Raw genomic sequence first — 288,358 nt, 5'->3', positions numbered from 1 at the left:
AAATAATAATAATAAATAGGTGAGTAATAAGGAATACTGTGAACATGAATGCAGAGACCTTGAAAGTAAATCCATAGGTTGTGAAATCAGTTCAATGTTTAGGTGAGTGAACTTATCCACACTGGTTCAGGAGCCTGATGGTTGAAGGGTTATAACTGGTCCTGAACCTGGTAGTGCGGTATCTAAGGCCCTTGTACCTCCTTCCCGCGGGCAGCAGCAAGAACAGAGCATGGCCTGGCTGGTGGAGTCTTCGATAATGGATGCTGCTTTCTTGTTCCGGCACTCCTTATAGGTTTGTTCATTTCTGAGGAGGGCTTTTCCAGTGATGGACTGGGTTCTATCCACCACTTTGTGTGAGCTTTTCCTTTCATTTCTATACCAGGTCACAATGCAACCAGTCAGGACACTCTCCATTGTGCACCTACGGAACTTATAGAAATGTGTAAGTACCAGGCTTTTCATATCTGCAAAGAAACGGTGTCAGTGTGAAAAATAAGCATAACATTCTGTGCATAGTACAAAGGGTGTGTGATACTTACCTTAACCTACTATTGCAGCACGCTGTAAATATATCTGAAAACACAGCTACAGAAAGTCATACTCTATTTAGTGGAGAGAAAACTTCCATTTGGACATCTGGCTGCTTTGACAGCCACCTCAGCACAAGCACATTATTACCCTGAACAGCTGTGATAGGGGAAGAGGTGGTTCTTGTGACTTCATCAGCTTGGCAGATCCACTCACTTATGTGTCTTCCTTGGACCGGTGCCAACTGATAACAGCATCTTCCTTCCCCTAATATTCCCTGCATCGTGTCATGCCGTACCCTGTCGCCTTTGAGTGCTTTCTGACCTTGTGGAGGGTTCTACGTAAATGCAATCCTTCTTCTTAAATCCTTTCTGCAATGTTGGTGATTGGCAGCCTGGATGCCAGGATTTCCTTCCTTGTGCCGGTGATGGATTTGAAAGTCATGTCTGCTGGCAGAGACAACAAAGAACACATGAGCTCAGAGGCTTTTTCCTTCAGAAAACTTCAGTCCTGTCAGATGCAGCTGTTTTCTGAAGTGTTGAATGAATCTAGAGCAATTGCTTTGAATTATACTGGTAGCTCCTCCTTCGATGAAAATGCACTTTCTGAACTGCCTGTATAAGAGGACGAAGGCGCACATCATTATGTCTTGCAATGGCTCATCACACCAAATATTACATTTTTCTTTTTCTTTATCACCGTTTGGCCCACAATTCTGTGCTGAACCAATTAAATTAATAATCACATGGCCAACTAAACTGATCCCTTATGCCCACACATCATCCATATCCTTCCATTTTCCTCACATTCATGTGCCTATTTAAACGTCTTTTGAAAGACTAATGTATCTGCCTCTACCCACCATCCCAGATAGTGCATTCAAAGTTCCACCACTCTGCGGAAAAAAACTTGCCGCCTCACATCTCCTTTGAAATTACCCCCCTTTACCTTAAATGTATGCCCTCTAATATTAGACAGCAAAATGATTCTGCCTGACTAAACTATCTATGTCTCCTTTTTGTTGACTTGGTTTACAACATTAATTGATCAGTCTTCGATGATTAGAAACAACACCATGTGCTGGAAGTAAAAATCTGAGATCAGTGTTTCAACTTCATTTAGAACTTTACACAACTCGTCAGTGAAGTCATACTTGGAATATTGTCTACTGTTTTGGTCACCCTGTTGTAGGAAAGATGTTGTCAAGTGGGCTGGAGAAGGTATGGAAGAGATTCACAAGGATGCTGTCTGGACTGGAGGGCCTGAGTTATGGGGGAGGCTGGCCACTTTGGATCGTAATTTCCAGGAGCGCAGGAGAATGAGAGAGTAACCTCATCAAAGTCTATAAAAGTTATGGTCATAGCTTTTTTTTTCAAGGTTAGGTGTCCAAGTCTAGTGAGCACAGATACAAGATAACAGAGGAGAGATTTTAAGAGACATTAGAGGTGTAACTTTTGTTCACAGAAGGTAGTCTTCTGGAATCAACTGCCAGAGGAAGTGGTCAAGACTGATACAATTACAACTTCAAAGAGACATTTGTATAGCAACATGAAGAGGAGGAGCTTGTAGGCTTTTGTGGTGAACACGGGCAATTTCCGAATTGTATTCTGTACCTCAAATATCAAGTCAACTTTTCTATTTAAAATGGAACAGAAACTCGTCTGAAAGAGAAACATAAATCCATAGATTATTTTATTCTCTCTGTGGCGTAATAGTGTAATAGCGCGACACTATTACAGCTTGAGGCATTCCAGAGTTCAGAGTTCAATTCCAGAGCCGTTCTGTGAGAAGTGTCTGTACATTGTCCCCGCAGACTGTGTGAGTTTTCCTGGGTGCTCCAGTTTCCTCCCACAAAGACACAGGGGGTAGGTTAGTTGGTCGTTGTAAATTAGGTGAGGGGTAATTGGGGTTTTGAGGTTGCTGGAGCAGCATTGCTCGGAGGGCCTACTCCGCACTTCATCGCTAAATAGAATAAAATAATAAATATCCGCTGAGTACACTCAAAATCCTGGTCAACAGAAGTCAGCTTTACCCAGTCCCCTGTTTACATAAAGTACGAATGAAATCTTCAACCTGTGTTTTACTCAAGCATCTCTGATGAAAGGGAACGTTCTGTTTGGTGAAGCTAAAAGAGATGTAGAGTCTTATCAGCAATAAAGGTGGTTTCATGCTTAATCCAGTTTAATATTGCAGAATTCCAGTCATCAACCCAGCAATGTTTCTCACCCCTCCTCTCCACTTCTAAAAAGTGTTTTTTAGTTTGAATAAATTGCAGGATTAGAAGCAATAAATGCATGAAGCAAAAGTACAATTCATCACCAGTTCATCAGCGAAGTCGCTCGTAGTTCCAACACAATGAAACCAGATAGTCTACAGCTGGCTGTTCTGATCTTCGTGTTCCCAGGCTTCTAAAACATACAACACAGAAGAGTATAGCACAAGAACAAGCCCCTCAGCCTACGATGGGAAATGATCTGATAATCAGTGCCATGATCTGAAATTTGCTGCCTGTAAAACTGGTGGAAACACAATTGGCTTGTGCCTTCAGAAGGGAATTGCACAGACTGAAAGCAGATAATTGGTGTGCTCAAGGGAAAGACTGTGGAAATATGACGGACAGGGTTGGCCTACTGAGAGCTGGATTAGAGCTGATGGCTGAACGATCTCTTTCTGTGTGAGTTTACGAAGCTAAGATACCTCATGTTCACTGTCTCAAGAGTCAGTTATAGTAAGAAAAAGAGGCATCCAAGACCAATGTTCACCTAACACTTCCTACTCCTTCCCCTCCTCCCACCTTCTTATTATGGCTTCTTCTCCCTTCCTTTCCAGTCCTGATGAAGGGTCTTGGCCCCAACGTTTACTGTTTGTTCCTCTCCACAGATGATGCCTGACCTGTTTTTCCAGCAGTCTGTATGTGTTACTCTGGATCCAAGACCAGTGGCTACATATATCTAGATTTAAGCATTGCCTTGAAGGACATCATGTCTCATCTCCTGGCCATACCCTGGAGTGGACAATTCAAAGAGTGCATAATGAAGAAAGTACTTCTCCTCTCAGTTGGAAACCCTAGCTCTCCATACCCCCAGAAAGGAAAGCATCCAAATAATCACTATCAGAATCTAAAAAGTTTCAATAAAATTACTTTGCATTCTTCTGCCCTCCTCTGAGTATAGGCTTCCCCTGTCCGTCTTCCACAATAGGATGTATTCATTGCCAAAAATCAGCCTAGTGAACCTTCTTTCCACTGTGTCTCAGCAAAACACATCCTTCCCTAAATATATAGATCAAAAACCTTGACACTAATGCTAGAAATCAGGAGCAACACACACAAAATGCTGGAGGAACTCAGCAGGTCAGACAGAATCTGTGGAGGGAAATGGACAGTCAATGTTTCTAGTTAAGACCCTTGATCACGATGCAGTCTAAGTTCATTGAACATTTTGCATTTTTGCATCTAAATATTTGACATTCCACATCTGGTATTTATGGCCTCAGCTGTCTTCTCCATGACATTGACTGAGTAGAGGAGAGATTTCACCTTCATCTACAGAGACTAGAATGCAGGCCTCAATAATCAACTTTTCCCATTCTAAACACAAGAAATTCTGCAGGTGATGGAAATTTTAAGCAACACAGAAAATGCTGGAGGAACTCAGTAAGTCATGCAGCATCTATAGAGGGGAATAAAGAGTTGAAATTTTGAGAATTTTAATGGGTTGCTTCACCATCTGATATGGGGGGACGGGGGACTACTGCACAGGGCAGAAGTAAGCTGCAGAGAGCTGTAAGCTTAGCTTCATCATGAGCACTAGCCTCTGTAGTATCCAGGACATCTTCAAGAAACAAAAAGGCAGCATCCTCAAAAAGGCAGCATCCACCATTAAAGACCCCCATCACCCAGGTCATGCCTTGTCCTTATTGCTACCATCAGAAGGAAGCAGAGAAGCATGAAGGCACACGCTCAATGATTTAGGAACAGCTTCTTCTCCTCTGCCATCCGATTTCTGGATGGACATTGAACCCATGAACACTAACTTATTACTCTCTTATTTTTATTTTTGCTCTACTTATTTAATTTGTGAGACCATGGATTTGCACCTTGGAAGGTTCCTAGGGCGCAGGCCTGGGCAAGGTTTATGGAAGACCAGCAGTTGCCCATGCTGCAAGTCTCCTCTCTCCACGCCACCGATGTTGTCAAAGGGAAGAGCATTAGGACCAATACAGCTTGGCACCAGTGTTGTCACAGAGCAATGTGTGGTTAGGTGCCTTGCTCAAGGACACAACACGCTGCCTCAGCCAAGGCTCGAACTAGCAACCTTCACATCACTAGATGAAAATCTTAACCACTTGGCCACATGCCAACACATATGACATATGCCAGTGATATTAAATCATAATGATTTCTACCACCTCCTGCAGGTATAATATCCCTTCTCTTTAAGCTGTGCAGGCTAGCATTAAAAGGATGCTACTTTTAAGTCGTACTTGCCATTCACAACATTGGGAAACATTATGTGGAGCAGGAAAAAAAGGGACAGTTAGACTGGCTGCATATGGGAACCTTTAAAGGAGTAGGCAGGTCAAATCCTAATAGCATGAACATTGACTTCTCTAACTTCCGCTAATGCTCCACCTCCCCCTTGTACCCCATCTGTTATTTATTTATACACACACATTCTTTCTCTCTCTCTCTCTCTCCTTTTTCTCCATCTGTCCCTCTGACTATACCCCTTGCCCATCCTCTGGGTTTTTCCCCCCCTCCCCCTCTTCCTTCTCCCTGGGCCTCCTGTCCCATGATCCTCTCATATCCCTTTTGCCAATCACTTGTCCAGCTCTTGGCTCCATCCCTCCCCCTCCTGTCTTCTCCTATCGTTTTGGATCTCCCCCTTCCCCTCCCACTTTCAAATCTCTTACTAGCTGTTCCTTCAGTTAGTCCTGACGAAGGGTCTCGGCCTGAAACATCGACTGTACCTCTTCCTAGAGATGCTGCCTAGCCTGCTGTGTTCACCAGCAACTTTGATGTGTGTTGCTTGAATTTCCAGCATCTGCAGAATTCCTCGTGTTGGCAGGTCAAATTTGGTGGTTTTGTGGATGGCCCACTTTGTTCCCAATTGTCTTTTATTAGTTCTAAATCTATCAGATAATGGCTAAATTGTGACTTTGTCAAAGTCAGACTACTTCCTGCTGGCCCATGCAGGATATTTATTTAAATCTTCACAAAAACCCTGAGTTTGTGCTTGAAACCACCAATCCCACAGGCTGTGATTATAAATACCTCCAGTTTGTCCATGGTAATACGTTTAAATTAGACAGTCATGTAAAAGAAGAATAAATACTTCAGAAACTGGAAAATTATAATTTCAATACTTCAGTTCTAACCACAAAATTCAGTGAAATTCATTAGTGTAGTGCTAATGGCCAGCTTAGTTGATTTTAACTGTGTTCCAAGAGTAACTACTAAAACTCAGAGGAAAGTGCTGATTAACACCACCAGACATATTTAAATGAAACCAACTCTGGGAGTTTAAAAGTAATTTTCTTTTCATCTCTTTTCCCCGGAAGGAAAGAAGATCAATAAGCTATGGCCACCTTCGAAGAGTGGAACAGCAGAATTAACCAGTTCAGGATCAGGCGGCATGACATGATATATAGACTAACCAAAACGCACAAAATGCTGGAGGAACTCAGCAGGCCAGGCAGCATCTATAGAAAAATGTAAACAGTCGATATTTCAGGCCAAGACCCTTCATCTGTCCTGAACTGCAAATTTTCTCTTGTTTGTAATCTACAGAGTCGTGGCAAAGGGTACAGTTCCTATGGAACCTAAGTAATGAGGAACATAATGAACATGAGTATAAAACATCATGTAACTACAGATAAACCACACAAAATGTTGGAGGAACTTGGCAGGTCAGGTGGCATCCATGGAAAGGAATAAAAAGCTAAGGTTTCAAACCAAGACTCTTCATCGGGACTCGGCCCAAAATATCATCTCTTTATTCCTCTCCATAGAGTTGCCTTACCAGCTGAGTTCCTCCAGCATTTTGTGTTTGTTGCTCTTGATTTCCAGCATCTATAGATCATTTGTGTTTGTGGTCAGCTACAAGTAATGTTGCCTTCCTGTATTGACATTCAATCTACTTCTTCAACCAATGAGACCACTGCATATGAATAGTTCCTGCTTTCCAAAGATCAGAAAATGTAATGTATGTGGAAGGGTTCTAAATTTTAAAAAGTACTGAAAATAGATTTAAACATGTTCTAAGTTCAAAGTACATTTATTATCAAAGTATGTATGCAGTACACAACCCTGAGATTTGTCTTCCCACAGACAGCCACGAAACAAAGAAGCACCATGGAACCCGTTCAAAGAAAACATCAAACACTCAACACGCAGAAAAAAGAACGAATTGTGCCAGTGTCAAAAAATGAGTGAATAACAGAGAATATTAAGCATTAAACCACAGAGTTCTTAAAACATCATAGGAATGTTCAGTTTAGTTCAATTACTATTGAACTAAATTGGGCAGGAGGAGAAGATGGCGCCGCGACGCAACTCTCAGCGGCCACTCCGGTGGTGATATCTGTTATCTGTCAAGTAGGGTGCCATGCACAATCCTGATTTGATGGAGACAGATGTGAGAGCACGGAGGATCATCTGGTGAAACTTCTGAAATGCCTGTTTCGCTGCCGCTGCCACTGTGTGATCCAGAATCTCCAGAGGGGAAGGACCTGAGTCCTCGGCTTTGCTTGCTGCTCGGCGGCCGGGGCAGTGTTGAAGCGCTCGGCAGAGGATGGTGCTTGGTGCTCGGTGTCGGAGGGCTGGTTGGAGGCTCGAAGCTTTCAGACAGACTCAGAGTCCGCTGCGGTCGGGTGCTTCCAATGCATCGGCAAGTTTACAGTGCTTGGAGGTTCATGGCAGAGAGAGTTTCTCTCTTCTACCGTCTGCGTGAGATGATGGGGCTATCGGGACTTGAGACTTTTCTTTACCGTGCCCATGGTCTGCTCTTTATCAAATTAAGGTATTGCCTTGCACTGTTGTAACTATATGTTATAATTATGTGGTTTTGTCAGTTTTAGTCTTGGAGGAACAATGTATCATTTTTTAATGCATGCATTTCTAAATGCCAATAAAAGAGGACTGAGTGTCCTCATAATCTAATCTAATCTAATTACTTCAATTTAGCACTGTGTTGTTTGTTGACTGCAGGCTGCAGACCCAGTTTACCCTGATCAAAATCACACAAAATAGCAACAAAAAAGGAATAACCAGAAACACATACAACATGAACTGCAGAGTCCTATAAAAACGAGTCCAATCTGCAAACCGCACCTTGTTTAAGACCAAAGACTCCTTCACCTCTTTCTGGCAGCAGTGAGCGAGAGAGAGAGGGAGACAAGACAAATGCAGGCAGAATGCGCCGAATGTCCATTCACCTTCTGCTCGCATCTTCGTTGCTTTCAATCTTGCTCGATGCTTTAATCGGTGAGTTAGTTGAGAACTGTAGCCCATCATGGGTTCACGATCCACCATTAGGCCACACACTCCATTCTCAACCTCAATCTCAATCACACCAAATTCCCTCGGAGATTGTAAAAGCATCAGATCATTTGGTCAGCCCAAAAACACATTATCAAAATGTAAGCTCCAGGCTCCAATCACACACAGATTAGTAGTAGAAAGATATTTAAAAGAAGAAGGAGGAGAAGCAGTTTTGTGAACTGCCTGCAGGACATCACCGTGAGTCGCATTGGTTGTTGGCACCAAAGACAAGATAGCAACACAGAAATTCACAGCATGTTCATTTGAAAATTTTTTATTAAATGCCTTCTTTGATACTCAGAAGGATTATTTACTTTTGGGACATAATTATTACTTGCTGTGATCCATTGAGTTCCAATATTTCATTGTTTATTGTAGAATTAATTTTACTAATTTGAATTCCATGTATGTAAGGTTCTGCAATGGAGAATAAAACTTGTACATTATAATCATAAATCTGCAAAGGCCCTTTAAAAACCATGGAGACTTTATAGTCAGGCCCTCCGTATAATCAGGATTAAAGTGAAATCATTTATTCCATAAACATTTTTCATTGATGTAGCAGACAAAGATTAAATTCATATTCAAATCTATATTTGGTGGCACTTTCCTGTTCTTATTGTTGTCTTTTTCTCTTACAAAGTTCAGTCAAGAGTTCCAGTCTCCATCTTCTTGCTTCCATTTACTTTTTTGAATCTGTAATCGCAAATGGAATGTCTTCCTTCTTACATTCAAAACTTCACATTGAGGTTTATTTTCCTTCATCTGTTATGCGAGCCCTTTCCTTTTCCTTCATCTACTCTTAGTAAGCTCATCCACGCATCAAATATTCTATCTGTACAGAGGGAAGCTGTTTTGCTAATTATACCAAAGAACTTATGATGCCAAAGTTATTACTACACCCTAACTTTTTATACCAAATCTTCTTCTTGCTGCTGCCACTAGGAAGGAGGTACAAGAGACCTAGGTCCCACGTCACCACATTCAGAAACAGCTATCACCCATCAACCACCTGGCTCCTGAGCCATCATGGATAACATCACTCTACTCAACACTGAACTGGTTGCACAACCTATGGACTCACTTTCAAGGACACTACAATTCATGTTCTCAATATTACTTATTTATGTGTCTACTTATTGTTATTAGTTTCTGGGTTTTTTTGTAGTTGCACAGTTTGCCTTCTTTTGCATGTTGGTTGTCTTTGTATGTAGTTTTTCACTGATTCTATTTTATTTCTTTGTCCTACTATGAATGCCTACAAGAAAATGAATCTCATGGTGATATATGTTGGGGCGTGGCCAGGTGGTTAAGGTGTCAGTCTAGTGATCTGAAGGTCACTAGTTCGAGCCTCAGCTGAGGCAGCATGTTGTGTCCTTGAGCAAGGCACTTAACCACACAGTGCTCTGCAACGACACCGGTGCCAAGCTGTATTGGCCCTAGTACCCTTCCCTTGGACAACATCAGTGGCGTGGGCAAAGCATGGGCAACTGCTGGTCTTCCATACAACCTTGCCCAGGCCTGCGCCCTGGAAACCTTCCAAGGCACAAATCCGTGGTCTCACGAGACTAACGGAAGCCTATATATATATATGGTCACATAAACATACTTTGATAATAAATTTACTTTGAACATTGAACAATCCTCTTTTACTCCTGAACAACTTGCAAAGAAAGTGCACTATTTCAAAAGTCTCTCAATATCAATGACTAACTATCATAAGAAGGGATCCAAAATAAGTACATTCCACAAGAACATCGAATTCTGGTCTTTCAACTCCTTCAGAAATTGAATGTCATTCCCAATGAACTTCCTGTCACCTGATCACACCCGACCACATCTGCTAAAATGTAAACTCCAAGTAAGTCAATGTCTGATGCTACCATGTACCTATTTCTAGTAATAACTCCAGTCACAATTCCGGAACAAACTAACTCCATAAAGTTCTAAGTTAAGCTTATAACTTAGACACAGGTAGACGTAGGTCAAACCCATGATACCAGAGGTGGGGTCAGCAGAGTTATTGTCAGAGACCAGCGATACCCAGGTCGGTGAGCTTCTGGTTCAAGGTTGTATGGACTGGAGTCACGAGGGCCGGTGAACCCTCAGACCAACAGAATTGAGGATCTGACCGAGTCCGAAAGTCTTGGCCCAGGAAGTCAAACTTGTGAATGCCAATTCCTGGGTCGAGGCCACAAATGCCAAACCTGTGATCTCTGAACCTTGCGACGTCAGTGAAGTCAAAGCAAAAGGTTGATGACTGAAGTCAGTGAATCCAGAGGTCAAGTCAGTCTGATATCTGCCAATCTGCGAGTCCAGGCTGGAGACCAGAGACTGGATGGGAGTTGTTTCGCTGTTGTTGTCTTGTTTTGTTGTCGGTGGTGCTGCTTGTGTTGTGTTGTGTCATGGGCAACTACATGGATACTGGAAAGTGTAGCAACACTTGTGAGCTGCCCCTAGTAAATACTTGGTGTGTTGGTTGTTAACGCAAATGGCGCACGTCACTGTATGCTTTGATGGACCTGTGAAAAACAAATCTGAATCTAAATCTGAATTAAATTAAATTAAACAGAGGCCTAGAAATTCTAGAAAGGCATATTAAACTTGGGGCCACTATGATAGCCTGGTGCTATTACATATGAGGTCAAGATGCTAGAGTACATGAAGCATATGGTCAGGGCACCAGATGGAGATCGAAGTTATGATCAGTTGTGGTCCACGTAGAGAATATCAAACATACCATCAGTCAGAAAATGACAAATTTGAGATGTGGCGTGGGAAGTACTGACTTGCAAGCACAAACGAGATCCACAGTGAGAATTAACCTGAAGGTTACCTGTCAACAATCTGCTCCAAGCAGAAAACTACATGGATTTGAACCAGCAAATCCCAATGATAGGTCACTTTAGCAATCTCACGTGATTGTAAGGCACGTTTCTGCACAATCTGCAAGATAGACATGAGGGAATGAATTTTGAGAAGGTGACATCATTGTCAAGGTCAATGCTCAGGCTTCTCCTCACATTATTGCATCTAATGCACTTAGGGTCCAGAAGGAAAAGCGTGGAGTCCAAAGCCAATATAGAACAATGCAATATTGGTAAAAATGAGAACATTCTACGTGAAGTATTTTTCCCTACCTCAATCCGTTTTCTAATCCACAAATACACACAGTGGGATTGCATTTAGTCCAAATTGGTATCATGATCGAAACAGCATTCTAGGCCAAATGTCCTGTCCAGTTCTGTACTGTTCTATGTTCTATATACATGAGATGCTATGTTATAACTGTACAATCCATTCTAGAGTTCCCAACCTGGAGTCCCTTGCTTCATGGTATTGGCCCATGACATAAAAAAGGTTGGGTTAGGACATGCTTGGCATGTTATGTGTGGTTTGGCAACTTTGCTACAGGATAGATATAACTAAACTAGAGCTAATGCGCAAAAAAAGATTCACAAGGATGGTCCCTGGACTTTTGCATGGGTTGAGACTGTTTATTCTGGAGCATAAAAGCCTGAAACATGACCTTGGAGAGGTTTATAAAATTAAAAGGGGCATTGATATGGTACATAGTCACAGGATACTAGAGTCAGAAATTTGCAGGGAGAGGAGAAAGATTTAAAGGGGAAGTGAGAGGCATGTTTCTGACCCGGAGTGTAGTGAATATATGGAACGAACAGTCAGTGGGGTTAACTTTGATTGGCATCTTGGTTAGTATGGACCAGCTGGGTTGAAAGGCCTTTTTCTATGCTGTATTTGTTTATTGAGATACAGCACAGAATAGGCCCTCCTAGCCCTGCCCAGCAAACCCCAATTTACCCCCACCCTCATCACGGGACAACTTACAATGACCAAATAACCTACTAAACGGTACAACTTCAAAGGTTCAAAGGATCAAAGGTTCATTGATTATCAAAGTATACAACTCTGAAATTCTTCTTCCCCAGATCGCCACAAAACCAAGAAAGAAAAGGACAGCAGCACAATCGTCAACCCCCAAATCCCTCCTCCCTGCACAAAAAAAGACAAACAAAAGATGCAACAGGCACATCAAACCCCAAATCCACCCCTCCATCACATACAAAAAACATGAGAAAGGTCAGGCGAAAAACACAGAATATAAAAAACCTCTAAGACTGATAAAAGACTGAGGATATAGACTGTGGGAGGAAACCAGGGCACCCGGGAGAAACCCACACAGTTACTAGGAGAACATGCAAGCTCCTTACAGGCAGCAGTGGGAATTGAACCCAGATCACTGGTACAGTAAAGTGCTGTGTTACCATGTGCTCACCCTGGCCCGCTACCACAGCCACATATCCTTCCTGGGAACTTGTCTTCACTGCCACATGGCTTCCAGATCTGTTTTGAGGCTTCTCAGTTTGGGCTATCACCTGCCATCTTGTGCTTCTCCCTCCCCACCCCCACCTTCTGATTCTGACTTCTTCCCCCTTCCTTTCCTGTCCTGATGAAGGGTCTAGGCCCAAAACGTTGACTGCTTGCCTTTTTCCACAGATGCTGCCTGGCCTACTGAGTTCCTCCAGCATTTTGTGTGTGTTGCTTTGGATTTCCAGCATCCTCAGACTTTCTTGTATTTGTGATATTACTACGCTACCGTGCTGCCCTATATGACTTCATGAATCTATGAATCTAAAATCAAGATTCCAGATACTACAGCTAGGAGAACAAAGCTGTCAGTATCTACCAAATTAAGTTTACTAAGAATTTTATATCTTTCAGTGTTCAAGCGTTCAAAAACACAGACCTTTTCTACTTCTTGCAAAGTTGTTTTCCTCTCATCCAGATTAAAAGCAGGCATCCCAGCAGTCAGTTTAATGAAGCTTCATTGCTTGAAGTCTAAGACAGCTATAATATGCTTTTGTCAATGAAATGGCCAAAACAGCACTTCCAGGTGTGGATTTAATAAAACTATGATTGTGGTCAGACTTTCTTTATGGTATACTCCAAACCTTAAATAAAAGATAGCAGACCGTTAGCCCTACTTTGCCAGATGCCTAATCTCATGCACCTGGGCTAGTCTGTTGTCCACTTGCGAATGAATTTTGTATGTTTCTGAATGCCTACAGACATCGGAAACAATTAAAACTATCAAAAATTAATGAAAATTAATCAATATTGCTTTCAATGAAGATCCTTCTTAATTGATTTTCAGAAATAAGGAAGAACGAAAGCATCAGTAAGCAACAGAGGATTCAACTAACCTAAAATTAATTCAAAGTTATGTAATAATTACCTTGATCTCTTGCAGCTGTTTCCCTCCACAGAGCTAAGAATTTGCTCTGTATATGCCAGGCCCAGGACAGCTTCAGAGAACAGTTTCCCTTGTGTACACCCTGACAAACTGCGGCATCTTTATGTTCTACCGTTAGATCCTGCGAGGAACTCACTGTTCAAAAGTGGTCAGTACATTCAGAACTTTTCACTTCACACGCAGGTCCTGAACTTGATGCATTTAAGTGGGAAGCACCACATGGGAAATGCCAACATTTTCATGCTAAATCCAGTCCCATAATTAGTACGGTCTCCTGTGCCAGTTTTGGCTACCTAAAGGAGTACAAGGTGGAATTTTCCAGATATATTTGCCACATTGGCCTTGGACTTTTATCATGGCTTTCAGTTTCTGCCAACAAATAGCTTGGCCTCAGGTAGGAAGGAATGTCAATTTCAAAGCATTGACCTCATCTGGGTGGATGAATGAGCTGGTCTTTTCCCATTTGGCATTTTATGTGCCTATATAAGTTAATGAAAAATTGTATTACTGATATTACTGGGGTCTTAGAGTCTTGTTTTATATATATATATATATAAATATATATAATTTTAAGATTGACACCCTAGCGCTACCTAACTTACATTCATTTAGGACAGGCCATTGAGATGCTGGATACTTTTACCACCTTAGCAGTGACATATCATGTGCTCATTTATAGAAGTGGCTTGAAGTCAACAAGAAGACCAAAGTTCAAAGTACATTTATTATCAAAGTATGCATGCATTATACAACCTTGAGGTTTGTCTCCTAACAGGCAGCCACAAAAAAAAAGAAACCCAAAAGAACCCGTTAAGAAATAAGACCATCAAACACCCAATATGCAGGGGGGAAACAAATCTTGCAAACAATAAATGCAAATGAACAGAGTTCTCCACTGAAGTCTGCAAAGAGAGCCTTTTGGCACGACACCCTGACCTTTTGAATCTGGCCCAGCACTTAGGTCATTGTCCAAACAGTGGGTTCTGTTGCTTGGATACGCTTTGCAGTATGGACCCCACTGCCTCGATTCAGCCTGTGCTTGACCTTTCTGATTTGACCTGATGCTTAAATTGTTTTCCAAACACTGGGTTCAGCCACTTCAGTACTCTCTGGGGCCTGGACCCCACGGCCTCACTTCAGCCTGTACCCGACCATTCCATTTAGGCCTGGTGCTTAAATCATTCGAACCTTGGGTCTTCCTTGCTCTTGGAGATGGGCCTGCTGCCTCACCTCACCTCCAAGACCAAAAAGAAGTTACATACTATTGTTTGCAATGATGATTGACCAGAAAAAGAGTGACCAACAAAGTGCTCAGCTCTTTTCTTTGCATCGTCGTCCACCAGCCAGAAGTCGCTGTGGTTAACCAGCGCCATCTTAAACCGGAAGATTCAAAGATTCAAAGTCCATTTATTATCAAAGTATGTATAAATTATACAATCTTGAGATTTATCGGCTTACAGGCTGCCACAAAGCAAGAAACTCCAAAGAACCCGATTTAAAAAAGAAAGCCCAACACCCAATGTGCAGAGAAAGCAGAAGAAAAAACACAATTCATGGAAACAATAGAAGCACACAACAGCATTCCGAACCAAATTTGAGTCCATAGATTCTGATTTCCTGGTGCAGATCTGATTCCCCAGAGCTCCCAGAGTAGGCCCAAGCCTCTCGGTCTCCGTTCATTACCTAGCAGCGCAAATCGGCGCAAAGCTCGGCGACACAAAGTTCTGCAGCCAGAACAGTTCACAGCCTCAGCGCCACAGAGAGAGAAATGAACATTGCGGCAAGATGAGCGAAAGATACCGAGTTTTAAATCAAAGCTGCTGCTGGGTGGGAGATAAACTGCAAAAGGAGCACAGTTCTTTGAGAGCCGGCATTATAAAAACCCCAATCATTATCCTTAAGAATCATTGAAGCTCCTGAGGTGTTCGTTTAGCTGGCCTCAGGTACCATCAAGACCTCACTACATTTGCTTCACTGAACCGCATCAATTTCCCTCAAATGTCAGAGTCATTTCTCCCTATATCAATAGGAAGTGAATGAGAAATCAAGATCACACTCTGATTTCGTCCCACCAACTGAGTACATGGTATTGATATAGGTTTACTTTTTTTCACATGTACCGAGATGAAGCGAAAAGCTTTTGTTTTGCAAGCACAGATTTCACCATGCATAATTCGGAGGAATGGTATAAAGAAAGCAGAATGCAGAGTTTAATGTTGCAGTTTCAGAGAAGCGCAGTGCAGACAGACAAATAAAGTGCAAAGGTCACCCCGCCGATTGTCTGTAAGAAGTTTGTATGTTCTCCCCGTGACCGCGAGGGTTTCCGCCAAGTACTCTGGTTTCCTCCCATACTCCAAAGATGTCCAAGTTGGTAGGGTAATTGGTCATTGTAAATCATCCTGTGATTAATCTAGGATTAAATTGGGGGTTGCTGGGCAGCGTGGCTCGAAGGGCCGGAAGATCATAAGACAGGAAAAAGGAGCAGAAGTCGGCCATTCGGCCCATCGAGTGTGCTCCGCCATTTTATCATGAGCTGATCCATTCTCACATTTAATCCCACTCCCCTGCCTTCTCACCATAACCTTTGATGCCCTGGCTACTCAGATACCTATCAATCTCTGCCTTAAATACACCCAATGACTTGGCCTCCACTGCTGCCCGTGGCAACAAATTCCATAGATTCAACACCCTCTGGCTAAAAAAATTTCTTCGCATTTCTGTTCTGAAAGGGCGCCCTTCAATCCTGAAGTCATGCCCTCTCGTACTAGACTCCCCCATCATGGGAAACAACTTTGCCACATCCACTCTGTCCATGCCTTTCAACATTCGAAATGTTTCTATGAGGTCTTCCCTCATTCTTCTAAGCTCCAAGGAGTACAGTCCAAGAGTGGACAAATGTTCCTTATATGTTAACCCTCTCATTCCCGGAATCATTCTAGTGAATCTTCTCTGTACCCTCTCCAATGTCAGCACATCCTTTTTTAAATAAGGAGACCAAAACTGCCCACAGTACTCCATTCCGAGTTGTATCTCAATCGATAAATCGAAGATTGGGAGATAAGGAGTTCAGGGGTTCATCATTTAGCCTGAATAGCTCCTCTATTGCCCTATTCCAATAAAATTTTTCCTTTGTAGCCAACCTCTTCTTTTGTTTCAACCTGTCCTGTCAGTCTCTGTTTTATTCAAACTGTTATGTTTAATGTCCAGTGAACTTATTTCTTCCAGTGCTGAGTGCAACATCACGTATAGCTTTCTCAAACACAATTCCCTATTCAATCCTAAAATTCATCTTTTTCTCTTCAACTGCTGTTTCAATTATTTAAACAGAAACTTATATTGGTAAATAATGAAATTATTGTGATAGAACTACTAATTAATTAGTAATAGCACCAGAAAAAATGCATCCACTCCCCCATTAATAAGGAAGATTAAATGAAATGTTCACACGAGGAAATCTGCAGATGCAGGGAATTCAAGCAACACACACAAAATGCTGGTGGAACGTAGCAGGCCAGGCAGCATCCACAGGAAGAAGTACAGTCGATGTTTCAGGCTGAGACCCTTCGTCAGGACTAACTGAAAGAAGAGCTAGTAAGAGATTTGAAAGTGGGAGGGGGAGGGGGAGATCCGAAATGATAGGAGAAGACAGGAGGGGGAGGGATGGAGCCAAGGGTTGGACAGGTGTTTGGCAAAGGGGATACAAGGTTGGAGAAGGGAGAGGATCATGGGATGGGAGGCTAGGGAGAAAGAAAGGGGGAGGGAAGCACCAGAGGAAGATGGAGAGCAGGCAAGTAGTTATCGTGAGAGGGACAGAGGGAGAAAAAAGAGAGAGAAAAATAGAAGAAAAAAATTAATTAATTAATTAATTAATACGGGATGGGGTGAGAATGGGAGGAGGGCCATTAACAGAAGTTAGAGAAGTCAATGTTCATGCCATCAGGTTGGAGGCAGTCCAGACGGAATATAAGGTGTTGTTCCTCCAATCTGAGTGTGGCTTCATCTTGACAGTAGAGGAGGACATGGATAGACATGTCAGAATGGGAATGGGACGTGGAATTAAAATGTGTGGCCACTGGGAGATCCTGCTTTCTCTGGCGGACAGAGCGTAGGTGTTCAGTGAAACAGTCTCCCAGTCTGCATCGGGTCTCACCAATATATAGAAGGCCACATCGGGAGCACCGGACGCAGTATATCACCCCAGCCGACTCACAGGTGAAGTGTCGCCTCACCTGGAAGGACTGTCTGGGGCCCTGAATGGTGATGAGGGAGGAAGTGTAAGGGCATGTGTAGCACTTGTTCCGCTTACTAGGATAAGTGCCGGGAGGGAGATCGGTGGGAAGGGATGGGGGGTACAAATGGACAGGGGAGTCGTGTAGGGAGTGATCCCTGCGGAAAGCAGAAAGGGGGGGAGGGAAAGATGTGCTTGGTGGTGGGATCCCGTTGGAGGTGGCGGAAGTTACGGAGAATTATATGTTGGACCTGGAGGCTGGTGGGGTGGTAGGTGAGGACAAGGGGAACCCTATTCCTAGTGGGGTGGCGGGAGGATAGGGTGAGAGCAGATGTGTGTGAAATGGGAGAGATGCATTTGAGAGCAGAATTGAGGGTGGAGGAAGGGAAGCCCCTTTCTTTAAAAAAGGAAGACATCTCCATCGTCCTATAATGAAAGGCCTCATCCTGAGAGCAGATGCGGCCGAGATAAAGGAATTGCGAGAAGGGGATGGCATTTTTCCAGGAGACAAGGTGAGAAGAGGAACAGTCCAGGTAGCTGTGAGAGTCCGTAGGTTTATAGTAGACATCAGTAGATAAGCTGTCTACAGAGACAGAGACAGAAAGATCAAGAAAGGGGAAGGAGATGTCGGAAATGGACCAGGTAAATATGAGAGCAGGGTGAAAGTTGGAGGCAAAGTTAATGAAGTCAACGAGCTCAGCATGCGTGCAGGAAGCAGCGCCAGTGCAGTCATCGATGTAGCGAAGGAAAAGTGGGGGACGGATACCAGTTTAGGCTTGTAACATGGACTGTTCTACAAAGCCAACAAAAAGGCAGGCATAGCTGGGACCCATACCGGTGCCCATGGCTACACCTTTAGTTTGGAGGAAGTGGGAGGAGCCAAAGGAGAAATTATTGAGAGTAAGGACTAATTCTGCTAGACGGAGGAGAGTGGTGGTAGAGGGGAGCTGGTTAGGTCTGGAGTCCAAATAAAATGTTCAGTACTTTTCACTTCAGAGACAATATGAATTGAGGATTTTTTCTGAGAATCGGCGAACGCTGATAAAGAGAATCCATCAAGCCTCAGTGGACCATGGACAGATTAACTCTACTTAAAGCACATATTGTATATTTCACTGGAAGTTGCTTATTAATAGCCAGGCAGTCCTATCTCTGATCAATCTGACCTTTATTATCAATCGCTGGGTGTGTACTGCAAAATGTTTTCTGTCTGAGTCATCATTCAGGCAACCTCCTTTGCTTTCATGACAATGTAGATTATTGATAGACTTGCCTTTAAAAGTGGGCAGCATAAAAATCCATTTATATTTTAAATTAACTGCAAAAAATAATTTTTACCTCTAAATGTGACTGACAATTTTTAAGGTTTGTGCATAGCTAAAAAAGGGGCCAAACACATGTTCTGTACTAAACCAACTTTATTCCCTCATCAGCAATGACAAAGTTCAAACTAACAATATCATAGATCATAGGACATTGAACACTACAGCGCAGTACAGTCCCTTCAGCCCACTATCTTATGTCAACCATTTAACTCACTCTAAGATCAATCCAGCCCTTTCCCCTACAAAGCCCTCCATTTTGTTCTATCATCCATGTGCCTATTTAGATAGATAAATAGATATACTTTATTGATCCCGAGGGAAATTGGGTTTTGTTACAGCCGCACCAACCAAGAATAGAGCATAAATATAGCAATACAAAAACCACAGACAATCAAACAACAATATGCAAACTATGCCAGATGGAAATAAGTCCAGGACCAGCCTATTGGCTCAGGGTGTCTGACCCTCCACGGGAGGAGCTGCAAAGTTCGATGGCCACAGGCAGGAACAACCCCCGTGACACTCAGTGTTGTATCTCGGTGGAATATGGCCGAAGTTCAACAGCAAAAAGTTCAATATCCAGTCTACAAACACGTGCCTCAATCGTAATATGACCAGGATTGCACCATCCGTTGTTAAGATGTCCCTAATGATCTGAAGATGTCCCTAATGTATCTTTTTAAAAAAAGGCATCACATTGAACTTTCAAATAGATACCTTGGGAATAAAGTTCACAAAATAAGAAGAGGTAACTGTCTCTAAACAAACATATTCTGACTTCCAAGGTGATGACCTTGATATGGAAGCCATTTTGGCCATTTAGATTCACACGTGCCAATCTAGAAAGAAAATTGAGGTCCAGATGCCTGCTTAACTCATGCAATGTATGCACTTCTGACAGCCTAACAGGCTCTCAAATAAAGTGTGAAAGAACTTCCATGGGCTACTGTGAATCAAAGTAAGCCTTGTAGAGTACCTCAGCTGCATTTCTATGATGCATTGCTCAATCAGTTCCTCCATATAGAACTGGCAAACACCATAGCTTTTGATATTCTGATCTTTCAGAAAGTAAATCAATCAGGCCACATATTATAAATGTTTGTGGATGTTTCTGACCTCTGTAACTGAGCTTGGAGAAGAAGTAAACAGAAGCAGAGAATCAGGATAGATTAGCTTCTACCATTAGAAGCGGGCTGTCTAGTTCCACTCTTACAATTACGTCTACAGACAGTCCCTAAGTGCCTCAGCTTAGCTTCATTGCAGAGGTAGCAACAGGGATGCACAAGCTATGGAAATAGGATGTACTATCAATCTTTAGTCCTAGGTAGTCCGACTAACAACTCTCAAAACCATCGCGACTGAATATCAATGATTCCAGCTCTGTTTACGTTATTGCCGAGTATATCAGCGACATTATTTAGTTCTCAGGCAGAATGCTATGTGCACACCTTTAGATACAGCATAATTTGGCAGACAAGAAAGTTGGCAGAGTCAGAAGCAAAGTCACATCGATGGAGAGAAAGCCAAAACAAATGTTGTTTCTTTCAACCCTGAGCTGGAGAAAATATTGGCATGTCCAGGACTTAATATCAGACAGGCAGTGGCTTTTGAGTCAATAGTGGTGGGGAAGACATATTGGCATAAATTAGCATTTTGGGTTACAGTATAAATGTTATTTTGAGACATAATGTACAATAAGTGCAGTGAATGTAAGAGGAAAAAAGTGATTTTAACCTCATGTATCCTGATGCTCTTAATCACTAAGAACTTTTACATCATGTCTGGATCTTTAGAAGATCACTTGGTAGGAATTGATTGGCAGGATTAGCCAACAGTTCCATTACTGTTATATCATCTGACAACCAAGATGGCAAAAGGCAAAACATAGCCTTTCTTCTTAGTAATTTCTATGTTCCCAAGGAAGAGCTGGCTCATATGTACTTAATATCAAAGTTTTCCATTTAGTTGCATAAACGTAGGTAAAACTAGTTGTTGGACTAGTTTGGAGGAACGTTGAATTCTATTGATGACTATACGGCATATTTCAATGCAATGTTTAAATAGTTGTGCATTTTTCTATGTTCATTCAACCTACTTTACGTTGGTTCGGAATGCTTTTCATCTTTGGTAGATTTGGAAGGGTTGATTAAGAGAACGTTAAATACTATTGATCAACTTTATACATGTAAATCAGTGTGAATTTCCTCAAAAATGCCAGTACCAACTTGATCAATATAGCTCTGAGTATCCCCACCCACAAAGTCATTTTTGCACCCAAATAAAGCACAGTATAGCTTGAGCTAACTGCCAAAGGACATCAACGAGAGGGAATATTTTCAAAGGTGTCCAATAATGACAGACATTTTAAAATAATTAAAATTAAAAATACGCTTAATTTAGCAACAATTGAAATAAAACTAAATTAAGCACTAGAAGACACTTGAAGTATCAGTTACAAACAAGAGAAGATCTGCAGATGCTGGAAATCCAGAGCAACACACACAAAATGCTGGAGGAACTCAGCAGGTCAGGTAGTATCTCTAGAAAAGAGTACAGTCCACATTTCGAGCCGAAACCCTACATCAGGACTGGAAAAGAAGATGAGGAAGGTGGGGGTGGTGGGGTGGAGGAAAAAACACAAGGTGATAGATGAAATCTACCAACATAGATCGGGAGACCGCTTCGCCGAGCATCTACACTCCATCCGCCAGAAAAATTGGGATCTCCCAGTGGCCACCCATTTTAAGTATGTTTCCCATTCCCATTCTGACGTGCCAGTTCATGTCCTCCTCTGCTGTCACGATGAGGCCACACTCAGGTTGGAGGAGCAACACCTTATATTTCTTCTGAGTAGCTTCCGATGGCATGAACATCGATTTCTTGAACTTGTGTAAAGTGCCCCTTTCACCATTCCCTATTCCCACTTCCCTCTCTCATCTTATCTCCTTACCTGCCCATTGCCTCCCTCTGGTGCTCCTTCTCCCTTTTCTTTCTTCCATGGTCTTCTGTCCTCTCCTGTTAGATTCCCCCTTCTCCAGTCCATATCTCTTTAACCAATCAACTTCCCAGCTCTTTACTTTCCGCCTCTCTCAGGTTCGCCTATCACTGTGTGTTTTTCCTCCCCTCCCCCCACCTTCTTTATATGACTTCTCCATGTTTTTCTCTTCAATCCTGATGAAGGGTCTCGGCCCGAAATGTCAACTGTACTCCTTTCCATAGATGCTGCCTGGCCTGCAGATTTCCTCCAGCATTTTGTGTGTGTTCAAATGTCAGTTAACTCAAATAAATTGAAAAAGCATATCATTTTATCCTTTCATTTAACCCTGCAGCCAATCTGCTTCAGTCAAATGGTTAGAGTTCTGAAAAAGGGGCTCAGCCCTAAACTTCAGCTGCTTCTTTCTCTCTGTCTGACTTGCTGAGCTCCTCCAGCACTTTGTATGTGTTGGTGAAGATTCCCAACTTCTGCAGAATCTCTTGCGTTTTAGAATACACTTGTTATCTTGTACAGTGAACCTGATACAGGGACACTGAGTAAATCTTATCATGTGTGTGCTGGGAAACTGCAAGAATTCAAACTTTACTACCAAATTTCAAGAAGAACCCAGCATCTGGGGGTGACTGTGCAGCACTGAACAGCCGCGTCAAAATTCAAGATGTCCATGTTTCTGTGTGAGTTCCATAGTAAGCCTAGTTATGAGAGTAAGTTCTGATATTTCCTCATTGGAACCGTTGGCTTTCAAAACCCACATAGGCAAGTTCTGGCATTCCTGTGCAGAACTGCCCTCTTTGTAATAGACCCACATCAGCCAATGAAGTTTAGTCCTCCATTTCCACAAAGTACCACGAGCTTTTCAGCAGAATAAATTTCCTACCTAGGCAACCTCAGAGTAAAATCAAAAAAATGCTCCAGATGTGCATAAGGGAAAAAGAGACCTGATGCAATCCAACAGATTTCATTCTCATAGTAAGCTTCATTGTCATCGGAGAGCTCTTTAGAACCTTCTTTGTAATTATTCTTTCTCTCACTCTCCTTTTTCTCCCTCTGTCTCTCTGAATATACCTCTTGCCCATCCTCTGGGTCCCCGCCCACTCCTTGTCTTTCTTCCTGGGCCTCCTGTCCCATGATCCTCTGGTATCCCCTTTTGCCTATCACCTGTCCAGCTCTTGGCTCCATCCCTCCCCCTCCTGTCTTCTCCTATCATTTTGGATCTCCCCCTCCCCCTTCAACTTTCAAATCCCTTACTCACTCTTCCTTCAGTTAGTCCTGACGAAGGGTCTCGGCCTGAAACGTCGACTGCACCTCTTCCTAGAGATGCTGCCTGGCCTGCTGCGTTCACCAGCAACTTTGATGTGTGTTGCTTGTAATTATTCTGCTTTACTGGGATTGGAGTTGAATTGGACAATGGACATTCTCTTCTGCAGGTTTCCAACTAAATGAAGGTGAAAGGCACGAAGACGATGATTAGTTTTTATTCTATAAATGATACAGTTAGTGGCAGCACTCCTAACAGTATTGATGGACAGAAGGATGATGAAGTCCAAGTTCATAGCTTCCTGAATGTGACGATGCAAGTACATGGAGTAGTAAAGAAGACATATGGCATGTTTGCCTTCTTTGCTGGAGGCATAGAGCATAAAAATCAGAAAGTCACGGTGCATTTGTACAAAACTTTGTTTAGGCTGCGCTTGGAGAATTCTGTGCGTCCCATTACAGAAAGGCTGTGCAGGCTTTGGAGAGAATGCAGGAGAGTTTTACCAGGATGCTGCCTGGATTGGAAGCCAGTATCTACAGAGAGGAATTGTACAAATTAGCATTGTTTTCTATTTTCTGTGTTGCTTTGGAGACTGAGAGGAGACCTGATAGAAGTTTCTAAAAATTATAACGAGCATTGATATGCTAAACAGTCTGAATCAAAAATATCAAATGCCGGCGGGCATAGCTTTAAGGTGAGAGGCCAAAGCCACAGCTCTACACACCGTCCTTACACATCTGGAGAAGGGTGCTTATGTGAGAATGCTGTTCTTGGACTACAGTTCAGCATTCAACACCATAATTCCCTCCAGGCATGACAAGAAGCTCAAAGACCTTGGCTTTCATTGTGCTTTGTGCAGCTGGATCCTGGATTTCCTGTCAGATCACTGGCAGGTGGTGAGAGTGGGCTCCCTCACCTCTGCCCCTCTAACCTGCAGCACAGTTGCCCCTCAGGGCTGTGTCCTAAGCCCCCTTCTTTACTCTCTGTATACCCATAGCTATGTCACCACCTGCATCTCCAATCTGCTAATTAAATTTGCTGACATTACTACATTGGTTGGCTTAATCTCGAATAATAACGAGGCATCCTAGAGAGAAGAAGTTATCACCCTGACACAATGGTGTGAAGAAAGCAACCTCTCCCTCCATGTCACAAAAATAAAGGAGCTGGTTGTGGACTACAGGAGGAATGGAGACAGGCTAACCCCTATTGACATCAATGGATCTGGGGTTGAGAGGGTGAACAGCTTTAAATTCCTCGGCATAAACATCACCAAGGATCTCGTCTGGTCTGTACCTATCGACTGTGTGGTGAAAAAAGCACAACAGCACCTCTTTCACCTCAGACAGTTGAAAAAGTTTGGTATGGGCCCCAAACCCTAAGAACTTTCTACCAGGCACAATTGAGAGCATCCTGACTGGCTGCATCATCGCCTGGTATAGGAACTGTACTTCCCTCAATTGCAGGACTCTGCAGAGAGTGGTGTAGACAGCCCAGTGCATCTGTAGATGCGAACTTCCCATGATTCAGGACATTTACAAGGACAGGTGTGTAAAAAGGGCCCGGAAGATCACTGGGGACCCGAGTCACCCCGACCACAAACTGTTCCAGCTGCTACCATCCGGGAAACAGTACCGCAGCATAAAAGCCAGGACCAACAGGCTCCAGGACAGCTTCTTCCAGCAGGCCATCAGACTGATTAATTCACACTGATACAATTGTATTTCTATGTCATATTGACTGTCCTGTTGTACATAATATTTACTATAAATTACTTTAAATTGCACATTGCAGGTTTAGACAGAGATATAACATAAAGATTTTTACTCCTAATGCATATGAAGGACTTAAGTAATAAAGTCAATTCAATTCAATTCAAGGGTTTTAGGGGAATATGAGGGGCGATGTTTTTCCACAAGGAGTGGTAATTGCCTGGAGTGCACAGCCAGGGGAGCTAGCGGAAGAAGAGACTGCAGTGGTGCTCACAAGGGTTTGGGATAGGCATAGGAATATACAGGGAGTGGAGGGACATTGATTATGTTAACATAGAACAGATTGAGCTTAATTTGGCATTGTCCTCGGCACAAACATCATGAGCTGGAAAACCTGCCTACTGTTCTATCTTCTACATTTTATAGCGGCTATTGACATAGCAGAATAATTATCCTTCTTGTAAAACTGGAAGAAAATCATTGTTCAATTGTTGGCAAATGTTTTTGAGCAAATCCTCTTATGTGAGTATAATCATTCCGAACAACGCTTTAAGGGCCATTTTTGCAGCTTTATCTTTGAGGACATTTTTCTCAAATCTTCATTTGTGTGATTTTCTTCAAATTGTCAATTGATCCAAAGGGATTAAGAAAATGTGCAAATGTAGGTGATGCATGTTATCGAACAATTCACATTCCGTTCTATAAAGGATTATTGGAATAATGAAATGCTGTACGTCATTATAATATCATAAGCAGACAGTAGCCTCTTTGTTAGGCATGCCTGTACACCTACTTATTAATACAAGTATCTACTCAGCCAATCATGTGGCAGCAACTCAATGCATAAAAGCATGCAGATATGGTCAAGAGGTTCAGTTGTTGTTCAGACCAGACATCAGAATGGGGAAGAAATGTGATCAAAGTGACTTTAGCCATGGAATGATTGCTGGTGCCAGACAAAGTGGTTTGTGTATCTCAGAAACACCAGGGGTTTTCATGTACAACAGTCTCTAGAGTTTACGAGGAATAGAGTGAAAAACAAAAATAAAAATCCAGTGAGCGGCAGTCCTGTGGTGGAAACGTCTTGTTAATGAAAGTGGTCAGACTGGTTCAAACTGCAGGTAGGCAACAGTAACTCAGATAATCGCATATTAAAACAATGTGTGCAAAAGGGCATCTCTGATTGCACATGTCAAACTGAAGTGAATAGGGTACAGCGGCAGAAGACCATGACGGAGCTAAAGACGGAAACAGACGGCAACTTCTCCCAGCTCATCAGTGAAGCTGTTCAATTCTTCCTATTCTATTGCCTCTGCTTTCCTTTCCAGGGTTGCTGGAGTCCTTTCGGGATCTTTGATCTACAATGGCACACAAAAACTGAGGTTCTGAACAACAGTGTATGCAAAAGTTCCTTTCCTTAGAGCTTGCCGATCAGCCACATTCCAGTATGTCCAGGTTAAGCCTAAAGTTGGGTGGCCCTGTGAACATGAATTCTCACTGGTATCTGGTACTGAAGCATCGCAGGAGCCGGAACATCAAGGACAGTGAGTGTGGCTATCGGAGGGCTCTGCACTCAGTAATTGATTTGCTGATTCTTGAGTCGGGGAACTCAAGCTAAAAAAGCCACACTTCAGACTGACTGTAACATTGAAATAGCAACTGTTGTCTCCCCTCACTGTGGAAGGAGCAATATCTGTCTCCTCCTTGTTAATGAGAGAGTGAGCTTGAAGGGCATTGAAATGTTGGAGTGAACAGTTAATTTTTGATGGGCTGTAAACCATGGTTTGTCTTTGGGGGCTTTGCTGTTGCTTGCATGGTGGGTGGTGAGAATGCTGATGCTTTATGCTAGACTAATTTAGGGGAGGGGAAAGAGAAGGCTTAATGCTCCTTGCTCCTGCTTGTGCATGGGGGGGCAGGAGGGGTTTTGGGGTTCTTATGTCTTTTTTCTGTCATTGTGTATAGTTTTTCTTTGTTTTACTGTGAATGCCTGCAAAAAATGAATCTCAGAGTAGTAAATGGAGACATTCAGTATATGTGCTTTGATAATAAATGTGCTTTGTAGTTGGTACTTTGTAATCAGACCAGTTTCTTTCTTCGGAGTTCTTTGTAGCATTCAATACTAATGTGCCTCTGTTACAAACATGCCTCCCATGCACGGCATGGTGAAGTTTTGCAAAAACATCTTTCTGGCAAGAGGTCTCCCCCATTCCAGTGCATGATTGTGATTCATTTTCTTGGAATTTTATGGAATGAATGAGTAGCAGTTGAGGTAGATCTTAAATAGCATCATAGGGTTGGAAAATTGCTCAGACTTCGCTTTGCAAACTGTTAGCTTGGTCAGGTAAGGATGAACATTTGCGAAGACAAATCAAACTGCTGCTCCTTGGATAGCAGAGCCATACAGAGTCACCAGCCAGCTCAATCCATTTCACACCATCACAAGGAAATCAGCACTTTGTAATTAATAATACAAGTGATTCTGCAGATGCTGGAAATCCAGAGCAACAAACACAAATTGCTGGAGGAACTCTGCAGGGTCAGGCAGCATCTATGGAAATGAATTAACCAATCACCTCCCAGCTTCTCACCTCATTCCCCCCCCACCCACCTACCTTTCCCCTCAGCTGACTTCACCAATCACTTGCCAGCTTCTACTCCTTCCCCTCCCCCCACCTTCTTCCTCCTTCCTTTTCAGTCCTGATGAAGGGTCTTGGCCCAAAACCTTGACTGCTTATTCCCCTCCCTAGATGCTGCCTGAGCTGCTGAGTTCCTCCAGCATTTTGTTTGTACTAAGTTGTAATTCATATATTGTGGCCTTCTTGAATGGAAAATGTTAAAACTTCTTTGAGTGGAATTTTGATTCTTTTTGAAGTTTCCTGTCTCTGCACAGCCACAGTGCTGATCACGTAATAGTTTTATTGCATGTTATGTGTCTCATAAACCATCAGTTAATGCGTATTAAATTCCCATTGATTCTGCAAGGTGGTAATTATCCGCTTATCGTATGGATGAATGGAAAATAAAGCACAAATGTGTAGGCTTTTAGAATGTTAAAATCAAACGCAGGAATCATTGCCAGTAGTTGTTATTGTTACTAAGTTTAAAAAATAAAATTGAAAGTGAATCTTGCACCAAGAACTTCCCAGAATTTATGATCATCTTGGATGATGAAGTTGGCTCTTACTGCAGGATGTAACAGACAGGTGAATAAATTCTGCCCATACATGCCAAGCCGCAACCATCCTGCACCTTCGAGACTTCAGTTCACACCACAAAAACCGTAAATCTGACGGGACAGGTGGCTCAACAGCTCAACTCCGAACAGGAAGTTACAGGCTGTAAATTGAAGTGATTGTGTCTGAGAAAAAGTGCAATTAATACAGTAATTTTTTGTTTTGCTTGCTACCCATGCTTCACCAGCACAATCTTAAACAAGTGGTAGACAATGAGTCCTCTTGATGCTTTGACTGATGGTCTTTTCCACTGACATTGTGGTATGATACAGGCAGCCAATTAGGCATCCACAATATTTCTTTGCGAAATACAAATTATCTCCAATAAAACTTAAACTGCTAGTATATATAAATAAATTGCAGAATGAACTACTCTAAGACGCCATGCCAAACCCCCTTACATTTTCAGACCATGAGGTTTATTCCTGCTTAATACCAGACTTGCTTATTTCATTCAGGGGCTTATGTTCACAGTTTGGGTTTCCCATGTGCTTTATGTGACATGGGGTGATGCCAGGAATTGCTATGAAATTAAGCTATTTCTATTGTGATAATTTAATAAGCAGCATGAAAAAAATCTAAAAGGGACAGTGAAAATATAGGATGAGGTGAGCGTAACCAGCTGGGTTTAACGCAGTTGATGTTCAATTGCCGTGTTGCATCTTCACTTTTGCCTCAGCAGAGATCAGACCATTTCACGACGTGATACGCCATGGTAGAGTACTGGTTAGCAAAACGCTATTACAGCTCAGGGCATCAGCATTCAAAATTCAACACTGGCGTCCTCTGTACGGCCTCCCCGAGGAATGCATAAATATTCCCCACGTATTCCGATTTCCTCTCATTGTCTAAAGATGTCCCGCCTTGGTTATTGGTAATTGCAAATTGTGCCGTGATTAAGTTAGAGTTAAATTGGGGCTGCCAGGGGTTGCTGTTGTGGCATGGCTCGAACGGCCTATTCCACATTGTAGAGTGCTGTGCAAAAGTCTTAGGCACAAATACATATAACTAGTGGGCCTGAGACTTTTGCACAGTACTGTAGTAATTTTATGTATTGCACTGTACTGCTGCCACAAAAAAAAACAACGAATTTCATGACGTATGTGAGTGATGACAACCTGATTCTGACATGGGTCTCTGTTGTGGATAGAGTGGGCAGGGGGCAGGGAGAGGGGAATCATGGTTGGCAAAAGGGGAAGGAAATGGAAGTACCAGAGAAACATTCTGTAATGATCAATAAACCAATTTGTTTGTAATCAAATGGCCTTGCCTGGTGTCTCAGGGTTGGGTGCGTCTGCAAGCCCGCCACTCCCTGGCCCTGGCACTCCTTCTCTGCCACCTGTCCCACACCCCTCCCCCAGTGATCTATCCTCACCATTCCCAACATCCTTTGCTTCCACCAGATTTGCAAATTCCCTTTTCCCTCCAATTTGATTACACATCACTGCGTAAATGTCTTTGGCACCCTAGCTATATATATTATTATTATTATGTAGGTCGCATCCAGAATTTTTCCAGGTAGCGGACGACTTCCTCCCACGCCGTTCTGACATAGTCGGAATTCGCATACCAGGCAAGTTACAGCAGTGGTTTGCCATTGCCTTCTGCCGGGTGAGTTTTATTTTCAAAGATATCACCAGCTCTTAACCCTGCACGGATGGAAAGTGTGCCGGGGGGAGCCGGCTGGAGTTGAACTTCAGAACCTCTGCCCCGCAGTCCAGTGCTGATGCCACTACACCACCAGCCGGTAGCTCTGTATGTGTATATATATATGTGTGTGCGTGTGTGTGCGTGTGTGTGTGTGTGTGTGTGTGTGTGTGTGTGTGTGTGTGTGTGTGTGTGTGTGAGTCTTTTACACAGTACTGTATCTCTAAATAAATACATTCTAACCTATTTGAAATTTTCTTCCATCTACTTCATCTGTCAGATGAAAGTAACATTCACAATAATCCATTGAAAATATCTTCCACATTAACAAAGGGGCTTTATAAATAATCAGAATGCAAACAGAATATTAACAAATTATGTGGATTTGACCCCTAAATGAAAGAGATAATTCAATTTTAGGATGAATTGTAAAACAAAATGACGCCCTGGCACTTTCATATTTTGGCCAATGAATTGCAATTATAAACACATGCTGGATGATCTCTTGCTATGAGCTTGTCACATCAGTGCCTTTCTGAAAAACCATCTGGGAAGGTAATAGGCTGGTTCTGAAGGGTTGTCACTGGCCCAGATTTAGAACAGACTTTCTATAAACAGAAAAGTTTGTAAAAAGTCTTTCTGGAGAGAGAAATCTGTTTTTTTTAAATAAAATGCACTTTCTGTATGCTGTGTAAAATGAAGCCCTGGATTTTCAAGGCTGGCTTACAATGAAGCTTCTTCATCAGGAATGGAATCGCAGCAGGTGCTGACTAACAGTGAGAAATAGTGACAAATCTCCAAGTGAATTTTAACGAGTATTGCCGGCATATTCAGCCTGCCAGATGGAACAGAAGCCGCAATTTAATTCTCCCAATCCATTCTCTTACAGACGTTACAAGGGCAAGAAAATCTAAGGGGAACCACAAAGCAATTGCATTCTGTATTTATCCGCTTGTATCTCATTTGGTTGGATGCCAGGGAGGCAAGGGAATGTCTCATGCCCCATTGAAAATCAGTATGTTGACCGTCTGCAACCAGAGCAAATTAAATCTGCAGAGGTCACCATAGCAACAGGTTCCACACTCTGGATATAATCTTAGTTGCATAAAGCAGTTTCTTTATTGCATTTGCAGCTCCAGTGGATAAAACAAATGAGAAAGTTAACAGCGAAAGCAAATGACAGGGGAAGAAAGACGTTCAGAAAAGATGTCAAGTCTTCCCTATTCTAATCCTTGCTCTTTGCTTTATCCATGGAAATGTACAATTATCTTGGTGTGCAACCAGTATAGACAGTGTTGAATGATGTATATATCATCAATGAGATGCAATATTAAAAGAAGTTCATTTAGTTGTGCAGGTTGTTAGCTAAGCTATTACCAGTTCTTTTTTCTTGTTTATAATGCATAGAGGTCTTGGTATTATATGCTAAAGTACGTTTTTTTGAAAATAAATCCACTTTTCTAATCACTTTTTCCCCTACACTTATACCTGAAAGACCCAATACTATGCAACTGACAAAATTTAAGGCAGATAAGTATCAGAGAAACTTATCAAGATGACAGCAATGATTTCACCAACATGCCTTTGCTACACTACAGCAAGCTTTCTCTGAAACTCATATTGCTTCTGTTGATGAGATGCAAGTATGAGAAACTTTACTATGACTTTCATGGCAAGATGCCAATAGTACAGCACAAAGGTGAAATTTAACCAGTACCAGCTACTGAACTGGCACAAAGGGCAGCTGGTCAGTTAACCTCAATAACAATGGAAATGGGAAACTTTTGAAGAGTCAACACTGAATTGATTTCACACCTTTTCAACCAGACTCACTTTCAAAGACTCTGCAACACATGTTCTCAGGATTATCTACCTATCTATCTGTCTGTCCATTTGTTAATTAATTGGGATTTTGTTTTGTATTTTCATATGGTTATTTCTCATTTTCCCCAAGTAGTACAGCTGCTCAACACCTCCACCAGCTAACTAACCACTCCACCAGCACTAATTTATCATTTCTCATCAGAGTCACCTTATGTACAGACACACCTCGCCCTCATGTCAATTTATCGATATAGAATCACTTTTATTTTATTTACTTAATTTTAGTTAGGGATACAGCGCAGAGCAAAACGCTTCTGTCCCAACAAGCAACTCATCTATTTGACCTTAGCCTAATCACGAGACAATTTAGAATGACCAATTAACCTACAAGCCAGTACGCCTTTGGTCTGTGGATGGAAACTGGAGCACCCAGAGGAAATCTATGTACTCACAGGGAGAACATATGCATTCTCTACAGATAATGCTGGAATTGATATCCAAACTCCAGTACAAGCTATATATAAGCTATCTTATGTATTTATGTTTCTGGGTTTATAGATTTAGACTATGGTCTAATGACTTTTTCATTTCATGGTTTTTATATTCTGTGTTTTTGTCCATTCTTTATCATTTTTTTGAGTGAGGGGAGGGGGATTTGGAAGTCGATGTTCTTGTTGCTCTTCTGTTAGTATATTTTGCGCGGGGTAGAGAGATTTGGGGACCAATCTTCTTATTGTATTTTTGTGTGGGGTACAGGGGAATTTGTGGGTTGATGTCCTTGTTGCGTTTTTTGTTAGCATTTCATGCTGGGGAAGGGGATTTTGGGGCTGACGTTCTTATTGCGTTTCATGTGGGGGAGGGGGCTTGGGGGGTGTTGATGATCATGTTGCCACTTTTTTGTGCAGGGAGGGGTGGGTTTACTGTCTCTCCTTGAACTTACTGCCATGGTTTTTCTTTGTTTTGTGGCTACCTGGAGAAGAAGAATCTCAGAGTAGTATATCACACACACATTTTGATAATGAATGAACCTTTGATCATTTGACCTTTGAACCTTTATTGGGTTCTTTTTATTTCTGTGTTCTTTATCTTATTGTGTTTTTTCTTGTGCTGCTTTGGATCCAGAGTAAAAGTATTTTGTTCTCCTTTACAAGTGTGTGATGGAAATGACATTAAACAATCTTGAATCTTGTCAGCCTTTGTGTGTACTTTTTTCATTGACTATAATATATCTCTTAGTTCTACTGTTGAGTGTCCACAAGAAAATGAATCTCAGGGTAGTATAAGGTGATATAAACGTACTTTAAATTTACTTTGAACTTTGAGGTTAGTAACCCTCATCTATACTTAGCACTAGGTAAAGACCCAAGGAAAAAGATTATAGTTCCAACTGAAAAAAACAGGTAAAATGTAACGAAAGTTCCTAAAACCTCATTGTTAATTCTTTTCATAAGAAATGACTTTCACTTACATAACAGCTGTCACAACTTTAAAATATTCCAAATTGCTTTACCGATATTGACAGACAGTTGTAACCTTAATGCAGGAAAAGCAACATCCAATTAAGCATTCAATAAAATCTGATGAACAGCAATCAGATAATGACCAGGTGATTGATCTAATGTTTTTGATTATGAAGTATTGGATAGAGAAGAATTCCAATGGACCTCCTTGAATGGTCATGTGCTGATAGAGCAAATGGGACCTATGTTTAATTTAAAATAAAACACAAGAGAATGTAGAGATCACCAATCTATGGAAATGAACAAGAGGTCAACATTTCAGGCCAAGACCCTTCTTCAGGACTGAAAGGGGAGGGGGAAGATGCCAGATTAAATAGGTGGGAAGGTGGGAAGGTGGGGGTGGTGGGGGGGAGGAAGCTAGCTGGAAGGTGATAGATGAAGCCAGGTGGGTAGGAAAGGTAAGGGACCACAGGAGAAAGAATCTGACAGGAGAAGAGATACAACCATAGGAGGGGAACCGGGGGAAGTGATGGGCAGGTAAGACAAGGTGAAAGGCTAGAGTGGGGAATAGAAGAAGAGGGGAGGGGGAGAGAAAATCAATTACCAGAAGGAGAAATAAATACTCATTCCATCAGGTTGGAGGCTACCCAGATGGAATACCCTAAGGATGGCCTCATCTTGACACGAGGAGGCCATGAACCAACAGGTTGGACTGGGAAAGGGAAAATCTGCAGCTGCTGGAAATCTAGAGCAACACACACAAAATGCTAGAAGAACTTAGCAGCTCAGGCATTTTGTCATCATTTTGGGCCGAGACCCTTCATCAGGACTGAAAAGGAACTGGGCTCTGGGCAAGGGAAGGAAAAGATTTTTTTCGTTCTGACATTCAGAGATCCACTCAACCTCTAGTTTGCTGCAGGTGGCAGAACAAAAGTGCCTTCACTATATTCATTCGAAGGCAGTTGAGTTGAATATCTGGCACACGGAGAACCCATCTGTTGAGGTGCTCATAAAGCTAGCACCTTTTCCTACAGTGCAGAACAGATTCTTTCCCAATGGGAATACCTCACACATCTCGTAACTCCATCAAATTGGCTAACAGAGCCAACAGGAACAGCAAACATGCACAAAAGTAGCTGTGGGGTTTAGTCAATTATAAACCTTCAGTTTAACAATAGCAAGAACAGCTCAGGTCTTGGGCTCTGAGAGACAAGAGTATCACGCCTAGTAGATTTCTGCATTTAGTGTCCCAAATAAATGGAGGGAATCCTGGCAATTTTCTTGATTAGTTTTTATTCTTTAAGAGTTGCCCCAAATAAGCAGTTGCCCCAATTAAGCAATGGCCTAATTAACCAGAATCCACTGTATAAGAAATCACTAGGAAGAAACTGTAGAGCAGAGAAACACCAGTCTGGGAATAGGTATGAAGAATAATTATTTCCATCCCCAGTTCACTTTTGACCTCTTCTTATAATTGGCCTCTTCAGAGTGATCCTGCTTGTTATTGATTCTGTCATTTACTTGTCCTAGATTTACATTCCCAAAACACTAATACTTTAGAAATTTGGAGAAGATTCCTGAGGTTGGCTGGTGGTTGAGTTCAGAGATGCTGCCAAACTTTAAGTTTGTTCGTGTTGCCAGACGTAAACAATCTTGATTTGTGACTGTGTAAGTACTGAGCCACAGGGCAGCACTGCAGACATCCCTAGAATGTGCATTCTTGAAATTGACTGTGGTAGTTACTGCCCAGCTGGGATCAACCTTGGACTTCATAACCTTTTGATCAGATAATTGATATCCGTATCAGACAAATTCTGCTGACTACTTTCCCAGCCTTTTCACACAAGTTGATTAGTCCTATTTTCTCTTGCTGTTTCAAAAGAAATTAATATCCTTTGTCCTTACAAGTTATTAACTTAAGATTCTGCAGGTTTAAAAAAAGGTGAGCTTAAGTGACCACTATGAAGAGCAGGAGAGATGATTGTTAAGACAGAAATGATTCAGAAATTCAGAGGCACAGAAATACGGTGGATTCTGGTTAACTGGAACACATCAGGACCAGCAGATTTTGGCCCAATTAATCAAAGTTTCATGGAAATAGTTAAAAAGATATGAAAAAAGGCTGAGTATCAAATTATATATTTAAATGAAATACAGAACAAATTAGAATACTACCAATAATACTACAGTACTATAAAACTGTGTATTTGTTCCTAATATTTATGGACAGAGGAATTCACCCAGTATATGTAATAAACAAAATCAGTAGAGACACCTAGTTCAGATAATGGACAGCCTTCATATGATGCTATTGACAACTCAGTCCTCCAAATCTTAACTTTTATTGTAACTTTCAAGATGATCGTTGATACCTTCAAATTCTTCGTAGTTCCTAAATTGTTGAAGTAGTGAAATAGTTTCATTTTCACTTCCAGTCATTTCTGGTACCTCCATGCCTGAATATTTGAAACTGCAGTGAGGAAAACAGTTCTGAATTGTCTTATTGCTTATCTCTCACCAATTATCAGTGACAAAAATCACAACTTTTTGAACACAAACACATGCAACTGACATCATTTTTTAAAAAAAATGTTCACTGCAGTGTCTAATAGCCACAGATGCGCACACAGCTGAAGCTAGTTAGAACCTGTTCAGTAACAATCTTCTGCCCCAATTAAGTGGCATAGTGTCTCAAATAAATGGAGGGAGTCTCGGCAATTTTCTTGATTAGTCTTTATTCTTTAAGAGTTGCCCCAAATAAGCAGTTGCCCCAATTAACCAATAGCCTAATTAACCAGAATCCACTGTATAAGAAATCACAAGGAAGAAACTGTAGAGTAGAGAAACACCAATTGCCCATATTGAATATTCCAGATTGAATATTCCAGATATAGCTTGCTGAAGAAACATAAGGAAGTTTAACTGTTACAAATGGATTAACTGCACTTTATTGCTCGTTGTACTTGGGATTTTGCAGGACATTCCTTAGTGGTTGCAAAATCACTAATTTAGCTGGCATAATCTGTTTGAATTGTTTTGCTTGTGCCCTCGCATTATCCTGTCTTAAATCTCCTCCAGTCTATACTTTCCCATTTGTTGCAGATCACATAGAATTGCATGAAACACAAAACACAGAAACAAACTAAAAATCAGTGTTGAAGTTTATAATTGGCCCACCCAATTTGATCTGGTTTCTTGATTACGACCTTCTGTCTACTTCTCTCTCAAGTTTATTAAGATGCCTTTTAAGTGCTCCTCAATTATAACAAGCTCCACAATGACCTCTTCTCAATTAAAAATAAGTCTCTCAATTAATTAGTGAATTTATTAGTTGCCAAAGGCAGCGTCCAATCTTGATGAACTTCTGGAAGGTTGGCAAAGATGAACATTTTTTTTTGAAATTTCTCAGTGGTTTTTTTTGTACTATGGAACAAATAAACGATGGCCAATTTTTAAGTGGAGTCTTACCAAAATTTTGAATGTTTATGATTTTTAGTCCCAGCTCTCTGCATATGAACAGAGGGGCTTTGCTTTCTGTCCCTTTAAACAGAATTGCATCTGTGTACTTAGAGTTTGTTTATTTGTTTATTTATTTATTTATTTATTGGGATGCAGTTTCCTTGGAGCCATGCTACCCAGCAATCCCTTGATCTTATCCTATCCTAATCACAGGACAATTTACAATAACCAATTAACCCACCAACTGGAGTGTATTTGGACTGTGGGAAGAAAGTGGGATACCCGGGGGAAACCCACACAACCCCGGGGAGAACGTACAAGCTCCTTACAGACAGCGGTGGGGTTTGAATCCGGGTTGCTGGTACTCTAAAGCGTTGTGCTAGCCACTACACTACTGTGGCACCTTGCCATCAAAATGACACACTTGCACTTTTTGATACTGAAATTCATTTCGGATTTTCCATCCATTATCGAGGGATAATAAGGCATTGGTGAGGCCGAATCTGGAGTATTGTGTACAGATTTGGTCACCAAATTACAGGGAGGATATAAATAAGGTTGAAAGAGTGCAGAGAAGGTTTACAAGGGTGTTGCCGGGACTTGAGAAACTCAGTTACAGAGAAAGGTTGAAGAGGTTAGGACTTTATTCCCTGGAGCATAGAAGAATGAGGGGAGATTTTGAAAGAGGTATATAAAATTATGATGGGTATAGATAGAGTGAATGCAAGCAGGCTTTTTCCACTGAGGCAAGGGGAGAAAAAAACCAGAGGACATGAGTTAAGGGTGAGGGGGGAAAAGTTTAAAGGGAACATTAGGGGGGGCTTCTTCACACAGAGAGTGGTGGGAGTATGGAATGAGCTGCCAGACGAGGTGGTAAATGCGGGTTCTTTTTTAACATTTAAGAATAAATTGGACAGATACATGGATGGGAGGTGTATGGAGGGATATGGTCCGTGTGCAGGTCAGTGGGACTAGGCAGAAAATGGTTCGGCACAGCCAAGAAGGGCCAAAAGGCCTGTTTCTGTGCTGTAGTTTGGCTTTGTGCTAACTGCAACTTCAGTTCCCTGTTCCCACCCTTTGTCCTGACTGTCTTCTACTTTTAATCATCTTCTCTCCATCTCTTACTTGCTCTGATCTTGGGCACAACTCTGGTCATTGGTGCTTCATAATATTCTGAAAATTCATGTTGTACCCTCTGTATTGTCTTTACTCATTTATTCTGCATCTTCTCCAAAATATTCAACACACTTGGTCAGGAACAATCTTCCCCGTTGGAAACTCTTTTGATAACATTTTATTGCATAGATTCATGGAGCTGTGCAACACAGACACAGTCGGTTTGGTTGACAGTAGCTATACTGTACATTATGTCCATTTACCTGAGAAAAATTTACTCCTCAGATGCTGTTTAAATCTCCTCCCTCTCTCCCTTAAACTAATGCCGATCCTCCATGTGAATCAGACTACCTATCTACCTTGCCAGCCTCTCATAATTTTACATGCCTTCCAGTGACCCTCTGATCTCTGTCTCAGAGGCTGACGTTACAACATCTTTCAAGAGGGTAAACCATTACGAGCTATCAGGCCCTGATGGTATACCTGGTGGGGCTCTGCAAACCTGTGCCAAACAACTGGAAGGAGCGTTCAAGGACATCTTCAATCTCTCACTGCTGCAGTCAGAGGTTCTCACCTGCTTCAAAAGGATGACAATCATACCAGTGCCTAAGAGCAGGCTGAACTGCCTCAATGCCATCACCCACTGCCGTTCATATCTACTGTGATGAAGTGCTTTGAGAGGTTGATCTTGGCTAGAATCAACTCCTGCTTAGGCAAGGACCTGGAACTGCTGCAATTTGCCTATTGCCACAATAGGTCTACAGCAGATACAATCTCACCGGCTCTTTGCTTGGTCTTGGATCTCCTGGACAATAGTAATACCTCTGTCAGGCTGCTGCTTATTGACTATAGCTCAGAGTTCAACGCAATTATACCCTCAGTTCTATCAATAAGCTCCAAACCCTGGGCCTCATCAGCAAATGGATCTTTGATTTCCTCGCCAGGAGACCACAGTCGGTGTGCATTGGAAATAACATCTCCTCCTCACTGATAATCAATACTGGTGCGCCACAAGGATGCTTGCTTAGCCCACTGCTCTACTCTCTCTACACCCACGACTGTGTGGCTGGGCACAGTTCAAATGCCAACTACAATTTTGCTGATGACACAACTATCGTCGGCAGAATTTCAGATGGTGACGAGCAGGCGTACAGGACCGAGATGGATCAGCTGATTGAGTGGTGTCGAAGCAACAACCTTGCACTCAATGTTAGTAAGATCAAGGAATTGATTGTGGGCTTCAGGAAGGGAAAATCGAGGAAAAACATCGGAAGTGGAAAGGGTGAGCAGTTTTAAGTTCCTCGGTGTCAGCATCACTGAGGATCTATCCCTGACCAACATTTTAACTGGTTGCATCACTGTCTGGAATGGAGGGGCCAATGCACACTTTCACTAGACACAAAGTATCAGTTGGAAGTTAAATTATGTACAGGTCTTTATCTCTGAAGAATGGTTTTCATTTTGTTTAATCTGTTCTCATTTTGCTAGCATAATTTGGAGTGTTGTGTGTATTTTTGGTCACCTACTTGCAGGAAAGATGTAAATAAGATTGAAAGAGCACAGGGAAATTTTTACAAGGATGTTGCCAGGACTGGAGGGCCTGCCTTATAAGGAAAGATTGAATAGGTTAGAACTTTATTCCCTAGAATGTAGAAGATTGAGGGAAGATTTGATAGACGTATACAAAATTATGGGGGGCATAGATAGGCTAAATTCAAGTAGCCTTTTTCCATTAGGTTGGGTGAGACTACAACTAGAGGTCATGGGTTAAGGGTAAAAGGTTACATGCTTAAGGGGGACATGAGGAGAAATTTCTTCACTCAAAGAGTAGTGAGAGTGTGGAATGAGCTGCCATCGCAAGTGGTGGATGCGGGTTCAATTTCAACATTCAAGAGAAATTCGGATGGAGAGTGGTACAGGGGGGGATGGTCCAGGTGCAGATCAATGGGGCTAGGCAGTTTAAATGGTTTCCCAAAGATGGGTCAAAGAGCCTGTTTGTGTGCTGTAGTTTTCTATGACACTATGACTCATAATGTTATAACTCTAGAATGATCCTTCTCAATGATTCTATCCAATTTCTCCTTTGGACTCAAGCCCACCAATCCAGGCAAAATGCTTGTCCTGATGAAGGGCCTCAGTCCAAAATATTGACTGTTTAATCCCCTCAATCGATGCTCCATAACTTGTTGAATTCCTCCAGCATTTTGAGTGTTGCTCATGAGTTCCAGCATCTGAAGAATCTCCTGTGTTTATAGTTTTGAATCTCTTCTGCACCAATCACACCCTTTAGTGTAGTGACCAAAACCCCAGGCAGTATAAGTGTGGCATAACCATGTGGTGGTTTTGTGCAGCTACAGTATAGTGTCCCAACTCTTGCCTCAAACCAGATAGAGCATGTATGCTTTACTGCCTTTTGCATCTCCCTGTCCACTTGGGTTACCATTTTCAGAGGACTAAAGTACCTGTACCTCTAGGTCTCACCTGTTCATCAACACTCCTGAGCACCCTGTTACTCACTGCAGGCTGTTGTGCATTTAATATTTCAGGTGTATTTGAGTAGTGTTGAAAATTAGGGGGAGAGAGAGAGCCTGTGGTATGTTGAATACTGGGTGAACAAGTAGTCTTTGGAGTACTGCAAGTCCGTGTCTTTGCTGTTGCTTTGCTCATGCTTCAGTGCTCAGTGGCCGGTGCCGATGCCTTTTTTTTGCCGGTGGGGGGAGGGGGGTTCTTTGGGGTTCTAACATTTAACTGTCATTCATTCTTTGGGGCACTCTTCTGTTTTCGTGGATGATTGCGGAAAAAAGCATTTCAGGATGTATATTGTATACATTTTTCTGACATTAAATGTGCACTTGAAACCTTTGAAACTAAACATGTTATTTCCAGGCTCCTATCTTTTGCTTTCAGTTAGTTTTATATTTCAGAGTTACAAAACATAATGTGTGTGTCCTGGTTTCACTTCCCAAACTGCACCACTTTGCACTTGTCCAGATACCATTTCCTTGCCCACCTTCCCAGACGATTTATACCCAGCTGCAACTTTAGACAATCTGCACTGTATGCAATGCAACCGGTTTCAGATTATCATTAATTCATTTACAGTACTACATCGAAACAAAGTGACAGGCATCGGCTGTACTGCCAACCAGCACAACCTAAGGATGTGCAGGGGACAGCCCACAAGTGGTCCCGACACATTCCGCCAGCATTGCATGCCTGTAATATTTGGCAGAACGACACAAAGCAGAACATAAGGAGCAACAAAACAACGGCAAACCAATTGGCCGGAGGAACCCAATGGGCCGAGAGGCATTTGTGGGCAGAAATAAATCTTTGTTTTGAGTTGAAACCCTGCATCAGGACTGGAAGCTTGGACTTTAGCAAGGCCATTGACAAGGTCCTGTGAGGTGGGCTTTCCTCTCTCCTGCCCACCCCAGGAGAGGCCTTCAGCATCCAGTGGACTTGTGGGCAACAGGTCTCCAATATTCTAAGATTGCAAACATACTAAACATTCAATCTACATTCTCATCCAAATCATTTATACATATGGTGAATAACAGAGGATCCTGCAACATATCACAAATAACAGGTATCCCATCAGAAATTCATCCATCTGGCACCATCTTCCGACCACCAATACTGTGCAAAAGTCTTAGGAACATGTATACAGTAGATAAGCCTAAGACTTTTGCATAGTACCGTAGGAATTTTATGTACTGCCACAAAAAAGACAAATTCCATGACATATTTGAGTAACAATACACCTTTTCAAATCTTTTTATTATTATTATATTATTCAAAAATAACACGAGTACATCGAAGTAAGCAACACTTACAATGTCTCAAGGAAAAGAAACTTTATTTTAAAGATTGAAAAATTTTGGTGATAATAAAAAAACCCTACTAAGCAGAAAAAGTGGGGGGAAAAACCCCATTTGGTGTACAACCCCTGAGCCATGCATCATACAAAAAGCTTCTAAAGATAAACATCAAACCGCCAGCAAGAAAAAATTTACAATTAGATCATGGAGAAAATCTATCAATTAACTCAAATGATAATAACGAGCAAATGAAACCCATCTTTTCTCAAAATCAAATAAACCTGATTTTGATATGGGTCTCTATTTTGGACTGAGGGTGGGAAGGGGGAGGGAGAGGGGAATCATGGTTGGGAAAAGGGGAAGGGAGTGGGAGGCAATAGGGATACATTTTATAATGATCAATAAACTGTTTGCAATCAAGTGACCTTGCCTGTGTCTCAGGGCTGGGGGTGTCGACACCTGCGCTGCCCGCCTCACCCCAGCACTCCTTCTCTGTCACCTGTCTCACACCCTTCTTGCGGTGTTCCACCTTTGCCACACCCAACATCCTTTGCTCCCATTGACAAAAGTAGTACTGTGCAAAAGTCTTAGTCTTAGATATCCCATGGGTAAGCTCACCTTGTCTCCCATAAATTCTAACCACACAGGACCTTGTCAATGGCCTTGCGAAAGTCCTAGTCTGCAGTCCTGATGCAGGGTTTCAACCCAAAACGAAGATTCCTTTCCACCCACAAATGCTTTTCGACCCATTGAGTTCCTCCAGCCAATTGATTGCTCTGGAATTCCAGCATTTGCCGTCTGTTGTGTCTCTATTGCTAAAATCCATATACTTTTGATTCCATATATTTTTCCATCAAGCTGGTAAGAAAGTATTTCATTATTTTTCTTTCCAGCAAAGTTAAACCTGCACTGTGTATGATTCCCTGGGCTTCTTCCAGCACTTTTAAAAAGTGTTGGAATGCCATACCTGTCTGCCAGTCCTCCAGCCACAAAATTGTAGAGCAGTACAGAACAGGTACAGTCCCTTTGGCCCTACCAAACCCATTCTGATCACAGTGCCCTCCCAACTGTTTCAATTTGCTGCATTTGGCCTATATCACTCAAAGCCCCATCCCTCCATCTACATATCTATATGCTTCCTAAATGATACTATTGGACCTGCCTTAACCGCTTCCTCTGGCAGCTCATTCCATATTCACCACCCTCTGTATAGACAATTGTCACTTGGGTTCTTTTATAAATCTTTCTCCTCTCATCCTAAATCTCAGCCTCGCAGATTTTATCTCCCCTAACCAGAGGAAAAGACTTATCATCCACTTATCTATGCCTCCTAGTTTTAATCTTTTTTATAAAGGCCATCCCTCACTTCCCTACATTCCAAGGACTAACGGGCTAACCTGACCAACCTCCTTATATAACTCAGGCTCTCTAGTCTTGGCAACATCTTCATAAATCTTTTTTACGATTTATGAAACTCTCTTCAGTTTCACGAAACTCAGTACAGTCTCAACAACTTATGCAACTGCAACATCAAGTTCTAACTCCTTACTCAGTACCCTGAATGATATAGGCCAGTGTTTGAAATGTCTTTCTCACCACCCTGTCTAACTGTGATGCTACTTAGATTTTTTTAGATTAGATTATGAGGACACGCAGTCCTCTTTTATTGTCATTTAGTAATGCATGCATTAAGAAATTATACAATATTCCTCCGGTGTGATATCACAGAAACACAGGACAGACCAAGACTGAAAAACTGACAAAAACCACATAATTATAACATATAGTTACAACAGTGCAAGCAATACCATAACCTGATGAAGAACAGGCCATGGGCAATGTAAAAAAAAGTTCAAAGTCTCTTGAAAGTCCCATATCTCACGCAGACAGGAGAAGGAAGAAAACTCTCCCTGCCATGCCGACCACAGTCCGACTCTGAGTCGTCTGAAAACTTTGAGCCTCCGACTAGCCCTCCAACACCAAACACCGAGCACCATCTCTGCCGAGCACTTCGACCCCAGCCCCGGCCACCAGCAGCAGGCAAAGCCGAGGATTCTGGGGCCTTCCCTCCGGAGATTCTCGATCGCACAGTAGCAACAGCGGCGAACCGGGCATTTCAGAAGTTTCTCCAGATATTCCTCTGTGCTTCTCACATCTGTCTCAATCAAATCAGAATTGTGCATGGCATCCTACTTACAAATACGATATCTTTTCACCGGAGAGCTGCGCGCGCTGCGTTGCGCCGCCATCTTCTCCTCCTGCCATTCAATGAACTATGTACTTTTACTCCTGGGTCCCTGTGTTTCATTACACTCCCTAGAGCCCTCCCATTCATTGTACATGTCCTATGCCGGTTAACTTTCTAAAAGGCATTATCTTGCACTTATTTTTATTGGAATCCATTGGCCACTCCTCGGCCCACTTCCCTATTTGATCAAGATCTCCTTGCAAACTACAACAACCTTCTTTAATGTCAGTGATAGCTTCTAATTTTGGGAATTCTGGAAACTTAATGATCAAGCCTTGTGCATTTGCATCCACATCGTTTATATAAGTAACAAATAACAAGGGTCCTAACACTGTCACAGGCCTCCAATTCAAGAACAACACTCAAACACCACCCTCAGCCTCCTACCTCCAATCCAATTTTGAATCCATCTAACCGGCTCTCCTAGAATTGCATGGGACCTAACCTTCCAGACCATACTACTATGTGCGAAAGGCCTTGCTAAAGTCTAAAAAGCTCTCCCCTCATCTACTTTCTTTGGTCACTTCTTCAAAATAACTCAAAATGGTTCATCAAGTATGATTTTCATGCCCAAGTCCTGCTGGCTCCTCCCAAGTAGACTTTGTCTATCCAAATGCTGGTAGATCCTGCCCCTTAGAATCCCATCCAGTAACATCCCAACCACTGATGTCAAGATGACCAACCTTTAGTTCCCTGGCTACCCTTTTTAATGGAACATTAGCCACCTTCTGGTCTTCAAAGATGTCACCAGTGATGCAGAATAAGGGAAATATCTGTGCAAGGACCTCCCCTCTAGCCTTCCAGAAAATCTGTGGATGCTCTCATTCAGGCTCTGGGAATGTAGCCACCTAAATGTGCTGTTAGGCTGAGAATATGGAGACACTGACCTGTAAATGTGAATGCCTTCCTAATCATATCCCCTTGTTTTCCTTATCACGAGAGCAACCATGGATTTTCTGCAGAGAAATATTCATTGACAATCCCACCCATCTCCCACAGTTCAAGGTGTAGGTGGCCCTGAAGATCTCAGAGGATCTAATAAAAGTAGAAATCTGACAAAAAAAAACTTGTTACGTTCATTAAATGTTGAATTAGCTGTAGTAACCTGGGAAACATTCAACTTTCTGTCAACATAACAAGTTGGATTATCTGGTCATCATCATATTCCCATCTGAGAAGTTATTGCTCCCAAACTGACTGTCATGTTTTCCACATTCCAACAGTAAGTGGACTTCAAATGTACTTTATTGGGTGATAAATTATTTAGAACATCTTGAAAGATTTTGCACAATCTTTTCTTATTTAACTTTAATTCACTTAGACAAAGAAAAGTTCTAAGGGGACATCTTCCATAATGCTTTAAAATGTAAAGACATTTCACCATTTGGAATTATGCAAAATAACATTATAGATGGCTAAAAATTAAATAATGACTAGCTTTATTTGTCACATGTAAAATGAAACACCCAATGAAATTCATTGTTTGCGATATGATGAAGACAACCCACAGGTGTCACCATGTTTCTAGTGCCAACATAGCATACCCACAACTCCCTAACCCTACCATATGTCTTCAGACTGTGGGAGAAATCCAGAGCATCCGGGGGAAACCCACACAGTCATGGGAGAATGTACAAACTCCTTACAGACAGTGGCAGGAATCGAACCCTAATCAGTGATTGCTAGCGTTGTAAAGCATTTGCGCTGACTGCTACATTACCATGCTTTTCCAATAATGTACACTCAGTGGCCACACTTGTACACTGGCTCATTAATGCAAATATCTAATCAGCCAATCATGCGGCAGCAACTCAATGCAGAAAAGCATGCAGACATGGTCAAGAGGTTCAGTTGTTGTTCAGACCAAACATCAGAATGAGGAAGAAATGTGATCTATGTTACTTTGACCGTGGAATGACTGTTGGTGCCAAACAGGGTGGCTTCAGCATCACAGAAATTTCTCATCACCTGGGATTTTCATGCACAACAGTCTATCAAGTTTACAGAGCATCCTGTGAAAAACAAAATAACACTCAGCGAGTGGCAGTTCGGTGGGCAAAACACCTTGTTAATAAGAGACACATCAAAGTTGCTGGTGAGCGCAGCAGGCCAGGCAGCATCTCTAGGAAGAAGTACAGTCGACGTTTCGGGTCGAGACCCTTCGTCAGGACTAACTGAAAGAAGAGCTAGTAAGAGATTTGAGAGGGGGAGGGGGAGATCCAAAATGATAGGAGAAGACAGGAGTGGGAGGGATGGGGCCAAGAGCTGGACAGGTGATAGGCAAAAGGGATATGAGATTAGAAAGAAAAGGGGGAGGGGGGAAAAGCCCAGAGGATGGGCAAGGGGTATAGTGAGAGGGACAGAGGGAGAAAAAGGAGAGGAAAAGAATGTGTGTATATAATCAATTGTCCATTACTAGCTCTTCTTTCAGTTAATCCTGATGAAGGGTCTTGGCCCGAAACGTCGACTGTACCTCTTCCTAGAGATGCTGCCTGGCCTGCTGCGTTCACCAGCAACTTTGATGTGTGTTGCTTGAATTTCCAGCATCTGCAGATTTCCTCATGTTTGCGTTGTTAATGAGAGAGGTGAGAGGAGAATGGCCAGACTGGTTCAAGCTGACAAGAAGGAAACAGTAGCTCAAATAACCTTGTGTTACAACAGTGGTGGGCGGAAGAGCATCTCTGAACCCACAACACATCGAACCTTGAGGTAGATGGGCTACAGCAGCAGAAGACCATGAAGGTACACCCAGTGACCACTCTATTAGCGACAGGAGGTACTTCATAAAGTGGCCACTACTGAAACCAATAATAATAAAATAACAGGTGATGATTCAGAGGAAGGGACAAATTAAATTGTTACTGTACACTCGTAAGCAAAACTACGTGAAGAAATATGGTAAAAAAAAACAGTTAAATGTATCTAAATGCAGAAAATATTGTAGCTTTTGATGAACTGTAGTCAATCTTCAATCTTCCGTCCGTGGACTCACTTTACACCGCACGCTGTCGGAGCAGTGCTGCCAGGATAATCAAGGCCACGACCCATCCAGCCAACACACTTTTCCTCCCTCTTCCCTCCGGGAGAAGGTTCAGGAGCTTGAAGACTCGTACGGCCAGATTTGGGAACAGCTTCTTTCCAACTGTGATAAGACTGCTGAACGGATCCTGACCCGGATCTGGGCCGTACCCTCCAAATATCCGGACCTGCCTCTCAGTTTTTTTGCACTACCTTATTTCCCATGTTTCTATTTTCTATTTATGATTTATAATTTAACTTTTTAATATTTACTAATTTTAACTATTTTTAATATTTAATATTTGTAATCCAGGGAGTGGGAGCGCAGAATCAAATATCGCTGTGATGATTGTACATTCTAGTATCAATTGTTTGGCGACAATAGAGTATAAAGTAAAGTAGTCTGCCGCTGTCTGGAAGACGTTTGTACTTTCTCCTCGTGACTACATGGGTTTCCTCTGGGTGCTCCGGCTTCCTCCCACAGTTCAAAGATGTAAGGTTAATTGGTCATGGTAAATTGTCCCATGATTAGGCTAGGATTCAGCTTGGGGATGGCTGGGTTGGTAGCTTGAAGGGCTGGAAGCGTCAATTAATAAATAAATGCACAGATAGTGATAATTTGCTTGAGTGAAAAGGCAGTGATTAAGATTGGAAATTAAATATTCCAGGGTAATTATATTTAGCAAGGACTGGCAAAGGATTCTGTCATGGATGAGGAGAGAAAGGCAGAAAAGCCTGAAAATACAATTGTAGAAAAATAGTTTAAAAGTTTATCACAGGTTCAATGCAAGAGTAATTATAATGTAGAATATAGAAATGGCTGAAGGACTAAATAAATGTCTTGAAAATGTGGAATAGGGCAGAAGTTGAAGTTTCAGATAAAGAATGTGTGCTGGAGAGATCAAGAGGACTGAAATTAGGCCAGTCCCATGGCTAAGTGAGGCCGCAGCATGAAAATTGGTATGGTGGAGCTGTATAATACCGAGTTGGCAGACTGAGGATACTGTGGGACAGGGATCAGCTGGAAAGTTTGTGCTAGATCAAGTTTAATCCAGACAAATGAAAGATAATGAGCCTTGAGAAGTCAAGTAGGGCAAAAAGGCATGTTCCTTAGAGAAATGTGGTACAGAGAGACCTTGGGGTGTAGGTCAATAGCTCCTGCAAGTGGCAGTACAGGTGGATTTGGCAGTGAAGACAGCATTTGATCTGCTTGTGTTCATAGCACAAAGCATTAAGTATAACAATTTGGATGTAATGTTGCAGTTGTACAAAGCATTGGTTATGTATTGTGAACAACAGGAATTCTGCAGATGCTGGAAATTCAAGCAACACACATAAAAGTTGCTGGTGAACGCAGCAGGCCAGGCAGCATCTCTAGGAAGAGGTGCAGTCGACGTTTCAGGCCGAGACCTTTCATCAGGACTAACTGAAGGAAGAGTGAGTAAGGGATTTGAAAGTTGGAGGGGGAGGGGGAGATCCAAAATGATAGGAGAAGACAGGAGGGGGAGGGATGGAGCCAAGAGCTGGACAGGTGATAGGCAAAAGGGATACGAGAGGATCATGGGACAGGAGGTCCGGGAAGAAAGACAAGGAGGTGGGGGGGGGGGACCCAGAGGATGGGCAAGGGGTATATTCAGAGGGACAGAGGGAGAAAAAGGAGAGTGAGAGAAAGAATGTGTGTATAAAAATAAGTAACAGATGGGGTACGAGGGGGAGGTGGGTTATGTATTGTGTACAGTTTCGGCCACCACACTACAGGAATATAGTGTAGTGACAGCAATAACGAGAATGTTGAAGAGATTCTCTTGAACATTGCCAGGAATGGAGGTCTTTAGCTATAAGACAGATTGTATAGGCATATCCATTCCCAGTGGAACATAGGGGGCTGAGACATGCCTTTGGAGAGGTTTATAAAATTAATGCAGTGCTGTATTGCTCTATGAATCTGCAACATAGATGGGAGAGATGGTCTTTTTCTCAGGGTATGAGAACCTATAATTAGAGGACACAGGTTTAAGGTGAGAAATATCGAAATCCGAATCAGGTTTATTATCACCGGCATGTGACGTGAAATTTGTTAACTTAGCAGCAGCAGTTCAATGCAATACATAATATAGAAGAGAAAAAAATAAAATAAAAAAAATAATAAATAAGTAAATCAATTACAGTATAGGTATATTGAATAGATTAAAAAATGTGCAAAAACCAGAAATACCGTATATTAAAAAAGTGAGGTAGTGTCCAAGGGTTCAAAGTCCATTTAGGAATCGGATGTCAGAGGGGAAGAAGCTGTTCCTGAATCGCTGAGTGTGTGCCTTTAGGCTTCTGTACCTTTTACCTGATGGTAACAGTGAGAAAAGGGCATGCCCTGGGTGCTGGAGGTCCTTAATAATGGACGCTGCCTTTCTGAGACACCGCTCCCTGAAGATGTCCTGAGTACTTTGTAGGCTAGTACCCAAGATGGAGCTGACTAGATTTACAATCCTCGACAACTTCTTTCAGTCCTGTGCAGTAGCAACCACATCCCCCCCCATACCAGACAGTGATGCAGCCTGTCAGAATGCTCTCCATGGTACATCTATAGAAGCTACTGAGTGTATTTGTTGACATCCCAAATCTATTCAAGCTCCTAATGAAGTATACCTGCTGTCTTGCCTTCTTTATAACTACATCGATATGTTGGGACCAGGTTCAATCCTCAGAGATCTTGAAACTTAGAACTTGACCTTGAAAATATAAAGGAGATCGGGGGTAGGTTTTTCCACACAGAAGATGGTGGTAATTTGAAAGAAGCTTCCAAAGGAGACGATAGATGCAGATGCATTTACAAGATTTAAGAGGCATTTTCCTACATGTAGAAAAGGCATCAGGAGATGTGGCCCTAATGAAGGCTGCTGGGATTAGCAGAGGCTGGCATTATGGGTGGCTGAGACAAAATGAGTAAAAAGGGCACTTTGTGTCCTGTACAGCTTTATAACTCGCAGGGTAGAATCTTCCCCTGGTCTTTGACATTGTCTTTAAATATATTTGCAATCCTATAGTATATATTTATTACGCTTTAATCATTATACAAAAATGTATCTATCTCATGATTCCAGAAGACAAACAAGTCAAACATTGGACAAAAAAGGAAGAATAGTAAGGATGAAGATCTGTAATAGCCAACAACAGATACAAACAATATTCAAAAGCCTCAGTAACAACTAATAAAACTTGTTAAAAAATGCAGTTGGAACATTTATTAAGCTTTGTATTTGTGAACATCAAGAATGTCAAAATCTAAGCAGATTATTTATTTTTATGTGACACTTAATTAAGGCACTTTGGAAGTAGAAAATTGAACAATGTGTTTTTTTACTGAAGCAACAGTGCCAACTGTAAGAGTTTTATTAATTTTACTCAATTTTGATTTTGCTCTTGTTGTTTTGATCTGTTAGATACATTGGGAAGGTGTGGAAATCAAATTGCTCACTCTGATTTTCTGCATTTAGAACCATTCATGGGGAACTAACAGAGTGAGATTAAAGACTCATTCGGGGGGGGGGGGCGGCAGTGTTGGAAGGCCAACACTTTACGTTGCCTTTTGAGTTTCAAGCTAAAGGACATTCTCGTAAATGGAGTTGTCCTGAAACGTAGTCACTGTTAAAGTGAAGCCAACAGCATCCAATTTGCATGGAGCCACCTTCAACCAATGACAATATTACAATATCTAAATAACACCTCACTCTTTTTGGATTAAGAAATTACCATGATTATAGGGACACACATAAAAGTTGCTGGTGAACGCAGCAGGTCAGGCAGCATCTCTAGGAAGAGGTACAGTCGACGTTTCGGGCCGAGACCCTTCATCAGGACTAACTGGAAGAAAAGCTAGTAAGAGATTTGAAAGTGGGACGTCGACTGTACCTCTTCCTAGAGATGCTGCCTGACCTGCTGCGTTCACCAGCCACTTTTATGTGTGTTGCTTGAAATTCCAGCATCTGCAGATTTCCTTGTGGTTGCATATTTATAGGGACAACTTTCCCACTCCACTTCTAAAGCACTAAAGAGGTTCAGTGCTTTTACACCCACTGAAGGGAGTAGTCAAATCCATCTCAACCATAGGTGGCTCATCAGTAAGAGCTAACATGTTGGCTTTGATTCGTGAGTTCACATCTTTAGAGAAGGTAACCTAGAACTGTGCCATTTCTACAGCAGACCCACCTCTTTGCACACTGTCAGTTCGCAAAGGGGGTGTGGAGGAGGATGGACGGACTAGTGTCACGTTTCATCCCCAGCAGCTGCGTAACAGAGGACTCTCTGATCTACGGGCTGTTCCCGGGGGCGCACATGGAGACCAACATCCGGTGCTGCTGGCAGATCATCAACTCGGTGAAAGGCGCTCTTTGGTCGGCCCGAAACTTGATGATCTTCCGGCACATGGAGATGTCCGTGGGAGAATGCTGCCGACTGCCACATTCTCGGCTGCAGGAGTACGTGCTGAGGGACGCGCTGAAACTCGGTGCAGCCACCGCAAGGGCCCGGTGGGGAAGGACCACAGTTTAGGGTTCTTCTCCCGCGGGAGTGGGAGGGGTCGGGTGGCGGGGAGTATACCCCTCAACAGTGGTGTGGTAAGATGAAACAACAGAGTGCCATGTGGGTGGCCAAAAGTATGGATATCTAGAGACCATAAGGGAAACATAATATGTAAAGGATTGAGAGTCATTGAATGGTTTATTGCATATAATTTTATTTTTGAATAAGGTATATTTTGAAATTTAAAAAAAAATTCTACAGCAGATGGACAACATTGGACAGACTGACTATAATCACCCCCCCCCCCCCCACTTTGCACTCCCATGGCCACATTAACATTTTATAACACAGGATGAACTGAACAGAGAAGCAGGAGCCTATGGCCAACCTTTGTGCCACAGTGGAGCTTTCTACCGCAATGCTTCAGGTATTGGATATGTTTTGTCATGTGAGGGACTATGGGAAGGCAAATGATGATCAGGAAACAGACATCCCTCCAAAGGTCTACACAGGCTATAACAAATGAAGAAATGGATTTGGTGAACGGTTTAAAATATTTACCCATGAAGCAGACAGTGGGATTTAACACAGTGGCATTGTTGTTAGCATAACGCATTACAATACAGGCAATCCGGGTTCAATTCCCACCACTGCCAGCAAGGAGTTTGTACGTTCTCTCCGTGACCCTGTGGGTTTCCCCCGGGTGCTCTGATTCCCCCCCACTGTCCAAAGACATACTGGTTGGTAGGTTAATTAGTCATTGAAAATTATCCCTTGGTTAGACGAGGATTAAATTGAGCCGTTGCTGGCTGGCGTGGCTCGTAGGCCCAGAAGGGCCTGTTCCGCACTGCATCTCCATACATAAATAAATGACAAGGGCTGTGACTGGATTTTGGCTTTGTTTCAGCGTCTGTCTGGTGTTTGGATGTTGGTGAAGGGATAGTCCCAGACACTATATCCGGGATTGGTGAGGGATATTCAGTTGCAAGTTTTCAAATCTCTCTTGATGTCAGTGGATGGCTCTGATAGTGTGTGACCGGACTACCTGATATGAAGAGTGAACTCAAGTATCAGTTTTCCAAACTTTACTCAGTGTCAGAACTGTCAGATATGATCTATGGATACCTTACCAATTAACTGCATGAAGTACTATATTAAGGCTTGGACAGTAAGCGCCAGCTATTGGGGCATAAAATTTTTCAAAACATCCTCAATACAGCAATTTACTTCTGATTTCCATGGGATTCAAAAGACTGAAATAGGTCCACTCCCCTCTCTGCCATACTTTTTGTTCCAAGATATGCTTTTGATTATGTGCCTCCCTCGTATCAAAAGTGAGGATTGTTCCATACAGCGATGCAGTGGACCAACAGACACAGCGCCACCTATTGGACAGATCTTTCCTGACTTCTGCTTTGCAATGTACAAGTGTGAATGAGACCAGCTAACCAGCACATACAGGATAGCCCATGGTTCCTTACAGAAATCCCACACAGGGGCCCATGGGAAGTCTTTTTCTAATCTGGATTTAGTTTTGAAAACCAGTCATTTTACTCCCATCTACTACTGACAGTAATTTCAACTATTTCTTCCTTCCATCTCATCTCAGTTATGTTTACAAGCAGAAGTGTGTAACGGTGTCTGTGCTTTACAGATAATCTCTAGTTTGAAAACACCTGCTGGCACCTTACCATGGTTGGTGCAAAATCCTCTGCATTAATCTGTTCAGATTCCAAATATCTCTAAATGCTAGAACTTGAGGATTAGCATTAAACATAATTGCTTCTTACCATTTATTCACATTACATTAAGGACATGTTTTCTAATCTCGGGTCACTGCTGTTATTAAATACAGTCAAGATAAAAAGGTCCATTCCAAATAAAAGGGAGATTATAGGTCAGGGAAAGTTAACTATCAAAAGTAGTCCCGATGAAGGGTGTCTGCCCAAAAAGTCGACTGTTTATTCATTTCCATAGATGCTGCCTGACCTGCTGAGTCCATCTAGCATTTTATCTGTGTTCCTCAAGATTTCCTGCATCAGCAAAATCTCGAGATTGTGTGGGCAGATTTTAACCTCCATTTTAACGTACTACATTTCTCCTTGTAGCTGTAGAGATAATTTTATTTTTGATACTACTTCTACTTGAATGGAAATTTATGGGAACTGGGAAAGAAGGTTTTGTAGCAATAACCTGAAGGCGATTTATACACTGAGAATGTAACGTGAGAAGACATCAAGAAAGTCTTTTATTTTATTCGATTTTTTTATGATGCATTACTTGGAAGGCCTGTATTTATTTCCTATTTTAAAATGCCCTTTAAAGATAGATGAAGAATAGCTTTATTTGTGACATATACATCAAAACACATAGTGTAAAGCATCGCTCTTTTGTAAATGAACAACACAGCCCAAGGATGTGCTGTGGACAGTCCACAAGTGGAACTGGAAGACCGGAAGTTTGCAAATGTCACTTCACTCTTTAAGAAGGGAGGAAAGCAAAAGAAAAGAAATTATAGGCCAGTTAGCCTAACCTCAGTGGTTGGGAAAGTGTTGGAGTCTACTAGTAAGGATAAAGTTTCGAGGTACTTGGAGACTAATGATAAAATAAGTCAAAGTCAGCATGGTTTTTGTAAAGGGAAATCTTGCCTGACAGATCTGTTAAGAGTTCTTCGAGGAAGTAACAAGCAGGGTGGACAAAGGAGAGGCAGTGGATTGCATTTACTTGGATTTTCAGAAAGCTTTTGAAAAGGTGCCACACATGAGGCTGCTTAACAAGATAAAATTCTATGGCATTACATGAAAGATACGGGCATGGAAGGTGGATTGGTTGACAGGCAGGAGGCAGTGAGAGGGCTTGGCTGCCAGTTATCAGTGGTGTTCCTCAGGGGTCAATATTGAGACTGCTACTTTTCACATTGTTTGTCAATGATTTAGCTAATGGAATTGATGGCTGTGTGGCAAAGTTTGCAGATGATACAAAGATAGGTGGAGAGATAGGTAGTGCTGAGGAAGCAATATGATTGCAGCAGGACTTAGACAAATTGGAAACGTGGACAAAAAAATTGGCAGATGGAATACAGTATTGGGAAATGTATGATAATGTGTTTTGGTAAAAGGAACAATAGTGCAGATTATTATCTAAATGGGGAGAAGGTTCAAACATCAGAGGTGCAGAGGGACTTAGGAATCCTCGTGCAAGACTCCCAGTAGGTTAACTTACAGGTTGAGTCTGTGGTAAAGAAGGCAAATGCAATGTTGGTATTTATTTCAAGAAGAATAGAATATAAAAGCAAGGAGACAATGCTGAGCCTTTATAAGACACTAGTCAGGCTGCACTTGAAGTACTGTCAACAGTTTTGGGCCCCATATCTCACAAAGGATGTGTTGGCATTGGACGGAGTTCAGAGGAGGTTCACAAGGATGATTCCAGGAATGAAGGGGTTAATATATGAGGAGCGTTTGGCAACTTTGGCCCTGTACTCACTAGAATTTAGAAGAATGCGTGGCAATCTCATTGAAACCCACCAAGTGTTGAAAGGACTAGATAGGGTGGATGTAGAGAGGATGTTTCCTGTGGTGGGGGTATCCAGAACTAGAGGGCACAGCCTCAAAACTGAGGGGCAACCATTTAGAACAGAGATAAGGAGAAATTCTTTTTTAGCCAAAGAGTGGCAAATCTGTGGAATGCTCTGCCACAAACTGCGGTGGAAGCCGAGTCCGTGGTTATATTTAAGGCGGAAGTTGATTGTTTCCTGATTGGACAGGGCATCAAAGGATATGGCAAAAAGGCAGGTGCATGGGGTTGAGTGGAATCTGAGATCAACCATGATGGAATGGCGGAGCAAACTCATTGGGCTAAATGGCCTAATTCTGCTCCTATGTCTTATGGGCTTATGGTCTGAGTGTTGCCATAGTTCTGGCAAGGTTGACATAACATGCCCGCAAATTATTGACCATAACTTTATACTTATACTTTATACTTTATTGTCGCCAAACAATTGTTACTAGAACATACAATCATCACAGCGATATTTGATTCTGCGCTTCACACTCTCTGGATTAGAAATATTAAATATTAAAAATATTTAAAATAGTTAAATTAGTAAATATTAAAAATTTAAATTATAAATCATAAATAGAAAATTGAAAAATGGGAAATAAGGTAGTGAAAAAAAACCGAGAGGCAGGTCTGGATATTTGGAGGGTATGGCCCAGATCCGGGTCAGGATCCGTTCAGCAGTCTTATCACATTTAGAAAGAAGCTGTTCCCAAATCTGGCCATACGAGTCTTCAAGCTCCTGAGTCTTCTCCCGGAGGGAAGAGGGACGAAAAGTGTGTTGGTTGGGTGGGTCGTGCCCTTGATTACCCTGGCAGCACTGCTCTGACAGCATGCAGTGTAAAGTGAGTCCACGGACGGAAGATTGGTTTGTGTGATGTGCTACGCCGTGTTCACGATCTTCTGCAGCTTCTTCTGGTCTTGGACAGGACAACTTCCATACCAGGTTGTGATGCACCCTAGGAGAATGCTTTCTACGGTGCATCTATAAAAATTAGTGAGGGTTTTAGGGGACAGGCCAAATTTCTTAAGCTTTCTCAGGAGGTAAAGGCACTGGTGGGCCTTCTTGGCAGTGAACTCTGCTTGGTTGGACCAGGTCAGATCATTTGTGATATTGACCCCGAGGAACTTAAAGCTTTTGACCTGTTCCACTTGCGCACCACCGATGTAAATTGGGTCGTGCGGTCCGCTACTCCTTCTGAAGTCAACAACCAATTCCTTCATCTTGCTGATGTTGAGGGATAGGTTATTGTCTTCACACCATGCCACCAGGTTCTTAATTTCCTCCCTGTACTCAAACTCATCATTACCCGTGTCCGTCTTTGGAAAATGGAAGGAAACCGGAGCATCTAGAGCAGCAGATCCCAACCTGTTTTATGCCACAGAGCCTTAGCATTACCTGAGGGGTCCATGGACCCCAGGTTGGGAACCCCTAACCTGGAAGAAACTCACGCTGTCACAAGGAGAAGATAGGAACTCCTTGCAGAATTGAAGCCGAATCACGGAATGCTGGTGCTGTAAAGTATTATGCTAACCCCTATGCTACCATGTTCGCCTTTGAAGAGGAGTCTGTGAGCTGCCTTCCTGACCTGCAGCAGTGGGCTAACAGAGAACCGAGGTATTCACACAATGCTGTTGGATGAGGAATACCAGGATTCAGACCCAGCAATCAGAGAGGAATGTGTAACTTAGAAAGGAATCTGTAAGCTGTGGTGTTCCCAAGTATCTGCTATCATTATCCTTCTTAGCAATGGAGACTGCTGGCTTGGAGAGTTCTGGCAGATAGCCTGGAATGCATTTTGTGCTTGGTAAACGCTGCAGCCACTTTGCGTTGGAGGTGGAAGGGATGACAGTTCGGGATTAATGGTGAGGTATCAGATGAGCAAGCCTCTTTGATCTAGATAATGTCAAACATTGCTCAGTCTCTCAAGTGCAGTGCCTTCCAGCATACTCCTGACTGAGACTTATGAATGGCTGATGGGCATTGGAGTGTTGGGAGATCAGTCACACAATGCAGAGAGTCAGCCTCTGACTTGCTCATATAGTCATGGTATTTATAGAGTTCATCCGGTCGATATTCTGGTTAATGTCGGTCACCAGAATGTAGATGGTGTGATAAGTCACAAACACAAGAAAAATTTCCAAAGAAATACACACAAAATGCTGGAGGAACTCAGCAGGCCAGGCAGCATCCTGACCCAAAATGTCGACTTTCCACAGATGCTGCCTGGCATGCTGAGTTTCTCCAGCATTTTGTGTGTGTTGCTCTGGATTTCCAGAATCTCTTGTGTTTATAATTCAGAGACTATCCTGTTTGGCTCATTTATAGTGCTACACAACACATTTCCTTGCCCACATTTAACCAGGTTGCATGAGATAATGCGGACTGCAGTCAATTTCAAAGATTCCAAAGCCTCTTCCCTGCTGTTTGGATATCACTGTTCTGCCACTTCTGAATCTGTTCTAGACATAGTTAGGGATCAAGGATGGAGAGGTTTGTCATGTTGTCCAGAGGTACAGTTCTATAACCATGTCAGCTCGAATATGGGACGGTGGAGTCATGGTGAATGTACTGCAGGCACTGGGGTACTTAATTAATTTAATTAAAATATCTTCCTGCGACAAAGGATTTATCTTGAAGAAAGAAAGATCAGCTTTATTTGTCACATGTATATAAAAACATGCAGTGAAATGTGTTGTTTGCATCAAATGAAATCAGTGAGGATATGGTTGGGCAGCCGGCAAGTTGTTGCCATGCTTCTGACACAAACATAGCATGCCCACAACGTACTAATCCCAACCCATACATCTTTGGAATGTGGGAAAAAGTTGAAGCACCTAGAGGAAAGCCACTCAGTCATGGGGAGAACGTACAAACTTCTTACAGGCAGTGGTGGGAACTGAAACCCCGTCTTACCTGGAAAGCATTGCACGAACCGGTACACTCCCGCGAGAAGGTTGGGCCTACATGTCAACATACTAAACTGAATCGTGATAGATTTGAAGTGGGATTGACATAGTAGGTGTTGAGCAGGTTTCTTCTTGAGGGGTGTGGAGAACTGAGAGTGTGGCTTCATGTGAGGTGTAGAAGGGGAGGAATTTCTTCTGTCAGAGGATTAGGGCAGTTTGGAAATCTCTACCCCAAGAAGCTATGGAGGCTGATTTCATTTCGATCAAAGTTGGAACTGAGGGCACAGATTAGACCTGCCACAATGTTACTGATTGGTAGAACAGATGCAAGGAGCCCCATGGACCCAACCTGTTTCTCTTTCTTATGCCCTTATCAGTGGGTCAGACTCTGTGATCTCAGTTTAGTTATAGGAATTAATTTTGACTTAAAATGTAGAAGAAGATTCACAAAAACACTCACAAATTTCTACCGCCGTAGCATGGAAAGCAATCTAACTGGATGCATCTCTGTCTGGTAGGGAGAGGCCACTGCACAGGAATGGAAAAAGTTGTAAGTTCTGCTCGCTCCATCACGAGCATTACTCCCTCAGCATCCAGGACACCTGCAGAAGGCAATGCCCCAAAAATGAAGCACCCATCATCGGTGACCCCCATCACCCAGGACATGCCCTCTTCTCATTGCTGCCATCGAGGAGGAGGTACAGGACCTGAAGACACACACTCAACATTTCAGGAGCAGCTTCTTCCCCTCCACCATTAGATTCTTGAATGGACAATGAAACCACAAACTCTTCTTCAGTATGTTTCCACTCTTTAAGCACTACTTACTTAATTTAGTTTTCTTTTTTATATATCTACTTATTGTAATTTACAGTTTTTGTTGTTATATATTGCAATGTACTGCTGTTGCAAAACAACAAATTTCATGACATGTGCCAGTGATATTAAACTTGATTCTGATTCAGATTCAGTACAGGCGCTTCTGCCCACAATGTTGTGCTGCCCATATTTACTTACTATATGATTAATCTAACCCTTCCCTCCTACGCAGCCCGTAGCCCTCCATTTTTCCTTCAGCCATCTGCCTGCCTGTTTACTTACTTGCCTTCCATTACACCGTTGGTGTTTAGGTCAGCAACGAAGGTTTCCATAACTTTTTTTCTGACCGGTCAGCATTGTTAGCCCTGAGCTGAACCCCCAGTGGACCACTCTTAGTCCGGCCTCTACCCTTTGACCTGCTTGGCATGGGTGACCCTACCAAGAGTCAAAGCACAAGGACCTGACTCTAGCCAACGTAGATCTCTGGGGCATTGAGGCACGCTGTTAGTAAAAAAATCTACATCTGGCTTCCAGAGTTTGCATTTCTAAGCTGTGGCAAAGTTGTGACGTACGTCCATATGACATGAACTTGGTTGCATTTGAAAGGAATTAACAAGTGAAAATGGTAGAACACAAGACACCAACCAGTGTTTGGACACCATCACCCCTTACAATGTGAAATCAAGTGACATTGGTGACAACAGGCTTCACCTCCGGATGAGCTCAATGCCTCCTTTGCTCGCTTTGGTAGAAGCAGGTAAGACAATCTGAAGGATCGTGTTGAGCAAAACACTACTACGTATCAACATAAAAGGACGTAACTCCTGCCTTTCAGAGGGAAAAGACCAAAATACGTTTTTCACTTTATGATTTTCTTTCAAGCTCAAAGATAACAACAGAGCTACATTTGTAGATGAGTATGGTGCGGTGACAGGGAAAATGATGACTTTATTGAGGGGCTGAGAGAGCAGATTTGGGCTTGGGAGCAGATCATGGGTGGGATGTTTGGAGGGGACTTTACAGAATAGGCAGAAGATTGAGGGACTGAGTGTATGTCAGGGCAAAGATTCTGAAGGAAGGGTGAAAGGCAGGAGAAGATCGTGGGTTTCGGACAAGAGCGTGAGTCATCAGAGATAGGAGGAGGTGTGGATTTTGGTGGGACCATAAGGATGAGATCATAGGTCAAGTGATTGAAGGAGTGCTGGGACAAAGGCTTAAACAATTGAAGGTGGGGTTCGAAATGTTCGAGGCTCAGGGATTGAAGTTGCTGGGAATCACGGGATTGAACTGATAGTGTATTGAACAGTTGCAATGATTGTGAGTCATAATGCTAATTATGTGTAGTGGAGTTGAGGAGATGAGCAGTGAGACAGGCAAAATGATTGGGGGGGGGGGGGCGGGGAGTGGTCCCGGTCAAAGATCTGACATGATGAGGGCCAGTTTTCCAAAGACAAGAAGCGTTGGAAAGATGAAAGAATTTAGAGTCATGGAAATAAATTAGAAGTCAGAAGGATAAAATGATTGAAGAGCCACATGTGTTTCATGTTGAGAGAATAAATCAGAAGAAATTCTATTAAATTCATTGTGTGGGTGAATGGCAAGTGTGGAAGTGGTGGGTCTCAGAGGAAAAAATTGAATGTAGCTTTGAAAGAGTTGAAGGGAACTATCATTTAAAATTAAGATTACAATATTACTTCTGAAATAGCTTTATGTGATACATCAACTTTTTCATTCATTTCGGAAATCCGGGCTTTGCCACAAGACAAACAGAATCAAGTTTATTATTACTGACATGTTATGAAATTTGTTATTTTGTGGCAGCAGTACAGTGCAAGACATAAAAATACTACAAGATACAGTAAAAAATATATATAGCAAAAGAGGAATAGTGAGGTTGTGTTCATAGATTCATGGAACATTCAGAAATCTGGTGGCTGAGGAGTAGAAACTGTTCCTAAAACAATGAGCGTAGCTCCTGTCCCTCCTCCCTGATGGTAGTAATGAAAAGACGACATGTCTCAGATGGTGAGGGTCCTAAATGATGGATGCCATCTTCTTACGGAGTTGCCGTTTGGAGATATCTCCCTGATAGAGCTGACTGAGTCTACAAACCTCCACATCCTCTTTCAGCATTGTGCATTGGAGCTTCCATGCCAGGCAGTGATGTAGCAAGTCCATGGTACATCTGCAGAAATGTGTTGGATCTTTCCTGACGTCCCAAAATCTCCTCAAATTCCCAATGTAGTATATACCAATGTAGTTGGCCTACCTCCTTTATGATTGCATCAATATTTTGGACTTTAAAGGGTTTATATCTGTGCAGACTAGAAATAATATCTCCACCTCACTAACAAGTAACACTGGTGCTCCACAGGGATATGTGCTTAGCCCACTGCTCTACTCTCTCTACATCCTTGACTGTGTGGCTGAGCATAGCTCAAACAGCATCTATAAATTTGCTGATGATACATCCATTGTTGGCAGAATTTCAGATGGTGACGAAAAGGCATATAGGAGTGACATATACCAGTTAGTGGAGTGCTGTCACAGCAACAACCTTGCACTCAACATCAGCGAGACCAAAGAGCTGATTGTGGAATTCACGAAGGGTAAGATGAGGGAACACACACCAATCCTCATAGAGGGATCAGAAGTGGAGAGAGTGAGCAATCTCAAGATCCTGGGTGTCAATATCTCTGAGGACCTAACCTGGATGAAACATATTGATGCAGCTATAAAGAAGGCAAGACAGTGGCTATATTTCATTAAGAGTTTGAAATTTGGTTTGTCAACTAAAACACTTGAAAACGTTTACAAATGTACCATGAGGAGCATTCTGACTGGCTGCATCACCATTTGGTATGGTGGCGGGGCAGGGGGCGGGGGGAGGAAGGCTACTGTTCAAGAGTGAAATAAAATGCAGAAACTTTTAAAATTAGTTAACTCTATCATGGGTACCAGTCTCTGTAGTATCCAAGACATCTTTAGGGAGCGATGCCTTAGCGGCCCATCATCATTCTTCACACTATCACCATCGGGAATGAGTGGTGCCTTAGGAAGGCAACGTCCATCATTGAAGATCCCCAGGACATGCCCTCTTCACACTATTATCATTGGGAGTGAGGTACAGAAGCCTGAAGGCACACACTCAGTGATTCAGGAACAGTTCTTCCCCTCTGCCATTTGATTCCTAAACGGACATTGAGCCCATGAACACTACATTACTTTTTTTATTTCTGTTCTTTTGCACGAGCATGTAACGAGTGCTGTATAACTCATCTCTTTCTAACTTAGGCCATGAACTTATCAACCACCCCTGCTGTGGACCACTTTCTGGAGGTCCAAGATGACAACTTCTACAAAGAAGGGATCCGTATGCTCCACGACCGCTGGACTAAGTGTGAAAATGTCAGAGGGGGCTATGTTGAAAAATAAATGTGCTAGGTTTTCTAAAATTGACTCCTTCTACCTTAGGCCATGAATTCATCAATGTGTCTGTGTGTGTGTGTGTGTGTATACACACACTTAATGTGATACTAAATCTGATTCTGATTTAGACATAGGAATGGTGAAGAATTGAAGTCATATTTGGAAGGGAGATCATAGATTAGGCAGAAGGTTGAGGGTCTGAGTGTATGTTAGGGCAGATTCTCGAGGAAAAGTGTAAGGCAGGAGAAGATTGTGGGTTAGGACAAGAGTGTGATGCAACATGAAAAGGAGTCTGTAGCTTGGGGGTGTTCTTGTCTAGCTCTTGGTGGAAGACGTCATGTACAGTATTTGCAAGGTGCTTTTTATATCCTAGCAAGGAACTTTTCCACATCTTGGGCATGATGCATGCTGCTGCCGCCATATCACTTGCAGAAGAGGAAATAAATGTTTCAATTTGTTGATGTGTTGATGAGGTACCACTCTGAGGTTGCATTGTCTGAATAGTGTGGAACTTCCTGAGATTGTTGGATCTACATCCATTCAGACCAATGGAGAGTACAGTATTCCATTACACTTCTGTGGAGTGCCTTGCAATTGAAGGAAAACCTGAGGTATCAGATGTGAATTGTTTGTAGCAGGATACTTACTGGTCCAGCTCTACTCAATGGTGGCACTTAGGATGTCAATCTGGAGGACCTAGAAATGGTAATGCAGCATAGGTAGGTCAAATCTCATGTTGGAGATTGACCTTGCCTGGCACTTTTGTGAAATGATTAGGCCACATCTGAACGTTGTCTATGCCTTTTGCACAGAGGCAAGAAAGCATCACTTACTGACTAATCATCATCATCATTATGTGTCATGTTGCATGATGTCGACGATCATGATCTCATGATCATGATTGTTCTTGGCAAATTTTCCTATAGAAGTGGTTTGCCATTGCCGCCCACTGGGCAGCGTCTCTACAGATGGGTGACCCCAGCCATTATCAATACTCTTCAGAGATTGTCTGCCTGGTGTCAGTGGTCACATGACCAGAACTTGTGATATGCACCAGCTGCTCATACAACCATCCACCACCTGCTCCCATGGTTTCACATGATCCTGATCAGAAGGGCTAAGCAGGTGCTACACCTTGCCCAAGAGTGACCTGCGGGCCAGCGGAGGGAAGGAGTGTCTTACACCTCCTTTGGTAGAGATGTAACTCAACCCTGCTTGTGACTAATGGCAGATGGGATTGAATATTGTTCAATCATTGGGTGCAACATGTGCGTTGGTGAGACCTAGTAGTAATTTTTTAAATATTTCTATCATTCACCTGTTCGAGCATTCATAAGATTAAGACCATGCTGTCCATTAATTCTACAGAGTTTGAATTGGATATGAAGACATCAATAAAAGGACAATTCGTAGATATAATGAATTGCAGTGTTGATGTAATCAATGCAATGTTGAGACTTTATAAAGCACTGATGAGGCCTCAAGAAATATTGTGAGCAATTCTGGGCCCCTTATCTTAGAAAAGGGCGTGCTGACATTGGAGAGGGTTCAAAGGGAGTTCACGAAAATGATTCCGGGATTGAAAAGCTTGTTTTATGAAGAACATTTGATGGTCTTGGGCCTCTGCTCATTGGAATTCAGAAGAATGAAGGGTGACCTCATTGAAACCTATGGAATGTTGAAAGGCCTCGATAAAGTGGATGTGGAGAGGATGTTTCCTATGATAGGAGAGTCTAAGAGCAGAGTTCACAGCCTCAGAATAGAGGAGAGTAAATGAGAAGGAATTCCTTTAGCCACAGAGTGGTGAATCTATGGAATTTGTTGCCGTAGGCAGCTGTGGAAGCCTAGTCATTGGGTATTATTCAGGCAGAGGTTAATAGACTATTGATTAGTCAGGGCATGAAGGCATAAGGTTAGAAGGCAGAAGACTGGGGCCAAGAGGTAAAATGGATCAGCAGTGATGAGATCTAGAGCAGACTTGATGGACCAAATGGCCTATTTCTGTTCCTATGTCTTATCTCTTATATTTCAAAGAAACAAGGACAGTTAGACAACACAGGACTCTCAGCTGGAAAGTAATCATGTGTGAAACCTGTTAATCAACCTCAAAGGCTGAAGAGGATTTTGTTTTGTTTTCCCTTTCTGTCCTAACTTCAGGGCAGGCATCCAACTGAGGCTCCTGAAATGGCAACTACAAGGGAACGTAAGCACCTGCCTCAGAATTCCCTGGAAAAGAGGGTAATCACGGTTGCACCATGACCTGGTATGGAAACACCAATATCTTGAACAGAATACCCTACCAAAAGTAAGTGGATACAACCCAGTTCATCACAGGTAAAGCCCTTCCAGCCACTGAGCACATCTACATGAGGCACTGTAGCAGGAAAGACCATTCATCATCAGGGACCCGTACCATCTAGGGCATGAACAAGAAAAATTTTGCAGATGCTGGAAATCCAAGCAACACACACAGAATGCTGGAGGAACTCAGCAGGCCAGGCAGCATCTATGGAAAGAGTACAGCCGACGTTTCATGCCGAGCAGGAAGATGAAGCATGAGGGTTTGTGTGTGTGGAAGACAGAAAGAGAAAGAATGGAAACAAAACAGCCTAGTGGCGGGGGGGGGGGGGGGGGCACGACATAGTTAAAGAAGCAAAAGAGCAAAGAGACTGATCCAACGTGGTCAGATCTTCTTATACCAGGTTGCTAATTCCAGTGCATTTCCATAGACAACCATTAACCAATAACATAGCTCCTATTCCAATAATGCAACACCCAACACTGAAACTGGGAGGTTTCCAGAAAAATACAGAGGAACTGCAACCATTAGAAAACCCACTGAACTATTATATAAATATATATATACATATGTAGTAATTGTATAAAAATACAACCAAGCATAAGAAAGTTAAACAACAAGGAAAGTAACAATTTTACAGACTAATTCAACATTGTGTGCTGGACAGAATGAGTGCATACAAAGTAAAACAGGTGAGGGGTGAGCAAATGAATAAGAGGGCAAACAAACTTGCAGAACTGAGAAAGAGAGAGAGTGATTGCAAAGGAGAATAAAAAGATAGCAGAAGTACACAATTAAGTAAAAATGTGCAGATGATGGGGTGGAGATACATCTCTACCAAAGGAGGTGTAAAACGCACCTTCCCTCCATTCGTAAAGACACTGCCCTGAAGAATTATTTAAACCACTTCTGTAGAAAAAATTTGTCAAGAACAATAATGGTCACAATGCATAACAAACAAATGTGCAGATGAAGGAACTAAACTAAGTGTCAGGTTCACTTATGGACAGCATGAAACGATACAGGTAACGGGGTGATTTTATTTGAGAAAAGGACTGGGTGGGTAAGTGTATGAATACTAATGTGAATTAGCATATAACGGACCTTGTCAGTGAATTGGTTCTTGTGGAAGCCAATAGCTACAGAAATTGTTTCATGTCTAATATTGTTAAATTAAAAACAATGACAACCACATGAGTACAGACCAAAAAACATAGGAGCAAAATTAAGCCGTTTAGGTACTCTGCTCAGCTGTTTAATCATGGCTCATTTATTATTCCTCTCAACCCCATTCCTCTGCCTTCTCCCTATAATCATTCAATCACTTACAATCATCCTCTGCTTTAAATATACCCAATGACTTGGCCCCCACAGCTGTCTGTGGTGATGAATCCCACAGATTCACCAGCCACTGGTGGTGAATCTCATCTCTGTTCTAAAGGGAGGTCCTTCTGTTCTGAAGCTGTTTCCTCTGATCCGAGACTCTCCCACTAACGGAAATATCCTCTCCATGTCCACTCTATCTAGGCCTTTCAGTATTCAATAAGTTTCAATAAGATTGCACGCGCGCACCCCCCCCCCCCCGTCATTCTTTGAAACTCCAGCAAGTACAAGCACAGAGCCATCAAACGCTCCTCATACATTAACTCTTTCATTCTTGGGATCATTCTTGTAAATCTCAGGACCCTCTCCAATGCCGACACATCCTTGGCCCAAATTTGCTCGCAGTATTCTAAGTGTGGTCTGACCAATGCCTTATAAAGCCTCAGCATTACATCCTTGCTTTTATATTCTAGTCCTCTTGGAATGAATGCTAACTTTGCATTTCTCTTCCTTATTATTGACTCACCCACAAGTTAGCCTTTAGGGAATCCTGCACTAGGGCCCCCAAGTCCTTTTGCACTTCTAATTTTTGCATTTGCTCCCATTTTAGAAAATAGTCTAGGCCGTTATTGCTTCTACGAAAGTACATGACCATATACATCCCTACACCTATATTCCATCTGCCACTTCCTTGCCCTTTCTCCTAATCTGTCCTTCTGTAGACTCCCCACTTGCTCAACACTACCTGATATCTGTGTATCATTCACGATCTTGGCTACTAAGCCAGCAATTCCGTCATCCAGGTCATTAGCATACAACATACACAGTAGTCGACTGACCCTTATGAAACACCACTGACATTCAATGAGAAAAGGCCCACTTTATTCCAACTGCCAGCCAACCAATCATCTATCCAAGCCAGCATCTTTCCAGTAGTACTATACTGTAGTGTGGTATATTTAATCTTTTGACTATAGTTTTAATTCTGTCAACCAGCACAGGTTGGTTTGTAACTGCTGACCCAAAGGTGTGTGATTGTGAGTGGGATCAGAAATGTTTTTCATCCACTGCATGTGCACAGAGAGACAGATAGACAAGCTGTCACACACACAGGCATAGACAAGGCATACAAGAAATAGACGAGACCCACAAATGTAAAGTTCAATGCAAATGTATTATCAAAGTACCCATATGTCACAATACACTAGCTTGAATTTTTTTTCTTGCAGGCATCATCATTGTCATCATTATGTGCTGTGTTGTATGAGGTGGGCAATCTTGATGTTTTGACCATGATTGTTCTTGGCAAATTTTTCTACAGAAGTGGTTTGCCATTGCCATCTTCTGGACAGTGTCTTGACAAGACAGGTGACCCCAGCCATTATCAATACTCTTCAGAAATTGTCCGCCTGGTGTGGTCGCATAACCAGGATTCGTGTCCTGCTCGTATGGCCCATCCTCCACCTGCTCCCATGGATTCACATGATCCTGATTGGGGGAGTGGCGGGGGGGGGGGGGTTAAGCAGGTGCTGCACTTTGTCCAAGGGTGACCTGCAGACCAGCAGTGGGAAGGAGCGCCTTCAATAGAGACATATCTCCACCCTGCCATCCTGCATTCACAGTAGAACAAATAAATACAATAGGGTCAATGAAAAACTGTATGCAAAAACTAACAAACAAGCAACGTGCAAATACAAAAATAATAATAAATGAGAACATGAATAAATTAATACTGAAAACATGAGTTGTAGAGTCCTTGAAAGTGAAGCCATGGAATCAGTTCAGTGTTGACGTGAGTGAAGCTATCCACGCTGGTTCAGAGCCTGATGGTTGAAGGGTAATAAGTGTTCCTGAACCTGATGGTGTGGAACCCGAGGCTCCTGTACCTCTTCCCGGTGGCTGCAGCGAGAGGGGAAACGTGGTCTGGATGGTGGGGGTCCTTGATGATGGATGCTGCTTTCTCGTGGCAGCGCTCCCTGTAGATGGTGAGGAGGGCTTCTCCTGTGATGTGTGAAGGCACACAGAGGAGATGTGGCCAAGGCTAGGCATGCGGGCACGGACGACTGCCGGTTCGCACACAGGCTGATAGCAAGATACACATCCACACCAGCAAAGACCCAGGCGCACACGGAAGCGCAGCGACCTCGCCCCCAAGGACGGAATGATTGACAGCGCGACGCTCGGAGGAGAGCTCGACTCACAAAGCCACATGTGTGCGAAAGGGAGCGAGCGAGAGCGAAGAAGTTAGGACACCGACACTGGTGCTTGCTGCTCATTTAGTTCACTCCTGCAGAACGGCACGGGCAACACATTGCAGAGGAACGGGGATAGCTGCAGCAAGATTTTCAGCAACACTTGCATACTAAGAGGCGCAGACCCGAGAGCTACTTGCAGCTCACAAGGCTCCGAGCGTGGGCTCCACTCCGGTGCTGCAAGTCGCGGGACACAGCGAGCAGAGCCGGCTTCAGCACCCCGGCTCAGTGCGCGCGGAAAGCGGCTGGAGGTGGCGCTTGCAGCCGGGCTGTGGGTGACCGGCCAAGGCGCCTCTCCTTCCCGATGTACCTGTCAGCTTCAGCCGGCTTCCTCCTGCGCTGCAGCCCTATCAGACAACTCGGGGAATTTGCAAACAAATCTTCTATTTAATGAACTCGGGTATTTTTTCCTCCCCAAATTAAAATCATCATTAGAGGCAATATTCAAAAGAACACTGTTTTCCCTCTGAGATAGAACATACAAAAAATGCAGGTTCTGGATGCTGCAATGGACCCATCGCCGGTCATTGACAGAGAGAGAAGGTCGTTCTACGGAAGAGTGTGCGCACTTTTCCAGCTTCTGCTGCTGACCGGACTTCTCAAGGCACGTTGGACCCGTGCATTTCTGCCGTCGCGTGTCTGCCCCGTTCAGTAAATTTAAATTTGCACATTGCAATAGCAAGTGGAACCTTTCAGATAAATGCATTATTTTGGCCCAGCTTTATTGTATCACTATTGTCTTTCAGAGTGCCTTTGCTGTCGAGGCGATTCGCGTCGCAGGAAGCGAGAGGACACTCCACCAGGTGTCACCGTATGAGTCGCTGGTGTTGGGTTACAATAGCGGTAAGTATCAAGGACTTTTGAGTGATAGGGGATGCTGCCGCCGCCGAGTCAGGACACGCTGCATTCATGTTTACGTGGCGAAAAAAAAAGGCTCTGATTGTAATTTGTGAGCCCAGAGTGTGAGATGTGCGACGGGTTTCACCACAACGCTAGAGGGTGCTCCGACCTAGGGAGGGCAGGTTACTGCGGCGTTTCAACGCTGGGTAACACAAATGGGGAACGTCAGGTTGGAACGCAAGACATTTCACCTCCAGAACTAAATGTTGCTCATTTTTGTCGTTTGTACCTATCGAGGCAAGATCTGCGCTGATCTTAAATTTTATCCTGTTGATTTAACTTTTTATGGAAAAACATTTACAATTAAATTGAGTTATTTCATATCAATCTTGTTTGCATGATAGAGTAAAATCCAGCAGATGTTGGAAGTCCGCTTGCAAGAAGGTAAAGCTGGGGAACTCAACGAGTGTGAGGAGGGAAAGTAATCTCACGTGTTGGAAATAAAACGGTCTGCATCAATGATGAGATTATAGAGCATTAAAACGCAACATGTAAAATATATTTCAATTCTAAAAGTCTTAACTACTTGCTTTTATGTAAATTGGTTTATTATTGTCACAGATTAAAAACTTGGTTTTGATACCGTCCAGGCAGATCGTTTCATTCCAACGGTGCATTGAAATGGAGATAGCGCAAGGGAAAACAATAACAGAATGCGGGACAAAGTGTTCCGGTTCTGCGGGAAATGCTTTGCAGGCAGACAATAAGGTGCAAGACAGGTAGGGGGTAGAAGAGGGAGCGTCCGCAAGTGGTGAATGCGAGCTCGATTGCAACGTTTAAGAGAAGTGTAGGTACGTGGATGGCAGGGGTACGGAGGGGTCACGGTGCAGGTCGATGGGAGTAGGCAGTTTAAATGGTTCGGCGCGGACTAGACGGGCCGAATGGCCTCTTTCTGTGCTGTACTTTATGACCGAAAAGCACAAAATCTTTGCAAATCTTAAACAAAAGCTTGTTCTCGTCATTTAAGAAAGTGAATTACAACGGCCAGCATCAGTAATCTAAGGTTATCGACCATGGGTTCCAACCTTTAACAATTTGCTGGCTTCATTCCTCTTCAATCTGTCAATCATTAGGTGTTCAAACAGATGGCCTCATATGTAGAGGATATTATTAAGTGCTATTATTGCCATGGAAACAAACATTTTCTTCACTTATTTACTAGGGATAATAAGAATTTTTTTTATTTACATGGTGAGATGCCTTAAGACGACACTCTTTGTAAAATTCTATTTCCACATCACATGGACATCATTTTTATGAGTTTGATTTAAATAGAAACTCGTGCTTTCAAAATAGTTTATTGATATTAGGTTTTAGAAGTTATAGAACATAGAAGTTACTGCACAGTACAGGCACCATGCCGTGCCTCCTCTTAAGACCATAGGACATAGAGCAGAATTAGGCCATTCAGCCCATCAAGTCAGCCACGTCATTCCTTCATGGCGGATTTAGTATCTACTCAACCCCATTCTCCTGCCTTATCCCCGTAACCCTTAATGTCCTTACTAATGAGGAACCTACCAAGCCCAATGACTTGGCCACCACAGCCACCTGTGGTAATAAATTCCATACGTTTCCCACCCTCTGGTTGAAGGAATTCCTCCTCATCCCTGTTTTAAAGGGACATCCTTCCATTCTGATGCAGAATCCTCTGGTCCTACACAATCCCAACATAGGAAACATCCTCTCCACATCCACTCTACCTAGGCCTTTCAACATTCGAAATCTACTCTAAGATCAATTTAACCCTTCCCTCCTTCATAGCCCTCCATTATCTATCATCCATGTGCTTATCTAAGAGTTTCTTTAATGTCCCTAATGTATCTGCCTCTACCGCCACCTCATTAGTTTGTCCCACACACTCACCACTCTCTGTGTAAAGAAAACCTCTGCCATCCCCCCTTACAGTTTTCTCCAATCACCTTCAAATTATACCCCCTCGTATTAACTATATAATAAAAAAATAAAATAAATATGTGATGCAGAACTTAAAATTGAAACACTGTAGTGTAGTGGCATGGATTAACTAGTAGTCATTGTAATGTTGAGGTTGGAATGCTCAACTCATATGTTTGAAATGCAGTATTAATTCTGTGGAAATTAAGAAGTAGATTTGTGAGGTTATACAAGTTCAGGTGTTCAAGTGCCATGTACATCAATAAATGCATGCTTAATTCATGAAGTAATCCTTCTTGGTGTTTATGTTCAGCATCATTACATAGAATAATGAATGGGATTATTTTCCTCCATAATCAGACATTAAGTAGATTATGTATCCTAGGAAACTTGAGTTTTGACTTGCTTGTTGAATTAAATTACACAATAAAAGCACAGTCACAATCAAATTGCTGAACATATTATGACAGTTCCCCTTGTCTCGGAATCAATTGTCCACCTTGTACTAGTTATTTTTCCATGTAATAGTCACCAGAGGTTATCCACACCTCTGTGCCAGGAAAAAAGCAACCATTCATCTTTCCAGGATATGGTGTTGTGTGCTTCCATAATATCCATTAATAATAAGATAAGCCATTTTAAATGTGTTATTTATATACCTTTCTGACAATTCTTATGATATATTACTGTTAACTCCAAATACAATCGTACCTACTATCATCAGTATGGCAACAGCTGGATAATTTATACAGACACAAATATTTGATTGCTTGTTAAAGACCATATTTCCTTTAATACCTGTATTAATCTCTATATTCAGCTTGTTTTAAAGGTACAGGAGATATGTTGGAGAAAGAAATAAACATGGTAAAGACATTATTTTAGGCATCTTTTATCAGCATAAGACTACTTCGAAGGACTGTTAAATTCCAGTGAATCCTATAAGAAATCATATGTGATCTAGATAAACCATCCCAAGGTGTTTCCCAGGAATGTGATCAGATAAGTTGATACTTGATACACAAAACTACTTATCAGAAGCATAATGATGTGATGTGGCCAATGCTGATTCTCTAGCTAATCCCTGGTTTCTGTGGAAGTGTCACCGTCCATCACTGGCATTCACCTGCAGACATCTTCTGCTTGAGCTACACTACTTGCCTCTGTTTGTTTTGGTAAACTCTTCACGGAAAACATGAAGAATTGGGGGTGCCATGGTAGTGTAGCGGTTAATGTGACTCTCTCAACCCAGATATGTGTGAAGTGGTTTATTTTGGTAGGTCAAGTATGATGGCAGAATATAGTATTAATGGTAAGACTCTTGGCCGTGTGGAGGATCAGAAGGATCTTGGGGTCCAAGTCCATAGGACACTCAAAGCAGCTGCACAGGTTGACTCTGTGGTTAAGAAGGCATACGGTGTATTGGCCTTCATCAACCGTGGAATTGAATTTGGGAGCCAAGAGGTAATGTTGCAGCTATATAGGACCCTGGTCAGACCACACTTGGAGTACTGTGCTCAGTTCTGGTCACCTCACTACAGGAAGGATGTGGAAGCCATAGAGAGGGTGCAGAGGAGATTTACAAGGATATTGCCTGGATTGAGGAGCATGCCTTATGAGAATAGTTTGAGTGAACTTGGCCTTTTCTCCTTGGAGCGATGGAGGATGAGAGGTGACCTGATAAAGGTGTATAAGATGATGAGAGGCATTGATCATGTGGATAGTCAGAGGCTTTTTCCCAGGGCTGAAATGGTTGCCACAAGAGGACACAGGTTTAAGGTGCTGGGGAGTAGGTATAGAGGAGATGTCAGGGGTTAGTTTTTTACTCAGGGGGTGGTGAGTGCGTGGAATGGGCTGCCGGCAACGGTGGTGGAGGCGGATACAGTAGGGTCTTTTAAGAGACTTTTAGATAGGTACATGGAGCTTAGTAAAATAGAGGGCTATGGGTAAGCCTAGTCATTTCTAAGGTAGGGACATGTTCGGGTGAAAGGGCCTGTATTGTGCTGTAGGTTTTCTATGTTTCTATTGCAGCTTGGGACATAGGGGTCAGAGTTCAATTCCGAAGTCCGCTGTAAGGAGTTTATACGTCCTCCGTAAGAATGCATGGGTTTTCACCAGATGCTTGGTTTTCCCCCATAGCCCAAAGATGCACCGCTTAGTAGGTTAATTGTCACATAGGCTGGGGTGAAATAGGTGGGTTGCTGGGCAGTCGCCTTGAAAAGCCGGAAAGCCTGTTCCGCGTGATATCTATAAATCAAATAAATAAAATAAAATAAAATAAACAAACAAGAGAATCTGTAGATGCTGGAAATCTGAGCAACACACACGAAATGCTGAAGGAGCTCAGCAGGTCAGGCAGCGTCTATGGAAAAGAGTATGTTTGATGCTTCAAGCCGCGACCCTTCAGCAGGACTGGAGAAAAAAAAAGATGAGGAGTCGAAGCTAGAATGTGGGGAGGTGGGAGGGGAGGAAGAGGCCCAAGGTGGCAGGTGAAACTGGGAGGGGGGAGGTGAAGAGCTGGGAAGTTGATTGGTGAAAGATACAGGGCTGGAGAAGAGAGGACAGAAGAAAGTAAAGGGGAGAGGCGTACCAGAGGGAGGTAATGGTTAACACGAATTTTTGTTGGTTTTCCTATTCAAAAGTTATGAAGTCTGTTCCTTAGACTATGTAATTACAGTGGTTCCCATTATGATGACAGGGAGATGATGTCTGCTCAGAGACCGTTTCTTCCAATTTATTTAAGTTAGCTTCAGTATTTTAAATTTAATATATCTGTGCACTTTAGTAGTCAACTGTAAAGCATTTTTAAAAAATATTTGTAACAATATTTTTATTTCTAGCAGATCCCAGCTTTCACTGAACGTTTGTGAATGTCAAAGATGCTGCCAACTGTTCATCACAGTGGCAGCATGTGTGGCAGGTGAGCCTGGGGACCGGGCTTCACTGGCAGGAAGGGCTCCCGTCAGGATGCTACCTGGGGCAAGGTAGTCAGCCATTTTGGCCCAATGGAAAATTTGTCCCAATATTTAAACTAGCATTGCAGTCAAGTTCAAAAGAGGTTAACTTTATTTGTCACATGTACGTCGAAACATAGTCATAGTCATACTTTATTGATCCCGGGGGAAACTGGTTTTTCATTCATGTTTACATACAGCATAATGTAAACATGAGAAAGTCTGCGATGCTGCAAGTCCAAAGCAACACACACAAAATGCTGGAGGAACACACATCAAAGTTGCTGGTGAACGCAGCAGGCCAGGCAACATCTCTAGGAGGAGGTACAGTCGACGTTTCAGGCCGAGACCCTTCGTCAGGACTAACTGAAAGAAGAGCTAGTAAGAGATTTGAAAGTGGGAGGGGGAGGGGGAGATCCGAAATGATAGGAGAAGACAGGAGGGGGAGGGATGGAGCCAAGAGCTGGACAGGGGATAGGCAAAAGGGATACGAGAGGATCATGGGACAGGAGGCCCAGGGAAAAGGAAAAGGGGGGGGGCAAAAAATTCCCAGAGGATGGGCAAGGAGTATAGTCAGAGGGACAGAGGGAGAAAAAGGAGAGAGAGAGAAAGAATGTGTGTATATAAATAAATAATGGATGGGGTACGAGGGGGAGGTGGGGCATTAGCGGAAGTTAGAGAAGTCAATGTTCATGCCATCAGGTTGGAGGCTACCCAGACGGAATATAAGGTGTTGTTCCTCCAACCTGAGTGTGGCTTCATCTTTACAGTAGAGGAGGCCGTAGATAGACATATCAGAATGGGAATGGGATGTGGAATTAAAATGTGTGGCCACTGGGAGATCCTGCTTTCTCTGGCGGGCAGAACGTAGCATGCTGGAGGAACTCAGCAGGTCAGGCAGCATCTCTGGAAAGGAATAAACAATTGACGTCTCAGGCTGAGACCCTTCTTCTGGACACAGTGAAAAGGGTTGTTTTGCGTTAACGACCAGCACAGTCCGAGGAGTTGTAAGTCCGCAAGTGTTGGCACGTTTCCGGCACTAACGTAGCATGCCTCACTAATCCTAAGGTACGTCTTTGGACTGTGAGAGGAAACTGGAGCGCCCAGAGGAAAGCCACGACAGGACATCACACATGTTTAAACTATAAAATCTTGTCGCTTTGCTATGTAGCCAGGCGACATAGATTAGCTTGGAACTTTTGTTTCTGTTTCATCTGTCATGAGTTAATTGATCTCAGCTGAAGCATGATCAGGAGTGGGACAGGAAGGGGAAGAATCCTCTTTGCAAATGGATTGAATGTGACCATCAGATGAGGATGTAAAGGTGCTGGTAAACCAACAAAAGGAGAAACAGTAAACCTGTCCACAGATGCTTTTTGGCCTGCTAACTGCGCTTAGCAATTTTCCCATTTGTGTCAGAATCAAGTTTAATATCACTGGCATATATCGGCAAATTTGTTAACTTTGTGGCAGCAGTGAAATGCAATACGTGCTACCTGGGGCAAGGTATTGTAAATTACGTATATGTGTGTGTATGTGTATATATATATAAATAAAACATTAAATAAGTAGTACAAAATATAGGAAATAAAGAAAGTAGTGAGGTAGTGTTCATGGGTTCAAGGTCCATTTAGGAATCGGATGGCAGAGGGGAAGAAGCTGTTTCTGAATCGCTGAGTGTGTGCCTTCAGTCTCTGTAACTCCTTCCTGATGGTAACAGTGAGAAAAGGGCATGTCCTGGGTGGTGGGGGTCCTTAATGATGGACGCCGCCGCTCGTTGAAGATGTCCTGGGTACTCTGGAGGCTAATGCCCATGATGGAGCTGACTAATTTTGCAACTCTCTGCAGCGTACTTTGATCCTGTGCAGTAGCTCCCCCACCCCCACCACCTCCATACCAATGGTGTTGCAGCTAGTTGGAATGCTCTCAGTGGTATATCTGTAGAAATGTATGTTTTGGATTTCCAGTATCTATAGCTTTGTGCTTGACAATCCTGTCCCTGTCAGAGTGGCTGGGCTTTAATATCAGTGGGTCTAAATGAAAGCTGGAATGCACTACCAGAGAGAATGGTGGAGGTAGGTGCTTTCACAACATTTAAGTATTTAATGAGTACCTGAAAAGTCATAGTCCAGGTGTTAGAAAATAGGATTAGCTTACTGGGATTCCACCATATTTTAGTGGGTGGTTCTATTCCTACATGTTCCGTATCTTGATTTTTTTTTTCCTCTCTCTAAAGCAAAGTTCCCTCATCTGCACGTACATCCCGCCGCTGCCTGGAAGGAGTTTGTACGTTCTCCCCGTGGCCGCGTGGATTTCCTCCGGGTGCTCCGGTTTCCTCCCACAGTCCAAAGGCATACTGGTTGATAGGTTAATTGGTCATTGTAAGTCGTCCTGTGATTAGGCTAGGGTTAAACCGGGGGATTGCTGGGCAGCATGCTGAAAGGGCTAGAAGGGCCTACTCCACACTTTATCTCAATAAAAAAAGAAATAAATCAAGAAATACAAGTAGAGAGAAAGTATTGACACAAATTTGATGAGAGGTAACTTTATTTAGGATATTCAGGTAGTGAATTGTGAACTCTGAGTTTTCTTTAATAACTCAAACAGCCATAACATGAGGGACATGACGGCTGTGATGAATGTGCTGGGCAGAGGGACCGGTCTTCATGCCACCATGACCAGATAGATCACCCATTGCTGGTCCTACCATCTGGAAATGTAGACTGCTTGCCTTACACTGAGAGGTACCTGATCCAGGTGTCGACAGCCTATCATACTAACCCAGACCATCAGAGACTCCATCCCGAGTTCTTCCAGGACTCAGGATAGCCCTTACAACATTCTAAATGTCTCTTTAAAAAAAGAATAAAAGCTATAACAATTGAAGTAATTGATTAAAAATATAGGTGCATTAAACCATCCGAGGTTGCATGATTAATAAAAGAAGTAAGCTAAAACAAAATAATTTAAGTTAAAAAACAGAACTAGCCTTTCCATTCACAAATCCACAGCCCTGCAGTCCCCAGTAAAATCAATGTTTTGGCAGGTTCCATGCCTGCTTGAGCCCTGTTGCAGGATCAGAGAGATTTTTTTTTCATGCCATTATAATGCTGGGGGAATCTAGGCAAGCCCAGGCTTCACAGCTGGTCTCCACGTGGGACACAGCGGTGAGGCAGACTGACAGATTCTGCATACCGAGTCTATCAGTAAGTCTGGGACTTGCACATTTGACTGTGAAAAAAAAATGAAAGTTGTGAACTTACTGTTATTTAACTAACTGAATGCTGCTCGTAGCCAGTAAGATCATACTGTCATGTCACCATAATATCTGGTGCAGATTAAGGCTTGTTCATGTAAGACAGAGCAGAGACAGAAGTGAATTATGAAGGTACAACCTGTTGAATGAAAGCCACACAAGTGAAAATCTGGCTGGAATTTATTCTTTTTTAAATTGTTAAAAAAGTGTGCATAAATCATGCTTTTTTTTCCTTCCCAGTAATAACTTCTTCTCATGAATGAATTCAAAGAAAGAATCAGAATTGGGTTTAATATCACTGACATATGTCATGAAGTGTGTTGTTCTGAGGCAGCTATACATTCCATGACATAAAGCCCACTATAATTTACAATCAGAAATATACGGTATATAAAACATTAAATAGCGCGAAAAGAGAGCGAACATAGTGAGGTCTCAGCCTGAAATGATAACTGTTTAGTCATTTTCATAGATGCTGCCTGACCTGCTGAGTTCCTCCAGCACTTTGTGTGTGTTTCTCTGGATTTCCAGCACCTGCAGACTCTCTCATGTTTGTAGTGAGGTTCATGTGTCGGTTCACCGTCCATTCAGAAATCTAATTGCGGTGAAGAAGCTGTTCTTAAAGCTTTTTACTGTTAAATGCAGTCAAAGCACATTGTCCAACTCTGCGTAAACTGGTTTACAGGAGCAAAGTGCAGCTCCTGACTGCTGATTTTCCCACGTGGAACAGGCATTTCAGTCCTCAGTGAGCTGTGCTAAGCAGCTTTGACAGATGAACTCTTTCATAAGGGAAAAGCTTTGCCTACCTGTCTGTCTCTTAGTGGAACTGACAAATGCCCAGGAAGCACTGTCATCATAATTTAGGAAAATTGTCTGAGCAAGGCCCATGAAACGGGCAAGCAAGTCAGAGGTGAGGTGAAGAAAGGGAGAATTAACCTGTCTTTTGCTTTTGATTTTTCACATGTCGAAGATCTTGAGTATTAATATTCAGTGAAGTGCTTCAATATACCATTCTACTTGCATTTTTCATAGGGGTACTTGAAATCCAAGCCGACTTAGATACAGCTTGCATACCATTTTCTGCAGATACATTTTAAGCCCACAATGATACTAAAGAACATTTGGGGTTGAAACAAATGCATGCAATAAATTGATGAGTCAATTAATGCTTGAGGAGTATTTGATGGCTCTGGGCCCATACTCACTGGAGTTTAGAAGAATGAGGAGGGAGACCTATCAAACATGGAAAGGCATAGATAGAGTGGACTTGGAGAGGAAATTTCCTGAGGTGGGGATCGAAATAGAAGCATGACCCTTTAGGAGAGAGATAAGGAGGAATTTATTTAGCTATAGGATGGTGAATATGTTGAATTCATTACCACACACGGCTGTGAAGACCAAATGATTGGGTATACTTAAAGCAGAGTTTGGTAGGTTGTTCATTAGTAAGGGTGTCGAAGGTTACAGGGAGAAGGCAGGAGAATGGGGTTGGGAGGGAAATTAAGTCAGCCATGATGGAATTGTGGAGAAGTCTCGATGAGCTGAATGGCTAAATTCTGCTCCTATAGTATGTTTCATTGATAAAAAATTATATAACTTCAAAATACTAACATTGCATATATGATATCTTTATTCAGTGATGACCACACTTTTTTGAAGGTGATGTACGGTGCCTATAAAAAGTATGCACCCCCTTTGGAAGTTTTTGTGTTTTATTTCTTTACAACGTTGAATCTTAGTAGATTTAGCTTGGCTTTTTTGACACTGATCAACAGTAAAGATTCTTTAAAATCAAAATGAAAACAAATTTCTACAGATCAGTCTAAATTTATTACAATTATTAAACACAAAATAATTGATTGTGTAATTACTCATTCCCTTTAAGTCAGTATTTTGTAGATGTGCCTTTGGCAGCAATTACAGCCTTGAGTCTGTGTGGAAAGGTCTATGTCAGCTTTGCACATCTGGACACTGCAATTTTTCCCAATTTGTCTTCACAATACTGCTCAAGCTCTGTCAGATTGCATGGGGATCATGAGTGAACAGATCTTTTCAAGTCTAGTCACAAATTCTCAATTGGATTGAGGTCTGGACTCTGACTTGGCTACTCCAGGGCATTAACTTTGTTGTTTTTAAGCCATTCCTGTGTAGCTTTCGCTTTATGCTTGGTGTCATTGTCTTTCTGGAAAACAAACTTTCTCCCAAGTTGCAGTTCTTTTGCAGATTGCATCAAGTTTTCCTCCAGGATTTCCCTGTATTTTGCTGCATTCATTTTACCCTCAGCCTTCACAAGCCTTCCAGAGCCTGCTGCAGTGAAGCATCCCCACAGCACGATGCAGCCACCACCATGTTTCATGATAGGGGTGGTGTATTTTTGATGATGTGCGGTGTTTGGCTTATGCCAAACATATCATTTAGCCTGAAGGCCAAAAAACTCAATTTTGGTTTCATCAGACCATAAAACATTCTTTCAATTGATGTCAGAGTCTCCCACATTCCTTCTGGCAAACTCTAGCCAAGATTTCATATGAGATTTTTTCAACAGTGGCTTTCTCTTTGCCATTCTCCCATATAGCTGCAACTGTGAAGCACCCAGGCAAAAGTTGTTGTATGCACAATCTTTCTCATCTCAGCCACGAAAGCTTGTAACTCCTCCAGAGTTGTCATGGGTCTCTTGGTGACCTCCCTCACTAGTCGCCTTATCGCATGATCACTCAGTTTTTGAGATCAGCCTGCTCTAGGCAGATTTACAGCTGTGCCATGTTATTTCCATTTCTTGATGATTAATTTAACTGTACTCCAAGGGATAGTCAGTGACTCAGAAATTTTCCTGTATGCATCTTCAGACTTGTGCTTTTCAATAACCTTTTCTCAGAGTTGCTTGGAGTGTTTTTGTTTTGTCTTCATTGTGTAGTTTTAGCCAGGATACTGACTCACCAGCATTTGGAGCTTCCAGATACAGGTGTATTTTTCCTACAATCAATTGAAACACCTTGACTGCAGACAGATCTCTATTTAACTAATTATGCGACTTCTAAAACCAATTGGCTGCACCAGTGATGATTTGGTGTGTCATATTAAAGGGGGCGGATATTCATGCAACTATTTATTTTGCGTTCTATATTTGTAATTCACTTAGATCACTTTGTAGAGATCTGTTGACACGAAAGAGCCTTTTTTTTCTGTTGATCAGTGTCAAAAAAGCCAAATTGAATCCACAGTGATTCACTGTTATAAAACAAAAAGCTTCCAGCGTGGTGAATACTTTTTATAGGTACTGTGGCTTTAAAACTGACATATATTTATTTGTCCACAGAATATGAAATTGTGACTCCCTATGAAGCTGACAGCAGTGGGGATTACATCTCTCATGCAGTAATCCATCAGCAAAGAAAGAAGCGATCGTTAGATAATATTGATGATGAATCTCTCTACTTCAAACTTAATGGCTTTGGTCAGGAATTTCACTTGGAGCTAAGGACTTCTGAAGGCCTAATTCCTCCTGGATTTACAGTTCAGACCTTTGGGAAAGAAGGCTTAAAATCTGTAGAGCATTATCACCCAGAGGAACTGTGCTTCTACCAAGGTGCTCTCGTATCCCATAACAACTCTTCTGTGGCACTTTCTACATGCAAAGGCTTGGTGAGTAAAATCAAGTATTTTTTTGCTAACTAAACATGAAAGGAGTGGATTAAAGAACGATTACCAGCTTATTTCCCAAAATGTACTCATTTACAAAATATTATTTAGGTATTATTTTTGTAGTTGCATGTACATTTCAGTTCAGCTGTTGGTGAGTTGTCCAAAATTTAATCAACTGGATTCATTAATGGAAGTTTTTTTATTAATATGAAGTCCGGATTAATTTCATGATCAGGCTTGTAGCTCCCTGAGCTGTCTTCTCTGTGAGCAGTGTTTTGAGCTGGGCAACCAGTATTCCGGTTGTCCCAACAGTGAAGCTAATATCAACTTGATCGTGACAGCACTCCCTATCCATCACTGTCACTTGGTATACGGGTCTGCACAAGCATTGTTACGCACAAAATGTCAAGCAGACAGAATCACTGTGCTTACATAGATTTTTTATTCGGTTAAGTGCATGTAGCATTGTCTTGGCACTGTACATACTTTCAATTCAAGAGGAGTGGATCAAAAGGCTATGCAGCTTAAGGTTAGTTTTAGTCAACATTGTGACCTGAATTCCACTGGAAAATGTTACCTGCAGCTTTTGAACTTGATTATTACAATACTTGAGCATAAACCTGTCTGTCATTTCCCAGACCCAGTTGCGTGACTGGTTCGTCATGAACTAGATGGGCTGAAGAGCCTGTTACTGTTCTGTGGGACTCTATACCTCTATGACTTCTATGTCATCCTACAACAGAATGAGCAATGTCACAGGAGCTTGTGTTTTCACTCCAGGTTGCGTGCTATGCTGATTTGGGTATTTTGCCTTTTCTTCATTATGCTTTGGTTGAAACCATGCAGTTCCCTATGTAATGGCATGGTGAGTGCATTTCAAACAAAGGGACAATGCCTGAATAAGAAGGTGGGGTGGGGATGGGGGTGAGAAAAGTAGCTAGAAGGTGATAGCTGAAGCCAGGTGGGTTGGAAAGATAAAGGGCTGGAGAAGAAGGAATCTGGTAGGAGAGCAGAGTGGACCATAGGAGAAAGGGAAGGAGGAGGGGACCCAGAGCCAGGTGATAGGCAGCTGAGAAGAGGTAAGAGGCCAGAGTGGGGAATAGAGGAAAAGTATCTGCACTGTTTGTCGTCTTCTGCAATTATATATTTTGTATTTCTGTATTCCCTGTAAATGCCTGCAAGAAAGTGAATCGCAAGGTAGTACATACAGTGTATACACACTATACTTTGATAATAAATGTTCTACTTTGAAGTGTTATTGCTTTATCGTCCAAGTTTTAACTGGAAATTGAAACACTTCATTGCCAATGACTGTCCTCACTTTTGACGCTGATGGAGAGAAGTTCATTGATGATGGTTGGATCCAGGACTATGCCCTGAGAAATTGCACGAGCTGAGGAGATCAGTGACTTCCCACATCAGAGGCTCATTCTGGGTTGGATGTCTGTATGAGTGGCGAGCCTTGGATAGGGGCAGGAATCGTGAGGGCCGGTAATCCCCCCCAGGTCACCGGGGTCAGAGGTCCATGCGAGTACAGAATGGAGGACTGAAGCTTGTACCAGAGTGTAGCAAGTCCAGAGTTAGAAGCCTGCAGGTCAAGAACCGAAGGTATATGCCAAAAGGAATCTTGAGGGCCTGGGTCACTGGGGTCGGAGGTCAGTATGAGTCCAGAAGATGAGGTCCGAAGGTCAAACCATTGATCAGCAAGTCTCGGGGTGAAGTTTAAAGTTGAAGGCCTGGTGTCTGCGAGTCTGGGAATCCAAAGACAAGGACTGAAATCCCACAGGTTGCCTGTCTTTGGGTTGGAGGGCAGTCTGTGGGTGGGTAGGAGGGATGGGAAACTGTCTTGTTTTGCAGTTGTTTTGTTGCTGCTTGTGTTGTTCTGCGGAACACTGTGGACGAGCGATGCCGGCAATGGAAAGTATGGACACTGGCGGCTTGGCCCCAGCACATCCTGCTTGTTGTATGTTTCGTGTAAATTTGATAAGTTAACCTGAGTGTATGTTGGTGTACTGGAACTAAAAGGGAAAAGTATGCAATGACAACAATCATTTTTAGTCTTTGGTATACCTCCAGCTAGTGAAAATTATGCCCCTTATCCCTGCTGACTTAAGCTCTATTAAGACTGATTTGTTCCAGATTTTGTGAAATGTTGTCTAGATGTCAAGGGCAACCTATCCTTTACTTGAATTCAGCTGCCTTGTCCATGGAAGCCTATAATGAAGTTCACAATCAGCAGTGAGATCAGTATAGATAAGAGTTGAGTAGTTGTCATTTGAAGAAGATGGCTCCAACAAACAACGTGACTGACAGCAAGATCCTTTAGACAGTTCATGAAACTACTTCTTTTAGTGCTTCTTCTTTCAACTATGATTCTGCTGCTATTGGAACCAGTGATCTACATTTTGAATGTGTGTTTTTGGGCGGATTGAGCAATCTGGTGCTTTGCTGCCTCCGAGGAATTCGGCACGGTTTTGCGCAGAGTGTGCAGCCAGGAGACCAAGAAGCCTGGAGATGGGGTTCAAACCCATGACGAGCTCCATTTCTCATCAATCTCGCCGATTAAAGCGTCAAGAAATTTGATTTGCTCCGTCTTTTTAATTTTGGAGTATTCCATGAGGTGTTTGCACTGATTTTGATCATTACATAGCAGTGTGCACTGAATTCCTCCGTCAATATCAATTAGGAACTAATACACAGTTTTATCGTACTGTGGTAGTATTGACAGTGTTCTAATTAGTTCTGTATTTCACTTAAGTAATAATTTGTTACTCAGTTAAACAGTAGTTCGTCTTTTTTTATAACTTTTTAACTATTTCCATGAAAATTTGGCTAATTGACCAATATATACTTGTCCCAATGTGTCCCATTTAACCAGAATCCACTGTATTTATATACTCTCTGTACAGGTGACAGATTGTCATGGTGCACTGAATGTTGCTGCTTCTTTCCCAGTCACCCAAATCCGTGATAGAGGATGTGTTAGAATCTGCTTCACTATAAAGCCCTTGTCTTTGGTAATCAATGTATGCCATTAACAGAGTGCTCTGGGAATATGTGGTTTTACCTGTGTGGATAGCTTATTCAATTAGACCAGTAGCTGCTGATTAATTCTCAGTAATTATTCCTGTTATTCTGCAGCTCATGAGAACTGAGCAGCATCGAGATCTTGAATTGTCAGTGAAAGATAGCTCGTGGTTTCAGCACTGTTTTGGCTTTATGAATGCATTCTGATGGATTTGGCAGCCAGCGATCTACATCTGGCTCCTCAGTAACCAAGTGATGAAGCTCCTGTGCATCAGAAAATGCTGAGTTTGACTTTGATCAGCATACAAAGTGGAGCTTTGCTAAAGAGGTTTAATTCTGCATACTTTAAGCACTAGTTAATTCAGTATTACAACTACGTTTATCTTTCGTTTGTGCACATTTTTGGTAGCTTTTACACTTTATTCCACATTGTTTTACTTTATTCTAACTCAATTCTCTGTGTAATGTTTTGATCTGTATAAACAGTAAACAAGACACACGTGACATTAATAAACAAAATCCAGTGCTTCCACCTCTGAAAGTTTCTACTCTCAAAATCTTCAAATGTGTCTAATAATTGAAGCATACACAAACTTGAAAGATAAAAACAGTTGTAATACTGAAGTCCATTTTATCATACAAGGGGTCTACACCACATTGAACACAAAATATTCTGCAGATGTTGGAAATCCAGAGCAATGCACACAAAATACGAGAGGAACTCGTCAGGTGGAATGTGTGGCGTGCTTTTTTTCCCTGAAGTTCCAGTTTCCTACCACAATCCAAAGGCGTAACAGTTAGTAGGTTAATTATTCATTGTAAATTGTCCAGTGATTAAGCTAAAATTGAATCGGGGTTCCTGGGCCAGCATGGCACGACAGGCCAGAATGGCCTACACTATGCTTTATCTCGAAATAAGTAAATAAAAGTGGGATAGAAGCCTGATGGTTGGTGCTTTTGGACTTCCGTATCTTCTGCCCTATGGGAGAGGGTAGAAGAGTGAATATGTGGTGTGGGTAGTATCTTTGATTAGGCTGACTACTTTACTGAAGTGATGAGAAATATAGAGCAAGTTCGTTTAGAGGGAGACTGGTTGGTTCCCGTGTTGTGCTGAGCTGTATCCACGGGATGTAATAGCTGAATTCTAACTTTAATTATGTCACTATTAGAAATTTATTTTGATAAATTTTACATTATTATATGATAGATCGCCCATAAAATAGGACCTATTGTAGGAGAGGTGAAGGTGGGGCTGTGGTTATATACCGCATGATTTAAGAAGTAAATTACATGATATTGTATTTTTTCAGTGGTTACGTCCTATATATTTGTTACGTTTATTTCACCAATTGGCACTTTGTAAGATTTTCATGTTTGATAGATCTGGTTTCTTGTCAGTTCTTTCTTGGCATAGCTTGAGGCAATGGGTGTGGATTCATAATTGCCAGTGTGGTGTGCAGTATAGTTTGTGGGAATATTTTATGGTGGTAGTTGGTGTTAAGCTGGAACAACTGTCTTAAAGTGATAGCTTTTGTTCTACTTTCTAATGGTATGATAGACTTGAATGGGTGTGCAAAGAGAAATTAAATGAACTTTTTTATGAAACAGCGTTGGAAACTATTAACACAAATGATTCTGCAGGTGTTGGAAATCAAGAGCAACACACACAAAATGTGAGAGGAACTCATCACAGGTGGAATGTGTGTGTGTGTGTGTGTGTGTGTGTGTGTGTGTTTTTTCCGGGTGCTCTGGTTTCCTACAGCAATGCAAAGTTGCACCAGTTGGTAAGTTAATTGTTCATTGTAAATTGTCTGGTAAATTGTAAGCCAGAGTTGAATTCGGTTTGACAGGGTGGCATGGCTGAATGGGCGAGGAGAGCCTACTCCTTCCAAAGTTCAAAATAAATTTATTATTGGAGTACATAGATGTCAGTATATACAACACTGAGATTGGTTTTCTTGTAGGCATTCTCAGTTAATCAAAGAAACACAATAGAATCAATGAATGACCACACCCAACAGGATGGACAAATAACCAATGTGCAAAAGACAACGAACTGCAAATATATAAAAAAGTAATAATAATTATAAATAAATAATAAATATTGAGAACATGAGGTAAAGAGATCTTGAATTGAGACCATAGTTTGTGGGAACAGCTCAGTGATGGAGTGAATGAAGTTTCCCCTCTGGTTCAAGAGCCTGATGGTCAAGTGGTAATAATTGTTCATGAACCTGGTGGTGGTCCAGAGGTTCATGTAACTTCTTCCTGATGGCAGCAGTGAGAAGACAGCATGACCTGGGTAGTGATGATCCCTGATGTTGGATGCTGTTTTCCTGCGACAGTGCTCCACTTAGATGTGCTCAGTGATGGGGGGGGCTTTACCCGTGATAGACTGGGCCATATCCGCTACTTCTTGCAGGATTCTCCATTAAGGGTATTGGTGTTTCCATACCAGGCCATGATGCAACTGTGAAATACTCCTCCACCACACATCTATGGAAGTTTGTCAAACTTTTGGTTGTCATGCTGAATCTTCCATAAACTTCTAAGGAAGTAGAGGCTCTATTGTGCTTTCTTTGTAATTGCACTTGCGTGCTAGGCCCAGGACAGATCCTCTGAAATGATAACACTGAGGAATTTAAAGTTGCTGACCCTCTCCACCTCTGATCCCTCAAAGAGGAATGGTTCATGGATCTCCAGTTTCCTCAGCCTGAAATCAATAATCAGCCCTTTGGTCTTGCTGACATTGAGTAAGAGTTGTTGTTATGGCATCAGTCATACGGATTTTCAGTCTCCCTCCTATATGCTGATTCATCATCACCTTTGATCTGGCCAATGATAGTGGCGTCATCAGCAAACTTAAATAATGCTTTGGAACTGTGCTTAGCCGCACTGTGGTAAGTATAACTTGTGTAGCACAGGAGCACTACAACATGGTGACGGCACTTGGCTGGGCCCTGGCCTTGCCCGTCGGTGCTGCCATCTGGTGTTCAAGCAGTGGAATAACAGACTGGATTGCATGTGCAACATGCACAACACGCTGGAGGAGCTCAGCAGGTCAGGCAGCATCCGTGGAAATGAGCAGTCAACGTTTCGGGCTGAGACCCTTCGTCCAGTGTCTATACACTTCCAGGAGACTGTACCACCGGTTACCGGACATTGTCACTCTGGGTCTTGGACTATATATATTAAATTTTATTTCAATGGAATATGCTTCTTTGCTCGCTATTTTGAATTATATTATTCACTATTTTGAAACTTGTTTGCTATTTTGAAAGTTTTGCACCTTAGCCCCTGAGGAATATTGTCTCATTCAGCTGTGTCTCTGTGCGGTTTAAATGATAATTAAACTTGATTTGCTTTGATAAAGCGAGTAGAGCCGGGGTCTGAGTACACAAGCTGTTGCAGTTCAGAACAATAAAGACAGAATGGTCAGACTAAGGAGCAGTGCAGTTCCGTAAATTTTATTTTAAGTTAATCCTAACCCTGACAGCTTTCCAGCTCAGTCAACACTGACCTGTTTTGTGCTGCTGCCCTTCATTTTACATTCTGCCTAACCTTAATGCTGGAACAAAGTTCTGCCCCTCTAACTTGTTATTGACTTCTGTAAGATGGAAATGCGTCCGATTGGTGTCGTGTGTTAAATTACTAAGATTTAATGGGGCGGCATGATAGTGCAGTGTTAACATTAGACTGTTACAGCGCTAGCGACTCGGGGTCAATTCTGTCACCAAAGGCTTTGTACATTTTCCTTGTCACCATGTGAGTTTCCTCCAGTGCTCTGGTTTCCTCCCACATTCCAAAGACATGCGGATTAGTCGATTAATTGGCCACGTGGGTGTAATTGGGAAGTGTGGACTCATTAGTCCGGAAGGACCTGTAATCTCGAAGTAACATAAAATAGAAGAACTAAAATTCCCATTGGAGAAGTGAAGTGACCAATATTCACAGCTGATTTGTACCAAGGGAGCAATTTGTTTGAATCTGATAACCTTTACCTTTGTCAGAAAGAAACAGCTTGTATTTTCAGCCTGGCTACTAATAATTGAGCTGTTTCCTTGCTGGATGCTGGAAGCCCCTGGGAACTGAATATAGTAGCACAGGTGTCAGGAGAAGTGGAAGAAGTCCAAGTTTCAATTTGTATCTTATGTGGAAGAATAAAACATATTGTGATTATTAAGGAGAGAAAAAATTATGTGTCTTTGAGGAGGCTGTGTGTGCAGTTGTGAATGTGCTGAAATAAATGGAATTTTGTAATGGATTATTTCAGATTTCACATATCGGAGATGGATTAAATTATTAGAATATTGATCTACTGCAGGATACAAAATTCAGACAAATGCATGAGTTGCTTGTATATAACAGTAAATCACTTTAGTCATAATGGAAACCAGTGAATGAAGCTCTAGGTATATATTGCATTTTTCTCCAGTCCTGAAAACTGTCGGCGATCTGTGCCAGTCAAGTGTTCAGAGTGAAAGGTTCAGTCACTGCACTGGTTTCCAGATGGAACACTGCTGTTTGAAGTTCTATGATTGAACTTCTCCAACTTCCTCTGGCTTCTTATGATCAGCCTTGAAAATGTCTGGCATATTCTCAAATGCACTTGAACTTCATCCAGCTGCTGGCAGCTTCCTACAATATGTGGACTGTGGTCAGTGCTATGTGCTATTTATTTTTTGACCAGGCTTTCGTCGTATTTTACTCAATGTTGGTTTTATCTTTGGTAATTAATAATATTGTAATAATGCAGCAAATGTATACGAGGATTATGGATTAGTGATATATTTGCCATGGGTGGAATTTTGCCTCATTTGCCTGGATTATAGTGAAATATATTTCAATTAAAAGTCATTATAGGCTGAATTTGAAATGAAATTCCGGAGTTAGTAGATTTTTGCTTCATTATAATAATATTGGAATAATGTTTTAAAATATTTTGCATAACAATCATTTGCCATTCACTTAACACACATCCCGTGACACCCTATTCTGTCTGTGCAGTGCATTTAATATTTCAGTCATATTTGAGTAGTATTGTAAATACATTGTTTGATTAAGCATTCTTCATTTATTTACATAACTCATTACAGATTATATGCAAGAAGTAAGTGAATGGCATACATCATTACGTCACCACATTATATGTGAGCACTTCACTAAAGAAAAGAAAATCTAAGTAAGCAAGTATCCAGCTGCTGTGTTTTTCCTTCAATTAGTTTCTGAAGTTACAAAATATAACAATGACTATGAGGAAGTTTTTAAACAAATCTGAGATGACTAACTACCTGTTGAAGCACAGCATGTTTTTCTTTGGAAGGGGAGAGAGACGTTTGAGTTAAAATAAAGTGCAGCAAGTTTTTCTTCAGAAGTTGAAAGAGATGCTTGTGTTTTTACAAAAGACGCAAAATAGATTTAAGTTAACAAGCAACGAGTATGGTTACATAAGCAGTGAATATGGGGTAATAACAACAAATTTTAAAAAAGCAGAAATTGTTGGTCATATTAGAAAGATAGATGTTCTTGATTGCACAACAGAGAACTGAGTGATGTATACTGAATAACTTGAGCAGTTTCTTGAAACAAATGAATTAGCCAATGCAAAACTAGTGCTGGTGTTGCTGAGTGTTATAGGTGGAAAACCATAAAGTTTGTTTAGAAGTTTAACTGCTCCAATCAAACCAGCGGAAATGAGTTTTGTTATATTGTGAATGTAATGAAGAGACATTTTGAACTGAAACTATTGTTGATTGCAGAATGTTTTAATAGATGTTCAGTCGCTATTCACTTCTACCCCCACCCCCCATCAAGAAGGCTTCAAAGCTCTCCACTTCTTTCTTGACAAAAGAACTATCCAGTCCTCTTCCACATCCACCCTCCTACGTCTGGCAGAGCTGGTCTTCACCATGTACAATTTTTCTTTTGGCTCCTCCGACTTTCTCCAAACTCAAGGGGTAGCCTCGGGCACTTGCGTGGGCCCCAGCTATGCTGGCCTCTTAATTGGCCACGTAGAACAGTCCATGTTCAAAGTCTTGCCCGGTTATACTCCCCAAGTCTTCCTCCACTACATTGATGACTTCATTGGTGCTGCTTCGTGCACCCAAACTGAGCTCATCGATTTTATAAACTTTGCCTCTAACTTCCACCCTGCCCTTATATCCACTTGGTCCATCTCAGCCACCTCCTTCCCCTTTCTCAATCTTTTTGTCTCCATCTCTGGAGACAAGCTGTCAACCAACATCCTTTGTAAGCCTACTAATTCCCATGGTTATCTTGACTGTACCTCTTCTTCCCCACCCTCCCAACCACCAGTCTCCTGTAAAAATGCTACTCACTTTTTGTAGTTTCTTTGCCTCCCCCACATTTGTTCCCAGAATGTGGCTTTCCATTCCAGGACTTCAGAGATGTCCTTGTTCTTTAAAGAACGGGGATTTCCTTCCCCCACTGATGCTTCCTTAACCTGCATCTCCTCCATTTCCCATACATTTGCGCTCACCCCATCCTCCTGCCACTTTAACAGAGATAGAGTTCCTCTTGTCTTTCCCTACCACCCCATAAGCCTCCGCATCCAACACATCATCCTCCGTAACTTCTACCATCTCTGAAGGGATCCTACCACTAAACCTACCTTTACTCCCCTCCTCTCTGCTTTCTGCAGGGATTGTCCCCCCATGGTTCCTTTGTCCATTCACCCCTCCCCACTAACCTCCCTCCCGGCACTTATCCCTGCAAGCAGCCAAAATGCTACACCTGCCCGTTCACCTTCTCCCTCACCTCCATTCAGGGCTCCAAACAGTCCATCCAGGAGAGGCAACGCTTGACCTGTGAATCTGCTGGGGTCGTATATTGTATCTGCTGCTCCCAATGCAGCCTGCTGTACATTGGTGAGACCCACCATAAATCGAGGCATAGCTTCATCGAGCACCTCTGCACCATCTGCCGCAGGCGGGACTTCCTGGTAGCCAAACATTTTCTGAGTCCCATCCTGTTCCTACCTGTCAGTTCATGGCCTCCTCTTGTGCCATGATGAGACCACGTATAGGGTGGAAGAGCAACACCTTATATTTTGTCTAGGTAGCCTCCAACCTGATGACATGAATATCGGTTTTACCTTCCGGTAAACAAATTCCACATCGCCTCCCCCCTCCCATCCTCTATTCCCAACTCTGACCTTTTACCTCTTCACCTGCCTATCACTTCCCTGGGTCTCTTCTTCCTCCCCTTTCTCCTATCAGATTCCTTCTTCTCCAGCCCTTTACCTTTCCTATCCACCTGACTTTGTCTATCATCTACTAGTTATCCTCCTTCCCTTCCCCCCACCTTTTTGTTCTGGCATCTTTCCATTTCCTTCTCAGTCCTGAAGAAGGGTTGCAGCTTAAAATGTCAACTATCTCTTAATTTCCATAGATTCTGCCTGACCTGCTGAGTTCTTCCAGCATTTTGTGTGTGTTGCTTTAGAATGTTCTATGTTTCAAACAAGGAATCAAAAGGAATGGAATCCATTTATAAATTGAAGAAATTGTCCAAGCATTATCAGGTCAGTGATGGGTTTTCTGATGCATGGACAGATTATTTAGTTTGTGAAATTATACAAGAAAGCATTCAAAAACAGCTCCTAACTCAAGCACAACTCACATTTAAAAGAGCAGTTGAAATGGCTGTATCAATGGAAACCTGAGACACAGTTGAGTAGCAGTCAGGAGTGAATGTGAGCATGAACAAAATTGTAATGTCTAAACAGAAAACTGCCTGAAGAAACAAATTGTGTTGCCGTTGTTGCAGGAGTTCACATACACCAGACCAAGGCAGGTTTAAAGGTGAAAGTTGCAGAAAATGAAGTTTAGTTGGAGCGTGTTGGGAAGACAAAAAATAAACTACACAGGAAAGAGAAACAGATAAAAATAATCAAGTTTTAGTTTTGAAAGGAGCATTAATCTGCATGCAGCTGGTGAAAAACCTGACAATGATGAGAGTGATACAGGACTGAGCAGCCTTGAGATTTTCCATGTGAAAACTAACAAAAGACAAACTTCACCAGAAGGGAATGGCAAATTAATTAAAATGAAATTGGACACCATTTCAGTTATTCCACAAAATGTCTGAACAACATTTGAAAGATATTCAACTGAAGCCTGCAGATGTTCACCATTTGCATACAGCATCCCTTTCAATAGAGTCAACTGGAAGTGAATTAAGAGAGGTACTGGATGATGCCACAGCAGTATTCAAGGATAGCATTGGAAATCTCAATCATATCAAGGATAAAATAGTGTTAAATGAAAGTGGCACACCCAAGTTTTACAAAACCCTCCAGTTCCTTATACCACCCATGATTAAATTAGCCAGTGAGCTAGATTGCATAGATACTGAAGAAATTCTTTCCAGTGTCATTGGTCCTAGTAGCCAAGAAGGATGGGCCTGACAGGATCTGTGGTGATTTTAAAGTCACCATCAACTCAATACTGAAAGTAGATCAATACCCTCTGCCCAGGATAGACGATATCTTTGAAAACTTTTCTGGAGGGAAACACTTCAGCAAAGTGGACTTAGCTGACGCCTACCTACAGATGGAGATGGAAGAAGAATCTAAAGTGTTTCTCACTATAAGTACTCACAAAGAGCTTTATCACTATATCCCTGCACTCTGGCAGGAAGCTATGGACCAGCTTAGGTACACAGTGTTACCTGGATAACATCATTGTAATCAGTGAGGATGACAAGGAACATCCCCAAAATCTCAAGGCAATGTTAAAAAGGTTAGACGCTTATGGACTCAGTGAATGATGCAACAAGTGTGAATGCTTTAAACCAAGCATCACTTACTGTGGTCACACCATTGACACATAAGGATTACACAAGTATGCTGAAAAATTCAAGCAGTAGTGGATGCCCCAAGACCAAAGGAAAAGTCACAGTTGCAGAATTGTTCAATTACTATAATAGGTCTGTGCCAAACTGGTTACTGTCCTCCACCCCTTTGACTCAGTACTACAGATTAGGAGCGAGTGGCACTGGTCAAAGCTGTGTGAGGTGGCTTTCCAAAAGCGAAAGAAATGGTGATGTCAGACGCTGTACTCACACATTATGATCCACATTGTCCAGTGAATCTTGCCTTTGAAGCCTCACCTTATGATATAGGTGCAGTCATGTCAAATGCCATGAGTTATGAATGTGAATGCCCAATAGCCTTTGTATCACGTTCCCTTGCCACTGCAGAGAAAAAATATACACTGATTAACAAGGAGGCCTAGAGTCTGGTTTGGGGTGTAAAACGTTTTAGCCAATACCTGGATGGGAGAGAGTTTACCCTCATTACTGATCATCAACCACTGGTGTCCATTTTCAACCTATAGAGCTGTGTTCCATTAACAACAACAACGTGAATACAGAGATGGGCTCTGCTTCTTGGGGGATACAATTACAAAGTCAAATTCAAGAGGACAACTAATCATAAAAATGCTGATGGGTTGTCCCGTTTACTCTTGGAAAAGGAAATACCTGAAAAATTTACAAAAGGTGGACACTTCTCTTGACATATTCTCCCCAATGCAAATTGAAAGTCTCCCTATTACAGCAGAGATGATCCAAAGCGAAACCAGAAAATACTCCACACAGTTTCAGGTCTACATGACAACCTGAAATGACTGGAATGTGCAGTGCTGGGTTGAACTTGCCCTTGACTGGGGTTGCATCATGTGTGGGGTTGAGAGTTGTTGTACCATCCAAGCTGAGAACTAAAGTGTTGGGGAGCAACCTGCTGGCCATCTAAGTGTGGCCAAAATGAAAGCGTTGGCTCAAACCTTTGTCTGGTGACCTGGGATAGATCAACAGATTGAGTAGATTGCCATGCATTGTTGGGGATGCCAAGATCAGTGCCTCTCGATCCCTAGGAGTGGTCCACACAGTCCTGGCAGAGGATTCATGTGGATTCTGCCAGACCATTCACAGGCACAAACTTCTTGGTAGTAGTGGATGCAGCTACAAAGTGGACAGAAGTGTTTCCAATAGCCTCCACTACAACCTCGCACACTGTTGATGTGTTGAGCCTCTTCTCAAGTCATGGTGCTCCAGAACACTTAGTCAGTGACAATGGACCACTGTGTGTCGCGGAACAGTTTCAGTCATCCCTGAAAATGAATGGAATAAGGTGTGTTACGTCTGCACCATACCGCCCAGCTGCAAATAGCTTGGCAGTGAGGTTTCTCCAGAGTCTAGATAATGCGCTGCAAACAGTGTCAGCAGAACACACTACACTGACACTGAACCAGAAACTCATCAACTTCCTCCTTGCATATCGTGGAGCAGCACACTCCACAGCCAACAGTTTGCCAGCTACGCTGTTCCTGGGTCATTGCTTGCACTGGCACTTGGATCTCCTGAAACCCAATCTCAGAGTATACAGGACAAACTGAAGGATCCTCGAACAGGGAGGTTTGATGTTTCACTCCTGGACAAGCAGTCCTGGTGAGGGACTACAGAGGTGACCAAAAGTGGGTGCTCAGAAAGTTTAAGGATAGAACTGCACAACTTCCCTACACAGCAGAGATTACGTCTGATATCATCTGGAGATGACACATCGAACAATTGAGGAGAGCAGAGCCAAGTGTTAGAGAAAAATGGTGTCCAAATCTGTCAAGACCACTCTCTGCAGTCCCAGAATCAACTCCTGCAACCACGATGGAGTAGGCTGCATCACCTGAGATCACCTGTTTCATAGCCACAGCTCTCACCTGCCAAGCCAAATGACACCACTTCTGCCTTCCCAGGAAAGACATTATCCCACAGGAGTAAGAAATTCTCCACAGCAATTTGAAATATTAGTCCTGAATGGGACAATTTAAAATATATTATGCTATGTATGCCTACATAATGTACAACATCCCAGGGCGGGACTTCAAAGTGTGAGTGGAACAGCTGGCTGGTGTGTTTATGGACATTTTAAATCTCTGCCTTTCCCAGTGCGTAGTTCCTTCCTGTTTCAAATCGTCCATCATTGTCCCTGTACCTAAGAAAACTAAGGTAGCATGCCTGAATGATTTGCGCCCTGTCTCATTCACCTCAATTATAAGCAAATGCTTTGAGAAGCTGGTTAAAGACTACATCTGCAGCATGCTACCACCCACACTGGACCCCCTACAATTCGCCTTCCGACAGAACCGGTCTACCCATGATGCCATAGCACAGCACTGCTCACCGTCCTCCCTCACGTGGAAGGATGCATACGTTAGAATGCTGTTCCTGGACTACAGTTCAGCATTCAACACCATAATTCCCTCCAGACTTGACAGGAAGCTCAGAGACCTCGGCCTGCTCCCTGCCTTGTGCAATTGGATCCTGGACTTACTGTCCGATCATCGACAGGAGGTAAGGATGGGATCCCTCACCTCTGCCTCTCTGACCCTCAACACAGATACCCTCCAGGGTTGTGTCCTGAGTCCCCACCTCTACTCCCTTTTCACCCATGACTGTACTGCCACACACAGCTCCAATCTGACGATCAAATTTGCAGATGACACGACATTGATTGGCCTTATTTCTAATGGTGATGAGACAGCCTACAGAGGAGAGGTTGACACCCTGACACAATGGTGCCAAGATAACAACTTCACCCTCAATGTCCAAAAAACAAAAGAGCTGATCGTGGATTACAGAGGAATGGAGACAGGCTCACGCTAATCAAAATCAATGGGACTGCAGTTGAGACGATGAGTTCCTTGGTATACGCATCACCGAAGATCTCACCTGGACTGTACACACCGGATGTGTGGCAAAAAAAGCACAATAGTGTCTCTTCCATCTCAGGTGACTGAAGAAGCCCCCAGATCCTCAAGACCTTCTACATTGGTACAATTGAGAGCATCCTGATTGGTTGTATCACCGCCTGATATGGGAACTGCACCAACCTTAATTGCTGGGCACTACAGAGAGTGGTACGGACAGCCCAGCATATCTGTGGATGTGAACTTCCCTCCACTGAAGACATTTATATCAATCAGCAGGTGCACAAGGAAGGCCTGGAAGATCATTGGGGACACCAGTTACCCCAACCATAAACTGTTTCAACTGCTTCCATCTGGCAACTGCTACCGCAGCATTAAAGCCAGGACCAACCGGCTATGGGACAGCTTCTTTCTACAAGCCATGAGGCTTTTAAATTTACATGGCTGTACATTGCAATGGAGTCATAACGCAAAGATTTTTTCTCCCTCATGTTGTGGGATGGATGTAAGATTTAAATAAATTCAAGTTCAAATATGTAAGATGTTACATATTTGTGTTAAGATGCATTCTACGTTGAACTGGAATGTGTAGCTAAGCAAGGAGGAGTATAGTGCATTTCATATTTCAGTAATATTTGAGTATATTGTAAATACATTGTTTGATTAAGAATTCTTTGTGTACATAATTAATTATGGGTTATATGTAAGATATACGAGAATGGCCTATGTCATTACACCATCACGTCATATGTGATCGCCTCACTAAAGGAAAGAAAAACTAAGTGGGCTATTGTCTGGGGTCCTTTGTTTATCTTTTGACTAGTTTCTGGAGTTACAAAACAACAGGTTCCATTTTTACAGGTCAGAAAATACACAAAAATTACTTGAAGTAGGAACCATGCCTCCACATTACAGTAATGAATGACATCAAAAGGACAAGAAAGACTAATAAGAAAGAATAATTACTTAAATAGAGAGAGAGACGGGAAACTAGTTATGCCATTGTAGGAACAATGAATATATGTCAGTTTTCTGAATTTAATAATTCGGCAGGTTCATATGGAAGTTTATCTATGAGTTGTGTGTTTGTAACCTGGGGATGACCTACTATATATTCCCCTGTTGCACTTCCCCAGGTGTGTTACCTCAGACTTCTCTGGATTAAATTCCATTTGACGCATTTCTGTCCAATTAGACAGTTATCTTCCGGTCGTCCAAAACTTTCCTCTGTACTCCCTGCCAAGCGGACAAATTTTTATTTCATTTGTAAGTCTTTATCATACCCCTTCATTTAATATTTAATCATTAATATTGGCTGCAAAAATAACAGGCCAAAGACTGATCCCTGACTACTTTTGCTGGCGCCAGCTTTTTCAGTAACGCATGTCAACATTGACGCTCCAGCAGTCTAGTTTTTGAAGTGCAATTTATAAAATTGTCATATATATATCTATATGTAGTTTCTTTGTTACTATGGGCTGGAAAAGTTTGCAGAGTGAAATGTGGGATCAGGCTTTCCATATCCTTTGAATGAAGAGCTACTGTGGTTGTATTGGACTTGTGATACTACTGGCAGGGAATAGCATTATTTATGTAGGCGAATATAATCTGATTGAATTCACTTTGGAACTAATCCAGCCACCTGTAAGTGCGGCAACATTTTCACAGCTGGAGTTCTTCCAGAGTAAACTTTGTCCGTCATCCAGAGCACGTGCCAGTGGTGTATCTGTGTGTGGTGGCGATTGCTGGGGGAAGTGCTTCTAAGAAAGGAATTGGTAATGTAGCCTTGGTTCAGAATATTTTTAATGCGCAAATAAACATGGAAGTAATGCTTTCATTTTGAAATATGTATGCTTTTGGAGTTCAAAATGATTCAAAAATAACTATTTCACTTTCCAGATTCAGAGAACCCAAATATAGAAGTAAAGGCACACACAAAGTGCTGGAGGAACTCAGCAGGTCAAGCAGCATCTGTGGAAGGAATTAAACAGTCAATGCTTCAGGCCATTCAAGACCCTTCATTAGGTCTCGACCTGAAACGTCAACTGTTTATTCCCCTCCACAGATGCTGCCTGACCCGCTGAGTTCCTCCAGCATTCTTGCATGTGCCATTCTGCATTTTAAGTATCTGCAGAATCTCTTATGTTTATACAAGTTGTAAGCTCTTTTTTCTTTAAAGAACAGTATCATTTACTCTCTGTTTCTCTTCCAGTCAGTATTAAAAGATAAGGCAGGAACTGAGCTTTATTCTGATGCCTTTTTATAAACTGTAAAAAGATGAGCTTTGTTTGTCACTTGCACGTTGAAATATCAAAACGTACAGTTTGATCAACAACCAACACAATCCAAGTTTTGTGCTGGGGGAATCCCACAAGTGTTGCTTTGCTGTCAATGCCAACATCGCATGCCCACAACTTACTAACCCTAGCCCTGACTGTACATCCTCGGAATGTGGGAGGAAACTGGAGCTCCCAGGGGAACCCCGTGTGAACAAAGGAGAACATACAAACTCCTTACAGACAGCAATGGGAACCAAATCCTGATGGATGGTCATTGGCACTGTAAATCAGAATCAGGTTTATTATCACCGGCATGCGACGTGACATTTGTTACCTGAGCAATGCGCTAACTGCTACGTTACCATGCTGCTCATAAAGATACATATGTGTAAAGGACACATGCTTATTTTTATGCCCTTCCAATACGCAAATTGGATCCTAGAAATATTCAAGTTAAGCTGCTGAGTTAATTTTCTAGCAAGTTGAATCAGCACAGTAGATACTTTTCACTTTCATATTTGTCTTTTACACATCCCAATGTTAGTCAGAATTTTCATCTATAAATGCTGACATTTTTAGATTTTGTGCACCTGCGACATATGCATTCCTAATTCTGTCCAACTGCATACTTGAGGCAATGCTGATAGAGTAGGCTGACCTCAGAAAGTGGAAGCACATTACGTATTCATATTAAAGCTGGTATAAAACTCGTCATGACTCATTCTGATCTGTAATAGGCCTCTGTGGAAAATCTGAACTGAAAGGTGAAGAACAAAATAAATTGCACTTTAATACACACAAAATGGAGGGGGAAGGCAGCATCTATGGACCATAAAACAGTTGGACACACAGGGGCAGAAATAGACCATTCAACCAATTGACTTTTCTCTACCATTCAATCATGACTGATTTATTTTTCGTCTCAACACTGTTCTCTAGCTTTCTCCAATTAAGCATTGACTTCCTTGCTAATCAAAAATCTATCAACCTCTTTAAATATACCCAAAGGACCGGGTTTCCATAGCCATCTGTGGTAATGAATTAAACAGATTCACAATTCTCTGCCTAGAGAAATTCCTCCTCGCTTCTGTTCTAAAGGGACATCCTTCTATTTTGAGCCTGGGTCCTCAGTTCCTTGACATTGTCACTATTGGAAACATCCTCACCATGTCCATTCTATCTTGGTCTTTAAATATTCGATAGGTTTCAATGAGATCTCCCGACCCCCGCATTCTTCTCAACTCCAGCAACTACAGACCCAGAATCATTAAATACTCCTCATTTATTTGTACTTAAATCCTTGCATTTCCAGGATCATTCTTCCAAACCTCCCTTTGGACCCCCTCCAATGCCAATGCCAACATATCCTTTCCTAAGTATGGGGCCCAAGTATGATATGGTCTTTACTTTTCTCTTCTCTCCAGTCCTGCTGGAAGATCTTGACCCAAAGCACTGACTGTTTATTCCCCTCCGTCGATGCTGCCTGATCTGCTGAGTTCCTCCAGCATTTTGTGTGTGTTGCTGAAGATTTCCTACATCTGTCGAAACTTGTGCTTATAAATTGCACTTTAAAATGGGTTTGGCTTCTCATCAGATCCTAAGGCTCTTCTTGGCCAAGAGTTTGTTAAGTGGAGTTACTATTATAAAGTGGGTGAACGCTGCACTGGGATTAGTGTGGGATTACCATCAACAGGTGCTTTATGGTTAGTGTGGGTGAGGAGCCGATTTCTGAGCTATGTAATCCTATGACAGCAGTCTGTCTGCACAAATTGCCATTGAGATAAATGCACTTAGTAGCCACTTTATTAGATACAGGGGTGAACTGGTGCTATTCTAAACACCACTGTCACAACACACTCTTATTTCCTATCAGCTTGAACCAGTTTGTCCACTATCCTCTGATGTCTCTCATTAGCAAGGTATTTTTTCCTACAGAAATGCAGCTTGCTTGATTTTTTTCTTTGTTTCTCACACCATTCTCTTTAAACTCTAGAGACTGTTATGCGTGAAAATTTCAGGAGATTAGCAGATTCTGAGATACTCAAACCACCCTGTCTGACACCACCAATCATTCCATGGTCAAAGTCACTTGGATCACATTTCTTGACTATTCTGTTGTTTGGTCTGAACAACAACTGATCCTCCTAACCATGTCTGCATGCTTCTCTGCATTGAGTTGCTGCCACATGATTGGCTGATTAGATATTTGCATTAACGTGCCAGTGTACCTAATAAAGTAGCCACAGAGTGTCATAGTTTGTCTAAAGACATTAAATAGATAGATAGACAGATACACTTTATTGATCCCGAGGGAAATTGGGTTTCGTTACAGCGGCACCACCAAGAATAGAGCATAAATATAGCAATACAAAACCCACAAACAATCAAACAACGAAATGCAAACGATGCCAGATGGAAAATAAGTCCAGGACCAGTCTATTGGCTCAGGGTGTCTGACCCTCCACGGGAGGAGCTGCAAGTTCGATGGCCACAGGCAGGAATGACCTCCCGTGCCGCCCAGTGTTGTATCTCGGTGGAATATGGCCGAAGTCCAACAGCAAAAAGTTCAATGTCGGGTCTACAAACACGTTCCTCGATCGTAATATGGCCCGGATTGCACCATCCATTGTTAACCAGAGCAGTAAGCCCCCAACTCCTTTACGCTTACCGCTCTCAGTGCACTTCCGGTCAGCACGATCGGTCTGGAAGCCGTCCATGGAGAAGTTTTGATTGGGTATGATCAAAATTAAGAATTAAGAATAACTGTCCTCTGGTTCTTGTCCAAAAAGACTGATTTGGAAATGCAGCGGATTCCAGTTAATCGAGACAGGCACTTATTTGGGACAACTCTAAAAGAACAAAAATCTAAATCAAGAAAATAGCCAGATTTCCTTTCATGTATTTGGGACACAGTGTCACTTAACTGGGGCAGGAGACTGTTGCTGAACAGTTTCCATCTAGCGTCAGTCGCGATCACTTCCGTGGCCATTAGGTGCTACACTGTGCTTAAAGCGATTGATTTTTCAATAGTGTCAGTTGCATCTGCTTGTGTTCAAAAGGTATTGATTTTTTTCGTCACTGATAGTTGGCAAGAAATAAGCAAGTAAGGCAACGTGCAACTGTTTTGCTTACCATGGTTTCAAGCGTTGAGGCTTGGGGATGCCAGAAACACCAGGAGCAAAAAGTGAAACATTTCCACTCCTTCAACAAGTTAGGAATTGCAAAGGTATCAACAGTTATCTTGAATATAACAGTGAAAATGAAAATTTGGAGGATGTAATGATCTAAATTATTGTACGAAGATAGTCTATCATCTGCACTAGATGTCTGTGTGATATTGTTCATTTACAGTCAATCAAAAAACACAGGATGATTTCCTCCATTGATAACTATTAGGAACTAATACTCAGTTTTATGGTACTGTGTTAGTAGTGTTCTAATTTGTTCTGTATTTAATTTTTAAAAATGTAATTTGTTGCTCAGTTTAAGAGCATTTTGACCGTTTTACACCTTTTTAACTATTTCTAAGAATCTTCAGCTTATTGGGGCAGTAGCTTACTGTACTGGTCCCAACATGTCTCAATTAAACGGAATCCACAGTTTATTCCCATTCCTTCACTAGCATCATCTCAGAACTTTGCAATTGCTTATCCAATGGCACTCTATGAATACCTCTACCAGAAGAAATGTAGCAGTTCAAAACTCCTACGTACCACCACGTACTGAGAGTCGGCCAATAACTGGTGGCCTTGCCATTGATCCTCGTCTTCCAAAATATGAATGAAGAGAAAAATGAAGCATAAATCTGAATGGACAGCCAGAGTCTAGGCTAATGTTTCACTAGTGAAACGGCAACTCGAAGAGCCAGTGCTCCTTTCGTCCTTCTGAGGTCCACCAGAAATAGATCGAGTTCTTCTTTTTCTCTGCTTTGGCCAAGACCAGCATTGCCTGTGTTAGAAGCAGTATGTAATCAGCACCCTAATTATAATATGAGACCCAATTTCTGTATTTCGAGGTCTGTCCTTCAAACCAAATAGCAGACCTCTCTTAGCACTCATGAAATGTTAGAGGAGCTCAGCAGGTCAGGCAGTGTCTATGGAGAGGAAGAAAGATCCAGTAGTTTGGGCTAAGATCCTTTCATCAGTCCTGACGAAGGGTCTCAGCCTGAAGTATCGACCTTTTATTCCTCTCCATAGATGCTTCCTGACCTGCTGAGTTTGTCCAGCATTTCATACGTGTTACTCTGGATTTCTGACATCTGCAAAACCTCGGGTGTTTATACTTCTTTCAATCACTGTTAAACAATGCCAATCAGCCCTTGAATAAAACTAGATCTGCAAGAATGACTCCTCTTGCTTTGGCATAGTATTATTAATGTCATAAGGCCTAAACGTTTTATTTATCACACGTACATTGAAGCATGTAGTGAAATGCTTCATTTGCATCGAATCAAATCACTGAGAGTTGTACAGGGCCGCCCACAAGGCAGTGCAGCCACGCAAAGCAAAGCACTGCAGTTGTCAAAAACCTGAATTTGAAAACACAGAAACTTGGAAATATTCAGCAACTTCAGGAGGAAACCAGCAGTTCATGGGCCAGCCCACATAAGGAGATCGGATGTGAAGTGGCAAGTTCTTGAGCAACTTCAGATTCCTCAGCGTCATCATTTCAGAGGATCTGTCCTGGTTCCAGCAAGTAAATGCTGTTATGAAGGAGGCACAGCAGTGCCTCTGCTTTCTCAGAAGTTTGCAAAAGTTTGGCATGTCATCTAAAACTTCGACAAATTTCTAGAACTGTGTGCTGGAGAATATATTGACTGGTTGCATTAGGGCCTGGTATGGAAGCACCAATGCGCTTGTATGGAAAAAGCCTACAAAAACTATTAGATATGGTCCAGTCCACCACAGGCAAATCCCTCCCCACCAATGAGCACATCTACAAGGAGCATTGGCGCAGGAAAACAGCATCCAGCATGGAGGAACCCCACCACCCAGGTTATGCTCTCTTCTCATTGCTGCCATCAGGGAGAAGGTACAGGAGCCTCAGGAACCACAGGAGCCAGAACTTCAGGTTCAGGAATAATTATTACCCCTCAACCATCAGGCTCTTGAACCAGAGAGGATAACTTTACTTGCCACCATCACCAAGCTGGTCCCACAACTTATGGACTCACTTTCATCTCACGTAATTGATATTTATTGCTTATTTATTATTTTTTCTCTTTCTTTGTGTATTTGTACAGTTTCTTTTTTTTTGTTTTCGGTCCTGCTATGTGCTGTCTTTCATCGAGTCTGTTGCGTTTCATGTATTTACTGTGATTGCCTGCAAGAAAATGAATCTTAGGTCTGTATATGGTGACATACCTGTATTTTGTAAATAAATTTGCTTTGAACTTTGGCGGTAGATACAGATGTAGATACAGGGATGACATGGTAGATAGCAGTTAGCGCAATACTTTACAGCACCATTTGTAAAATCAGTGTTAGATTCCACTGCTGACTGTAAGGAGTTTACACATTTTCCCCCGTGACTACACAGGTTTCCTCTGGGAACTTCAGTTTCCTCCAGTATTCCAAAGACATACATGTCCTGATGAAAGGTCTCGGTCTGAAATATCAACTGTTTGCTCTTTTCTATAAATGCTGCCTGGCCTGCTGAGTTCCTCCAGCATTTTCTGTGTGATAAGATGCGTTTAGGGTGAGGGTTAGTGAGTTGTTGGCACTGTAAGCATGGTGACACTTGGAGTCAGTCCCCAGCACAATCTTTGCTGATTTGATTTGATGCAAACAATGCATTTCACTGTATGTTTCATTTGTTTATTTATTTTGTTTAGTGATACAGTGGGGAATAGGCCCTTCAAGCCGTGCCCCTCTGACAGCCCCTATTTAACCCTGACCTAATCACGGGACAATATAGACTGATCAGTTCACCTATGTGTGACAAATACAGCAAATCTTTTTTTTTCTTTTAATCCCAGGAGAAAGAAATAGTTAACATTTGAAATCTATGTCCATTGCAATATGCTTCTTTGATCTGAAACATTAACTCCTTCCACCCATAAATGCTTCAAGCCTGTTCCTTACGTGATGCCTCCACTGTAGATGTGATAACTTCATTGGGACCTGGGCTTCCCCTTTCTCTAATTTCAGTTCCTGAGTGTCTTACCTTGCAAACTAAAGTTAAAAGAACGACATTAACTGCAAAGGGAATGTAATAGGTGAGTACATAATCGGTGGAGAAGTATAAACATGATTGTGCCTTTGAGAGTTATTAGTAAATCAGAAATAATGCATTTAAATTGGAAACAGTTAAAAGAATTTTGTATTCCCTTTTCATTGAAGAACAAAGTGAATGTGTACAGCATCTCATGGCAATGTGCATACAGTGTGTTGGCAAAACTAAAAGGCTCCCTTGAGATACAGATCAAAGTACATATGGGTTGTGTTAAGTATGGGTGGAAATTAAAGTCCCAACCAAGTTTCTGTTTTGATGTGTGCACTTTTTATGGTGAACTTCTGTTAGCTGAAGCAACGTCTGTGTTTGTTACTGAAAGCAGGGTCTGTGTATAACTGTGGGTGTTGAGGATCCTGAACTCCAGCAAGAATGGGTTGAGTAAAGATGCACCACATCAGGTCACAGTAAGGCCAATTATTAGCCCCACTTGCCTTGGACAAGTCAATACCCAAAGCCACACTTCCCTGCATCTTCCCGAGCAATGCACATAAAATGCTGGAGGAACTCAGCAGGTCAGGCAGCATCTCTGGAGATGTTTTGGGCTGAGACCCTTTTTCAGGACTGGAAAGAGAAGTGGGGGGAGAGTGGAAGGAGTACAAGATGTTCGGTGATAAGTGAGACCAGGTGAGGGGGAAGGTGGGTGGTTGGTTGGGGGACGGGCAATGAAGTGAGAAGCTGTGAAATGATAGGTGGGAAAGGTAGAGATCTGAAGAAGAAGGAATCTGATAGGAGAGTAGAGTGGACCATGGGAGAAAGGGAAGGAAGAGGAGCACCAGAGGGAGGTGATGGGCAGAAAAGAGAGAAGAAGGAGGGGGATAAATTACTGGAAGTTAGGGAAGTTCACGTATATACCATTAGCTTGGAGGCTACCTAGATAAAATACGAGGTATTGCTCCTCCAGCCTGAGAGTGGCTCATTGTGGCAGTTGAGGAAATCATGGACCAACATTTCTTAATGAAACAGCTACCTATCACCTCCCAGCTTGTACTTCTTTCCCTCCCCCCCCCCCCATTCTGACTTCTTCACCCTTGCTTTCCAGTCCTGATGAGGAATCTCGGCCTGAAATGTTGCTTGTATATTCTGCCTCCGTAGATGCTACCTGAGCTGCTGATTTACTCCAGCACTTTGTGTGTGTTACCCTGGATTTCCAACATCTGCAGAATCTCTTGTGTTTATGACTCTGTGCATCGCCCCTTAATTTTGATTCTCCTATCAATCAAGTATCTATCTCAGCCTTGAACATGTCTATTGAGTAAGCTCCCACATGGCCCTCTGAGGTAGAGAATTCCAAAGGTATGACTATCTGAAAGAAGTTCCTCTTTGCCTGCAGTCAGATTAATGACTTATTATTCTAAAATTACTGTCCTTATGTGGCAAGCAAAATACAAGAGCTAATTACGTGCTGGTTGTACCCAGACAGAGTAATTTGGGAGACAAACAGACATAAACTTGTATTTTTAAAACACCTGTTACTGTCCTAAAACAAACCTGAAAAATTTGTAGCATTTCCAAAACATGTAATCACAAAAAAAAGTGCAGTGAAACAGAGCTTGAACTATAGGTGAATCTGTTGTTTGTTTACATGCACATAAAAGGCAAATGTTAAAGATTTTGGGTTACTTTGTGGCACATAGTCAAGGTTTAAGGAATTCTGATTCATTGCTATCTATTTGTGTCATCTGCCTTTGATACAAAGAAGCTGCTTCGTTCTGGGGCTTTGGAAATGTGCTGTGGAATTCTACTTTGTAGAGATAAAATAAAAGTGTCCACAGCTTCAAGAAAGCAAGGGGAAACAGAAAGGAATTCTCAGAAAAAGGCATTAATATCCAAAATTTTATTTATGGACTTGTATAGATATGAATGTTTGTCCCTTTATACTTTTTATTGTTCTGATATTAATATTCCTAACTGGGGATCCGCAGTCCAGATTCAGTGTAAATTTAGCTATCAGTCAAGACTGTTGTAGGGTAATGTAGGGGGTGGAGACATATGCATAATTCACAACCACCGACAATGAGATAGGGATCACTTTAAGAGGCTGGTCTGATGTGATGATGTAAGGACGTGAATTTTTTTTACCGTGTTTTACGTTCTGTGTTGGATTGACAATAAAGGAATTGTTACGGCTTCCAGTAAACGTAAAACACCTCTGCCATTTTATTTACGAAAACCTATAGAGTGTTAAAATTATTTTCTTACTTCACCTGATTTTGGTGTCACTCTACCCAATTCAAAATGATTCTGCTTGGGCATTATAGGGACAGCCTTCAAAACGAGTCTGAAGTAAAATGAGGCAAGCCAGAGAGCACCATCAATAAAAGACACATGTTCAGAATTTGTGTATACAATCTCCACTAAAAACAGTTGCAAGGAAGTATTATACACCCAGAAAAGTTGATCTCTTGAATAAGTCCAACATTTTTTGCTCTTATTCCGGATTTGGTCAAGATGGAGCTGAGTGGTGGTCTCGATCAAGGTCATGGCCCAAACATATTTGTTTTTTTAAGTTCATAGGAATGGTTTAGGGGACAGAGAGGGGAGTTAGAGGTCAGATTAAGGTTTAGGGACAGAGATGTGGATGAGTTAGAGGATAGACCTCCACTCTGTGCTTGGAGGTCCAGTGACATGGAGGGATGATGACGGACATCTGTGGATGTCTGGCTCACACCCTCAGTAGATCCCAGGATCAGACATCCATGCAGGAAGGAGATGGGATGGTTGGTCAATATGGAAGATCAAAATCCGAAGAGTGATCAGAAGGTCAAAGGCTGGAGACTGGAGGCTCGATATTCTGTCCTGGGGTTGGGGTTGGTCCGTGTGTGTGTGTGTGTGTGTGTGTGTTTGTGTGTTTGTTGTGTTCTGTTTTGTTATTGTTCTGCTGAGCATTGCAGCCATGCTATGTTGAAGTCAGAAAGAGTAGTGACACTTGTGGGCTGACCCCAGCACATCCTTGGATCTGATGGTTGTTAATGGAAACAACACACTTCACTGTGAAGTTTCGATGTAAAACAGTGACTATTTTCTTCTTCTTTTTCTTGGGCCCCTAGCTCCCAGTGGTGCACAGGTCATTGATGGCCTCTTGTCTCTGTTGTCCTTCGTTCTGAACCACTTTCTTGAGGGTAGACCAGGAGTGGCCCCATCGTCTAGTTTTGGCCTCGACGTCTCTCCTCAATGTGTTCTTTGGATGTCCCCTTTTCCGAGTCAATTGAAAGTGTGATATATAATAATGAATAATAGGCTGTGAAAACTTGTGCCAACCTACTGGCGGGAGTATTCAGGGACATTTTCAACCTGTCACTGCTACAGTCGGAAGTTCCCACATGCTTCATAAAAGCAACAATTATACCAGTGTCTAAAAAGAGTAGTGTGAGCTGTCTTAATTACTGTCATCCAGTAGCACTCACATCTATGGTGATGAAATGCTTTGATAGGTTGTTCATGGCTAGAATCAACTCTTGCCTCAGCAAGGACCTGGACCCCCCCCCCCCCCACAATTTGCCTATTGCCACAGTAGGTCTACGGTAGATGCAATCTCACTGGCTCTTCACGCGGTCTTAGATCACCTGGACAATACAAACACCTATGTCAGGATGCTGTTTGTTAATGATAGCATAGTGTTTAACACCATTATACCCACAGTCCTGATGGATAAGCTACCAGAACCTGGGCCTCTGTACCTCCCTCCGCAATTGGATCCTTAACTTCCTAACCAGAAGATCACAATCTGTGCGGATTGGTGATAATATCTCCTCCTCGCTGACGATCAACACTGGTGAATTTCAGGGATGTGTGCTTAGCCCACTGCTCTACTCCCTCTATACCTCTGACTGTGTGGCTAGGCATAGCTCAAATACCATCTATAAATTTGCTGATAATACAACCATTGTTGGTAGAATCTCAGATGGAGATGAGAGGGTGTACAGGAGCAAGATATACCAGCTAGTTGAGTGATGTTGTAGCAACAACTTTCACTCAATGTCAGTAAGATGAAAGAGCTTATTAGGGACTTCAGGAAGGGTAAGATGAGGGAACACGAAGTAATCCTCATAGGAGGGTCAGAAGTGGAGAGAGTGAGCAGTTTCAAGTTCCTGGGTGTCAATATCTCTGAGGATCTGACCTGGTTCTAACATATCGATGCAGCTATAAAGAAGGCAAGAAATCTGCTATATTTCATTAGGAGTTTGAAGAGATTTTTTTTGTCACCTAAAACACTCAAAAACTTCTGTAGATATACTATGGAGAGCATTCTGACAGGCTGCATCACTGTCTGGTATGGGGGAGGCTACTGCACAGGACCGAAAGAAGCTACAGAAAGTTGTAAAATTATTCAGCTCCATCTAGGGTACTAGCCTCCATAGTACCCAAGATATCTTCACGGATAGGTGCCTCAGAAAGTCGAAGCCCTTTATTAAAGACCCCATCACCTAGGGCATGCCCTCTTCTCGTTGTTACTGTCAGGATAGAGGTACAGAAAGAAGCTTGAAAACACACATTCAGCGCTCCTGTCTGACATACGAATTCCTAAATGGACATTGAATCCATGAACACTACCTCACTTTCTTAGTATATATTATTTCTGTTTTTGCACTATCTATTTAATATACATATACAGTAATTGATTTACTTATTTATTTTTTCTTTCTATATTATCATATATTGCATTGTATTGTTGCTGCTAAGTTAACAAATTTCATGACACATGCCAGTGATATTAAACCTGATTCTGATTCAGAACTGAGTTAAATCTGATCTGAAAACTTGATGCAAAATATATTCCCAACATATTGCCGCTGGGTGCTCACTGGTCACAGCAATTGTCAAACGTGGAGCTTGTGTGGTGGCTCAACATGTTCACCCAGAGGGACCCTGATCTGTCGGATGTCTAGGTCCCAGTGCAGGCAGTTATCTGATTCCAAGTCACCACGGATGCACTCAGTGCCCCAGGTTAAGGAGGTGAAAGGTTTCTACTCCTGATTGCCTGTCTAGCAACTATTGCTGAAAGTGCACAGATGCTGACCTCAGATACGGACAGATGGACGTAATTGTGATGCTCCCTGTGGCTAAGTCCTCTGCTGACAGCTGTTATCAGGGCTAACTTGTAAATGATAGGCCATTGAATGCCACTTAACGAACCAGCAGAGAAACCAATGGACTGCTCTGTGGGAGAGGGAAATATTAGAGTATAGAAGGATACTTCATGGGTGGCTGCGGTTATGCCCAGCTAACAATGCCAATGCTAGTGGTATTAAACGACTATGTTCTGAAGTTGGATCAAGACCCCACCGTGCAACTGAATGTGACATTTGTATGCATTGAATTAGAAATCATAAAATCGGCCGTAAAACTGCACCCGCAATATGCTAGAGTGATTTATGTAACGTGATGTGATTTAAGTGAAAGAGTGACTGTAAAACAAGGCACTGATGCATGCACTCACTTTTGTGGGTTTTTTTGGTTTTATAAACAATCCCTACATGCTTTGGTAAACCATAATGTAAAAAACCCAGTTGCATCTGGCTAAACATTTATTATAGTTGTGATTGTGCCAGCATTCCTCAATAAACTTAGCTTGAATCATTTTATTGTGTACAATGTGTGACTTATGCAAGATTCATAATTGGAACAAAAGTATATTTCAGTGAAGTGGGTAACATTGTTCTCTTCCCTTGATATGAGTAGTCGATTCTTTTGAACTATATTTTCTATTTACTAGCAATGACAATTTAGTTGTGAATTTGTGAAACGGTGAATTTTGTTTCATATTATATAGGTTTCCTTTTTTTTTTCCTCCCTTGGATGGATGTCGTCAGTCTCTATGTTTGCGATGGAGGCTAGTGAGCCAGTGACCTTTCCTTTGGATCGTTACTTGTTTGGCCCCTTTCATGAAGTAGCAAAGATTAAAAAGATGCAGCTCACAGTTTATAGCGCACTGTAACATTCAGGCAATTATTGAGGAGCTTTGTGCATGTAGAGAGAGAGAGAGAGAGAGAGAGAGAGAGAAAACGCTTTATCCCAACTCCCCCTCGACAAAGGTGAACACAGAGTTATCAGGAGAGTTCATTCTCTTTACCCTGCAATGATCCCATGGTGTCCCAGAACACATTACTGATGAATCTCTGGTGTAAAATCAGAAACACCACAGCCAATTTGCACAGATGGAATCCCCACGGGCAGCAAGGTGATAGGAACCAGATAACATTAAGAGATAGATAAATATGAGACAAGTCCTCTCCTGTAGCATACAATTCAGGTGAAGCTTCTACCAAAAGCATTTTTGGCATTTTAGCATAGCGAGTAGCACGTTGCTTTACAGCACCAGCCAGCGACCACAGAACGGGATTCAATTCCCCCCCCCCCCCGCCCTCTGCAAGGAGTTTGTATGCTCTCCTTATGAATGTGTGGGGTTCCGCTGGGTGCTCTGGTTTCCTCCCATGTTCCAAAGACGTGCGGTTAGAGTTAGTGAGTTGTGGGCATGCTACCTTGGCACTGAACCCAATCTTCACTGATTTGGTTTGACACATACGATGTATTTCACTGTATGTTTCAACGTACACATGACAAATAAATCTAATCTTTAAATCTCCAATCTTCTGCAGCTTTGCAGAACTCCTTTGCTACAGACTGGTCTGTCAGCCTGCATTTTTGCGGTCAGATCTCTGCTGTGGCGTATTGTGGGTGTATGTATTATCAATTCATGACTTGTGTCTGTGTATAACTGTTACTTTATGGTTTTTCTATTGCCTTTGGAAGCAGCACCATGTGATTTTCCTAGCATTATTGTAGGCACTGTGCTTTTTGGTTCAGTTAAGAGAGCCATCTGCTCCAATAGAGATGCTGCAAATCTAAGTGCATTCTTTTTTGTATTGCACACTACTGTTACGAAGAAGAACTGAGTATACTGTACTGGTTTTGGAATAGCTACATACTGTGAGATTCTATGAGACACATAGTATGCTGCTTCAAGCAAACCCTTGTACTCACAAAGCTGAGGTGCAAAGTGATATGTGGTAAGGGGACACGAGGTGAGATGACAGAAAAGGTGCAAATAGGATGTCACGGGTGTTATGATTTGTATCTTCAAAACATTAAACTAACTCAAAGGAAGGCACAGGAGTCCGGGAATGCAAGTGGTTCGGGGTAGTAGATTTAGGACTGAGGTGAAGAGGAACTGCTTTTTCCAGTGGGTGGTGAATCTGTGAAATTCTCTGCCCAATGAAGGCTACCTCAGTAAATATATTTAAGACAAGGTTGGATAGATTTTTGCTTAGTAGGGGAATTAAGGGTTATGGGGAAAAGGCAGGTAGGTGGAGATGAGTCCTTGGCCAGATCAGCCACGATCTTATTGAATGGCAGAGCAGGCTCGACGGGCCAGATGGCCGACTCCTGCTCCTATTACGTTCTTACGTTAAGTCTCACTTCGAATTTACTCTTAAGCGAGGCGCCCACCTACCATGTGGTGGCGTAATGACATATGCAATTAACGTATTTTTACATATAACCCATTATTATTTAAATGTACAACAATGCTTAAATAAAGTATGTACAAGATTAGTCAAATATTATTGAAGTATTAGATACACTGATCTACTACGACACGAAACCTGGGTCAATGTGACAGAATGCAAGAGGTTGGGATAGATTCAACAAAACCACTGTCATCATGGAAGTTAATAGGCAAAAATTTGAAAGAACTAATTGCGATAACTTGAAAGAAGTGCTTCCTGTTACTGGAAATGAGCTTAGACGGTTCCCAACTAATCGACACCATGCAGTACAGTTAATATCCTACATACTGAGCTCAATACTACCTGAAACACTTTGAAGTTACAAATTCTAAGCAATTAATCAGGTGCCAGATTTTAATTTCAGAGAACCAATGAGACATTTGACTTTTGGACTGTTTTTGGAATTTTGCACCTGAGGAATACGTTAGTGTACAGGCCAGTTGATGAGGGAGTACAGGCCAGTTTATTTCATACTGCTCATGTCACACATAAAAAGGCAAAGAGGACGAAGACTGTAATGGACATGCAGTGAAACCTCAGTCAGTTTCAGATGCAGATATTGTTCAGTGTTACGGGATAATGGCAGCATCAAGAGCTGTTCATGCGAGAGCCAGAAGCAGTTTGGTGAAAAACAAGTGAGTCATGTGGAATCAAAAAAGGCAGGAGTCCCACTATCAACTCCAGAGAAACCTGAAGTTACAAGTATACAAATTGGAACTAGGAGTAGGTCACTCAGTGCCTCGAGCCTTCAGGATTCAGGTTTATTTGTCACATGTACATCAAAACATACATTGGAATGCACCATTTACAGTAACAACCAAACCCCCCAAGGGTATGCCGCAGGCAGTCCACAAGGTCGCCACACATCCCATCGCCAACATAGCATGCCCATAATGCTTGGCAGAGCAACAGAGAACACAACAGGCAACAAAGCAAAAACACCCACACACGTACTCAGACCCCATTAACCCCAGGACAGGCTCCAGTGGCTATGGATTCACGACTGCAGACACTGGACTTTGACCTCCCCGGTAGATCACAGGGATTCACAGATTCATCTCTGGCCAACGGGCCTCAATTTCTAGAATCCAATTCAACCTTCAGGCCTTCACTAATCAGGAAGACCATTGCTGATTTGACTATAATCTCAGTATTGTGTATTTAATATTTCAGTAATATTTGAGTAATATTGTAATTATATTAATGATCTGGATGATGGGGTGGTAAATTGGATTAATAAGTATGCAGATGATACTAAGATAGGTGGCGTTGTGGATAATGAAGTAGGTTTTCAAAGCTTGCAGAGAGATTTAGGCCTGTTAGAAGAGTGGGCTGAAAGATGGCAGATGGAGTTTCATGCTGAAAAATGTGAGGTGCTACATTTTTGTAGGAGTAATCAAAATAGGACATACATGGTAAATGGTAGGACATTGAAGAATGCTGTAGAACAGAGGGATCTAGGAATATGTGGATAGGGTGGTGAAGAAAGCTTTTGGTATGTTGGCCTTTATTAATCAGAGTATTGAGTATAGGAGTTGGGACGTAATGTTGAAATTGTATACGGCATTGGTAAGGCCAAATTTGGAACATTGTGTACAGTTCTGGTCACCGAATTATCGGAAATATGTCAATAAAATTGAGAGTACAGAGGAGATTTACTAAAATGTTGCCTGGGTTTCATCTCCTAAGTTACAGAGAAAGGTTGAACAAATTAGGTCTTTATTCTTTGGAGCGTAGAAGGTTGAGGAGGGACTTGATAGAGGTATTTAAAATTTTGAGGGGGATTGATAGAGATGACATGGATAGGCTTTTTCTATTGAGAATGGGGGAGATTCAAACAAGAGGACATGAGTTGAGAGTTAAAGGGCAAAAGTTTAGGGGTAACATGAGGGGGAACTTCTTTACTCAGAGAGTGGTAGCTATGTGGAACGAGCTTCCAGCAGAAGTGGTTCAGGCAGGTTTGATGTTGTCGATTAAAGTTAAATTGGATAGATATATGGACAGGAAAGGAATGGAAGGTTATGGGCCGAGTGCAGGTCAGTGGGACTAGGTGAGAGTAAGAGTTTGGCACAGACTAGAAGGGCTGAGATGGCCTGTTTCTGTGATGTACTTGTTATATGGTTATATTGTTTGATTAAGCATACTTTGTTTACATAATGCATTGTGGGTTATATGTAGAAGTACGTAAATGGCATATGTCACTACACCACCACATCATACGTATGTGCCTCGTTTATAGTAAAAATACGAAACTGAAACCCATTCTTTTTGGTTTCTATGTTTTTCTTACAATTAGATTTATGTTTTGAAGTTACAAAACATAACAGTGGCGACGAGGAGGTTTTAAATCAACCCCAGATGATGACCTACCTGTTGGAGCACAGTGGGATATTTGAGTTTTAAAAAAGCTGAGAGAAATTTTCAAGTAGTAAAAAACAGCACAGCATGTGCTCTTTGGAAGGGATAACGTGGGCGAGATTTTAAAAAGCGGCAGAAAACTGACAAATTTACAGGTTCTTATACAGTGAGTACCAGGTGATAATAATCATAAATTTTTAAAAAGAAGAACAGATATCTAAAATATGTATACCAAGGTAATTGAGCAGTATTTTAATGCAAATGTTATAGCCAATGAGAAACAAGTACTAGTTCTGATGAGTGCTTTATGCTTAAAGACATGCAGTTTGCTTAGAGGCTTGACTGCGCCAAACAAATAAGGCAAAATGAGCTTTGCTGGTAACATGAAAGTAATGCAGGAATATTTAGAACCAAAAACATTGTTAATTGCTGAATGCTTTAGGTTTCATAAGTGGAATCAAAAGGAAGGGGAGTCCATTTCAGCATATGTGGCTGAATTGAAGAGATTGGCTAAGCATTGTTAGTTTGGTGATGGACTTAATGATGCACTGAGCGATCATTTAGTTTGTGGAATCTGACAAGAAAGTATTCAAAAATGGATCTTAACTGAAGCACAACTTGCATTTAATAGAGCAGTTCAAATAGCTGTATTAATGGAAACCGCAGACAGACGCAGTTGTGTTGCAGTCAGGATTGAAAGTGAGCATGAACAAAATATCAACATCTAAACAGAAACTGGCCTGGCCAAACAAATTGTGTAATTGTTGTGACAGGGGCTTGCATACACCAGACCAATGCAGGGTTTAAGACAAAATTTACAGAAAATGCAACAAAGTCGGACACAGACAAAGAGCATAGTGAGCAGACAAAAATGAGCGGACTGCACAGGGAAGAGAAAAAGATAAAAAGTCAAGTTGTGGCTTTAAAAAAGAGCACTAATCTGCGTGTTGTTGATGGAAAGGTTTGATCATGATGAGAATGGCTCAGGTCTGAGTAGCCTTATGATTTAAAATGTGAAAACTAACGAGAGACAAGCAACATGGCTTACACCAGAGATGATTGCAAATTAATTAAAACATAATTGGACACTGGCTTGGCTGTTTCAGTCATCCACAAAAGGAGTCAGAACCACATTTCAAGCATACTAAACTGAACCGAAGTCTGCAGATATCCAGCTAAAGACTTGTACTGGAGAAAAGGTAACTCCTGTGGAAATAGCGTTAGAAACTACGAAATACAATAACCAACAAGCCACATTGGGCTTGCATGTGGTAAAGATAAAGGGCAGGCATTCGGGGGACCTGAGTGGTGGAGGCAACTTCAGCTTGATTGGAAATCCATCCAATATTTGCATGCCACATTCCCTGTAATAGAGTCAACTGAAAACAAACTAGGAAAGGTACTGTCTCCATGCCGAACACCATGAACCGTTGCCCAGCAGAGGACAGGCAGGATTTGGTGCCAACCCCTGCCTCTGGTTGGAAAGCATAGTGGGCCAGGGAATGACTATGCTACTCAGAAAAAAAGGAGGAAAATGATGAAGGCACCTGTCCAACTACAACAGTTTTTGTAGACAACGTATCTGAGAAAGCTTCTGATATGTTAATCACCTGTGAAATGTGGCTTGGTTTTTAAGCTGAAAGTGAGTTCAGGAAAGTTTCAAGCATTTGGCTTTTGTGAATATAAAGAACCAGAATCTACTCTGTGTGTATTAAGGTTATTGCATGAATTTCACTGGATGTAAAGATCAAAAGCCAGCTCAAAGAATGGAAGACCAAAGAAAAAGGAGTCAATCAAGATATGAAAACAGAGGATTTGTCAGATGATGTTGTAGATGAGAAAACCTAAAGGAGAGATCGGATCATAAGGGGAGTAAAGGAAGGAATAATCCGAGAATTCTCCAGTCCCTTCCCAGTGCACCTTCCCAAGATCAAGATGCACGTCCTAGAAAGAGGAAAAAAGGAAAAGAAAGAGGAGGATGGCATAAGTTCGATGGAAGAGGATAAAGGAGAGATAACTACTTGAGAAATTAGCAAATTTCAACATGCAAGAAACTAGAAGAAGGAAAAGGAAGGCAAGAAAGGTGCGAAAGAGAGTGGGAATGAGAATGTGAGTGGGGTTGGAGCCATGAGCGAGATCACGATAGGGATCGTGAGAGAACCAAGGATAAGGAAAAGGATCGAGAGTGGGAAAAGAGACAGAGAGAACCCAGGCACAGAGAGAAGCAAGGATCAAAGTAGATCCAGAGAGAAAAAGAGAGGCAAATTGTCCAGAGCTGTCAGAACCACTTCCTGCAGTCTCAGAGCCAACCCTACAACCACCACGGAGGAGGCCCCAGAACCTGAGATTGCTTCACAGCCACAAGTCACACCTGACAAGCAGAGTGATCCCCTAGTCGGGAAAGATGTTATCCATCAAGAGTAAAAAAGCCTCCATAGCAATTAACTCTTTAGGCCTGAATGGGACAATTTAAAATTTACTATGCTGTAGATGTCTATATAATAGTTGTATTATATAGTATACAGCTTGTGTGTGTGTGTGTATATATACATATTTGATTAAACATTCTTTGTTACCTGCATGACTAATTATGAGTTATATGCAAAGTACATAAATGGCATATGTCATTACGCTGCCATGTCCTATGTACACACCTCACTTAAATATGAAACTAAGGCCCGTTCTCATGAGCTCCTGTCTTTTTCTTGCAGTTAGATTTATGTACTGCAGTTAGAAAACGTAACACTAGGCATTGTACTCGAGTATACCTGAAATATCTATCACCCGCTTACCTTAGCAGAATATACTTACCTCCGCTTTAAACATATTCAAAGGCTTTGTTCCTTTGCCTCCTGTTCGTCTTGTGGGTAGTACTACAGCTATGCCTCTGCTGATCACTGATCATGTTATAAGGTAGCTATCAGCAATAGGCTCAATATCTTACTGGAGTCTTGTCTAAATTCGCTTATTTTCATGTTGAAACGGATTTAACTTCTTCAACATTTGAAGGACGAGTGCAGGTGAATCACATTCATCCTAGCAAAGATCGTATTCCTTCACTGCAGCAGTCTTCCTGTCAAAAGCTTGGTTACTTGATGAGATTGTTCTGTGGGACAGGTATGGAGCCCACATAACAGGGGTCTGTCTGCTTACCACATAAGAACAACAATCGACCATTTAGTCCATAACCCTGTTCTGCTATTGATTGTAATTGTGCCTAATCAACTCTGTACACCGATCTATTTCTTGTCCCTTAATAGATTTTTTTTTAAAGATTAGCTTTATTTGACATGTACACTGAAAAGCACAGTGGAATGCATCGTTCGCAGCCTGAGGGTGTGCTGGGGACACATCTTAGGGCTGTGTTGGTCGTCACTATGCTTCCGGTGCCAACATAGCATGCTCCCAACTTATTGACCCTAACCCGTGTGTATTTGGAATGTGGGAGGAAACTCGCATGGTCATGGGGTGATTGTACTAACCCCTTGCAGATAGGGGTGGAATTGAAATGAATCTTCCGATCACTGGGGCTATAAAGTGTTTTGTTAACAGCTAGGCTATCATACTGCCCTCTCAATTAACAATAACTTGCCATTAGGCCTTGTTCTTTGGGAATGTCTTACTTTCACAAATACTAGTTCTGCTTGGTCCACAGTAAATCATCAAAATATTTGGTCTCACTCAGTGTCTAGATAATTCCTAACAACAGGTATTGGGCTGACTGGTCCATAATTCCAGTTCCCCATCTCTTCTTGAAGTAGAAAAGTAAGTTACACTATTTTCTTTATAATCTAAGGGAACAATTCTGAAATAAAGTAAGTTTGAAAGTATTTTAAATCTATATTGTTCTCATCTCAACCCTTAAATCATCTAGTCCAGGGGCTTTCATATGTCGAGGTCAAAGTAAATTTATTATCAAAGTACATACATGTCACCATGTCCTACCTTGAGATTCATTTTCTTGCAGACATTTATAAGAAAACTAAGAAATATAATAGAGCTTATGAAAACTATACATAAGCAAGGACTGACAAGCAACCAATGTACTAAAGACAAACTGTACAAACTAAATAAATAAACAAACAAACAAACAAATAAGTAAGAACATGAGCTGCAAATTCCTTGAAAATGAGCCTATAGTTTGTGGAATCTGTTCAGAATTGAGATACTTGAAGTTATCCATGCTGGTTCATTGGCCTGATGGTCATAGGGTAATAGCTGTTCCTGAACCTGGTGGCGTGGGACATAAGGCTCTTTTATCTCCTGCCCGATGGTAGTGGCAAGAAGAGAGCATAGATGGTGGATGATGGGCACTGCTTCCTTGTGGCAGCGCTTCTCGTAGATGTGCTCAATAGTTGAGGAGCTGTTTTGTCAGTGATGTAGTGGGCTGTATCTGCCACTTTCTGGGGACTTTTCCATTCAAGGGCATTGGTGTTTCCATATCAGGCTGTGATGTAACCAGTAAGAGTACTCTCCCTATAGGCTTTTGTCAAAGTCTTAGACAACATGCCAAATCTACATATGTTATGAAGCTTTCATTTTTTTTCTCATTAATCATACATTATTTACAATACCTTTGAGGCCCATTCTCATTGAATATTGAGTTCCTTGGGATGTCTGGTATACAGTCCTCCTTTACTGTAGGCACTGACATGGAGTGATTAATAAGGAACATCAGTTCTACTTCCCAGTTCTTTTGCTGCACTATCTGCAGTTTTATTCCACATGCATCTAGTCCATAATATTTGGAAAGTTGTATTGCATCTCCTTCTACTGCCCTTCCAGGCAGACTGTGTGCTAGATCTATGTGATTTTTTTTTCCCTCTATTCGGTGAGAAAGAGCTCAAAGTTATGGCTCATCTTGTTTCAGAAATTAGAAGCTAATTGATTGAACTCTTTTATTAAAATTCCATAATTCCTTGCCGCTTCAATGCTACTGAGTGAGCCACACAGACCAGGGGATCCAGGGATCAAGTCCAATTTGCGTTAACTAGTTTAAGCCAGGAGGGCAGCGTTAGTGTTACTGTTGGCTTGGGCACTGATAAAGTGGGAAGACGAAAAAAAAATCCAGACAGCATTTCCACTTTAGATTTCTGTTCAGTTATCCTACTGGAATGTTCATATGTGGATGCCAGATAAGTGTTGCATTAGACTTGGATGTTACAGTCCCTGTAGAGAACATTCTGGCCACATTCACTGTCTGAGCTTCTGCATGTATATGGTCCATCGAACTGCAGGCTGCACCTTCATGGGAATAAGTGGCTCAGAATGGGATGAGAAGTGGCGTTTTTTTTTAACATGGAGCAGAATGCCGTGGATGACATGTCAGCATAACAGTTAGTGTAAAACTATTACCACACTAACGATAAAAGTCCATAAGATATAGGAGCAGAATAAGGCCATTTGACCCATCAAGTCTGCTCCGTCATTTCGTTATGGCTGATCCAATTTTCCGGTCCGCCCCAATCTCCTGCCTTCTCCTCGTATCCCTTCATGCCCTGACCAATCATGAACCTATCAACCTCTGCCTTAAATATATATCAAGATTTGGCCTCCACAGCTACCTGTAGCAAAGGATTCCACAGATTCACCATTCTCTGGCTAAAGAAATTCCTCTTCATCTCCAGTCTAAAAGGATGTCCCTCTGTTCATGAGGCTGTGTTCCCTGGTCGTAGATGCTCCTACCATAGGAAACATCCACATCGACTCTGTCAAGGCCTTCCATCATTCAATAGGTTTCAATACGGTCAGCCCTCATTTTTCTGAGTTCTAGTGAATACAGGCCCAGAGCCATTAAGTGCTCTTCATATGAAATGCCATTCAATCCTGGAATAATTTTTGTGAACTTCTCTTGAACCCTTTCCAGTTTCAGCACATCCTTTCCAAGATAAGGGGCCCAAAACTGCTCACAATACTCCCAAGATATGGGTTCAATTCTCCCACTGTTTGTAAGGTGATTGTACGTTCTCCATATGACCACATGGGTTTCCTCTGAGTGCTCTGGCTTCGGCCCAAATCCCAGACACACACAGGTTAGTAGGTTAACTGGTCACGTAGGTGTAATTGGGCAGCGTGAGCTGGAAGAGCCAGTTGCTGTGCTGCAACTGTAAATAAGAAAATAAATAATAAACACAAGCGGGTCTGCGGACACTGGGAATCCAAAGCAACACACACAAAACGCTGGAGGAACTCAGCAGGTCTGGTTGCATCTATGGACGTGAAGAAACAACTGCTTATTTGGGCCGAGACCTTTCTTCAGGATTGGAAAGGAAGGATGAAGATGCCTGAATAAAAAGGTGGGGGGGAGAGGAAGGAGGATAGTTAGAAGGTGATAGGTGAGGTCAGGTGGATGGGAAAGGTAAAGGGCTGGAGAGGAATGAATCTAATAGGGGAGAAGAATGCACTATGGGAGAGGGGGAACGGGGAAGGTGATAGGTGGGTGAGGAGAATACAAGAGCAGGGAAGGGGGAGGAAAAATAATTACTGGAAGTAAAAATTGCCATCAGTTTGGAGGCTAACTAGATGAAATATAAGTTGTTGTTCCTCCAACCTGAGAGTGGCCTCAACATGCCAGAAGTAGAGGCCAAGGACCAACATGTCAGGATGGGAATGGGGATAGGAATTATAATGGTTGACCACCAAGAAATTCCACTTTTGGCTGATGGACCGGAGCTGCTCGACAAAGCATATAAAATAAATAACTTTTTTTAAGAAGCAGGCAGGGATCTTTTGCCTGATGCTCTTATTAATCGGCAAAACAGTCAATTTAGTCAAAATTTACATTCTTTGGAATCTAACATCCCTAATTTGCAAGAATGTCTGAATGATGTTTCGCTGAGGACATTTATCAAGTGAGATGGACAGAAAGTGAGTGTTTTCTGGTGGTCGCCTGCAATAGCAACCAGTCTGATGCGGTGTTTTGAGTGGAGAGCAGCTGTAAAGGAATCGCCCTCTCACCTTGACTGTCACAGAGTCGCTATGGAAGTGCCTGTAGTTTAAAGCACAGAAATGTAAACAGCAGTAATCAGGGTAGTGTTCAATGCCAAAACTAATCACATGAATGTTAAGTGTTAACATGGATTAGTTCAGGATTTTGTCTTTGATGAGTCCAGAGAGTAAGATGAGCTGGTGCAGCTGCAGCCTCTTGCTTTTGCAAGTGTTACCACTGCTCGTTTGTTTCTGAAACAATTGCCACTTGAAAGAACGTTCTTCAGAGAAGATGTGAAAATATGACTGAGGGTGGCATGGCAAGAATTTTAACTTTGCTTTGAAAGCAAAGTTAGCACAAAGGTGAGGGAGGGGGAGTGTTCTGGGCTCGTGATTTTAAATAATATCTCCTGAGAAAAGATTTCCATTTGCAGTGTTTTCAGATTCAGTTGTGGGAATGAAAATAACTTACTTCCTCTGGAGTGACTGCTGTGGGCCATTTGGGAGCAGTAGGTGCTGGGTGGGGCAGGCAGGGTGGATAGTTTGTGAGGTGATGCTGTCCTTTTCTGTGTTCTGGCTCATGGACTTCTCAATACCATGTCAAATGTTCTTTCTCTATTTTGAGCGACATGAGCCAAGATTTCCCAAGATTTAGTGGAAGATGTTGCATCTCTTTTGGTCAAGGGGGCTTTCAACACATTCTTGAGCCTTGATCTCTGTTCCCACCCCCCATGATGGATCTTGGATAAAGTCTCTTAAACAGTAGATTGGTGTCAGGCATGTGAAGGCAAGGTTACATAAGTGTAACAAGGGCTTCAGTACTGGGGAAGGACACTGAAGTTGGATTGGTTACTCAACCAATGACTTAGAGGATTTTGTAGAGTCAGTATTGATGGTATCTCTTCAGTGCCTTAAGATGCCTGTTGTAGGTAGTCCAGAGTTCAAAAACATACCCTTAGTGGCCACTTTATAGGTACACATGTATACCCTGCTTGTTAATGCAAGTATATAATCAGCCAATCGTATGGCAAGAACTCAGTGCAAAAAAAGCATGCAGACATGGTCAAGAGGTTGAGTTGTTTTGCAGACCAAATATTAGAATGGAGAAGAAATGTGACCTAAGTAACTTTAACCATGAAATGATTATTGGTGCCAGACAGGGTGATTTGGTCTCCTGAGATTTTCATGCACAACCATCTCTAGAGTTTATAGAGAATGCTGAGGTAAACTGGGTCAGCAAATTGGCAGTTGACATCAAGATTGAGAGTGTAGTGGATAGTGAGGAAGACTATCAAAGTGGTGGGACCTTGACCAGCTGGAAAATGGACTAAAAATAGCAGGTGGAATTTAATGCAGACAAGTGCGAGATGTTGCACTTTGGGAGGACCAACTAGGATAGGTCTTACACAGTAGGGCACTGAGGAGTGTGGTAGAACAGAGGAATCTGGGAATACAAATCCATAATTCCTTGAAAGCATTACAGGAAAGTAGGATTATAAAGAAAGTTTCTGGCACCAATATAGACCAAATACAAAACACTTGTCTAATCTCACAGCCATTTTCCCTTTCAATCTAATTTCACTTACCTTTGCTTCTCAAGAGTCCATTTACTTTGACTACTCTTCCTTGTCGCTATAAGATCTCTTTTACCATTATTTGTTTAATAAAAACATATACGACACTCAAGGATTTTGATTTTTTTTCTTTGCTTGACATTGAAAAATGTCAAGTTTTTCAACATAGCCAACATGGCACGTGGCCAAGTGGTTAAGGAGTTTGTCTAGTTATCTCAAGGTCGCTAGTTCGAGCCTCAGCTGTGGCGGCATGTTTGTGCCCTTGAGCAAGGCACTTAACCACACATCGCTCTAGTCTGTGTGAGGAGTGGCACCCCACACAGACTTCCAATCTGCGCCTTGTAAGGCATGAAAATGCCCGACACAGACCTCTCATGGTTAGAGTCAACATTCCCTCCCTCCCTCCCCTTGACATTTATTTATCTGCCAGAAAATACATTAATCTAACTTGCAATGCTCTCTTGTCTGTTTTGACTTCACATATCTTTGCAGTTGGCTCTAAGTTAAAGTCCTGTTTCTAATACAAATTCAGCACTTTCAAACTTTGTGTAGATTATGTATAATGTACATAATGACATACATACAGAAGAGTGTCAGAAAAGGCCAGTAACATCATAAAGGACACCTCCCACCCTGCTCATGGACTGTTTTGTCCCACTCCCATCAGGGAGAAGGCTACATAGCATCCACAGCAGGACCACCAGACTCAAAAACTTTCCCTAAGCAGCACGGCTGATTAATCTCCACCCACTAACCCACCCCTCCACACCCCCAACCACCAGTACTTTATAACTTCTTGACAGTCACATTATAGACAGACACTCCTGGACCATACAATCAATCTATATATAAAGTTATCTTATGCATTTATATTTATTATGCTTTATTATTATTACTGAGTTCTTTATCTTATTGTTTTAGTGCTGCTGCAGCAGATCCAGAGTAACAATTACTTCATTCTCCTTTTCAGTTGTGTATAGGAAATGACATTAAATAATCTTGAGTCTTAAGTTCTAGATAATAAGTTTTCCCTGGAGGAAATGTCTCATGATGCAAGAACAGGTGCAAACCTCCCCATCCCCTGGCTTGTTTTCTTATGCATTGCTCCAGCAAAGTGTTCCAAATATATCCCATGTATTTTCCCAATTTGATTTGCTCAAACAAAATGAAAATTAAAGATCCATTGCAATTATTATGTTACTTCTATTACATTCAATTAATTCTTGACAAATATTCTCTCAGAGAAGCTGTTGTTGGAGGAGTTTAAAAATACTCTATCAATGTTTTTTCCCTTATTCTGTCACTTTGATTTTATTAGCCAAAGTCATTCTATACTACATACCATGCATCACACTTTATTAGGATTAGCCTACATTCCTGGGCCATTTTATATGCCTTTCACTTAGTCAGCCTCATCTGTGTCATTGAGTTAAGTATTATGATGTTAATAAATGTCATGATACGTACTTTAAAAAAAATAAAGTGTACATCGCATTTAGGCAGGAGGGTATGATTGGATCACTCGACCAATACTAGGAGTTTAATACCAAGCTTAAGAGGAAAACCAGGAGAGCGGAAAGTTGGTATGAGATGGATTTGTAGCCAGAGTTAACGATAATCCCACGAGTTATATTAACAGGAAAAGGGTGATTCGGTCGTTTTAAAGACCTATGTGTGGAGCCACAAGATATGGCTGAGAATTTCAATGTCTATTTTTGCTCGGTGTTCACCAAGGAGAATATGGGGGATGTCAAAGAAATGAGGGTTATACTGTAAGTAGTCTGTAACTCTGATACAGTGTGCTACGCAGGCACTGTCCTAATAGGATTTTGACCCCAGTGACTGCAGGGAACAGTGGTGTAGTGGTTAGCCATGTGCCAAAGAAGTGTGCTGTTCTATGTTCTGAGGTAAACTTATCAGAGGGATGACTTCAGAGCTATTAACAAACACTGGTTTGGGTCAAGGTTGTCATCAAGATATGAATTATTGATAATTCCTTTTAAATGTTAGTAATTTTGTTCTTAAAGACTTGAGATCCGAATTCATATCAAGAGAGCGTCACTGAAAAGGCATGCAGGCTGAGGTGCTACCATCACCTGGTCCCATTCCAATTATGTGTAATGTTCCTTCTGGTTGCCCCTCTTTGTCACAATGATTGCAAGGTACTTTCTGCCTACCAATTACTGCCCTGTTGTTTGCCTTCCCCTGTGGGTATAGAGCTTCCTGTTGCTTGAGAAGTGGTGTTATGCAGGGCACGTGGGGCCAAAGGCTTGCTTTTTATCTTGCTCTGATCGATAACCTGCCTGAATTCAGTGACGCTCGTTTGGGTCAGCTGAAGGAGAGCTTCCTGTCAAGAAGAGCATTCCTCATGTGTAACTGCACAGCTTTATTGCTTTTTCCATCCTTTACTTCACCCTCACCCAAGCAGTGATTTAACTCAAACTGAAACACACATTACTGTGGATAAAGTAGACAGATGCATCCTAAAAACAACTCTCATTGTGACAAGGACTGGTCTTTCCTAACATCAAGGAAGGTCACGTCCATACTGTGTCTCTCTTTCATTGTAGAACAGGTAACCCTCTTACACTGATTTTTAAACAAGTTTGGGGTAATGAGATTTAATTGAAATCGGTGAACGAATATCCGTTTTTGCAAATCAAGTAATGTCCACAAACAGTAAATTTTGGGCATAATATGCAAGGCAATTTCAAAAGGATGCAAGGTACTATAAGCATTTACAAATTATAATGCTAATTATAATTGGCATGTTTCATTAGCCCACGCTCTTTTCAGCCTTCTCTCCCATAGAACTTCATCAGCCCTCGGGACATTGTTTCTACTTCAGTGCTGCCTGTCAGTATAAAAGTTAGATCAAATGCATGTGAAAGGACCTACAAGCTATAATTACAGTCTTGTCACTATTAATATTTCCTGCTGATTTAGGATTCAACCATTTTGGAATTTATCACTTGGAGTAATCAACTGGTCTAATCTTGAATTGGAAGATATGAATGTTTGGGTACAGGTGTGTAGGTTTAAAAAATTGCTCTAAATATCAACGAGTCCTTGCTTAAGTTGTTCATTCTGTTCAGAGGACAGGGTTTACATTGCATCGTGACAAACAATAAATTATAGCTGTAATATGCAATGCAGTTTTAAAAGGAAGCAAGATATTATAAACGTTTACCAATTATAATGCTAATCAAAGTACATTTATTATCAAAGTATGTTTTTTTAATTATTCATTTATGGGATGTGAGCGTCACCAGCTAAGCCAACATTTATTGACCATCCCTAGTTGCTCTTGAGAGGGTGGTGATGAGCTGATACATCGTATATATACAATCTTGAGATTCATCTCCTTACAGGCAGCCACAAAACAAAGAAATCCAAAAGATCGCATTAAAAAAAACAAACACCGACAAACACCCAATGTGCAGAGAGAGGGAGAAAACACATTATGCCAAACAAATGTAAGCAAATAGCATTTAAAATGAAAGTGAGCTCAGAGCAGGCCACAGCCTCAACCTCAGTTCAGCGCATAGCGGAGTGAACGTCATGGAGCAGTGAACAGAATTGGCCCGGCTCTCGCCTTAGGTCTCAACACCCTGCCTTTTCAATCCAGCAGGCCTGGTGTTTAAATCGTCCTAGTTATAGCTGGCATTCCTCAAGAGTTGCTGGTGAATGCATCAGGCCAGGCAGCATCTCTAGGAAGAGGTGCAGTCGACGTTTCAGGCCGAGACCCTTCGTCAGGACTAACTGAAGGAAGAGTGAGTAAGGGATTTGAAAGTTGGAGGGGGAGGGGGAGATCCAAAATGATAGGAGAAGACAGGAGGGGGAGGGATGGAGCCAAGAGCTGGACAGGTGATTGGCAAAAGGGATACGGGAGGATCATGGGACAGGAGGCCCAGGGAAGAAAGACAAGGAGGCGGGGGGGAACCCAGAGGATGGGCAAGGGGTATATTCAGAGGGACAGAGGGAGAAAAAGGAGAGTGAGAGAAAGAATGTGTGCATAAAAATAAGTAACAGATGAGGTACGAGGGGGAGGTGGGGCCTTCGCGGAAGTTAGAGAAGTCGATGTTCATGCCATCAGGTTGGAGGCTACCCAGACGGAATATAAGGTGTTGTTCCTCCAACCTGAGTGTGGCTTCATCTTTACAGTAGAGGAGGCCGTGGATAGACATGTCAGAATGGGAATGGGATGTGGAATTAAAATGTGTGGCCACTGGGAGATCCTGCTTTCTCTGGCGGACAGAGCGTAGATGTTCAGCAAAGCGGTCTCCCATTCTGCGTCGGGTCTCGCCAATATATAAAAGGCCACATCGGGAGCACCGGACGCAGTATATCACCCCAGTCGACTCACAGGTGAAGTGTTGCCTCACCTGGAAGGACTGTTTGGGGCCCTGAATGGTGGTAAGGGAGGAAGTGTAAGGGCATGTATAGCACTTGTTCCGCTTACACGGATAAGTGCCAGGAGGGAGATCAGTGGGGAGGGATGGGGGGGAACGAATGGACAAGGGAGTTGCGTAGGGAGCGATCCCTGCGGAATGCGGGGGGCGGGGAGGGAAAGATGTGCTTAGTGGTGGGATCCCGTTGGAGGTGGCGGAAGTTACGGAGAATAATATGTTGGACCCGGAGGCTGGTGGGGTGGTAGGTGAGGACCAGGGGAACCCTATTCCTAGTGAGGTGGTGGGAGGATGGAGTGAGAGCAGATGTACGTGAAATGGGGGAGATGCGTTTAAGAGCAGAGTTGATAGTGAAGGAAGGGAAGCCCCTTTCTTTAAAAAAGGAAGACATCTCCCTCGTCCTAGAATGAAAAGCCTCATCCTGAGAGCAGATGCGGCGGAGACGGAGGAATTGCGAGAAGGGGATGGCGTTTTTACAAGAGACAGGGTGAGAAGAGGAATAGTCCAGATAGCTGTGAGAGTCAGTAGGCTTATAGTAGACATCAGTGGATAAGCTGTCTCCAGAGACAGAGACAGAAAGATCTAGAAAGGGGAGGGAGGTGTTGGAAATGGACCAGGTAAACTTGAGGGCAGGGTGAAAGTTGGAGGCAAAGTTAAGAATATAACACCTTATATTCCGTCTGGGTAGCCTCCAACCTGATGGCTTGAACATCGACTTCTCTAACTTCTGCTGATGCCCCACCTCCCCCTCGTACCCCATCTGTTACTTATTTTTATACACACATTCTTTCTCTCACTCTCCTTTTTCTCCCTCTGTCCCTCTGAATATACCCCTTGCCCATCCTCTGGGTTCCCCCCCCCCGCCTCCTTGTCTTTCTTCCCTGGGCCTCCTGTCCCATGATCCTCTCGTATCCCCTTTTGCCTATCGCCTGTCCAGCTCTTGGCTCCATCCCTCCCCCTCCTGTCTTCTCCTATCATTTTAGATCTCCCCCTCCCCCTCCAACTTTCAAATCCCTTACTCACTCTTCCTTCAGTTAGTCCTGATGAAGGGTCTCGGCCTGAAACGTCGACTGCACCTCTTCCTAGAGATGCTGCCTGGCCTGCTGTGTTCACCAGCAACTTTGATGTGTGTTGCTTGAATTTCCAGCATCTGCAGAATTCCTGTTGTTTGCATTTAAATTCCTCAAGGGTTGCATGTTTTCTTCAGCCAATTGTTTTGAATAGTATAAATAAAAAAAACACAAGTGATTCTACAGGTGCTGGAAATCTTGAGCAAAACCCACAAAGTGCTGGAGGAACTCAGCAGGTCTGGTAGCATCCATAGAGGAGAATAAACAGTTGATGTGTTGGGCTAAGAGCCCTTCACCGTGACTGGAAAGGAAGGGAGCAGAAGGCTGATGAAGTGTCCTGACCCGAAACGTCAATTGATATGGATGCTGCTTGACTTGATGAGCTCCTCCAGCATTTTTGTGTGTGTGTGTGTGTGTGTGTGTGTGTGTGTGTGTGTGTGTTACTTCGTGTATAAATGCAAATGTTTGAGGAGTTCTCAGGAAAGGGTAACACCTGTACATGCTGCTGTACGGTGATTCCTGCTCAATGTTCCTGGGAGGGCCGCTCTACCAGTCCTGTCAGAACATAGAATCCACACTTACAAGTGTGGGATGTGCTGAATCCAGCAACCTAGTTCTCTAAATTAGATTCTTTTTGGATCCAATATACATTTCTAACCTTGTGACCTCAGATTTTTCATGTTGTTCTGGCTTACATGGACAGTAATTATTTGAATGAAATGCTTCTACCGCATGATTTTTTTTTAATAAACTTTCATGATAAAGCTTTTGGAGTAGCAAATACGAGTGCTTTCAGAAGCATCGTAGAATGGAGAATAGTGCAGTGCAGCGAACATATCCTTCAGCTTACAATGCTGTGCTGAACTAGAAGCGGTAGTGCCATCACTTAACAACACCAGAGTACAATCAGGGATCGATTCCTGTTGCTATCTTTAAGGAGTTTGTACGTTCTCCCTGTGACTGCGTGGTTTCCTCTCAGTGTTTCGGTTACCCCCACTTTCCAAAGGCTTAAAGTTAGGGTTACGCACAAAATACTGGAGGTTAGTGTTAGTTTAGAGAGTTGTGGGCACGCTATGTTGGTGCTGGAAATGTGGCAACACTTACACAATCCTTACTGATTTGATTTGATGCAGACATTGCATTTCACTGTGTTTTGATGTGCATGTGTTTTGGGCACGTGGCCAACTGGTTAAGGCATTGGACTAAGCTACCTGAAGGTCGTGAGTTCGAGCCCCAGCTGAGGGAACGTGTTGTGTCCTTGAGCAAGGCACTTAATCACTCATTGCTCTGTGATGACACCGGTGCCAAGCTGTATGGGTCCTAATGCCCTTCCCTTGGACAACACTAGTGTTGTGGAGTGGGGAGACTTGCAGCATGAGCAACTGCTGGTCTTCCATACAACCTTGCCCAGGCCTGCGCCCTGGAGAGTGAAGACTTCCCAGGCACAGATCCATGGTCTCGCAAGACTAACGGATGCCTTTAAATTTAGATGTGCATGTGACAAATTAAAATCAAGCTAATCTTCAAATGCGTAATTAGCCCCTGCTGTCTACACAATGTCCACATCCCCCCCATCTAAGAGCCTTTTAAACACTTCTGTCACATTTACCTCCATTACCACCCTGCCAATGCATTTTAGACACCCACCACTCTCTATGTTTCAAAGACACTTTGCCCTTCACATCTCGTTTGAACTTACCCTGTTTCACATTAAATAAAGCTCCCTAGCATTAGTGGGAAAAGGTACTGTCTGTCTACTCTATATCAATTTATCTCTAAATTTTATAAACTATTATCAGTCCTCAGCCTCTATCCTCCAGAGAAAACAACCCAAGTTTGTCCAATCTTTCCTCATATCACATGCCCTCAAATTCAGGCAGCATCCTTGTAAACCTCCTCCACACCCTCTCCAATGGCTCAATATCCATCCCATAATAAAGCAACTGGAATTGAAAGCAATACTCCAGATGTAGCCTATCCAGCTTTTTACATAGTTGCAACCTAACTTCCCCGACTCATGAACTCCTGTCTCAGCTAAAAGCAAGCATTCTGAACGCTGCCTTTGGAGTCAGAGTCACACAATATGTCAGTAGGCCCTTTGGCCCATCGTCCTCATGCTGGCTTTGTGCTGCAGTGAGCTAGTCCCATCTGCCTGTGATTAACCCATCACCCGCTGAACCTCTCCCATCCATGTACTTAGCTAATGGCTTTTAGATGTTGTTATTGTATCTGCTGGGTGATGGGGTGGAGACACGTCGCTACCAAGGGAAGTGTAAGACACCCCTTCCTTCTGCTAACCTGCCGGTCATCCTTCGGTAAAGTGTAGCACCTGCTTAGCCCCCACTCAGGGTCATGTGAATCATGGGAGCAGGTGGCGGATGGTCGTACAAGCTGCTGGTGCAGATCACAAGTCCTGGTTATGTGACCACTGACACCAGGCAGACAATCTCTGAAGAGTATTGATAATGGCTGGGGTCACCTGTCTTGATAATACACTGCCCAGAAGAAGGCAAAGGCAAACCATTTCTGTAGAAAAAAATTTCCAAGAACAATCATGGCCATGGATAGAGAAAAGAATAAGAACAACAGATTAAAGAAAGATGGAAGACCTTGATCGCCCACGTCATGAAACATAGCACATAATGATGATGATGAATGTGCCTGCCTCAACCACTATTTCAGGCAGCTCATTCCAACTACACCAATATTTCTGTGAAGAAGCTTCCTCTAATGTCAGAGGCAAAAGATTTAAATTCCATCTATTCATCTTAAGTCTATCTCACTTGTTTTAGCTCCCCCCGCCCCCCCAAGGAAAAGTGACAACATGCTTTCACTCTGTCTATGCACCTTATGAGATTCTATACCTCTATCAGGTCACCCTTCAGTCTCTATTGCAGGGAATAAAATATTAGTCTATGCAACTTCTACTTGTCATTTAGGTCCCCATGTCCTGGCAACATCATAATAAATCTTTTCTGCACTCTTTCCTATAAAAGAATGACCAAAACTGTACATGATATTCCAAGTGCAGTCTTATATAACTACAGCATATCTTCCCAATTCTTGTACTTGACGCCCTGATTGTTGAAGGTGAGCGTGCCAAGCCCCTCCTTCGCCGTCGTATCACTACCGTATCAACTTCACAGCTGCTTTCAGGGACTGATGGACTCAGACCCCCAGGATCCCTCTGGACATCAAAAGCTTCCTTCTCTTAATGCTTGCCAGGAATGTATTGAAAAAAGCTGGGACCTTGAAAGACTGAGAAGTTCTGTTGTTCTTAGAAACATAGAAAACTACAGCACAACACAGGCCCTTTAGCCCACAAAGCTGTGCCGAACATGTCCTTACCTTAGAAATTACCTAGGGTTACCCATATCCCTCTACTTTTTTCTAAGCTCCATGTACCTATCCAGGAGTCTCTTAAAAGATCCTATTGTATCCGTCTCCACCACCGTCACCGGCAGCCCATTCCACGCACTCACACTCTGCGTAAAAAGCTTACCCCTGACGCCTCTTCTGTACCTACTGAGACACAAAGCTATCACCTGCCTGCTTCAAGGCCAGTAAACCCATTGGATATGAGCCAGAGTCCAGACTGAGGCTGTGGCCAGGGCCAGGAATGGTAACTTGCAGCTTGCGAGATCTGTTCAGCCTGTTATAGTTCTAGCTTTAGACTTAATGCTGGTTGCTCAGCAGGACGAGGCTTACTGGCATTCAATAGAGAGAGAGTGAGAATGGGTTTTTGGGCAGGAGCAGGGAGGTAATGAGCGGATGCAGCAGCCTGAATCTCTGAAGGCAAGTTTTTATTACTGACTGGAGCTCTAACATGGGACGTGATGTAAGAGCAGGAATTAAAATTTTGTACAGATTGCCCAAGAGTGGGAAGATTGCAGGCTTTTTAATAAGTACAAAAGTTTCAAGCCTTACTGAATAGATTAATTGTTAGGTTAGAACATGCTGTTGTTGTAGACTGAATAAAGAATTTGCACTTATTTAGTATCGTTTTTATTCTCAAGAAGTTTTCAAGTGCATCCAAACTTAAATGTTCAATGTAATCACTTGTCCATGTAGGAAAACTGGGTACGCTCTCTGTGACCTGTATCCAGAGGAGTCAGTGCTGAGAATGTACTGACATGATATCACTGGGTAACTGCAACAATTGCAACACTCAGCTGCATATGAAGCATCTTCTCTCCCCAGTTTATTTTATCTGCTTTTTTTAAAGTGTCAGAGCTAATTATATTTGAACACTTCTTAAAAAGTATGTAGAAAAAAATTGAGAATGATTTTGTCCTTCTGCATATCTATTGTCAGGGGTTGTGTGATTTGTTAAAATTCCAGCACCCACTCTAGTGGCAGTTAATTGACATGATGGCATTAAAGTCAGCTCAGTGGGGCCATTGAACCTTTCACAGGTAGTTTCTGAAATTATCTAACCTTAAAATGCTGGTTAGTTTGACCAGAAGTTACAGTGCTAATCTGGAAAACTTACTCACAAAACAATGTGCTGTCATGAGCCTTGCAGGCCGCTATGGCTTCCCATAGAATGCTGGACTTTTAGGTTTCTCAACCACCTGTATTTGTTGCCTTAACTAGAGTCATTAAGCCCTTGTGCTTTCTCTTTACTCTTCCTCGTTTATTGTGACTAGCACGGGCTTTCCGCATTCTGTTATTATTTAAAGCGGACTCCCAGTTAGGGCTCATTGCGGGGTCCCTGTGCTGAGGTTGATCTGTCCCGCGGTGACATTCGATCGTACCACCGATGTTCTTTTGGAATTCCTCTGTTTCAACTCTTGTTTCCATCTCTACGTGTCAGTCTGTTGTTCCTCTGCACCCAGGTTCAATCATTGCCAGCGCTCACTGTGACGATGCCTGCTTGGTTAGCGAGACTGATAGATGTTAAATTGCCTCTCTTGGGTATCACAAGTACTGCATTGATATGTTAAGTATTCTGTTGGGTGATGAACAGAGCTAATGTTAAGAATGCATTTCTTTTTCTATATTGCATTCTTCATTCTACTTCTCTCACAAAGTCTATGATTATTTCTGAAGTTCTGCTCTCTCTTATGTCTCCTTCAAATTTATAGCTCCTGATGTCTTTTCAACAGCATCTCTTCTTATGCCTTCATCTGGTATTTCTTCTCTGTCTGCTGCTCTTAAACCATCTTCTGGTTTCTTATAAAGGAGAACATTTAAAGATCTTTGTATCCATTAGCTAATTCCTTCATTCCCAAATCTTAAAGTCTCCTGAAAAATTATATTCCCAAAACAATTGCGCACAATTATAATTGCATATGGTTTCAAGCAGTATAAAGTTACTCAAGTGAGATAAAATTACTAAGGTGTAGCGCACAATATACACCATTCAATTTTTCTACTACTGATTGCAGTTTGATACATGTTCTATCAAGAATCCTGTCTGCATGATTTAAACCACTATTATACCAATCCAAGACAGAAACACTTCTGTGTTTTGAAATTTAATAAATTACGAATGAGTGCCAGAACTCTTGCTAAGTATAAGGGTTACATTGTCTACCTGAGTGAAATCCAAGCTTTTGTACTATTTGAGTGAAAGACCTCATACATCTGCTTGTTATATTGCCTTTTAATTTGTGCGTTAATGTCAGCTAAACCAAAAAAAAAACACATCTGTCAGTAACTTGGATCTCAGGTACTAAAAGTATTAATCCACACTCAATAATTCAGGTGAAAACCTGGCTTTGCTGTGAATTCTTCCATTCAGGGAAGGTCGCATTTCAGTCTGGAAAAGAAGCAAAAACATGCGTCCATGTAGAGGGAGTGAGAAATGTGACAATTAAACTGATTAAATGTTTCATTTGATGCTAAGCAGAGAAGGGTGACAATGGGTGGTTTGTGCACTCGTCATGTCTGGCACAAAGAATTATGGAAAGGCTTGGGTTCAGAAGCAACACGGTAGCATAGAGATTAGCACAGCACTTTACAGAGCCGGCTATAAAATCAGGGTTCATTTCCTCCCTCTGTCTGTGAGGAGTTTGCATATTTTCCCTGTGACTGTGTGAGTTTCCTCCGTGTGTTCCAGTTCACCCCACATTCCAAAGACAAATGAGTTAGTTGTGGGCATGCTGTGTTGGTACCAGAGGCATGACAACATTTGCGGGTTGCCCCTGTACATCCTCAGGTTGTGGTAACACAAACACTTTGCTCTGTATGTTTCAGTCTTCGGTGTACCTGTGACAAATAAAGCTCATCTTTAAAAAAATAATCATATATAAACTTGCTTAGTCAAGTGCAATCTGTTTGCCTTAAGCAATAATTTTCAGAACCTTGGCCTGTTTATTGGTTAGCATGAATTTTAAAGCTGTTTCAACTTTAATGGTGGCCCAGCAGTACAGATGATAGATTCTCTCCCTCACAGTGTCAGAGAACATGGTTCAACGCTGACCTCTATGTATGTGCAGTTTCCTCATTCTCCTAGTGACCATGTGGATTTACACTGCCTGTTCTGGCATCCCAAATCCCAAACTTGTACTTTCATCATCATCATCATCATCATCATCATTTCATCATCATTTTCATCATCATCATTATCGTTGTGTGCCGTGTCGTATGACATGGGGCATCATGGTCTCATGACCATGATTGTTCTTGGCAAATTTTTCTACAGAAGTGGTTTGCCATTGCCTTCTCCTGGGGAGTGTGTTTACAAGACAGGTGACTCCAGCTATTACCTGCCTGGCATCAGTGGTCGCATAACCAGGAATTGTGACATGCACCAGCTGCTCATATGATCATCTACCACCTGTTCCTGTAGCTTCACGTGACCCTGATCAGGGATCTAAGCAGGTGCTACTCCTTGCCCAAGAGTGACCTGCAGGCTAGCGGAGGGAAGGAGTGCCTACACCTCCTTTGGTAGAGATGTATCTCCACCCCACCACCCAATTTACCACTGTAAGTTGCCCCTGAGTGGTGGAATTTGGAGTGAGCTGATGAGAATGTCAGGGGAATAACCAAAACAATCAGATTAATACAGGTACAAGCACAAGATATTCTGGTGGAAATCCAGAGTAACACACACAAAATGCTGATGGAACTTAGCAGAGCAGGCAGCGTCTATGAAGAGGAATAAATGGCCAAGACCCTTCATCAGGCCTGGAAAGGAAGAGGGATGAAGCCAGAATAAGAGGGGGGAGGGGAGGGGAAGGAGTACAAGCAGGCAGGTGGGGCGAAACCAGGTGACAAGGCAGGTGGGTGGGGGCTTAATGAAGTGAGAAACTGGGAAGTGATAGGTAGACTGAAGAAAAAGGAATCTGATGGGAGAGTGGGCCATGACAGAAAGAGGAGGAGGAGGGAGGCAATGGGCAGCTGATGAGAAGAAAAAGGGTGAGAGAGGAGCCAGAATGGAGAATGGAAAAAAAGAGAAGTTAGAGGGGGGATTAATATAAGGTTAATGTGAATAGATAGCTGGTAGTTAATGCAAAATCTGACTGGAGGGCCAGCTTCCATGCTTCACAACTCAATGATAATGTTATCAAAAAATTAATTAGAATTGTTCCAAAAAAGTTTTTGTTGATAAATTAGGTAATTTATTCAATATAATATTAAATGCACAAAGAGTGGTTCTTCCCTCTTTGCTTTACTGTAGTGGTGTCCAGTATTCCAAACCAAATTTTAAATTATTTACTGCCAATTAGACTGATAAATTTCCTTAAAAATCCTTAATATTTGCAGTACAGACTGGCACGGGCTAAGAAAATATTTCCATATCAGGATCTGAATTTAACTGATTTCATGTTACCAAAGTCAATATGTGTTGTTTTTAAGGGGCCACGTGTTCAAGTTAGTCGAAGGCCACAGCCTCAGAATAGAGGGAGATCCATTTAGAACGGAGATGAGAAGGATTTTCTTCAGCCAGAGAGTGATGAATCTATGGAATTCATTGCCACAGGCTGCTCGGGAGGCCAAGTCATTGGGTATGTTTACGGCTGAGGTGGATAGATTCTTAATTAGTCAGGGTGTGAAGGGTTATGGGGAGAAGGCATGAGATTGAGGCTGTGAGGGAAAATGGATCAGCCATGATGAAATGGCCGAGGAGACTCGATGGGCCAAATGGCCTAATATTCCTATGTCTTATAGTCTAAAATCATTGACAATTAACAATTTATTCCTTAAGCTGCCTGAACTAAGACCATAGAAACAAAGAAATTACCACACCCTACTCCTCCCCAATCCCTACATTCAACTAATCTTTATTCTTTAAATTTTGCCATCATGGATAATATGAGTTTATTGATAATGTGAATAATATGTTTCCGATGGTACAATGTTCAGCCACATAACCACTGCTATTAATAAAAAGCACAGAACTGATTAGCCCCAAGCAATTGGTGCAGTATTGTAGCAGCTTCGTATTGCCAACTTGTTATAATGTCTTTGTGCAGATTTTACCAAACCCATTTTTGATTGCTGCATACATCAGCAGACATTTGAACACCATATCTTAACAGCATTATTCAGCATTATCTTTAGTGGATTAAAAATTACTCCCCATGTTGAAGAAGATGCGTATCATGGCTGAAGCAGGTGCTGAACAGCCATGCAGGAGTTGTCTTTGAGCTAGGAAACCTGGACAGCGCAGCATGGGATAAAGTGGCTGCGAAAGTTTTCAGATCCTTTCCTGAATTCCTTTGGGAAGGGACAAAACCATACAAGCAGAAGTGATCATGTTTCTCTTCAGGAAGCAGCCTGACCTGCTGAGTAGTTACAGCAGTAACTGTGTTTATTTTAGGTTTTCAGCATCTGCAGTGTAAGAGGCAGTGGAAAGAGAGGACTGTTTATTCCTCTCCATAGATGCTGCCCAACCTGCAGAGTTCCTCCAGCATTTTGTGTTTGTTGCAGAGGGAACAGGTAGATTTGGAATTTGGTTGCTGGAGTTAATTTCCTCATATTTGTATGCAGTACTGCGGGCAGTACAGGCCATTATTACTCAGGCACAGTGAAGAAATCCTCAAATACAATATCCCACCAGCTACCTGTCTCACCTCAGAGACTGCTCACTTGATCACAGCCCTGTCACTCACCCACCTGCAGACTTAATTAGTCAGGGTATGAGCGAAGATTCATGTTTCACTTCGCTCTAAAGCTACAGCATAGTTGCATGCTTTCTTCTCACACCTCACACATACACAAGGCCAAGGACCATCTCTGCTGAGGCAGAAGGGAGTGTGAAAACGAAGACTGCAGTTATCCTGGTCCACATAAGTAAGATTAGAAAACTCAGCTGAGACCGCATGAGGACTGAGGGTCTAACTGAATGAGCAGTTACTGAAAGGCGATCATGCCTGGATTACTATTAGACCGAGCTGCAAATTGGCACATGGTCAAAACAAATTAAACTTGAGTTTATTGAAGTGCGCAAGTCCATATATGCATTGGTGCAATGAAGAACTTACTTGCAGCAATATCAAAGGCACACAGCAGCATAAAAGCAGTATTGACAAGAAAAAACATAAGTATAAATGGTGCAGGTCAGTGGGAGTAGGCAGGTTAAATGGCTCAGCACAGACTAGATGGCCTGAAGGGCCTGTTTCTCTACTGTACTTTTCTATGACTCTATAACTATCAATTATACACAATTTTTACAAGGAACATAACTAGAACAAAAAAAATGTCAGTTTTAGTGCAAAGTGGTCATAGTGTTGTGAAACTGTAGTGATTAGGGTTGTGCCAATTGGTTCAAGAACTAAATGGTTGAAGGGAAGTAGCTGTTCCTGAACTTGGTGGTGTTGGATTTCAGGCCTCTGCTCAATGGTAGCTGTGAGAACATGGCATGGCCTGGATAGTGTGGGTCTTTGATGATGGATGTTGCCTCCTGTAGCTACTCCAAAATTTGGGGAGGGAAATACCCATGATGTATTGGGCAGAGTCCACTACTGTCTGCAGCTTCTTACCTTCCTGTGCATTCAAATTGCCGACCTAGACCGTGATACCAAGAGTTAGGATACTTTCAACAGCACGTCTGTAGAAGTCTGTCAGAGTGTTCAGTGAAAAAATGAACTTCTTTAGTCTTCTAAGAAAATAAAGACACTGGCATTCTTTCCTTCTGATTACGTTTAGAGTATGCGCTGGGCCTAGGACAGGTGAGCTGATATGTTAATATCCAGGAATTTAAAGATGCTGACCCTGTCTCCTGGCAATTACCACCAACGTAGACTGGTACATATTTCCCTTCCTCAAATCAGAAATCAGCTCTTTAGTTTTGGTTATTTTTAGTGAGAATTTGCTGTGGTATCCTGTCTCACTCCAGTTCGCTAACTCTTCACCATCTGTGAATCGTCCAACAGCAGTAGTGTCATCGGCAAATTTGAAGATGGCAGTGGAGGTACGCTTAGCCATGCAGCCATGTGTGTGTAGAGTGTGGAGCAGGAAGTTAAGCTTCTATCCTCGAGGCACGTCTGTGTTAACGATCAGTGAGAATGAGACATTGACTCAGAGTATTGTGGAAGTAATTGTCTTCATTTAAGGAGGCTCCACCATTCAGATATGATGGGCTTTTCTTGACTTTGGCTGGGACCATTGTCCTGGCAATTCAAGTAACCATGGTAGTTGTCCATCATGTCCGATGATGACAGGAAACCTGTGCAGCAGAGTTTTTTAAGTGAAAAAAACCTTTGCACTGGGGCAGTTCCACTCTCTTGATCCTGGAAGTCTGGGTCCAGTGATACAAACAAGTGTCATGAATCATGGTTTTCCTTGGTTGCAGTGGATGACCATGACATCTCCTGTACCTTGTCATGCCCTTAGCTCTCCACAGAGTGTTGCAGTAACGCCTTCCTAGCCCTTGGATCTCACTGTAGATCTCATCTACCGTGACTTCCCACGCTGGGACAGGCATGTCCCTATCTCACCAAGGTATGAGGCTGCCAGCTACCCTCACCTAGTTTAGCCCACCTGTCGAAGCGGTGTACCGGGGTGTGGCCGCTGTCACGTGCAAACAACTACTTGGAGCCACAGGTGAGAGCTGAGCGTCCATTGAGGACCAAAGGTGAGTGAGCTGCCCCAGAATGGGCCCAACAAGCCCCCTTCAACAGAGGCGCTACCCCTCCCTGGGCACGCCATGCACCAGGGATGTCTGTAAGGCTTCAAACTGTATTGTTAGGAGAGGGAGTACTTTAGAAATTCAGATGGAATGTGCAAAGTGTAGCGGGATAAAGGCAACCAGAGTGGGTTAGGAAAGAGAAAAATTCCTGTAGCGAATCATCCAGCAAGAGGTGGAATCAAACTCTGGAAAAATGGAAATAAAACAACATTAGCTGTTTGAACATGTGGAAGAGGAATTATTGAGAGCGGAAGTACAGGAAGGAGATGATCTGAAAGGATATAGCAAGTTGACCAAAGTTGAGAACTAAATATTCTAGAGAGCTCAAAATTTTGGAAACATAAGCAAATGAGAAAAAGAATGAAAGTAGATCTAATAATAAAGGATAGCATCAGCATTAGGACAGTCTGGAGAAATAATCGTGGCTCAGAAGGTCAGGATGCAGAATTGGTTTAGTTGGAAGGAAACAGCACAGAAAAGAAATCATTGATGAAAGTCACTTTTAAATCGTTTAGAACTAGCTATATTACTGAACGGAATATCAGCCGATACATGAATGGGATTTGTAACAAAGTTAATGCTATAATTATGTGAAATGACTAGTCCTATAGACTGGCAAATCAGATTAGTTAATCGTAAATACAAGAGTGTGCAGATGCTGGTTGATGAGGGGAATAAACAATTGAAGATTCAGGACCAGACTCTTCATCAGGACTCAACCCACAATATCAACTGTTTATTCCTCTGCATAGATGTTGCCTGACCTGCTCAGTTCCTTCAATATTTTGTGTGTGTTGGTCAGTGATAATTATCATTTTGGAGAGGAGGTTGTTATGTTTTGTAACTTCAAAATATTAAATTAATTCAAAGGAAAGACGGGAGTCCGAGATGTGAGTTTTAACGTCGTGTTTTACTTTTAAGCGAGATGTGCATCTATCACGTGGTAGTGATGACATATGCAATTCACACATTTATACTTATAACCCGTTTTTCATTACTAAAATGAACAAGAGTGCTTAATCAAACAATATATTTTCAAGGTTGTTCAAATGTTACTGAAATATTAAATACACAACAGAAGTCATGGATTTGATACATTTCCATGGGACGTCAATCGCATTCTGTCTTGTTGGGCTTCTTGTGGAAATGTTCCTTGATCATCCCCATTCCTCCCCCTTTTAGCATCTTATTCTGTGCTCAATTCTACGGGTAATGTTATTTTCCAAGAGGAATTCTTACCAGTGGACATGGGCCAAACACAGACAAATGGGACTGATGAGCTCAGGTAGATATCTTGGTTAGAATGGACAGGTTAAGCCAAAGGACGTGTATCCGTACGGTTTGACACTATGACTGCAATGTCTGGGAGAAAATGGTAGCTTCTGAAATCTGGGAAAATTCTTTTGGCACTGACCATATGAACGCGTGCTGACATTCGCAATTTGAAGCATCTAGTGAGAACAACAGGCACTTGTTGTACCTTAAAGAGGTGCATCCATCATTAAGGACCCCATCACCCAGGTCATGCCTTGTTTTCATTGCCACCACTAGGAAGGAGGTGCAGAGCATGAATGCACACACTCAGCGATTCAGGAGCAGCATTTTCCCCTCTGCCATCCGATTTCTGAATGGACATTGAACCCATGAACACGACCTCACTACTTTTTTATTTCTTTTTTTTGCATACTTTTTTAATTCAACTATTTAATATATATACTTACTGTAATTCACTTTTTTATTATCAGTATATATTGCACAGATTCACCTGCCACAGAGACAACAAATTCCACAACTTATGTCAGTGATATTGAACTTGATTCTGATTTTGACTCTTGCCTCAGCCAAAACACATCAACCAATATAAAAATTAAGATCCCTTCAACAGATCTGGCGGTAGTCTGCTTTTAAGTGCATGTAGAAGAACCCATGGGGAGACTTAAGGGAAAACTGTTCGTGTCTGGCCAATATTTATCTTTAAATCCACATCATTTAAAAGTAACTTGATTATTTCCCCTTCATCACTTTGATTTCAATAGAGCTTGATATTCCTGACCACTGTATTTTATGCATTGCCCATCAAACAGGAGGCTACACAGCATCCACACCAGGACCGCCAGACTCAGAAAGAATTACTTTCCCCGAGCAGTAAGGCTGATCAACACCTCCACCCACTAACGCATCTCTCCATACCCCTCACCATCATTTCCTGTCAGAGTAATCTTATGTATAGACACTCCTGTGCTAGAGTCACTTCATAGATATGCAGTCAATCTATTTATATAGGCTGTATTATGTATTTATATTTATTGTGTTCTCTATCTTATTGTTTATTTGTGTGCTGCAGTGGATCCAAAGTAACAATTACTTTGTTCTCATTTACACTTGTGTGCTGAAAATAACATTAAACAATCTTGAATCTTGAATCTTGAATTACCCTCAGTGGCCGCTTTATTAAGTGCACCAGTATACTGCTTGTTAAAGCAAATATCTAATCAGCCAATCATGTGGCAGCATCTCGCTGCATAAAAGCATGCAGACATGGTCAAGAGGTTCAGTTGTTGTTCAGCCCAAACATCAGAATGGGGAAGAAATGTGCTCTAAGTGACTTTGACTGTGGAATGATTGTTGGTGCCAGATGGGGTGGTTTGAGTATCTCAGAAACTGCTGATCTCTTGCGATTTTCACACACAATGGTCTCTAGGGTTTATAGAGAATAGTGCAAAAAACAAAAACACCTAGTAAGCAGCTGATCTGTGGGTGGAGATGCCTCATTAATAAGAGAGGAGAATGGCCAAACTGGATCAAGCTGACAGGAAGACACAGTAACTCAATTAACCACACATTCCAACAGTGGAGTGCAGAAGAGCATCCTTGAATGCAGAACACGTCAAGCCTTGGAAGTGGATGGGCTACAGCAGTAGAAGATTGTGAACATACACTTAATGGCCACTTTATTAGATACAGGAAATGCTCAATAAAGAGGCCACTGAGTGTATATTTCACTCGACTTCGAGTACTTTGTTGATGGTAACATATTTATAATGCCCCAATGTCACAAAGCACCATTTACATATGCAGAACATATACAGTATGTTGGTGGAACTCAGCAGGTCAGGCAGCATCTATGGAGGGGAATAGGTGGTCAGCATTTTGTGCCGAGACTCTTCGTAAGTTCAGAGAGGTGGGCGCCTGGAACGTGTTACCGGGGATAGTAGTGGAAGCAGGGAGTTTGGTGGAGTTTAAGAAGCTTCAGATAACTACATGAATATGAAGGGGTGGAAGGATTATGGATCATATACAAGAAGAGGGCATTTAGTAAAAATTGGCATCAAAATTGGCACAGCATCATAGGTCGATTGGCCTGTTCACTTCTTTCCTGTTCTGTGTTCTAAATATCAGAACCAGCTGGCCTGAGGTTAGGCTGGGGAACATTTCTACAGCCAGAAGGTAATAGAAATGTCGCATTTGCTTCCACAAACAACAGTTAATGTTTGCTTGATTTTTAAACTTTAAATCCAAGATTAATAATATTTTAAAAAATAAAAATAGAAAATGCTAGAAAAATCCAGCAGGACCATCAGCTTGTGGCAAGAGAAAAAGTTAACACTTAGTGTCTGGCGCTCTCCCAGACCTGAAAAATTAATTGTTTATCTTATTAGAAATTCATTTTTGGTTTCCAGCAATTGTTTTTCTTTAGTTTTCATTAATGATTTTTATTGTCTGTAAGTACTGAGGGATATAGATACAGAGGAGAAGTACGTTACAACCACACTGACTGTCAGGGCAGGCTTGAAGCACATTACAACGCGCTACTATTCCCATGCCTATTCCTCATGTATATCATACTGGCCATCTGGCCAAGGAGATGTAAATTTTAAAATTAGGCTGATTTTTCAAGGGAGCTTTCACAATATCTGTGTAACTTCGCTTTTTCTCCTGAATCCCTCTTTATTTTGCAGCAGTTGTTGAGGGAAAATCTGTCAAACTCAGTGTCATTATCTTCAATAAACAGGAGTGAAATATTACTCAAGGCGTCGAAGGGTGACTGGGTGGAGGTACGTCTCTACCAAAAGAGGTGTAAGGCGCTCCTTCCTTCCACTAGCCTGCTGGTCACCCTTGGACAAGTTGTAGCACCTGCTTAGCCCTCCGATCAGGGTCACGTAAAGCCATGGGAGCAGATGGTGGATAGTCGTATGAGCAGCCGGGGCATATCACAAGTCCTGGTTATATGACCACTGACGCCAGGCAGACAATCTCTGAAGAGTACTGATAATAACTGAGGTTACCCTTCTCGTAAAGACCAGAAGGCAGCAGTGGCAAACCACTTCTGCAGAAAAATTGGCCAAGAACAATCACGGTGATGAGACCGTGATCACCCACATCGTATTTCACAGCATATAATGATGATGACAATCATTAAAGGGTTATTCACTGGGGAAGTTCAGCATGCATTTGAATAAAAATCTGAAAGAAGAAGAGTACTGGAGAATGCAGCAGACAGATTTCTGAAGTATTTCTTACTCTTCACAATAAATAATCAGTACCCTCATCCCTCACTTTAGGCCTATCTCCCAAAAACATTCTTAAGCACAATACAATACCCCATACTGTGTTCAGTTTATATCGCCTCACTATTGGACAGACATGGAAGCTTAAGCGAGGGTGCATTGAGATCTAAAAGAATGCTGCCTGGATTAGAGAGCATTTCTTATGTGGATAGGTTGAGTGAGCTAGGGCCTTTCTCTTTGGATGAGAGGTGACTTGATAGAGGTGTACACAACGATAAGAGGCATAGATTGAGTGGACAGCCAGAGACTTTTTCCTGGGGTGGAAATGGCTAGTACAAAGGGGAGATAATTTTAGGGTGATGGGAAGAAGGTATGAAGAGTCAGAGGTAAGTTTTTATTTATCAGAGAGTGGTGGGAGTGTGGAATGCCAGGGGTGGTGGTAGAGAAAGAAATGTTAGGAACATTTAAGAAACTCTCAGGTAGACACATGGATGATAGAAAAATGTAGGGCTATGTGGGAAGGAAGGGTTAGATTGATTTTTCACAAGGCTAGAGCGTTGGTACAATATTACCCAAAGGGCCTGTACTGTGCTGTTATGTTTTGTAGTTCTAAATTTCATAAAAAATGTATGTTTAGTGGCATAATTACAGGATAGTAAGATGTGTATCTATATACTGTGTGACTGTAGTGTATATATAGTGAAGAAAAGAGAATAGAAATGGAGCAAGAAAGAAATGTACCTCTTGCCAACTTAGTGACAACTTTAATCATCGGAGCTCCATGTTAAAGTTATAGTTTTCTACCACCAGAGCTCAGGAAGAATGGAGGACTGCCAAGTGGAAGCTTGGATTACAGCTAGGCATCATCGTTTCCAGCTACTGTTGGCCGCATGTTATTGAATCCAATTTTCTTTTCCTGCCATTTCTTGTGTATTCTCCAACCATTCACAAAAAATGCAACTATTCCTGTTTTTGAACTGTACATTTCTGGGTTTAAGTGGAGCCAGGTTGCATGTCTGCGTTGAGTTCAATTGACTGAATTATTAAAATAAAATTGTGTCCTCAAGTTAGGTTCAGATTGCTATCATCGGGTCAGAGTTTAATTTTTTATGTGAGCAGTTACCTATCTCGAGGAAAAAATGGTGGAACACTTAATGTATTGACATAAATATTCTCTTCATTTAACTGACGTTTCTATTGTTTCAGCAGGAAGTTGGGTGAGTTAGTATATATAGCATCCCAAATAACATTTGTTCATTCATTATGTGCCATGTCGTATGACGTGGGCAATCATTGTCTTTCCATGACCATGATCGTTCTTGGCAAGTTTTCCCACAGAATTGGTTTGCCATCAACTTCTTTTGGGCCTTGTCTTTACAGGACAGATGACCCCAGCCGTTATCAATAGAGTTCAGAGATTGTCTGCCTGATGTCAGCGGTTGCATAACTAGGGCTTGTGGTATGCACCAACTGCTCATATGACCATCCACCACCTGCTCCCATGGCTTCATGTGACCCTAATCCGAGGGGGTGGGGAAGTGGTAAGCAGGTGCTACACATTGCCCCAGGGTGACCCATGGCTTGTGGAGGGAAGGAGCGCCTTACACCTCCGTTGGGAGAGATGTATCTCCACCCTGCCACTCACAAATAATATTACAGTTGAATAAAAATGCAATGTTGATCATCATTAAATATTTATCTCCTATTCTTTCAATTTCACACAAAAATAGCAGAATGCAATATATCATTTGCTGTATTGTCTTCAGATGACCACACTTCTGTTCAAATTTTCTTCTCTGAAACACTCAAATGTAAACAAATTTATTAGTGGAATCAAACTGTTGGTAAATTGGTTTAATATTGTCACATGTACCAAGGTACAGTGAAAAATTTGTCTTGCACATCATTCATGCTGATCAGTTTATTGCATCAGTTCATTGAGGTATGCAAGATTAAAGAGTAACAGAATGTAAAATAAAAGGTTAATATTACAGAGAAAATGCAGTACAGGTAATCAGGTGCACAGTCATAACAATTGGTTGTGTAGATTGTGAGAACAAGAGTCCATAATATTGTATTATGTCTGAGTTATATGTACTGTGTGGTGCACCTTGGTCCAGAGGAATGTTGTTTCATTTGGCGGTATACATCTATATGGTCGAATGACAGTAAACTTGAATTTGAAATGTCTGGATATATTGCTTCAAATCTTTTCATCAATTTTGAGCTTAGTGTTGAAAGAAGACAGTAATTCCAAGAATTAGGAAATGAAAAAATTTGGCACTTGTTACCTCGCAGCAAAAAAGAAGAGAACTTATTCAGCCTATCTTTCCCATTCCACAATACTTTATCTTGATAAATGGTTAGTTGAGTAACTTCTGAATTCTTAAAATTACTTTGCACCAAAATGGATTTGGAAGCACAGTCCTATGTGAGATCCATGTTCAAATTTATGGACCATTGATCTGGAGAAATGCATTCAAATTCCACAATAATAGCTGGAGGATTTAAGTTTGAATACTTAAGTATTTCTGGAATAAAATGTTAGCACTATTTATTTGAAGTACCTGATTGTCGTAAAAACTCATCTGATACATTGGTGTCTTCCAAGTATGATACCTGCCTTTCTTATCTAATGTGATCTGCATGTAAAACAGTCCATAGTCATTATCATCCTTTACATGCTGTGTCATATGATGTGGGTGATCATGGTCCATAACCATGATTGCTCTTTGCAAATTTTTCTACAGAAGTGGCTTGCCATTGATGGTGCTACACCTTGCCCAAGGGTGACCTGCAGGCTAGCGGAGGGAAAGAGCACCTTACACGTCCTGTGGTGGAGAAATATCTCTAGCCTGCCATCCAAAGTAGATTACTAAATTTGAGGGAAATTAGAATTGATTAGTGTATTGGTCTTACTAGCAATGTTTATGACTTATGAATAAATAAAATACTGTTGGGTAATCACTATGATATTAAATTATTTAATTCTTAGCAATGGAATGCCACATAAGTTACAAGTAAGTCATCCAAATAATCAGTAGGTTAAAGCTGAATTGCCCCTGATGTTACTTGCTATATCCATGCAATACATTTATACTTTGAGTAAGATATCATTTATTCAGAGACACAGCATGGTAACAGGTCCTTGCGGCCCAATGGCCCGTGCCAGTTACACCCATGTGACCAAATAACCTACCAACCTGTACATCAAACTAGATTCCTCTTGAATATGTTGTTGACTTTCGAAAGCTGACTGAAGTCAGAGTTTACACCTATTTTGTACTTTTCAAAGTTTTAATTTGAGGGTAGTACAAACATGGAATGAACTGACAACAGAAGTGGTAGATACGGTTTCAATTGTGTCATTCATGACAAGTTTGGAAAGTTACATGGATGAGAGGGGTATGGAGGGCTATGGTCCTGGTACAGCCTGATGGCATGAGGCAGAAGACCAGATCGGCCTGGACTAGATGGGCCAAAGGTCCTTTTTCTGTGCTGTAGTGTTGTATGACAAATCAGTCTTCATCCAAGAGGGGTATTCACATTTCATGTTTGGCAGACAACAAATTTTCACTGCATGTTTTAATTTCTGTTTCTCCCTTTCTAGTCAGGCTTGATAAGGACTGAAGGAGCAGATTACTTTTTGACACCTCTACCTCAGCACCTTGCACTTAAGCACAATTACACAGCACCCAAAGGGCACCAGCCGCATGTGCTCTACAAGAGATCTGCAGAGCCCAGAGTGCCTGTTCTTGATAATGAGGTATCCATGCACCAGAGGCTGAAGGGGATTGAACAGGATGATCATAAACACCAGCATCAACATCGGCTCCGTAATGACTACAAGCACGGAGAACTTCAAAAGCAGCATTACTGCGGAAGACGCAAGAAATGTATGTAAGGGAATTATTTCATCTTCTCAATTCTGCTATCTAAGTGCTTTAAGTAAGTGAGTCAGTAGTGGTGACTTCATCGAAATATTTGGAAAATTTCATAAGCTAAATAGTAAAGTATGAAAAAATTTTGTGCTTGTCAGCTTGGATTATTGTTTTGCTCTCAACCCCGGTATAATTTTAAAAATATGCATAACCAGCTTTTCAGTTGTATTGTTCTCAATTTTTTTCCTGGATTGCTTGCTGTCCACATGCAGTATGCAAACAGGCCTTTCAGCCCTACTCATCTTTCCCTACCAGGATGCCCATCCATGCCAGTCCCGTTGCCCATGCTTGATCCATATCCCTAAACCATTCCCTTTCCATGTACCTATCCAAATATCTTTAGATTCTGTTACTGTGATTGCCTCAACCACAGCTTGTTCAGTAAATGAACCACCCTCTCTGTGGAAAGAGAAGCCCACCAATCAGGTCCCTTTTAAATCTTTCCCATTTCACCTTAAACTTTTTCCCTCTGGTTCTTGATTCCCTCAACTCTGGGAAAAAGACTATGCGCCTTTCCCATCTCTATGCCCCTCATGATTTTATACATTCCAAAAGATCACACCTCAGTCTCCTATACTCTTAAGAATAACTCCCTCGGCTGCTCAGCCTCTCCTTATAACCCAGTGCCACATTCTCAGGAATCTTTTCTGCACTCATTCTAATTTAATAGTAGCTTGTGGTCATTACTAACCTGCAACTCGTGCTCTCAGTCCTGAAGAAGGATCTCGGCACGAGACATCGACTATTCATTTCCATAGATGCTGCCTGACCGGCTGAGTTCTTCCGGCATTTTGTGTGTGCTGCTTTTTCTATAACAGAGTGACCAAGATTGAAGTCAATACTCTAATATCTTATACAAGTGCAGCATAACATCCCAACTTCGATACTCAAAGTTGCAGACCAGACTGATGAAGGTCAGTTTGGCAAAAGCCACTTTCCCCATTTCATCTAGCTGTGAAGCTACTTTCAGGAAACCATGTATTTGCATTCCTAGGTATCTCTCTTCTAGAGTATTCCCCACGAACCTACCATCCTCTGTGAAAATCCTACCCAGGTTTAAATTCCCCAATTATAACAACTCGCACTAATCAGAATTAAACTCCATTTGCCGTTCCTCAGCCCACTTACTCGGCTAATAAAGATCCTGTAATTCTGGATAACCTTCTTTCCTGTCTATGATACCACCTATTTTAGTGTCATCTGCAAACTTACTAACCATGCCTTGCACATTTTCATCCAGATTGTTGATATACAGTACTATGCAAACGTCCTGGGCAGATCTCTATAGCTAGGGTACCTAAGATTAATGCACAGTACTGTGTTTGTCAATGTGGAGCAGAGAGCGAGTTTGTAAATCTGGTGGGTGCAAAGGATGTTGGGAATGGCGAGGGTGAAGTGCAGCGGGAGGGGTATGGGACAGATGACAGAGAAGGAGTGGCAGGGGCAGGGCGTGACACAGGTACAGACACACCCAGCCCTGAGACACTAGGCAAGTTCATTTGATTGCAAACAATTGGTTTATTGATCATTACAGAATGTCTCCCTGGTGCTTCTTATTCCCTCCTATCTCCCTTCCCCTTTTCCCAACCATGATTCCCCTCTCCCTGACCCCTAACCACTCCCAGTCCAGAATAGACACCCATATCAGAATCAGAGTTATCATCACTCACAATCAGAGTTATCATCACTCACATATGTCATGAAATTTTTCTTTGTGGCAGCAGAACAGTGCAATACGTAAAATTACTGCAATACTGTGCAAAGGTTATAGGCAGCCTAGCTATATACTATATCTATGTGCCTAAGATTTTTGCACAGCACTGTAGATGACAAACAACAATGGGCTGAGCACTGAGGCACACCACAAGTTACAGGCCCCAAAAGACAACCTGCCACCATCACCCAGCATCAGCTCCATTCAGTATCCAGTTAGCCCGCTCTCTGGGATCCCATGTGATCTAAGTTTCCATAGAAGCCTACCAAGAGGAACCTTATCAAAGGCCTCGCAGAAGCCCATATCGACCACATCTACCACACTTCCCTTATTAACTTTGTTGGTGGTAACTTCTTCAAAAAAATCAGATTCGTGAGACATAACCTCCCACGCACAAAGCCGTGCTGCCTATCCCTAATCATCCTTTGTCTTATCCCTCAGAATCAGCTCCACTAATTTGTCTACCACAATGTTAGGCTCAGTGGTTCCCGAGGTTTTTCTTTGCAGCCCGTCTCAAATAAAAATGCAGCATTAATCTTCCTCCAGTCCTCTGGGACTTCACCCATCACTAATGATTAGATTAGATTAATGATGACGCAAGTATCTCAGCCAGGGCTGCTTCAATTTTCTTCTCCAAATTCCCCCAATGTTCTTGGAAGTACCTGATCAGACCACAGAGAATTATCTACCGCTATACAGTTTATGATCTCAGCTCCTCCTCTCCCAGTCTCGGGTCCAAAGTTAAGGGTAGGAGTCGATGGCTTAAAAAAAGGGTTGGGATCCCCTGGCCTCTTTCAGGCATATTGACTTCTCTATTCGTCATGACTTTCTCCATAGTAAAAGAAGTTATTGCTTATTAATTTAATAGAAGGAAAGATTGTTTTTTTTCTATAATTAATTGGTTTGGTAAGGGAAAAGCAATCGCGGTTCACTGAGGATTATTGAAGAACTTAACAGTTGATGGTTTGCTGCAGGATAAATAAATACAGGTGTTGGTTGAAAACGGAGCTGTTCTTGTTTAGTATAGCTGGATAGTTACTCACACAAGACTAACGAAGTTACCATTTATAATTGAAATTGCAAATAACTTAACAATATTATTGAAACAGAAAAGATGACACAACTCTTAATGGTGTCTTTTTTTTAAATCTTCCAGAAAAAAATGTTTAAGTAAAAGTTACTTGATTTCTGTTCAAGAATCACTGTTGTCAAGTAATTGTCCTGTGGCTTTGCAGAATCAGTATCATTTTTATCTTCACTGACATATGCCATGAAATTTATTGTTTTGCTAAAAAAAAAAATCCAGGTCTAGTCAGGCAGCAACTGTGGAGAGAAAACATAAGGGTTAAAATTTTAGGTCAGCAGCTTCTTTACTGATTTGAAACGTGAACTGTGTTTGTGTAATGATAGATGCTGCCTGGCCTGCTGCTTTCAGTAGTTTCAATTTTTATTTCAAACTTCAGTGTTATTGCATTTCACTCTTGTTTGTCATTAGAAGTTGATTTAATGAACTTTACTAAAATACTTGATTTATATTTACAGAGCAATGAGAGGTAAAGTAAGACTGCATACTGCTTAATATTTTGCACTCATGCATTTGATTTTTGTTGCAATATGAACCTGGCTGTTATTAAGAAATGTATTTTCAACAATAATGTCAAATAGAACACAAAAAACTAGTAGTATTTGCCACAGTAGAGTTGGAATTGCTTCACATCCCAGAACTCCAAGATTCATAACTTGACCAGAACGAAGGCAGAAACTGTAATTCAATATGGCTAATGAAGGACATGAATGTTTATAATCAGATATTATTTGTAACATAGGAGAGTGATGTTGAAGGTAGCTTGTGATAGAATAGGAGGTTAACCAGGGAGTTTCCACGGAGACAGACGGACGGATACACATACGCACAGACAGACACACAGGCACAGATGCAGACACAGACACATGGACTCATAGACAGACACACAGACAGACGGGTGGACTCACACTCAGATAGACACACAGACTGATAGTCCGACTCACACACAGACACTCATAGACAGACAGACTGACATGCACACAGACAGGCGGACTTACATGCGGACAGATAGACACACTTTCTTTAACCTATTCTTCTGAAGTTTTCAAACTAGTGGCAATTTAGAGCTGCTAATTAACTTTCCAACTCCCTCCTGTTTGGCGATGTAGGAGGAATCAGAGCATCTGGAGGAAATCCCTGTAGATCCAGGAAAAACATGCAAACACCACACAAACGGTATGGGATGTAATGCCCCCATCCTCCCAATCCACCACAGCTGGTCCAAATTGACAAACTAGATGCATTAAAAAGACCAGGTGTCATTGGAAACACATTGGTTTAATGTAGTTATCAGATAAGGGTGATTGAGGGGTTAGTACTGATTTGAATGCTAGGCGAATATATGGCCCAATCCTAAATCCATCTTCTAAAATGCAATTGGTTTTGTCGTCCTGTGGAAGGTAATTACTTCAGACTTCACTATCGCATTTGCTGGAACTTAATTCCCATTTTATTTTGGAAGAAAACTCAAGTTTGTTATTCATTCAAAGTTCCCATACAAAATATATTCCTTTGTCGTTTGAACTGTGAAGACGATCTCCTGGACATTATTATTGTCAGTACTTAGTTCCTTCCAAGCACAAGTCAAATGACACTTGCTTGATCAGTATTGCTTGGCTGTGTATGTCATCATCACTGTGCGACTGGTGTTATAGCTGAACTGTCCTGTTTGACTCCTTTGTTTAGGAGCCTTGCCCACACAATTTATTCCAGTATGAGAGGAGCAAAATGGAAAGGATGCAAACAGCCATATAAGGGTAGAGTGGGTGAACAAGCAACTACACAAAGCAAGCTAAGAGACGCAGAAATAAAGGGAAATGATTTTTGAATAATACAACATTGAATTCTCTTTATGCTGAATTTCAAAATAATCTGTTTTTAATGTATAATTAGTTTATTTTCTGATTGGTATGCTAGACAGTTATATCACACAGACATCTAGAATTATAATTTCATTATAATAGGAATAAAACTTTAAATGTATAGAAAGGCAGCCTTGATAAAATGCAAACATTTCTGTCTAGCAATGGGACAAAATTTGAAACCTTCCCTACAAAATAAATTGGCTTAATTTAGGTTGAAAACTGGATTATAAGCAAACCGCGAAGGCATATGCATTCTGATTTTCAACCTATGGAATTACAATATATTACACCTTGTGCAACTCATAATATATTGTTAATTCTGCAGGTTCAGAATCAGAATCAAGTTTGGTTTCACTGACAAAAGTCGTGAAATTTGTTGTTTTGCGGCAGCATCACAGTGCAATACATAAAAGTACTATAAATAATAAATAATTTAAATAAGTAGTGCAAAAATAGTGAGAGAGTGTTCATGGGTTTGTTCATTGTCCGTAAGAAATCTTCTAGCAGAAGGGAAGAAGCTTTTCCTAAAATGTTGAGTATGTGTCTTCTGGCTCCTTCACCTTCTCTCTGATGGCAGCAATGAGAAGAGAGTATGTCCTGTGTTTCTTTTATACTATTAAAATGAAGAAAAAGGAGAAAGATAGTGAATTCAAGATAAGAATAACAGAGAGTACATCTACAGACATAGAGTCAAAGAGCACTAACCACAGAAATAGGCCCTTTGGCCCATCTAGTCTATGCCAACCTGATTGTCTGCCTAGACCCATATAGCTGCACCAAGACCTTATTGCTCCAAAGTCCTCCCATCCACGTACCTATGCAAACTTCTCTTCAAAGCTACAACTGAACCTGCAACTACCACTTCTGCTAGCAGCTTGTTCCACACTCAAAGATTCAATGACTGGAAGTACATTTCTAATGAAAGTATGTCTGCAGAATACAGCTCTGAGGTTCGTCCTCCTGCAGGCAGCCACGAAACAAAGAAACAACATGAGACCCATTCAAAGAAAACACACGCCAAAAAAACTCAAATCAAGCAAACAGTGAAAAGGAGCAAATCACACACAAAATATTTAACATCCAAATGTAGGGTCCTTGAAATGGGCTAGGACTGATGAAGGGTCACAGCCCGAAAAATCAACCATTTCCTCTTTTCCATAGAGCCTGCCTGGCCTGTTGAGTTCCTCCAGCATTTTTGTGGGCATTGCAGTTTAATTTAGCGCTGTGTTGATTGTTGACTGTAGGCCGCAAGGCGTCCCCATCAAAATTCCGCAAAATAAAAAGTTAAAAAAAGAGTAACCAGAAACACACATGCAACATGAACCGCAGAATCCTCTAAAAATCATGTCCACTACACAAGCCACACCGATCGAACCCTGCCCAAGACCCAAGACTCCTGTACCTTCCTCCAGCTGCAGCAAGTGAGAGGGAGAATTTCCTCCCTCTGAGTTAAAAAGTTTCCCCTCAGATTTCCCTTAAGTATTTCTCCTTTCACTTTAAAACTGTGACCTCTACTCTCACCCAAGAAAAGGGAAACAGCCTGCAAGCATTCACTTGTTGGTGAAATGAACGATAGAAGGAAGAGGGAGAATATCTGACAGGCATATAAGTGGATAAGACAAAAGGTGTGTAGTAAGAAATCATGAAAAATTAAAGTCAGTGGTGGTAAAGGATTTATTCTTCGGTCTGTCGATTTTCATGCACCTTCCAGTGGATACCAATCACCATACCTTCAGAGGGCTCTCTGTTTATTCAGAAGAAGCTTCAGGGAATATCGTTCTCATTGTTTTTTCTACCTGTAATCTGAAACATTTAATATGTCTATTGGAAGCAATGGTAACATTAAAAACAACTATATGGTGTACATTGGTTTTCAATCTACATTTGGCAATTTTAATAAATTTCTTCCCCAAGCCCCTCCATTCATCCTTCTGTCCAATTTAACTCTCTCCAATTCTTACCTCTGTTGCCTTTCCACCCATCTTACCCAGTTCTCCCTCTATCTCCCCACCTTTCTCTTGTCCCCCCCTCTATCCCCACTTCCTGCTCCCCCTCTCCCTCTCCCCCCCTCCTCCCCTCCCTTGTTTTCTTGCTCCTTTTCTTACTCTCTTCTCTCTCGCCCTCTCTTATCTCCACTCCCCTGTTTGAGCACAACAATTCACACCTATGATATACAAAAAGCTACAATATACTTAAAGTAGAGTTTGATAGTCTTTTTTAATTAGTAAAGGGATTGAAGATTACAGGGAAATGCAGGAGAATGGGTTGAGAGGGAAAATAAATTAGCCAGGATTGAATGGTAGAACAGACTCGTTGAGCTGAATGGCCTAATTCTGCTCCTGTAACTTATGGTCTTATGGTTTTACGATCAGCAGATTCTGCACATTTGGTGCAAGACCTCCTCAGTGTAATCTCTGTTTTTGATCTCAATTAAATTCTATTTCAGCGTGGAAGCCAAAAGAGAGAATGCTGAATAACGCACTCTTGCTACACAGAAAATACTATTTAAAGTTGTCTTGTGTGCGATTTACTAGTAACACTGTAATGTCTCTTTCTGCAGATATGCCCAAACCTCCAGGAGCAGATATGTATATCCTACCAGATGAGTATGCAAGCTTGCCTAGAAACAAACGTTCCTTGTTTAAAATGCGTAAAAATCAGAAGCTCAATGTGGAAACACTGGTTGTGGTCGACAAGAAGATGATTGAAAACCACGGCAATGAAAATATCACCACCTATGTCTTAACTATACTAAACATGGTAAGGCTGAAGGCACTTATATTAACTTCAACCGTCAATGTGCCTGTAAGTTGAGTTGGTGCACAGTTTTCTTCTTCACCACCCAGATACTAAAGAAATAAAGTTGACTGTCGACTTATTGTGGAACTTCTGTGATTTTCATCCCATCAAAATTTGAAACAAATTGGTCAAGGGTTTTATAATCAGCTATGAAAACTTATTGCCCAAGTTTTTATTCCGTCTGGGTAGCTTCCAACCTGATGGCATGAATATTGATTTCTCCTTCTAGTAAAATATTTTTCCCTCACTCTCCCCTCATCTTCTATTCTCTACTCTGGCCTTTTACCTCTCCTCACCTGCCTATCACCTCACTCTGGGTCCCCTCCTCCTTCCCTTTCTCCCATGGTCCACTCTCCTCTCCTATCAGATTCCTTTCTTTCCAACTCTTTATCTTTCCTACCTACCTGGCTTCACCAATCACCTTATAACCATCATCTTCCTCCCCCCGCCCCACCCACCTTTTTATTCTGGCATCTTCCCCCTTCCATTTCAGCCCTGAAGTAGGGTCCCAGCCCAAAACATCAACTGCTTATTAATGTCCATAGATGCTGCCTGACCTGCTGAGTTCTTCGAGCATTTTGTGTGTGTAGCTTTGCATTGCCAGTATCTGCAGAACTCAATAGACAATAGACAATAGGTGCAGAAGTAGGCCATTCAGCCCTTCGAGCCACCATCACCATTCACTGTGATCATCCACAATCAGTACCCTTTTCCTGCCTTCTCCCCATATCCCTTCACTCTGCTATCTTTAAGAGCTCTGTCTAACTCTTTTTTGAAAGAATCCAGAAAATTGGCCTCCACTGCCTTCTGAGGCAGAGCATTCCACAGAACCACAACCCCCTGTGTGAAAAAACTTTTCCTCAACTCCGTTCTAAATTGCCTACCCCTTATTCTTAAACTGTGGCCTCTGGTTCTGGACTCCCCCAACATTGGGAACATGTTTCCTGCCTCTAGCGTGTCCAATCCCTTAATAATCTTATATGTTTCAATCAGGTCCCCTCTCATCCTTCTAAATTCCAGTGTATACAAGCCCAGTCGCTCCAGTCTTTCAACATATGACAGTCCCGCCATCCTGGAAATTAACTTCGTGAACCTACGCCAACCCCTTGTGGTTATGATTTTATGATTTTCCCAGGTACCAGCAGTTAGACTTGAACCATTTCAAACCAAGATGTATGCAAAGAGTTTGTTGGGGCTTACTGTTAGTACCTGGTATAAATTTACATCAAACTTGAATTGCATGACACCAAACCATTGTTGTGCAGTATCAGATTTTTCCCTCTATTTCTTATCAAGACAAATACAGCTTAGCCTCACATCTGCACACTGTACTGTTCACTGCAGTTGTTAAAGAAGCAAATTCTTCAAGAGAGTTTGGTGGATGATTGAAAAAAGTAACAGTGAAAAAAGGCCCAATGGGAGAGTATAATCTTGGATTATTCCAAATGGTTCAGGAGGAGAAAATCATTACGTAGCAGCAAGTAGGATGTTTCTACACCATAGTTTAACAGAATAATCATGTCCTTTTACCCGTTATTGTGGAAAAAGGTATATGCAAGTCACTTTCAAATATTGAGCAACTCACATAAAATGCTGGAGGAACTCAGCAGGTCAGGCAGCATCTATGGAGGGGAAGAACAGTCACCACTTTGGGCCAAGACTGTTCGGACTGGAAAAGAGAAGGGATTAAACTGGAATAAGAATGTAGATGGAGGGGGGAAGGAGTACAAGCTGGAAGGTAATGGGTGAAGCCAGGTGAGGGCTTTCAAATATTTTCTAAAGATCACAATTTTTTCTAGGACTCTGTTATTCTTTTCCAGCTTGCCACTACAGAACAATAATGTATATACCCTATTTTTAATATCTCTTTTGTAAATGACTGGGTTCTTTAAGATTCCAACTGTACGTTGTGAAATCACATTACACTAGAAGCTGCAATCCATTTCCAAAGCATTTTTCTTATTGATAAATAATTGCTGGTTAGACCTGGGATATTCAAAACTTTTTGCCTTTATTTCACGTACCTTTATCAGCTAATATTCTGAACTGTGAATGACATACAAACCCTGTTCCAATAATGTAACGCATAATCGGGGTTGACCATGATTTAGGCGCCAGGCCACATTGAAAAGGTCAGGGTGAGGGACGGGCCATTTCAGCTTGCTGTTCCGCAATATTTACTCGGCTCTGTGCTGAACTATGGGTCTCGGGCTGTCCTCGTGGATGTCAGTTCAGAATGCTTTTTGCTTGCTGTTATTGTTTGCATGATTTGTTTTTTTTTCTTTTCTCTGCACATTGGGGTGTTTGACAGACTTCCTTTGTGGATTCTTTTGGGTTTCTTTGTTTTGTGGCTGCCTGCAAGGAGTCACGTCTCAAGACTTTGATTAAAAAGTGTACTTCAATCTTTTGAACTTTGCCCCCTTCAATACTGCTGAGGTGCTCTTTTTGTCTGTGGTTACTTTTGTTGAAAGCTTTAAGACCGTAAGACCATATACCATAGGACGTAGGAGCAGAAGTAGGCCATTTGGCCCATTGAGTCTGCTCTGCCTTTCAATCATGATCCTTTTCCCCCCCGCCTCAGCCCCACTCCCCGGCCTTCTCCCCATTTCAATCCACTGCCTCATTGGAATAGTTGAATGTTACAGGTCTAAGGAAATTGATCAAAGACGCAGAAGTAATACTGAGATCCAGGCTCTTTTGTTTTTCTCTTACTACCAGATTATCTGCTTGTGTAGACAATGGGAAGAGCAAAATAACTGCTGATTTATCCCTGAGAAAATGGTCATTGTAGTTTAGAATCAAATATTGTTTGAAACATGACTGTAATTTCAGACCCATGTAGCAGAACCATCAACCTTCAGGATTATAACTGTATACATTTTTATATGCGAAGGATTTATTTGTCTGCCTCAGTGAATAATCTTAAAGGTTTAAGCACACGTAAGTACATTTTGTACAACCGACCATGTATCCAGTGTAGTGACCTTTTGCAAAATTACCTAAGCTACATGCTTTAAAGATTTGATCAAGCATTTCAACACTTAAACAGCAGACATTCAAAACAAAAAGCAGAGTGTCTGCAGTTGTGACGTCAACTACAGTTCTTCAGTAACTAAAGTTGTGTTGTTGTAGTGCAAACCCTTTTATGATGGAAAAAGTCACATCAAACAGTTCACTTCTTGTGTCGACATGGAATGAAAATGTGTGATATTGTAACTAAAAACCTCAGTGTAGTGCATGTTGAGGTGCATTTTTAGTTGGAATATTTATACGGTCCCTCAAGTGTTGGCCAAAACAAATTCCTTATCACAATAAAAGGTGGCACTCAACCCTATCGAAGGAGGCCACCGTCACTTCACCTTCAAAATTGTGGCATGTTTTTAAAACTGTTGATTCAACAGCAATTTTAATTCGTTCCTGAGAAGGAATACAGGGTAGGGTTGCTCTGCTACTGGAGAGGGAGGGGATGGGTTGGGTGAGAAAGCCCCTCTATAATTGTGGTTATATACCACCCAAGCGGGCAGTTGTGCGACTGATGTGTAGGAATGTAATGGAACAGTATGGAAAGTATTGACTATGGCTGTAAAAAATGAAAAGGTTCACAGTCTTTTTTTACTTGCAAATAAAATTTATTTTGAAAACGATATATAAAAAAATTGAATCACACTTGAGTGCACTCTGTTTGGTGATTGGCATCACTAATTCTCAAAGGCATAGAAACACATCCTTTAGCCTAGCAATCAAATGTCCATCTATATCTTTCACGTAAAGCAGAGTTGAAAAATAATTTTTGTTGTTTTTTGGTGTTTCATCATTGAAGAGTGCATTGTCTTGCAGACAGTGGCATAAACCTGATTTTTTTTTTACCCCATAAAGGTATCCACCCTGTTCAAAGATGGCACAATAGGAGGCAACATAGATATTGTGATTGTTGGGATGGTCCTTCTGGAAGAAGATCAGGTATCCATTTCAAATTCAATAATATAATATAAAACTTTATTTGCATGTTGACAATTAATTCATACAAGTGTGATGACTTACAGATCCACTAAACTCCAATTTCCATTCCTTTTAATCACTCCAACAGTGCTTTCAACCCAAGGCCCGGAATCTTGTAACTATGCACAACAGTCAGGGTGTTACAGTGGGTGTATCACTAGATAAGCATTAAGATTTTGGGATCCAGAAACATGAGTTTAAATCCCATGATGGAAGCTGAAGAAATTAAATACTGTATAAGAATTTAAATAAATCTGAAATTAAGGAGGTGGTATCATTGGTGGTTGTAATTGGATCAGGAGAGTCCATCAGAAAATGAAATCTGCTATTCAATAGGTTCAGAATCAGGTTTAATATCACCGGCATATGTCGTGAAATTTGATGACTTTGTGGCAGCAGTACAATGTAATATATAATAATACAGTAAAAAAAACTGAATTACAGTAAATGTGTATATAATATATATATTTATATGCTAAATTAAATACAGTAGGTAGTGCAACAATAGAAATAAAAAATGTAGTGAGGTAGTGCTCATTGGTTCAATGCCCATTCAGAAATTGTATTGCACCTATTCTTACCTGGGCTGGCCAGTATGTGACCACAGACCCACTAGAGAGATTGATTCTTAACTGTCTCCTTAGTTCGTGTTAAGGAAAGATAGTAAAGCATAGCCACTTCTGCCCATGCCTTGTAAGTAGATTTTTTAAAAAGCACTTTGATATTCTTTTGTAAAAGTCAAATAAAATTAAATATGCACTTGTCGTCCTGCATGCTTTGCTTACTTGATGATTGTTGAGCCTTTCTTAATCTGCTACCTTTGCAACTTCCATTAGAAATTCAGACAAGGCCAGTTTGTATACTTCAGCATTTATCATGAAATCAAAACTCAGCATTTACAGACCCAAAATGCTAAAGGAACTCAACAGGTCGGGCAGCATCAATGGAGAAGAATATATTGTTGGCGTTTTGAGCCGAGATATTTCATCAGAGTCCTGACAAAGGTTCTTGGCCCGAAACGTTAACTGTTAATACCTCTCCATAGATGCAGCCTGATTTGCTGAGTTCATCCAGCGTTTTGTGAATGTTACTCTGAATTTCTGACATCTGCAGAATCTCTTTACAACATTTACAGCATTTATGGAACACTGAGGTATTCAATAAACATTAAAAAATTGTTCAGACACCTTGCTGTCTTCATCACAGTATATTTGACACATCACAATTTCAGTAGTTAAGCAGGAAAAGATGTGGCAGGTGGGCCTGTGATCTCCTTTGAACTCATATATTTTCTCCTTTGCCTTTTTCTTCTACAGCCAGGTCTTTCTATAAATCACCATGCAGACCGCACTTTGAACAGTTTCTGTCAGTGGCAGTCGGGATTGGTGAGCAAGGACGGTAGTCGCCATGATCATGCCATCCTGCTGACAGGCCTTGACATCTGTTCATGGAAAAATGAACCTTGCGATACTTTAGGTGAAATTAACTAATTTTGAAATATACATGAAAAAAAAACATGAGAAGTTTTTATATGAAACATTTGCAGAGTTTGTCAGTCAAACAGGATAAAAGGTGGATTTATTTTAAAAGAAATCAGTCCTTTATTATATTACGTTATGAACCAAGGGCTTTTTTGTCATCCCACGTTAGCAGCAAGTAAACAACAAATCTTTAAATGTGGAGGATTAAAAAGCGAAAGTCTTTTCTGAGTATTTGGACCATAATTCAGATATAGGAACTATAGTGGCCCATTAAGTCTGCTCCGCCATTTCATCATGACTGATCCATTGCCCTCTCCCCGTGTCCCTGCACGCCCTGAGTAATCAAGAATCTATCAACCTCTGCCTTAAATATGCCCAGTGACTTGGCCCCCACAGCTGCTTGTGGCAATGAATTCCACAGATTCACTGCTCTCCGAGGAGGAAGAAATTCCTCCTCATCTCTGTTCTAAAAGGATATCCCTCAATTCTGAGGCTGTGTCCTCTGATCTTAGCCTGCCCCACCATAGGAAACATCCTCTCTGCTGAGGCCTTTCAGCAGTCGATAGGTCTTAATGCGATCCCCCATTGTTCTTCTGAATTCCAGTGAGTACAGGCCCAAAGCCATCAAAACCACCTCATATGATAAGCCTTTCCATAAGACCATAAGATATAGGAGCAGAATTAGGTCATTTGGCCCATCAAGTCTGATCCTTTTTTCTCAATCCCAGAATCATTTTCGTGAACCTCCTTTGAACACTCTCCAATGTTAGCACATTTTTTCTTAGATCAGGGTCCAAAACTGTTCACAATACTCCAAGTGAGGCCTCATCAGTACTTTATAAGGCCTCAACATTACTTTATAAGGCCTCAACATTACATCCTTGCTTTTTATAATCTAGTTCTCTCAAAATGAAATTATCTTTTGGTGTATCTTTCAAACTGGCTTATAGTCTTGTATTCAAATCCGACTGTATCACAGTTGTGTTTGTTTCACTCCATAGGGTTCGCACCTATCAGTGGGATGTGCAGCAAATATCGGAGCTGTACTATCAATGAAGACACGGGATTGGGGCTGGCATTTACAATCGCTCACGAGTCTGGACACAAGTAAGATCACGATCGTGTTTTTCAATATTCTTTGTCTCTGCATTTGAAGTTACCATCAGACACCTCTGGTATGCAAGATGTAAGTGTCATCCGTTTAAAAATGTATTTCCAAGATCAGTCATTTTCAATTATCTGGTTAATATGTTGTATTCCTTTAATAGCCTTAAAAGCTGAGGTTTTAGATATAGGTCAAGTTCTGTGCTTCCTTGACTCTTCATAGAAACGGAGACTGAGGGTAGCTTGTTTGTTTATTTATTTATTGGTTGATTGATTGAGATATAGTGCAAACTGGGCCCACCTGCCCCTTCAAGTCATGCTGCTCCGCAATTCTCCAATTTAATCCTAGCCTCGTCATGGGACAAACGGTAATGATCAACAACCTACCATCTTGTACGTCTTTGGACTGTGGGAGGAAACCAGAGCACCCGGAGGAAACCCATGCCGTTACAGGCAGTGGCAGAAATGGTGCTGTGTCCTCCTCCTGCCTCATAGAATACTGTGCAAATAATTCTGTTTACTTGCTCATTTTTGGATCCATGCTGTTCTTTCATCACCAAGTGTAGTTCTTGCTAACAGGATTAAAATTGCTGAAGTTGGTTGTCCTCTCTTTTTCCCTTTGGTGAATCTAATGTACTCAGAGAGGACCTGAAGTTGTCCACTGTTTTACTTGGTTTAGAAAGAGTTTTGCTAATGTAACTATCTTCCTCCTGTCCTTGCTTCGAACCCTGGCTGCAGACTTGTGGTAAAGTGCCATGTAACAATCTGCCATAAGGTAACGATGTGGTGTTAATGCTAATCATTTATTTTTGCTGAAAGTAAGCAGGATTTCAGTTACTCCAGACTCACCAAGGGTTTGGCTTGGCTATTATAGTGGTAAATTCCAGGAGACTCTTCTATCAACAGTGCTTGCTTATTTACTCCGAGATTCTCAGTCCACACTTTATCTATAAGTGGCTGTCTTTCATTTTATTTCGTTCTGAGGATCTGAGCTATCTACTTTAGATATGTGAATCTACAAATTTGTTCAACTGGATGTGTACATAGATGGGACAGACTGAAAGTAAAACAGTATTAAGAGTGATTTTCTCAAATAGATTAAGATTCCAGGCAGAGTGCCAAATTTACAAGGTCATTCACACAAACAAGTGTGAAGTTGCTATATTGCAAGATTATAGCTTGATCATTTTCTCTTGCGTCTAAATTTTTTTTCTCAGCATTTATCATTTAATGGAAGAATGACACATTCTGAGTTTTCTGTCTGCAGAAAATCAAAGCAGAGTCGAGCCATTGAGTCTGCCCTGCCTTTCTGTCATGGTTGATTTATAAATCAACACTCATCACTTTGCCATAAAAATAAACACCTTTTCATTGCTTCCTCACAGCTTTATTAAACTCGCTGCACTCGAGCAGCAGCATTTTTGGGGTTATTATTTTATGCTAATTGTCTGGTCAGCTCTGAGAAAGAACTCTAAATCGTCAAGCTTAGTTTGGATTCTGATTAGGTTTTAATTTTCTACCCGTGCAGAGCAGGTCCTTTAACATCTGCCGGACGATGCTGAGGATGTTCTACGAGTCTGTGGTGGCCAGTGCTATTATGTTTGCTGTTGTGTGCTGGGGCAGCAGGCTGAGGGTAGCAGACACCAACAGAATCAACAAACTTATTCGTAAACAACAGGAATTCTGCAGATGCTGGAAATTCAAGCAATGCACGTAAAAGTTGCTGGTGAACGCAGCAGGCCAGGCAGCATCTCTAGGAAGAGGTGCAGTCGACGTTTCAGGCCGAGACCCTTCGTCAGGACTTATTCGTAAGGCCAGTGATGTTGTGGGGATGGAACTGGACTCTCTGACGGTGGTGTCTGAAAAGAGGATGCTGTCTAAGTTGCATGCCATCTTGGTCAATGTCTCCCATCCACTACATAATGTACTGGGTGGGCACAGGAGTACATTCAGCCAGAGACTCATTCCACCGAGATGCAACACAGAGCATCATAGGAAGTCATTCCTGCCTGTGGCCATCAAACTTTACAACTCCTTCCTTGGAGGGTCAGACACCCTGTGCCAATAGGCTGGTCCTGGACTTATTTCATAATTTACTGGCATAATTTACATATTACTTTTTAACTATTTATGGTTCTATTACAATTTATTATTTATGGCGCAACTGTAACAAAAACCAATTTCACCCTGGGATCAATAAAGTATGACTATGACTAACAATGATGAAGAAACTCCATGGAAGTCACTCTCACCATCTCAAAGAAAAATGCTGAGCTGTATTTTGTGATGAGATTTTTTTTTCTGATAGCTTCTCTTTCCCATTCTCCTTTCCTTGGTGACGGACACTGGAGGAACTGTAGTCCCGTGGGGAGCATAAGCCATTGATCACCATTTCCAAATGTGCATCGCTGCAAACATTAACAGCAACCAGCAGAAACCCTGAGTGACCGGCTATTCCTCCCAACTCCCAAACAAAGCGTCATTGAAGTAAGATATAATTTGTTCCTGTGACTGTGGCCTGCTGCTTCACAAGAGGCCAATGACTGAGCCCTGAGCTTCCTGTACCCTGGCGCCCAGAGATCAAAATACTAGAGATTTTATTGGCAAGTAAGTGGTATTCACCCATTTCATGAACCTATAGTTGTTACGAAATCGTTCCGGGAGTGACCTGGGAGTGACTTCAGTTCTGCTGCTAAGATGTGGCAAAAAGATTAATAAGTGGTATTTATGGTGGACTACCAGCAAGACCAACTGTGAGACTGAAGGAAACTTCTGATCAGAATCAGGATTATTATCATTGATGTACTGTATGCCATGGAATTTGTTGTTTTGTGGTAGCAGTACAGTGCAATGCATAAAATATACTATAAATAATAATAAATGTAATTGTACAAGGGATGATTGATAAATTCATGGCCTAAGGTAGAAGGAGTCCGTTGTAGAACTCATCTCCTTCTACCTTAGGCCGCGAACTTATCAATCACCCCTGCTGTGGACCACTTCCACAAAGAAGGGATCCGTATGCTTCACGACCACTGGACTAAGTGTGTACGCGTAGGAGGGAACTATGTTGAAAAATAAATGTGCTAGGTTTTCTAAAATTGACTCCTTTCTACCTTAGGCCACAAACTTATCAATCACCCCTCGTATATAAAATTAAGTAGTGCAGAAAGAGAGCAGAAAATAGTGAGGTAGTGTTCATGGCTGCATTGTCTGTCCAAAATCTGATGGTGGGGGGTAAGAAGCTATTCCTAAATGCATGTCTTCAGGCTTCTATACCTCCTTTCTGATGGAAGCAATGAGGAGGGGGCATGTACTGTTTGGTGGGAAGTCCTTAATGATGAATGATACTGTTTTGAGGCATCACCTTTCGAAAATGCACTGTGCAGTGGCCTCAATATACCAGACAGTGATGCAACCAGTCAAAATCCAGGAGTGAGATCCAGGATCAGCTGTAATGGAATGGCAGAGCAGACTCAATGGGCTGAATGGCCTAATTCTGCTCCTATGTCTTATGGTCTAAAATGCTGTCCATGATACATCTGTAGAAATGTGCTAGAATTTGGTGACATACCAAATCTGTTCAACCTCCAAGAGGGCCACAGCCTTCTTGTAGGGATTGGAGAACTGCGTGCCTCAGTGACCGAGGGAGCTATGTTGGCTGGAGTCAGGACCTTGTGCTTTGGCTCTTGGTAGGGTCACCCATACCAAGCAGGTCAAAGGGTAGAGGCCAGACTAAGAGTCTTCCAGGATCGAGGGTTCAGCTCAGGGCTAACAACCCTGACAGGTCAGAAAAAATTGTGACGGAAACAGCAATGAAGAATCCTTCTACACCTGTGTATGATGGTATGGACAGACAGAGATGGGAGGCCTTCATTGTTGCCCGATACCCCAGTGACGTAACGGGTAGTAAGGAACTGTCTTCAAACTCCTGATGAAATATAGACACGAGCGTACCCTCTTCAGAATTGCATCTATACGTTGGGCCCAGGATAGATCTTCAGAGATGTTGACATCCAGGAACACGAAACTGCTCACCCTTCCCCCTGCTGACACCTCGATGAGGACTGGTGTGTGCTTCCTTAACTTACCCTTCCTGAAGTTCACAATCAATTCTTTGGCCTTACTGATGTTGAAAGCATGGTTGACGATGCAAAACATTGGGATGCAGTACACCAGTTTTACGCCCTGGACCACGTGTAAGTCAGCCACATGCGTACTCATGCTTGCATGCAGCCACTGACCACATGGATTTCCTCTGTGTGTTCCTGTTCTTCCCACATTCAAAAGAGGTACAGGTTAGTAGGTTAATTGGTCACAGGGGTGTAATTGGGTGTGGGTTCTCTGGGCCAGAAGGATCTGTTACTGTGCTCTAACTCTTAAATAAAAATATAAAAACCCACATAGTCATGGAATTGAACCCCGATATTATATATCACAAAGAGCAGAGGTCCCATTATAGAACCTCCAGCCATAATGAGTCCCATCAGCCACTAGGCAAGCTAATTCTGAATCGAGACCAGCAAGGAATCTATTCAAGGTTCATTTTATTGCCAAAGTAAGCATCTACAGTACAACTCTTGATATTTTTCTTCTCCAGATAGCCATGAAATACACAAGAAAAAGTAAAAGAACAAAACTATAAAACCTGAAGGTGCAGAAATAAGATTTTGATGAAGCAGTAACACTTTTTTCTCTTCACAGCTGCAGCCTGCCCTGCTGATAACTTCCAGCTCTAATACTGAATTACCAATCTTAATGGCTGCTTTCCCAGCATCTGTCACGTGAATAACTACAGGATACCTTTTTTACACTTTCATTTTACTTATAATGAAGCTCCCACACAATATCAGAAATTGTAATTTCCTACTTTCTTCCAGCATGTTATTATGAGTTCTTGCCAAGTTAAGCCACAATGGATTGTGCAGGAGCCAGAGGAAGATTGTCAAAGATGAGAAGTGTTTTTAAAATGAATAATCTTGTAAGTGTTATGGTAAAGCTCCCCTGATGCCTGGTGTATCTAAACTGACAAGTACTGAGCCTTGTGTATCTTTTATTAACAACATTCATGAAGCTATAGTAAATTAGTAGAACAAATGGCGAAGTATTTGAATGCCCATTTTGTGTGGTCTTTCATTGATTCTATTATGGCCATTATTCTATTGTGGCCATATTGAGTATGCCCGCAAGAAAATAAATCTCGGGTTTGTAGATGGTGACATATATGTACTTTGATAATAAATTTACATTGAACATTAAAGAAAAAGAATAAAAAATTCTCTTGCTCCTGTGGGATTCATTCTTAACAGAAAGCCCTGGAGGATGCATAGAGAAACAAAAGAAGACATGTAAAAAGTCTTTCAAACTTTATTAAAGTTAACTTTTAAAAAAAAATTAGACTGGTACAAACCAATATAATAATTGCTAAATTGTGAAAATGCCAACATTTGAGTAAACGGAAGTGCAGTACTTTCAATTACCAGTACAGTCGACACTGTACAAATTTCTGTCCAGGGAACTGTACCAAAATAGGAATCCTCATTTTGGAAACACTTTCATCTTTAAAATTCTTCCTCTGGCTCCTGCGCAATTCATTTGTGACCTGACCTGAAGTGAACCAAGTACAACAGACTAGAAACAGAACTGCCTTGCTGTCAAAGGATATGATACATTAGTTCCCATTAATGAAAGTTTTAGGAGCAAACTGGTTGGTAGCTTATTGCTACCCTGACACGGTTGGATTCCCTTTCAGCACTATAATGGGTGATAATGTTTTTTAATTTTTTCTCTTTAGTGAGATCCAAGAAAGGGCATGAGAACAAAATGCCCTTTAAAAAAGAAAGGCATACAATCTTAGCCAAAATAGGCTGCCAAATCATTGAAACCCAACATATAATGCTACTCAATCCTAAATTATTTTGCAGAGGCTTCGATTAAGCTGAATTACATATAGAAGTTAATTGTCAGTGTTCCTTTGAGCAGTGAACAAAAGACATTTATATTTATATTAACTTGCTTTGTGTCTCAAGTGAATGAACTGTTGGGTCCATTGAGTTGATTGAGACCTGACAGCCAGTTGGACCACAGCATGTCTCTGACTGCTATATATACTTGACCAAACGTGGAAGTCGTGAGGCAAGCTTGGGTGTCATGCCCATGGAGTCCAGAAGTGGCTTGACGATGGGGCACACTTGGCATCTGACTCTCGGCTTTCCTCCTGGGAGGGCCAATTTATGAATAACAAACCCTCCTTTGTTTGATTGAGGTCACCAATCTTGTGGGAAGAAAGTGCTCGAGTTATTGTATTTAATGTTTTTAAATTGTACTAAATCATTTTCAAAGGTTCAAAGTACATTTACTGCTAATGTATGTATGCAGTGTACAACCCTATAATTCATCTTCCCACAAAGCAAAGAAACCTGTTCAAACGAGCATCAAAGGCCCAACGCACAAAAAAAGAACAAATCGTGCAAACAGTAAAAAATGAGCAAATAATGCACAGAATATTAAGCATCGGGCTACAGCGTATTTGAAACAGCCTCAGGGTGTTCAGTTCAGTTCAGTTCAATTTAGCGCTTTGTCGTTGGTTGGCTGCCTCGATCAAAATCGCGCAAAACAGCAATTAAAAAAGGAGTAACCAGAAACCGGTAATACAAGATAACATGAACTGCAGAGTCCTCTAAAAGTGAGCCCAATCCACAGACTGCACCAATCAAACATTGCCCAAGACCCAAGACTCCTGCCCCTTCCTGCAGCAGCAGCGAGCGAGAGGGAGAGTTGATGCTGGTCTAGTGCAGGTAGAGGGCACTGAACACCTTCTCGCCTTCCGCTCTCGTACTCATTGATTTCAGTCTTGCTCAATACTTTAATCAGATCGAGAATTGGAGACCATCATGGGTTTGCTCTCCACTATTAGGACACACACTCTGGTCTCCACCACGCCAAATTGCCTCGTTTTCAACTTTGATGCATTTAAAATAGTTCAGATGTATTTGACAGCATCATGTAACATCCCTTGGGACATGGAGTAGGCACTAGCCCAATTCTCCAAATCCAGGAGGCAGTACAGTCTGGACAGGCAGGAATGCTCCCGATATAGCAAAGTTAGGAAATCAGGTTTCAATCCAGAATGATCTGGTCGTATTACTTCTAAATTACTGCATTTATAATTGGAAGTTTGGACTGTTCTGATCAGGAAATTAGTTTTTTGCATACAACACACATAAAAGTTGCTGGTGAACACAGCAGGCCAGGCGACACCTATAGGAAGAGGTACAGTCGACGTTTCAGGCTGAGACCCTTCGTCAGGAGTCCTGACGAAGGGTCTGGGCCCGAAACGTCAACTGTACCTCTTCCTCGAGATGCTGCCTGGCCTGCTGTGTTCACCAGCAACTCTTATGTGTGTTGCTTGAAATTCCAATATCTGCAGATTTCCTCGTGTTTTAGTTTTTTGCATTTTTGTTTTGAAGGAGAATTCTTCAACAGGATGAAAGCTGGTACATTGAATGTCAACAACTAGTGTCCCTAGCGATTACTTTCTCCACGTGGTTAAATGGTTTGATGAATTGTCTCAGAATTAACATCAGGTTTATTATTGGTTGTGGTTAGCATAACGTTTATTGTGCCAGCGATCAGGTTTCAACTCCCGCTGCTGTTTGTAGGCAGTTTGCACGTTCTCCCCGTGATCGCACAGGCTTCCCCGCGGGTGCTCCCATTTCCTCCCACGTCCCAACGGCATGCAGTAGGTTGTAAGTACGCCATGTTTGCGTCGGAAGCATCATGGCACTTACGGTCTGTCCCTGGCACATCCTCGGACTATGTTGGTCGTGACACAAACAACACATTTCACTCTATGTTCAATGTTTTGATGTACGTGTGACAAATACAGCTCATCTTTATACATCATGGAATTTCCTGCGTTCTGGTAATAGTACAGTGCAAGACATAAAAATCACTGTAAGTTACAATAAATAAAGGAATATTGCAATGAGGAATAGTGACGGAATGTTCATGGCTCATTTTGAAATGTGATACCGTTCTTTGCAATAAGTAGTTTCCTTTGATTGGTATCTAATTATCCAAGTGGACATAATTACTTACTTCCCATTACACCACTGGTGTTTAGGGCAGCAATGAAGGTCCTCCATCTCTGTCCTTGGCCATCCAAATGTAGGAGGACTCTTCATTGCTGTTTCCGTAACAGTTTTGTTTTACTAGTCAGGATTGTTAGCCCCAAGCTGAACCCCCAGACCTGTGGACCACTCTTAGTTTCACCTCTACCCTTTGACCTGTCTGGCATGGGTGACGCTACCAAGAGCCAAAGCGTAAAGCCCTGACTCCAGCCAGTAGAGCTCTCCAGGTCGCTGAGGCACGCAAGCCTCCAAATTCTACGACAAGGTTGTGGTTCTCTTGGAGGAAGTAGACGTAATAGCCAGGGATTACTGACTGCCTGAATCGAAAGGTTTTATACAAAGAGCTTGTTTTTATAACTGTAACTTCTCGTTTTTGCCTCTAGTTTTGGCATGGTTCACGATGGAGAAGGAAACGTCTGCAAGAAGTCAGAGGGCAACATCATGTCACCAACACTTGCTGGTCACAATGGAGTCTTCTCGTGGTCAGCCTGCAGTCGGCAATATCTCTACAAGTTTCTGAGGTATCACCCTGATTAACTACGTGCCTTAAGCATTATGTTTATAGTTTTATATGTTAAAATGGGAAGCCCAATCGAATCAATTGTTTGAAAGAACGGTGGTAGTTTATTTAAGGGGTAATAGTCTGATTTTTGAAATTCCTGCGACCATAATGCAAACATTCAGATACAGGATACCTGAGTATGCAACTATATCAATTTCTAGTATGTATTTCTGACAACCAAGGATGAAAGACAAATACAGTGGATTACAATTAACTGGACAATTGGTTAACCGGGGCAGCCACCTATTTGAGACAATCCTTAAAGAATAAAAACTAATCAGGAAAATTGCCGGGATTCCTTCATTATTTGGGACATTATGCCACTTAATTGGCTCAGGAGACTTGCTGCACAGGTTCTGAATAACGTCAGTCATATGTATTTGTGTAGCCATTAGATGCTACACCACAGTTAAAGTGAATGGTTTTAAAATAGTTGTATGTGTTTGTGTTCAAAAAGCAGTGATTTTTGTCACTGATAGTTGGCAAGAAATAAGCCGTAAGACAATTTAGAATTGTTTTACTCATTGCGGTTTCAAGTATTCAGGCTTGGAGATGCCAAAAATGGCCGGGAGTGAAAATAAAATGATTTCACTACTTCAACAGTTAGGAACTACAAAGAATTTAAAGGTATCAGCAATCATCTTGAATGTTACATCGAAAGTGAAGATTTGGAGCTTGCAATCATCGAATGAACTGAATGAAGGCAGTCCATTGTCTGCACGAGGTGTCTGCACTGATATGTTCCCAGTCAATCAGAAGAACATGGCAGTATACACTGTGGATGAATTCCCCTGTTGATAACTATTAGGAACTACAGTTTCACAGTATTGTAGTATTATTGCTAGTGTTTAAATTTGTTCTGTATTTCATTTAAGTACATAATTTGTTACTCAGTTAAATTGTATTTTGCCTTTTTAATACGTTTTTAACAACTTCCATGAAACTTCGGCTAATTGTGGCAGCTGCTTAATTGAGCCAAAATGTACTCATCCCAATGTGCCCCAATTAACTGGAATCCACTGTAGTGGATTATAAATAAAATCATATTTCGAGAACGCATAATGAAAACAGAAAATACTGGAAATACTTGTTTTACCAGACAATATCTAGGAAGAGAAAAAAAGAATTAATTTTTCCAGTGAATAAACTTCCATTAAAATTTAATAGTTTTCCAGTGTAACAAGGTAAAGGAAGGAACATAGAACATAGAAATCTACGGCATATTACAGGCCCTTCAGCCCAAATGTTTGCCAACCATGTAACCTACTCTAAAAACTGCCTAGAACTTTCCTCTATTTTTCTAAGCTCCATGTATGTATCTAAGAGTCTCTTAAAAGATCCTATTGCATCCGCCTTTACCACTGTCACTGGCAGTATATTCCACGCACCCACCACTCTCTGTGTGAAAATCCTACCTATGGCATCCCCCTACTTCCAAGCACCTTAAAATTATGCCCTCTCATGTTAGCCATTTCAGCCCTGGGGAAAAAGCCTCTGACTGTCCACGGGATCAATGCCTCTCATCATCTTATACACCTCTAACAGGTCATCTCTCATCCTCCATTGCTCCAAGGAGAAAAGGTCAAGTTCACTCAACTTATTCTCATGAGGCATGCTCTCCGATCCAGGCAACATCCTTGTAAATCTCCTCTGCACTCTCTCTATAGTATCCTCATCCTTCCTGTAATGAGGTGACCAGAACTGAACACAGTACTCCAAGTGGGGTCTGACCAAGGTCTTATATAACTGTTCATTACCTCACGGCTCTTGGATTCAATCCCATGATCAATAAAGGCCATCACACCATACGCCTTCTTAACAACACTGTCAACCTGCACAGCAGCCTTAAGTGTCCTCTGGACATGGACCCCAAGATCTCTCAGCTCCTCCACACTGCCAAGAGTCTTACCATTAATATTATTCTGACTTAAAGGGTTTGGAAAAAGGAGAAGATAGAACCAGAGGGACATTCTGTGTTTGAATGGAAAGGAGGAGATGTTGAATAAGAAAAGGAATGATGAATCCAGGCAAGATGTGGTTGATGTGGAACAAATATAAAATTAAATAATGGATTTAAAGAAGCTGAAAATACAGCAGGAGAGCATCATTATTGGGAGCAGAGATTGAGTAAAAATGGGAACAATGGTTAAAATTAATGTTGAATTCCAAAAAGCTGCGAGGTGCCTAATCAGAATGGTAGATCAAAAGTGGCGGCAGAGTACTGTAGTGGATAGCACAATGCTATATAGTACCAGCAACCCCAGTTCAATTCCCACCGCTGTCTGTAAGCAGTTTGTATGTTCTTCCCGTCACCACTTGGGTTCCTCCAGTCCAAAGATGTAAAAGTTGGTTGGTTAATTGGTCATTGTAAATTGTACCCTGATTACTCTAGGGTTAAATCAGAGGTTGCTGTGTGATGTGGTTCGAAGGTCCAGAAAGGCTTGTTCCATGCTGTATTTCAATAAATAAATAAATAGATAGAATGCTGTTCCTTGAGGTCCTGTTGAGTTGTACTGAGACAAGGTAGGAGGCCTATTACTCAGAGTCAGTAGGAGTGGTGTGGAGAGGTTCAGAGAGCTACTCAGCACCACGCTTCATTACAGGTGATCATCAAGAAAGTGATTTGGCCACCCCAGTGTAAAGTGTACCTCAGTGTAAATGAATCCTTCAATCATTCAGATCATTTTGCCTGTACTGATTTGTTTTGGTCCAGTTACGCAGTGCTTCTTTCTCATGGAGTTTTAGTTTTTGTCCTGCCTTATCAAGTACTCATCCAGCCCTTTATGTGAAAAGGAGCACTAGCGGTACCTCCCAAAATCCATGATATTTACAGGCAAGAAAAATGCAGTAGGCATATTTCAGCACCATCTCCTATATCCTGTCACATTAACTTGGAAACATACAGACACTGGGTCTAAATCCCGAACTTGCTATCCTTCCCCAGAAGGTTAACTTCAGTTCAAGAAGGTGGTGTACCACCATTTTCTCAAAGGCACACAGTACGTCAGCGTAGTGGTTACCGTTACCGCAGTGCCAGACGACCTGGATTCAATTCCGCTGCTCTCTGTAAGGAGTTTGTACATTCTCCCCATGACCACATTGGTTTCCTCTGAGTCTTCTGGTTTCGTCCCACGTTCCAAAGACGTACGGGTCAGTAGGTTAATAGGTCATATGGGTACAATTGGGCGACATGGGTTTGTTGGGCCATAAGAGTCTGCTGTCCTGCTGTATCTTTAAATAAAATATTGAAAAATATATAAACAATGCTTGGAATGCCCCCATCCCGAAAAAAAATGGAGAGGAACCTACCTCCAAAATGTCAACACATCTTCAGAGGAACCGTCAACTCAATGGTGGAGGCCCTTTGAGTAAGACAACAACCCTCTGGTTATGTCTGCTGCAGTGTTCAACATCTCCGTTCCTCATCAGTTGCATTACCATGGAGGAATAGAGTGAATAATGTCAGTCACATCGAAAGTCTTCACTTCATACAGTATGCTCACCCACCTCTGTGGGATAGTGTGCCTGTTGCCAATGTGCCATTTAGTACAGGGGTTTCAGATACAGCTCTATTGCGCAAAACGGTATGGAAGAGGATGAAATAGTCTTGTAAACATATGGCCATGACTTAATCCCAGAAATTTACGATTATCACAGCGTTGTAGAGGCCAAATACAACTTGGATGATTGCTTCACACAGTCCTTTGTTCAGTATGCAAATGTGACCTTGTTCTTACAGTCATTTTCATTCTTTGTTCAACTCCCGTTCTGATTTCCCTGTTCTTGGCCTCCTACGCTGCGCTATGAAGCTTGCCAAACACCATCTCCGCATTTTATTGTAACACTCCAGATGGAACATAGATCTTAATTCATTCAGTAACGAGTAAGAAGATAGAACCCCACAGTACAGTACAGGGTCACCTGGCCCACGATGTTGCACCGACTTTCTAACTGGCTTCCTCCCACATAGCCCTGCATTTTTCTTTCATCCATCTGCATACCCGAGTCTCTTAAATGACCCTAATACATCTGCTTCTACCACACCATCACCAGCAACAGTCGGATGTATAAACGGAAGACAGGAGGATGAATACAGGGCCCTGGTGGTGGACTTCTTCCACCATCTGCAGCTCGACATCGGTAAGACAAAAGAGGTGGACTTTTGGAGATTAAACCTGCACTGCTCCCTCTTACTATTGATGGTGAGGATGTGGATGTGGTGAGGACCTACAAGTACCTGGGGGTGCACCTGGAATGCAGACTTGAGTGGAGCACCAACACAGAGGCTGTGTACAAGAAGGGCCAGAGTTGCCTCTAATTCCTTCGGAGATTGAGATCCCTTGGAGAATGAAGGCCTCTCCTTCACATGTTCTACCAGTCTGTTGTCGCCAGTACAATCTTCCTTGTGGTGGTGTGGTGGTGTGCTGGGGCAATGGCATCAACATGGGTGATGCCAGTAGGTTCAATAAACTGATTAGAGAGGCTGGCTCTGTTACAGGAGACAAACTGGACATGCTGGAGACTGTGGTAGAACAAAGGACCCTACGGAAAATCCTGGGAATTCTGGACAATGTTTCTCACCGTCTGCATGCCACCTTGGCTGAACAGAGGAGCACTTTTAGTAATAGATTAAGACAACTGCACTGCTCCAAGGGCATTATATGAGGTCATTCTTACCCTCGGCCATTGGGCTCTATAATTAGTCAACCAATAGGCAGGGAAGTGATGATCCCCTCCTGTTAGACTGCTAAAGTAATTCTTTTTTATGCTTTCTACATCTCTTCTAATATTTATATCTGTAAGGTTACTGTGACTCTGTAACTTCCTTTGGGATCAATAAAGTATCTATTATTCACTTTCTGTGTAAATATCCTATACTTCCCCTCCCATACTCTCCTCCAATCACCATAAAATTGTGCCCTCTTCTGTTGGCCATTTCACCCCAAGGAAAAGGTGCTGGCTGTCCACTCCAGCAATGTTTCTTACCACCTCTATCAAGTCACCTCTCATGCTTCCTTGCTCCAAAGGAAAAAACCTGAGCTTGCTCAACCTATCCTCCTGAGACATGCTCTCCAATCCCAGCGGCATCCTGGGAAATCTCCTTTGCATCCTCTCTAAAGCTTCCACATTCTTCCTATAATTGAAAGGTGCAACAAACAAAATCTTCCACATTTCGGCATTTTTTTTTTCTAGCTCCGTCCAATTCCAGCTGTGCAGCAGCAATGTGTGGGAGCATTTCAGTTACTGCAGGGCTGCACAGCCACACAGCTTAAAGGGACCAGTGCCAGTTGATGACTTCCTCTGTGACAGGCGGCAGGGAGCACTTCCGTAGTTGCCATATTTCGACTTGCTTCCTCTTTTTGTAACAGGCTATGATCATGATTATTGCATCTTTGAACTCCTCTAGTGTACGCTTCTCTTCTCAGAGGGGATTGTGGATTTGTATCTGTTGCTCCTCACCCTTGAGTTTTGGAACTTCTGCAGACACGTCATCTGTTCTCAAATTGTTTTGAATCCACAGTGAAGTCGGTGCTGCTTCAGTATAACATTGGGATTTATGCATTTTATTACTCCATCACTATCTTTCTCAAAAATACATGTTTTCATAATTTTTTCCAGTATTATGCCTTAGTTTTGTATAAATTTATATATATTTTAGTTTGGTTTCTAAACATTGATTAAACTTTGAAGTACTAGAATGGTTTAACCAATAAATGTGCACTTAATAAACCAAAGCAAACTGTCATTTAAAACATTAAACTTAAAAAACTTTAAACTTTAAAAGTGGCCTCCTAATTAATTCAATGAAATGATCTAGACTCACTCGAAAGATTCTACCCTTCCTTCTGATATATTATACAATTACTGAAAAGGTGAGATTGCTACCATGAATCTCAAGCAAAACTCCATCTTGTTTGCTGAAGTAACCCAAGATAAAGGTTAAAACAGCTCCAAATGAATGGCTTATTATCGTACTTAGCTTTGGATCAGGAGTATGTGAAAATCAATGTGCAGATTGAATTTAATCTGAGCCAATTACATTGTATGGAGAAATTCATGTTACCAATAACTTTCATGAATTTTTTTACGTGTTAAAATACTTCGTATTTTGCAAAGGAAGAAATTAAAATTATCACAGTAATTCTCGGTTTAAGTTTTTTGCGTTGTTAGTTCAACACTTTAAAAAATACTTGGGCCCACTTTAACATAGAGTTTGTTCCAAAGTCTTTTTAGCATTGTGAATACCGCAGACTCTGTTTCTTATACCACTTACATGCAGTACTTCCCAAGCAACCTGTCTTGCCGATGAACCAAAGCCAGCAAAGGAGTACAGATACCCAGACAAACTGCCAGGAGAACTCTATGATGCCGACACACAATGCAAGTGGCAATTTGGGGAGAAGGCCAGACTATGCAGGCTGGATTTTAAAAAGGCAAGAACATGCTCTGGAATTTTAATTGTATTGCTTTTACTGAGAATACCCAACTATCTTTGTGTTGATTGCCATATGCTAGATTATTCCAAATAAGAAATTTAATAAATATTAACTGGCATGTTAACAGTACTTTCACAGCAGGGAAATCAGTACCAGAGCCAGCAAAGGTATTGAGGTCGAGCAGCATTCAGGGAAAATTCATTTCCACAAAGAAAAAGTGTGGAACTGCCAAGTCTCATGCCCTTTGGGTGGCAAGATGAGAGAGTAGAATGAGACTAACAAAAGTAAGTTATTTTAGACTCAGAAAGCTAAAAGCAGAAGAAAGCCCAGAAAAGTAAAGGAAATAACACAGTGAAATCTAAAATAAATCAGTAAAGAGAGAGTATAAAAAAACTGCCAAATAACATCAAAAGAAATAATGTTTTATGTACACAAGAGATTTTGTAGATGCTGAAAATCTTGAGTGACACACACAAAATGCTGGAGGAAATCAGTAAGTCAGGCAGCATCTAAGGATGGGAATAAACAGTCAACATTTTGGGCCAAGTACTAATTAGATGCTCCCAATGATGTTTTAGAAGTTTATTAAAAGCTAGAGGTTAAGAAAAGACCTAAAGAGGAGGTTGAAAGTGTGGCTAAGATTCTTTATGAATGCCTTACAGCTGTCAGTGAGGCTGAGGAGGAAGAATGTGAAATATTAGGTGAAAAGGCATATTAAGAGAAAATATTTCTCTTAAGTGAAGTGTTAGAATCTTTGAAAATGTAATAGTATTTCCAAAGATACCAATATTTAGTATCCTAGAGGAAGTGTTAGTATCTTTGGAAGTCCATAAGTCATCAGATCTGGATGAAATGTATCACAGCTCTGAAAAGAAGCATGGAAGGAAATTACAGAAACTCAAATCGTTATTTTCTATCCTAGGTTTAAGGAATGCTGCCTGAGAATTGGAGAATTACCAATATACTATTGTTTAAAAAGAGAGAAGAGATAAGCTTTAATCACAGCCAATTAGTTTAATTAATCTTGTCAAATTTTTAAAAATCATTTCTAAGGAAAAATTTGAGTCAAACTTTAGAAAAACAAAAATTAAGCGGGAACATTAAATGTAGATTAGTTAAAGGAAGTTTCTACCTACATAGAGAGAATTTTTTGAGGTAGTGAGAAGGGCCAGATGTTTCGGGGAAATATATGCCCCTCTTCAGAAGGATCTTCAGAAAATAGTGGCCAGCAGATTCCTGCTCTCTGCAATGGCCATAACGTATTGTGCTGTCATATCTAGGGATAGTGACTGTTCTAGTCCTGGCCTGGAATTTGTCTCCAGAAAGCCTCATCATGCCTGAAGATGCCCACCATTTTCCAAACAAGACTTTATATTGCAGATTTTCAGCAAAGTAAAGCTTCTTTGGCATTACTGGGAACCAAAGTTGACTCCATGGCAGGAATCATCAAATTTACTGGTGTTTTATTCTGAAAGGTCGTTATCAGTGAATTCTACAGGACGTAGTACTTGTTTCCTTTGTTATACATATAATTTATTAAAGATTTAAATAAGTGCAGAGGACGTAACATAGAAGGCCTGAAGGCTCTAACAACACTAAATGGCTCTATGCCCGGAGAAAGGGTGCATGCCCCAGCGATCACTTTCCCAAGTTGTACAGATCAGGTATTCTTTGAAGGAACTATTTCAGAGCATCTTGGCCAGCAGATCCATGCTCTCTACAGCTGCCATGAAGTGTTGCACTGGCACATCCGGTGATAGTAACTGTTCCAGTCATGACCTGGACTTTGCCTCCAGAGATTGTCACCTTACAGGAGTAATATCATGCGTTGCTGAAGGTGCCTCGATCATCCAAACTCCCGATGGATCTCCAACTTACCCTCAGCGGTCACTAAAGTGGCGATGGGTTGGGCGATTGAAAGTTGAGTGTAGATGTTGGGCTACCCTTGTCTATTAACAACAGACTCAGTGTCTGTATTATTTTATTTTGCTTTCTCTTTTGTCTGTCTTTTATGCCCCATATGCAGCAATAGCTAAAATATTTACCTGTCTTTTAGTGTGTTTGTTAAGTCTTTCTGAGCTATCGTCTCTTACTATGATATTTTATAAAACTCTGTTAATTCTCTCTTACATTTCTCCTCACATTATCTGCTTCCTTTGACATTACTTCTGTCCTCAATTTTCCCAATGAGCCATTGAATCAATTGAAGCCTGTCTCCAACCTATCAGCCAATATTTAGTGTTAGATACCCAGTGGCAGATTGTTCAGACCAATGCTTTTATAATTGTTAAAGTTAATTTGAACACTGTGAACATGGTATTTAGAGAGATTTGGATGCATTTCTGCAGAGGAGTAGTGAGGGAGTCTGTAACATGACGAGATGAGGGTGATTCAACAAAATCCTTAGACATTTCGAAGTTCAAAGTAAATACATGTCACCATTTACAACCCTGTGATTTGCTTTCTTGTGGACATACTCAATAAATCCATAGAATAATAACCATAACAGAATCAATGAAAGACCGCACCAACCTGGGCATTGAACCAATCTGCAAAAGATAACAAACAGTGCAAATACAAAAAGAAAGAAATAATAATAAATAGATAAGCAGTAAATATCAAGAACGTGAGATGAAGAGTCCTTGAAAATGAATCCATTGGTTCTGGGAACATTTCAATGACGGGGCAATGAATGAAGTTATACCCTTTGGTTCAAGAGCCTGATGACTGAGGAGTACTAACTGTTCCTGAAACTGGTGTTGTGAGTCCTTCAGCTCCTGTACCTTCTTCCTGATGGCAGCAGTGAGAAGAGCTGGATGGTGGGTATCCCTGCTTTCCCGTGACAATATAAATGTGCTCAATGTTGGGGAGGACGTTACCTATGATGGTCAGGGCCATATCCACTACTTTTTGTAGGATTTTCTTTTCAAGGGCATTGATATTTCCATACCAAGGTGTGATGCACCCAGTCAATATACTCTCCACTACACATCTATAGAAGTTTGTCAAAGTTTGGACTAAAGTTTGAATATTTGAACTAACTAACCTTTTCCTGTTCTTTGCAACAAAAATTCCTTGATGGTGTTAATTCAAAATTAATTTGTAGGACCTTAGCACCAAGTTTAGAAACAATAATTCATTAATGTTGATCGTTCTCTACCGGCAGAATGCTTTGTAATTGAATTGACTTTGTATCATTAAGGACATTTGTAAAGCACTTTGGTGTCACAGAGTTGGCCGAAGATGTGAAACAAAATTCATGCCGGCTGCTGAGGGCACCATCTGTGGCCTTGACAGGGTAAGGCAATACTTTTGCTATTCCATGAGAGTAGTTCCTGAAATGTACATTTTTAAATGTGTTCTTTTATGAAAATATTATGCATTGCAAAACCTTGTCGGGTCAGTGGTTTTTGTCTGCATCTGTGGGTGTTAAAGTTAATAATTCCCTTTTTGAAAATCAGCTCTTAAGTGGTTTTATACTCAGTAATATCAATAACCCTTGCTGTAGAATTCAAACAAAATCCTGGATCTAATTCCATTATCAGTAGACGAAACTCTGTCACCTGACAGTGCATGAACGTCTTTATGAGCTCTTCAGTTAACTTGAAACAAACTTTTATTTATTTTTTGTAATTTTTTTATTATTCATTTACGGGATGTGGGCATTGCCAGCTAAGCCGGCATTTGTTGCCCATCCCTAGTTGCCCTTGAGAAGGTGGTGATGAGCTGACTTCTTGAACCGCTGCGGTCCCTGAGGTGTAGGTACATCCATAGTGCTGTTAGGGAAGGAATTCCATGATTTTGACCCAGTGACAATGAAGGAACAGTGACATGTTTCCAAGTCAGGATGGTGAGTGACCTGGAGGGGCATTTCCAAATGGTGGTGTTCCCAGGTAATATTTTACTGCACGGGTACAAACAGCTCATTTTCACTGCAAATGCATTAAATTGTGATAGGTTTTCATGAATCTGACAATAAGCCATGTAATAATTGATGCCATTGAATTGAGCTGTTTATTTCTGAAATAAACAATAATTTTTTAATTTACTTATTCATTTAGAGATACAGTGTGGAACTGGCCCAATGAACCACACCACCCAGCGACCCACTGACTTAACACTAGCCTCATTGCAGGACAATTTACAATGACTAATTAACCTAGTAACCAGTGCACCTTTAGACCGTGGGAGGAAGCTGGAGCACCCAGAAGAAACCCACGTGGTCCCAGGGAGAACGTACATACTCCTTACAAACAGCGCCGGAATTTAACTCTAGACTCCGACGCCCCCAGCTGTAATAGCGCCTTGCTAACTGTTACACTGCCGCGACATTTATTTGTTATGAAAAAGTATTACTGTAGTATCTCCTCAATGAGCTGAAAATCTGAAGAGTCTTATCTCTAACGGGGCTGACATGATCGGGCACATGCAGAAATCTCCACAGATCTGGAAATAATAATTCTAAAGTGTCAGTCAGTATATATTGAAAGATATCTTTCCATTAAATCGAAACGAAGTAGCTACAATATACTGAGAAGGTAAAACAGGTAGCATAAGATAAGGGTATAAGTCACAGATCTTCAGTGAACAGTGGTGAGGATTGAGGAATTTGATTTGGAATCAAGAATGCTGGATTTTCCATTCTGCATCCTATCTGAATTTTGCAAAATTCATTTTCTGATATCACACCTGTAATTAATAAAACTAGAAGAAATTATAAACACAGATTCTGCAGATGCTGGAAATCCAAAGCAACACACACACAATGCTGGAGGAACTCAGCAGTTTAGGCAGCAACTATGGAGAGGGATAAACAGCGGATGTTTTGGGCCGAGACCCTTCATCAGGACTGGAAAGGAGGGGAGAAGAAGCCAGAATCAGAAGGTGGGAGGGGGGGGCGGGGAAGGAGTACAAGCTGGCAGGTGATAGGTGAAACCAGGTGTGGGGGCAGATGGGTGGATGAGGGAGTGGGATGAGGTGAGAAGATGAGAAGGGATAGGTAAACATAAAGTAAAATAAATTTTATTATCATAGTATGCATAAATGTCACCATATACAATCCTGAGATTCATTTTCTTGTGGGTATACTCATAAATCTATAGAATAATAACCGTAACAGAATCAATGAAAGTTGGAAGAAATTATGTGTCTCGTTGATAGTTGAGGGAAAATTCACCATTGTTTATTCTCTCTGCCAAACTGTTCATGGTTAAAGTCAACTTGGACTCTATACCTGAAAGCATAATGGACAGGCAAACAGATGTCATCTATTCTATGCCCTTAGTTGTAGTGTTTATTCAGTAAAATGGTTCTAGCATCTTTTCATTAATTATAATAGCCAGGTTCTTGCTCTGATTATCGCACTTAAAGGCTTGCTTAACTTTAAAGATATGGTCCATGCCTACTATTCATTCCATATTTACCTTTCTCCTTCCTGAAATTGTAATCACATATTAGTATGATGGCAGTTGCCATCACATTCACAAATATCCATGATACGTATTAAACTGTTATTTTCATTTATCAGTATTAATCTGTATGACCCAGTAACCCACAGGTAGGTGAACTTGAATGCTAGGAGGAGATTTTTTAAAGTACTTGTTGTTCTTCCTCTCCACGCCTTGTGGCACATCAGCAGCAACCTTTTGTCATTACCTTAGCCTTACGAGCCCGAGTTGCTAGCTTGACACTCAGCCAGCACGGGTGGAAAGTGTTCAAAGAGCTGGCCAGACCCGGGACGACTTGCCTTGAAGTCTGGTGTGGATGCCACTACTCCGACAGCTGGCACACCTGAAATATTTAATAGCTCAGGAGGCATCTGTGGAAAGTGAGCCAGGGTTAATAACTCAGGATGGTGACTTTTATTCAGAGCTTCACTCAATTCTACATGAAATGCTATCTTTAGTTATTTCTCCTCAGATGTGGACAAACCTGCTAAGTATTAGCAGCATGTTCTGTTTTATTTCACATTTCTAATCTCCATAGTTGTTTTTTTTTTTGGCTTAGTAAGATGTAGGTTGTTAATATTCCCATTAACTTGTCATCGAACCCCAAATCTATTTGAGGATTACAACAGAGGAGTTTTTTTTTTTGACATCAAAACTTAAATTAAGTAATCTGAAAACAAATCATTGTTTTTGTTTTAAAGAATAGGATTTATTAATTCAAAATGATGGAGCAACTCAGCGGGCCAAGCAGCATCTGTGGAAAGAAATAAACAGTCCAAGCTTCAGGACTGACATGCTGAGTTCCTCTAGCACTTTGTCTGTGTTCCTCTGGATTTCCAGCGCTGCAAAACCTCTTGTGTTCAGGATTTATTAAGAATGAGTTTTACTGTATTTTCTGAAGGAGTGGATGTCATAATTAATGATGGTATTTTGCCAAAATGCTGCTGTATTTGTGTTGGTAATAGGAGTTCTATCAAAGACTGTCACAATCATAATTTTTAAATGACAAGTTACTTAAAATCACACCACAGTGATTATTCTTGCCATGAAATGAAAGGCCAGTGAGCTAAATGGATGTTTAATTAGTAAATTATCTATGCCAGGCTTAGATTTTAAGCACTCTACAGAGTTGTTGGCTTTAAGTGTTGCTTTTGTTGGCTGCTTATCAAAATATGATGTATGTCTGTAGTGGCAGGTTCACTGGGAGGTACGTTACTCCAACAAATACAGAAATACGTTTAGTGCAGTAATTGTTCCATTCATTTTTATTGTTTTGGTTCAGATCCATAAAAATATTCTGGTTTTCTACAAGCATAAAAATGTAATAGTTTCCTCTGTGTCGGTTGCATTGCGAATAATTTATTTTTAATGAAAATTTTACACAGTATCAATTTTGGTCAGCTAAAAGATTGCTCAGAGCGCCACTGCATTCCCTCTGTTTGCCACTTTGGATTTGCCTCAACCTTTGGAATAATTTGGTTTATTATTGTCAAATGTACTGAGATACCGTGAAAAGCCATCCACAAAGATCATTTCATCTCATTAGTGCATTGAGGTAGTGCGAGGGAAAACATTAAATGAATGCAAAATCAAGTGTTACAGTTCCAGAGAAAGTGCAGTGCAGGCAGACAATACGTGAAAGGCCATAACGAGGTAGTTTGTGAGGTCAAGATTCTATCTTATTGTAAAGAGGCACAAAAGATTCTCTGGATGCTAGAAATCCAGAGCAACACATGCAAAATGCTGGAGGAACTCAGCAGGTCAGGCAGCATCTGTGGCAGGAAGTAATTTCTCCCATAGATGCTGCCTAGCCTGCTGGATGCCTCCAGAGTTTTTGTGCTGCTCGCTGTGCAGTAGTCGTATAACAGTGGGATAGAAGCTGCTCTTGAGCTTGTTGGCTTTTCGAGCTTTTCTGTCTTCTGCCTGATGAGAAGAGGAAAAGAGAGAATATCCGGGGTAGGTGCGGACTTCGATGATGCGGGCTGCTTTGCTGCGGCAATCAAGAAGTCCATGGATGGAAGGCTGGCTTCCATGATATACTGAGCTGTGTCCACAAGTCTCTGTTGCTTCTTGTAGTCTTCAGCAGAACAGTTGCCGTACGAAGCTGTGATGCATCCAGATAAAATACTTCCTGTGGTGCATCCTTGAGAATAGGTGACGATCAAAGGAGACATGCCAAATTTATTTAGCGTCCTGAGGAAATAGAGGTGCTGGGGAGATTTCCTGGCCATGTCATCTACGCTGTTGAATCAGGACAGGACAATGGTGATGTTCAATAGAGTTGACAGTTTCAGGTTCCTCAAAGGAGCTTGAAGATTTCAACTCTCTTGACTCCAGCGCTGTTGACATAAATAGAAGCATGTGCCCCAGGCCCACAGTCCCCGTCCCCTTCATTAAGTCAGTGGCCAGCTGTTTTGATTTGGTGACACACAGGGAAAGGTCCTTGTCATTACGCTCTCTGTCTTCTTCCTGCACTCTGACTCATCATTAATTAGAGCAGAACCTGGTCATCACACAGTCATGAGTGTATAAGAAATAAAGTAGGGGGCTGAGGAGGTGGCCTTGTGGGCACCAGTGTTGAAGATACTCGTGGCGGATATGTTGTCGCCTATCCTTACTGATTGTGGTGTGTTGGTCAGGAAGTCAAGGATCCAGTTGCAAAGGGAGGTGTTTGGCTGGGATCTACCCAGCACATCCCTTGAAATAGATGGCCTCTGTAAAAGAGGACATGGAATAGTTCCCTTAAATTCCAGCACCCACAGGTTTCCAGGACACCAAGCATTAACAGTCGAACTACACTGGGGAGACACCTAGGAAACACTTACTCTCTGTGCCAAATGGTGGTACACAGGGCTGCAATTGCTCTATTTGGGTTAACAAGTCCATGAAGTATTTAATTTATTAATCAAGAATGGAAGATATTGATTCCTAAAGGTTGTCTCTAATGATGCTGTTGGAGAAGAGGATTCGGAAGTCATGTTCCAGATTTCGTGGTACTAGAGTCTTAAAGAGAAATTGGATTTTTGGCCCATAATGTGCGCACTGAACTCCAACCACCCATTTTACAGCTATCTGATGTTAATCCCAATTTTATTCTCCTCGCATTTTCCTCAACTGTCCCCAGATTCTGTCAGTCTTTCACACACAAGGCATGATTTATAGTGGCCAGCGGACCTCCCATCTTTATTTAGAGATGCGTGATGGTAAAAGGCTCTTTTGGCCCAACAAGCCTGCTCCGCCCAATTACATCCATGTGACCAAGTAACTTACTAACCCATATGTCTTTGGAATGAGCATTGGTCCAAATAAATATTAACATATTAATGAAGTCGGTGTATTGCTTTTTATCTAATTAGCCTCTTCTCAATTCTACTTTTTCTGTAATGTAGTGGTGCCGCCGTGGGCAGTGTGTGAAGCATGGGGATTCAGGACCAAAACCAATCAATGGACGGTGGTCAAACTGGTCCATGTGGTCACCTTGTTCGAGGACCTGTGGTGGCGGAGTGATGAACAGGGAACGTCACTGCACAAGCCCTAGGTAAGGAATGTTCACACTGTTGCTGCTTATCTTCAAAGATTCTCATCCTTTTTCTCGAGGATTTAGAGATCAGAAATTGTGTCAGGTTCTTCTAGCTCAGCAATTCCCAACCTGCCATTAAATGAGGGGTCCGTGGACCCTAGCTAGGGAGCCCCTGCTCAAATTTCTCATGATAAATTGATTCAAGGAATCAATAATTGCCTGATCACCTCGTTTTGGATGTGGTGGGCAAAGAATGGTTAGGAAGGATTGTCACCAAAAGCAAGAAAGAGTGTTGGGAAGGAATACCGAGCAGAGATCTACCGGCCAAGAGCCCATTGTCTCAAGAGTCGGCTACAACAGCAGGTGAGGCTGGTGGTCACATTACTCTCCCACATTCTCTTTGTCTCCCCTCTCTTTCAGCTCCCTCTCCTCTTTCAACTCGCCAGTTCCTCTCTTAGACCCTTGTCCTTTCATTTTCTCACCTTTCTTACACCAAACACTGGCCTTTCATTCCACTTTCCACCTTGCCCTTCAGCCATTCTCTCCCAAGGTGAGACTGTCTCCGAGGATGTTGCTGGGACTTGAGTTATGGAGAGAGGTTGAGCAGCTTGGGACTTTATTCATTGGAATGGAGGAGGATGAGAGATGATCTTATAGAGGTATATATAGTATAAAATAGCGAGGGGCATAGATGGGGTGAAAGCACTCTGTCTTGTTCTCTGGAGTGAAGAACTAGAGGACATAAGGTCACAGTGTGAGGGAAGAGATTTAGTAGGGACCTGAGGGCAACTTTTTCACCCAGTTTTAGTGTGTGTATGGAAAAAGCAGCCAGAGAAAGTGATTGAGACAGGTACATTATTTAAACTATAACTCTGACAGGTACGTAGATAGGAAAGCAGTGAGATAGGGGCCAAGCACAGACAAATGAGACTAGCTTAGACCAGTTAGGTGGAGGAGCTGTATTAAGCTACGCTGTGCAAGGTTGCCATGGTCACAAGACGTTTTGCAGATGCTGGACACCTTGAGCCCAGTGTTTGGCCTGTTTAAACACTGGGTCGGATTGAAAAGGCCAGGGTGCCAGGACCCAAGGGGAGGGACATGCCAGTGTTTAGCTCGTTCTTCCACAAAGTTTTCTCATCTCTGCGCCGAACTGAAACTCTGGCCTGTAACTAACGGGCCCCTAGACCGGATGCAGTGATTACTGACTCCGTGGCTGTGGACTGACTTTCGTGAACTTCATTTGTTTGATTGCTTTCATTGTTTGCACGATTTGTTTGTTCTTTTGCACGTTGGGTGCTTGACGGTCTTTTTTTAAATGGGTTCTACTGGGTTTCTTTGCTTTGTGGCTGCCTGTAAGAAGACAAATTTCTAAGTTGCATGCAGTATACATAGGCATCCGTTAGTCTCATGAGACCATGGATTTGCGCCTTGGAAGGTTTCCAGGGCGCAGGCCTGGGCAAGGTTGTATGGAAGACTGGCTATTGCCTATGCTGCAAGTCTCCCCTCCCCACGCCACCGATGTTGTCCAAGGGAAGGGCATTAGGACCCATACAGCTTGGCACCGTATACATACTTTGATAATAAATGTACTTTGACTTTGACACACGCAATATGCTGGAGGAACTCAGCAGGTCAGGCAGCATCTATGGAGAAGAATAAACAGTCGATGTTTCGGGCTGAGACCCTTCCTGAGGACAGGAAAGGGAGGGGAAAGAAGCCAGACTAAGAAGGTGGGGGGCAGGGGAATGTGTACAAACAGGCAGGTGATAGGTGAGACCATTTGAGGGAAAAGGTGGGTGAGGGAGGAGGAATGAAATGAGAAGCTGGGACGTGATAGGTAAAGGGCTGAAGAAGGAAGAATCAAATAGGGGAGGACATTAGAGTTTGGATGAAAGGGAAGGAGGAGAGGCAACGTACCATTTTAAAAAAACACATTCTTGCCTGTAAGGACTTATTAAAGATACTGTAAAGATGTGGAAAAAGGTTTTGTGGTCAGATGAGACAAAAGTGGGACTTTTTGGCTCTATGCTAAGTGGTACGTGTGGTGTAAATCCAATACTGCACATCAGCTGGGTAACACCATTCCTACTGTTGAGTATGGTGGAGAAAGCATCACGCTATGGGAATGCTTTTCAACAGCAAGGACTGGAAACCTTGTCAGGATTGATGGGAAGATGAATGCTGCTAAATACGGAGAGGTGCTGGATAAAAACCAGCTAGCCTCTGCCAGAAAGTTTAAACTGGGGAGGAAGTTTGTCTTTCACCAGGACAACGACCCGAAGCACACTGCCACAGCAACCATGGAGTGGCTTCAAATGAAGAAAATCGAAAAATGAAGAAGCGTCGACTGTTTATTTCCTTCCATGGATGCAGCCTGACCTGCTGAGTCTCTCCAGCATTTTGTGTGTATTACTGCAACATATTTCCCATCTCGTGGTATACTGATTTTAAACAATGAGATCCATGGCTTGAGAATTTCAATTGGAAACCATATTCATGAACCTGATTCTCAGTGACTGTGTTCTATACTTGTGTGCTTTATACTAGATCAAATCCCTCACTGAATGATCTGACATTCATTTCTCCATAAAGGCACTCTGATCGAGGGTGTGCCATAGAAAATAGTTTCAATCAGCCTGCATGCATTGAGGTATAAAATACTACCTCTGGCATCACTTTTTAAAACTTTTGGAGCAAGAAGCAGTATTGTCAGGTATTTACTTTAAATTTTCAATTCTATGTGATGTCACACAAGATACCGTCATCGTCATTATGTGCCGTGCTGTATGGCGTGGGCATTCATGATCTTGACCATGATCGGTCTTGGCAAATGCTTCTCAGAAATGGTTTAACATTGCTTTCTTCTGGGCAGTGCCTTTACCAGCTGGGTGACCCCAGCCATTATCAATACTCTTCAGAGATTTTCTGCCTGGCGTCAGTGGTTGCATAACTAGGAGTTGTGATATGCACCAGCTGCTCACACGACCATCCACCGCTGCTCCTGTGGCTTCACCTGACCCTGATCACCAAGGTGCTACACCTTGCCCAAGGATGACATGCAGACTAGAGGAGAGAAGGAGCACCTTACACCGCTCTTGATAGAGACATACCTGCAGCCTGGTACCCAATGCAGGAGGTACCAGATCTACAATGGCATTGGTCAAGTTCAGGGCACCATCTAGCTCTGGAGAACTGTAGTGTTCTCACAAGTAAACATATAAAATCACAGACATAAAGCCAGCAAATTGTACATAAACAATTCAAATAAGTACTAGAATTATTTTTTAATCTTTATATGTGCAATTAGCATCAGGCCTTCTTCATAAACTGCAATGATGAATTGAAATGTCTACTATTTGAGATTTCCCATTTCCAAGGAGAAAGGGGGACTGCACGATCAAGCGGGGGTTCCCAACCCTTTTTTTATGCCATAAGCCAATACCATTAAGCAAGAGGTCCATGGACCCCAAGTGGAAACCCCTGTTCAAAACCTTTTGTTAACCAATCCCAGGTGAATGTAAGGTCCTTCAAGTCCCTTTCAACCAACTCTGCTACATCAGGTTGCAACTACAGTACATCCATGTTGATTAAACACTTTAGCAGGGGATCGAACTGCAACAAAATCCCATTCACACCAGCTGAGCTAAAGTTCATCCTTTTAAAATTGTTGGCACTTTATTAAAATCCCTCCCTCCATCATTAACATTTTGCAGGCATCCAAGATCTCATTTTGCACATATTTTCTCCAAATTATGGTATTACTTTAGACCTTTAGCAGGCTCCAAAGCATGTTGGACATTAAGTATTTGATAACCGACATTAATTAGGCTTGCTATATATCTGGTATACAGAAGACTGTTATAAAGTGAAATATGATTGACTGGTTTGCACTGTAAAATGGAAGTTATCCAATCAGGATAAATATATCAATGATCTCACTTTAAGGAATCTTTATCTCATTTTCTCACATTCTCATTATTTATTGCTATTTATTTATTTCTGCCTTTGCAAAGTTTGTTGCCTTCTGCACGCTGGTTGATCTTTTATTGATCATGTTATAGTTTCTATTCTATAGATTTGCTGAGTATGCCCACAGGAAAATGAATCTCAGGGTTCTATATGCAACATTTATGTACTGTGATAATAGCATTTACTTTGAATTTTGAATACATCTACCAGAAAGAGAATTGAGATGTTATAATGGGGAACTGAAATGTAAGTAAGATATTGACTTGTTTAATACCAATTAAAATAACAAGAGTATGTTCTCAGGTGTTTATAATGATAGTACAAGTATGCCCGCAATGGTTTATTTTATATAAGTCTAAAGTTTTGACTTAGTTTTCCTCTAATTATGGTAATTAGAGAAAGTAATAGCAGGGGTCATTTATGACCTTGAGCTAAATTGTTAATTTAAATGAACGCTGGCATATTGAACTAGTCTGGCACAAGCCAGTGGCAGAACTATTCTTGTTGTCCAACTGAGCAATAATGTCCAGCTGGTAATGTGATTTTTCAGTAGGTTAAGATTAGCTTCCAGACTAATCAGTTGAACTACGAAGACATTTAGACAGTTCCTCCTTGTTAATCCCGTCAAACAAAACAGCAGGATATCCAAAATGTAGAGCTTCAACAAGGTAATAGAACAATATTGCTTCAATACTGGGCAAGATCTGTATCTTTTGTTTTAACCAGATGGAAGTGAGAAGATTACATTGAATAGAAACTATTTCCCCCCCCCCCCCCCAAGACTTCCTGTTTCCTTTAAACCTTGCCAATGAAGAAAGTTAGTATTTTATTCAGGCACATACATATACACACCTATGAGTTAATCATATCCACTTCCACTGTCTGGAGAATTATTTATTGGTTTTGTATTCATCTCAGAGCATCCCGAATTTATTTGTCATTGAATATTATTAAGAACCCAAAGATTAAATGGACATGCAGAGTGATGTCGAGTAGTGTGACGTTCTTGTTGCCTGTGTGAAATTGTTCTGTTACAGGTCATGGAAATGGCATAGCACAACCCCCCCCCCCCCAACCCCACTAAACTACACCTTAAATGCAGGACTCACACAGTGTTCAACATTATTAAATATTATCAACCTTGCTTGGGCTGATGGCAGTGAATCCGGCAAGTAGGACCTATTATGTTTGTTCTTTAACAAAGAAAGACTTGTGTGGGTTTAAAAGTGAACGCATTTATTAACAGGAGACATTCACTGGAGAAATCCATTCTGTTTTACCAGCACCAGCAATCTGCTGAGAATCTACAAAGACTTCCTCCATTTCCTCAGCAACCGTGTGCACCTTTCTCTTGGTAGCCCCAGCCTTACAGCACCTTGCAAAATGATTCTTCTTCCCACAATTATTGCAGGACTTTCCATAAGCAGGGCATCTCTTTGGGATGTGCCTACCTCCATATTTGCTGCATCTCTTTGGTTTGCGGTTGCTTTGTGAAAAGCCTTGTGCTCTGCCCCTCCGTTTTCACAACATGCACTATTGTTTCTGCCTGTTGCAGCTCCTTAGTTTGTGCTCGTGTGGTCTCCACTGCCCTACACATACTCACACCCTCTTCTAGCGTTAAATCTTTGTCACAGAGCAATCTTACTATAAGCCCATTATTTGGGATTCTACAAACTATTTTGTCTCTGACCAGTGAGTCTCTCAAATCTCTGAACTTACAGGACTTACTCAGTGTGTGAAGCTCAGCTAAGTATTGGCCACAGCTAACACTTCGTTTCTGGTCACAGGAAAAGAGCTTGTATCTTTCAAATGTGACGCTTTTATTTGGGATGATATAGACAATTTTTGGCATCAGAATATCCAATTTAAAGTCTGCCTCATCAATTTGAAATCTGTTGTATATGGCCAGAGCACCTTCACCAATTGCGTGTAGAAAGATAGATGCTTTCAAATTTTCCTCTGCTCTGGCGGCTCTGCTCGCCGCTAAGTATATATTGAATCACTGTTTGAAGCATTTCCAATTATCAGCTAGATTGCTGGTAAACTGCATAGGTGTGGGAGGACTTGGATAATCTATTACAGAATATTTTGGGTTTCTCTCACCTCATTTTCTTGGTGAACTTTAAGCCAGCGTACTCTTTTGCTGGCGGCTTCTCTCTGTCGGAACCTGGCGTCTCTTTCTTAGTCGCTCAGGGCATTCATTTATGCTGAGTATTCAGACCGCACTCCAACTTCTGACACCATGTTATGTTCTTTTAACAAAGGTTTAATAAACTAACATATTTACTAACAGGAGACAGTCATGAAAGTGATCCATTCTGTTCTTAGTTAGAGAACAACTGGTTCTTAAATCAAACTTATTGAGTGCTCCTACCACCCCAGTCTCACAGCCAATATCCTCAAGTCCAGACCAACTTAATTGTCCCTACCATCCATTCTAGTTACTTCCCTCATTCACACACCCTGCAACTCCGCCATCCCTACTTTCTTCTGCCTGTAGCCCAATCACCAATTCACCCGTCACTTCCCTTCATCTTTTCACCTCCAAGCCTTTAACTCTCCTGACTGACTTTGAGGACCCCAAACCTCATTCATCCCTCGGCCACCCTACACACCACAGATCATCACCCCACCAGCCACTCCTCAATCTCCCTGCTTCCTCACCAAGCTGTCACTTGATTGACCATCCAACCTATCCCTCCTGTGATGGTAATGCTTTTTAACGATGACACTAACTGGAACACAAGGTTTGTGGCAGGAGCTTGAAGACTCCTTGGGCGCCACAGTCGTGTAGACCAGCATGGTGCTATAGTGGTTAGCACAAAACTTTACAGTGCAGCCAACCGGAGTTCAATTCCCACTGCTGCCTGTAATGAGTTTCTACGTTCGCCCCTTTACTGCGTGGGTTTCCTCTGGGTGCTCTGGTTTCCTCCCACATCCAAAGACATACTGGTTGGTAGGTTAATTGGTCATTTTAAATTGTCCCGTGTTTAGGCTAGGATGAAATCGGGGGATTGCTGGGTGGTGTGCGAAAGGACCAGAAGAGTCTATTCCACACTGTATCTCAAAAAATGTTTTAAAAATAATATAACTTAATAAAGCTGAGGTGTTAACTCAGTATGAACATATAGTGTCTTAATGTATTGTGAAGACAGAATGTTAATATGTTTGTAAAGACAGGACAACCATTATGTTTGTTCTGAATATATGTAACCTGATATATGTGAACAATTCACTTTTTTTTAATACAGGCCCCAGTATGGAGGAAAATTCTGTGATGGTAATACTCGTATGTACAAGCTCTGCAATAATCAAAATTGCCCCAAAAATAGTGTTGACTTCAGATCACAGCAATGTGCGGAATACAACAGCAAGCCATTCCGAGGGTGGTACTATAGCTGGAAGCCATATGTGCATGTTGAAGGTAAATCTGTACTTGTTTTAAGTTACACTAAACTGCTTTGCAAATCGAAAGTAATATTGAATATTCTTTGCAGTTGAATGATTGTTTGGTCAGGCATAGGCTTACAATCCAGGCCATGTTCTCTTCTCACTGCTGCCATCAGGAAGGAGGTACAGGAGCCTTTGGTCCCACACCACCAGGTTCAAGAACTGTTATTACTCCTTAATCACCAAGCCTCTGAATCATCATGAATAACTTCACTCATCTCAACTCAATCCGCAACTTACGGACTCACTTTCAAGTACCCTACAACTCATGTTTCCATTTATTACTTATTTATATATTATTATTATTTCACTTTTTTCTTCTTTTTTGCATTTGCACAATTTGTTGCCTTTTGTACATTGGTAGGCTGTGTGTCTTTAGGTGCTGTATTTCATTGATTCTGTTAAGTCCCTTAGTATTTACTGTGAATGCCTACAAGAAATGAATCTCAGGGTAGTGTATAGTGATGTATATGTACTTTGATGATAAATTTACTTAGAATTTTTTGAATTTTGATCTTGGAAGGAGTTTTATGAATTAATTGGAGCCTAAACGTCCTACTTCTAAAGCATCATTAACACATATGAAAAGACCTCACCAAGCCTCAGCTGTAAGGATGTGGACTCTGGTTGGAGGATCAGAAGATCGTTGCATGTGGTTTTAAATTTAGACTGAGAAAGTAGCGAAAGGGAAGAAAAAAGGTTAAAGGATTAAGGTTCATGGGGTGAGCATCGGCTAGGTGTCAGGTACAGATTAAAGAATGCTCACGCCGGGGCTCTGTGGAATGCAGGAAACAATTCCGGACATACAGTAAATCTGGAAAAGTTAACAGACTTAAGATGTGTTTTAGCCATGGGAGCGGTTATAAATCTGTGCAAGCATTTTGAGTGGATGCCTTGGGATTCAGGCAGCAAGAGAGGCTGCTGTAGGATTGTGGTTGTCGGCGAATAGGAAACATCAAAGGAGAGGAAAGAAGCAAAGCTTGGGCAAATTGGAGTTTGCTTAGAGGGGTGTCTTGGAGATTGGCCAAGGATTTAGTGAAGAAGCTGAGCCTGAACATTGTCAATGTGTGCATATTTGGTATCAGTGACACGGGGGGGGAGAGTTGCCTTAAACAATAACACAAAAATACGATACTGCAGATGTAAGTAATCTGAAATAAAAGCACAAAACCTTAAAATTTATCAGATTAGACAACATCAATGGAAAGAAGAGCAAAGTTAGTGTCACAGGTTGAGGATGTATCATCAGTACATGATTAGTGTATTATAGTGCTGATGAAATCTGCATTCTGAGATCACCTGATACTGTCGTTCCCACCACAGATGCTGATTAACAAGCTGAGTGTTTCCAGCATTTTCTGTTCTAATGGTAACACTGCTTAATTTTAAATACATTTTACAAGCGACTTGTTGCTCCTCTGGCTTTTGCTTTGTTGAATTTCTTTGCTCGTCAACACGAGGACTGTCAGAGTTGAGAATAATTCTACACCTGCCCCCACACCCAGCTCCGCTACCCTAATCCAAGGGGTAGGTCGCTGATTTAAAAAGCAAGCACCACAATGTTAATAATGTCTCCTGATCAGGGGAAAAAAAGTGTTTTCCAGAGGAGGTTCACAAGAATTTTTCTGGGAATGAAATGGTTAACATATGAGGAGCATTTGATGGCCATGGGTCTGTACTTGCTGGAGTTTAGAAGAATGATAGGAGATCTCACAGTTCCCTACTGAATATTGAAATCCCTAGATGGTAGATGTGGAGAGGATGTTTCCAATACTGGGGAGTCTAGGACCAGAGGGCACAACTTCAGTATATGTCCCTTTACAATAGAGATGAGGAGGAGTTTATTTAGCCAGAGGGTGGTGAATCTGTGGAATTTATTGCCATAGATAGACGGAGGCCAGGTCATTGGGTATATTTAAAGCGGAGGTTCATAGGTTCTTGATTAGTAAGGGTGTCAAATGTTGTAGGAAGAATGCAGGAAAATGGGTTGAGAGAGATAATAAATCTGCCATGATGGAATGATGGGGTAGGCTTGCTGGGCCAAATAGCCTTATTCTACTCCAATGTCATATGGTCTAGTACAGCGGTCCCCAACCACTGGGCCGCGGACCGGTACTGGGCCGCAAAGCATGTGCTACCGGTCCGCGAGGAAACGATATGAGTCAGCTGCACCTTTCCTCATTCCTTGTCATGCACCGTTGAACTTGAACGTAGGGTTGCCAGCTGTCCCGTATTTTCCCCGCTAAGGTAGAGCGTTCCTATGAAACCTTTCATGCTGAAATGGCGTAAAGCAAAGAACCATTAACTTATATGGGAAAAATTTTGAGCGTTCCCAGACCCAAAAAATAACCTAACAAATCATACCAAATAACACATAAAACCAAAAATAAATAACACTAATATATAGTAAAAGCAGGAATGATATGATAAATACACAGCCTATATAAAGTAGAAATAATGTATGTACAGTATAGTCAGGAAGATGAAGGCAAAACCGATTTGTGGGGGGGGAAATCGGCACGTACGCGCATGCGCACATCACGTGCACGTCACGCATGCGCACACAGGTGCCCGCGCAAGGCTTCATGGTCATGGTAGTCTTTCTTGGGGTAAAGTGTCCTGGGATTTGACTGCTACTTTTGGGAGTGAGAAAGTTGGCAACCCTAACTGTAAAAGACATGTTGAGGTGAGTTTAACCCTACTTGAACACCCCTCCCGGTCAGCCGGTCCGCAAGAATATTGTCAATATTAAGCCGGTCCGCAGTGCAAAAAAGGTTGGGGACTCCTGGTCTAGTAGGACCAAGGTACTGTAGAGAATGATCATGAACACTTTCTTCATTCAGTATCAGCCAGCAATCCAGACAAAGTGAATGTCAGTGTGCCTTTATTGTGGAGTGTGAGAGCTGAGGGAAGTGATGGGTAGTGGCAGGGACAACAGGAGGCTCGGCACAGCAATTCTCCGAGCTGCTTCCATCTGAAACTTGCCCCATTCCTGTTCTACCCTGCCATTCCAGGTCCTGTCTGCAGTTTCTCTTGGCATGGCAGCCAACTGCTACTCAGGTGATCCAATCCCAGAAAGCTGGCTTGTATTTGTCTACTTAGCATCTGTTGAATGAAAATCACTGCTATCACAGTGGTGATCTGGCCAATCGTCAAAATCTTATCCATAATGTGTTTAAAAGCTGATTCCAACCTAGCAACATCATGCTTTTATTTGTGAGTTGTTATACTTCCCAGTGGAAAAAGAATTGTTCTCAATTTCCTAAGCTGCCATTCTAATCAGCCTTTAATGAGAGCTGATGGTTTATGCCAATTTGTGGTCTGTTTCATGTGAACGATTGTGGCCATGGAGAATGCACTGGGACAGTCCCAAGAGATGAAAGAGCAGGATAACTATCAGCTCCACAAACTGCAGAAACCACAGCCACTACCTGTGGTGTACTTGATTTGCTTCGCACTACCCTGAGCCTTAATGCACAAACTGGCACAAATCTCCTGCATGGTCCAACAAAAGGCTTGTTGTTTCTTGAAGGGGCGAATAGGACGTTAAGGCTTTGGATGTTGGAAAGCAATAGTTTAGTTTGCTGCCGGTTTTGTTTGACGAAATGCCAGGGGAGAAGTGGAATCCAGGGCCGAGGCTGTTGAACATCTTGCATGATGCCAGGCCTTTCCATCGCATGTTCTGTCGTTGCAGAGCAAGCAAGGGAGTTAAGTAGGTTCAGGGAAAATCTCAGTATTTCTGCAACTCACAGAAAGTCCCGGATTTCCCATGTTTTATGGAAAGTTAATTGTATAGTGAATAAAACCATAGCTCGGAAATATTCAACTCCTTAGCAAGTTACCATGTGCTGGAATTGCATTAAGAATTGCCTGTCTCCCAGTGCGGTTAAGGCTGCCCTGTGCAAAATTTTTTCAAAAAGGCACTAAATCTCAGCTTGTCATTTCCAGACCACGACCTTTGCAAACTCTACTGTGCTGCAGAGGACTTTGACTTCTTCTTCGCACTTTCAAGTAAAGTCAAAGATGGAACACCGTGCTCAGAGGAAAGGTCCGACGTGTGTATAGATGGCGTATGCGAGGTAAATTGTGTGTATTATCAATACTTACTCCCAGTCACTACTAAGTATTCCCAATTCTCTGCCGCGTAATATATCTTCAGTCTTTAGTAAAATTGAGTGGACTTCTTCCATCTTCTAATTGATATGAAAAATGTGCAACTGAAAACATAAAAAATAGCATTTATTACATTGTCTTCCTGCACATTAATAGAGGAAATCTAAGCCATATGGATCATCAGATTCAACAGAATTGCAACTTAAGCTGTTATGTTCTTGATATTGCTCTCAAAGGTTATTAATATATTAAACCATTTATCCAATTCAATTCTGAGTGCCTAGGGTGTATATTTATCTTTATGGTTTGATGGGTGTGAGTGGGATGATAAAATGGTGGAAGATAAAATATTTTATAAATCTGGACTCAATGCTGACTTCAGTTATTATTGGAAACAGGTTCAAGAGAGGGTAATCAATGTTGTGGGGCTGTCAACCAATCTGCCCTCAGCAACTGATTCAAAGTGGGTGCAAGCAATGTTTTTTTTTCAGAAATATGTTGCGGTCTGAGTTGCCAAGCCTTGGGTCAATCGTAAAAATGTTTTACCTGATAGCAAAGGAGGCTGGCTTGCTGTTCTGTAAACAACATCAGCCCTCCCCAATCTCCTTCCTGCTATTGACCTTCTCCCTGGTAAGGAGGGTCACAGCAGATTTAATACCACTGGCATGTGTCGCGAAACCTGTTGTTATGTGGCAGCAATACAATGCAGTACATAAAAATGGAAACTGTAAATTTCAGTAAGAAGTATATTTATATTTTAAAAACTTATATTAAATAATTAGTGCAAAAAAGAGAGAAAATAGAAAAGGTAGTGAGGTAGTGTTCATGGGTTCAATGTCCATTCAGATGTCTGATAGCAGAGGGGAAAAAGCTGTTTCTGAACTGGTGAGTGTGTGTCTTCAGGCTTCTGTACCTCCTCCCTGATAGTCTTAGTCATACTTTATTGATCCCGGGGGAAATTGGTTTTCGTTACAGTTGCACCATAAATAATTAAATAGCAATAAAATCATAAATAGTTAAATAGTAATATGTAAATTATGCCAGGAAATAAGTCCAGGACCAGCCTATTGGTAGCAATGAGAAGTGGACATGTCCTGGGTGATGGGGACCTTCATGACAGATGCTGCCTTTTTGAGGCATCGCTCCTTGAAGCTGTCCTGGATGCTGGGGAGGCCAGTGCCCATGATGGAGCTGACTGAGTTTACAACTTTCCACAGCTTACTTATTATTAGATTATGAGGACACGCAATCCTCTTTTATTGTCATTTAGTAATGCATGCATTAAGAAATGATACAATATTCCTCCGGTGTGATATCACAAAACACAGGACAGACCAAGACTGAAAAAACTGACAAAACCACATAATTATAACATATAGTTACAACAGTACAACAATACCATAACTTGATGAAGAAGTCCATGAGCACAGTAAAATGTTCAGTCTCTCAAATGTCCCACATCTCACGCAGACGGGAGAAGGAAGAAAAACTCTCCCTGCCATGCCCAACCACGGTCCGACTCTGAGGCGTCCGAAAACTTCGAGCTCTGATCAGCTTTCGGACACCGATTACTGAGCGCCATCTCTGTCCGAGCGATTTGACCTACTTCTTGGTTGCCAACAGCAAGCAAAACCAGGGATTTTGAGGCCTTCCCTCTGAAAGATTCACGACCGCACAGTAACAACAACAGCGAACGAGCGTTTCAGAAATTTTTCCAGATGTTCCTCTGTACTTTCACATCCCTCTCCATCAAATCAGAATTGTCCACGGCCCCTATTTAACGGATATGATATCATTTTTTACCGGAGGGCTGCGCACGCGCGGTGCGCTGCTTTCTCTCCTCCCGCCAATTATTTCGAGTAGGATGAAAGAGATAAGGAGAGCAGATACTCTTTCAAGCACTGGTTTTGGGCAGAAAGAGCAGGATGCCAACCAATTAACCTACTGTAAGAACAACCTAACACTCCCTCCCACATAGCCCTCTATTTCCCTATCATTCATATGACTATCAAAGAGTTTCTTATATGTCCCTTACGTATCCACCTCTTTCACAACCCCTGGCAGGGCATTCCACGCACCCACCAGTTTTTTAAAAAAAAACTGAATCTCGGACATACCCATATACTTCCCTCCAGTCACCTTAAAACTATGCCCCTCATATTAGCCATTTCTGCTTGGGGAAAAAGTCTCTGGTTGCCCAATTGATCTATGCCTCTTATCATCTTATAGACTTCTATCAAGTCATCTCTCATCTTCCTTCACTCCAAAGAGAAAAGCCCTAACTCACTCATCCTATCCTCGTAAGAATATTTGGTGAAAAAGGTTACTGATCTCGGGTAACCATTGTAAAAGCCCTAGCATATATAGTTGAAAGGAATGGTCTTCGCATTCTAATTCCTGGACCACCTGCCTACCTTTGTAGGCTTCTGTTGTGGTCCAAACGTACAAAGTTGTTGGCATATTTCTCCGGAGCAGTGCTGGACTCTTTAACCCCACCTGAGTAGGGTCTGCGGTGTTTGTCCAATTACGGCTCCTCCTAAATCTGCTTCGTGACTAAGGCGGTCTTCCTCACCGCAGAGAAGAGATGACCTTTCCTGAAATTCATCCTACACTTTTTTTAGATTAGATTAAATTATGAGGACACGCAGTCCTCTTTTACTGTCATTTAGTAATGCATGCATTAAGAAATGATACAATATTCCTCCGGTGTGATATCGCAAAAACACAAGACCAAGATTGAAAAACTAACAAAACCACATAATTATAACATATAGTTACAACAGTGCAACAATACCATAACTTGATGAAGAACAGTCCATGGCACAGTAAAAAAGTTCAAAGTTTCTCGAAAATCCCACATCTCACGCAGACGGGAGGAGGAAGAAAACTCTCCCTGCCATGCCCGACCACAGTCCGACTCCGAGTCGTCCGAAAACTTCGAGCTCTGATCAGCCCTCCGACACCGAGTACCAAGCACTATCTCTATCCGAACGTTTCGACCTCAGCCTCGGTCGCCAGCAGCAGGCAAAGCTGGGGATTTTGGGGCCTTCCCTCCAGAGATTCTCGATCGCACAGTAACAACAGCAGCAAACCAGGCATTTCAGAAATTTCTCCAGATGTTTCTCTGCTTCTCACGTCTGTCTTCATCAAATCAGAGTTGTCCATGGCCCCTGTTTAACAGATACGATATCATTTCACCGGAGAGTGCGCGTGCTGCGTCGCGCTGCCATCTTCTCCTCCCGCCTTGAAGAGGTTACTGGGTGTTTCTAGTACTTAGCTGTGTCAGTCTATATATTCCTACTGCAGATGTCTGAATATAACTTAGTAGCACGGTAACACAGTGGTTAACGTAACACCGTTACAGGACCAGCGACCTGGGGTCAGTTCCGCCACCGTTGGTTAGGAGCTTGAACATTCAAGTCGTGACCATGTGGGTTTCCTCCTGGTGCTTCGTTGTCCTCCCATCTTCGAAAGATGTACACATTAGCAGGTTAATTGGTCACATGGGTGTAATTAGCAGCGGGGGTTCATTTGGCCAGGAGGGCCTGCAATTGTGCTGTATCTCTAAACAAATGGTAAATGTTTTCAGCGGGCTGAAATAAGAGCGAGAGGTTGTCTGTTGATTACACAGCGCAGGGGTTAAAAAGAGCTCCGGACCGCTCAGTTTTAGACGGGCTGAAATCAGTGCGACAAGTTGTTGGCGACACAGCGCAAGGTTTAAAAAGAGATCAGGAGCTTTCACCTTCTCAGTGGGCTGAAATGAGGATGAGAGGTTCATTGGTGACAAAGCATGAGGTTTGAAAAGAGCCCAGGAGCTTTCAGCTTCTTTTTGGTGGGCTGAAATCAGCGCGAGAGCTCGTTCGTGGGGGACACAGCGTGAGGTCTGAAAAGAGCTCTCAGCTTCTTTTTGGCAGGCCACGGTCAGCACAGGGCCAATAAACAAGAAAAGAGGTGTAAGTAGGGCACCCATTGGGTGAATGGAGCTTTGTTAGCGTGGTCCGGCTTTGACCCAACAGTCCTGGGCAAGCACAGACAGAGGTTCAAAGTAAGTAAGGAAGGAACTTCCTAGTAATTTTTTTAAATGCATAGCTAGTGCACTGAGAATGGGTCCGTAGATAGTGGCATGTTCCTTGTGTGAGATGTGGGAGGCTTCCAGTCTCCCTGATAATTACACCTGTACAAAGTGCATCCAGTTGCAGCTCTGTAAAGATCGTGTTAAGAAATGGGAGCAGTGGCTGCTTGACCTTCAGCTCGTACTGGAGAATGAGGAGGTGATAGACAGGAGCGACACAGAGGCAGTCACCCCGTAGGTTGCAGGAGGCAGGTACCTGGAGTAACTGTCAGGAGAAGGAAAGGGAGTAGGCAGTCTATGCAGAGTACCTCTGTGGTTGTTCCCCTGAAAGAGACACCCAGATGGTATGTTGCCTCCCAGGTGCCAGGGTCAGGGATGCCTCAGATCAGATCCACAGCATTCTTAAGGGGGAGGGTGAACAGTCGGAAGTCCTGGGTCATATTGTCACCAACGACATAGGTAGGAAAAGGGAGGAGTTCCTGAAGAGAGAATATAGGGAGTTAGGTAGAAAGTTGAAAAGCAGGACCTCGAGGATATTAATCTTTGGAGTGCTGCCTGTGCCACCTGTCAGTGAGGGTAAGAACAGGATGATTTGGCAGAAGAATGCGTGACTGAGGAATTGGTGCGGGGGCAGGGTTTCAGATTTCTGGATCAGTGGGATCCCTTCTCGGGAAGGTCTATACAAAAAGGATGGTTTACACCTGAACCCGAGGGGAGCCAATACACCTACGGGCAGGTTTGCTCAAGCTGTGAGGGAGGGTTTAAACTAACTTGTCTGGGGGACGGCAAATGGGCTGATAGGGCTGAGGATGGCACAGTAGGTACACAAGTAGATGTAATGTGTAGTGAGACAGTGAGGAAGGACTGGTAGATAATACAACACAATTGCAGTTAGTGGGAAGAGTTGAAGAGCAATAGGAGGCCAAAATCAAAAAGGATGATGAATGCAGGACTGAAGGGGTTATATTTGAATACACGCAGTATACAGAAAAAGGTAGATGATCTTGTGGCGTAGTTAGAGATTGGCAGGCATGATGTTGTGGGCATTTCTGAGCTAGGGCTGAAAGAAAATCATAACTGGGAGCTTAACATCCAAGGAGACACTTTGTCTCGAAAGGATGGACAGTTAGGCGGGGTAGTGGGGGTGGAGTGGCTCTGTTGGTAAAAAAAAATTAAACTAGAAGAGGAGACATAAGATCAGAAGATATAGAATCCTTGTAGGTAGAGTTGAGAAACTGCAAAAGTTAAAAGACTCTGATGGGAGTTATTTACAGACCTCCAAACAGTAGCCAGAATGTGGGATATAAATTAAAACAGCAGATAGAAAAGGCATGTAAAAGGGGCAATGTTGCGATAATCATGGGGGATTTCAATATGCAGGTAGATTGGGAAAATCCGGTTGGTGCTGGCTCCCAAGAGAGGGGATCTGTAGAATGCCTAAGACATGGTTTTTTAAAGCAGCTTATGGTTGAGCCCACTCGGGAAAATACAGTTCTGGATTGGATGCTGTGTAATGAACCAGATTTGTTTAGGAAGCTTTAGGTAACGGAACTCTCAGGAGGTGGTGATCATAATGTGATAGAATTCACCCTGCAGTTTGAAAGGGAGAAGATAAAGTCTTATGTATTGGTTTTACACTGAAGTAAAGAAAATTACAGAGGCATGAGAGAGAAGCTGACCAAAGTTGATTGGAAGGGAACACTAGACGGGATGATGGCAGAACAGCAATAGATAATGTTCCTGGGGGCAATTCAGAAGGTGCAGGAAAGGTCCATCCCAGAGATGAAGAAGTATTCTAAAGGGAGGATGCGGAAACAGTGGCTGACAAGGGAAGTCAAAAACAGCATAAAAGCAAATGAGAGGACATATAATAGAGCAATATTAGTAGGAAAGTAGAGGATTGGGACGTTTTTAAAAACCAACAGAAGACAACTAGAAAAGCTATAGAGGAAGGATAGAATATAAAGGGAAGTTAGCCAATAATATAAAAGAGGATACCAGAAGTTTTTTTCCAGATATACATGTATAAAGAGTAAAAGCGAGATGAGAGTCGATACCGGACCACTGGAAAATGCTGGAATGTGAATAATAATGGGGGACAGAGAAATGACGGGTGAACTTACTAAGTATTTTGTATCAGTCTTCACTGTAGAAAACACTAGCAGAATGCCAGAAATGCGAGAGTGTCGGGGGCAGAGGTGAGTATCAATGACATTACTAAGGAGAAGGTGCTTGGGAAGCCGAAAAGCCTGAAGATAGAGAAGTCACTTGGACAGGAAGGAATACATCCCAGGGTTCTGAAAGAGTTAACTGAAGAATATCTTCCAAGAATCACTAGATTCTGGGATGGTTCCTGAGGACTAGAAAATTGCAAATGTCACTCCACTCTTTAAGAAGGGATGGAGGCTGAAGAAAGGAAATTATAGGCCAGTCAGCCTGACTTCAGTGGTTGGAAAAATGTTGGAGTCTATTATTAAGGATGAGGTTTCTTGTTACTTGGAAGCCCATGATAAAATACGCCAAAGTCAGCATGATTTTCCAAAGCGAAATCTTGTCTAACAAATCTGTTGGAATTTTTTGAAGAATTAACAAGCAAGATAGACAATGGAGAGTCGGTGAATGTTGTTTATTTGGATTTTCAGAAGGCCTTTGACAAGGTGCCACACATGAGGCTGCTTAGCAAGATAAGTGCCCATGGTATTACAGAAGAGGTACCAGCATGGACAGAAGATTGACTGACAAGCAGGAGGAAAAGGGGGGAAAGAGGGGGGCCTTGTTGGTTATTGGTGACTAGTGGTGTGCTGCAGAGGTCTGTGTTGGGACCGCTTCTTTTCACATTGTATGTTAATAATTTGGATGATGGAATTGAAGGCTTTGGGCCAAGTTTGCAGATGATATGAAGATGGGTGGAGGGGCAGGCAGTGTTGAGGAAGCCGGGAGTCTGCAGAAGGACTTGGGTTAGCAGAATGGGCAAAGAAGTGGCAAATTTAATATAGAGTGAAGTGTATGGTCATGCACTTTGGTAGAAGGAACAAATGTATAGGCTATTTTCTAAACAGGAAGCAAATTCAGAATCGTAGCTTCAAAGGAACTTGGGAGTCTATGTGCAGGATTTCCTAAAGGCTAACTTGCAGGTTGAGTTGGCGGTAAGGAAGGTATATGCAATGTTAGCATTAATTTCTCGAGGGCTAGAATATAAAGGCAAGGATATAATGCTTAAGTTTTGTAAGGCATTCGTCAGACCACATTTGGAATATCGTGAGCAGTTTTGGGCCCTTTATCTGAAAAAAGATGTGCTTGGTTTGGAAAGGGTGAAGAGGAGGTTCACAAAAAGTTGAGATACAGTGGATGCGAAGAGGATATTTCCTATAATGGGGAGTCTAGGACCAGAAGGCACAGCCTCAGAATTGAGACACGTTCATTTAGAACAGAGGTGAAGAAAAATTTCTTTAGCCAGAGAGTGGTGAATCTGCAGAATTCATTGCCACAGATGGTTGAGCATATTTAAGGTGGAAGTTGATTAATCAGGGCGTCAAAGGCTTCAGGGAGGAGGCAGAAGAATTGGGTTGAGAGTGGATGTTTCTTACAGTGGGGGACGAAAAGAGGGCACGGCCTCACAATACAGTGATGCCATTTTGAGCAGAGATGAGGAGGAATTTCTTTAGCCAGAGGGTGGTCAATCTGTGTAATTCATTGCCACAGATGGCTGTGGAGGCCAAGTCATTGAGTATATTTTTAAGGAGGTTGATAGGTTCTTGATTAGTCAGGGCAAGAGAGGTTACAGGGAGAAGGCAGGAGAATGGGGTTGAGAGGGATAGTAAATCAGCCATGATGGAATGGCAGAGCAGACTTGTTGGGTTGAATGATCTAATTCTGCTCCTATGTTTTATGGTCTTAAGGAGTAAGTGGTCAGTCAGTAGGTGAAAGTTTCTACTATTACTGAAATCATTAATGAAATATGCAGTCAATTGCTATTTTAAATTATTTTCAAATGCTTTTATATAGATTTGTATAAAGGGTGTTCACAGTGAAAGGTCTAAGCCACTTTGAGGTGCCAGGCTATTTGCATAAAACTGTGAAAATAGACAATTATGCTGTGTATTGTCACTCTAATGTGCATTTATTTTTATTCATCACAGGCTGTTGGGTGTGACCGTGTTCTGGGTTCGAAACTTGAGCCAGATGCTTGTGGGGTTTGCAAAGGCAACAACTCGACGTGTAAAATCTTCAAGGGTCAATACACCAAGCAGCACTACGTAAACCGTATGTAGTGTATTGAATCTCCCGCTGTATAATCATGATGCTCATCTCACCTACAAAGTGTTTAGCCTTTTCGACATGCACCACACAAAATTTAAAGATTAGTTATGTTTTGTATTGAATCTCCCATTGCATAATCATGATCCCATCTCATCTAGAGTTCTCACCCTTTTTGATGTGCACCAAACAAGATCTAAAGATTAGCTTTATTTGTCATACTTGCACCAAACATCATAAAAGTACAGTGAAAAATGTGTGGTTTACATCAACAACCAACGTTATGTGCTGGGGGCAGCGACAAGTGTTGCCATGCTTCTAGCACTTAGGTAGTATGCCCACAATTTACTAACCCTAACCCGCAGGTCATTGGAATGTGGGAGGAAACAGGAGCACCTGGAGGAAACCCACGTGGTCAAGGGGAGAACGTGCAAACTCCTTACAGACAGCAGCAGGATTTGAACTTTAATCTTCCAATCGATCGCTGGCACTGTAAACCGGTACACTAATTTCTACGCTACCGTGCTGCCCAATTTAGTCTACACTCTCGTTATTTTTTTGTGATATGCAACTAAGTTTGCTAACAGACCAAGGTGATCTGTTGTAATATTTATAAAGACATTCGGCAAGGCCACTGAAAGAACGTGTGCAAACCTTTTTATTTGTATGTGCAAATAGGCCATCCTGATTGCCAGCTCTTCGAGACTGCAGGTGGACACAGAATATTATACCCATGGTATAAAGATCCTAACTTTGTAAATACTTGGCTTGGTTGCACTACGACTTATATTCTTCCTGCCTGAAGATGCTGATATGTGTGGGGTACATCTTCAAAGGTGTCATCTGCCCTCTAACGCTCTACCATCGTAGACAATCAGGTTGAGAGGGAAGATCAATCAGCCATGATGGGCAAATGGCCTAATTCTGCTCCTATGTCTAATGGTCAAACTTTTAAATGGATTATGATCTGATCCTGTCCAAAATTGGCATTAGATACCAATAGCCAAAAAATAGTATAAATATTTTCATCCATCTAGCTGAGGGGCACTGATATGATCAATAGTTGTTTTTGTTGCCACTCTTGTTGTCCCAAGACCAAACACCTCTTGAATTTTCAGGGAAACTTTACGAGCCTTTGTTCAGAATGAGCACAGTCTGGAGACTTAGACATAGACACTTGCACAATTCCCAAATTACTCAGCTAATAGACATGAGAATCACAACAGATTTTGTTTACTGGATCTCTGTCAGATTCCTAAATTGGCTTCACATCACATGCAGAACCATATGGTGTTTACTATCTGTTTTCTTTTCTTGGTTGTGTACTATCTGAGGTGCAAGGGGACTTGGGAGTCCTTGTGCAGGATTCCCTAGAGGTTAATTTGCAGGTTGAGTCGGTGGTGAGGAAGGTAAATGCAATGCTAGCATTCATTTTGAAAGGATTAGAATATAAAAGCTAGGATGTAATGTTAAGGCTTTATAAGGTACTAGTGAGGCATTACTTGGAGTATTGTGAGCAGTTTTGGTCTAAGGAAGGATGTGCTGACATTGGAGAGGGTTCAAAGGGGGTTTACAAAAATAATTCTGGGATTGAAGAGCTTATCGTATGAGAAATGTTTGATGGCTCTGGGCCTGTACTCATGGGAAGTCAGAAGAATGAGGAAGGATCTCAAGGAAACAACCGTCAAATGTTGAAAGGCCTTGATAGAGTAGATTTGGAGAGGATGTTTCCTATGGTAGTCAAAAACCAGAGAACACAGCCTCAGAACAGAGGGACGTCCATTTAGAACTGAGATGAGAAGGAATTTCTTTAGCCAGGGAGTGGTGAGTCTGTGGAATTTGTTACCACAGGCAGCTGTGTAAGTCAAGTCATTGGGTATATTTCAGGCAGAAATTGATAGATTCTTGATTAGTCGGGGCATGAAGGGATACGGGGAGAAAGCGGGAGATCGGGGCTGAGGGGAAAGCAGATCAGCTATGATGAAATGGCAGAGCAGATTCGATGGGCCAAATGGCCTAATTCTGCTCCTATATCTAATGACATTTTCTATCCTGGAAGTTTATTTGTTATATAGCTGAAAATATTTTAAAATCTGTATTTACGCATGAATTGTTTTCAATACACTTTACTTTTTCTCCAGCAGAGTATTACACAGTCGTCACCATTCCTGCGGGAGCACGTACCATTCGTGTGCACGAACTAAACATTTCCAATGCTTACATAGCCATTAGGAACCAACAGCAGAAGTACTATCTCAATGGGCATTGGACACTGGACTGGCCTGGCCGACATCGTTTCTCTGGAACGATATTTGACTACAAAAGGCCATACAATCGACAGGAAAGTCTTTCTGCCAGAGGCCCAACAAATGAAACATTAGTAGTGGAGGTAGGTTTGTCCATTATCTCAATACATTCTCATTACATAGACATGATTATACCATAATCTGAGGATTGATCACCACTCAAGTGCAGAGTATAATTTCAGGGATCTGAGTTGAACTACTTAGTGTTTCAAAAGTTCATTTTAATATCAGAGAATGTATGCAGTACACAGCCTGAAATTCTTACTCTTCATAGACATCCACGAAACATAAAAACCCATAGAATGAATGCTAGAAATATTGTTGAATGTTATAATATTGTTATTACACTAAGCAACTCAAGGAGCAGTATTATGTTGTCTAGCATTAAGTATTTTCTGTTTACAGAACATGTACTGCATTAGAAAAACTTACATCTATTCTTCTCCTGACTTGCTAATAGAGAAGAGAATTATTTACAAGGAGGATTGTTATTCATTTGTGAGTTTTCTGACAGAATTTTCAGATATCAGTAGAGACAAATCCTTCACAATCTACATGTAGGTCACTTAAGCACAGTTACTGATATCTCCATAAGATACGTATGAGGAAACAAAACTAAACCTGTCTCAGTCCTGAGGATGGTTCATGGCCAAAACATCAACTGTTTATTCTTTTCCATAGGTGTTTTCTAACCTACTGAGTTCCTCCAACATTTTGTGTCTGTTGCTTTAGCCTGTGTTGTTCAATACTAGGCCAAGCATTGAATTCCATGGAGACAAACGTAGTCTCTGTGTGGAATTCTCTCCAGGTTCCATAGAGAGGTACATTTTTGTTGCTACCTACTTTCATAAGTCCAATTCTGGAACTGTGTAGTGTATTTATTAAATGGAAGTTGTTTTCCATTCAACAAATTAATCCTAATGCCAATCATCTTGGAATTAAAGACTACCCACAGATGACTGCAATGGTGTGGTATTAAGCAATGCTTGGGTCAACTGTTGTACTAAGCTTCACTAATGTTCATTGGCTTGCTGCCATGACTTTTAGATTTTTCACTTACCTATTTCTCTGTGTGAACATTAATGTTCATATCCTGAAGCCTTGTATTTCTTGTACAAGTTCAGTTTAATTCAGTCAACTTTTGTGTAAAAAGTTTTGTTTTTAAAACCAATATGCCTCTCCCTGTAAGTAAGTAAAGTAAGTAAAATTTATTATCAGAGAACATACATGTCACCATATACAACCCTGCGATTCTTTTTCTGCGGGCATACAAAGCAAATCTATAGAACCGTAACTGTAAAGAGTATCTGTAAGCTGTAAGCAAACTCTGCAAATGCAGATAATAAATAAATGCAATAAATAATAAACAATATAACAGAGTCCTTAAATGAGTGTAGCTATCCCCTTTTGTTCAAGAGCCTGATGGTTGGGGGGTAGTAACTGTTCTTGAACCTGGTGGCGTGAGTCCCGAGCCATGTGTACCTTATGCATGATGGCAGCAGCGAAAAAAGAGCACGGCCGGTGGTGTGGACCGTGATGACGGACGCTGCTTTTCTATGGCCATGTATCATGTAGATGTATGTGTTCAGTGGCTGAAAGGGTTTTACCCGTGATGTACTGGGCCAAATCCACTACCTTTTGTAGGATTTTCTGCTCAAAGGCATTGGTGTTCCCTACTGGGCTGTGCCACAGCCAGTCAGCACACCTTCCACCACACACCTGTAGAAGTTTGCTAAGGCGTTGATCGTGTGGATAGTCAGAGGCTTTTTCCCAGGGATGAAGTGGCTGCCACAAGAGAGCACGGGTTTAAGGTGCTGGGGAGTAGGTATAGAGGAGATGTCAGGGGTAAGTTTTTTACGCTGAGAGTGGTGAGTGTGTGGAATGGGCTGCCGGCAACGGTGGTGGAGGCGGATACGATAGGGCCTTTTAAGAGACTTTTGGATAGGTACATGGAGCTTAGAAAAATAGAGGGCTATGAGTAATCGAGTAATTTCTAAGATAGGGACATGTTCAGCACAATTTTGTGGGCCGAAGGCCTGTATTGTGCTGTAGGGTTCCTATGTAAGATGTTTGATGACATGCCAAATCTCCACAGATCCTGAGGAGGAAGTAGAGGTGCTGTGTGCTTTCTTTGCAATTATATTTATATGATGGGTCCAGGAGAGGACCTCTGAGACAGTGACACACAAGAACTTAAAGTTACTGACCATCTCCACCTCTGATCCTCCAATGATTACTGGCTCACGGACCTTTGGTTTCCCTCTCCTGAAATCTACAGGCTGTCTCTAAAGGTGATTGCGGCCATTACTGCCTACATTCAAGAGTTTCTTGAGTATACTCGTGTGTTTGGTCATGTGACAATACTCAACCAATGATTTCTGTTATAGGGAACCTGTCGAATTCTGTACCACAGAAAGCAGCTGAAGCCAAATCATAAAAATAATTTGCATCACTAAATTTTTGGCTTTTTGTTTGAGCTCCAGCTGATGTTTTCACGTGAGGATTTTGTTGTATCTGAGTTAGATGATGGAAGTGATGTTCTGTGTTAATTTCTGAAAATTAATTTAAATCTAGAGCAGGGGTTGCCAGCCTTTTTTAATGTCATGAACCCATACCATTAGCCGAGGGGTTGAGAACCCCTGGTTTTGAACAATACACACGTAATGCTGGAGCAACTCAGGTAGTCAGGAGGCATCTATGGAGGGGAATAAATGAATGACATTTCACGTTTCGAGCTGAGATTCTTCATCAGGACTGAAAAGAATTAGGTGGGCGAAGAGCAAAGTGTACAAGGTGGCAGATGGTAGGTGAGACCAAGTGAGGGGGAAGGTAGGCGGGTAGGGGAGGGAGCATGAAGTGAAAAACTGGGAGGCAACAGGTGGAAGAGGTTAATGGCTGAAGGAAAAAAGGAGTCTAATACAAGAGGTCAGTGGATATGGAAGAAAGGAAAGGAAGAGGGGAATCAGAGCGAGGTGATTGGCAGGTGAGGAGAGGTGAAAGGGTAGCCAGAATGAGAAATGAGAAAAGAGAGGGATGAGAAATTACTGGACGTTAGAGAATTCTAGTGCTGTAAATACACAGTTTAGTTAAAAAATATCTAATTGCTAGTTTCAAACGTTTGCATCTCCTTTAGCACAGTTGGGCTTGTAAGCTCACTTTGGTTCAGGTTGGATGGAGTGTGACAAAATGTGGTATGATCGAATCCAATAATGTTGGGAACACCTAAACTCCATCCAGAACCAGAGATCATTATCAAGATAATATTGTAATTAATTAAAAGCCTGCCGGCAACATAAGGTCTACAGAGAGCATTGGGTATGAAGTATGGAGAATAATGGTAAGATGCCAAGAGCTGTCATAATGCAACGTTCTTAGTAACACGCATTGTGATTAAGAACAGACACATTAGAAAAAGGTTTAGTACACACCTGAGACTATTATGTCATCTTCCATGGTAATTATGCACGAACACCCTCAGTTTGTGTATCGTTTGTTGTAAGATGTTTTGTAAGTCTTTAAATCTTTTAATGTTTGTTATAATTCAGGGGAGTATGAGCTGCTGTGTTGCTTAATTCCACATATAATTAAAATGTTACAGTAAAAACAAGAAGATTTCTTGTGGAAGTTCAGTTCATCTAAGACAGGAGTTCCCAGCATGGGGTGCAAGGACCCCTTGGTAACGGCAGTGATCCATGGCATAAAAAAGGTTGGGAACCCCTGATCTAACATAACGTTACCAGAAGAACTGAATAGCACAGGAGGGAAGTGAGCAATTTTCAGGTTTTTTATGTTTCCATGGCAACAATCTTTAAAGGATTACACTCAACTAAATTTCAAGGAGCAAATGAAATGTTAGGCCCAAATGCTGTTTATGTGACAATGGTAAGGGGGACAGAAGGTAGTTTGAGCACAATACTGGATTACTTAGAACAGATAAGAAATCATCTTCCAGAACACAAGAGATACTGCAGAGGCTGAAAATCCAGAGTAAGGCATACCAACTGCCAGAAGAACTCAGCAGGTCAGGCAAGGAATAAACTGTCAGTGTTTCAGGCTGAGACCCTCCATCAGGACCGGAATGGAAGGAGGAAGAGGCCAGAAGAAGATGGGGGAGGGGGAGGAGTACGAGTTGGAAGGTGATGGCTAGAGCCAGGAGAGTGCTGGGTGGGAGACGAAGTGAGAAGCTGGGAGGTGATAGGTGGAAAAGGTAAAAGGTGCAAGAAGATGGAATATCATAGAAGAGGAGAGGATAGTGGACCATAGGAGAAAAGGAAGGAGGAGGGGCACCAGGGGAGGTGATGGGCAGATGATGAGAATAAGAGAGATACAAAGGTATCCAGAGTGGGGAATGGAGGAAGAGGGAAGAAGGAAGGGGAGGAATTGTTGGAAGTTTGATGCTCATGCCATCAGGTTGGAGTCTATTCAGGTGGATATGAGGTGTTCCTCCTCCAAGCTGAGAGTGGCAGTAGAGGATGCCATGGATTGACATGTTGGAATGGGAATGGGTATTAGAATTAATATACTTTGTCACTGGGAAATCCAAAAAGCTGTTGGGGGGTGATGGGGGGAAGTGAGGTAACTTCAGCCACCTTGTCAATTATCAGAACCCGTGTCATACAGTGTATGACCATGCCTGTAAATAGGTGGACAACTTGTGTAACCTGAAACATTGCAAACCGAGGTCCAAAACTGATAATTGGACCTCCTGAACAACTCACGCTCAAGTGGCTAGAATATGTGCTTAGGAGTTGCAGCTTGGTTGTAAAAATTACTGAGCAGCCTTACCAGCAGTACCTAAAGAGACCACAGGAATCCACTTAGAAAAGTACTCTGGAAATATTGCTGAGAATGGGCTGAAATTCCCCTTCCAAGTCCACAAAAGTAGTAAGATCTCTCCATGCCCAAACTCGCTGCCATCAGCTTAATCTTTTCAATATCTTAAATTAAGCTGAAAGCTAACCTTGTTTCAGAATCAGCTAAGCTTATTAATTTAACCATCCCTTGACACCATCCCCACTCTTGTCATCGTTAATCCAATACAAGCTGAGGGGCTGAATACAAACGAAGGGCGCCACACCTCAAATCATACTCCAAAGATCAATCATAACTCTGGAATTCTATTACTGATAATGAACACATCCCTCCCCGCCCCCATACAATTCCCTGAACCATGCTTTCCTCTCCTGCTCCAAGGCCCTAACAAGTGCAGCCACATCCGCTCAATGCCATCTTGTGATCTACCTGTTTTCATTCCTCTCCTTTATACAGTGAGGTCTGTTTGGGCTTTGTGCACAATAAACTCTTGCAGCGAAGGGCCCATGCATTTTTCAGGTATAAGACTTTGTAACCCTTTGTTGTAATAGAGTTTCACCAAACATAATGTCAATTATTTTTCCAGAAGCTCGTGTCTCTTGGACAAGGTTTTGTTCCAAGTTGGCACCTTTATTCTACTGCAGATCAGTGGAAATCAAGGGTTGCCAAACTTTTTTTTATGCCATGGACCCTTACAATTAACCGAGGAGGCTGTGGAACCCAGGTTGGGAACCCCTGGTGTAGTTGATTTAACGGAGCATGATGAAAATACCATTTCACACACAGACACAAGCGTGCGCGCGCACACGCACTCACGTAGAGTTAGGTAAGCCTGTGACATCATGCTGTAATGAGCTCTTTGGGCCCTTGTGGGGCTCCATGGATTTTAGAGAATCTGAGATGGTTAATTGTTGTTTGATAAGAGTCGTTACTCGTTCCCTGCATTTTTCTCAAGCAACTCACTCTTCGTAATGTGGTCCCCTGGTGCTTTCTGTTTAAACTTGTTAAGTTTATTTTCATAGGTTTGGGGATTCCTTCTTACTGTATTATTTAAGTGAACATCTGATTAGCGCTAATCACGGAGTCCTAGTTTTGAGAATGTTACTTCTGGTGTCGCTCAGCTGAGCCACCAATGTCCTTTTGGAATGATAATGAATAAACTTTCGTCACCGTCTCTAGGTCTTTCTTTCTCACCTAAGTTCCGATATTGCCAGCACACATTGTGACACATGCATTCAGTTTTCCAACATTACTGCCTTGGTAATTACACACTGCATACTCTAATAGGCATCCAGGAGAAGGACATACGTGTTTAGACGTGCTCTCTGGATCTAGCTGACTGTGAAGACTGCAGTCAACCTGGGACTCATGTCCAAAGTTTTTTTTTTTTACTTTAAGACTTCTCATTCCTTTCATGTACCGAAGGCTTCAGATTGATGCAACTATGGCTGTTCTCCAAACACACCGCAGTGTTGCAAGGAGTTGCAGAGAAAATCAAATTAACGAGCGAATCTTCAGCTGCAAATCACTCTAGGGATAAAGACAACTTTTTATTCGAAGTTGGTTTAAGATTCATTTGTCTTTCAGTCCCAGGGTCAGGACAATAGCGTGACAGTTAGTGTAACATCAGCCATCAGGGTTCAATTGCCCCCACTGTCTTCATCCCTGTGAAGATGTGGATTTCCTCCAGGTGCTCTGTTTTCCTCCCACGTTCCAAAGATGTACAAGTTAGGGTTAGTGAGTTGCGGGTATACTATATTTGCACCGGAAGAACGGCAGCACTGGTGAGCTGCCCACAGCACGTCCTCGGACAGCATTGGTCTTTGACGCAACTGACATACTTCACTGTATGTTTCAATCTTTCGATGTACATGTGACATAAACTTACTTACTGCCCGTCACACCGCTGGTGCTTAGGGCAGCAATGAAGGTCCTTCATCTCTGCCTGTATAGAAGGATACTTCATTGCCGTTTCCATCACAATTGTTTTTGACCAGTCAGGGTTGGCAGCCCTGAGATGAACCCCGGAATCTGCAGGACCAGTGGACCACTCTTAGTCTGGCCTCTACCCTTTGACCTGTTTGGCATGGGCGGCCCTCCCAAGAGCCAAAGCACAAGGCCTTGACTTCAGCCAGCACAGCTCCCTGGGACACTGAGGCACGCAAGCCTCCAAACCCGATGACAAGGTCGTGGTCCTCTTGGAGTGTGACGAACAAAACTAAACTTTAATCTTTGGCTAATTACTCTCAGATGATCACACAGTTTACATGCTTGACGCCAAATTCCTGAAAGGGAAGTTCCATCAAAGGAGAATGAAGAAAATAACTGAAGGATGTGCTCAAAACCTTCTTTAAAAAAAGCAGCATTCCCTGAGATCCTTGTTTTGGCACTTGGCTCTCATTAGGGATTATTTTATCCTGAAATCAAAAAAAAGACTATGCAGTGTTTTGTGCTTTAGGAATTCATACTTTATTAACGGAGGAAGAACAGCAAGCAACCTAAGAAGTCAGCCTGCCTTTGGACGGGCTCTTGATTGAATCCCCTCGATTCTCAACGAGCAGTTTGTTGCATAGACACTGATGGTGGTTCCTCTGTCTGTCTGTGAAGTTGTATCTGGAGACTTCCATGTTCCTTGAGACAGGCACAGGAGTTCCCAAAACAGACCCTTACTTTGGGATGCTCTCTGTTGCAGGAAAACACTCTATGGGCTATGCTGCTGTAGGTAAACTTTTCCTAGAGTCACCATCCCTGCTGCCTTTACCCACACATCTCAGGGTGGCTCTACTGATAAATGTATTTGGGGTAGCCTGCGCTCGGTGAAATGGAGACAATTTATACAACAGTGGACGTGTCAGAATAATAGGGAATGTTTGCAATTTGCCTTCAGTCCACTGGGACCAATGTTATTGGCACCCTGTCAGAGTCCAGCCGGCCTAATTCCTTTGCACTTTAGTGTTCTCACTCGCGAAGTGCCCAGAGATTAGCACTTCCAATGTAATGAAACAGCCATTCTCATAGATTAGATTCTTAAAAATAGACAGCCTTTACTGTAAATTGCCATCCGAAAGGATTTTGCTGCAATCCTTTCGGCTGGCAATTTACAGCAAAGACTGTCTGTTTGCTGCAGAGCCACTCAGTGGTCAGAGAGTTAAATTACAAAGGCAGCGCGGAAGAGAACATTGCACTTCAGATCTGAATCAGGTTTGTTAACGCTGCTTTGTATCGGTTGTTTTGCGACAGCCGAACGGTTCTATTGCACAAAGTTGCTATGAGTTACAAAATAAGTAAATCGTGCAAAAATGAATAATGATGTAGCATTCAGAGTTTACGATGACTGAGGGGAAGGGGCTCTTCCAGGATCTTCGAGCTCCTTTACACCGTCCCAGGTGGTAGGAACAAGAAGAGGGCATGTCCCAGATAGTGAGGGTCCTTAACGATGGATGCCTCTTTCATGAGTTGCCACTCCTTAAAGATGTTCTCAATAGTGGGGAAGGTGATGCCCACATTGGAGCTATCTGACTGTCTGCAGCTGTCTCCCAATATACTAGTTACTGCATGAAGCTCACCTGCCTTTTTTTGATCATTATTTGTCCAAAGTGTAATAGTGTTGCTGTTTCTCTGTCTGCGTCCCAAAAGCTCATGATTAGGTTGGAACAAACATAATTTAGATTCCACCTGTTCCACCCATCCCCTCCCAGCTTCTTAATTCGTCCTCCCTTCCCCACCCACCCACCTTCCCCCTCACCTGGTCTCACCCATTCCCTCCCAGCTTCTTACTCCATCCCTGTTACCCACCCACCTATCTTCCTCCTCACCTGGTCTCACCGGTCCCTTGCTAGCTTTCCCTCCCCTGCCCCCTCCCACCTTCTCATTCTGTCTTCTGTCCCCTTCTTTTCCAGTCATGATGAAGGGTCTTGGCCCAAAATGTTAACTGTTTATTCCCCTCCATAGATGCTGCCTGACTCACTGAGTTCCTCCAGCTTTGTGTGTGTGTGTGTGTGTGTCTGTTGCTCAAGATCTCCAGCATTTGCAGAGTTGCTTGTGTTTATAATTAAAATATCAGATTTTCAACAGATAAAACTAATGTTTAAAATTCCTAATTACGTTTTACAGCACAGTACAGGCCCTTTGGCCCTCAATGTTGTGCTAACCTTTTGACCTACTTTAAGATCAATCTAACCCCCCCATCCCACATAGCCCCCATTTTCCTATCATCCAATTGCCTATCTAGTATTTCTTTATTGCCTCTAATGTCTCTGCCTCTTCCACCACCCCTGGCAAGGCGTTCTGCACACTCAGCACTCTCTATGTAAAGAACTTACTTCTGACATCTTCCCCCATACTTTTTTGTGCTACCTTAAAATAGCACCCCCTCATATTAGCCATTTCTACCTTGGTAAAACGTCTGTGTATCCATTCGATCAATGCCTCTTATCCATCACTAGGTTTAGGATTAAGGTTATTAAATTTATTATTAAAAGTAAGTATGTCAGTGATCTTGTTCTCCTGGGTACTTAAATTCCACCTTTGCTTGAATCACATTACTCATTCAAGTACATCTATTTTGGACCATTTGATTGTGCTCGAACACAGTAATGTACAGACTTACCAATGAATCATGTACTGTATGCCCCAATTTGTGATTTGCCAAATTAATACATTATTCTCGACATGCCAAGATGTTTGGATACGGTTCAAGTGCATAGAAAAAGACACGGAAGTGGGTTGACAGTTCACTGACTTTAACGAGAACTGTTGCAGAATTTAAAGGAGAAGAAAAACAACAAACGCTAGGCCAACAGGGTCGTTAACTAAAACTCTCAAACTGAAAGTTAATGCCAACACTGCAGCTGGAAGCAATAACTAATACAAAATGAATATCGCTCCTTTACAGTGTCAGTCGAAATGGTAGACTTCTTTCCCGGACAATGACAAGGGTAAGCAGGGAGTGTAAATGTTGCTGTGCTTTTTGTCAAGTCTCAACAAGACGAGCACTAACAGAAGTGAGTTAAATACCACCATAATGAGACTAGTTAGCTGGAACCTTCATACTCACAAGTGCGATTTTCAAACCTGTTGCGTAGTCCACCTGTGGGGCAATATAGACCCTGCAGTAGTGTCCGTGGTTGTGACATTACATGGAGCTTTCTCATTAAATTTCATGAATTCCACATCAAATGTACCTCTTTATGCCAACTTTAATGCAAAATAGAAAAAAAAACAAAAGTCAGAGAAGGGTTTTAACAGTAAGGAATTCTCTATGATTGCCTTTTTAGCAATTTATCACTAACTGCAGCATTGTAAAATTACCTTTCACATCTTCCATCAAGCACTGCCCTGTTAGTTTAAACTAAGTTTGCATTGTTCGCCAAATCCATGATTGCAAACCTTCCCAGCGTATGCAGTAATCACATCAGTTATACCAAATAGGATCTACGATCGCATGCACGATCTTCTCAGGTGCAACTGGAATTCACTGCCTAAGAGAGCAATGGAGATTGCTGCTCTCAAAAGGGAATTTATTGTTTTTATGGAAGACTCCGAAGGTAGGGATAAGAGGGATTGACAAGACCGCACCTTTGGGAAGCTGCCTCAAGACTTGTGAACAGAATGGCCTCATCTCCTTCTGTAATGATAATTGTTGCTGTCGTTCTGATTAATCCACATTGCATCTTTAGCACCAGCAAAATCTCTTAATTGACTGGTCATTGATCAAGTTATTCTTTTTACTATGCTATGAAAGACATAATAGTTCCAGTTCGTTTGTTTGTTATGTGCCTTGTCGTATGACGTTGGCAATTATGGTCTTTCCACAGCCATGGTTATTCTTGGCAAATTTTTCTACAGAAGTGGCTTGGCATTGCCACCTTCTGGGCAGTACCTTTACAAGCCGGGTGACTCAAACCATTGTCAATACTTTTCAGAGATTGTCTGCCTGGCATCAGTGGTCACATAACCAGGACTTGCGACATGCACCAGTTGCTCATAGAACTATCTACCATCTGCTCCAATGGCTTCACCTGACCCTGATTGGGGGGCTAAGCAGGTGCTACACCTTGCCCAAGGGTGGCCTGCAAGCTAGCAGAGGGAAGGAACGCCTTACCCCTCTTTTGGTAGAGATGTATCTCCACTCCATCACCTGCCTGTTTATGTGTAGTTTTTCAAAAATTCTATTGTATTTCTTTTTTTCCCTGTAAATACCCACAAAATAAAGAATCTCAATGTAGTATATGGTGATTTAATATTGTATTTTGACAATAAATTTACTTTGATCTTTGACCTTTGATATTGCATTGCATTTAAGAAACAATATCATCAAAGCCAACACCCAATTTTACTGGAAATGTTTCATCCAATTTAAGAATTAGCAGAAACCATGGACATAAATAAAAATGATGAAAAGTGAAACAACCCTGTAAGCAAAACTTGATGCTTGTGTTTGACAGGTTCAGGTCAGGCACCAGAGGCACACCTGCTGGGGACCAGCTTTAACATGACTTATAAAAAAACAACAAACAATTGACACCTTACACCTAGCCTTGATTGAGAGGGAATGAAACATAGTTGTACTGCAGAAGCTCAACAAGGCAGCTTGGTACCACCTTCACAAGGGCAATGAGGGACAGGCCGTTAAATGCTGGCTCAGTCTGCAAAGCCCATAACCTTGAATGAAATAAAAGAAAAGTTTGTGTAATTCTGACCAATACTGTATATATAGCTAGGGCCTTTAGGACTTTTGCATGGTACTGTCTAAATAGCTAAGGTGACTAAGACTTTTCACAGTACTGTGTATAGAGCTAGGGTGTCTAAGATTTTTGCACAGTGCTGTATATAATAGCTAAAGTGTCTAAGATTTTTGCATAGTGCTGTATATAATAGCTAAAGTGTCTAAGATTTTTGCAGTACTGTATATAATAGCTGAAGTGTCTAAGATTTTTGCACAGTACTGTATATAATAGCTGAAGTGTCTAAGATTTTTGCATAGTGCTGTATATAATAGCTGAAGTGTCTAAGATTTTTGCATAGTGCTGTATATAATAGCTGAAGTGTCTAAGATTTTTGCATAGTGCTGTATATAATAGCTGAAGTGTCTAAGATTTTTGCATAGTGCTGTATATAATAGCTAAAGTGTCTAAGATTTTTGCAGTACTGTATATAATAGCTGAAGTGTCTAAGATTTTTGCACAGTACTGTATATAATAGCTGAAGTGTCTTAAGATTTTGCATAGTACTTTATATATAGTTAGGGTGTCTAAGACTTTTGCACAGTATTGTATATAGAGCTAGGGTGTTGAAGACTTTTCACAGTACTGTATATATAGCTAAGTTGTTTATGGTTTCAATGAAGTCACCCCTTATTCTTCTGAATTCCAGTAAGTACAGTCCATTAGACACTCTTCATATGAGAAGCCATTAAAATCCTGGAGTCATTTTCGTGAACCTCCTTTGAACCCTCTGCTGCTTCAGCACATCCTTTATAAGTTAAGAGGCCCAAAACTGCTCACGTGCTCCAAATGAGGCCTCACTGGTGCTTTATAAAGTCTCAACGTTGCATCCTTGCTTTTATATTCTAGTCCTCTTGAAATGAATGCTAACATCATGTTTGCCTTCCTCACCACAGGCTCAACCTGCAAATTAATCTTTAGGGAATCCTGCACAAGGACTCCCAAGTCTCTTTACGCCTCAGTTTTTTGTATTTTCTCTCCATTTTGAAAATAGTTAACCCTTCCATTTCTTCTACCAAAGTGCGTTACCATACACTTGCCGACACTGTATTCCATCTGCAATTTCTTTGCCCATTCTTCTAATCTGTCTAAGTCCTTATGTAGCCTCCCTACTTCTTCAAAACTACCAGCCCCTCCACTAATCTTAATATTGTCTGCAAACTTTGCAAGCCATCAATTCCATCATCCAAATCATTGACATATAATGTAAAAAGAATCTGTCCCAAAACAGACCCCTGTGGAACAGCACTAGTCACCAGCAGCCAGCCAGAAAAGGCTCCCTTTATTCCCACTCTTTGCCTCCTGCTAGTCAGCTACTGCTTTATCCATGCTAGAATCTTCCCTGTAAAACATAACATTATCTTTTGCTTTTTAATTCCTGTGAAATTATTTGCAGTTTTTAAAGCTGAACTTAAATACACCATGTGGGATGTTGCAGGTAACCGTTCCATTGTCCTGGCTTGTTGCATTCCAATAACTGTGTAGTATGGAAGGATTGAAGCCTGCTGCTCTCAGGCAAGCAGAACATATTTATGAATGGGGGAGAAAAGTTTCTCAAACCGTTAGAGTTAATTTGAGAAGCTAATTTTTCTGTCGCATTATTGCTTTCTAACAAAGTAGAAAATGAGGTATTAAAAATATTTTCCAAACATTTGTTTTTGCAGATACTACTACAGGGAAAAAATCCAGGGATCGGATGGGAATTTGCCTTGCCGAAATCAGAGACCGAGAGTAAGACAGCTCCAAAGCACAATTACACGTGGGCTATTGTTCGCTCTGAATGCTCTGCCTCTTGTGGAGGAGGTAACGTTTCCTTATTTAAATGTGTAACATCTGAATTTTCAAAATCTTAAATGGATCTTTCCTATCACCAATTAGTGGAAGATGTAACTCGTGAACCTTCCTGTTGATAGGACCCTTTATTATTCTATTCCTTTTCGAATCTGGGCTTTGTGGCTGCACCCACTCAGAGGAAAAAGGCTGAATAAACAGGGTGGGATTTCTTTGTATACGTAGGTAGTCCTAAGAACAATGGACACATGTTTCAGCTTATTTAACAATATCCTTCAAATTTCCCTTCATTACTTTGGGTGTTTCATCGACTGCTTCCTTTCCTTAGAAATGAGCAGATTTTTCCTATACTTTGCTGCTTTGAGAAGGATATGCTGATGGGGCGAGAGGAACTGGAATGAGGAGCAGAGCAGAGTGGAGGATTAGTGACCGAACAGAGCATGTGCACTGAACGGTTTGACACTGTGCTGCCGTGCCCCCGTGGTTCTGTATAACAGTTCGAGTTTGTCAATGTGTCTGGAACTGATTAAACTACAAAGACTGCCTTCTGCTTATTAATCTGAAAGACCATAAGACATAGAAACAGAATTCAGCCATTCAGCCTATCATGACTGGTCTGTTACCCCTTTTAACCCCATTCTCCTGCCTTCTCCCTGTAACCTTTGACGCCCTTCTGCTTTAAATATACCCAATGATTGGCCTCCACAGCCGTTTGTGGCAATTCAGCAGATTCGCCACCCTCAGGCTAAAGAAATTGCTCCTCATTTCTGTTCTAAAGGGAAGGCTGTGCCTTCTCATCCTAGATTCATCCACTCTGTCTGGGCCTTTCATTATCCAGTAGGTTTCACTGAGGTTCCACCTCGCTCACCTAAACTCCAGTGAGTACAGGCCCAGAGCAGTCAAATACTCCTCGTACGTTAACCCTTTCATTCCCAGAAACTCGTGAACCTCCTCTAAACCCTTTCCAATGCCGGCACGTCCCTCCTTAGATAAGGGGCAAAAAAACTGTTCATAGTACTCCAAGTGTGGTCTGACCAATGCCTTATAAAGCCACATAAGGTAGATAGGCTATGTGCTTAGCTGGTTTTCAACGTTGCGTTCAGTTGTTTCCGATGCATTCTTTGTGGGTCAGACTGCAGTCACTCCTTGCATCTTAAAAGTGCGACTTCAGATTTGGAGAATTGGAGGACTCTGAATGCCTGTCGCAAGTGCACAGAAGACAGGACATTACATCCCTTCATGCAGTTCCCTTCAGTCTTCAGTGCAGTTACTGATTCAGAATCAGCTTTATTATCAATGATATACGTCATGAAATCTGTTGATTGCAACAGCAGTACAGTGCATTACATAAAATATTACTGTGTCACAATAAGAAATATTAAAAAATAAGTAAGTAATGTAAATGGAGAACAAAATAGTGATATATTGTTCATGAGTTTATGGACCATTCAAAAGTCTGATGGTGGAGGGGAAGAAGCTGTTTCTAAAACATTGAGTGCGTGTCTTCAGGCTTCTGTACCTCCTCCCTGATGGTACTAATGAGAAGAGGGATGTCCTGGATGGTGAGGATCCTTAATGATGGAAGCTGCCTTCTTGAGGCATCATCTTTGGAAGATGTCCTCGATGGTGGGGAGGCTGGTGCCCACGATGGGGTTGGCTGAGTTTACAGCCCTCTGCAGACTTCTCCGAAACTATGCAGTGGCACCTCCATACTAGATGGTGGTGCAACCAGTTAGAATGCTGTAAGACCATAAGATACAAGAGCAATTTGACCCATCAAGTCTGCTCTGCCATTTAATCTTGGCTGATCCATTTCTCTGTCAACCCCAGTCTCCTGCCTTCTCCCAGTATCCCTTCATGCCCTGACCAATCAAGAATCTATCAGCCTCAATATACCCAAAGGCTTAACCTCCACAGCCGCCTTTGGCAACGAACTCCACAGATTCACCACTCTCTGGCTAAAGAAATTCCTCCTCATCTCCGTTCCAAATGGACGACCCTCTATTCCGAGGTTGTATACCTCTGTAGAAATTTGCAAGAGTCTATGGTGGCATGCCGATTCTCCTACTGTAAAGTAAACGATGTCAACAATCATTATTGGATCACTTTCCAAGAGAACTGTACATTTTCTGAGATATCCGATGTGATGTGATCTCCATGGAGTGTATGCACCACGTTGCATCATTCCTAATGCAACAGTCCTTTTGGAAAGTACTGGGAAAATAATACGGTGATGTTCCAGAACCTTCCATGGTTAGGGCACTCGTGGGACAATTAAGTCTTCACAGAACTCAGAGCAGTACAGCACAGGACGAGTCCTTTCAGCTCATGATGTCTGATGAGGACAATGCCAGTTTTAAATGCACATTTGCCTGCATGTGGTCTGTATTGATATTGGTTTATTATTGTCACAGGTACTAAAACACAATGTAAAGCTTGCATTGCATACTGTTCATAGAGATCCAATCATCTCAGTACACTGACATAAAACACGGTGAAACACCAGCAATGCAGAAAAACGTGTAAAAGCTACCGAGAAAGCACAGTGCAGATAAGTAGTGTAAGATCGCAATAGGTAGGTTACAAGGTCAAGGGTCCATGTTGTCATTCAAAAAGTCCATTCAAGAGTCTAACAGGAGCAAAGCTGTCCTCAAACCTGATGGCAGTTCCTTCAAATGCAGCTCTAGATTGCAGTCTCATCCTTAAGTTCCCCCAATATACCCCTCTCCCACCTTGCAATTTGACCAAGACCTAGACACCAATACTCAATCTTGCCCTCAGCCATTAGGCTCTATAATGAGTCAACTTATAGCCAGAGAAATGATGACCCCCCCCCCCCCACCACCACCGCCTGTTAGACTGTTTGAGGTAACATTGTTTATTCTTTCTTACTTCTCTTCTAATGTTTTTATATTTGTATATCTGTGCACTTGTAGTGCTATTATAACACAGTAATTTCCTTTGAGATCAATAAAGTATCTATCTATCTATCTGAGACCCCATCTCCAAATCCCCAGGACTCGTGCTATTTTTGTATTCCAGCTCCCACCTAATCCCCTCCCTCCCTTCACCAGTGCTCTCATGCACTGAAATTTCTACACTACATTTTACCGTTAATTTCTGCTGTCTGTGTCCTCCTTTAATCCAGTTGCCTCCGACCATTAAACATACTACAGGGTTTAGAAGAATTTCTAACTTAAAGTTAGGTCTAGTGCAATCTATCTTTTTCCAAGTTATATGAAACTTGCCAATAAAGTTGAGTGGAGAGTCCATATGATTTCTGAGTCCCTTCAAGTAATTTGAATCCAGGCTGAGTTTCAACGACAAAGTACAATCCGAAAAGTGAAACTCACTTCTGCTGTTGTTTATCTGTCAGAAAATAAGTCCTTTTACAACCGTGCAGGAGAGCTGTCACAACAGGAGTCTTGGGTCCCACACTACCAGGTTCGGTAACAGGTAATCAGGCTACTGAACCAATGTGGATAACTCCACTTCCCTCAATACTGAGCTGATTCCACAGCCTATGGACTTTCAAGGACTCTACCACTCATGCTCTCAGTATTACTCATTTACTTATTTATGATTATTTATTTTTTGGCATTTGCTCAGTTTGTCTTTTGCACGTTGGTGGTTTGTTAGGCTTCGTTTGTGTATTGATTGATTCTATTGTATTTCTTTGTTCTACTGTGAATGCTTGCAAGAGAATGATTCTCGAGAGTATGGTGACATATACAGTACGTACTTTGATAATTTATTTTGAACTTTGAGAAAGATATGCAACTAAAAACACATTGCGTTGGCATCATTTTGATCTATAGGCATTGAAGACATTTTATGCTTTGGGTGAAGAAAAATTAAAATTTAAAAGCAGTCTCTAAACATTTCATTCTTTGTTAATGTTTTGTAATTAAGTAGGGCATTTGAACATATTGTAAATAACTTGTTATCCATAAAAGAGTTATTATTTTGCAGGACTAGTGCACAATAATTCCAAAGGTAGAAATTTATTTTCAAGTGAAACAGAGATTAGCAGAGTAAATAGTAGATGGTAGTCAGCCTTTGAAATGTACCTGCGATGGTTTTAATCGATTTTTCTGGAACGTTTCACGTTTTACATATTTTATGATGTAAAACAGCTGTTGGCATCTGTGGTCTCATAAAGAAATTAGGTTTAACGTGGACGGTTCTGCAGAAATTTATGGATGTAGAGGAAGGAAAGGATTATGTTTGGTGTTTTATTTTCTAGGAATTGGAGAAAGGATAAAGCTTTGCTTAATAAATGAGGTTGTAAAACTTTACTCCAGCCATGACAGATTAGGACATCAATTTACTTCACACCATAAAGCATTCTCCTTTTGATAGGCAGTGCTGCACAGGCTGATGGAAAGTGACCACAGTACGAAATTCATCACTCTCCACCTCTTGAAATAAACCAATATGATGATTGCACACCAGCCCTTATTTCCTGCTGAGCTGAAATCCAAAGCGGGAGCAACACACCGTGCGGGCCTTCCTGAGTCGACTCCCAGATGAATTAGGCAGGAGAAGCATTGCCTGTTCCTACCTGCCCACACTTCACAGCCTGGCACAAAGAAAAGAATCGCACAATCACATATTAACACAGGAGATTCTGCAACGCGCACAAAATGGTGGAGGAACTCAGCAAGTCAGGCAGCATCTGTGGAGAGGAATAGTCCAAATTTTGGGCTGAGACCCTCCATCAGGTGAAGGAAGCCAGAATCACACGCTGGTGGGAGGGGAAGAAGTACAAGCCGTCAGGTGACAGGTGAAAGCAGGTGAGGTGGAAGGTGGGTGGAGGAGGAGGATGAGGTAAGGAGCCAGGAGGTGATAGATGGAAGAGGTACGTAGCTGTGAAGAAGAAGGAATCTGGAAGGAGAAGACAGTGCACCATGGGGAAAGGGAAGGAGGACCAGAGTGACGTGTTCGCATATGAAGAGAAGGTGTGAGACAGGAACCAGAGTGGGGAATGGGAAAAGAGAGCAGGAGGAGGGGGGGAGAATTAACGGAAGCTTGAGGTTCAAGCCATCAGGCTGGGTGCTACCCAGACGGAATATGAGACGTTGCTGTTCCAACCTGAGAGTGGCCTCCTCATGTCTTGTTTTTGTTATACAGGGGTGCATGGAGCAATTTGTTTTACTTAGAGGATTGGGGATGCTTTGTGGCAAGACTGTAAATCACTGGAGATCTGTAGCATCTTTGTGGAGTGCTCAGGGCGGAATTGCAACTGGTTCGTTAATGTCACACGCAGTGAAAAGCTTGTCTTGCATACTGTGCAATACAGGTCAATCCCTGACAGTGCATTGAGGGAGAGTGAAGTAAAACAAAAACAATGCAGAATAAAGTCAGAGAATTTAGAAGTAAGTGAACAGAATGATTATAATAGACAAAATGAGTGGATCTACTGGGAGCAGCTAGAGAACTAATATTTACACTGGAGAATAAATGACTTTCCTAATGCACCTTTCTACTTCGATTTGGGTAATGTTCATCGTGTCGTCAAAGAAGGGGTAGATGAGCATTGTGACACGTTATGCTGGAGGAAGGATGAAAGTGGGAAAATCTTTTCCTGAGTGTTACCCCAGTGGGCTGCTCAAACAAACACAAATATGTTCTGCACTGTCTTTGATGGTGTTGGACCAGTGCACTTCGGCTTGCCAAGAGAAAATAACAGGGTATTACCATAGTAACACACACACACACAAAATCCTGATGAAGGGTTTTGGCCTGAAACATCTACTCTTTATTCCTCTCCATAGTTGTTGCCTGACCTGCTGAGTTCTTCCAGCATCCTGTGGGTGTGACTTTGGATTTCCAGCGTCTGCAGAACGTTTCGGGGTATTGCTGCTATGTGAACTGTGAGAACAGTGTGTATTGTCAAGCCAGGTTACAAGAGGCTTAGCTACAGAAAGCAAGGACTCAAACTGATCAAGTGCCATTAAATGGACCTGCCAGCTTCCCTAAATCAAAATAATTTCCAGATCTAGAACTTAAGCATGAACAGAAAATGCTGGAAAAGCTCAGGAGGTCATTGTGACGAGGGCTCATGGACCTAAAACATTAACTGTCTCTCTCCATAGATGTTTTCTGACCTGCTGAGAATTTTTCTTTCTTTCCTCTCTTATACACTACTTACTTAATTTAGTTTTATATACATTTCTTATTGTAATCTATAGTTTTTGTATTACGTATTACAATGTACTGCTGCCACAAAACAGCAAGTTCTATGACATATGCCGTTGATATTAAGCTTGATTGTGGTTTTGATTTTTTCGGCATTTTTCCATTTCAGCTCTCAGCTCTGAATGTTATTTAAGCTTCTCCGCTGCGACTATCAAACCTGGATCATGGTTAAGCGAGGGCAAGAAATGGTGCAAATAACATGATCTTAATGCAGAATTGTGACATAATTACTTGATCGTTTTACTGTTTTCCAGGCAGTAAAACCTGTTTGTACGTTTGCACATGCGCCAATGTGTTTGTGCTGATGGAGTTCCTCAGTTCCTCACCAGATTCTGATTACAAAATGGTGGGTAACAGGAACCTTTCAGAAAATGAGAGAGATCTGAAGAGAAGGATCATTCTGGACTGTATTGTGATACCTTCAGTGTATCCACCTACTCAAAACTACCAAAAATGAAAACATAAGGAGCTCCATGTTTGTGTACTGTTCATGACATTAATGGCAGCTCATTTCATCCACCGTGTTTCAAATGGACTCTGACTTATCCATTTGCTACTTGAAATCACCAGTCTGAAATTTAATTGGCTACAGCTTCAAGCTTACCACATGAACATTAGGTTTTAAAAAAAAATCAGTCAAATATTGCAACTCCCTGCCATGGTTAACCGGACTTTCATCCAGTGAAGGGTAAAACGTCAAGAAGAGGGGTCGTAAAACATTTGAAGAGGAATTACAGGATAATATACATAAAATAGAAATAAAGGTGGCGAGATAGGGATCAGAAATGAATCAACAAGCTGAGCTGGCCACACTGCAAAATGACTAAAAGGAGAAAGTTCAACCGATAATCTTTCCTTGTTTTGGAGTGAAAATTACTTCAGAGTGATATATATTGTCCCATTCACTTCAAGGACGTTTTTCAGATTTTGACCAGGTTACTTTTGGAGTTATTTCCGGCTGGTATTAAACAGAAAGCACCACCCGCCACGAGTGGGACTTCCTGGTGGCCAAACGTTTCTACGTCCTATTCTCATTCCCTCTCCAACATGTTGGTCCATGGCCTCCTCTTGTTCCAAGATGAAACCACCCTCAGACAGAGGAGCAGCAACTTGTATTCTGTCTGGGTAGCCTCCAGCCTGATGGCATGAATGTCAATTTCTCCTACCGGTGGAAAAATTCACCCCCCCCCCCCCCCGCCCATTCCTCTTCCTCTAGTCCCCCTCTGACCTTAACCTCTCCTCACCTTCTTATTTCTTCCCCCTGGGTCCTCTCTCCCTTCCCTTTCTCCAATGGTCCACTCTCCTCATCTATCAGATAGCTTCTTCTCCATCTCGTGACCTTTCCTACCCACCGAGCTTCACTGTTCACCGTCCAGCTAGCCTCCTTCCCTTCACCCAACCAGTTTTATTCTGACATCTTCCCCCTTCCTTCTCAGTCCTGAAAAAGGGTCCCAGCCCAAGAACGATATATTCATTTCCCAAAATGCTGCCTGACCTGCTGAGTTCCACCAGCATTCTGTGTGTGTTGCTTTGGATTTCCAGCATAGGCAGACTTTCTCATGTTTAGAAGGTGATAGATCTTGACTTCTGTTGCTCCAAAGGTGCAGTTTAAGCTCAGCGTTTGTTGTGTTATCAAGTTAGCAGACTCCTAAAAGCTACTATATGTGTTTATTTGGCCGTGTTTCAAACCATTCCTTTAGGCTCTGGTCATATAGAGTAATTGATTTATTTTTCCAAATTTGTGTGGCCCAGTTTTGTAGTCAGTGGCTATCAAATGAAGTTCCCTTACAGCTCCCACAGATTTCTTCAAAGGCAGCTGGGTGTCTGTCCAGTGCACCTCATAAGCAGTCTATATGATGTGCGAAGAAGATATACAATAATGTGCATCTCCAAATATCCAGACCTGCCTCTCGGTTTTTTTGCACTACCTTACTTCCCATTTTTCTATTTTCTATTTATGATTTATAATTTAAATTTTTAATATTTACTAATTTTAACAATTTTTAATATTTTTCATATTTAATATTTGTGAAGCACAGAATCAAATATCGCTGTGATGATTGTACGTTCTAGTACCAATTGTTTGGCAACAATAAAGTATAAAGTATCTTTTTATCAGGTTCAAGCTCTAAAGGAACAAACTGGGTAAAATCTATCCCAATTTGTCTCATTCATTAAGACATTTTATTCTGCTTCTACGTTCATGTTAAGGTATCAACAATAGCCGCAATGACCTTTTCTATAAAAATAGTTCACGTACTGTAAGCAACAGTGTGAGCCAGTGGAGCAAATGAGGTCTGATCAGCAAGAGCAAGCCCTCCACCTTAAAAAGGATCACTTGCAGATTTCTTTGGAGATCAGATGGAGGTGGGATGATTGGGATCTGATGGAGGTGGGGAACGGTGGGATAATTGGAATCAGATGGAGGTGGGATGATTGGGATCAGATGGAGGTGGGAATGATTGGGATCCAATGGAGGTGGGATGATTGGGATCAGGTGGAGGTGGAGAACGGAGGGATGATTGGGATCCGATGGAGGTGGGGAACGGTGGGATGATTGGGATCAGATGGAGGTGGAATGATTGGGATCCAATGGAGGTGGGGAACAGAGGGATGATTGGGATCAGATGGAGGTGGGGAACGGGATGATTGGGATCAGATGGAGGTGGGAAACAGAGGGATGATTGGAATAAGATGGAGGTGGGGAACAGTGGGATGATTGGGATCAGATGGAGGTGGGAATGATTGGGATCCGATGGAGGTGGGATGATTGGGATCAGGTGGAGGTGGAGAACGGAGGGATGATTGGGATCCGATGGAGGTGGGGAACGGTGGGATGATTGGGATCAGATGGAGGTGGGATGATTGGGATCCGATGGAGGTGGGGAACAGAGGGATGATTGGGATCAGATGGAGGTGGGGAACGGGATGATTGGGATCAGATGAAGGTGGGGAACAGAGGGATGATTGCAATAAGATGGAGGTGGGGAACAGTGGGATGATTGGGATCAGATGGAGGTGGGAATGATTGGGATCCGATGGAGGTGGGATGATTGGGATCAGGTGGAGGTGGAGAACGGAGGGATGATTGGGATCCGATGGAGGTGGGGAACGGTGGGATGATTGGGATCAGATGGAGGTGGGATGATTGGGATCCGATGGAGGTGGGGAACAGAGGGATGATTGGGATCAGATGGAGGTGGGGAACAGGATGATTGGGATCAGATGGAGGTGGGGAACAGAGGGATGATTGCAATAAGATGAAGGTGGGGAACAGTGGGGTGATTGGGATCAGATGGAGGTGGGATGGTTGGGATCCGATGGAGGTGGGGAACAGAGGGATGATTGGGATCAGATGGAGGTGGGGAACGGGATGATTGGGATCCGATGGAGGCGGGAAACGATGGGATGATTGGGATCAAATGGGTGGCATTTTGAAGTGCAGCACTGAGAACTTGCTACAAATTGAAACACATGAAAAAGCTTAAATTTCAGTTTTCTGCAACAGTACCTATATAATCACATATAGCTCCCATTTCATACCTACACACAGTGGCCACTTTATTAGGTACCTCCTGTACCTAATAAAGTGACCACTGAGTGTATGTTCATGGTCTTTTGCTGCTGTAGCCCATCCACTTCAAGGTTTAATGTGCTGTGTGTTCAGAGATGCTCTTCTATACACTACTGTTGCAATGTGTGGTTATCTGAGTTACTGTCATCTTGAACCAGTCTGGCCGTTCCCCTCTGACATATCTCATTAACAAGATGTTTTGCTCCAGAACTGGTGCTCACTGGATGTTTTTTATTGTTTATTTTTGCACCATTCTCTGTAAACTTTAGAGACTGTTGTGTGTGAAAATCCCAGGAGATCAGCAGTTTCTCAGATACTCAAACTACCCCGTCTGGCACCAACACTCATTCCGCAGTCAATGTCACTGAGACCAGATTTTTTTCCCCATTCTGATGTTTGGTCTGAACAACAACTGAACCTCTTGACCTTGTCTACATGCTTTTATGCATTAAGTTACTGCCACATGATTGGTTGATTAGATATTTGCATTAACAATGCAGGTGAACAGGTGTATCTGATAAAATGGTCACTGAGTATATATGGGCTGAGACCCCAGTGTTAACAAAGCCACTCAATCGTTTTTTTAATTTAGCGACGCAGGGTGGAGTGGGTCCAGCAACCCTCAACAAATCCAATTAACCCTAACCTAATCACCATGGGACAATTTACAATGACCAACTCACCTACCCAGTACATCTTCCAGGAAGAGCCCACGCATTCCACAGGGAGGACGTATCGACTCCTTACAGAGGATGCCGGTATTGAACTGTAAACTCTGATACCCCTAGCAGTAATAGCATCGTGCTGACGGCTACGCCATTGTGAATTGATGCCTTCTGTACCATGCAACTGGAAAGAATCTGCATGAGATTGAGTCCCTTGTCTGTTGCCCTCAAAATAAAAGTATAATCAAAATCACTTGTGCAAAAAATCACTTCAACACACAGTCCTAAAAAAATTGAAGTTTAATCTGTATTAATTTCAATGGGTGTTTTAAGTTTAATATTCAGTGTCAAGCTTCACCTATTAACCAGGAAAGAGATAGAATACACAACGTCCATTTACATTAAATTTTAATGGTTTCAATAAATTGTGAAAGACAGTTTAGAAATGTAGATAAGCAGTACCAATTTCACCAGGTCTACCATATCCAACATGTAAAATTGAACTCATACAAAAGCTCCAAGTGACTCATTTTTGATTCGGTTTGAAAATAGTTTTAGCCAAGTTTCTGCTGGCTAATTTGTAATTGTCTTCAAGTTCCATCGTGATGCCTGCTGTAAACAGAAGAGTACACTTCCAGAAATGATTTCAATTTATCTGCCTGACCTAGAGCTTAAAATGCTTAGTTGCAACATTTTCAGATGCCCATTAATTCTCCTTATTCCTCCACGTAACCACCACCTGGTATTGATTACATTACCCTCTTCCCTATTTTGTTTTCTGTTCTACAATACATGTGAATATAATTTATAACCATACAAAACTGCAGATACTAGAAATCTGAAATAAAAGCAGAGAATGCAGGAAATACTCAGTAGGTCAGGCAGCATCTGTGGAAAGAGAAGCAGAGTTAGGGTTTCAGGTTAATGAACATTCATCAATTCTGTGAAGAAAGAATCATTAACTCTATTTCTTTCTTCTCAGATGCTGCCAGCGCGGTTGAGTATTTTCCACTTTGGCTGAATACGATTTGTATTTTTATAATAAGATGTTTATAGTAAGATAAAATATGCATATTCAAAAATTAGTGTAGTTACTTTCTGTGGTTTAGCTTATTGCACAATGTTTCATTTATTTGTCCTGTATGATATCCAAAATATCTCTTGGTGTCATGTTAATTAAGCAATTGCATTTTTGGTATAATCTATTGATTACTGTTTGAGATACAAGCTGTAATGTTATCGGAACATACGATTTATGTTGCTTAGATTTTGTGAAAAGATTAATACTAGGACTATGGGTTTTATTTTTCTCACAGAAACTTAATCCACTACAAGTAGGAACAGGAAAAAGCAATCTTTCTTATAAAGCCTTCTCCATAATTCAATAATTCATAATGTCTATTTTGATGTTCTGTTATACAGTAAAGCTTGAAACAATTTCTAAAGCTAAATGTAAAAATCTTAGAAACTTTGCTACAATAATTTTCAAGTAACCTTTATTAATGAGACTAATAACATTTGAATTAATTTCTATTTTTCTAATCTTACCTCAGTTTAGTTCCTGAGGGGGATCTCACTGAAACCTATCAAATATAGAAAGACTTAGATATAGTGGATGTGGAGAAGATGTTTCCTACTGTATGGGAGTCTAGGACCAGAGAGCACAGCCTCAGAATAGAAGGGCATCCCTTTAGAACAGAGATGAAGATGAATTTCTTTACCCTGGGACACAGATGGCTGTGGAGGCCAAGTCATTTGGTATATTTAAAGCCGGGATTGATAGATTCTTGATTAATAGGGGCATGAAGGTTAAGGCAGAAAAGTGGAGTTGAGAGGGCTATTAAATCAGCCATGATAGAATGGCAGAGCAGGCTCAATGGGCTAATTGACCTATTTCTGCTCTGATGTTTTATGGTCTTAATCTGACTCTTCCTCTGTCTGTTAAACAGTTTTCTTTCCTTGCTAATATATTACGCTTCTGCACCGAGAATCATTGTAACATATCTTCAGGTACAATTGACTGTTTAATTTTCAATGTTGATATGGGTAAATATAAATCATAATTTATTACTGCATGAGATAGTGCCCTTTAATAAAAAATATTCATTTCATCCTAAATATTTTGCAGAATGAGCAATACAGCAGCTATGTTATTGACACAAAAGATGTATTCATTAGAAAATGTCAGCGATAATATCACCAATTAGCATTCTGATCATGGTGAATTACCGAATAGATGCTTGGCGTTTCATAGTATTCAATTTGATAATTAATGTAACTTTGTTCTTTAAATTTCTATACTCCTGCAGTTTTACCACAGCATGGTGCAATACTGTGGGTGCATAGAACTATTCGCAAATCATTCTCTTTATAAAGACTTCTCTTTCCAATCTTTTATCTCACACTTTTGTGCAGTAAGTTATTTTGCCCCATCTATGAAATTGGGCTAAATATGTTCTAAGTAATGGAGATGAGCAAGTCAAATGGGGCTTAACCGGAGTTCAACCCAAAGTTGGGATGGGACGGTAGTGCAGATGTTAGCGCGATCTCTTTACAGCAACAGCTGTCACCAATTTGGGATCAGTTCCCGCCCTTTCCTGCAAGGAGTTTGTACTTTTTCCCCGTGACTACATGGGTTTCCTCTGGGTGCTCCGGTTTCCTCCCACACTCCAAAGAAGTACGGTTAGGGTTAGTGAATTATGGGCCTTCCTTGCTTCCTTCTTTCCCTCCCTGTACCCCCCTTTCACCCCTTCCTCCCCCTTCCCCTTCCTTCATTCCCCTTTCTTTTTTTCTCTCTTTCTTTTCAGATTTAGCTTTTTCTATTCATCCCCAGGTTCAGTGCAATGTACTAATATTTGAATGTTTAGAGAATTAAAATGCTGCAAGTTAACACATCTAATTACTGTATAAAAGAGTAAGATTTGATACATAGCAGGATTTAAATTATTGCAAATTGGAGGTCGAGGTATTGTGATAAGTGGGTATGTGTGTGTGGTTTTGATTGAATAATGGGGATTTTGGGTTGGTGCATCCCCTTCCTCTCTACCACCTCTCATCCCACAGCAATATTGTCACTCTGAAGGCATATCACACACATGATTTCGTTGGAGGTTGTTGTGTGTAGTGGGTGGAAAGAATCAGGGAAGGATGCATTGGGGAAGGGAGCATAGCTTTGCTTAAATGGGAGATGAAACTGACAATGGTCTGATTTGGGCACTGGGATGGATGGTGATGGGTTACATTTCTGGAGCGTGGAATTAGTTGAAAGGATGAGCTTGGAATTTACATTTGAGATGGTGTCTGGCAGTATACCTGTCCAAATGTCATCCATCCCTCACACATCTTTGTCCTGGGAGAGGGGGATAAAGTAGTTTGGAACAAGGGGTAGGTAGAAAAACTTACAGGAATAAGTGGTGAACTTCAACATTTGCACAGACAACCCCCACCAAAGCTGACATTTTATGAGCTCCATACTGAACCTGATTGTTTTTGCTATTTGCTTTTTCCATTAACTTATTTTGAATAATGTACAAAATTGTTTGGCTCAGTTTGTTTTGAATGTGACTTGAAATTGGACCTCAAAGACTGAACTTTCATATTTTACCATTTAATACTCCGAACAGCAATCCTTCCGACTAATTACTTCTCATGGTGCCTGTCTCACCAATAACTTGGGATTGTGTAGTGTACTTCAATGCAATAATATTCTTTGTTCTGTCATTGTTTTTACACTGCAGCAATTTTCACTGGATACAGACATCCTGTTTTTTGACTATACCAGAAATGTCTTCAGTACCTTAATTATTAAAAAAAAACATTGTGAACTTTGAAACACTTTGCAATTTACATTAACAAGATGAGTGAAAAGGTGCTTCTGTTTTCTAGGTCAGATGACAACAAGGGTAGCGTGTTACCGTGATCTTCGTGCCCAGGTAAACCTTTCTTTCTGCAATTCAAAGACTCGACCCACGACTGGCGTGACTTCCTGTAACCCCCAGGCTTGTCCTGCAAGGTAAGAACTACAGTGGTGCATTTACTGAAAATGCAAATTGATTTATTTATTAATTCATTTTTTAAGCTGGCTGTCAGTTCCTAGAACTTGTCCTTGGGTAGTTACTGATGCATTGACATATGTACGTTGATCTTCAATAGTTCCATTTAATATCAGAGAAATGTTTGCAATATACTTCCTGAAAATCTTTATTCACTGTCTGTAATTGAGTTTGATGATGAAAATGGATGGCATTAAACTTGGCTGTGATATGATTAAATGTGCAAACTTATTTATGTTTGGGAAGTACTGCTGAATATTATTTATTCTTGATGTATCCTTTTACATAATAGGTCATTTTATAAAGCGCCATTAGCCCGCTTTTTGAAAAGAGTGAAAATTGTAATATGCAAGTCTTCCAATTTACAGAAACTGCCTGAACTTGGGTCATTATGCATTATTACAGGTCCAATGACAGATAAAAAGTAACATCAGTAATTGGAACACTGTTAGTGGGGAAGGAAGTACTATCAGAATCCATTTATCATATTACCATGAGCTCGCATTAAGCGGACAAACCCACACAGTCACATGGGGAACATTGGTGTGAATGGAATCCCAGTCGGTGATGTAATGCAACTGCACTAACCTCTACGTTACTGTGCTGCCACTGTATTGTGGTTGCTTGCTTTAATTCCTTCCACAGCTCTCCCAGTGATCCAGTGCAAGTGGAAAGTCGTCTAAGTGATTGTTATAGTGTATAATTGTGCAAGTGTAGAATATATGTCTAACTACATAATGATGATATCAAAATATATTTGAGTGTCTTTTAACAGGGGGTTGGTGCTCTGCAGTCTATGGATCACATAATAAATAATGGGAATGCAAAGAGGAAGCTCTGGAGACTCATCTGTGTTCTTTGAGTAACTAACTTAAGAAAGGGATTCCGTATTTTCACCGGTTCATATGCAGTACTTGGCTGAAGAACGTTATCTGTCTCTCTTCAAGTATGGATTGCTAATAATCAGATTAATCAGTTGTAGTTTGGATACGCAGGCAGCACAGTAGTATAGTGGTTAGCGCAATGATCACCAATAGACGTTTGATTACCACTGATGCTTGTGTATCCCCCCACCACCCACATGGGTTTCCTCTGGGTACTCTGGTTCCTTCCACATTCCAAAGACGTACAGTTAGGGTTAGCGTTGAGTTGGGCTGGCCCCAGCACATCCTTGGACTACGTTGTTATTTATTGATTTATTCATTCATTGATATACAGTGCAGAGTAGGCCTGTGGCACCCAGCAACCCCCAATTCAACTCCAGCTTAATTGCAGGACAGTTTACAATGACCATTTAACCTACCAGTGGACTCTTGAGAGGAACCCCATGCGGTCACGGGGAAAACGTACCAACTCCTTACAGGCAGCATCAGGAATTGAACCCGGGTCGCTGATACTGTAAAGCGTTGTGCTAACCACAGCACTACCGTGCCACCCTTAGGGTGAGCGTGCAGCACGGTGGTCAGTTAAGGTGTGAGTTAGATTCGTGGGATGGGATGGGCTGGGAATGATATTGGTGAGTCAGGATCGTGAATAGAAGGTCCAGGAGAGTGAGAGCTTGCTTGGTTGGTTCACTGTGGAGACGGCAATGCAGAGGAGTGAAGCTGGTTACACTGAACAAATAAGCTAAGGATAGGCCTTATTACAGAGAGTCAATCCTGCACCAGGATGAATCACTGTGGTGCCAAGGTCGACTTGAAGCTCTGTACATCGTGGAAATCATAGCAAGTGCACAGGGGTCTGTCCACCCTGTTGGTGCGTCTTTTCATTGATTCTATTATAGTTATTGAATTTACTGAGTACACCCACAAGAAAATTAATCTCAGCGTTGTAGATGGCCCTTCAAATATTATTCACAGTCCTTCAAATGAACTGTTGCTCCCAATATGGTGTCATCTGCAATATTTTGATTTATGAGACTGGACCATTTATGTAAATCTCTGTATCATATAAATAATGAGACACAGTAATCCTGTAGAACACCACTTTTCATCCTAGCCAAGTAATTACATGTTCCTGTGTGTGGTTTGCAATTGAGATGAAAAATCTCGGCCCGAAACCTTGACTGTTTATTCCCCTCCATAGATGCTGCCTGACTTGCTGCATTCCTCTGTCATCTCTTATGTGTTACTCTGGATTTCCAGCATCTGCAGAATCTCTTTTGTTCTGGGAGATGATTTCTTATCTGCTATACGTATTGAGATTAAACTATCTTGTCTCCCTCACCATTGCCACATAAACAGCACTAGGATCTATCTTCTGAAAATCCAAGGGTAGATCACATTTACTACATCACTATTATCTCTTCATTGCTGCCCTCCTTCAAGGATTGCAATAAAGGGAATTAAGTATAACCTTTTCATCAGATTTTTTTCAATATTTTAGAGTTTAATTTTTTATTTAGTCTTTTGAATAAAGATTCGATCATCTTTCCCACCACTGATATAAATAATTCCATCCCTGTCTTGTTCTAACTCATTTGCCAGTTCTCCAAGACTAATGTTTTCAAATATTTTTGTCTCAGTGCCATAGTATCCCTACTATTCCTTCTGTAATGTGTATAAGTACATCTGTCTGCACTAGAAGCTTTATCCACTCTGTCTTACTGTGTTTAGTTATCTCTCCTTTTCTGTCTTAATTTTGCTTGGCATATTTCCCCTACATCCATCTCCTTGGTTAGCTAAAGTAACTTTTAAATCTTTTCATTATTTCAATGGAACTACTTGTGTATCTATCATTTGTAACCCTACAGACACATTCCCTATTCCTTTACCAATACTTTATTCTGTTTCCATGTGCTTCGGTGGAAAAAAACATATTTATGTTTTTCTTTATTTTACACTGATTTTATGTTTTCAGTTTTTTTTAACTTTTCCTAATATGTTTGCACTCTCTTATCAGTTTCAATCTTTCTTTATTTATGATTCTGCTGAATTCCCTTGAATACTACTTAAAATGTCTCCACTTCTGTTTATGTGTCAGTCTGTCAATTTTTCAATCCAATAGATACATAATCTCATCCTTTTAAAGTCTTTTTCTACTGACTCATCACATTGGCCTTTGACTCCTTTGTATCTTTCTCAATGCCATATAAAGTATCATCTTGAGATTATTATTGCATGGATGCTCTGTTCTGATTTATTTCTCAAACCAGTAGTTCTTTCACTTGTTGGACTTCTCATGGAGTTGGTAAAAAAAAAAAGTTTTACAGATACTAAACCTTTTCACTTGCCCTTCCTCCCACTTTATTTGTTACAATTAAAATCTCCCAGGGAATTATTATTCTTTCCTTTATTTCACCTGCTTTAGATATTTGTACTTCAATGTCCTTATAATGTTATGTGAACTGTATCATGCTCCCGTTAGCTTGATCAGCCTCAATCCATTATATTTTTAACTAGTTTGCAATAGGTTTTTTTAAAACTCTCATTATTTATCGCAGCATAGGTCTGTTATTGCAATCCATTGTTTCCATTTTTATTGTATAAATTATTCAGCAGCATTTCTGTCAAGTAAATATATTCCCATTGTCCCTAGTTCCTTACTTATTTGCTCCCTTCTCCGTGGATTGTCACCTTGTCGTGGTGGAGAAGCTTGTGTGGTCCTGTGATCCTGAGAGCAATGCTGTCTGGAGCTATGCTCCTGGTAGGGTCACCCATGGCGGTAAGGTCGAGGGTGAGGTCCCTGACAAAGAACAATCCAACCAAGACCTCAATGGTGGAACAGGCGGACAAAGCTACTTCGAACTCAACGGCTGTGAAGGCGGTTGGAGGCTGCAACAAATCCATCAGCTCCAATCGTCGTGGTTTCCATGCCATTGAAATCAGTTGGTTGATTTGTGAAGTATCGTGTGCTTCTTGGAGTGCAACACCAAGTACACGTTAAACAAATACACGCACAGGCGTCTTCACTCTGTGGGCCACTTCAGAACGAAGACCATCATCCTCGACCTCGAGGGATAGCCACGACGACTTATTTGCTCCAGCACCCTTCTTTTAGTTTGTACTTTCTGCAAACTATTGAACACCGAGTTTCACTGATCTTTGAATAGTTGCCTATTGTGCTTTATTTTTAGAAGTCCTTGTCTTTGCTTCCTGACTTGCTGCTACCCCTGACCCTTACCTTGGCCTGACCTTCTCACTCATTCCCCATTTCCTGCACCTTCAGGCCTTCTTAAGATCCCTTTTTAATTTCTTTTTAAATTATTTTACTTATTTAGAGAGAGAACGCGGAACAGCCCTTCCAGTCCCACGAGTCACACTGCCTAACAACCCACCTATTTAACCGTAGCCTAACCACAAGACAATTAACCTCCTACCGGGGCGTTGCTGCGGCATGCTCGGTGGGTGGAGGGTGCTGATGCTTTTTTGCGGAAGTGGGTTGGGGGGGGAAGGCTGTTGCTTTGGCTACTGCTTGTGCATGGGAGGGGGGAGTAAGGGTGGGGGCTTTGGGGTACAAGCGTTTTAACTATCACCTTTCTTTGGGCCGCTCTTCTGGTTTTTTTTGTGGATGCCTGTGAAGAAAAGGAATTTCAGGATGTATATTGTATACATTTCTCTGATATTAAATGGATCTAGTGAACTATCGTACTAACCAGTAGGTCTTTGGACTGTGAAAACCAGAGAACCCAGAGGAAAACAATACACAAACAGGAAGAATATACAGTACAAACTCTCTTACAGAGGACGCCAGCTCTGGGGTCCCGAGCTGTAATAGTGTCAAGCTCGCCGCTGTGCTACCGTGGCTCCCCTTTGTCTACTGGAGTAAGATAAGATCCAGTTGACAGAGCTGTTTAGCTTTTCCATCAATAAAACAAAATATAGAAGAACTGCTCCAGACATCAATAGTGAGTGGAAAGAACACATGTACTGTGTCCAAAATCAAATGCTGAACAAATTCTTCGAAAGCTGATAAGTGTTTTCTGACAAGCTGCTTCTTAATGGTGGGCTTTGTGGTGATTTAGCTTTCGTGGCCTACCTTCTCGATGATACATAATGGCAGCGGCCCAAGTATGTGGATGTGTGGGGGTAAGGCACTGGAAATTTAATGCACTTTATGTGTCAGATTACATTACATTACATTACTGTTAGACTAGCCAAATCCTCTGGGCTCCAAAAAGCCGCAGGGTGTTGAAGTGCTGCAGATCCACGGGTTCCGAGAGTGTAGGCACGGTTAAAAATGTACCAGCAGCTGATATGAATAGCATTTCTTGGCCACTTTTAGTAACTGTCAGCAGCCACTCTGGCTTGCACGAGGAAATGGCTAATAGCCAACTCTATCTACTTTGCTGCATCCAATTATATCATTAAGATTTATTGTACTAGTCAAGCAACCTGTAGTGTTCGGGGCAACGAACTACACCACCTAATACCCAATGACTTGTGGCCACTTTCAGCCTTGAAAGTGTCCTTGAATGAAATCTTGTTGTCACAAAATCAACAAACGGAGTGGTTTCCAGTCCTCTTCACTGTATGATACCTCTGGTCTTAAAGAAACCTGCTACATACTGCAGTATCACTCCTTTCTCCATTTCCAAAGTCCGCCCCTTTGTAACTAGATCACCTTAACTTGGCACGCATATCAAAACATACACTGAAATACATAGTTTGCATTGACAGCCAACACAGACCAAGGACGAGCTGGGTGCATCCCCTGTGGTCACAGTGAGAATGTACAAACTCCTGACGGGCAGCGGCTGGAAGTGACCCCTGGTCGTTGGCGCTGTAAAGTGTTGCACTAGCTGCTACACTATCATGCCGCTCATAGTATATGATACACAGATAATGCATATGTTCATATACATTAGCATCTTTAGGAGGTACACTGTTTTCAACACATTCTTTCATTCAACATTAAGTTCTTTCTGCCCTAAGTATTTTGTGTTTTTCTTTAAACCCTATGAAATCAGGTAGTTCAGGTCAGTAGTGCTGTCTATGGAGGGGTATCCTTTTTAATTCCTGTTTTCCCTAGTGAAAACGTGCCTGAACACTAAAACCTGAGCTCCAGCTGGGAAATTCTGAGCTTTCTGTTCTCACTGGATATGGACGTGGAAGATGCCCATGGAAATCCACCTTGTTGGAACAAGCTTCCTGTCTACACAGAGCTGTCTCCCTGTAGGAGTTCTGCTGTCAAAGAGGAGCCCATGGAAATCACCTTGCTGGAACAGGCTTCCTATCTATAACAGAGCTGGTTTGCAGTAGGTGCAGTGTTGTCAAAGAGGAGCCCAATGGAAATCCACTTTGCTGGTACAGGCTTCCCATCTCTACAGAACTATCTCCCAGTAGAAGCTCTGCTGTCAAAGAGGAGCCCATGTAAATCCAACTTACTGGAACAGGCTTCCTAGCTATACGGCGTTGTCTTCCAGTAGAAGTCCTACTGTCAAAGAAGAGCCCATGGAAATCCACCGTGCCGGAACAGGCTTCCTACCTGTGCAGAGCTGGCTCGCAATAGGAGCACTATTGTCAAAGAGGAGCCCTCTGCTACAGTCGGGTGAACATATCATCAAACGCAAAAGAGATGGTACTGGTTCATCATGGAGGAACTTGTGCCAAATCTTAGAGAACAGAAGTACCACTGAAAACTAAACAGGAATGGTTCTGATTTTAAAAAAGGCAAACTTGTATATGAAACCTTAGCAGACAAACTCCCTGTTCAAATTAATTTTAGTAGATTCAGAACATGCGATACAACAGCAGTCTGGGAGAAATTTTACCACACATACTGTGGTAGGAGGAGGGCTCAACCCTCTCTTACCAAGGCAAAAGTCAAAAAATTTCGACTTTACCCATAAATGTTGTGACCCAGAAGTGGAGATGTAGCCAGGCTTGGAAAGATTTTTTTCTTTTTTCTCCACAAAGATGTTATAGATGTTACCTGTTCTTTTAAGCTTTTGCTCCAGCTTCAGCTGAGACTTTTCTACTCTCTTACGCAATCGGCTACAAACTCGTTTCTTCTGATGAGCCAATTAAGCATTCTTTCATCATTTTCAATTATCTAGAGTGGGAATTGGACTGAGATTGGATTAGATTTAAACCCTAACAGGAATTTCAAAGTTCAAAAGTTCAAAGTAAACTTATCAAATTATGTATATGTCATCATATACTACCTTGAGAATCATTTACTTGCAGGAGCTCACAGGAAAATAAAGAAATACAATAGAATTTATGAAAAGCCATACATAATAAAGTCTGACAAGCAATGTGCAAAAGAAGACAAATTGTGTAGGAATAAAAAGGTAAAGAAATTATAGTGAGAACATGAGCTGTCGAGTCCTTGTTTCTATGCATGGATGTAGATGAAGGAGTGAGGGAGATCAGACTGGGGTTAGTTGTCAAGGCCTCCTCAATCAACAAACTGGCTTCATCCGACCATATGTTTATGCTTGTGATTTGTACTGTCAGGTACGGATTTGTTTTCTTGTTTCATACAGCATGTTTTGTCTTCTCATCTGGAATAAAACAGTGTATTAAAAGAAAGGTTAGCAAGGTCATAGAACAAGCAAGCCAAGACTGAGGTTTAATTCTAGAGGAACAGAATTGATAACTAGGGGGTTTTACTCAACCTGAATCACACTATGCATTGAAACTACACCTACACCCTTTCCATTGTCATACTAACCAAGGGGCATATGGACACTGGAGAGAGCGCAGAAAATATTCACAAGGATGGTATCAGAATTGGGACAATGCACATGTGTGTGGCAAAAAGATGAATAGACACATACTCATGAATAAATAAAAACTGAGGGAGCCTTAAAGTCAGTGGAAGGTCCTGAAAAAGGGTCTCAACCCAAAGCATCAACTCTACATTCATTTCTATAGATGCTGCCTGACCTGCTGAGTTGCTCCAGCATTTTGTGTGGGTTGTGAAGGATTTGATTGACTGGTTATATGTTACTGTGCGTGGAAGAGCATAACTAGAAGCCATCAATATAAGCTAGGGCTTCATAAGAAGCTTCTTCACCCAATAAGTGGTCGAGCATAGAACTTGTCATCATGGGGACTGAACTAAATAGTCTTGATGCATCTAAGGGGAGAACTGAACAAATGCATGATGGAGAGGATGTAGAGATTTAGACTAAGATACTGATAAAGAAAAATCAAGGATGCTCAAGGGAAATGTACAGATCCTCATGGACTTGTTAGGCCAATGACCTGTTTCTACATTATCATTATGGTTCCTATGTTTATTTTTAAATTAGCTGCGTCCCTAAAAAAATCTGTGCGTACATAGATCTTGCAGCAACCCTTTCAATCTACATCATTTATCATGTATCTCCTGTTCACTCATTTTACTTTAACCTTGCACTCTAATACAGTGAGTTTCAATTCCACTATGCCTATCCATGCCACCTTATGGTCAGGCAGATTGTTATGTTTGGTAACTTCAAAATATTAAACTAATTCAAAGCAAGACACAGGTGTCCAAAGTCTGTCACGAGCCTTGTGGCCCATCAGGCCAATGCTTATGCCAGTCTCTGTGGCGTGAAGCGACTGAGAGTACAAGACTCCCCCCCCCGGATAGGACGCCAGTCTATCACGAGGTGAACCCCCAGAATTTTTGCTAGTACCCATTCTCAGCTGGGTAGACTGGAGCAATGTGTAGTTAAGTGCCTTGCTCGAGGACACACACGCTGCCTCGGCCGAAGCTCGAACCCACGACCTTCAGATCGCTAGTCCAATGCCCTAACCACTTGGCCACACGCCACACAGAGGTGTCCAAAATGTGAGTCTAACCGTTTACTTTAAGCGTGGCACGCATGTATCACATAGTAGCGTGATAACGTACGTAATGCACTTATTTATTCGTATAACCTGTGATGAATTATTTGAATGAACAAGAATGGTTAATCAACCATATATACAAAATTACTCAAATATTACTGAAGTATTAAATACACAACGCAGATCAAAGCTGATCTATTTTCTGAGTGTTGCCTTTCTGAACTAGTGATTTCCTTAAAAATCCATGAGAATGAAAGAAAATGAAATGCACTAATTCATCAACCTACTCTAATAATTCATTAAAAAAGCATTCAACTTGTCAAATATTGTCAAATGTCCTGACGAAGGCTCTCAGCCCGAAATGTCGACTGTACCTCTTCCTAGAGATGCTGCCTGGCCTGCTGCGTTCACCAGCAACTTTTATGTGTGTTGCTTGAATTTCCAGCATCTGCAGAATTCCTGTTGTTTGTCAAATATTATGTTCCTTTGAAAAAAAAGCTTCCACAATCCTTTACCAGTATTGTATAATGACAGAGAGAGTGAAAAACAACAGCATAGCCGTGTGGAAATTGGACCTCAATATTTCCTTGTTGGTGAAAAATCCTTGCTAACTGATCTGAAACTCTCCAGAGGTGCTAACGTACCCAAAGTTAAACTTTCATAAAATATTTCATCACTAATGTTAAATTGACTGGCCTGTACTTTTAAGGATTACCACACTGTTGTTTTTTTTTCCAATCATTTTTTACAAATTACAATATTTCAGTCTACTGACACCAGTGCTACATCCAATAGTTGTGTGTGGCATAGTGGCACGTGAGGTAAAGCTGCTGCCTCCTGTGTTCCCAGTCCAGTCCTGACCTCAGGTCTGTTTGTGCAGAGTCTGCAAGTTCTCCCTGTGACCCCTGTTTCCTCCTTTAGCGGCTGGTAGAATCTGGTGGCGGTTGATGGGAATGTGGGGAGAATTGTTTACATGGGTGTAGAAGCCAGCAGTGACTTAATTTACTCGATGGGCTTCGAGGGCTTTTTCTGCCTGTGGCAAAATGGAGGGAAGATTGTACCAACATCTCCTCAATTTCCAGAGCAACAGACACAAAACGCTAGAGGAACTCAACAGGTCAGACAACATCTATGGAGAGGAATAAACAGCTGACGTTTTGGGCCATGACTGGAAGCAAAGGGGTAGCGGGGGTGAGTGGGAAGAGTACAAGCTGGGAGGTGAGAGGGGAGGTAGATGGGTGGGGGATGGAAGATAATGTGAGAAGTTGGGAAGTGATAGATCGAAGAGGCAAAGAGCTGAAGTAGAAGAAGAAATCTGATAGGAGAAGACACTTAGTCAGCAGATTACATTCAAGAGTGACTTAAAATATGCTTACAAGTGTCTCCAAGACTCAAAACCAATTACTTAATTTTTAGACTCCTCTCTGGAAACCTTTGACGGGGGTGGGGGGTGTGGAAACGATAAGCATGTCCTAATCTAGACTTTTCAATCTGTAGCAAAAAGGAATTTTGTCTCTTCAACATTTACTAAACAATTATTAACCAGTTTTCAAAAACCTGGCAGAAAAACTCAATGAAAACCTGTCAAATAGTACAATTAGTACAAAATTACAGTGGATGTGGCCAGCTATGTGGGCTGGGAGAACTCGTTGAGAGGCATTTAATAAACTAACACCAAAGATCGTGGGTATTTGATCTGCACTGAAAGTCATTTGAGTTTGGCTGCACTACCTTTTGCCAGTGCGGTATAATGACAGAGAGGCAGAAAAAAAAGCAACATAGGCTTGTGGAAAGTGGAGCCCCGTATTTGCTTGTTGTTGAAAGCAATAAAGAGTTGGGAATTGAAAGAGGGACCCTGGAAATCCGCAGCAGGCAACCATCATTGGAAAAGGAAACAAAAATGTAATGTTTTGATTTGGGATCTTTTAATTAAAACCATATTTGAAATACATCAGCTCAGCTAACTTTGGTATGGCTTCTCGCAGTCACATTAATACCAGTACTGCTGATCAGACTTGGACATGCATGGAATTTAAAGTGATAGCTCTGTTTGGTACTGGTTGCGATCTGATTGTGTTTGGCACTGGCTCGCAGCTTGACAGGTGCTCTTGTGCACAAGGGAGCAGTTTGGTACAATGCAGCTGTTGAAAAAGTTCCTGCGGAGAAATATGACCCTTAGTTTTACAGTTTTTACAAAGACCTGTCAAGTTTAACTTCCCTGTTTGGAAGTAAAACGGAACCCATTTGAAACAACAAATAAAACAGAGTCCACAAGAACTAATTTGCACCTGCATGATTCAACTGACTCAGTGATGTGTCCACGTGAGTTTTTCCAAATTCTCTTTATCCTTCCTAATGCCTGTTTATGGAGAGCAGCATTGATAGATACAAGTGGTAGTCAAATTAGGAAGGATGTTCAAATGAATTATTTTAATATAAATGTTGCTAGTCATATTTCATCTTTGATTTCCAAACATTGACATCCTGAAGAAATTTGACTTCAGAAAGCATCAAAGCAGATGGTTTGAGTTATGCAGGAGGAACCGAATTCAGTCCATGACCTTCTGCTGCCTGGAACTTATTGCCTATTGCTCAACGTTGCTCAAACATTGAGAAAGGCAGTGCAGAGAGAACCACTGGTAGCAGCTCAGCCAAAAGTTCAGTCCAACATTCCTTGCGTTCTAGGAGGCACCACATTTCCCATCACCATTAACACCTTGTGCTTGATCCTGGTGTCATGGCTCGCTGACTGTTGTGTCATATTTGAGCGACTGGGTAGTACGCAGCTCTCCATGGGGCAAGCCTAATTCGTGACGTGGCTGTAAACCTTCTGAAGAATGAAGAGCAGGCACATATTTCCTTCCCTGCTGCTGATACGAGGGGATAAAACGAGCAGCATTCCTGGACCTGAGAAGAGGCATGACTCCCCCTTTTGTCCTGGCTCCAACTTTTCTTTCCCAAGCGCCGTCTCCTAATATTACTGTCTGTCCCATGAATGACTGATTCCTATCACAGCGTTACAGCACTGAGTGCCAAGTGTTATTAAATTTCATTTATTTTATTGAGATACTGTGTGGAACAGACCCTTCAAGCCCTTTGAGTCATGCCACCCAGCAACCCCCGATTTAATCCCAGCCTAATCACGGGTCAAGTTACAATGACCAACTAACCTAACCTCTGGTGGGTCCTTGGACTGTGGGTGGAAACCAGAGCACCTGGAGGAAATCCATGCGATCATGCGGAGAACATACAAACTCCTTACAGGCAGTGGCAGGAATTGAACCCGGGTCGTCTGTACTGTAAAGCATTGTGCTAACCACCACTCTACTGTGCTGACGACTATCCCTGTCCGGTCTTTCTGTTTTGATCGGCCTTCCCTTGGGTTGTATGGGCCCTGCTTTTTTATACTCTCGCTTGCTCTTTCCTCTAATGTTATTGCTTGGAGACTTTCGGTCTCGCTGTTGCTGTCCCATCGCCCCAGCTGTGTGTAGCTCAGTATCCAGTGTGCATGCTTTGCACTGTGCTTGAATTAGCACATTCAGCAGCCGACAGCTTATTGCTTGGAGGTTTATTTGTGAGAATCTGTGATTCAAATATTGAATGTAACAGCGTGAATTTTGTTTGTTTATTTATTTATTTATTTATTGAGGTACAACACGAAGCAGGCCTTCAACCTGCAGCACCCAGTAACCCACCAATTTAACCCTAGCCTAATCGATGACCAACTAACCTATTGACCTGTAGGTCTTTGGACTGTGTGAGGAAGCCCATGCGGTCACAGGGAGAATGTACAAACTCCTTACAGACAGCAGCAGGAACTGAACTCAGGTCACTGCTACTGTGAAGCGTGGTGCTAACCACTACGCTACTGAGCAACACACACAAAATGCTGGAGGAACTCAGCAGGTTGGTGAGCGTCTCTGGAGGGGAAAAAACAATTGACACTTTGAGCCGAGGAAGGGGGGAAAAAACAGAATAAAACGGTGGGGGGAGAGGAAAGCTTACAAGCTTACCCGGTGAGGGGGAAAGGGGATGGATGGGGAGGGGCTGGTGAAGTGAGAAGCTGGGAGGTGATAGGTGGAAGAGGTCAAGGGTGAAGAAGAAGGAATTTGATAGGAGAGGAGAAGAGATGTCCTTAAAATAAATGGAACTGAAAGTACAAATCTGAGACAATAGTTTAAATTAACAGTGAAAACTGAGCAAGATTGCACAAGTTAAAATGAACAGAAACCATTGCTAGAACTGGTGGGCTGCGAATTCTATTGCCTAGTATTAGACTGTAGCCTTGACCACTAATGGATGGAGCTGTGCTATTCACAAATTTGACCTGGTACTTCTCTTCGAGATTCACTTATACACTTGCTATGATTTCTATGGTGTATAGATCTCCAGGCTGTCCTTGGCAGCACAGCCATTGGCACTCTCGACATGGCGTTAGACTCACTCTCTGTATTAAGGCCCATACTTACCTTCCTTGTACAGTTTAACCAGCTTCACTCCTCTGAATTGCTGCCTCCATGGTGAACCAACCTAGCAACCACTCACTCTCCTGGACCCTCAACTCGTGTTCCTGACTCACCAATATCATTCCCAGCCCATCCCATCGCACTAAACTCACTCACAACTTAACTGACTGCCTTGCTGCACTCTCACTACCTTGAATCTTCCAAGACCCTTCAATCTGCTTATTGATCCCCCATCCACTCCATCAATATTTCTTGCCTACAATCTTGCTTGAATCAGAATCAGGTTTATTATCCTGGGCATATGTCATGAAACTTGTTTTGTGGCTGCAATACAGGACAATACATATTAGAATAAGAAGTATATATACAATGGACTTCGGTAAACTGGGACACATCAGGACCGGCACATTTTAGCCCGATTAAGCTGGTGCCCCAATTACCCGAAGTTTCATGGAAATAGTTTAAAAGGTATAAAAAATTCAAACTACCATTTAACTGAGTAACAAATTATGTATTTAAATAAAATACAGAACGAATTAGAACACTACCAATACTACTACAGTAGTATATAACGGTGTATTAGTTCAGCACAGGACTGCCTACAAACAATGCTTTTGATGATTACATCCTCAAATTCTTCATTTTCATTGTAACATTCAAGATGATTGTTGACGTTGCCAGATTCTTCATAGTTCCTAACTTGTTGAAGTAGTGAAATTGTTTCATTTTCACTCCCAGCCGTTTCTGGCGTCTCTAAGCCTAAATGCTTGACACCGCAGCGAGCAAAACAAATCACTGATTTTTGAACACAAACACGCACAAATAATAATATTTTTTTATTTTATCTATTTCTTTTTCTCTTCTAGATGATGTATTGCATTGAACTGCTGCTTCTAAGTTAACAAATTTCACGTCACATGCCAGTGATAATAATTCTGATTCTATTAAAGACGGTTCACTCTAGGCACAATAAACACCACACAAGTACATGCAATTGATGCCAGTTAGAAACTGTTTAGCAACAGTCTCCAGTACCAATTATGCGACATAGTGCCCCGAATAAACAAAGGGAACCCCAGCTATTTTCTTGATTAGTTTTTGTTCTTCAAGAGTTGTCCCATGGTGAGCGCGCAGCAAGGTGCTACAGTCAGTCAAGTTGTGGGTGAGATTAGTGGGATGGGATGGGCTGGGAATGATATTGGTGAGTCAAGACCAAAACAGATTAGTGGATCCAGGAGAGTGGGAGGTTACTTGGTTTGTTCATCGTTTGTGAAAGCAGCAATTCGGAGCAGTGTAGCTGGTTAAAGTGCACAAGGAAGGTAGTACAGTGCACACTATAGTGCAAAAAGAGATCAAAAATATTGAGGCAGATAGTTTTTATAGGTTCGTGGACCATTTACAAATCTGATGGCGGAAGGGAAGAAGCTGTTCATTAAACATTGAGTATGTGTCTTCAGGTTCCTGTACCTCCTCCCAGATAGTAGCAATGAGAAGAGGGCACGTCCTGGTGGCAAAGCCATCCCACAACTCCTCTGTCTAGCAGTAGCTGCTAACCCTCCACACTTTTCGGAGAACGCCAAAGTTAAACAACGGACCTTGGAACATATGACATCATTGCAAACAACTGGCGTCAAGTGATATTTAGAGATTATTGGGAAATTTATATTATAAAAAACCAATAATGTAGGGATCCAGGTTTCCTGTCATTCACAGTTCAGCTTACACATACCCCTTGGATTTGTGCACAACAGGAGGCTTTACATGCTTCAGGCAAAGCAAGCCCTTTCTTCTGCTAGACCCATCATTGTCGATCTGGTGGGGGATGTCAGGTAGCCTATCAGCAGCATGCAGTGGAGGGGGTTGGTGGTGGGGTGTGGGTGGGGGACGGTGAGGAAGACTGATTTTGGGATCAGCACACACAAAATGCTGGAGGTCAGGTAGCATCTGAACAGTCGACGGTTCAGGTCGAGATCCTTCTTCAGGACTGGAAAAGGAAGGGGAGGTTAGGAGTTGGGCAAGAACCACGATGATGGGTGATTTGTGCGTGTTGATCCATTTTTTTCAGCATTTGCATCTGCAGAGTGTCTTGTGTAGGATCAGGAGTATGATGGGTAGGCATCATTAATGGAGGGGAACACTAATAGGGAGGGAAAATAGGCAGCAGAGGAGGCATCATCAAGAGCAGTGCAGTTGTCAAAAAGTAACTGGAACGTGTGGGAAGATAATCAGGTTGACACATGACGGGCCCTCAAGAACGTTAATGGTTCCTGGTTGTGGGACTAAATGCCAAGGAAGGTGCATTTTGGTTGACCTACCTGCAGGATAATACATAAATGATCTGGACCAAGTAGAAGTGGATTGGCTAAGATCAGACCATTCTTGGTGAACACTAAACCAATGCTCATAGAATACACCGTAGAGCACTACAGCACATTACAGTGACTTCAGCCCACAGTCATGTGCTGACCTTTTAACCTGCTCTAAGATCAATCTAACCCAGGGGTTCCCAACCTTTTTTATGTCATTAACCAAGGGGTCCATGGACCCCAGAGTAGGAACCCTTGATCTAACCCATCCCTTCTACGTGGCCCTCCATTTTTCTGTCATCCATGTGCCTGTCTAAGAGTTCCTTAAACATCCCTGCCTCGACCGCCTCCCCAGGCAAGCACCCACCGCATTAAGTCATGTTTTTGTATAAATGGCCCACACCGTCTGCTGACCAGTGGACTTTGTAAGTGATATCAAAAAAATCTGCTGCACACCCATTGAAAAAAACTAAAATGCCCAATGATGTTTTTTTTATGCATTTAGTTCCCATAGTAATCATGCAGCAGTAAACCACTCATACTCAAATGAAGATTTCTGATAAACGTTGGAACCTTGCACATAAAGACGTGGGATTACTTGTGAACCTGCTGCCTCGCGAGCTGTTGTTTCTCAGTCTTTGCTCTAGTCAGCCAGCTGTGGTACACTCTTAAGGTTTCTGAGAATGCTTTCCCCGTGCCTGATAACCAAGTCCAACTCCTGGCCTTCTTGTGTGGCTTAGCCTCTAAGCCTGGCTGAACTGTTTCTACTGACAGGAGAAGGGGCGAACGCGGGTCCTGGAGCCTTAAAACCAGTGCTTCGGGTAGGTGGAGTTCGTCAGCCTGGGAAGGCAGTCCACCTAAGAGAGGGAAAACTCTAATTTCAAACCTCCGCTGCCTTGCGGCCATACCCACTCATGGGAAAGGCTTCGGGAGTAAACCCTGAGGACAAATTCAGAGCTGGAGTCCCTAAGGCAGTCCGATGTTGCCTTCAACCTCGTCCTGGCAACTCCTGCGACGATACTGGTGCCAAGCTGTATTGGCCCTTGCCCTTCCCTTGGACAATGTATATATATATGTACTTACGTATTAGAAATGGAGTGTCCTGCGTGAAGAATTGGATTCAATTGACTCAGAGCCTGAGCTGCTGGTGTGGTATGGGGCAGCTGAACCTCACTTTTGTCATCATGCAAAAATCAAGACCATTATGCATACTGCATGCTTAATCAGCATTGGAGCCATGTATTGTGCGAAGCCAAAGCTGCATGTACTTTGTTGTGACAGGCCATCACTGAGGTGCTCTGTTTAAAGTGGACAGGAATACTCCAACCCATACATAACCCTTTTTCCCTGTGTCTATTCAGAAACAAATGTTGATAAACTAAAGGGAAAAGAAAACAAAGTTCTAGCATTCACAATGCGATATATTCAAAGCTAATGAAAAAGTTATGCCTATAATTTAATTTTTGTGGGTGGGGGGATTATTTTCAATGACTTAAATATCAGATTACTAAGGGAGAGGAATGACCTGCACTTTTTGTACTGACATAGTTGATAGGATCAACCATAAGAATATTAATCAGTGTTTGTAACGTTTGATACAATGTCCTTGTTTATAATCGTTGATATTTCTGTGGTACATGCAACAATAGTTGTATTTTTGTAAGTTGCATTCTCACATGAGGACAGAGCAGATACCAGCCAGTGAAACTGCAGTGTCTGCAAAACTTGTAGGTACAAAAAAATTATTTAGTCACGCAGAGAACTTCTTTATAGGAGGTGACATCATTCCCATGGTTTGCCTTATTAGTGATGCACACTGGCATTTAAACAGTTCTTTAGCCATCCAGTAAGTACCATTTTCTGTAACTGATATCTTTGACCGTTCTCATATGCAGTCTGTGATCTTTGGCTTTTAGCCAAGTCCGCTCTCTTAAGGCAGCAGAAAGGAACACTTGTTTCCCCAAGATATGATTCCTGAATTTAATTCAGGATTAAAGGCAATGTTTACTATTTACCATGGCTGAGGGGGAATTAACTGAAAGAGTTTGTGCCCAGGTTATGACACATGTTGTCGAGTTAATAAGCTCTATTTATAATTTGAGAGAATAGGTCCACCAAATAACTGCTGGGGTAACATGCACTAGTGCTGACAGACATTCTTCTGGTTGTCTCGGTGATGGTTTGAGTTACAGTCTGAGTTCTTTGCTCTCATTTTCTCCTGAGCTGTGAGCCAACTGGCTGTCAGCAAGTGACCTGCTGCACCCACACAAGATGGGTAGCTGGGCGCAGGATGATGGGAGCAACTCCTTACCGATGGTCACTGGGGAGACTGAAACAAGTCCAGCGATCTGTATAATAACCCTCTCTCCGAGCACCCTCTCAACATGCAAATGAAAGGCACTATTCACCTTACTGCATTATTCTGGCAAAATCTTACTTTCAGATGACAATACTTTAAGAATAAATTAGTATTATTTATTGTAAATTGATTATACCAAGATACAATTCTTGGCCTGAAACGTCGACTGTACTTATTTCCATAGATGCTGCCTGGCCTGCTGAGTTCCTCCAGCATTTTGTGTGTGTGTGTTGCTTGGATTTCCAGCATCTGCAGATTTTCTCTTGACAGTGATAAGCTTGTCTAGCATACTGTTCATACAGATGAAATCATCATTCAGTGCCTTGAGGTAGAATATTTACAGAATACAGTGTGAAAGGTACAGAGAAAGTCCAGTGCAGTTAAACAATAAAGTACAAGATCATAAGACCGTAAGGTAGATTCTGAGGTCAGGAGTCCATCTGATCATACGAGAGGGTTTGAGGAGTTCTCTTGGAAGAGCATGAGGTGCTGAGGAGATCTGGACTTGCAAAGCTCGGTGAGCTGGTTGACAACTCCACAGATGGATGTGTCCCACTTGCTGCATCAATCATTTTATGTCTGCAGATCAACTTTTTTAGATCCCAATTGAAATGCAGAGTCTTTTTGAACCAGAATTACAAAGCCAGTGTTTGAATATATTCAACAGTCTGGGCTATAGAACCTTGCAAGGCAATATCAGAAAAACCATAGAGAGTTGAGAGGCTCTCACCATACCGTGGCATGGTGTCCATCCAGTGTATAGGGTTAAAAGCCATTTTCTCTTATTGAATAGTTTTGTAAATATGATATTGCTTGTAAATCTCAATTCACTGGGACTGATTTTATATAAATTATTAATTAGTTACTGCTAAATACTACACCATGCACGGTGACCTGCTGAGTTCCTCCAGCGTTTTGTGTGTGTCACTTAAACCAATGTTCACATAAAATTGTTACGGTGTCAAATATATTTTATTTTCAGTTCACGACACGTTTCAAGTGACTATGAAGTAAGAATTTTTTTTCTCTCCGTCTTTTCGTGTTGGCTTTGTGGCTGCCTGTAAGCTAACAAATCTCAAGGTTGTATAATTTATACATTCTTTGATAATGAATGTACTTTGAAACTTTAAAAATCCATTTGTTGTATTTGAGCAAGCTTCTGGGCTTTTCAACTTTAAAGTAACGAGGGGGGAACCTCATTGAAACCTATCGAATTTTGAAAACCCTAGATAGAATGGACATGGAGAGGATGTGTTCTCCAGTGGAGAAGTCTAGGACCAGAGGGCACACACTTAGAATATAGAGACGTCCCTTTACGACAGAGATGAGGAGGAATTTCTTTCGCCAGAGCATGCTGAGTCTATGGAATTCTTGCCATAGGTGGCTGTGGAGGCCAAGTCATTGGGTATATTTAAAACAGAGTTTGATAGGTTCCTGGTTAGCATTAAGCATCAATGGTTGCAGGAAAAGGGCCGGAGAATAAGAATGAGAGGGATAATGTATCACCCATGAGGAAAAAGACTCAAAGGGCTGAATGGCCTAATTCTGCTCCTATGTCTTATGGTCTTAAATCAACTCAATGTTTCATTACTTTATAATCAATCAGGAGGATAGTATTTAAACTTAAAACTTCGGTATACCATAAGGCATAGGAACAAAGAGTGAGCAGAAATATATACCTCTATTCCTCTGATATACCTCAGACTGAGTGGGACAAAAGCAAGGTGACTGTGAAGAATGAGAGTCATGCAAACTAAAATAAATTAGTTTATTCTGCCTAACGTGCTTCATTCTTTTCAAAAACAAGATTACGTGGCATAAAAGCAGACATTACCTTGCATTCCAGGTTTCTGACCGCTGTCGGTTTCAATCCTCCAGTCCAATTTATGCTTGGATCTTTTCACAGCTGGGCTGTTGGTGACTGGGGAGAATGCAGTCGAACGTGTGGAAGAGGTGACCAGCACAGGCAGGTCCGCTGCACTCGAAGAGTGGCTTACAATAAGCTGGAAGACGTGCACCAGATGCTCTGCCCGTTTCCGGCGCCAACTCGGAAGCAAGCGTGCAACACTCGTAACTGTCCACCTGCGTGGAGCGTGGGAGCCTGGTCTGAGGTACTCATCAAAGCCCTGAGCAAGATCTGAACCGTTGTGACAGGTTTTATGAAGAAATTCTGAATAGCTTTACCAACACTAAAGATCTTAGTAGACCCAGTACAGATGCAGAACATAACCAGTAGCAGATTACAATCAGAATTAGAGGATTTTATATTGAGTTGTATATTCAGACATGGACTGAAATATGCAATAATAATCTCAGGGATAAGTGTGGCTAACTATGAGATACTGTGAATTGAATGAACTGAATCCAAGGTTTTATATACTAAACCTGTAAGTGTATTAGTCTCCAGCCCTCTGCAGTTTCTCCCAATCCCGTGCATTGAGCAGGTGGCAATGCAACCAGTCAGACTTGCAGTCTGTTCTGTGGTTATGGTTACGTGTGCAGCGTGTGTGACATCCATTGCAGAAGGAGCATCTCCTAAGACTTTGTTCCTCACTGTGGGCATGAGATCTCTGAAGTTATGATTTCTGGGCCGGCACGGCCATTTGTTTCACATATTGCTTTCTCTCCAGTGTTCGCGAACATGCGGGAAAGGATGGAGGAAGAGGAGTGTTGTCTGTAAGAGCACACATCCTACGCCGGGCACACAGATTCTACACGGCAGCGCTTGCAAAGCCCAACCAAAGCCCAAGACCCAAGAAACGTGCCTGCTGAAGCGTTGTCATAAACATCGCAAAATGCAGTGGTTTATATCTACGTGGACTGAGGTACAGTATCCACCCTGAAAAGATTGCAAATTTATGCATGGATCAAACCATAATAGAAAATAATGGATAACCAATGAATAATTCAGTATAAAGAGTGAAGCGCCTTTTGTTTTCAGCATTATGCAGTTAAATCATTTTTAACAAACTTATTATTATGACAGTGTCTATTTTGTGCCCACTTGACGACTTCACCTGAGACTTGGGAATATGAGCCTTAAAACCTGTTAAAATTTCTTTCTCAGAGGTTCATGGAAAGAGATTGTTTTCTGTGCATTGTTCTCTTGAGAATTAAACATGGACCATGTTTCCTTAGGAAGACCTTTCAAGCAGGCATTCCTGGAACAACATGGCCTCTCTAGTTCAGCACCGAGCTAGGGCACTTGTCAAGTGAGTTAGCCAAGTTATCTCCATCTGTCATCTGCCCCAGCCGTGCTGCAATGACCTTCTCCCTCCTCGCTGCTGTCAAGATCAGCCTGACTCCCCACCACATCAGGGTCCCAGCCAAACCCCCAGTGTTCCATTCCACTCTCCCTGCACACCCACCAGCCAGATCTCCACTGGTGACAGATTGTTTGCTCTTCCCTGATCCCCAGTCTCAAAATCTAACCAGCATCATATCTCTGCCATGTTGAGGCCAAACTCAGGCAAGAGGAACAACACCTTATATTCCAAACTGGGTACCCTCCAACCTGATGGCATGAACGTCAATTTCTCCATTTTTTAGTAACTTCCCGCCCCCCCCCTTCCTTCTTCTTTTCAAATTCCCCATTCTGGTTATCCTCTTACCCCTTCTCTTCCCCTCAGCTACCCACCACCTCCCTCGGTTCCCCTCTTCCTTCCCTTTCTTCCATGGTCCATTGCCCTCTTCCATTAGATATCATCTTCAGTCCTTTACCTCTTCCACCTATCCCCTCCCAGATTCTTTGAAGACGGTATGTCCCAAATGGCAAATGTCCCTAATGATAGATGAGGGTATGTCCCAAATGGTGAATGTTCCTAACGATAGATGCCTCCTTTTTGAGTCACTACCCCTTGAAGATATCCTCAGTGGTGGGGAAGTTTGTGCTCATGATGAAGTTGGCTGAATCTATAATCCTCTGCAGCCACCTACCAGTATACTAGTTGCTGCATGAAACTCACCTGCCATTTTTGATGATTATTTTTTCCAATATGTAATAATGTTGACTGTTTATCTATCTGCATCCCAGAAGCTCATGATTAGCTTGGAACAAGCGCAATCTTTTTCGGCCCTTCACCTCTTCCACATGTCCCCTCCCAGCTCCCCACCTTCCCCCCTCACCTAGTTTCACCTATCACCTGCCAGCTTGTACTTCTTCCCTTCGCTGACCATCTTATTCTGGCTTCTGCCCCCTCACTGAATGTTCTTCCAGTCCTGATGAAGGATCTCGGCCCAAAACGTCAGCTGTTTATTCCCTTCCATGCAGGCTGTCTGAATAGCTGACACCCTGCTTTAACCTCCCCGTGTGGCAGCTGCTCTCTATGTCCAGTCTTGCTGAGGTTGCCTCCTTGCCCTGTTTTAATCGGAAGATCATAAATGTACCAGCAAGGTGATGATTCTGTGCAGTTCATTGCCACGGACGGCTGTGGAGGCTGAGTCATCAGAAATATTTAAAGTGGAGGTTGATAGGTCCTTGATTAGTCAGGATGTCAAAGGTTATGGGGAGAAGACAGGAGAATGATCAACCCCATTGGAGTAATACAGTATCTCAGTCATGATAGAATGGTGAAGTAGACTTGATGGGCTGAATGGCCTAATACTGCTCGTATGCCTTATGGTCTTATCATCCAGGAGCTTAGTTTTTTTTCCTGCCCTTTTATTTTCCAGTGTTCCGTAACTTGCGGTAAAGGAATTCAGAAGAGACACTTGAAGTGTGCGGACAAGGATAATTCTGGAAAGTACAAAGAGTTTGCTTACAAAAGGTGTAACCACTTGCCAAAACCTAACCTGGAGCTGGAGAGAGCCTGCGTTCTCCGAGCATGTCCCAAGCCATCGCACGAGGCTGTTTTCAGCAACGCACTGACAAGTTGGTATGCCTCACCCTGGTCTCAGGTAGGGACGTGTCCAGTAACATTGCAATAATGTCATATTTAATATTTTATGCTTATGAGGACACGCAGTCCCCTTTCATTGTCATTTAGTAATGCATGCATTAAGAAATGATAAAAATATTTTTCCAGAATGGTATCACGAAAACACATGACAAACCGACTTAAAAACTAACAAAATCCACATAATTATAACATATAGTTACAACAGTGCAAAGCAATACCGTAATTTGATAAGAACAGATCATGGCATGGTAAAAGTCTCAAAGTCTTTCGAAAGTCCCATCATCTCACGCAGACGGTAAACCTCCAGCGCCGCCAACTTGCCGATGCAGCATCCCGGAAGCATCCGACCACAGTCCGACTCCAAGTCTGTCCGAAAAACTCCGAGCCTCCGCCCACCTCTTCGACACCGAGCACCGAGCATCATCTCTGCCAAGCGCTTCGACCCCGGCCCCGGCCCCGGCCCCGGCAACAGGCAATAGGCAAAGCCAAGGACTTGGGGCCTTTGTCTCCAGAGATTCTCGATCGCACAGTAGCAGCGGCAGCGAAGCAGGCATTTCAGAAGTTACTCCAGATGTTCCTCCGCACTTCTCACAGCTGTCCCCATCAAATCCGGATTGCGCACGGCCCCCTAGTTACACATATCAATATTCATTTGGAACGGCCGCGCGCACTGTGTCGCACCGCCATCTTCTCTTCCCTCCGCTATTCATTTGATTCATTTGTCATGTGGACATCGAGACATACAGTGAAATGCGTCATTTGTATTAAATCAAATCAGCAAGGACTGTACTGGGCAGTCCATAAGTATCGCCTTGCTTCTAGCACCAACATAGCACCCCACAACTCTCTAACACTGACCATGCTTCTTTGGAATGTAGAAGGAAACTGGGGCCCCAGAGGTAACCCACAGGTCCACAAGGAGAACGTACATACTCCTTACAGTGGGAATTGAACCCCAATCTGAACCCAACTGGCTGCTGTGAAGTGTTGCACTCACCTCCCTGTTCGTTTGTTCAGGAATTTATTCAGACAATTGTTCCGTCTTTTTATTTTTTGAGATACAGCCTGGAGTAGTCCTTCCAGTCCTTCCAGTCCTTCGAGTCACGCCACCCAGCAATCCCCCGATTTAACCCTGGCCTAATCACAGGACAATTTACAATGACAAATAAACCTACCAACCGGTAAGTCTTTGAACTGCGGGAGGAAACCGGAGCACCCGGAGGAAACCCACGTGGTCATGGGAAGAACGTGCACACTTCTTATAGGGCAATGGTGGGAACTGAACCCAGGTTACCTGCACTGTAAAGCTTTGTACTGACCACTGAGCTACCGTGTCTTAATCAGGAACCAAATGGAAGGGTGACAGCTTTAGTTTCATCATCTTACATAGAACTAAAACATGAATTTAAGGAGAAGAGCTCTTCCAGAGATTCTATTTTTAAATATTCAGGCAAATGTAATTAAAAATTTGCTTCATCTATCGCACGTACATCAAAACAGACAGTGAAATGTGTTCCTTCCATCAATAAGCAACACTGTCCAAGGTTGTGCTGGGGGCAGCCTGCAAATATCGCCATGCTTTCAGTGCCCAGGCTTACTAAGCTAACCTTTTTGTTTGTCCATCGTCGTCAATGAGGACCTTGACACCATTATGATGGTGTCGAGACTACTGCGTGATATTGATTTAAGTGAGGGAGAGTTGCGCAGCGTCTGCCTCACTCTCTCTTCCCAATTCCCATCTGGATCCAGTGGCAAGACAGAGTTGAGATGGCTGCAGATGGGACTAGGCACAGTGGATGACCAGGACGTCTTCTGTGTCTTGTCCTGCTCTACACGTTCCACGACACTTGCAGAGACCGCCTTCTTGACCGTTGGACCTTCCATTGGTCTCATCCGCTCAATCCGCCGGAGTCTGTCTTCACATGCTGGGATAGACAACTCTCTATCTCACCAAGAGTTTGAGACCCGTCGGCTACCCTCACCTGCTTTAGCCGGCTTGTTGAAGCCGTTGCTCGGGGTGTGGCCGCTGTTGCATGCAAACAGCTACAAGGAGCCACAGGTGAGAGCTGAGTGCCAGGTGGGGACCAAAGGTGGACAAACTGCCTTGAAAAGGACGCGACATGTTTCCCCCACCAGAGGCTACCCCTCCCTGACACCCCATACACCCCCAAGCTAACCTGGAATGTGGGAGGACACCAGGGGAAACCCACGCAGTCATCGGAATAGCAGGCTTACAGACAGCAGCATCACTGAACCTGGGTCACTGACGCTATAGTGGTGTTATGCTAACCAGTATAGATGAGATTTAAGGCTACCATATTTTACTGCTTTCTCCAAAGATATCCATCTCAGTTGTGAATAGGTTTCTGAACTGCAAGGTACCAAAAGCCACCGAATTGGACACGTTTAATTTTGGAAGTATCGGGAAGTCACAATATGAGGGGTCAGCGAATTGCCAGCAAGGATCAGTACTGTGGTCAGGGAGTGACTCTCACCAGTAGGGGGAGTGCAGGGATCAGTGAGTCAAGCACACCATGAGGGGCAGTGCTTAACTACGGGTGAGTTAAACCCACTGGCAAGGACCAGTTGGGTTACTCGATCAGCAAGTCCTATACCAGGATCAGCAGGTGCCTCTGTTAGCTGCTGCCAGTGAAAGAACACCTGTCACTGTCCCTCACTGCCATCAGTATCAAATGTGGAACATTACAGCGCAGTACAGACCCTTCAGCCCAAATATTGTGCCAACCTTTTACCTACTGTAAGATCAATCTAATTTTTCCCCACAACATAGTCCTCCATTTTTCTATCATCCGTGTGCCTCTCTTAGGGTTCCTTAAATGTTTCCAGTGTATCTGCCCCTCCCACCATCCCTGGCAGGGTGTTCCACGCACCCATTACTCCATGTGTAAAGAAATTACCTCTGACATCTTCCCTACACTTCCCTCCAATCACCTTAAAATTACGCCTGCCTCATATTAACCATTTCTGCCCTGGGAAAATGTCTCTGGTTATCCACTCTTAACATCTTGTATACCTCTACCAGGTCACCTCTCATCCTTTGCCCCAAAAAGAAAAGCCCTCCCTGTTCTCCCAGCAGAACCTCATGAAGAATGCCCCCTTGTCCAGGGGCATTGTGGGAGATCTGCTCTGCACCCTCCCTAAAACTTCCACAGTCTTCCTATAAGGAAGTGACCAGAACTGAACACAATATTCCGAGTGTAGCCTCACCAGGGTTTTACAGAGATGCATACTGAATACTGAGGGCTCTGAAGTAATTAAAAAAAACTGAATTGGTTTACTGAGTTCACACACAAAATGCTGGAGGAACTCAGCAGGCCAGGCAGCATCCATGGAAAAGAGTAAACAGTCAGTGCTTTAGGCCGAGTCCCTTCATCAGGATCGTGTGTGTTGCTTTGGATTTCCAGCATCTGCAGATCTTCTCTAGTCTGTGTTTTCCTGAATTCACTGGTTAGCCAGTTCCAAAATTAGTCGTAGTGATGAATCCCCAATTTATTTGTGTCAGGCTTTTATTGCTATGTCCTCACTCAGCTGAGATTAGATAGATTTACACCAACTAAGATTAATTGACTGGTAACTAAATGTCCACTTGTCATGACCATTTAGTATTCCCACCGCAGGAACTAACACTGTGAACTCAATGTTCATGCCCCTAGCTTGGAGGCCGTCTAGGCAGAATATGAAGTGTTGCTTCTCTGGCCTGTGTTGGGCCTCGGCCTGCCAGTGGAGACAGCCAAGGATGGCCAGAACGGTGTAGGAATGGGAAGGGGAATTGAGCTGGCCTGCCACTGGGAGCACGGGACGGCCATTGCAGACAGTGGGTATGCACCCTGCAAAACAGTTGCCCACTCTCCGCTTGGTCTTGCCAACGTAGGACCAGCGTGGCAGCGTAGCAGTTAAGAGTAATGCTGTACAGTGCCAGGTGTAAGATTTGGGGCTCCATTTCTGCTGCTGCTGTCTGTAAGGAGTTTGTATGTTCTCCCCACTACCATGTGGGTTTCCTCCAAGTGTTCTGATTTCCTCCCATCTTCCGAAGACGTGCAGGTTAGATTGAAAGATTAAAGATTAGCTTTATTTGCCACACATACATCAAGACATAAAGTGGAATGTGATGTTTGCATCAAATCACATCAGCAAAGCCTGCAAGTATCGTCATGCTTCCAACGCTAGCCTGCCCACAGCCTACTAATCCTAACCTTACGTGTTTGGAATGTGGGAATCAGTGGGTTTATAGCAAATATCAGTGGATAGTTTGCCTCCTGCAGTTGGCGAAGTGGAGATACATCTCTACCAAAGGAGGTGTAAGGCACTCCTTCCCTCCGCTAGCCTGCAAGTCAACCTTGGGCAAAGTCTAGCACCTGCTTAGCTCCCCCAATAAGGGTCACATGAAGCCAATGGAGCAGATGGTGGATGGTCGTGTGAGCAACTGGTGCATATCACAAGTCCTGGTTATGCGACCACTGACGCCAGGCAGGCAATCTCTGAAGAATATTGATAATGGCTGGGGTCACCCATCTTGTAAAGACGCCGCCCAGAAGAAGGCGATGCCAAACCACATATGTAGGAAAATTTGCCAAGAACAATCATGGTCTTGGATAGAGAAAACAATAAGAACAACAGCATGAAGTGGGGGGGGGTTGAGAGGTTCTTCCCCACAGGTAACGATCAGATCAAAGACAGATGAAGGACCATGTTTGGCCACATCGTGTGACAAAGCATATAACGCTGATGAATTTATCTCTTAAGGTAGAGACAGAGATGAAGAGAAATGTCAAAAATACTCCATGTGAATTTGACGGTAGGGCAGATGTTGATGTCAAAGGTGATAAAATTGATGAATTCCTTTGTTCACTTAGATTAGGTTACTGGACTAGCTTAGCTTTTCTTGTCACGGATACATCAGACGTACGGTAAAAAAAGTCACTTGCAACAGCAACCAACACAGTCCCAGGATGTGCTGGGGGGCGGCCTGCAAATTTCACCACGCTTCTGGTACCAACAGAGCATGCCCACGACTCACCAACCCCAACCCTTGTGTCTTTGGACAGCGGGCAGAAACCGGTGCACTCGGAGGAATCCCGTGCCGCCGCGGGAAGAGCCAGCAAACTACTTACGGACTACAGCAGAACCGAACCTGGATTGCTGATCGCTAGACCCCAATGCCACCCCTTAAGCAATTGCGTATTGCCCAACCATAGAGATTATCCTTGTCATATCACTTGTTTCCATACCTTCTCTGAAACTAAAAACTAATTTTTCTCCTTCTTAGTTCTGACAAAGGGCTTTCAACCAGAAAAATTGGTGCTGTTTCTCTTTCTGCAGATTCTGCCTCTCTTGACTGTTTCCAGCATTTCAGCTTTGAATTCTTCTATGAGTTATTTGGTTGGATGACAATTATCGAAGTTCAAAGTACATTTATTATCAAATATATACAATATATATAGAATATAATGTATGCAATATATACAACGCTGTGATTCGTCTTTGCACAGACAGCCATGAAACTGAAAACACCATGGAAGCATTCAAATACCCAAAACACAAAAAAAAAGAACAAATCACGCAAACGAGCGAGAAACACAGAATATAAGCATCAAACCCACAGAGTCATTGAAACAGTCTAGGAATGTTCAGTTTAGTTCAGTGCTTGACTGTAGGCTGCAGAGCCAATCCACTGGATTGTGCTTTAAAAGTTAATTCTGTGTTCAGTTATACATTTTTTTTAATTTTAATGTTTATTTGTCCAAAGGGCAGATCACCTCTAATATGAATACGAATATCTATCTCCTACCCGTATCTAAAAAACAGGAGTTATAATAATACACAAAAAATGCTGAAATCAGTCCGTTTTCTGTTTTCTTTTACAGCATCTTTAGTCTTTTGATTTTCATGACATGATACCTTTAACATGTTTTATTTTTACCTACCAAAACCTAGTAACAAGCTGATTTTTGTTTTCTAGTGCTCGGTTAGCTGTGGCGGAGGGGTGCGAGCCCGTGCAGTGCACTGTCTTGCATATGGCCAGCCAACCTCAGGTTGCCTTCTGCACCAAAAACCAGCCTCAACAGAAGCCTGCAACACACATTTCTGCCCGGTACCTGAAAAGAAAGGTGAGAACACAAAGAACGTCTTTTTTAACAGATAAAAAAGGAGGGAGGGAAGGGGTAGATTGATCTTAGAGTAGATTAAAGACCGTAAGATATAGGAGCAGAATTAGGCCATTTGGCCCATTCAGTCAATTCCACCATTCATGATGGCTGATACACTTTTCCTCTCAGCCCCAATCTCCTGCCTTCTCCTGTATCCAATCTAGAATCTATCAACCTCTGTCTTAAATATACATAAAGACTTGGCCTTCACAGCCGCCTGTGGCAATGAATTCCAGGGATTCACCACTCTCTGGCTAAAGAAACACATCCTCAACTCCGCTCTGAAAGGACACCCCTCTATTCTGTTGCTGTGTCCTCTGGTCCTAGACTCTCCACCACAGGAAACATCCTCTCCACATCCACTCTATCAAGGCCTTTCACCATTCAATAGGTTTCAATGAGGTCACCTCTCATTCTTCAGAATCCCAGTGAATACAGCCCCAGAGACATCGAACGCTCTTCATATGACAAGCCATTCAATCCTGGAGTCATATTCATGAACCTCCTTTGAACCCTCTCCAGTGTCAGTACATCCTTTCTAAGATAAGGGGGTCAGCACCCATCATGGACCAAAGGGCCTGTACTGTGCTGTATTGATCTTTGTTCTTGTGGTCCTTTTGGAAATAAATGTGTGCTGGGGCAGCAGGCTGAGGGTAGCAGACACCAACAGAATCAACAAACTCATTCGTAAGGCCAGTGATGTTGTGGGGATGGAACTGGACTCTCTCACGGTGGTGTCTGAAAAGAGGATGCTGTCCAAGTTGCATGCCATTTTGGACAATGTCTCCCATCCACTACATAATGTACTGGGTGGGCACAGGAGTACATTCAGCCAGAGACTCATTCCACCGAGATGCAACACGGAGCGTCATAGGAAGTCATTCCTGCCTGTGGCCATCAAACTTTACAACTCCTCCCTTGGAGGGTCAGACACCCTGAGCCAATAGGCTGGTCTTGGACTTATTTCCTGGCATAATTTACATATTACTATTTAACTGTTTATGGTTTTATTACTATTTAATTATTTATGGTGCAACTGTAACAAAAACCAATTTCCCTCGGGATCAATAAAGTATGACTATAACTATGAAATCTGCAAGATTTGTTTGCACTTTTAAAAATCATGATGTAAAACACCTCATTATAGAAACCTACTATATGTCATGATGGTTCTCAAAGTAGAAGGACCATAATGGGTGGTTAAGTGAAGTTACATGACCATATGGATTTTGCCATAACTCTGATAGTATTTAGTTCTGATAGAAACTCATTTGTCGATGAATACAAGATGTTCAGATTACTCTTTAAATGAACGTACTTATATTTCATGGGTTGGTTACTACTACAAAGTTCAAAAGATAGTCTTGTGCTTCTTCCCTGCTGAAGAAAAGTACACATTTGCCATATTGGTTTCCCCGGTGATGAAGACTTGCACTGATGTTAGACCAATCAACGTTAAGTGCATTTTGTGGTGTGACCCCCTTGGTGGAGTGGACCACTCACGCAGAATCAAGCCTTCACAGAGCTTGAGGATAGGTTAGTCATAACAACAGAGGTCTGGAATTTGCAAAACCAGATCAAGTAAAAGTAATTCAACCTTCCGGTCCACCTCCAGCACCACAGCTGATTAGAATCAGATTTATTAGCACTGATGTCATAAAAGTTGTTGTTTTGTGGCAGCCACAGACCTGATTCTGATTCTGATCAGCTGTGGTGCTGGGGGTGGACCTGAAGGTAGAATTACTTGATCTGGTTTTCCAAATTCCAGACTTCTGTTGTTATGACTATGACAGTGCAATACTTAAATATATTGCTATAAGTTACCATCAGAAAAATTAAAATAATAAATAATTAGTGAAAAAAGAGAGCAAAAAGAAAATTGCTGGAGGTTCTGGTGACATACAAAACCACCCCTTACTCCTAATGAAATATAGCCACTGGCATGTCTTCTTTATAATTGCATCAATATGTTGGACCCAGGAGAGATAATCACATCCTCCATCCCCTACAGATAAGTATGACAGTCCCAATACTCTCTTCTTGGCCCACTATCCAACTCTCGATCAAAGCCTCAATGCTAACCCTTTCCGCATTCAACTGATGCTTAGACAAGAGCCCGACAGCCCCTGCACATGTCTTCTTATCCTGGCAGTCCAGCCTCTGCAACGGCCCACAAAGCAACAGTTGAATTTAATGTCAGAGAATGTGTACAGTGTACAGTCTGAAATCCTTACTCTTCACAGAGATCCGCGAAAAAGAAAAAAACCCAAAGAATGAATGACAGAAAAACATTGGAACCACAAAGCCCCCTTCCCCCTCCCACGCACAAGCAGCAGCAAAGCATCAACCCTCCCCCCACTTGTTCCCGAAGAAGGTATCATCCCCCCCCCATCACCACCACCCACCATGAAAAGCAGTAGCAAACCCCCAAAGACCAGGATCTATGGTCAATCAAAGACTACTGCTCATCCCAGCACCTCGACATCTCAACAGGCCCTGTCTCCAAAACAGCCCAGTGTTCCTGCATTATGACAGAACAACCGGCAAAATTATTTTTAAACTTAACCAGTTGTGTACACAATAAAATATTGCAGCAATAAGCCATTGAAGGGGTTGTTTGCTGGCCTCGTGAATATCCCCACAACACAATAATCCTTGGTGCATCCGAATGTGCGGGAACGTTCCTCACGGTTTCACTTTCCAGCCGGGGCAATCGAATAGGCACAGTTCACCCCTCCTTAACCCTTTCTCCCAGCAACTGCTGCATGGCGCCTACAATTGTACCCCGTCTTCTACAGCAGGATGGTAAACTGTCAGAGCAGGGGTTCCCAACCGTTTTTATGCCATGGACCAGTGGTGTTACGCAAGGAATCCATGGACCCCAGGTTGACAACACCAGTGTCAGAAAGATCTATAAGTGAGAAAATTACATGAATACATGTTTGGAGTGAAATAGTAAGTACGGTATAGTAATGCACGCTTTAGGGGAGATGTCAGAAGTATTTTTTGTTTACACAGAGAGTAGTAAGTGCCAGAAATGCATGCCTGGGGGTGGTTGTAAAGGCTCTACATTAGGGACATTTTCAAGACTCTTGGATTGGCACATGGATGAAAGGAAAATGGAGTATTATGGGCTGGGTAGGTGAGGGTTTAAATTGATCATAGAATAAGTTATGTAGAACATAGATTAGTACATCACAATACGGGCCTTTTGGCCCATGATGTTGTGCCAACCGTTTAACCTAGGGTCATGGAGAAGTACAGCATAGAAACAGGCCCTTCAGCCCATCTACTCCATGCCAAAACCACTTAAACTGACTACTCCCATCAACCTGCACCAGAACCATATACCCAGCATTCATGTATCTATCCAAACTTCCCTTAAACATTGAAATTGACCTCGCATGCACCACTTGTGTAGACAGCTTATTCCACACCCTCACGACCCTCTAAGTGAAGAAGGTTCCCCTCATGTTCTCCTTAAACCTACTCCAAGATCAAGCTCATGCTTCCCTCCCACATAGCCCTCTATGTGCTTTCAGCTGCGTCCCTATTTAAAACTCCAAAATCTCCCTAAAAGTTCACCTCTACCGCCATCCTGGTAGTACGTTCTGTGCACTTACTGTTGGCCCGACAACGTAGGCCAAAGGCCCATTCTGTGCCTTACTATTCTGTGAAAGTCAGCTGTGATACATTTCAGGAGAGGCAGGGACAGCCAAGTATCTGTGGATGGCATGACATTTGCAAAAATGGGTGAGTAATTAACCATTGTATTTTCTTTCTCTTTCTCTCTTTCTTATGTTGACGCCACAAAAGATATTTTTTGCAAGGATTATTTCAACTGGTGCTACCTGGTGCCCCAGCATGGTGTTTGCAGTCATAAGTTCTACGGCCAGCAATGTTGCAAATCATGCTCCAAGTCAAACATATAAAAGAGCCTATGAAAGAATGAACTCTTCATATGAACAAGCTGCAGATTTTAATTTGTGTTGCATCTGATGACTGGAGAAGACTATCAAGACTGTAAACTTACATCCGAGGCATGGCATCATTCTACTCAGCAATTGTGGTAAAAGACAGTTTTGTTTTTTTTTACCACCAGCAGACCAGTGTAACCTTTGCAGCTTTGTCCATATTGGATCCTCAGATTCCCTGGCGGCAGTGAGCTTTGACTAACTGAAGAATATCAAGGAGGCCAATGAGAGAATGGAAGAAATTACCGTCTAAAACTTATTCAATGTGAGCCTTTTAATTGCCCTGTAAAATGTGGCCATGTATGATGAACTGTGCAAAGGCTTTGAACACTAGGAGGTATTTAACACATTGTGTAAATGAGGGCAGAGAGCAGGATGGGTTTGCAAGGGTGCAGTGGCATTGGAAAGATAGGTGAAGTGAATTTTCCCAGCTTATTTATTTTACCTCATTTAGATCAATGGATGGCCTTTAATGAAAACACACTGTGCTGAACTAAAACTACTGCAGCCAAGATGCCATTGTAGTGAGCCCTATACCGGCTGGTTTCAAGAAGTGTTGGCCTTTAAGTAATTCAATGGTGCTATTCTTTTTAAAGAACGGTGAAAGCGTGTTGCTGTTAATTATTAAATCATACTCTTAAAATAAATATTTAAATCTGTAGAGACAGAAACAATTGGACTATTTTGAGAGAAGGGATAATAATTACATCAGTGCATGGCAGGAATTGAAGGTATTTTATTTATTTATCAAACCGATAGGTCTTTTTAGAACTGGTGGTCATTATTATTGAAGATGAAGTTCCACTTTGTTCACTTACAGCCTGTGTGCCATAATTGAGAGAGACTGACCCTAATCTGTGTCATTCTTTTTAGAGTATCATTCAGTATAGTACTTTCACAATATTATTGTTGAGCTTCCTGGTACCACTAAATTAACAATGGTGCTTTCAATTGCAACCTTAGTAGAATTTTTTTTAAAGCAAAAGTTCTAATTTATTTACAATTATCTTGCAAATTTGTTGATATTTTTGCCTTTTGCAAAAAAAAAGCAATGCACAGTTTAAATAATCAGAATTGTTGGAGTACTGTGGTTACTTTGAACTTTATGCAATTCTGTGCAAAAATACTGTAAAAGTTTTTCACCCAGCTGTGAGAAAAATATTTATGTTTTTATGGAGTTTTGTAATAAAATTTCACTAAAAATGTGATCATTTCTTTCTTTGCTATGTGTCTGAATATTTGAGAATTTCTAAAACTTGACTGTGATTTTTGCTTAAGAAAGAATATTCTCAAGGGCCATTGATTCAGGACATGGAATATTTTGAGATGTAAAGATTATTTTATGGCAAAGTATAGTAGGGGAATTAAGGGTTATGGGGAAAAGGCAGGTAGGTGGAGATGAGTCCGTGGCCAGATCAGCCATGATCTTATTTAATGGCGGCCTACTCCTGCTCCTATTTCTTATGTTCTTATATAGAGGGTTCTCTCAGTAAAGTATCCATATAATTCAGATAGAAAAAGTTTTCAGTCTTCAGCAAATCACACTTCCTGATGTGTTCAAATGTACATCAGACGATCGTTAATGTTCCAGACCAAGAAGAGCCTCAGCTCAAAACGTCGGTTGTTTATGCTTTCCATGGAGGCTGCCAGTCCTGCTGAGTTCCTCCAGCATTTTGTGTCTGCTGCTCAAGATCTCCAGCATCTGCGGAATCTCTTGTATTTATCAGATAATTGGGATGTGATGCACTTATTACTGAGCACAATGAATGTAGCCTATATTAGAAGCTAAGACGCAATTTATGTTAAAATTTAGACCTAATCCTTACCTTTAAGACATTGCAGTTGCTGGAAGAAAAGAGGCCACTAGCTTTAATTCATCTGCTAATTAGCCTGACAAAGGCTTCAGAAATCTAAAACTTGGCATGCACAATGTAAAATATAATTTTTGCATTAAGCATGAGTATTCTGTGGTAATACGAGTTAGTTCGGGTAGATGGAGCTTGTCAGCCTGGGAAGGCAGTCCATCTAAGAGAGGGAAAACTCTGATTTCAAACCTCCACTGCTTTGTGGCCATACCCACTCATGGGAAAGGCTTCGGGAGTAAACCCTGAGGACAAATCCGGAGCTGGAGTCCCTAAGACAGTCCGACGTTGTTTTCAACCTCGTTCTGGCAACTCCTGCAACAACACCGGTGCCAAGCTGGATCGGCCCTTGCCCTTCCCTTGGACAACATTAGTGGCGTGGAGAGGAGAGACATGCTGCATGGGCAGCTGCCGGTCTTCCATTCAACCTTGCCCAGGCCTGCGCCCTGGAGACCTTCCAAGGCATGGTCTCGTGAGACTAACGGATGCCACCTAATACAAGTTAGATACAATTTTGTTCGTTCATTCGTTATGTGCCTCGTTGTATGATGTGAACGATCATGGTCTTTCCATGACCATGGTTGTTCTTGGCAAGTTTTTCTACAGAGGTCGTTTGCCTTTGCCTTCTGCTGGGCGGTGTCATATCTAGGCGGGTGACCACCCCTCCTGCCTACACCCATTATCAATACCCTTCAGAAATTGTCTGCCTGGCGTCAGTGGTTGCAAACCAGGACTTGTGATGTGCACCACCCCCGACCTGTCCCCATGGCTTCACATGACCCTGGCTGAGGAGGGCTAAACAGGTGCTACACCTTGCCAAAGGGTGACCTGCAGGCCAGCAGAGGGATGGAGTGCCTTACACCTCCTTTGGCAGAGACGTATTGCACCCCGCCACCCCTAGATACAATATCCTGCAAAATTGTTAAATATCAAAGTCTTTTTAAGAGGGTGATTCCTTATGTGGACTGCAGAAGCCCTGGATACAAGTTGTCAGTACCAACAATTTTTAAAAATTATTTATTTATTGAGATACAGCATGGAATAGCCCCTTACAGCCCTGGAGCCAAGTCCCCTGAGTTAACCCCAGTCTAATCAGGGAATAATTTACCGTGAAGAATTAACCTACTAACTGGTAGGTCTTTGGACTGTGGGAGGAAACCGTAGCATCTGGACGAAACCTACACAGTCACGGGGAGAACTGGCAGTGTGGGGAATTGAACCCAGATTGCTGGTATTGTAAAGCGTTGTGCTAACCACTACTCTACCGTGTCGCCTATGTTTTGGGAGGAAGTAAAGGCACTTCATTGCCGTGAAGTTATTTCTGATGAAGAATCATTGACTTGAAATGTTATCTCTACCTGCCTTCAACCTACCCATCAGCTTCCCCTTCCTCCCTCTGGTTTGCCACCTGCTTCCCTTTGCTCTATGGTCTACTGCCCTCTCCTATCAGACTCCTTCTTCCACCTATCACTTCCCAGCTTCTCACATCATTCACTTCCACCCCCCACCCTCCTGTCTTCCCCCCCTCATCACCTTTCAGCTTGTGCTTCTCCCCACCCCTACTCTTTTATTTTTCTTCCAGCCCTCAATCTTTCCAGTCCTGATGAAGGATCTTAGTCCGAAGCATTGACTGTTCATTTTCCTCCATTGGTGCTGCCTGACCTGCTGAGTTCCTCAAGTATTTTGTGTGTGTTTCTCCAGATTGCCAGTATCTGCAGAATCCCTCGTGTCCCCTTACCAGCGTTTTTTTTTCATTCATCATTATTTTTACAGAGTCCAGCTCCAATGGCTGATAGCTGTATTACCACCTAGTTCACTGAGCAAAAATTCACAATGATGTTCTTGTCAGTGAATTTTCTCCATTTCAAATTCCTTCCATACTTTCAATGTGGAAGACTTAATGTACTTTTGTAGGTTGTTCCATAAATGACAGAAGTTCTTTCCAAGTGACAACCTGTTGTGTTACTCAATGTTGGAAAATCCGGGAGCAGACATGCTTATAGTTTTATGAGGGCTATTAAGAAAGTAAGCTGTGAAAGCAGCAGTCAGGAGAATAGTCCTTTTGTCATTCCACAATTCCTCAAGATTGTGGATGACTTTCCACTTCAGTGATATTTGCTGGACAACTGCCCATAATCCATCATTCCTTTAGCATAGCAGAAATACACTCAGTGGCAACTTTATTAACCCGTTCACCTGCTTGTTAATGCAAATATCTAATCAGCCAATCATGTGATAGCAACTCAATGCATAAAAGCGTGCAGGCATCGTCAAGAGTTCAGCTGTTGTTCAGGCCAAACATCAGAATGGGGATCTAAGTGACTTTGGCCGCTGAATGATTGTTGGTGCCAGATGGGGTGGTTTGAGTATCGCAGAAACTGCTGATCTCCTGGGATTTTCACACACAAAAGTCGCTTAGAGTTTACAGGGAATGGTGCAAAAAGCAAAAAAATCATCCAGTGAGCAGCAGTTCTGTGGATGAAAATGCCTTGTTAATGAGAGAGCTCAGAGGAGAATGGCCAGACTGGTTCAAGCCTACAGGAAGGCGACAGTAACTCAAATAACCACGCGTTACAGCAGTGGTGTGCAGAACAGCACCTCTAAATTCAGGTTCACAACACGTCAAACCTTGAAGTGGATGGACCACAGCAACAGAAGACCACACTGGGTTCCTGTGTCTAATATGGCCACTAAGTGTACGTCAGTCCGAGTTTTAAATATTCATAGTGGCTGAACTTGGATGTACACAGTAGAGAATTTCAAAAATTCTCCACCCACTCTGGGAAGAAGTTTCTCTTACACTAAGAGTAGTCTCCTCCTTACTCTGTAACTGTATCCTCTGCATGGCACGGTCGCGTTTTGCTTAGCACAACGCTTTACGGTACAGACAACCCAGGTTCATTTCCTGCCGCTGCCTGTAATGAGTTTGTACGTTTTTCCCGTGATCGCGTAGGTTTCTCCCGGGTGCTCCGGATTCCCTCCACAGTCCAAAGGTGTACCGATCGGTAGGTTAATTGCCATTGTAAATTGTCCTGTGATTAGGCTAAGGTTAAATCGGGGCCTGGCCTGCTGTGTTCACCAGCAACTTTTATGTGTGTTGCTTAAATTGGGGTTTGCTGGACAGCATGGCTCGAAGGGCCTATTCCACGATGTATCTCAATCAATTAGTCAATAAATAAATAGATTAATTAATTAATTCTTCAAACAGAGGAAACATTTTCCCTGCATTCGCCATCCTGAGCCCTTTAAGAATCCTGTTCTATTTTGATCAAACTCTTCCTTCTGAACTCCACAGCATCCCTATCCAGTCTACTCACCCTCTCTTCATGTGGCAAACCGGAACTCTCTCTGAAATCAGTCTGTTAAATCTTCACTCCACTCTGTTAGGTAGGAAGACCCAACTGTGCAAATACACCAGGCAAAAGCTTGTACAACGGGAAAGCGTCTCAAAGTACTGACTATTCCAGAACAGAGCATGGTGATCATTTGAAATGAAGCTTCATTAAGATGTCCTCCCTATTATAGGATAAACGTTTAGACCTAGAACAGCAGCAGGGTGACCTGTACACTCGAAGCCACTCCTCAGGAACAATGTGCTTATATTTATTGCCACTTTTAAGTCATGGACCTATAAGGGACTATTTTGAGCAGGTACACAACTTGTAATTGAAATCTACTTGTTGCAATAATATTGACAAATATAGCTATTACTTTTCACTAACAATACATTTGTGTGTGCCTTGCATTAAATGCAGTTCATCAGATTTCTTCAATTTTAATTGAGTTTAATTTTCTAAGTAACCACACATTTTTAGTTTTAAACTTTACCAGAAATAACCATTGAATCAATTGCATCAAATCTTATTGGTTAACTTAACAAAACCCTGGTTCGTGTCATTGTCCAGAGTAAACCAATTCTCTTTCTTATCTCTGAATGTTTTTGTTTGGTGCTTTTTTCTTTTTCATTTATACCTCAATTTTTCTCCCTTCTTTCCCCATATGCTTATTGTCTGTCTGCACCGGCTCTGTTTACAGTACTCATCATGGGCCAAGACCCATCATCAGCACTGGAGAGGAAGGAAGGAGAATCCGAAATGTTTCTTCCTCCTTCCTTTCGAGTCCAGGTAAAGAGTCCTGACCCAAAATGTTGACTGTTCATTTGCCTCCATAGATGCTGCCTGCCCTATAAGTTCCTCCATCATTTTGTGCGTGTTGCTCTGGATTTCCAGCATCTGCAGAATTTCTTCTGTTTCCTGTTATACTGTGCTGTTGATTATTCTGTAATTGTTCCATTCACCAGCAGATGGAGATATGGAGAGCTCTCCAAAGCAGATATTCTTGGCACCTGTCTGGTGTACCCTCATTTACAATACCCACCCCTTCTCCCCAACACAAAGAACTATGGTGGAACTGATATCAAAGGGAGGATCAGAGATTTATATTTAAGGGTCTTTCTTTGGCCACCTGGGGAGACCTAACAGAGATTCCTATTCCCTCACTTCCAAAGTTCAAAGTAAATATATTATCAAAGTGCATATGTGTCACTATATACAACCTGAAGATTCATTTTTTGCAGGCATACTCAATAATTATGGAGTAATAGCCATAATGGAATCAATGGGAGATGGCATCATCTGGGCATTCAAGCAGTGTGCAAGAGAAACAAACTGTGCAAATATAAAAGAAAAACAAATAATAATAAATAAATAAGCAATAACTATCAGGAATATGTGATGAAGAGGATGAAGAGTCCTTGAAAGTGAGTCCATAGGTTGTGGGAACATCTCAATGATGAGGCAAGTGAAGTTATTCCCTTTGGTTCAGGAGCCTTTTGGTTGAGTGTTAATAACTGTTCCTGAACCTGGTAGTGTGAGTCCAGGGGCTCCTGTACCTTCTTCCCGATGGCAGCAGCGAGAAAAGAGCATGTCCAGATTGATGGGGGTCCCTGATGATGGATGCTGCTTTCCTGTGACAACACCTCATGCACCTCAATGGTGGGGACAGCTTTAGCCGTGACAGACTGAGACATATCCTTGCATGGTTTTCCATTCAAAGGCTCTGGTGTTTCCATACCAGGCTGAGATGCAGCCAGTCAATATACTCTCCATTGCATATCTACAGAAGTTTGTCGAAGTTTTAGATGTCATCCCAAATCTACGCAAACTCCTAAGGAAGTAGAGGCCCTATCATGCTTTCTTCATAATTGTACTTGCGTGCAGGACCCAGGATATGTCCTCTGAAATAGTAACACTGGGGAGTTTAAAGTTGCTGACAGTCTCCACCTCTGGTGAGGACTGGCTCATGGATCTCTGGATTCCTCCTCCTGAAGTCAATGGTCAGCTCCTTGGTCTTGCTGACAGTGAGTAAAAGGTTGTTGCAATGGCACCAATCAGCCAGATTTTCAACCTCCCTCCTATTTGCAGTTTCATCATCACTTTTGATTTGGCCCATGAGAGTGGTGTCATCAGCAAACTTGAATAAATGTAATTGATAAAGAGACATCCTGATGTATGCATTTTTTTTTAGATTATGAGGACACTCAGTCCTCGTTTATTGTCATTTAGAAATGCATGCATTAAAAAATGATACAATGTTCCTCCAATATGATATCACAGAAACACAAGACAGACCAAGACTAAAACTGACAAAAACCACATAATTATAACATATAGTTACAACAGTGCAAAGCAATACCGTAGTTTGATTAAGAGCAGACCATGGGCACGTTAAAAGAAAGTCTCAAAGTCTCGATAGCCACAACATCTCACGCAGACAGTAGAAGGAAGAAACTCTCCCTGCCACGAGCTTCCAGCGCCGCAAACTTGGCCGATGCAGCATCCTGGAAGCACCCGACCACAGTCCGACTCTGAGTACATCCGAAAACTTTGAGCCTCCGACCAGCCCTCCGACATCGAGCACCGAGCACCATCTCTGCTGAGCGCTTCTATCCCGGCCCCAGCTGCCAAGCAACAAGCAAAGCCGAGGACTCGGGGCCTTCCCCTCTGGGGATTCTGGATCACACAGTAGCAGCAGCAGCAAAGCAGGCATTTCAGAAGTTTCACCAGATGTTCCTCCGTGCTCTCACATCTGCCTCCATCAAATCAGAATTGTGCACGGCCTCCTACTTGACAGATTACAGATATTCATCACCGGAGAGGCCATGCGCGCTGCGTCACGCTGCCATCTTCTCCTCCATCTTTTCTGTCCAGATGTTCCAGGGTTGAATGAAGAGCCAATGAAATTACATCTGCTGTGGACCCAGTGCTCTCTGGTAGGCAAACTGGAGCAGATCCAAGTTGCTTCTCAGGCAGGAGTTAATATTTTTCATCACCAACCTCTCAAAACATTTCATCACAGTGGACGTAAGTACTACTGGATGATAGTCACTGTGGCAGGTCACCACATTCTTCTTGGGCACTGGCATAATTGAAGTCTGTTCGAATGATTAAAGAATAATTAATGTAAACATAAGTGAAGAACCTTTCAAGGGCAGGTGAAAGAGGCTCTGCAATCGAGTTCCCTCAAATAAACAGGGCAGCGCCATGCACTACCTCATAACTCTTCATGCCAGTGAGGAGAATATATAATTACTTTAACACATTAGTTTCTTGCATAATTCTAGAACACCTTCCTTCGTGTAGCACCAGGTCCTGAAAAACATTGTCTCGTTTTACTGTGTACTGTACTGGCAGTTATGGTCGAAATGACAATAAAATGTGACCTGACTTTTGACTTGATAAGCACAAGAGATTCTGCAGATGATGGAAATCCAGAGCAACGCAAACAGAATTCAACACATCATGTAGCATCTATGGGAAAGGAATAAAGACAAAATGTTTTGTGGGAAGACCCGTCATCAGGACTTCATTTCCACTAGCCCTCCCCCTTTATCTCCCATCACAATAGAAAACCATAGAAAAAACTACAGCACAGAAACAGGCCTTTTGGCCCTTCTTGGCTGTGCCGAACTATTTTCTGCCTAGTCCCACTGACCTGCACACGGACCATATCCCTCCATATACATAGAAAACCATAGAAAAACTACAGCACAGAATACTTACACCTTTTCTTCACTGACATCTTCGTTGCTACTGGAAAAACCTTTCATCCCATTTAGCTTTCAATAAACGAAAGCTTCTCTTTGAATTCCACTGGGCAACTTATCCCGTGACGTTGTCTATGAACACGGCACTGAATCGGATAAATCAGCCATTCAATAATAAGTGTGACCTTCTCAGATCTGCTTGTGTGCCTCCAAGCCTGGGACGCTGGAGAGCAGAAATTAAAATGGCAACATGGCCGTGAAAGTCCGTCAGTCATCTGTATCCGGACCTTGACACTGGATACACAACTCCTCAGAGGGGTAATTACAAGACCAGAGGGGTGTTGGGTGGTCCTGAATATATAAAGCAAAAGGACGTTGTGAAGGAAATCATAAACACAAGAGATTCTGCAGATATTAGAAATCCAGAGCAAATGCACCCACAGGATGGTGGAGGAACTCAACAGGCAGCAAACAACAGAGAGGAATAAACAGTCGACGTTGCGGGCAGAGACCCTTTATCAGACTGGAAAGGAAAGGGGCAAGCAGCTAGACTAAGAAGGTGGGAGAGGGGAAAGAGTAAAGGTGGGCAGGTGATAGTGAAACCAGGTGAAGGGAAAGGGGTTGACTGAGAAACTGAGAAATGCTGGGTGGGAAAAGTAAGGGGCCGAAGGAATCAGACATCGTGCAGCTTTCTGACCTCACCTTGTCTTCATCAGGAGAACCAGGTCCACCACTATTTGAATAGTTTTAGAAACATAGAAAACCTACAGCACAATACAGTCCCTTCAGCCCACAAAGCTGTGCCAAACATGTCCTTACTTTAGAAATTACCTAAGGTTACCCATAGCCCTCTATTTTTCTGAGCTCCATGTACTTGTTCAGGAGTCTCTTAAAAGACCCTATCATATCCCCCTCCACCACTGTCACCGGCAGCCCATCCCACGCACTCACCTCTCTTTTTGTCAGGCCAGGAGCATCCAAGTAAATTTTTAAAATCTGATACTTCAGAGAAACCAGTTCACGGACTGCTGCAATTCCTTCACCCGCATTCATTGCCACCATTTTCCCAGAAATTGCTGTCTTGCGACTCTTTCATCCCCTTCCCTTTCTTCTTCACCCCCTGCCAGATTGCTCTTGTTCTCCATTCACGCACAATACATAAAGCTATCACTGTGTCCTGATCTCATAAGGGAACTCTTCTCTCGAGTCTGCAGCTCGCTGTCCTTGTGATAAAGGCTAAGGCTGGGTCTGCCTCAAGATTCAGCACACTTAAATTTCTGGAATGTCAGTTTTATGAACCCTTAAATCCATCACCTCACCCTTCAGCGTTACGGCGAAGGCGTCCTATCTGGTTGTATGACAGCTTGTTATGAAGACACAGGAGACTGCAGATGCTGGAATCAATTTCACCAATGCCTGTCACCAACCCTTCTGCTTCCTAGGCAGGCTTAAAGAAATTTGGCATGTCCCCGTTGACTCTTACTGTTGTGTATGTGGCCTGGTTACACAACAATGCTATTAATAAAAACGCTGGAGACAGGAGCTAAGGTTCATGGTTCCTTACTGGCAGAAACCGAACTCGGCACACACATACGAATCAATACGCGCCTAATAGCACATACTTAATATGTGCCTAGTAGCGCATTCAACGACGTGTTACTAAAACATACAGTAGTCCCTTATTATTCTGCAGGCTATATGGTACACTTACCAATTATCATTGTTGCACCACAGAAAGTATTCTGTCTAGATGCATAAAAAGCTCTGCCTGGCAACTCCAGAGAGTGTGAACACAGCTCAGCACATCACAGGAATCACCCTACCCTCCATGGACTCTGTCTATACTTCTTGCTGCCTCAGTAAAGCAGGCAGCAGAATCAAAGACCCCACCCACCCCAGATATTCTCTCTTCTCCCCTCTTCATCAGGCAGAAGATACAAAAGCCTGAAAGCATATACCACCAGGCTCAAGCACAGCTTCTTTACCACTGTTTTATGACTAATAAAAACTTCCCTAGTATGATAAGATGGACTCTTGACCTCACAATCTACTTCATTATGATTTTACACTTTATTGTTTGCCTGCACTTCACTTTCTCTGGCGCTGTTACACCTTATTCTGCATTGTTACTGTTTTACCTTGTTCTACCTCAATGTACGATGGAATGATTTGATCTGTATGAGCAGTGCGCAAGACAAGCTTTTCACTTAATCTTGGTCCATGACACAATAATACCAATAGCAATATTGAACACAGTAGTGGAAACTTAAGAATTCCTTTTATATTGCTCTGTGTTTGTATTGGGAGCTCATAAGAGATTCAGCAGATGCCGTCAATCCTGTGTAACATACTCACAACGCTGGAGCAACTCAGCAGGTCAGGCAGCATCTATGGAGAGGAATAAACAGTCGATGTTTCAGGCTGAAACCCTGGTCTTGGCCCGAAATATTTATTGTGATATTCCTCTCCGTAGATGCCGACTGACCTGCTGAGTTCCTGCGGCATTTTGTGTGTGCATGTGTAGCATTGCTGCAAACATTCTGTTTACGCCAATAACATAGAATTTTAACACATAAACATTCTGAGGACTACCTATTGAATAAATGTATACCACGTATACTGTTATACATATAACAGTGAGGCATTGTAAATTACTGACCAGGTGGATTTCCTTGCTGGGGGCGGGGGGGCTGCTTTTGAATGGCAACTCTCGATGGAAATTCGGCACCAAAGCCAAATTCTGGGAATGTTTTCCTGTGCCAATTCCTTTGCCACAGGAACCTATGTGTTATAATGAACACGCACAGCACAGCAAACCCCAGGCAAAACAAGATAAGCACACAAAGGGAACTCTGCTGATGGAGACTTGGTCAAAAGTCCCACTGTGTCACTGAGTATGCAAACCACCTCCCTTCCGCCAACACAACCCACCAATCTGAAAGGAAGGTTAGGCATCCCGATGATATTGACATGGGATACCAATTTACACACAACTCCCACGGGATCCAGGGAAATAAGAGAAAACCTGCAGATGCTGGGAATCCAAGCAACACGCACAAAATGATGGAGGAACTCTGCAGGTCAGGCAGCATTTATGGAAAAGAGCAAACAGTCGGAATTCCAGGTGCCTGGGGCCCTTGACTTCTGAGCCAACAGACCACAATCAGTAAGGACAGGCCGCACTACCTCCACCGCCATCATCCTCAGCACTGGTGCCTCAATAAGGCTGGGTCCTCAGCTTGCCACTCTACTCTCTCTACTAGGGATTTCCAACCTTTTTGAAACCATGGACCCCTACCTTTAACCGAGGAGTCCATGGAGCCCAGTTTGGGAACACCTGCTCTATACACACACAACCCCATAGTCAGATTCTGCTCTCACTTCATCCACATGTTTGCTGATGCTACTACCACGATAGGCCGTATTGCAAATAACGCTGAGTCAGAGATAGGAAATGTAGTGACATAAGTGTCATGACAACAACCTTTCCCTAAATGTCAGCAAAACCAAGGTGCTGGTTGCTGACTTTGTGGAGGGGCAGTGCACATGCTCCTGTATGTACTGAGAGTGCTGAGGTTAAGAGAGATGAGAGCTTCAGGTTCCTGGGAGCCAACATCAGCAATAGCCTGTCCTGCCCCAACCAAGTAGACACACAGCCAAAACAAAACTCACCAGTGCTTTTACTTCCTGAGGAGGCTAAAGAAATTTGAGATGTCCCCTTTGACCATCACCAACTTTGTGGATACACCATAGAAAGTGTCTTATCTGGATGCATCATGGCTTGATATGGAAACTGATCTGTGCGTGACTAGAAGAAACTTCAGAAAGCTGTGGACATAGCTCTGCATATCACAGAAACCAGCCTCCCCTCTGCCTATATTTCTAATTGCCTCAGTAAAACAGCCAGCATATTCAAAGATCCCACCCACCCCTTGCTTCTTCTAGTCCCTCCCTTCAGGCTGAAGGTACAAAAGCCTGAAAGCCCATCACACCAGGCTCAAGGACAGATTCTTGTCCTTGTTATAAGAGAATTCAGCAATTCCTTCATACAATACGATGGATTCCTGTCCTCACAGTCTACCCTGTTAATAGCTTTTTCCACAGTCTACCTGCACTCTCTGTTACTGTAAAACTATTCCACACTCATTTGTTGTTTTCTTCTATACTACTTCAACGCACTGTCGTAATGATTTGATCTTTATGAATGATATGCAAGACACATTTTTCACTCAGTGCATGTGACAATAGTAAACCAATTATCAGTTTACAAATTGCTTAAATGGAACAACAACAAACTTACTCTGATTACTGTGAGAAGCACCAAGGAGGGTAAGAGTTCGAATACATCCCTCTGCACTCCAGCCCTGTAACAGATCTTCCCAAACCCTATCACCACCATCCACTGTCTGTTCAGACTCCATGCTCCATTCAATGCCAGACCATGTCATATAACCATATAACAATTACAGCATGGAAACAGGCCATCTCGGCCCTTCTAGTCCGTGCCGAACTCTTACTCTCACCTAGTCCCACCGACCTGCACTCAGCCCATAACCCTCCATTCCTTTCCTGTCCATATATCTATCCAATTTAACTTTAAACGACAACATCGATCCTGCCTCAACTACTTCTGCTGGAAGCTCTTTCCACACAGCTACCACTCTCTGAGTAAAGAAGTTCCCCCTCGTGTTACCCCTAAACTTCTGCCCTTTAACTCTCAACTCATGTCCTCTTGTTTGAATCTCCCCCACTCTCAATGGAAAAAGCCTATCCACGTCAACTCTATCAATCCCCCTCATAATTTTAAATACCTCTACCAAGTCCTCGGAGTCTGCCCAGAGAAGATACTGAGCCTATTCGATTTTGGGCCTGGACATCAGAGAGCAGCCAAGCTGCCGGAAAATAGTCTGAATCTGGGCGGGTTGCTGACTGCTACTAACTGCAGCTCCAAGGGAACCAGTTTGAAGAGCCATTACTTCTCAATATCTGTAAACCTCGCTGGTGCCCTTGGCCCAGGCTCTCTCCCCGATTGTGTCCTTGTTAAAAAAAACAAGCTGATGTACTTGAGCTTGATGGGTTCTGAAATAAAGCTGATACCTCAAAGAATGATCATTTTTCAGAGTGAATAAGACGGAACTATGTTCAGGAAATGCTGGAAATTCTGAGCAGGTCAGTTGTGATAACGGGTCTTCGATCTGATATGTCAACTGTTCCTCTTCCCACACATGTAGCCTGACCAGTTCAGGTTTTCCAGTTTTTATTTCAGATTTCCAGCATCTGCAGTTTTTGGGGGGATTTTCAGTTGCATGTAGAAATATAGTCACTTTCCTGGCCTAGGCTGTGAAAGGAACAGGGTTGGGCACGAGGGAGTAACCCCATCCCATAAAAAAAAACCAGAGTTACAGAAACACCAACAGAATCTCCAAAGACCTCATCCCTGGGAGAGGAAGGATCTTTGTCTAATGACTGACCCAGGACAGAGGACTCGGACAAGCTGCTGCCAGTGGCCTATGCCCCAGTCACGGTGTTGGGCTCAAGTCAGTAAATGACTAAGGGCGGTGGGCAATGTCTGTGCTCTGCAATTAAAGTGATACACAGAAAATGCTGAGAGTTTAAGTTTTTTTTTCAAAATGGCCTTCAGCGTTCACTGGTCAGGGTTTGTAAACTGGTGTCTGACTGTCTTTGATTATGTTTTGTTTTTCCATTTATATCATTGTCCATGGAAGCAGGAGGCTGCCAGAACCATTGAACACGTGCTGGGTCCACCATCTCCTGTTATATATCAGGATTGTGACCCTGTCCACAACTAGTCCCAGCCTTAACCGGTCTTTGCTGGTGGCACACAATGTTGGCAGACTCTTGTGACAACACTGATCTATACCGCTCCATGTTTATGGATGCAGCTTAATTCAAAGCTGTTGAGAATAGCTAAAAGCTATAGTCTTGAGGCAAGGAGCCAAAAACAGAGTATGAGATTTCATGAGGACATTGTTTCACTAAGGATCTTCTGCTTGCATTGTGATTTTAGGATCTTAGGACCCACATGATTAAATTGTGGTCGAAATAAAGATGAATGAATTCAGTCAAAAGCTGCTGAGCGTGCAAAGTTTGACATTCAAATGTGAAATTAAATACCTTTTGAACATGATGCTAAGGCATAACCACAAAGTGTTTGTGCTAAAAGTGAGATTTCAATCCAACCTGTGTTGCCTCGGCCTGTCCTTCCCAATGAAGGTTTTCATTACGAATAAACTCTTCTTGGGCTTCCAGCCAAGTACAGGTATCGATTTTAATCGACTTTTCAATGACAAGCTCTGCCATCTTCATCAGGGATGATGACTAGGCATGTCTAGTCCAGTGATATTTATATCCCTATAGTCCATCCTTCCTGATTGGTTAGTCCTCATCCAATCAGGATTCCGTTCTCCCACCTTAAGACCTTTGTCTTTGTTAAAATTCTTTTCCTCTACTTTTATTTCAATGGTTTCTTTTACCATTTTGGGCAGTCCCAAAAGCCGTTGGCAAGGCACAGTAGTTTTGTGCCGTTGACGTCAATTCTATGGCCATTGCGAATGCAGTGTTCTTCTACCGCCATTTTCTCCGGGTAACCCAAATGGATACACCTCCTGTGCTCCTTGATGCGGCTTGTCATTGGTTGTTACAGTAGCAACTGTAGCTGCACTGGAGATACAGTGGCATGCAAAAGTTTGGGCACCCCGGTCAAAATTTCTGTTACTGTGAATAGCTAAGCGAGTGAAAGATGACCTGATTTCCAAAAGGCATAAAGTTAAAGATGACACATTTCTTTAATATTTTAAGCAAGAAAACTTTTTTTATTTCCATCTTTTACAGTTTCAAAATAACAAAAAAGGAAAAGGGCCTGAAGCAAAAGTTTGGGCACCCTGCATGGCAGTACTTAGTAACACCCCCTTTGGCAAGTATCACAGCTTGTGAATGCTTTCTGTAGCCAGCTAAGAGTCTTCCAGGTCTTGTTTAGAGGATTTTTGCCCATTCCTCCTCGCAAAAGGCTTCTACTTCTGTGAGATTCTTGGGCCGCCTTGCATGCACTGCTCTTTTGCGGTCTATCCACAGATTCTCGATGATGTTTAGGTCAGGGGACTGTGAGGGCCATGGCAAAACCTTCAGCTTGTGCCTCTTGAGGTAGTCCATTGTGGATTTTGAGGTGTGTTTAGGTTCATTATCCTGTTGTAGAAGCCATCCTCTTTTCATCTTCAGCTTTTTTACAGACGGTGTGATGTTTGCTTCCAGAATTTGCTGGTAATTAATTGAATTTATTTTTCCCTCTACTAGTAAATGTTCCCTGTGCCATGGCTGCAACACAAACCCAAAACATGATTGATCCTCCCCCCCCCCCGTGCTTAACAGTTGGAGAGGGATCCTTTTCACGAAATTCTGCACCCTTTTTTCTCCAAACATACCTTTGCTCATTGCGGCCAAAAAGTTCTATTTTAAGTTCATCAGTCCACAGAACTTGTTTCCAAAATGCTTCAGGCTTGTTTAGATGTTCCTTTGAACCTTTTGAATAGAACTTTTTGGCCGCAATGAGCAAAGGTATGTTTGGAGATGAATCTGATAGGAGAGGACAGAAGGCCATGGAAGAAAGAAAAGGGGGGAGGCAATGATCAGGCAAAGAGATAAGGTGACAGTGGGAAAAGGGGATGGGGAATGGAGGGGGGAGGGGTGTATTACGGGAAGTTCGAGAAATCGAAGTTCATGCTTTGTGATTAGATGAGGGTGAGTCACTGGACGTTATTTGCTTGGATTTTCAGTAGATCTTTGACAAGGTGCTGCACATGAAGCTGCTGAACAAGATAGGAACCCACAGTATCACAGGAGATGTTCTAGCATGGACGGAAGATTGTCAGATTGGCAGAGGGCAGAGAGTATTAATAAAAAGGGTCCTTTTCAAGACAGGTGCTGATGACTAGTGGAGTTCCACGGGATCAGTGTTGGGACCACAACTTTTCACTTCATATTGTGATCTTGATGAAGGGACTGGTGGCATTGAGCCCAAGTCTGCAGGCTACAAGGACAGGAGGAGAGACAGGTAGTGTGGCGGATGCAGAGGGTCTGCAGAAGGACTTGGAAGGGTTGAAAGGGGAGGCACTAAAGTGACAGATGCAATACACTGCAGGAAAGTTGGGGTTTTACACTTTGGTAAGAAGAATAAAGGTGCAGATTATTTTCTAAATGAGGGAGAGACTTCAGAAAGTAGAGGTACAAAGGGATTTTGGAGCCTCAGTTGAAGATTCCTTTAAGTTTAACCGACAAGTTGAGTTGGTGATTAGAAAGACAAATACAATATTAGCATTAATTTCAAGTTAGAAATTAAGATCAAGGATGAAACATTGAGCCTTTATAAGGTGTTGATCAGACCACACTTGGAATCTAGTGAGCAATTTTGGTCTCTATATCTAAATGATGTGCTGGCCCAGGAGAGGGTTTGGAGGACATTCACAAGAATGAAGTGGCCATCCTGGTAACTTTTACATTTTGCAAGGGGAGCTGCTGTCTGGCAGTGTGATCTAGATTACATTGTTTGGGATACCTTCCCCTCAGATCTCCTCTAACCCTTTTAGTCTTAGCCTTAAGCCTATGCCCTCCATTTTTAGATGTCTCCAACTCGGACAAAGTTTCTGACTATCCCAGACACCCCACCTCTCCCGGAAGTTCCGGAGTCTCCAGCAAATTAATAGTGGCTCCCTGATGCCCGCAAATTATATACAATGTCCTGGAAATTGATTTTTTTGAGACCGAGCGTGAGAGAGCGCGCGAGAGAGAGCAAGCGCAAGATCAAGAAAGCAAACGCGAGAGAGCGAGCGCGAGTGAGAGCAACCACGAGAGAAAGAGCGCGAGAACAAGACAGCGAGAGCGAGAAAGCAAGCGCGTGAGCGAGTGAGTGAGAAAGCAAGCGCGAGAGTGAGAGTGAGAAAGCAAGCATGAGAGAGAGCGAGAAAGCAAGTGAGAGAGCGAGAGAGCGAGAGCAAGAGCAAGAAAGCGAGCACGAGTGAGAGCGACCACAAGCGAGAGAGCGCGCGCGCAATAGAGAGAGAGCAAGAGCAAGAGAGTTCCAAAAAAAGTCAGAATGGCAGAGTGTTCCAAAAAAAGAAAATATGAAACGTACGTCACCCCAGACTACACTAAAGTGTACCCCTGCCTAATAGAGGTCAAAAATAATGACAGTGTTACTCGCTGCACTGTTTGCAACAGTGACTTTTCTATTGCCCATGGTGGGTTAAGACCGTAAAAGACATGTTGAGGTGAGTTTAACAGGTGTTATTTGTTCATTAGCATAGCTAATGTTATTTAAACTAGCTGGCTAGCTGCTAAGGAGCTACTCTATTGCAGACATCCCACCTCTCCCGGAAGTTCCGGGAGTCTCCCGCAAATTGATGGTACTCCCTCCGTGAAATGAGTATCTGCTATCCATGTTACCTATGTCCCTGATAAATGCATATAACTCTATCAGATTCCCCTCAATCCCCACCTCTCTAATGAAAACAAACCCAACCCATCCAATCTCTCTTCATAACTGAAATATTCAATCCTAGGCAATGTCCTGGTAAGTCCCAGAAACCCTTTCCATTGTAATCATGTTCTTCCTTCTAGTGTGGCAACCAGAGCTGCACAAAATATTGCATCTGGGCCCACAGCCTCCATTCTCTCCCTTCACTAATGATGGCCTGTTTCTAGTATGCCTATTTCACAAACCAATCTACCTGTGCTGTCACCTTTAGGGATCCATAGACTTAGACATCTGTTCTACCTGAGAGGGAGCTTCTTCACTCAGAGAGTGAGGCGAGTATAGAACGAGCTGCCAGCAGAAATGGTGAATGCAGGTTTATTACAACCTAGAGGAGAGGTTTCGATGAGCACATGGCTGGGAGCAGTATAGAGGGCTGTCGTCCCAGTTATTGTTTATGGGACTTGGCAAAATAACAGTTCAGCACAAACTAAATGGGCTGAAGGGTCTGTTTCTGTATTGTAGTGCTCTATACCTTTAGTTTTATTTCCCTCTGGTAGTGGGAAGTTTGTAAGCCTATTGGCCACAAAACACAAAACACATTCATTTACTGATATGAAAATTCAGATCCAAATCTGGGTTACAAGTTTATCCCAAATGCATGGCAATTAAAATCAGATGAATTAATGCAATTTAAAATTTGCAGTAACTGAAGTTTTTAATTTTGGCAATCTTGGGAAAATCTATTTTTTTACAGGATGGATACAAATCCCTGCATTAATCTTGGTTTGGGCCTCTCATTTCATCACTGCACATTGAATCTGTGAAGATGCAGTATTTGCACTGAAAATGCTTAAACAGATCAGGAATAATAGTTGCCCTGTTAACAGTCAGCAAACCATTTTATGCAAACATTACTTCATAATGGCAATGCTAAGTGTTTTGTGTGCACAGACTGAATGTGCAGTAGGCAGACATACACATTGCCTCAGCAACTTGTCCGATTGAAAACCTTTAATCTGTTTCAGATGCAGTTATTGTTTCCAGATGACATTTGATTTATTGGCTGACATCAGACATAGGACTTAATATATTGAATAGACTATGACTTTTCTCTTTCTAAATGCCGTGTTTCTTTATTTCTACTTCAGCAACCAAAAAAAAAAGCAGAAACAATCAGGCATTTGAAACTATTTCTCTTTCAAAGTCCTTCTTTTGCAAATCTTCCAGCCTCTGCTTCGTTGTTCCAGTAACATGATCCTTCTCCAAATATCTATCACTAAGTTCCTTAAAATGCTTTGGAAAACCACAGTGACATCCTTCAAGAGAGTTCACTTCAAGCTGATTTTGATGTATGTGGGTGCTAATTTATAAATAGTCATTAGAATTAGCTGTTAAGATTATTTGAAATCTGTTTTCATTTAGATATTCATTGACTAAAAATCCACTATTGACTAATGTGGAGAGGTCAGTGACTAATAATTAAACACCTAACATATTTCATCAGACTTAATTGTTAACAGGTAAACTGTTGTTTCAACAACATCTTGAGAAATTGGTGTGAATTATAGGCCGGGGAACACCTTTGTCCGCAGTTATTCCGTGAAGTGTTAGATATAAGGTAGGGATCTGATAGAGGAGCAATCCTAACTGAAAAATATTATTGTAGGAACAGTAGCCAAGATTTCCATTCTCAGCAATTCTGAACATTGTCTTCAATTTGTTCAGGAAGCTAATGGCTGCAAATAAAATGTGTAATTTGAGAAGGAAAAAAAATGTCTTTCCAACTTTAAGAGCTGGTTAGGAATGAAATTAGAACGGCCAGAAGAATTGTTTGGCCCAATTGCTTTATTCCAAAAATACCT

The 288,358-nt window shown here is 42.1% G+C and overlaps 1 protein-coding gene across 1 annotated transcript; it reads left to right on the top strand.

The window, feature by feature from the left end:
- The first annotated feature begins 67,820 nt into the window (after positions 1-67,820).
- Positions 67,821-269,063, top strand: LOC140212316 (A disintegrin and metalloproteinase with thrombospondin motifs 16). The gene is made up of 23 exons (XM_072283017.1): positions 67,821-68,399; positions 68,542-68,638; positions 80,118-80,443; positions 146,748-147,033; positions 154,302-154,501; positions 158,417-158,500; positions 159,856-160,015; positions 161,022-161,127; positions 169,640-169,777; positions 176,099-176,252; positions 179,458-179,553; positions 185,092-185,240; positions 192,443-192,615; positions 196,590-196,720; positions 204,966-205,089; positions 207,228-207,472; positions 220,591-220,729; positions 235,043-235,169; positions 254,970-255,174; positions 255,694-255,888; positions 257,735-257,959; positions 263,942-264,089; positions 267,945-269,063. Exons 1-23 carry the CDS (start codon positions 68,283-68,285, stop codon positions 268,058-268,060), a joined length of 3,741 nt encoding a protein of 1,246 aa, XP_072139118.1. The 5' UTR covers positions 67,821-68,282; the 3' UTR covers positions 268,061-269,063.
- The last annotated feature ends 19,295 nt before the right edge of the window (positions 269,064-288,358 follow it).

The sequence above is a fragment of the Mobula birostris genome, chromosome 19, assembly GCF_030028105.1.
Source record: "Mobula birostris isolate sMobBir1 chromosome 19, sMobBir1.hap1, whole genome shotgun sequence".
Taxonomy (NCBI): domain Eukaryota; kingdom Metazoa; phylum Chordata; class Chondrichthyes; order Myliobatiformes; family Myliobatidae; genus Mobula; species Mobula birostris.
The sequence above is the reverse complement of the archived record's forward strand: the minus strand, read 5'-3'. Positions and strand labels throughout refer to the sequence as shown.

Bases quoted from the DNA above. Each gene is read 5' to 3' on its own strand.
- LOC140212316 (XM_072283017.1), top strand. From the start codon at position 68,283: ATGCAGGTTCTGGATGCTGCAATGGACCCATCGCCGGTCATTGACAGA. The intron at 80,444-146,747 runs GTGAGTAAAATC...CTCCCTTTCTAG, and splicing joins TTTCTACATGCAAAGGCTTG to TCAGGCTTGATAAGGACTGA. The intron at 255,889-257,734 runs GTACAGTATCCA...TTTATTTTCCAG, and splicing joins TTATATCTACGTGGACTGAG to TGTTCCGTAACTTGCGGTAA.